Here is a 281626-nt window from a genome sequence, read left to right as displayed (position 1 = left end):
TGTGTTGCATTCTCACAGCTCCTCCCTCCAGCTGCAGATTCCTTCACAGTAAACATATATGTTTGAAATTCGAAGAATTTCCTCATGTTCCTGGCACTCTCTGTGCTATGGCAGGTTGGGTGGCTAAATAACTATGGTCATGTATGTTGAAAGGCCTGAAGTTGTGTAGGAGAGAAATTGTTTAGGATTATGCTGAATGGGGTGTTATCCAAAATAAAAAATAGCCACACTGGCAGGTAAAGCAGCTGCAGAGACCTGTTGCCATCCCTCACAGCAGTTGGATCACTGCTGACCAAAGTCCTGAGGCACATATGGACAAGGATGAACATGCTAAACCATGTTGGCTAGAAGGGGTTTGGTCTGCTTCTGCAAGGAGCCAGAGATGGCAGAGTAGCTTTAGAAGGGGCTCTTCGTGCTCAGTCTGGTAGCTCCCAGATCATTGGAATAAGATAAATTAGGAATGAAATTAAATCTTGTAATTTTGAGTTTTGTTGAGTCCTAAGAAAGGAAGAACTGCCTCTTCTGAAGACTCTGCTGGACCAGTTCTTACAATAGCCACTGTCTTAGTGCAAGGAGGGTCTCAGTGCTCCATCCTTGGTATCAGCGAGGTCATCATACTGGGCATACAACATCTGAGAGGAGAGACAATTATTTGGGCCACTAGAAAGCAAAGACAGGTTCTGAAGCTGCCGCCTGATTTTTGCATGCAAAGACCTGTGGAGAAATGAGCTTTAGAAGATTTCTCAACAAGACTGAAGGAGCATTTGAAAGATAATATATGTGCTAATTTCTTTTCTTTATGGATATTTGGTTTGGATGAACTGGTAAGAAGGTGTGTTGGAATGATGCATGCAGGAAGGAAACATATCAATGTCACAATGTCATCTGTGACCATCCCTAAAGCAGCTTTGGTGCTGGTGCTGCAGCAGATAATATTGTCAAACTGCAGGGCCAAACTTGCAGAGGTCCCCACAAAGACTGTGGGGACCTCTGCAAGAAACAACAGCATGAAGGTGAACTGAGGATGTTGTCAAGAGGGTGTTTGGAAACCTGGGTGATATGACCATTAATCAAACCCTGGTATCAGCTCCAAATAAATTGTGACTGGACTGAGACAAAATTATAGACTGTAGCTTTGGTGTAGCTCCGGTGCAGCACAACTCAGGTATTTCTCTACTGTGTGCACTTGGGAAGGGTGTCCACCAAGAGAGCTGGTCTGCTGTCTGCAGGCTGCTGAATGCTGCAGAAAGGTGGAGCAGACATCATCTGATGAGAAAATCAAAAAACAAGTGCTGTACAACTGCAGGAGATGACCTTGTGTGAAGGTCCAGTTCTTGCCCTCTACAAATCAGGAAGTTTTGCACGCTGTTTGTGTTTGGAAAAGAGTAGGTTGAGGGCATGGGCTGGTTTGTAGAGTTGACTTGTGCTACAACATATAATATTGCAAGGGGAAGTGGCCAGGGTGCTTCAGCTGCAGGAAGAGGTTACTCATAAAGCTGTGAGCATGGCTTTAGTCATGGCTGTCAGGTGTGGCGGGGCTGAGACCACTCTGAAGTCAGGGAGCTGATCTTGCAAACATAAGGAGGGGGCAGGTGCCTCTTCCGAAGCTGCAGCTGGCCCCTGTTTCTTTTAGGAAGCACAGGGTCCTATGGGTGGCCTCCCTGCTAACACCCTCAAATGGGGCTGGTGGCAGCAAGAAGTCGCAGGCAAACTGCAGACCTGGAAGTCCCCAACACGTAGCTCTTGCTTAACTAGAAGGGTGGAAGACCCAGTTCTGTTCTACGTAGGTGCTTTGTCTTAAGAATTAATAAATAAAACCAAGGAAAGGTCTCCAAACAAGGCTCTCAGTTATTTCTACTTCCATCTGAACACTCCCCAAAGAGTCAGAAAAACAATCTCCCAGCTTGTGCTCAAGGTCTTTATTTTTTCTCACTTCTCTGCACCACCTCCATTTTTTATTGCATTTTTTAGGTTTCCATCCCCTTGGGCCATGTAAAACAAAACTCCTTCCATAAGGCCTCTGCTGTGCATCAGCTGCTCTGTGCAGTGGGCACGGGGAGGAGGAGGAGGGCCATGGTGTTTGGAGGAGACATGTTTTCCCAGCAGCCCATAGCTCCGGCTCAGCTGGGGCTCTGTGACCAGCCACAAGGGCAAAAGGGCTCCAGAGAGGGGCCAGGCTGTTTCCCTGGGAATGGAAGTGGTGTGTTAATTGGAAGAAAGGTGGTCAGCAGGAGAAGCTCTGCAGTTTGGCCTGGGACAGAGTCATTGTCTTGAGATCAAGCCTCTTGATTATTTAACTTCATTTATGTGTGTGAGCTGTTCTCCATTTTGTGCTTAGGATCCAGGTGGGGTCTGTGTGTGCCCCACTGGAGACTCCACTCGTGGCACTTGTGGCCTGCCAGGTGTCTTCAGTTCTGTGCCCTCTGTGGAGCCAAGCTGTGTGGGTTGCTCCAGTCTGTACCATTGCCCCTCAGTTAGAGCTTTTTGCTTTAACCCCAAGGAATACAAAGCCAGAGACTCAAGCCTTAAATACATACATGAGCTCTTTTATTCTGTAAAAACAAACAACAGCAGTTCAAACGTCCCCAAAGAGGATGATGTTCTTAATTATGTGTAATGTATCAATATAATCAAAATTAGTAATTTTGTTATGTTTTATGCATTTTATTAATTTAACTGAGCTTTAAATTCTGTACTTAATATTCTCAGAGCAAAATCACATCTTTGGTGTCTGTACTGGCCTGGGAGTGACTCAGTTCCATTTTATGTAGTGTCTCAGATGGGTGATGTCTGTCCTACATTTGGAAAATGAATGTGAATTTGTTTAGATTTAATATTAATGGTGCAGGTCACATTGCAAAAATTGCTGCTCTGAAAAGTTAAGTAAAAATGCTGAACAGCTGATAACAATAATAAATATAATTTTTCTTCAGCCACCTGTGCAAAAATAAACACACCACGCTGTTGTATTGAATTCCCTGCTTTTTATGGCTGTTCTCTCATCTAGATCCACTGGAGAGCATAAAGTCAGGCAATTTTGCCACCGATATTCTTTGGTATTACAGATATAGAGGTCTACCCATAACTTGAAATTATCTGCAGAATGGTTCAAACTATGATGAATTATTGCTCAAACTTGTCTTTTTTGGATGTGCACGTGTGTGAGAGCAAAGGTAGCGCAGTAATGTGCAAGGACACTGTGATTGATGTGGTGTATGCCTGGGACTCTTCCCCAGAGACTTAATTCCTCCCCCAGCCCCAACTCCTGAGCATCTCCAAATATCCAAAAATGTCAACCAGCCCAGCAAGGCAGGGAGAAATGAGTGGGCTGAGGGGATGGAGGGGGCAGCTGTGAGGGTCTGACTCCCTTCCCCACTTGAGCTGCATGCAGTTTTGTGTGACCTCGAGGATTTCACAATCCCCATGCTTCTCTTCTGCAGCTGTAAGACAGGAATAATAACGCTTCCTCCCCTTTCTCTGCTTCCTACTCTGCTTTTGGCACACTGCTAATACAAGAGGGCTTGATCTCTGTTGGAATCTATCACTGCTACTGACATGTTAATAATACCAGTAGAAACGTTTCCTCTTTCCTTTGTACTGACAGAGCTCTGCACGGGGTAGCAGCTCCCAACACGTCAGCCCAGAGCGTATTCACTTTCAACCCCAAATCTGAGGCATTTTCCGGACACAAGACAGAGAGGATGCAAGATTCAGGCTGACTTTTAGGATTTTAAACAGGGAGTAGTCATAACATGCTTCAGTTTGATGGTCCTCCAGTTATTGCATAAACCTCTGAATTATCCTCAGCCTCTTGGCTGCTTGCGCGGCGTTAAACCTCGTGCGGTTGAGTCAGGGTTTCGGTGATTTTCTGTCTAGAAGCTCCTCTGGTAGATATCGGGTCCTGGAGAGGACAGGGAGAGTTGGAGTGCGTTGCCTTGGCAACACGGATGTGATCGAGGGGATTTTGTGTCTTGAAGGAAAACCCCAAAGTTAGTGCCAGTTTCTACAAAGACTGTGTGGAGTCAGGCACCCGGAGCTGCCTGGGGAGAGCTTCCTCTGGGACGCAGGATCCTGCTCTCTCAGGCTCTGCTTGGGAGCCCCGCAAAGGAAGCCTGAGAAAATCCAAAGATAAAATAAGGTTGAGGGAAGATTCTTCTAAAGATGGCTTGCAATTAATGTTTTTGGCCTGAGTTTGAAAATCTCCTTTCTCATTGCTTGCAGTCATACAAAAACATCTCCCTAGCTGCTATAGCTCTTACATAATTGATAATTTATAAATCTCTAATGATTTAGAAGTTTTCTGAAAGTTGTCCAGTAATAACAAATATGTTTGTTCAAGCAGATCAAAAAGTCAGGCCAATCGTATTAATCTGTTTAACCAGTGCTGATAGCTGTATTATCTCCTTTTTAGCAGAACTGAGGTTCAGCCTCTGTAAATAGCTGTAAAATACACAAATGCTATTTTAGCAGAGGCTAAAGCCAGAGACTCAAGATGCAATTTGGCTTTGATAGCTTCTGCAAGCCTTGAATGTGGATACCCATGGAGAGGCAACAAACTCTGTCTGTGCTTTCCTGCTTGTGTACCGAATAGCTGGATTCTGCAGGGTGCAAAACATGAGGTGCAGCAGCATAACTCATGTACACACTGTTACTATTTAATATTGGTGAGGCTGAGGCATGCAAGCCAGCAAAGGAAATAGCTGGCACATCTTCATTAATTCCTTCTGGTTCTAAAGTAAGTAGTTTTCAGGAAATAATTCTCCAGGACCTGGGCTACACACACAGCATATTTATTCAGAGTTGGCAGGGGCACCAGAAAACATATAGTTCATAGAGCCCTCATTTCTTTGGATCCCAAAGGTGTTTATCAAAAATGATTTTTGGACAGATTAGAGCCACACACATGCACAGAACATGCCTCTGACAGTCACTGTGTCTCCAAGCACTTTAGGTTTAATCATAACCCCCATCCACCCTTTGAATAAACTTCAGAAATTCCCCGATGGCATTAAGGGTTATTTTGAGAATGAGGAGACATCCACCTTAGCTTGGCAAGTGAATATTGGCTTCACAGTTTTTTTTCCTCCAAGTTACTTGAATATAACTATTATACTTTCTTCTGAATTGTAACTATTTGACTTGTGACCTCACAGATACTTGTTGCTTTGAGATCTAGCCATGACTAAACCCAGAAATTTAGATATATATCCAGACTTTTTTATCTGAAAAATAGACTGAAAATCTTGAATGTCAGTGTCTCTCATGAGATGTCCTGATTTCATGCATTACAACAGGGCCAGAAATAACACAAGAACAGCTTTTCTCACAGTATTTCAGTAGTTCTTTTCTGGCCATTGCCAAAAGCAGGATGTGAAGACATGCACGAACATTAAAGCAAACTCTTGTTGGAATAGTTCAAGTTCCTTTTGCATTGTGGTAAAAATTCGTGTCAATTTTCATTCTATTCAGACTATTTCAACCCTTTCAGTACTTCAAAAATCCGTCAGTGTTTTTTCTTAATAAATCATTCTGCTAGCTTAAATGTGATTTGTGGGTTTTCATGTTTTTTCTTTTTCTTTTTAAACACAGGCCAAGGATATGACAAAGTGCTCAGACCCAAATTGCACATCTAATTGTACACATAAATGTTGGCTATCCCACTGGCTATCCCATTGACTTTGCGAGAATTCCTTATTGGTGAATTTTAATCCTCCTGTAAGTGTTTGCAGGATTGGGATGGAAGGTGCCCTAGGATGCCCGGGGAAGACTGCAACCACCATCAGCGGGGATGTGCCCCAGGAATAAGGACAGATCCAGCTTCAGGTTTGAAGAATTAAATTGTTTCTTCAAAGCTGGCAGCAGACCCGGGTCATCTCACAGTCTTTCCACAAAGCAGCGACATGCTCTGAAGTGAACGGCTTCAGCTGCCCGGGTGAACGCTGGAGTGAGGGCCGGCACGAAGCAGAGCTGTCTCCCCCTCCGGGGCTCCTGCGCTGTGGGCTGGGCGCTGCGCCGACAGTCGTGGCAGGGCTGGGGCAGATCCTGGTGCTGTGCCTGCCCCAGCCCGGCAGTGCCTGGGCAGTATTGCAGCTCTGCCCTGAGGCGCTCCTGCCCTCAGAGCGATGGGCTCCACACGTGCTCTGCCGCACAGCGGGTTGTGCTCTCCCGGAGAGGGGCTCTCCACCCGCTCTGGAGCTGTGGTGGCATCAGGTGAGGTTACAAATCTCTCTGCAGAGCTTTCCAGGTGCCTGAGCATGGGCGCTTCCCAGGGCACAGAGGAGGTCGGATATGCCCTTTGGACTTTACCTTCTCCAGCTGGCATATCCCAGCCTGTCTTAACAGACTGCTGCATCCCTTACTCGCCTTTATTGTCTCTTCACTGATTCAGTAAGGAAAGGATTGCAGGGATGGGGTGAGCAGCCTGTCCATGCAGCACCTGCAGGGACACCTTGCCGCTGCTTAGGAGCTCAGCACCTTGCCCATGAGCTAGTCTCTCACCGGAGGGAAAGTGAACAGCAATTTGGGCTGCCCAGAGCAGTAGTGGAAGCTCAGATCTCCTGAACTGATCTGTTCACAAACTGCAAACTTCGCATCACCACATGGCACCAGGTGGTTGGCTCAAACACTTGGTGTCCTCAGGAGACCTGTCACCCTGTCAGGCCCTGGCTGGAGAGGGTCACTGCTATAATAGAGAGGAGACCTCTAGTTTTTTTGCTGATACTCTCCCCAAGAACAATTGAGATATTAGTGTTTTACTGCAGATGGGTGAATCAGAGCATGAAAACACCTGCCTGGCAAGCCAAGAGCTGTCAGGCCATTTACAGGATATACTACAGAGTTCGCAGCCCTGGGATTGTGAATCCTAAAATCTCAAATCAAGAGGGCACTTCAGGAACAGCCAAATGCTAGAATAGGATTTTGCTGTTCACCTTTCTAGGGACGACAACAGGACTAAAACCATCTGGCTACAGAGTATTTGAATTGAAAATTGATTTCCTTCTCAACATTTGTTTCTCCTTCAGTGACCTGTAATATCTGCCTCCATGGGTTGGTATGCAGATATCTGGGAAGGAACAGATGGCCTTCTACAGTGCACAAATGCATTACTGGTTTTATTGAAGAAGCCTTTGAGGAGGACACCCTCTGGGCCTCCAGTAGTTCAGAGAACTCAATTCTGAGATCTTTTTCAAAGTTGCCACAGCCACTGCCCTGTAAAAGGCTGCAACTGGGATGCCTGGGCCCACTTGGAGTGCTGTCTCCCAAAAAAAGACACTTTGATTTGTGCCTGTATTCATGTGGGAGACTCTCCATGGATTGAGCCTTAAAGCCCCAGTTAAGGTAATTCTGTCTGGCAGCAGCATTAGATAGTTTGCAATGAACATTTGCAAACCGTCCAAGGAATATGATTTCTTACACAAAAGATCCAGCTTTTTAAGGCCTTTACTCATGGAGCTGCTTCAAGCAGTCCTCATACCTCAGTCCTCCCTTGGATGGACTCTGCAGCCCTGCACCAGGCAGCTGATAATAAAGAAATGCTCGAAATGCCTGGAAAGGACACAGTCATGTCAATTGTCTCCAATGAAGGTAGCAGTCACAAACACAGGGGTTTGCCAAAAGCCTCTGGCTAGTTCCAAGACACTTTCGTTTGTTTGCATTGCTAATCTACCAGAGACTGAGACTGCTGGGAGAGATACCAAGGCTTTTGTGAGCTTTCTTTCACCCTGCTTCTGTTGGGATCTGCAGGACAGCAGCCATCTGAGAAGGTTTTGGGAGACTGCACGGTTATCAGACTGAGACAGAAGGAAACAGTCTGAGCTGGAGGCAGGACAGCCTGTGCACATATTCATTCCTCAAGTCCTTTTGCTTCTCAGCAGCTTGTCAGGGCTGTCAGACTCAAGGTCTCACTGCAGCAGGCTCTGGACAGGCTGGAGGAATGCCCTGCTGAGATGCATCTCCATAAAATTCAGTTAATGCTGTAACAGATAGAGCATTTGGCTCACAGATCATTAAGGGATCCCCAGTAGAAGAAAATTCCTTTAAAACTTTCTGAAGCTCTCTTCTCATAGCAGAGAGACATGTACTTTTGTGTATTTATGGAAAAGGGAGCAGCATGAGACCAGCATAGGCCACATATTCCTTTTCTGAGTAGATGCAGCGTTGATTCATGTCCCTTGTTGGCCAGAATGATTTCTCAAAAGAGAGGCTGGCTCTGGATCTTGGCAGTCTGGGTTGTCATTCCACTGTGCAGGATCCCAAAATCCGTGTTTATCAGGCTAAGAGACCAAATAATCTTTCCTTGCTTCTTGTTAAGGTCCTTTCTTAATAAAACCTTTCTTTCCTTCTCACTTTCTTCCATACAGTGATGTGACTGACCAGCACCTCCCCTGCAGCTGAAGGTGCAGCTGCTCTCACCTGAGCCCTGCAGCAAAGAGCCAGGTGAGAGGCAGAGAGCATCAGTGCAGTCGTGCAGCCCCACTGCTCCCAGGGCTGGAGCACACTGGGTGCCTGCACATCAGCTCAACAAGTGGGAATCACTGAAAGTGACTCCTCCATCCCTCAGACTTCCCTTGGGCAGGAGAGATAACCTACAATCCATGTCTGGAACTTTTCTGCAGCTGTTTATCATCCAGGGCTGCCCAGGGCAGTGGTCGTGCCATAGCAGGCTGGGTTTGCAGCTCATCCTCAGCCAACAGGAGCTCTCCAGGGGCAGCCTGCAGCCTCCCTTTGGCTCTCTCTTAGCTGTTTTGCCATCATTTTGTTTGCAGTTATTCAAGACACACCTACCCAAATCACACTGCTATTGGCCAAGGCAAAACATTATCTCCCTCAGTAAAGTGAGATTTCACCTATTTTCTCCACAGACTTTCCTGAATGAAACCTTGACTGGGTACCTGCAGGTGGCAGCCACATTTTGTAACTGAATTCCCTCCACATTCTTACAACTTTGTAAAATTGCTACTAGTTGATTACAGAAGCACAATCTTGTTACTTCATTGGCCTGTTTAATTTAGAAATGTATATCTCATGGACTTCTGACAATTACTAGATTTCTCATTGTATTAAATACTTGGACAGTTTTACCGATTCATTCTGCAGGATTTTCCAAGGTTTTCTTTGACTGGGTCAGCTTTTCTAAACTGCCGCTTAGATGTGCTATGAACATATGTGCCTCTGCACCCAGGGCACACCCTGCCAGATGCACGGTGGAAGCCCTGAGCCCAGGCTGCCTATCAGCCCCCTGCCCAATGCTGCAGGGTGCTAACACCCCATTGGCACTGCTGCTACTGGGAAGCCCATGGAGAAGCTCTGTGCTTGATCTCAGCCTCTCAGGACTTAAACCCGAGGTTACAAAAAGATGCTTCACATCACTAAAACTGCTTGTGGAGTTCAGCTTTTTGGCCAGTACTCTGTGAGGCACCAGCATCACAGTTGTGTTTTGTCCTAGTTGAAATGGTTGTCCATGATACAGAATAGCTGTTCCAAGGTACCAAGGGGCCTGTCTCATGTCTGCTTTCTCTGATGGAGACTCTGAGTCTAGCAGTTTCTGAGGGTGCTGTGGGGCAGTTGAGCCTGCATTTCTCATCTCCCAGAGCAAGAATGTACATGGTAGAGTACGCCAGTACAGTTTCAGTTAAAGCTGAGATACATTTCAGTTCTTTTGGGATGGTGGGTGTGGATGTGGCAATCTTGCAGGAGAGGAGACACACGATTCAAATGCAGTTCTAGCAAAAGTTGAAGTGGTTTCTATAACACATTCCTACAAAGTTCAGAACAGATAAAGCAGTAATTAGATATCAGTAATTACTAGTGGAACTAAAATCATAACATAGATCTCAGTAACTGTTGATGTAGAAATGTCCACAGTAGGGCGTCAACAGCCATACTTGTAGAGCCCCAAGACTGGTGAAAGGAACATGTCCACACAATGGAAGTGCCTTAAAGATACAAGAAAATCTGAAAAGCAACTTGAGGGGACTGGAAAGAGTTCTGGTTTGGGCTGTTGTTTTTTTTTTTTAATGCCTAGTTTGGAAACAATTAGGCCTCAGTTTTTTTCAGACAAATCATCCTCTTTGTTTTTTAGTGCATTTTTTTTTTAATTCTGAGTTTGGAAATAATTAAACCTCACTTTCTTCAGACAAATCACTCCTCTTTGTTTTGTACCTCTTCACGCCACATCAGATCCAGCGCTTGGCAGTCACCTATACTCCTTAGTTGCTGCGCTGAAAAACATTCACCTAGTCATTACATTCTGGGAAGCATACCAAGGCTGGCCCACAGATGTCCGCTTTTCCAAATATTTTTCCTTTTACATGACACCCCACCACAGACAGTTGTGGAACGGGTTGGAAGGAGGCATCAATCTGACCATAAGTTCTCTTTCTGAACATATTTTGCCCCTCATCTGCAAGTGCGTATAGAATAGTTCTCTCCAAGAGTTGCTCCAGCTTCACTTTGAATATTTTCCTGCCTAACCTCATGCAGGGGTAAGGACTAGGTAGTCTGCTTTCCAAATGGTGCTGTTAAAAAAACCAGTCAGCCATAAATGAGTTCAATGAAAGTCTGCAGAGCAAGACTGGCAGCCATGGGAGCAGAGATTTTCCCTATACTGAGCAAACACAGGACAAAAAGAGGGCAATCCTAGAGCCTCTGACTACTGCACCCATGGTGACTGAGCAGTTATCAACGACATCATGACTTTGGTTATGAGAATGAAGCAATACTGATCTCCTCTCTCCAAACATTAGGAGCTGTTTTTCTTTTGGGCTGATCATTTCTTGGAAAGTGGGCAGAGCAGACCCACTGGTTTAATACATGATGTTGTCCCCCAGTGGGTCTCAGCTCAGCCCTAATCAACCCCAGTCCCATAACCAAGGTTTTCATAACTGCTGACCATCTACCACCAGCCTCCTTCTCCTCTTTCTTTTTGACTTTTTGAGTGTCTGTTTGTCCCAATATGTGTTCCCCCACCCTTCCGTCATTGGAAGGTTTAATGCTGAGTGAAAAACCACGAACAGCCTTTGAACGTGTTCTGCCAAGTCTCTTTACAGTACAATACTGGCAAGAGTAAAACTCTGGAGCCGGGCAAATATGCAAGCTTCATCACATTAAAGGAAGCAGAGCTGCACAGTTATTGCATCATTCTATGGCTTCCCAGACGTTGTTGTTATGTTTTCATTAGAGCAACAGAACTGCACTTGGTGCTTTCTGCTGAGGAGCCAAGGAGGCCCCAAAAGGCTGTCAACTGGGGCAGAGAATGTGGCAACTGGAAAGATGAGTGGTTTACTGCACTAATTTTATAGTGCAGCCTTTACCAGTTAGTGGTAGAGGGAACCAGCAACATGATCTGTGTTCACTTTTTTTTAAAAAAAGACACCCAGCCAAATACTTATAACTATTTGCTTGTTCAAGACAAGTTATTTGGAAGTTTAACTACTACTGAATCAACCAACATTTTTCAGCACTAAATCATTTCAACTCCATATCCATGTGTTTTTAATTTTATCAGCATCTGTATTTTTTTAATTACCTTTTTTATTAAAGCCTTTTTTTTTTTTTTCCAGAAGCAGGACACAAATCCCTAGCTATTTAATCTGGATATTACAAGGTATGGTTCAAGGCTCAGCCATTGAAGGAAAACTCTGATGCCAGATGCAGACACTGGAGCACAGGTGCTGAGCTTTGTTTTCCTGCCTTCACCAAGCCCTTGCAGAAGTGGGGCATTACACAGCATGGCTGGACAAAAACTTACCACCACTACCAATCACAAGGAACAGTCTGGAGCCCCAAAAGCTTCTTAGCCATTTCTCACCTAATGAAGAATGGAGCAGCTTTAAAGGCATTCAGGATCCTGGTGCAATGGGGAATTGGACTGAAAACTGCTGGTTTACGCCTCTTGTTTCATGGTTCAACATCAGTACAATGCCATTCTTACATCCTTTTCCAATACAGAGTCAAAGTAACAAGAGGCAAAGGTTTTAACTGGCCAAGTACTATCTTGTCACCATGTCAGGATTCTCAAATGATGGAAGAAAAGGTGTGAAACTAGTGAAGATGGCTTTGTGTCACTGCAGAATGACAGAAGTGGCAGGAATAGGTCACATCACACTGTATGGAAGTCAAAGTCAATACTTCCTTACATGCATTGACGAGCCCTTCAGAAAGAAAACATTTGTATTTAAAGTAGAATTGGTTGCAGTTGTAAAAGATCAAGCAACTGAAGGGTCCTGTGCTTTATGTAGACCAGGATAAAAACACATAACTTGCCAAAAACAACAAGTGGAAAAGAGAAAGGAACTTGCCAACTGAAAGGGGTCTGGCAGATAACACAAAAACAAGTCAAGAAGATAAATACAAGCCATGGTGATGTTGTCCATGGAAATACTTGCCAGAAAGTTGTATTACTGATCTGATAACTACGCAAAGCACAAGTTTCCTTGAGTGCACAAAACTGCACTCAAGGAAAATGGGTGACTTTTGGCTGCTTTCAATAGCCAAAGCAGCAAGATATGAAACACTGAGGACTATCACTGTTTAAGCAAGGGAGAGAACAGTAAGTGGCAAAATTGATTCCTTTAGAAATGGTGCAATGTAACTTACCACTGCAATGGCTATGGAAGAAACATGCTGGTCCTGGCCTGTGCCAGGTGACTGAACAGTCCACAATCAGGTTGTCTGAATTAAAGAGTGGCCAAGATGCAGCACAGCCTCCTTCTGTTGTTCTGGATCCTGAGCAGTGTGTGGCAAAGCTTAAGTGGCTAAAGAAGAGGCAAACCACAATTTGCAGTCAGGGAGCAGCCAGCTTCTGACTCTGGAAATAAGCTCTGCTAACAGCCTGCATGGAAACTTGAATTCCACTGCTGAAGAAACACATTACATGTTTCCATCGCAGTCATCCTGCTGTCATGTATAAAACAAAGATTATTTTGGTGGAAATGTGCAAGGAACAACTATTTAATTTATTATGAGATGAAATTCTTAAACTAACATATTATCTAGTTCAGCCTCCTGGGATAATTCACATCTGACCCCCAGCGTAAGCAGCTTAATTTTAGGAGGCATGGAATGAAAGAGGCACCACGCTTTCAAAGTGATCAGTTAGTCAAAAGCATATTACTGAGTCAAATCTTGAGACAGGCCTGTGAGTCTCAAGCTCATTTACTTTCCAAAGGAAACTTTTGGTGACGGAGCAGAATAACAAAGCCCCTAATACATCACAGACTCCTTGCACCCAGGCCGTGAAGTTTATATTTCTCTTACAAGTTGGAGACAATATCGTGTGTCAGAGCACATGCACTTGTCATTAGCATGAACACTAAGAGGAAATGAACATAAATCCCAGATTCAAATGTGTAGTTTGAACATCCTGGGACAATTAAATTATTGATAATGGTTATCTGTCACCAAGCAATAAATCATGAAGTCATGGAGTGGTAGAAGAAAAGCTATCTTGTTGCTGACAGATGTGTAGACTGAAAGATGTAGTGGGCCTATAAGGTTCCAGAAATAATTGCATAAATGTGAAAGATTTCTTCTCTTGCTTTTTTTCTCATCAACTCTAGTATTTTCATACTCAAAACAACACTTTCTGATGACAACTTTTCTTACTTGGACTCCATGGTTTTTGACATTTTAGTGTAACTGAGGAACAAAGCTGACAATGAGCAGCTGGTGAAGAGCAGACCTGGCGTTGTGACTGCCAGTTGGAGAACGGTGCTCTGCAGAGCTGGGACCTGGCTCCTGAAACTGTGAAAAGTGTTGGATACTCCCTGCTGATGGTAACATCAATGTAAATAAACTGGAAAAAAAGACGTATTACAAAACTGTGAAAGTATAGGAATCACATAGAGAAAACACAGAAGACTGAGCAGATGATGGCAACTGAACAGGACAAAGCCTGACTCCCCCTTCTAAATCACTATGTTTTTGCAAACAAAATAGTTTGTACATCAAATTACTCTGAGTTGAAAATAACACTGAGCCCCATATGCAGTACAACCATATTTCCTAAGAGGCTACAGATTTACATGGACAAGAAGCAGCTGGTGGAAAGAGCAAGGAGTGGAAAGCATTTCCCTCCCAAGCCCAGGAGCCAGAGGTGGGAGCTGGCTGGGGCCTGGGTATACGCAGTGGGAGTGCTGGGCCTGGGTGACGGCAGTGCCCTGGGTTGGTGCCAGGACTTGAATAGGCTGGTGGGCACTGCCAGGAGGGTTGGAGGGCTGTGTGAACAGCATGGGGGACCAAGCTTTGTGAGGATCCCTTTTCAGAGGGCTTCAGTGCTGTGAAACTCAGATCTGTGGACAAAGTGGAAGCTTTTCAAATGTACACGCTGTACTGCATCACTCACAGGGGCCAGGGATCACATTCATTTATTCATTTTCCAACAACTAAATCTCTTTATATTAATTACATGGAATCTACCAGTTTTGGCCAAAAAAGATGTATTTTTCTAATACTAGTTCTTTGCCTGTGTGGTGATCTGTATCGATTTCAACAATTCTCCTTGTACCGAACTTTAAAACTTCAGGCATGGTAAAGGAAAAGAAAACAGCACAAGTAAGTTATCTTAAGTCTGGGATTAACTGTCTGAGGTTTTAAATAAAGGTTTCAGATTCACTACTTGGAGGCATAAGGGCTACCAGTGTGAGTGAGAATGGCAAACTGAGGCCATTTCATTGTCAGAAACATGACATTTATTGCCCTGACACATGTATCATAAAATTAAGCTTGCTTTAGAACTCATTCCATTTGAAATCCACGCTAAACAGTCAAGTGTGCCTTGAGAGGTCAAGCTAAGGACAAGAGTTATTTTCAGGGAGCTTTTTGCCCTTCAACAGTTAGAAAAATAAGCTACCATTTTACATGTTATTCATAAGTGAGACTGTGATAAACTATTTGTATCCACAGCTCCTCTCACAGAAGAGACAAAAATAAAATCAAGCCTCTTCTCTTTCAAATGAATTTGGCAATTAGCATTTATTTTAGAAGTATTTTTGGGTATAGCAATGAAGCATATGATATTACTACTAGCTGTGACATCAGTATAATAATATAGACATGTTTAGTCAAAATAACATACCAGGCCTGTGGGGCAGAGCTTGAAAAAACCTAAAATAGCATTTACATGCTCACTGGATGCTGATGGAGCTTGTGATAAACCCTGTGGCTGTGTTGGTGTTTGCACTGATCAAAAAATACTACTTGGATTGACACTTTGATTTCCACACTGCTTCAGCATCTGTCCATGGCTGGCTTCCTTTAAAATAGCCTCTACACCTCCCCTAAGGGCCCAGTGTAATTTTCCGTTTTCAGAATTGTGCAAGTCTTCCAAAATGATATTTTAAATGAGTCTTCATGTCTGCTTCAGAGAAAACACAAATAAACAGGTGGACTAACATTATGTCTTCCTCAGAAGCTTCTGTCAGCAAGAAAGTTAGTTGCCTTGAGAAGTCATGCTAGTTGGAGGAAAATAATGAAATTAAATTTTTTTTCTAAATTTTCTAATTCTTCTAAACCAAGAAAATTGTTAATTAAGGGAAGTAAAAAATAATTCAGAAGTGAGCCCTTGACAAATGCAAGTCATTTAAATATTTGCTTTTGTTCATTTTTGTCTGCAGTCTGTGGTTGCAATTAAGACATTACTGCTCTCACAGAAATGCCCTAGCATTATTTGTTTAGCATGGCATGTACAGTGGGTCTATAATTTATAGTATCAATAATAATTTCTCCACATTTTTGAAAGCAAGTGTAATTCTGAACATAATTTTATACAGAAATAAAGTAACTACATCAATACAAAATTGTCTTCAGTTTAAAAATTAAAAAACACAAAAAGATAATGTGCAAATGTAAATCTAAAATCTGACTCTCTATTTAGAGCTGAGTTAAACGTGTTAATTAAAACACATTTCACCAGCTACTTATAAAATTAAGCACTATTTTGTTTGATGTTGGTAGAAATGGGATATTTGGAGTGATGTCTATTGCCACAGCTGTTTGCAGCCTTTATATAATGCCAGATGTGAGATTCATGTATCTGCATTTTCCGCTCTCCTGTGAGTCACAACTGATCAAACATGCAAAAGCATAATGAGACGATGACTGGACAAGATTATAATGCAGGGAATTGTTCAAGACATTCATAAATTGCTGCATAACAACACACACAGAGAAGCAAAATTTATTGTAATGTCACAGATAAGCAAAACCATGTATAGCTACAATGAATTAAAATAAAAGCATATCAATTGTAGAAAATGTCTTCGACATATCTTAACTGATGGTCTTTGGATGGATGTAATGCTAAAAGACACACAAAATTATGTGTGAGTGTTTTATCAAACCTAGGAGTGACAAACCAGTAATGTAAAATCAAACATAAGTTTCCACAGATTTGTTTTTATTAAATTATCTTCAAATAGATGAGCTCTGCTATGAAATACAGATGCTAGAAGGAGTAGTTGTGTATTTAAATGTAGCTGAATTGCTAAACAAGTGTGTTGGTAAAAGCTGCTGAAGCATCAGCCATATTTTGCTTTTTCTGTTGCCAGAGCCAATCTGCGAATGTTTGCTATGCAACCAGCTGCTGCCTCCTGCAGAGTGTCATCTGTAGAGCCTACCATGGCCAGTAGGAGCTAGCAAAAACACAGAGGAGAAAAAAACAAATCAGTGTGCTTCTGTTTCATAGCATTCAAATCATACCTAGAACAACTGCATTAATCAACCCACACATCTGATAAATCTAATACTTGCAATCATATTAACAACACTAGATTATACATATGCATGTATCTACTACACGTATACTTTTGTATGCATACATCTATTAATATCCACATAAAAGTGCAATGCACTATATTTTATCATATTTGCACCTGTGAATTGATATTTTCATGTCTTTTCTTTCTAGGCAATGCACTAGGTCTGTCTATTGGATGTGACTTGTATTTTTGCTATTGTAAGCAGAAATTGCACATGCTGTATGTGAGTCACGCGAGTCACAATTTTCCCTCCAAAGTATACCAGTATAATTGTACATATTCAATATTTTTAATAGACAAAGCCATGCTTCTTTTTTTTTTTTTTGATCTTGATCATGAAACTGGATTCATGTGATGGACCCTTGTGTCCCATTGACTGCAGCAGGTTTCTTTATTGTCACAGCAAACTACTCATGTTAAACATCTTGAAGAATATAGATATGGGCATATCAGTCTTAAGCATTTGCATGTAAAAGTGAAAGACAAAAGCTCAAGAAAGGCACTAAACTTTTGGAGTTGATTCAACTTTTCAGTCATGTATAGTAGATCCTCTACTCTGGAAGTCATTCAAATTTTTCTGTGAAAATTCCCTGAGAGTAAGGTACTGTTCAACATGAGTATGACACAAGACAGGCCTTGGTCATAAAACATTTTTACATATCAGAAAACCATTAATAATGGGTTGGGATCTCACTTCAGTGTGTTGCAAGTCAGTTATGCAACTGCAAATGCAATATAGTTGGAAAAGAGAAGACTCTTGCTTAGCTTAAATCAGCTCCATGCAACCCCCAGATTTCTGAAAATTTGCCAGGCTTAATGTGAGTTCAGGTATCTTGAAGCTCAGACAGCTCTAATTAAAACCTGTATTTTCAGTCTGCAATACTTAGGAATCTGTATTCACCCAAACAATGTTGAGTTAAACCACAGAGAAATCTGTTATCACTCAACTCTGGTGCATATTTTTCATACAGCTAAAATATTACACAAAATTATGAACTGCTAAATATAAAAGCATAAATTGAATGCAGACATCAAATTCATATGCTACCTTTTCCTAACCTTCCAGCAGTCGTGAGGCATGGGCCACAGCTGCACACATATGGCATTTACTTAGAGAGATCAAAGCATTTTGTACTTGAGGAAGTATTTGTGTTAGCCAAATGTACAAAACAAGCATCTTTCCAGTCACCTTTTACCCTTTGACCCCTACATGCAACATGTAACACTGATTATGTCAGAAACAGTATTATTATTATCAATTAAGCATCAATGATAATTTTTTCTAGGAATCCTTCCTCTCAACATTTCCATTCCTGTAATCAGATATCTAGGTCCAAGTAGCTAGGTAGGACTCTGAAAATATGAATTCTTCTGAAAGGATAGACCAGAGCTAAAATGACATGAGAAGAAATGATATGAGAAAGGTTTAGGTTTCTATACTTTATTTGTGTGCAAAACCTGGGCCAAGGTCAGCAACCAGAGAAGTCAGTGGAAAGTTCACCACTGACTTCAAGGGGACATAAGACCAAGGAGACCACAGGTCTACCTGTAATGATAAAGCAGCTCTACAAAGCACAAAGACCAGAACGCAAGCTTATCACATGCTTAACTTCTATTTTTTCCCTTCAGAAACACTGCTGGATGAAGATTTTTCTTCTCTGCCATTTGTCAAGAGGTGATTTCTCGTCAGCTTAAATTACCACATGATTCTTCAGCTGCCTCACAACTTTCTTGTGCAACTAACAGAAGAAAACTGCTATAGATCTTTCATATCCCTGACTCAAACCCCAAAATATGTATGCACATGCCGTTCATATGGTGGTTTTGGTAAAGCTCTAGGTTTTTAATTTGGGGGCAAGGAAACCATATGCCTTATGTGATTATTCATTGCATCCTCACAGATCTAATGCAAGGCTTTTTCAGTGTAGTGAGTGTGGAACCCTAATATCCATAATTTCAGATAAAACTTGTATCCATGTGCAAGAGCAGATGTTCATCAAAAATAGTGTTTTAGAGATACATTATCTAGTAGGAACATTGGAATAAACAAAAATTGACCTTTGCCTTTATTATGACTGCACGTTAGGTAGGATTAAATTCAAGGTTAATTATCTCTTATTTTAGCCATCATTTCTTTCTACACTCAAAAGACATGGCAGAACAGATATTTTCTGTCACTTTCCACAGACAACTCAGTATTAAGCAATGACAATAGCTGTAGGGGAGGGTCCATGCTCTTTACTGTCGGTGCATTTTGGAAAATCAGGGTGAGGCATCAAAGAACAGAATTCTGCATGAAACTGGTACAAAGACCGAAACAGATGCCTAAAGGACTAGTGGTACACATGCAACCTAAGCAAACACCAGTTTTTACAAAGGTATAATACTGATTTTTTCCTTCTGTGTTCAGGGGATCACAGATCAGTTTCTCTCTAATTTGCTGCTCTTCTAAATCACTTGCCAGTGGTAACATCTGCAAGAACTGCCACGTCACACAAAATCCAGTGCTACACTGTGTCTCAGGATTTTCACTGTGAGACTTCAAAGCATTATTCTTGGAAATACTGCCCAATACAGTAGCTGCCTCTAAGGACTGTGGATATACAGCAACATTTGTCAGCTAACCTACTCCTTTTGTACTAGCAAAAAGACAGCTGAAGAGAAGATTATCAAAAATGCAAAATATTTCAATAGAAGTAGGTAATTCTGTATTTAGGAATCCAACTTTGAAGATTTTTATAGAAATCCTGCCTTTAATGAAAAAAAAATATTCTTTTTTAATAAACCAAGACATTTATAATTCTTTCACCTCCTGATTATCACTCCTTGACCCTTTCATGGATTCAGTTCCATTTCTGGCAATTTGGGTCATTCAATTCAGGTATGGAAATGCATTCACAGTATATACAAACTACGCCCCTGTATTAGGTATATTTGACAAGTCCAAGAAATATTTTTCCTTTTTTCTTTTCTTTTATTCCAATGTACTATATGCAATATGACATGCCATTTTTCTTGATATAATACCCTTGAACTTCATGTATCCCTTCCCTTTACTGTTCAGGTATTGTTTTCTGACACATGTAAATGTTAACAGATGTGAGAAGCAGTAAAAAAAGCATGTGGTATAAATGCTTCTTTCTGGCACATAAAAGGCACTTTCCATAGACAGAGAAAGCATTTGCAGCACCATGTAGCCTTCATTTTCTGTTGGCAGGTATCTATATTCCAAGGCTAGAGTCCAATATTTTTGCACAGTTTGCACGTCATACCAGTAAATAAGCACAAATACAAGCTGTTTGGAGAATGTACAGGGCATATGCAGCATTTCTGGATTCCAAAAGCGATGCACAGCCAAATAATTTAAATATTCAGAACAATTAAGATTTTACTATTACTACCCCAGAATTGTGATACTATATTATGACAACACAATCACAGAGCAATTCAGAACAGGGGGGCTCTCAGGAGATCTCTAGCCCTCACTCATGCCCAAAGCAGAGTCAGATACGAGGTTCGGCTGGGTTGCCCAGAGTTTTTAAGTCCTATCTTGAAAAACTTCAAAAATAGAGATGGCACAACATCTTTGGCAACCTATTGCAATGTTTGACTGACCTGGTGGAGAAAAAGGTTTTCCCTGCGCTCATTTACTCTTGATTTAATTGATGCTCATTGTTTCTCACCCTCTTGCCATGCACCACGTGCAAAGCCTAGCTCCATCTTTTTGATGACTGAACTCCCCATAGGAACTGCAAGGCTGCTATTGAGTCCACTTAAAGCTCTCTCCCTTCTCCAGGCTGAAAAAGCCCAGTTTCCTTCGGTTCTCCTCACAGAGCAGTGCTTCAGGTTCTGACCATTCTGGTGGTCCTTTACTGAACCTATTATGGTTTATCCATATCTTCCCTACATCGAAAGCCAAAGCTGGGTGCAGAATTCTAGGTGTGATCTAATGAGTGCTAAAGGGAACAATCACTTCCCTCAACCTACTGGCTGTGCTCCTGCTCTAAGTCCAGAGTTGTGACTTCTTTGCCGTCAGGACACATTGCTGGCTAACGTTCTGCTTGTTGTCTACAAAATCTCCATAACCTTTTCAGAAAATCCCCATGCTCCTCAGCATGTCAGTCTCCAGCCTGTATCACTGCAAATAGTGAAGTTTTTCTAGATTTTTTCACTTCTACAAAAGAAGTAGCCCAAGGGGATTTAAAAGCAGAAAAAGCAGAGGTAAGTATTGTATTAAGAAATCCTAAATCTGAAAAAATCTCAGATGGTCTCCATGTACTGGTTACAATACCTTACAATAACTTAGAATTACTCACTTCAGCCACAGTCACTGCAGCTTTCAGAATCAGAGAGGGGAAGCAGAAAGCAGAGGGTGTCATGTTTGCAGGAAGTATACAGGTTGGCACGGAATAATCTTTAAATAAGGGGGTCCACAACAAGTTTTATAAAACAATGGAAAGTGCAGAACAAGGCTGTTGGAAAGAGGCTCCCCTGCTCACACAAAACAGTTAAAAGATCGGCCTATTCAATACCCCAGAGTCCTGTGAACATGGATGAAAATTATGAATAAATAATAACTATATAAAAAAATACCTCATGCCCTTTTTATCCCGGCTTCCTTAGGTTTTCTGCCCTGTAAAACAAATCTCACTTAAATTTTTCTAATCAGAAGGAAATATGGATAAACTCCTTCAACAAGATTCATATCTATACTGGGAAGCCAGTCAGAGTTCACATAGAGCTTAAAATTCCTGGAACTAAAGACATACACTTCAGTACAACATCTTGTACATTGACATAGCATTTCCAGTTGGTGGCAGAACTTGCTTCTTTTTTTTTTTTTCTTTTTTTTTTTTTTTTTTAAATTTAGATGTAGTATCTGGCTTCTTTTACATGCAACATTTCCTGAAGGATGCAAAATTTCTAGCACTGTGATTTTCTAATTGCATAACACTTCTTTTTCAAAAAAGACATTTTTCACATGTTTTTTATAAATCTAACCTAAAAGGAAAAAAATACTTTAAATAAAAGCATATGGTAGAGGCTTATCCAAGAAAGTATCAGTCTAGATCTAGCCAGCATTTTCTAACTTTCAACACCATAGTGCACACTGGAAAATATTAAAGCACCTAGTTAGAGTGTTACGTTACACATATTCCTATGAAAATACTTCTCATAAAATTAAATTACAAATAATAAAACATACTCCACAATCAAAGCCTAATGAAGGTTAAGCTAAGTCACTGTTTCTAAACTAAAATTCAGGCCTATTTCCTGATTCTCCTTTTCAGCTGAACAAAAGGATAAGACAACATGTAGCACACCCAGACTCTAAAGAAGAAGATGCTCATGTATGTTCTGGGGTGTTTTGTTTGTTTGGTTGGTTTTTTCCCCTCAGGTGGCACAAAGAAAACAGATTTCAAACTAAAGTCCCATGCACCAGGGAACACTCTGAGCTAGCAGCTGTACAAAATCCAGTACCAAGAAATTCCAATGAAGGAAAAAATGGGCAAAGCTGACACTCACTGTGCTGATTCCCCCTTGCACAGGGTCTCTCCTCCCTGGGACTGAAGTCAGAGCAACCCCTGGTGCAGCCTACTTCACCCATTCTGAACAGAAAGAGGTGAAACTGAAGCTCTCTGGTTGGGGTGGGAGACATTCTGGGAAGATTACACCTGGCTTCTTTTCCTTTCTTGTCCTATTTCTGTCTTTTCTCTCTTCCATGAAGCAGTCTCCATTCTGGCAGCCACAGAAAAAGGGCAACTTTTTGGAATCACTCAAGAATGGCTGGGGGGTATCAGGAAGTCCAAAGGATACAGCTTGGGCTAAGGTACACATGAACACGATGGTAGCCAGCAGGCTGGCCAGGAACTGTCTCTCCTTTTTCATCCTTCCTATACTCCCTCAGAAAGAGTACAGGAGCTGGAAAACCTGTGCACTTCCGGCAAAGAGGTGCAGGACACCAAGTTAGGATAAGAACAGGCTTGCCTGCAGTTTTTTGTGCACTTAAACCATCTCACCTGTCTCAGGACTTAGGAGAGGTGATTTGTCCTTGGCAAGTCATTTTTCTTCTGTGACTGCCTGGGATAAAAGGACTGTTGGCAAGATGAATCTCACAAAATGCCAGGAAATGAGGGAAAAAGAAGAGTAGGGCTTGATGGTTTCAGTGAAATATTCTGAACATGTGATTACTGGTACTTTACCATGAGATGTTTACTATTTCATAAGGATAAACAGTTTCAGTGAACTACAACTGATTTTACACCATAATAGATTTGAAGCTTAAAATTCTTCTGGATACAGCTTCATTTTTCCATTTTTCCTACCTGCTGTCTGTCCATTTTTGTCTATTTTGTTTAGTTCCCTCCTTTGTTACAACTAAACTGAAAGGCATCTAGGACAAGGGCCATATTTCTTCAATATCTGAATGGGAACAGCATTCTTGAAAAGAAATCTCTTGACTACACAATAATAACGTACAAAATAAGAATATAGTTGTCATATTCTCCAATAAGGTTAAATGTTGGATTGCATTACTTTGGGGACATACATAAAACCTATATGCCTAAAGGGAATTATAATATGGTACACCCACACATACTGGCAAATGTTTATATAGCTGCAAAATATGAATACACTCTACAGCTCTCTCTTCACCTCATCTGTTTTACTGTCTTTTTCTTATATAGTTATTTAGAGAAGGATGCCCTCCTTCTCTGCAAAGAGACAATAAATGGGCAGAGAACTGTGAATATTACTGACAAGGAGAAAATCAACAAAATGTCAAATGGTGAAATGTAGAATAGTTTAAAAACTGCAAATTTGCAAACCACTTTAAAATACTCTAAGTTTAAAGGTTTTCCCATATCAATTTGATACTTACAGGATTTCAGAGGAATATTTACAACTATTTCAGGTGTAAATCTAACTGCCTATTAAATATCAAACGTGAAGTAGCTAAATAAAACTAGTAATCAAAATTATTTCTAATCTTTGTTTAAAAGGTACAATTATATGGAACTAACTGGAGACCTTAAAGGCAGACAGCTTCAATCTCCATTCAAGTGCAAGACGTTTGGTGCAATATTAAGAAAGAATTCAATCATCATGAACATTCCAATGTACAAAAAGTCTCACAGGATATGAAATTCATCCCATAAAAAACAATACACAGATTTGATAATCCAAAAGTGATGAAGCCCAGGGTCTCACAGCATATTTTTATTCGAACCACTTTCTGTATTTTATTTTTATTTCATTGTAGTTTTCAAAAGAAGATTAACATATAAAAGGCTTTTGGTGGCATAGAGAGAATAAAGAACCTTTTTTCGTGATTTCAGTAGAGTGGCATTTCAAAATTTATTAAGATTAAATTATGAGCCTGCTTACCTGTTATGTGGAATAGACATACAAAACTGTAAACTTATGTAATGGATGTTCCTTTCATAGTTTACTTTGACACAGTAACATGTTGTGGACTATCTTTCCTTTGTATCATTGCAAGTCTGACCAATCTTTCTTTTTTTGTATTTCCTGCTCCTTTTCCATACTTACTTGCTTTTTCACTCTTTGCTTTCTTTTTCATTTTGCAGGAGCATGTCTTTTACCTTTCCTTTCCTTCCTCCTCCTATTGAGGAGGTAGTATAGGAAATTGAGAAAGAATTGCTAATTCAGTTTTGTTTCAAAATTTTTAACATTACTATGGATACAAATACTATAATTTTGTCTATCTCTAGCAACACATGAAAATTAGATGAAAGTTAATCAGGGGCAGTTGCAAATAAACTATCAGCAGCAAGTCAGAGGAAAAAATTGACGTTTAAGCTGTCCATTAACCCTGACATTCTGAAGGGTTCTGCCTGATTTCTCAGCAATGCCCTGAAAACATGATGTGGGTTTTTTTTGCTTTTGGTTTGTCTGATATTCCTGAAATGCAGTCTTAACTATTCCATCTTTGAAAACAACACTGAACTGCAGTAAAGGGACACTACAGTTTCAGACTTTTGACAAATTTTGCAATGTTTCTCTCAAGTGCATCTTATCCTGAGAATAGGGATCTGAGAACATAATCTGACTGTAAGAGTATTTTAAAAGTATGTTAGATCTACTGGTATGTGTGAACTGACTTCAAACTCTCTTCTGTATTCAATTGAAAGTGCTGATTTTGATCTCTAAAGTTAATATAACTTTAGGTCTAATGCTATAAGGGTTGGTCTCTCTTCCTACATATGATCATTATAACCAAAACCACTGAGGTGCTTTTGCTAGTAAACCTTACATATCAAAGTCTGGGGATAAAAGCAGGAGGTTCCCCCTGTGAATTTGTATAATAGCATTTATTTGAAATAAGTAGCCAGCACATTTTAAAGCTGGGTTTTTTGTGGCACACAAGAAGACTGTTCTATAGTCTTGTGTTTTAAGATGTGGGGGTTGCAACAGTGCATACATTTACATAAACTGTAAGATGAGTGGTGCTGTTCAACATATAATCTGATTTTAGACCAGTAAATGTCTAGAAAATATTGAATTAGAACACAGGGTAAATAAATGTATAGATGGTATGAACACAGATCAGCTCTATTCATACAAATATGAAACTGAATGTGATGAAGCAAGAAAAGATCTGGAGCTGTTCATGGACAAGGGTATATGTATAGTCCACATGTTCATTCATATTAGTAAGTCTAAATTTTCTTAATATCAGAAAATTAAAGGTATGATACCATTTATTTCTCAAGATTCTCAAACTGCTTTTTTTTTTTTTGCTGTTAGAGAAAACCAAATTATTTTATACTAAGAAGTCATCTTCCTATAATGAATGCAATTTTTTTAATGAACACTTTGGTCAGTTGTCATAAAATATATTTACAAAAGGTGGAAATCTGTGTGCTTTTAAAAAGTCTGTGTTGAGGAAAACATTACCATGTACACTTATTGTGACAGATAATTGCTTTGGTTTTTTGGTGATTGAAAAAAAGGAAGTTGCTTGAATTAGCACTTCAGTCAGGCCATATTCAACCAAAGTATTTGTGATTTGCATACAGTTCTTTAGAGGGGAGTTAGTTTTTCAAAAATAAGCAAAATATCTCCCCAAAGCCACTCAAGGACTCTGGCCACAAGGTGCTTGAATGGCTGCTGACTTTTGGAAGCTTTGTGAGATCAGAGACTTTTAAAAATACTGTGTTGCATGCAAACAAGCAAGCAATAATATCTGTCTGTCTTTTATACATCAGAAATGCTAGAGACCTTGATCTGCTTCCTTCCCTCTCTAAAGATGTAACTATGAAGTAGGAAAAAGGAAAAATCAATTAATAAAAGTTGAATTTAAAGCTTGTCTCTGATCAGAACAAAAGCCTGTTCCTCATTTTTTTTTATTAACTTCTCAACTTCAGTTCCAAGCTTCAGGTTTTGGAAATGTTTTTGGCTTATTCATTTGCTTGAGCTCTTTTAGTTCTATAAAAAGAAAGTTATAGTTGTGCTTGGGCAAGTGGAGGTTGTACCACACGCATAAAAGCTCTGCTAAAGCTGGGTAAAGTATGTGGGGGAAGATGTGAAAATTAATTTTCTAAAACCATGCAACTCTGTGCTTTAACACAGGAGAAAAAAAAAATCATGCAAACCTTCTACCTGAATGTAACTGCAAAAGGTTAAAAGAATCATGATTTAAACCAGGTTGGGTGGTTACTTTGTCTCTCAGGTAGGATGAAATGGTTGGAGCTAACCAGCTACCCAAGACCTTATTTCACAACGCTGGTGCAAGCACAGGAATATTACTGACCATGTGTTGGGCATTCTTGGGTGAGTATGTTTGAGGCATGCCACCACCTAATAAAAGCAGTATGTGGAAGATGATTTAAGAGAAAGTACTGCTCCCACACGAGGAATGTGCTCTCTACTTCATCAGCTCCCCACTCAAACATGCTACTTTTTCATTTAAACAGCACACCATGGCTTTGACTCATGATGACAATTAAGGAACTTTAACATCCTTCTCTGAAAAGAAGTATCTTTATACAGACTATTGTAAATTTTGTGAAAGAGTGGTTTCTCAAAATACAATTCCCTCATATGCATTTCTGATGCAGAGGAACTAAACAGACTATCAGTTTCTCCCCTCACACTCCAGGATGTCAACAAAAATTTAAGGATAAATAACATCTACATATAACTGCAAATTTCATGAGGCTTCTTGGATAATGAGACCAAGAACAGAAAGATTAACAGAAACAGCCTCCTCAATCAGAAGCAAAGTCAGGGCTTCATGGTGTCTCTACCTTTATCTTATACTGAAAATTTTTCTGTCCAAATTGTTTGCAAGGACTTTATTGCCTCACCCAAACATTTGGACATCTTTTCAATCCTAACCAATAGTTACTGGCACTATGTGCAGCACGTGCAGTGTGCAAAACTGTTCAGTGTAGTAAACCCTCACTTTGCACTGAGCTGTGATGTATTTGCACAGGACATTTGACCTCTTCGGTTCCACACTGTGAGCTGCAGTTTGCAATTGTCTCTGTCTGCACTTCTCACAGAGAACTGTATTGTCAGCAGTTTGTGACATCACCATTTACCACCCTTCCATTACCATTTAAGAAGATCCTTTGGCTCCAAAACTTAATTGTATTTTCTAAACTTTGATTCCTGAGTTTTAAACAGTTAATTATCTTCTCCAAGACTCTGCCTTCTCATCATAGTGCATTTTAACTTTAATAGTTTTTTGGTGAAGAGTGCTGCTCAATGCTTTCTTTAAAATCCAAGCATGGTCAATTCCACCTTTCCAAACAGCAAGAGGATTATTGAACATCAACAGAGTAATCAACTGACGGAAAGACAAAATGTTTTGAGAAGCAAAAGACTAATAAAATATTCTCTACACCATGAACGTTCAGCAAATCCAGTGCCAAACATGGACTTTTTTTTCAATATATACACACTCCCTCAGCCTATAATGCCTCTGGAGTCCAGCAATTATGTGTCTCTGGAATTCTGAGAAGGTAATTCAGTCTAATGAATGTTGTATTTGTGCAGATTTCACAGATACAATGTAAGAGATACAAAAAGCAAATAAACCTGGACTCATCCCCCATACCTTCAGTCATGGTAGTCAGTAGACAAGAACTGGTGAAGGATAGGACCTTTAGAGGAGCAATTTTGATTTTAGGTGTTCTAAAGACCTTCTTGATATTTTAAATTTTTCTCTATTTCCACAGAGCCCTAATTATGTATCTTATCCTAGTATTTGGAACTGTCATACCTGTACAGTATGGAAGCACGTTTATGATTTGCTGCTTTCTCAATCCTATGTCATGGATAAGTTTTTTTTATTTTTATCTATACCTTCAATACAAATGCAATGAGTAGAATAGAATCAGCCTAAAGGCACCTTCTATCTAGCTTTACAGCTCTCCTAAATCCAAAGGAAACGTAATTTGCAGTGTCTCAGACTCTTACAGTAATTAAAAAGTGTTACTGGTTAATAATATTCTCTCACTTTAACATTACTTTTTTTTCTTCAAAGCCTCCAGATATGAAGAATTATCATAAACCATGGCATGGCAAGAAATTCTTCACTGACTAGCACCTGATAAATACAGCCAATAATTACACTTGAGATAAAAGCAAAATTAACTAAAATCAAATTTTCAATGAAATGAAATTATATGAACCTTCACTTATAGTCCAGGAGAAGATAAATTTTAGCTTTCATGTGCAATTGATTGTAAAATGAACATAAATTCATCAGCAATTCATATCCTGTCCCTGCCCTCACTCAAGTCAGGACAGAATTCTCATCAGGCTCGTGCTGCCTGGCAGCCTTGTCAGGTCTTCAGATTAGATGCCAAAGTACAGAATACTGACCAGGAACATTAACACTAGAGTCCATCCCATAATCCACACACTGCAAATAGGCTTTTCTTTAGTGTCTTTCCCTTGAAAGTGATATCAAAAAGTCATGCCTTATCACTTAAAAGATACCAGAGGGTGTGCATTGCAATAGCGATGTAAGAGATTACAATGAGTAGGGCTTGAAGCCAAACTGAACTGAGTGATTGATTCTACAGGAAGAACTTTTTTCTTGGTATTTTTTATGTTCAGATTCTTTGAATAGCTCCTTACATACAAGGAAACTATTTTTGATCAGCTGAATGTCAAAAATAATTACCTGGCATTCTGTCCTTACACATTAAATCCAGTACCTCTGAATTAAGAAAACTAATTTTATATCTGACAGTTCAGCTAAGATATTATTCCATAAACATAAAAATATTTTAATGCTCTTCTTTCTTATTATTGCCAAATTAGAAAGAAATGATTCACACAGTCACAAGGATAAGACTGGTGCAGGGAGCTAAACAATTGCAAGAAGCTGCTCTGTGTATTTCTGTGGTTTGGAAATAGCGCCAAGTCAGAAGGAAAAGACATTCTCTACATTTTCTAAAGCAAGATAAATACAGAAAAGAAATATAGATGAAAGATGGAACTGCTATCTGCAGATTCTGCCAGATTCCTTGGCTTTTTGGCACACCTACTGAAGCTGGCAGACTTAGCCAGTAGCAATCTTTTCCATTAAAAGGAGCAGCATATATTTTGATTTAACATACTTTGTTTGTGCATTTTTAAGCTTCAAAAATGTCTATTTAAATTTTTTTTAATGATTCCTTCTGCACAGTTGGCTGCAACTGCCCTTATTTGAAATGGCTCATTTATCACTAAAGAGCTGCAGGGCACAGCTACTGTTAAACAGCTCCAACAAATGTACAGCTTAGTGGGACAAGCTTCTTTTTATAAGACTAAAAGATGTTTAAAATGTGCCAAGAGGAGCTTTATGCCAGCCTCTAGGTTTGTATCCAAATGTTACAAAATTAGAGAGCTCCTGAAGCACAGAGTTTGGGCAAAAATAAGCTGATCTCCCTTAGGCTGCTGTTTTTTCCCATCCACAATCACCCAGATTTTAACAGAACACTTGCTACATATCATAAACTTCAGTAATGTGAAATTTTGCAAAAGTAATCTAAAGTCTGAGGCTTAATCTATACTAAAGCCAAACTTCATTACCTTTGTCAATGGTGCAAAAGCAAAATGTTTTACCTAAAACTACCCTCACTTTATGAATGGTGACATTTTGCTTATTATGAAGGTAGAACAGCTACTGGCTTCTGCTTCCTAGAGCTGAAACTGTAAGCAAAATGTTTAAAGCAACCTGGCAGTTGCCAACACAATGGAAACTGGTGTAACATGGTCAATTTATATTAATCCTTCTGAAATGGAATAAAACATGATAGTATGTGACAGTTTATGGAATCTCATATCCAAAATTTAAGTGTGATGTGATGTGATCAATACATTTGTGAGTAAAGGGATTTAACACATTTTTGGTAGACAACAGACAGGCAGAAATTTTGGAATCTAGTGCCCTCTTTCTTGATGTCCAAGAACTGTAACAACTGTTATAAAAAGCAACAGGCATCAGCTTGGAGTATGTGCCAGACACGCCGTATCTCCAGCCTGAACTGAGGAGCCTGAGCAGAGCAAACCATTACAGTTACAAAGGGGGGTTTTCTAAATGTAAAATTACAACACAAATATGTAAATTGCAAATACATACTATTATACCCCAATAGTAGTGTTGCACAGATATTGCATGAAATATTTTGGATTGATTTACGAAGATACATTAAACCTTGCTTTATTATGTAAAACTCCATATTGTGTATTTAATGTTCTCACCAAAGGCCCCCACAAGAAAACAATCAAACCTGTTGCCAAATTCTCCTAAAGAAGTGCATGCCAGTGCTTTTCCATCTCATTTTCTATACTCCAAATAAATATAGTATGTGATAAAAGGTTGGTTTTAGAATGTTTTCAGTAGAAATTACTAGTAATTGTTTTCCATGTTTTGTAATTTACATCTATTTATTTCACAAAGATGGTCTTATGAAAGTCTTTGAACATAAAAAAGTTAGCCAAAACTTCTTGTAGGGATTTATGACTTTAGCAAACAATGACCAGTTTTCTGGAAGCTCTGCACAATAAATTACAGAAGCTGTATTTTTTAACACAGTCATTATAAAACCTTCCAAATATGAAACCTACATTTCACAATAACTTTCAGAAACAGTGGTTAAACAAACGGGTTTTATATCTTGGAATACAAGGGAATAGAGGAGCCTAACCTTTCTGCCACTGAGAACTGAACTCAAAAAGCACAAATACCTCCTATTAACTCCACACAGGATTCAGAAGATACATTATGGCTGTTATGCCTTCTTTGCCAAATAAACCAAAACCAACCTACCAACAAAACCAAGCTTAACACATCCACACTCTCCCCACCTCCCCTCCCATGCATTTCTGAGGCTGTTCCTTGATGAAAAGACCAATTAAAAAAAATTAAAAGGTGGTATGATTATATAAATCAAGTCCCATTCTTAGGGCATGAGTGTCTCCTTTGCCCACTTTATTGTATCAAGCAGTTGAAATTTACTTGTCAGCATTCCTGGTGATGTTCTTATAAGCTACCACAACTGATATTCCAGAAGGCATCCACTAGTATTTTGTAATATAAGACGGAGCACTTCCATGTTGGGCAAATAATAGCATAAACCAGGCCACAGAGTAAGGCTAAAGATCAGTTCCATGCATGGGTAGGTTGGATAGACACATTCAACAATAAAAAATATCAGAACATGAACAAAACCTCTGATCACCTGCATTTCAGGTATGTACCTTAATTATCAGGTTAATGGTTCCTCTAGCCCAAAAAGAATAAGTTCTGTATGTACAATGGAACAAGAACAGGAGAAAATGAACTGTTTCATAGTGCAGAACAGAAATATATCTTCAAATTAATTTGGAAAACAAAAGCTGCTCAGAACAATGCAAAGCTAAACAGAAACTAATTTACTTGGACTTCATGTAGCCTTCAGCACAGGCACACACATGCAAAAACCTGACAACAGCACCAGTTATGGTTCCCATATGGTGTGAGTGCCTTAAAGTCTGGGTGACTGGCTACTCTCCAGTGGTTCTAGATTTTTACAAAAAGCTTACAGTCAGTATTCATTATTTATACTTCACTTAAGATGACTGAGTTGCAGTTATGAATTAGCAGTTAAAGAATGTATCCTGGTTTGCTTAAACTATCAAATATGAACATATAAATATTTTACATAATTTTTCTAGCAGTCCTACCTGTTTGTTCACCCCCACCTTATTGTGTGTTACATTTAAATGGAAAGTTTTCTGGAGTCATCTTCTTCTCATGCAGGTACACATCACTCCCTAGCAAAGTGAACCCCTTATCTGTGATCAGTGCCTTTAAGCATCATCACAGTACATCGAAAAAAATGCATAAATAGAAAAATTAATAACTTTACTATTTCTTAGCTAATTAGTTCAGAATTCAAGCAGAAATTTAAAGTCAAAACATCATGGGATCCTCATATAAGATACTGGAAATCACCTCAGCAGGAAGATCTCCTTAAATGTTTTAAAATATTTATGTACCACCTGCTTGGGTACCTGTAAAGGTAGAATTTCATTGGCAGGCAGAACAGGCATCTTTTAGCTTCACCCTTTACAATCAAAGCCACTCATATTTTTTTCACAGACCTTAATAAACTTGTGCCTCTATAATTCAAAAGTATTTACCACCTTCTCAGCCAGTAAACTCCTTCAGTTTTCTAATGAATCTTATCTCTGCCAAAGCTGCAGTCCTCTACTGTGGAAGGGCAATATTTTGTTTTAAAGGCATTACAAGAAGAGTCACTGTGTTGGTCTCTGAATATCTTCCTTTCTAAAACAATAAAAAGCTTGAACACATTTTGTGGCTGCTTTTGAATTGTGAATTATTCTTTCAAAAATGAGACCTAAGACTTTTGACATTTATAAAGTATTTTGATAAAAATTAAAATCTGATTTCATCATCTGAAAAAAAATCATCTTATATCACAATGTCTAAATTCACTGGTGATTTTTTTACTCCTGTGCATGAAGGCCAACATTAAAGCATGCAAAGGTTTAACCTGTGGATCCATTTCCAGAAAGACATGAAAATCAAAGTAGAAAACTGGCCAAATACAAACTTTGAGGGAAATACAGTGGCCAAAGAGAATAATGAAAATCTCTGATGTTCAAACAGAGCTTACATAGAAATAGGGAAGTTATTTTACCTGATTTAAGTATTCATACCAATATTAGTGGAATACTGAATTTTGTTCTGAAGTATGTTGCAATTCAGTCCAAAAAGGAAGTTCAAAAATAAAAATTCAGAACTGACACACAAATATAGTTAAAGAATTAAAAAGACAGAAATTCCATCTGTGATTACACTTGCCTAGCTAATTAAAAATATAACAATGAGACAAGCAATTTTATGTTTTTCAATAAGAATGTATATGAGAACAGAAGTTATGTAGGGCTTGTCAGTTTACCAAGCAAAAGTATCATACATGTAATTGCATAAGATAAAGCTAGACAAACCTTAGGCTACAAATAAGGTGCAAATGTTTTTATGGGGAAGGTATTTAACTACTGGAACAAGTTATGATGTCTCTGGTGGATTTTCCATTGCTGGAATTTTTTAAGTAAAGAGTCAGTGTTTTTCTAAAAGATATACTCTATTCCAAACAGAAAAAAATGAAGCAATGTCTCTGGTTTGCATGAGCAAGGCTAGTCAGACTCGGTCATTAAAATGATCCTTCCAGTATTATAACGTATGGACCTACAACTATGTCATGTGAGAATAGTGTCCAGTTTACCAGACTATAATCTCATTTGGCCTTTTAAAATATTGGCATATTACCTCTCTTCCAGCCCTGCAACTTCCCCTGTACCACCAGCTTGCTGAAAATCAACATCCAGGAGGATATTAATTTAAATTCAGCTGTCTGAAAGCTAGCTGTTTAGTCTGAGCAAGTCACCTAGGTTCTTTCTACATTCAGTGGAGAAAATTAGGCACTTTCATGAGTCTATTCCTTGCAGATATCTTGGGCATCTATTTTCAGCTAGGATAAGTCTGCAGGTGTCTCTCTCTTTCCATTGCCTAGAGAAGGTGTCGTAGTTTAGACTACTTTAAACTCCATACCTAAAAGTGGCCAAAGTTAGATGAAAGGAATCCATCCTTAATACTCCAAAGATCTCTTTCAAAATCCTTGAATTCAAGTTAGTTAGATCCACTAATTTAAAACATCTGGCATTATTAGATCATACTCAAAAGTGTACTTCAGTTACAGCTGGGCAGATTGAGTTTCATCACCATCATAGCATATAAATTCAACTCATCTGTATTCTTCTAGGAAAAGAAAAATTAATATTTTTAATAGCTCTTTCTTATTGCACTATTATTCAGAATTCTGTCATTCCTATCTAATAATGAAATGGACTGTATACTCATTTTTAAAAGCTCTCCATTGCCTTGGATGGGATTCATCCCATTAAACATAGATACCTACAGCATAGATGTGCAGCTCTAACCTTTGAACCTGCACCGTCATTACAGCCAAAGGAGACCAGAAAATATTGCCAGTAGAAACCAAGGTGCCTTATCTTTGCATAAATGTCCAAATTAAAAGAGATGAAACAGTAAAAAAACTATTCTTCTTCCTTGACTATTATAAGAATTGGGATGACTATTTCAGTTTGGCATGTACACTGTGTAAACATTTAAAGTTAAGATGAATTTCTAATTTGATTAATTTTGTTCTTCCACAGCCTGACTCTGGCTGCTTATTTCCTCTTGTTCTTACTTTTTACATTACTTTAATAATCTCCTCAGAGACTTCTCAGAGTCTCATTAGCATCATAATAAAAGACTGGCCTCAACTCTGGAGGTGATGAAGCCATTCATAATTCCTAGGCCTTTTTTACACAGAAATCATCATCATCATCTCTACCACCATCATCCACAAAACCAAATCCTTTATATCACTTACAAAGTAGAAATTAACTTCTGCAATAGCAGAAATTAACTTCCATGAGAGATTATCTTTCACCTTCCTTCCAAGAAGAATGACCAGAAATAATCAGCTACATGTTTTTCATGTGTATATACTTTGAATGTTTTCAATACCCGAAGCCTTTTAGAAGGTATATTATGAGCAGTTGCATGGGTGCCTGTCCTATCACAGCCCCATGCTCACTAACTCACTTCAGAAACAATCCAAATCTACAGCTTGCCAACATAAGCAAGAAAAAGAGTGACTGTAGCACAGAGTAGCATTGCACTATCTTGACATGGTCTGTAGGAAAACTATTTAAATACTTTTTGGCATCTTCTGATGACTTTACTTCTTCCTTTAAAACATGTTTACGCTCATCTTTTCACTACTAAAGTAACTGCACTTCCTTAGTCTCCCATTTCCTCCCCAGTATTTTTCCAATTTGTCTTACAAGGGCCTCCCTTGTAACAAACCTATACTCTTTAGCTCACAGTTAGATTTTTTCATGAACGAGCTTGATTGTTCTAAGGTTTCAGCAGCAGGCAAATAGAGGTTGACATCATTGTTTCTCTGCAATAGCTTTAAGTGACATGTTCTGCTGTTTCCATGAGTAGAAACAGTGGCGATGGCTTGGTGCTGCTTTCAGTTGTGCTGTGAACTTTCCTATTTTTCTTATCCTCTCTGTAATGGTCACAGACTCCAAGTATAAAGAATGTTGCCTGATACTCCTGCTTATCTCAGCTGTAAACTGCCAACTCACTGGATTTCTCTTCTTCCTTGGTTTCTGGATGGCTGTCTCCAGTCTTGAATTCAGACTGATACCTGTTCCTTACTCTGATGTCTATCAATTTCTCTTGCTGTCTAGTGTCCCACATGTCATCTTTGAAAATGCAAATGCATGTTACCGCATTGTTACTGCATCCTCAAAAATGCAAATCTATTCTCCAGCACAGCCATGAATTTTTACTCGAGAAAGAGGAAATATGTTCTGGTGTTTGGTAGAAAGAAAGCATTTATTCATCTGTCACAGGTCATAACCATTGTTCCATTCCCAGTCATAAGAACATTGATTGTGGAACTGAACATAAAAGAATAACTTCATAAACTGCCTTTCTAAACTTCCTCCAAAATCCCTGTTTGTCTCCTCAGAATTTCACATGGCAGCTGACAAACACCAGTGACTTCCCAAGATTTTTATCATATAGACTCACTTGCCAAAATTGAATGCATTTTGGGTGCAATTACAAATACGTGAAAATATCCAACCCTGGCTCTCTGTTGTTTTGTGATTTACAAATAATGTTTGAAGCAGTAGCAAAATGTGAAATACAACCCTCTGATTGGAATTATTTTCTGTTTACAATTTTATTACTGGTTTCCTGGACAAAAACATGTATATATGCATTGAATAGGGAATGGTCAGAAAGTCTAATGCTTTGAGAAAGTCTCTGACCAACTGTTAAAGCACTCAGCAACTGTGTCATTCACACAGGCTAAATGTTTCCCTGAAGCATCACACATTCTTGGTATGTGAACACAGCACACGAACATGTGCTGAAGAACACCTGGGACTAGGCAACCCAGTTGCAACTACAGAGGCTGTGACATTAATCCAACTGTGCATGACCACTGAATCACCAGGTATCTGGTAAAAGATGAAAAAAAAAAATCAAACAAATCCAAATAAGTTTCCTAGAAAAAATATGATTGGTCCAGGAGTAACGTGTATATAACAACCTCTATATGAAGACAAGGTATGCTTTCAGTCAACTATTCACTGGAGAGGCTAGAAGAATGGAAACGTGCAGGCATTCTGTCATTACTGTGAAGCACTGAGCAAAGATAACCAATGGCACAGACAGAGTGCTGTGGGTTCTGTGCTTGTTTTTTCTACCTCTGTTGGGGTCAGGATTGAAGGCCCTCCAGGTGATAGTTCGCATTCAGACTCAGGTTTTTATTGTTTCTTATCACTGCCATGAGTTCTGCAGTCTTTCCTTAGCAAAGCACAAAATGGCTAACTATCTCCTGTTACAAGGTCTTTTAAGGTTAAACTATCCAATTAAAAAATGACACCTAGATTATTTTCCCTTTTTAAACCAATAACTGATCTCTCAAAGCCCACAATTGGACTTTTCTGTCCAATTACAAAATACCATCCAAACCCATGAAGAAGAAGGAAGAAGAAAGTAAAGAATAACAACCTGACTTCACCTTAAAACCTCCATCTTGCTTCATATTTATTACTATATTCTAAAACCCCAAACTCTAAGTTTTCCACCTTGTGATATTACACACTTCTAACCAACTACACACCCGTAATCCCAGTGCTGTTAATCAATTTTGGAAGCCTTCTCCACAGCCTCAGGTCAAACACAGCGCTCTCTTGCGAGTCTGGGCCTTTCAGCACAGAAAGTTTAAAATTCTCGGCATGCAGGACTGCAACAGAGTGCTGCAACTACTGTCTCGCCCGTGCTGAGCAGGCCAACTGAACAGGCCAGGCAAGACTCAGCCCTGTACTGACTCCTGCATTTCTGCAAATAAATCTCCACCCACTCTCCTTGCCATCTGGGAATGCCTATCTAGCCTTTCTGAAACTCCAGTTACTGGTTCTTGATGGCAATTCCAATAGAGCCAGCAAGGGAGTCAAGCTCTCAAGTGTTGGTGGATCGGTCATCTGTGCCCTGAGCTGTCATGGTGCATGTGTTGATTTGCTCCATGATCTGCTCAGTTCTGGCAACACAGAACAAAACCACTTGGACTAGCATATCTGGAAAATCCAGAATATTGTGAATAACAAAAAACATTAAAAAATTGTTATATTTTTGTGTACATTCCTATTTATCTGGAAGTACAAATGAATGCTTTTTATTAGTCCAAACACTTTAACTAGGACTGAAAAATAAAGGTGAACCTAGAGTGAGGTGGAATTACTCTAACAGTGCATCATCAGAATCAGTGTGCTGCAACTTATAAAACCTGAAATCTGCTTAATAAAATTAAAGAAAACAGGTGACAGGAGCTCAGAAAAATGGATTGTGCCAGTTGAACAGAGAGAGAAGCAAGATTAAAAAGTCAACAAATGCTAATGCTGTAGTACAGCATATGTTCCTCTGTGCTGTATAGCCAATATATGTGACTGTGATGGGAAGGAGTTACTCTCCAGTGCTGAAAGGGTAGCTTAGATTTGAGTAAGTTCAAGTATTGGACCTTATACCGAATATTTAAGTTTTTTTGACCAGTGAATTCTGTAAGGCCAACAGATAAACACATCTCAATTCAGGACCATGAGCTGTGCCAGAATTGAAACTGCTCACAATGAAGCACACTATCATAAATGCAGGCATAAAGTCAACATTAATAATAACACTGTATTTTAAGTCAACTCTTACTATAAATAATTTACCTGAACATCAAGTAAAATGAAAGGTCTGCATACAGTGAATCTTTCAGGGAATTTATGAAAACTGAGAACTCCTACTCCCTCCATCTCTAAAGCCATAATGCTCATCTCTCCTGTGCCAAAGGAGTAACTCTTCTGCCTTCCACTAGTGAGACAAAACTTCGCTAAAAAAAATCTTTTTGAAAGAAAATTTTGTTCTAAGATAAGATCTTTGCAGAATGTGATTATGCTTAACTCCTAAAATAAGAATTTTATAAGTAAATTCAGAATTCACCAAAACAGCTCCAGGTAAATGAAGTCTTTGTATTATGGTATCTTAATTTGTCCCCAAATCCAGTTACACTCAATGTCTAAGTGGCTTACTGCCATATTAGACAACCATCCATTAAGATAACCCAACTTCTTTAGCAAATGTCACTTGAGAACGACAAAATGCTGATGTCATGCCACTACTAGCCTAGGTCAGAGATGAGTACTCTGAAGGTGAATGTCCACATCATACTTCCATTCTCAAAACTCACCTAGCTGTAATATTTTTGACATCAAAATCCTGTTTCCTAATTCACTAATTAACCGAACATTTTTAGGATAAAGTTTAGAAAATTTGAAGTACACAGAAGTATTCAAGAATTATTTCAAATTAAAGATGTCTCTTTTGACCATGCCAAACCTCTTCAATAGTTTGAGCCCCAAATAAGAAAAAGCTTCCACCTCACCTTCACCACTCCATTTTCATGCATGATGACACAGTTGTTGGGATCCTCTGAAAGTTGATATAAAGCCAGAGCTGTAGCTCTATGAACTAATGGATCCTTTGCCTTCAAGTAACGTGCTAAAGGAGCCACAGCCTTGGCCTCTCCAAAGGCAACTCTGTTGCTGCCCCACATGCAACAGTGGGCAATGGCCTCTGCTAAGTGACGTCTTAACATGTTATTGTTCTGAAGAAAGTGAAAACAACAAATTAAAGTCAACACACAACCAAAAATTCATCGGAAAGCAGAATTGTATTCCCACACATCTTTAAGGCATCCCAATTTAATTGCAGTACAATTAAAACTGGAGAGAGCTGTAAGGCATAGAGCTATTAAAGTCCCTTAATATTCTTTTTATAGCAAGTGCTGTGAATTTTTATATTATTTCAAATGTACTTTTAGACTGACTGGAAATTAGATAAGATAGCAATAAAATGTAAAATATAGCCCCATCAGCGAGATTCTTCTGCATGTTCGGATTAATTGTTTTCTCAGCCCTTTGTGCTTTTCTCATATAGCAGCTGCACCTCTCAAAAGCAATATTCTGAAACAGCAACTATTAAAATGAAGCTCATCTTCCAAACCAATTTTAGTAGCAGACACAGACTGTTTTGATGTCCAATATACGCCCCGTAGAGGAATGATTCTACAGCTCTTCCATGTAACTGCTGCAAAATCTACTGCTCTTGTCATAACCCTTCAGCTGGGCATAATGCAGTCTGAAGTAAGAAATTCCAATGCTCTTTATGATATCTTTAAATGTTACTTACTGTGTTTGCTAGCTTGGACAACAGAGGGACAACTCCATGATCTGTCATAACAGCTAAGTTTTCTTGATCTTTAGCTATATTTGCAATGGCTGCACATACACTTGTTAAAACTTCTTTATCCTTTGATTTTAGCAAATTGACTATCAGTTCCAGGCCGCCAACAAATGATCGAACCATTTCCCCAGAATTCTAAATGAGAATCAAAAGAAACATAGTTTTAAAATAGTCAATCATTATTTATATGCAAATGTTTAAAAAAGAGATTGGCATGACATATTTATTCAAAACTGCAGCTATTGCTGTATTGCCTTCACCAAGAAATATGGCTATTTGGAACTTGGAGCTCTTTTGATTGACGCATGAGAGTTAGAGTGTTTTACATACCACCATACAGGCAGAAATTCAATGCCTAAATAAAGGTATCTATCATTTTTCATACCTCAGGGTATAAAAATCTCCAGCTGTCACTTTAGAAGGGTGCAAGTCTCACTTATCAGTACTATAAGAGTGGCCAGATGGGTGCCTTGAACACCTCAGGGCATCTAACACAGCAACAGACACTTTAGGCTCTCAAAGTGTCTCCTGTTTCCTACATTTAGTCTGACAGCAAAGACAAAGGAATGGCAATATTATTTTCTTGTATCAATGCCAATGAGTATTCAGGAATATTTAAGAGGGAAAGTTACACAAGTCACGACAGCAACTGTGGGAGAACCATGGTGTACCTCAGAGTATTAAAAATCAATGTAAAATGTGAATAAAGGACACAAAAACTACCCTGGAAAAATGTCTAAGTTTGCCCATAAAAATTAAATAGAAACAGTGTGCCTGGATCTTGAATACAGGGGGTAGATCTGGTCCATTTTTCAGTAAGTTATCATAACATTTAAAAAAGTTTAGAGAAAGACAACAAGAACAATCACTGGTAGGGAACTGTTCTGCAGAAGGAATGACTAACCAACTAGAACACTCAAGGTAATAAAAGAAAAAGAAGAAAAAGAAGGAGCAACGTGATATAGATGTACAGAATCTTGAGTAGAGTGGAAAGGACACATCAGGATCTCTCTTCTAGGAGAAGAACTGGGATCATCAGAGGAAATTAGTAGACGGCATGTTCAGAATCAAAGTTGCTTTAAACAATGTACAGTTGAGAAGTTGGCAGTCCTTGGAGCAGGATTGCAGTGGCTCTCAAAAAATTTACATGTTAAGCAAATTCAAAGAAAAAAAGAAAATCCATTAATGGTTATTCAGTACGAAAGTATTCTCTCTGACTTGGAAATTTCCTGAGCACAGACTTCTTGAATTGATGTTATGGTGGCACATCTGAAGGTGGCATTGGACAGTCTTGTGTCAAACTGTTATTACATTGGAACAAGAATCAAGCGGTCAAATGGTTGGCAGTAACTTCATAGGATGAATTTCAGCTTGTGCTCCTCAGTGGTGATAAATGGGCAGAGATGGAAAGAAGGTCTGCAAGTGGAATTGGTTTTATTTGTTTATTTCAACAAGCCAATAGGAGAATTTTGAATAAAAACTACCAGACACTCTCCTGAAACCCTTTGGACTTCATGTAAGTGCAAACATGGATTATATGAACTTTCCTAGGGCTAGGGAGTGACCTTGAAGAACAAGCATGGTTTTATTATATTTATTTCTTTTGGGGGGCTGATTTATGAACAGAGTAGGGTCCAGCTGTATTGTGTCAGCTTTGCTGAGCAAATCCATCAAATCATGGACTTGGTAAATGAAGACTTCATAAGATGCTGCAGTTTCATCTTTTTTTAGTTCTGGGACTAAATGTCAAACAGAACTCTTAGCTGTGATGTTTCCTTCTCACAGAAAGCAAAAGCAGTGGGCAGGCCCATTGGGAACAAAACTTTTTTTGCCACAGGCAGAACAAATCTTGAGACTGGAAGGGAGAGCTTAAAGCCAAACTGTTTAAGGGTAAAAAACAGAAGCCACAGCATGGGGAAAAAAGGCAGCATCCAAGAGTAAACTTCATGCAAAAGTCCTAAAAACCCCCAAAATGAACACATAACAGAGGTCCTTATAGAAATGAAAATAGAATCTAAATTCAGAAGAAGGTCCATGGCTCAGAAAAGCAGTTGAGAAAGAGAAGGAGGGGCAATGCTCTGCAACTCTATCACTTTGTGAGCTGCATGTAGAGGCAAGTGGGCTTACAGAGGGTTTCCCATGGATACATCAGCATAAATGTTACTCTGTAATTGCTAGTATATGCATACCACAATGTAATGCATCTACAGACAACCACGTGAATTAAAACACTGTTTGTCCATATCAGCTTTCATGTTTGTCTTGAAATTTTAAAATTCGACCCAAGGCAGTATGTAATGGGTTACTGAGAAAGCCTTCTACACCCAAATTTCTTACCTATAAGTATTCAAGGGCTAGAAGTCAAATTAACGGACATGGGAGGAGAAAAGAAAATGAAATATTTTATATTTACTTCCAAACTTTGAAGGTCACTACAGCATTACCTTGTGTATAAATATTGCCTCAAAAGATGAGAAAGGCTCTGTTAACAGGTAAATGCTGCAGTACAAGGTCTAAGATTTGAAAGGGCCCTGAACATGATTCTGTGTTTCTGCATGGTTCAGATACCTCCATATTCCTGCTTTTGAAAGATATTCCATGAAGAGATAAAACAGTCTTTATCTCATCTTCATGAATCAATACCAACATTTTATATTTTTCTACCTGTACATATTTTCTTTCCAGGTGATTATAGCCCTATTTGTTGAATTTCTCTTCTGACAAGCTTATACTTTCCACATTTTGTACTGGAATACATCCCACTAAAGTCATGGAATAACAGATAAACAATTCAGCAGTAAGAAAAAGAAAAGATTTTCAATAATCATCTGTGAAACCAAGTAAACACAAGGACAGAGCTTTCTACCAGTGATGAAAAGCAGAGGGAAACTGCAGAAACCACATGTCAGGGAAGTTTCCCAAATGTGATTGTGGGTGTAGTCTGGTGGTCTGTGCAAGACAAAGAGAAAATCATAACAGCAAGAAATTTGAAGAACAATGAGCGGAAATAAGAACCAAAATGAGAGCTTTAAAATCCATTATTTTATGTACAAGATTTCTCTTTTTTGGAGAAACTTAAACAACAAAGACAATGTTTTTTGTATCATTTAAGCAAAACCACACACGTGCTTTGCCACACACAATATATTTCTAAACTGAAATATGTGTATTTATTATATTCAATTGCCATCCCTCAATATTTCAAAAAGAATTTACATGAAGTTGTGCCTATAATTGCAGAGGCCACAACTGAATTCTTCTGAATCTATGTTCTTTGTATTAATGATCAGATACTGCTCATAGTGTAAAATAACTTCTGTGATTTTAGTTTTCAAATACTCTCAGGCATTTTCATCTATACTGCTTTTATTAATGTAAGAGAAAAAAGAATATATAATATCTCTTTGGAGATACTTCTTCACTTTCTGTTTCAATTACAAAAAAATGCAATCTTTAAATTTCACCTTCTAAATTAATTGACAAACAACTTTGTCGGACAACTCAAAGGGTTTGTAATTTCCAGATGTTTGCTTAGCTTTCATATTTATCTGTACTATACTTTCTCCATGTGTCCCGCTTCCTTACCAATTGTAACAAAATTTTATTTAGTGGTTGTCCTAACAAGGCTATTTGGCAGAATTAGATAGGAAAAAAAGGTTAAGAATAAAGCCTAAGAAACTGTCTTCATAGAGAAAAACATTGATAACATCACTGACAAGCAATACACCAGATAATTTTATTGTATGTATCTGTGTGCACATGGTAAAGATAAGCTGAATGCATCTGTTTTAACAATATTTCCTGACCTGAACAAAGTAAGAGGCCGAACACAAAGACATCTAAAGAAGTCATAAAAATGTTAAAAAGAAACTGAAAGAGGGAAGAAGGTGTTTTTGTATTAACAGGAGATATCTTCGTTTTATAGAGTCATCATTATGATACTTTTTAATGCAACATTTAACCTGAGATGACACATGAGAAAACATGGATTGTTAAATTATGTTTCAAGTGGCTAAAGAAGAAAGGAAGAAATAACAGAATTTTTCATGACTTCATGTGACCACATCTTCTAAGTAGTGGAGAGCAAAGCTTTTATCCTCAGAAAGTATGAGAAATACTATTTTAAAATTGGATTTGAGGAGTTTACAATCTCAAGCAGTAAAAACACACCTATCTGGCATAGATGCTGAGGCCAGAAAAGTCACCTGTAGTGTCCATAAAAGCCTCATCCCCCTACTCTTACTACATACTTGTATCTTGCTGGCCTGCATGACTATTAACAAGATTCAGCTAACTTTCCCTTTTCACTTACTTCTATACTGGCTTCAGCCAAGAGCAAAAATACTGTGAGACAGACCAGCTTTGCAGTTTTTCTAATCAAGAGCAGAAACTATTATGGTATTTGCAGGACTTGATCTTTGTGGTACTTATACATTTGGGATTTTTGCGTTTTCTCACTGTCATATTCTATGTTTTTTGTGTTTATTTTCAGTGAGTAAAATTCATCAGTCTTAAGGTGAGACATACAGGAATCATAGAACTACTGGCTTCTTACATAACATAATTTCCTTCTTATTTCTTCCAAAGTGAAAACTGTTTTCTTTGTTTGAAAGATTTAAAGCTAAACATGTTATTACAAAAATACATTGTGTTTATCTTTAAAATATACTCCATTTGAAAGGTGAAATATCTCCACTAAATACAAGTAATATTTCCCTCTCAAGACCTTAAAAAGCTTAAGGAGTCAAAGCTAATTTGACAAATTGAATCACTTTCGCTGAAATAAGTGATGGCATGGCTGGGCAAACAAACTTGAGTTATCAAGAGTCACCTTTAAACTACATTTTCTTTAATGATGGAAGCTTTTCCTTTCCATTTGCTATTCCCAACTGAATAACTTCTCATTCTACTGCACAAACCAATTTAAAGTTCAAAATAAAGAAATGTAAAGAAGTTTCTATATTACAGCTGCTTAGTGAAAAAGGAAAACAAAATTTATATAGGAAAGTTTCTATTCATTGCTCTTATTAAATAACTCAATGGTAATATCGATCAAATTACTTTATATTTTAAGGCTAATTTTATTCCTGTCTGTACAGCTATGGAGGCTTCCACTGCTGCAGAACAGAGGAAGAAGCATTTGTAAGATGAAACTACTTCCCTACATCTCGTAACTTTTCTTCTGTGAGAAAATGCAATGTGTTAGGAAAACAACAGCAGACAATGAACATGGATTTTTGTGTCCTCTCCACCTTGAAGAAACAATTAAAGCCAAAGCAACAAAGCAGAGTCGCTTTGTCATGGTTCCAATGCTACTCTGTAGGCCCTAAGTGTAGAATTCCTCTTCAGAATTTCTTCTCTTCAGGGATTTGATCATTGCACACTTGGCAACTGTATTGCTCTTGACACTTTCAAGAAACCAAAGTGAAGTCAATTATCCAAGCATACAGCCCAAGAAAGCATGCAATGCAGGTTCTCTAAAAATGTCAGGGGAAAAATGTCTACCTAGTCACTAATGCAACTTTTAGTAGTTCTGTCTGTTGTTTTCCTTACTTTTCAGTCTGGCAGATTATAGCTGAAGCTCAGCACTGGGTAATTGCCAAAGTCCTTTTTCTTTCCCCCCCACATAAGCAATGAAACAATGAATATCAAAGTCCTTTGATGCCACAGTTGTCTAAATTATGTTAGATTATTTTGAGGAGCATTTAAGTAATGGATGTATGAGAAACAAGTAACACTGATTAACTGGAAAAAAAACATTATTTCAATTGGTTTTTGATTTAATTGAATTCAAACATGTCTAAGCAAACCTCTTATAATCCTTAATATGTTTATGAGATAGTCATCACTAATATGTAAGTTAATATTGTAGAAGTGCAGACAGCAATATTAGAATGTTTCGAGGATGGTGAAGTTAAACAATCAAGTCAGTGACAACACAAACTAAGAAGTTGCTAAAACAGTTATTGTTTGTCTTTGCATGTCTGGCAGGGTTCCAGAAATAGAGTGGGCTATAAGAAGGCAATCATATCATGTTGTACCACTCATCATTACAGACCACTGAGAATCTGAACAAGGAGAATGAAGTATAAAATATGTTTTAGTTCAGTCAAAGTTTCATCACTTGATAAAACGATTGCTTGAAATCTTCTGGTATATATTATGTAGCAAATGAAACAATGATCTCCATGCTCTTTTCTTGCTTTAGGACCTACAGATCTTCCAGTGTCACGTGAGAGGGTAAAGACAGGAAAAGAGGGACATGGATAAAAAGGAAAAACAAAGAAGAGAAGAAAAAAATTAGAGGAGGATGGGGTTTAAGTATTTTGTAGATTTTCTAAATATTTTTCTAGTGAATCAGATTTAAAAGCAAAGAAGCTCCACAACAAGCTGTTGACTAGCATGTGTAGCTGTTAATAAACCAAGCTACAAGAAAAGCTGGTCAAATATTTTCCAGTGGAACAGTATTCCATCAGAAAATGCTAATGGAATGGAATCAAAACCTTCCATGAGAACACAATGACTTCTTGAAAAGTTTTGACAGAAACCAGGCAGAAAGGCAGGCTAAATAACCAACGTGTCTCTTCATCTTTTCTCTTGTCAGCCAGATGGCTGATGAGTAGCCTGCCAGGCTCCTTGGCTTCTAGTTTTCATAGAATCCTTGACTTCTTGCCTGATGGGCTGCCAAACAGCTGGAAATCCAGGTCTCCAGGAGCTCCTAAGCTTTTTGGCTTCTTGTGGTCTCTGAGCTCTCAGACAGCTGCTTTGCATGGAACTTAGGGCCCAAGTCTCCTGTGTGAGGGAGACAGAGGCTACACCCTTTGCTTCCCGGCTTCCACGTTGTGTGTTTTACAGAAACTGGACTCCTAGATTTGTAGGCAATAAAGACCTCAGGGCATTTTATGTCAGTCCATTTAGGATCTCCAACATGTCTGTAGGAGGCCCAAACAACTCCTGAGAGTCAGTTCACTAAACAAGGCAGCCAGTGTCAAGAGTCATTGCATGAACTGGTTCTGCATGTACCCTGCAAGCACAGCAGTCACTTATGGATTCACCAAGCCAGGTCTGGATTCCTGAGCTTCCTAAATCTCTGAGGACACTGGTTCTCTGAAAGGCTTCAGAGGCAAGCAAAAAAAATTCCTTATTGTCTCTCTCATGGTATGCTTTTGATGCTTGGTTAATAAAAAATGCCTAAAAATTTGGAGTATCTAAATCCAGATACCAGGGAGTAAAAACTGTGTAAAATGAGAGCAAATACAGAGAAGTAGGTATGATAGACATAAAAAATTCTAATGTCTAGAGAAAACAAATAGAAAAATGGAAAGAGAGCAGTAAGAGCACTAAGTCTGAACCAAGGTTTCTGTGTAAAATTGCAAGAAGCACAGCAGGGCAAACAAAGAAACTGGAAAACACTGTACATACACAAGCAGGAAATTTTGACATTTAAGGCTTAACCCAAGAATGGTACAAAACCAAAAATGCATTGGTAGTACTTAACTAAAATATTTAAACTGTAAAACAAAGGAACAACAGTGTGTTGTATGCAGCACAATTATCTTTATACACTATAGTTTCAAATTAGTAAAATGTGCAATCAAAGCATCTTAATGTATTTAAAACAGCAAATAGTTTTACTTTTTTTAAATATTAGAAGAATTTCCAACTTCAACTACATGTCTTTGTTATTCTTAGAAAAGAAATGCTCTCTGTGGTTTTATACATATGGTTATGTTAAACTTTCCATAACAAGGAAAATCTATGTAAGAATAGGTCATCAGCAACATATTTTCTACCCATAGGTTAACTCTAGGCTGGTTGGCTGCAAAACTCACTTCCTCATTATATAATACAGCTGCAGGACTGAACACTAATTGACCTTCACACATACCCATTTTGTGACCCTTCCCTCTTAAACCCGGTTTAGTTTTGGGGTTTTTTGTGTCAGCATGGGCATTCTCTTTCCCCTTATGAAATAAATACACAGACAACTTTACATGTCTCACCTTTTATCACACCCATGAGAGTCTCCTGTAGAACTGAAACCACAATATATCAGAAAAAGGTGAGATGCTATTCCACAGGTAATTTTTAAGAAAAAAGTGTAAGTTTATTTCTCTTGTCTTTCAAACCCCCAGTCTCTGACTCTTTACTTAAATTATTTTGACAGACAAAACACAGCACTGTAACAGCTACTGAGAAATAATTAACTCTACCCTAGCTGAAACCAGGACAACTCTATACATAGATGGCTTAATGAAGTTCTTTGAGAAAACCTCACAGCTGTAGCTTTAACAAGGCTAAAATTGAAAGCTGAAAGTTTATATGCAGGCACATGGGACAGAAAAACACGATACCTGATATTACCATCTGCATTTTAATGTTTGCACCCAAAACTCTACTAAATATGAGGACAGAAAATAACCTCTAGAACTTTTTTCCTTTTTCTTTTTTTTTCTTTTAATTTATTTAAAGATTCCAGTAGAAAGTTCCTCTGTGAGGAAATAGGAATTTTCATACAGACTCAAGCTGGCAGTGTTCCTTTTACTGGCACAATGCATTTGGGTGGTTTTTATAATAGCCCAAATTACATCTTTGTAGAATTTCTCCAAATGTTTATGTTTGGGCTGATGTATGTTGGGAGAACATTACAAGCACTGTTTTTCAAAGAAGCATCATAACCAAATATTGCTGTTCCAACATCAACAGAGTTGAGTAGACTTCTCTTACTCATTTTTCATAATCATTTGTGTTTCTTGGACAGTGCACTTACACTTTGCTACTAGCAATATGCCTGCAGTAGTAGCTTTTCCCTTAGGAAGTAAGGAACTAATTAATAAGAATCTGCTTCTGTTAAGATAATTCCTTTAATTCCTTTGTAATAAACAATATCACTTAGTTACATCATACTAATAAAATTCAATTCTATGGGAAGTACTCTTAAAACAATTGTAGTGAGAGTTAGCATGAAAAAGAAACATATAATCACATCCTACAAAATAACTGCTGTATCAGAATGTTTGATTAGCTTCTAAGATTTTTTAAAATATAGAAAATAACCTTTAAGTTGGTAGTAAAATGAAAATATCTGTGCAGAAAAATGGATGCTGCATTAACTTGTTATAAAAATTTGTTTATGATACTACTTAACAAATTCAATTTCATCTGTGAACCTCCACAACACAGAAGAGAACCATTACAGCTTCCACAAAAGAACACAGAAAGAAAACGGACTCCATTCTCACAGCTATTTGAAACACAGTTTGCACTCCCAAGTACAGGATTAGAAAGACCAGAACACACACAACCCTTTAAAGTCATCTACTTATTACTGCTTTTCAATCAAGCACTGCATAAACCAAACTGCTCCTTGGAAGATCGTGTAAATTGTTGAATAATATTAACTTTGAACAAAAAAACCCAAATCTCTTTAGAGAGAAATAGTTGCTGCACTTCCTCAGTGTGGCTGTAGTTGCTGCTTTATACATATTTCTTTCTATTCAGCGTCAGCGGAAAGGGTATTATTGGTAGGTTTGTTTCAGTGAGCCACTTGGCCTCAGTGTCACACAAAGAACTCTTTGTGGGATCACAGATTAGCATTAGGGAAGGCGGCCAAGAGAGATGAAAGGAGAATAGCTACACTAAGGGTGTACATAGCTTGCACTCATCAAACACCCCAGGGGAAAAATGGAGAAAAAAATCCATGTAATGCATAATTTCATTAGTTGTCCTCTATTCCCTTAGTTTCTGAAAAAGGGCTTTTAGTGGAAGTTCTAGCAATGTGCAGTCCTACTCTGGCACTTCAAGTTGCAGAGTCTTACACATAGGAAGTATTACCTCAGTACTGAGATCAAGTAGTATTTTAACATTCAGTTATAGCAATATTGTTCAAGAGAGAGGCAGTTATATTCGTATCTTTACAGAGGAGAAATGTTTCGACTGCACCATTAGGCACCAAAAAACTTTACTGCATTAGAGTGCACATTTAAAAAAAAAAGATTAAAAGATAATTCAGAATAACCAGCATATGTGAAAAATGACAAGCAAGCTGCCATTGTAGAAATCATTGGAAAGAAATAAAAAGTGCTTGAGTTATAAAAAACAACACCAAATTTTCTCACTAGATATCCATATATCTCTATATCTATATATCTGTATCATTGAATGATCTACATAATTAATAGCAGTCACACAGTGCTCAATCCCAAACAGGAAACTGCCTGCAAAGGATGCCACAGATATCTTGCACTTAGAAGGAATTACTATTCTTTACATAGTCAGGATCTCCAATCCTGTGTAGAAGGATATATAATTCTCATATAGTAGAGATAAGATGCAAATGTTGCATTAAATATAGAGGTAAATCAGAAATGGAAGCTAGTACTGTACAGGGATTAAGGTATAAAGTTAGTACTCAAGGAAACTTCTAATGGGGAAGAAAACCTTGCCCATTTATTTTATCAAATGTCAATGCTAAGAATTCAAAGATATGACTTGCAGCTTATCCTCACTATTTTACCTCTATTTGGAAACTGACATGAAATAAATGAATAGCTCAGTCTTCTGTACACAACGGACCTGCACAACCACCACTATTCACAAGTGGCACTTTTTGTTGGCAGTCCGAGTAGAAAACCTGAAGATTACATTGGCACTGAGTCTAAAATATGCTCTAAAACCAAATGATTGTCTCTTGAGAATACAGCTGAAGTAGACCACAGTGAAGAACAACTAGAATTACCCATGCTATTCATAGCCTGTGAGTAGAAGCTTTCTGTTTTCAGCATTGTCCGATTTTCATCATGCTTTTTTTGGGAACAGTAAGCTTAGGTACTGATAAGTTACTAAAATATATTTGTCAATACAGAAAACACTGTAAAGGCAAAACAGATTATGTAATGGGTGCTAGATGGAGGACTATCCACTTTTGAAAAGTAAATACACATGTTTTTTAAGCAGTTAACAGAATGAAATTAAGAGAGTGTAAGTAGCAAACAGCAAAGTATTGCTGGAAATTATCCAAATATAAAAAATATATGAGTATGTGTATATATATCTATATATATATATCTATATATATAGATATAGATATAGATAGATATATATGTATGTATATAACAAAACTGTTACTTTAAATAGTTTCTTACCTTAGCATTTTCAACACAAGGACAAAGAGCCCAAGCTGCACTTGCTTGAACATCTGGGTTAGGATTTTTCAACAATGACCATAGCAAGCGGACTCCATCAAGACTGTCAATTATCCTGTTGCAGAAACAGATCAAAAAAGGGAACATTAATTATGGAGTATACAATGTTGAATCTCAAATTATATCAGTTTGTTTGGAACACTGCTCTAAGAAACACTGGCAGGATTCTGACATACTGTTTTGCTTTATGCAAGTGCTTGTGTTTTATTGACAGCTAATCACCATCAACATACTCAACAAACAGTGCCCATTATAACAGATGGGTGCCAATAACTGATGTAAAGACAGAATGTTTTCTAACTAAATCTCACTAATGTTGTTTACTTTTTTCCAGCACTGTCATTCAGAGTACTTATAGAAGATAAAGTAAGCTACATTATAACCAGAACTCATAAACGTGAAAACAAGCATGTGACTTTTTAATGATCTGCATGCAAAGTGAAATCTGAGTTTGAGCATACTGGCTTCTTTCATATAGTAACAAATACTTTCCAAAACAAATATTTATGCCCAAAACTATGTACTTAACTTTTTATTCAGTCTATGCTTAATGTATTTACCTTGCTCTATGACATATTTTTAAAAACTATGTTTCTAATCAAGCATTAGAAATTAAAATGGTCACACTACAGAGCATCCTTTGTTGGGCACGAATAACGTGTAACTTGTTTCCCATATGTTCCTTCCTAACAAGACCAACACTGAGCACTATGTTATAACTATTTAAACATACTATAATCAAAGTATCTTCATGACTAGCTGAGAAATGAATTAGCATCAGAATCATCTCTACACCATCTGGGTTATGTTTACGTATCGATCAGGCTTGGGGATCATAACTTCACATTAGGTTCCAATGAATACCCTAAATGAAAAGGAAGGTCAGACAAAACTTACTAGCCTTTAACAACATCCCTTTTTTCAAAACACTGCATTAAACTCAAAGCAGATGAACTGAAGTTGAAGAGAAGCAAGCACACCTTCATTGTCTAACCTCAAAAGTAAAAAATTCCATTGCATATAATGTGTTTCTAGCTTTAATTGTAAATGCAAGAGCATTCAAAACACATTTTTAAGAGAGCTTAAAAAAAGCAGGTAAAGCATCTCATTTCTGTTCACTATATATGCTGTGCCAGGAAATTTTAAAACTAACTATAAAATTAACTTTGTGTGTAATTCTATCATCATTTGAAGCAGAAGAAATAAATAAGGACATGTAGTCTGTCTAAAATAACCAAGGACTTTATTCATAACATTTGAATGTAAACTGTTTAAACAACTATGTTTTTCAAAATAATACTTTTTGAACAAAGCTATGGTTAAGCTAAAAAACCCTACATTTTTATGATCTGCCAGTTTCAGTATAGCTTATTTCACTCACTCAGGTCCAAATCAATTGCAAGAAAAACATCAAAGGACAAATTCAGAAGTCTTAACACAACAAAATATAACAATAGGAGCACAGACTACACAATTACGCATACATTTTGACATAATAATGATGACTTAAGTAAAAGCTTCAAAACAAACTTTTAAGTCCCTCCAAACCCCAAACACTTTTAAGCAATTTTAACATTACTCTCCTGTCATTTCAGAAAGTACAAGGAATTTTATCCTATATTGGAATTAATTAAAAAGAACCCATGAATCTTTCCTCTAGTCAAGCAGAGTACTGATCATTTACCAACATGAGGTACTTCCTCCCAAGAGGGCCTAAATATAAATGACCCAGCTCCAACAAGTATATAAAAATCAAGAGATAGGAGCCAAACACTGAGCTCAGATTTTTCCACCACACCTTAAAAAACAACCTCTAAGCTGATTTATCTTTCCTTTCTATTTCTTTTAAAGCTTCCTTTTCAATTGGAAGTTTACTTTCATTTTCTTTTCAGTTTTCTGGTCTTCAGTATTTCAAGAAAAACTTGCCTCCCTCTATCGCTAATTTGCTAAAGAGTTTTGCCTTCTGCTTAAAGACTGGAAAGACCAGTTGTCTTAGATCAACAGAACCCAGCTCAGACTATGTGAAAGTATAGTTCTCTGACCATTCAACATGCATAAAATAAAACTAGGAAACAGTAAAAACAAAACAATAAAACCTCCAAATCACATTGTTCATCACTGATTACTTGCTGTTACAGTAGACCAACAAATAAAAATACCTCTACATACAGGAATGATGCTCTTAAATTCTCACTCTGGAAGAATTGTAATTGTGTAATCGCCACACAAGAACAATTTGTGCAAGAACAAGCCTTATTTTCATTTTCATGAGAACATACATTTGCCAATCGAGAAAGCAGTGCTAAAAAGTTCAATTTTTAAATCTTCCTATGGTTTCCTTACACAATCCAGCAGATGAAGAAAATGGGTGCTGAATGAGTGCATTTGCCTTTACAGCAAAGAGAACACTAAAATAAATGGTCCTGAAAAATGTTTCCTCTATAAAAGTGCTTAGACATTAACTTCCTTCCCTTGGAAAAACTCCTTTTTAAAGCTGACAAAAAATACACATTCAGTTTTCTTTACAAAAACAGAAAGAGGAAAATAGACCTGTAATCTTGGAAATTCTAGCTTTGATGGCATAATGCTAAACAACATTATAATTTGCTTTTTTATGTATTTTTTGTATCTAATTTTCTTCCCACAATGTATTATAATATTATTAACGGGATGAAGTAATAAAGCTTCTTACCACAATAAATACAAGCAAATGTAACATGAAATTTACTTTTTGGTTGGCATTCAATTCTGTATTCACGTATAGTTAGCACATTATTCACTCTGTGGCTTCAGTCACTTAAGTAATTTATATTACTATAATTTGTTGATATTCTGTTGATAAAATTAAACTACACTAAAATTTGGAGCAGGCAACCACTCAAGGGTCTGTTAAAAGACAGGTTTTTTAATAAAAATGCAAAACATTTTATTTGAAAGCTGAATGGAATCTCATAAAAGCTGCAATAATACAATATTTAGTTGATATAAAAGTCTTAATATTTAATACTTTAATATTCAAATGCTTTATGGAATAGTTGATCTGCTTTTGTATGTATGTATGTATGCGTGTATGTAATGTATTTAATGTCCAGAACACTATTAATAGTCAAAATTTTTACAGTCATGAAACTCACTCACAGTACAAATGTAAACTTTATTATAAGCCACTTGGTTCTTCACTGTAATTACATAACAATACATAAATATGTGGAGTTCAAATGCAAGAGCCCAGGTTCTGATCTGTTGTGCCTCTATTCCTTAGCACAGCCAAGACATCTCACAATGGAACTGGGGCCACCTCTTCTAATTCAAAGTTCTCTGTCACAGACTGATCTTGTTTGATCACTGATATAATTTAGAGTATATATAATTTTAATTTATAATTTTAATTTAATTTAAAGTGATTATATAATATAGTAATTATATAATACTGTGATTATAATGATATAATTTAGAATATTATTCTGCTCCTCAAAATAACCAAAAGTTAGAACTGGCTGAAGAAGCACTCCTGTCATGGGCTGCTCTGCTGGCCAGACATGATCAGAGTAGAGGTGAAGGGATATTTTCAGCTGACATCATCACTCCTACCAAATGGCAAGGTGTAGGACCAAAACATCTTCCTGCTTCCAACAAAGAACATATGTATGGTGTACACAGAAGAGGTCTTATGGGCAAATGATTTTATTGCAATTAAACCCATTCAGAGATTATTGCAATTTTTAGGTTACAGTGAATTGGTATTTGCTATTTTACTAGTGCAGACTGGTCAACTTAAGATAATTTTTTAAAATTACTTTTGTTCTGTGTTCACAGGCAAAAGTTGCCTAATGAAGACTTTTCACATTATGTAACAATCTCATTATCATTATATCATTAAATATTATAAGCAAGATGTGGCTTGCAATTCTAGAAATTTACTTTGCTTTTTTAAATATATCTGAAATTAGCAAAACTGTTAATCTGAACTAGTACCTCTTTTTCAAGTTAAAACTTAATATTGAACATTTCCAGAAGAAATGTCAACATGAATTGCTTAAACACACATATGTACACACAGCCTAGACATCTGTTTGTCATATCTATCATCTTACTATGCTAAAATGTTACCAGAACTTTTTTTTACTTACCAGAACTTTGAGAACTTCAGTTTAATTGCCTGCCAATTTAGACCACAAATACAAATGTAAATAAACAAAGTTATACTGACTCTGTATTGTGCTCACTGGTAAGATTACAGGGTTTAATTCTGTCAGAATGTAATCTCATCTTTTTTGAAACCACAATTTAGCATTTTTTCTTACAACTTTCACTGGTTGCTGCTGACTGCTTTGATAAATAGTATTATATACCAATGACTCAAACTCCATCTGCTTGGCTAAAATAATCCTCAGTCTTGAATGCCAGCGATGCAGTCTATGGATTTTCAAATGGAAAGGGTAAATGAAAATCTAGTGTCAGTTAAAGAATAAGCACTAGCCCTTTGTTTTTAGTTAAATAAAGTTAGTAACTTATAAAAAGTTCCTCAAAAAGATAAATATAAATAAAAAATATACAGCAACATCTCTGTCAGTGATGGTACAGCAGACCAAGTATGGAGAACAGCTTCATGCTGTCTACATAAGCGTAAGGAAGTTCAGTCACATAACTGTGTTGGGTTTTTTAGATAAGTCAACTCATTTTTGGCTGTGAGAGAATCTGGCTGCTGTTTTTTTATTTTAAATAGCTCAACAGAGTCAGTAAGAATCACGTAATTCCTTCAAGTTGCCTTGAAGTAAAGGATTGGTGCAGAAAAGTAACACTACTGTACCTTCCATTCCGTATTTGAAAAGCCACAGTGTCAACCAGGAAACACGGCAGAAATAAAATATTTAAAAGACATATAGAAGATGTACATTCACCTATGCCTATCTATTAGTCTCTCTTTGTCAGTGCAAGCTTCTTCCACGGAACATAAAATAACAGCACAGTATTTCCCTCAGAATTTAACTGCACTGCTTCATAGAATATTCTCAGCTTTTTCTAGTCCATAATGTTTTATTTCTTATATTAATCACAACCTCTTCCTTATATATCTGAATCATTTACAGAAATTATGTGAACTCCACTCCTGGTCTGTATGGTCTTCACATATCTACTTAATATCAAGGATAAGCACATTCAAAGTAGAAGACTGCTAAACTGAGTATTTCGTCTCTAAGCAATACTTTGTCAAACACACCTGCAGCTAATGAAATGTAAGAATAGATCTGAAAAATCTCAATTCTTATGAGGGCTTAAATTTTACTACATATGAAAGTCAATGACAGCAGAATCCAGGAAAATCATAATAATTCTAAAAGTTTCTATAATACCAAACTAAAAAAGTTACACTGTAAACAGAGCCTGTCTGTACCACATGACAAAAAAAATCCCCAAGCCTTAAGACCTGCCAGCCAAATTTGGTAGGAAAAAAACAGTAGAGAACTGATTACCTAGAACCTGTCAAACCATACTAAGAAACAAGTGATTATGAAATAAGAAATGTAATAAGGATCCAGCTACATGAATCTGAAAGAGCATGAACACCTAAGCATCAACCTGCTGCAACAGAAAATTCTCATCACCTTTATACACGTACAGGCTGCCAGTGGCTTTGCTTGGCTTCTTTCTAGAAGGTAATCTTGCCACATTTCCACACCCTTGTTAAGATGTGTCTTTTTGATAAAGAACTTCAGAAAATATTTACAGAAAGAGACTGACCTTCACAGTAGTTTCTAACAAGGCTATTTATTGTTTTAGGCCCTAATTTTGTAAACAGAAAAGAGTCGTACTACAGACTCTGTGCGTGTGTGCATTTCATGTCTTTGGTGACTTGTTCTTCCCCAAAAGGAGAACAATTTGGATGAAGAGATATATTTTCAACTTCTGCTGTACTGAGCTGAGAGGAGGAGAAGGGAGAGGAATGGACATACTTTTTTTCTTTTTCTTGTTTTTTTTTGAGAGAGATGAGGGTCAGTGGTGGGAGGGGAGGTTGCTTGTAAGTGCCCTGTGAGAGGCGCAGCACTCAATCAAGGAAACAATTTAGACATATGAGCAGTTACACTGCTGTCAACTAACTGCTGTTATTATGCTGTTTTAACTAAGCATTATTTTTTAAAATTGCTGAATTTATTCACACTGGGATGAATCATGCTTTGGTAAAAATATAGCAGCAGTGTCTCTTCTAGTACTACAACCATAGCTAGCACAATACAACAGGTACACGGCACAGTCATGCTAATAATTTTTGTGTAACTTTTTTTGTAGTACCAAAAAGTATAATCACACTTATTTAAGATCTTGCTTACTTGGTAATGTTTAGAAATACTTTTAGAAACACTTCTAAAGTTGAGAACTTCAACAGAGAATGTTTTATATGAATGGAATTCAGTATTTGATTCCTTTGTTCACTCTTTACAAACTGTATAATATAAATTTTGTCCCAAACCTGTACTTTCTCCTTCTCAAAGACAAGACAGACTCTGTTCTATCACAATTTTCAGTAGCAACTTGCATTTTTTTATGCTTATACTGAACACATTCCAGTATGAAGTTGTCCATTCTGAATACTACAAGTGACAGTTCTGAGTACTGGAGTATGTCTGAGCTTTTATAAATATCAGTTTATATTTATTGGCATTTAAGTTTCTCAGTATTTGCAATGCTAATTCTCTTAGGTTAATATATTATGCTAAAGGCTGTTTTTTAGTGAGAAATGTCATTAAAATGATTTCATTTATTTATACTTTTATGCTACATGGCTAACTGCTCATACAACCCATGTTTATGGTTGTGTACCATCCAGCCTTTTGCCACTGGGTGACAGCCAAAGCATGAAAACAAAAGCCTTATTCAGGGAAAGAATTCCCTGCACTGCTATATGAATATCAAGTGAATGATGCAAATCAGAACAGGAGGAGCTTAATAAAACTCTCTTTCTAACCTCCTTCATGTATAAGGAGGGAAATACGCTGAGAATCTTGAAGTAAATATCCCTGTAAGAGAACAGTAAATGCCACAAATGCCGACCTCAACATTAAACTAGAACACTTCATCATAAAACTCAACGATCTTCGTAATTTGTACAATTCTACATCAAAGAATCAAAGACTGTGTTTTCCTTTGATTTTGCAAAGGAATAAGAGGGGAGAAAAGGATCCAAAACTGTCTGAGTTCACAAAAGGAATGATGAAGAGGGACAAAAGAGCTATACAATGCAAGTAATACTCTACTACCAAAAAACTGAGTTTATTTTCATGACAGTAAATGTGTACATTTCCTTTTAGAATAACTCTCTTAATTTAGGCTATTTTTAATGACTTAAGAACAGAAGTAAAAAGAGAGGGCAAAACATAGACCTGTCATGCAGCACTTCAAAATGGTGGTTGTAACTTTGAATTTGAACTTAAACAAAAATCAATTTACTAAAGGTTTTTTTTATTTTTCTTAAAATGTGAAAGCTTTACATTCTGTATATTTTCTTAATATTTTTTTATCTATAGCAAATTTACAGTAAGATGTGACTAACCCACACAGCTCTGTAAAAAGCAAGAAGCAAAAGATATTTTAAATCAGATTAGAATTTACTATATTTGCACCAGAATAACTGAACTGTTTTTCAGTATTTAAAATGCTGTGAATATTAATAACTTACGACATATTTTCAGGTTCCATTGCACAACCTGCCACTGCTTTGTTGACATTCACAAGCAGGGCCTGATTAGTTGCAGTCAGTAACTTCACTATAGGTGCAATTCCACCACATCTGCGGATGGTGCCTCGATTTTCTTCCTCTTGGCAACATTCTCCCAGTGCTCCAATGACATTTATAAGGACCTCTTCAGGCTGATCAGTAAGCAATGTTACCAAAGTTTCTATGGTTTTATATTCCTGAAATCTAAAAGACCAATAAATCCAAAGTTGGTATTTTCAGTGTGTTACCAATATAAGCTTAATTTTATAACTAAAGTATTATTGTACTTGAAGTACAAGTTTTAATTTCTGTATGCAAATCACCTTGCTGAAGAAATCCCAATACAGGTAAACCATTCCAATCAATTACTCTAAGTGTGACATACAGTCTCATTTCTTACTCTACCATTCTAACTACATTTCTACAATTTAGCTAAGAACCTCCTGAGTAGTTTGAGGGTTTTTTTAAACTTGACATGTATATGCAACACCTACAAACAGCTGAAGTCAAACCAGAATACTGGCAATTAATGTGCTATCTTTACTTCCAACACTTTTCCCTGCTATATTAACAACAGCTGGAGTAGTATTGTACCAGACCCTCCTCCACCTCTCTGAACCAAAGGATGGCCCTTACTTTTCACTAAATATGAGCCTTTAGAGAGTTTACCCTGAGCAGTTCTATATTCAGTTCAGGCCTAATACACTGCATTTTCCTGATGTCAGAGCCATAGTTCTAGTACATTTTTATAGCACAATGTTAGATTCCAACTTGTAATTCAGAAATAAGTTGACAGAAATTTGACTTGACTCTTGTACTAATACTTTCCCCATTCTTCATAGAACTTTTGATACAGAGAATCAAAAATATGGGTTTTTAAAGCTTGATGGTCCTATCCTACAAAGAGATGTGTGTTAAACCTCAAAAGATCCTCTTTCAGAACAGGATTTTTTCCTTGGTGCTGGAATATTTTTTAATTTTTTTTTGTTTGCTTTTTTTTGTTTAAAACTTAGGAGATTCTTAACACTTAATAAATACTGCATCTTCCTCTTATACATTTGCTGATACACCCTGATAGCTCCATGTGGTATATCAAGCTAAATCTAACTTGTATATAATCTAATTATCAGAGAAAATTTCTCTGAGAGCACTGAGTTCTTGTTTGTGCTTTCCTCCCAGCCCCTAGCTTCTGGGAATGTCTACTTGAGCTACAAAAACTATTTTCCAGGAATCAGTTTCTCATGTGGCTTTTCTTTTATACAAAAAAATATTAGTATTTCAGAGATTTTTACTGCAGAACTAGATGTTTCAATAAAAATTAATCTTTCCAAGATGGATTATCAGCATAATAATTAAAGTAACTGAGAAATGAGAAACTTTTGTTTTTCATCATCCAGACTTTTGCTTAAAGAGAAATTTTTCTCTCCTTGTTCACTGTAATTTGGAAGTATCCCTACAACTCTTTTTTTCAAGAGTATACATCAACCGCATGAAAAAAAAAAAGAGCAATAAAGTAAACAAATAATTTTAAAAAACAACAAAACAAAACTGAATTTTGCTGGCATATCAACTTCTTCACAGATGGAACGCTGTGAGCTGGCTGTGCAGCGGGGAGGCTGCTCTCAGACAGAGCTGCTGGCTCGGGCCATCTTGTGTCCAGGAGCAGTAGGGCCGCTGCCACGCCAGCTGCACCCGGAGCTGCACAGGCACAGGCACAGGGACAGGCACAGGCTCAGGCTCAGGCACAGGCACAGGCACAGGCTCAGGCACAGGCACAGGCACAGGCACAGGCACAGGGACAGGCACAGGCTCAGGCACAGGCACAGGCACAGGCACAGGCACAGGGACAGGCACAGGCTCAGGCACAGGCACAGGCACAGGCACAGGGACAGGCACAGGCACAGGCTCAGGCACAGGCACAGGGACAGGCACAGGCACAGGCTCAGGCACAGGCACAGGCACAGGCACAGGGACAGGCACAGGCACAGGCACAGGCACCGGCACCTGCCCCGGCTCACGGCTGAGTCAGCACATCTCAGCAGCGACCTCCAGGTACAGGAAATACTCTGGAACACTTCAGAGATAATTAAGTGCCCCTGCAGGAGCTAGCAGGGTTTGTTAGTTCTAGCTTCATGCCAGACTCAGGCTCATCCCTCCAGGTCTGCTTAGGCGTTTTCATATTATCCTCACTCCCTTTTCTTTAATGCCCTCCCATCTTGAGTTTGGCCAGGGCTTACTGCTTCAGACTCAGTACTACCTAACACGTGAATTCAGCTGGAGCTGTGCCGGGCTAGTAACCTTTGTGGAGCATCAACCACTTGCCAAAGATATGCGAGTAGCCCAACAAAAATCTGTTTGCAGTTGGACAGAATTATTGGCTACAGCTATACTAATAAATAAAACAGGCTAGGGCTCATTCTCTAGCCCTGAGGATAAGAAGCACAACATAGCATCCATATGGCTAAAATCTCCTATCCTCACAATGCAGGGTGGCCTCACCCATTCTGCCTAATGGGAACAATCTGTTGCCTGCACCGTTCCCAAGGAGTGTCTGGGCATTGTCTGGGAGAGCATGTGCTGGCAAACTGTGTAAGGGACTGTGCTGGCAGTTAAACAGTATGGATAATCCTAACATAGAGCCTGAAACCTGAAAGATTTGGCCCTGTTTAGTTTACTAGTACAGAGAGAGCCATTCCGTCTGTCTCATCACTGATTGATCCAAAATCAGGATACCTCTGCACAAAGCTTAAGTCCACAGAAAAGAAGGATACATCCATATGAAAAGTTAGGTGCAATTAATAATGCAAAAAAAAGCAGTAGGTCAGCAGCAGAGGAAGTAAAGACCATAGGTCTATATACCAATAGTTTGGGAACTCATTTAAGACAGTAAAAAGGCTGAATGTAAAACCTGGAAATCCTCCTAATTTTTACCCAGTCTTTATCTATGATTATCTACTTATCCAGCAAGGTACACTAAATTAGGGCAGCAGGAAGATGTTACCCCTTACTAATACTCCTTCTAACCTTTCCACATGCTCTACATACAGAGCAGCATAATTTCGGCAGGAAACTTAGCACATATATAGTGGAGCCAGTTTCCTTTTTTTAGGTAAGGTGCGTGAATTTGTTATATTAATTTTAGATGAGAGGGTAAAGTGTTCTTGATCATTAATCTGCTTCATGGAAGGCAGAGAGTGACAGCTCCTACTGTCACATTCTCAAATAAATACTCAGAACCCTGGTACTGAGAGGTTGTTGATACTCACAGCAGAACTCTCATCAGTTAATTCCACTCATTTAGAAGCTGGGTCTCTAGACTAAGCTACTTTTCTGAGCCCCTTCTGTAGTCAAGAAGAGAGGCATCTAGGCTAGTAATCCTAGACTCCAGTACATTTCTAACATGTATCAGATATCTACCCTCCAATGAAATAATTTGGGCTCTGTCTCTCTTGATGTAAAACATTAAAGTGTACTAAGTACTCTCTCTACCATGCAGCAGTGATTCTGGCTTGTAAGCTACAGACAGGAGGGGGGACATCAGATATGCCACGTGTCAAATGTTTACTATGTGCTAGTACACCTCCTGACTTAGAGTCCCATAGCTTAACTAGAGGCACCACCTGCCTTCACTGACTGTTAAGATTCTAGGAACTTAACACTGTCTCCACTCTACCCTGATGAGGTCAGGTGGCAATTTTTAAATACTATAACACCTAAGTTGAAAGCCCAGCTGATTATAAAAACTGATTTTGAAGAATTATGACACAACAGTTTTGAAAACAATAGAGGCCCATAAAATCAAAACATGATAATGTAAGAAATGCTTGTAAAATTAAATTGTTACTTTAACACATTTTCTCTACTGATTGCACATTTCCAGATTGCTCCTGTCACAGCTGCCAAAAGTTGTTTGTTTTCACTTTTATCAAGCAGAGCAGATAGTGGTTGTAGACCTTCATGTTTTCTAACCAGGTCACGTATTTCTTCATCTTCTGCACACTATAAAAAAATACATATTAAACATATATATCATGTAAAAGTCTGTAAGATTATGTCTTCAAAAGCTAGCTGTATTTCATTGTAACTAGTAAAAGCTAATAGAGAAGAAAACATAAATGTTGTATTCAAGTATCTGAATATGCTAACAACTCACTGAGAGAGTGACAGTAAACTGCCGCTGTGTATGTAGCAGTGCTTATACTGTCACATTGTCCTCTTTAGGGGCAAACAAAAAAAAAAAAAAACCAAAGCAGCTCTATGCACAGTATGCCTCACCACTCTCCACTGGTTACCTCTGCAATTTAATGCTTGTACACATAAAGAGTAAGTAGGAACCTAATTATAATATTAAATATGGAGCTAAAATATTCAAAACATTTCTATAATTTTTTACACATTAAATAGTGAAATTAAGAAAATTTAAAACTGACAATGACATGAAAACAAAGGGCTAATGCTGGTTCTGATCTACTGATTATAATAAAATTACCTTAAATATGGCACTTGCACAATGCATCTGGAGCTCCTCATGTTCACTACTCAGATTTTTCACTAGGTTCTCAACCATGCCTTCTGTTCTTATTGCAAGTCTGTAACTTGGCTAAAAAGATAAACTGCATCTTTTAAATCCTGCATGTTAACAGTTAATAGGTCACAATAATAATACAATGCTACAATTATAGGGTTTGATATTGAGAAGCCTTGTCCTATATGTAAGCACAAGTCATCATTGCCTTGGAAATACTACTGATGATCTCAGAGGTAAGCAAATACAGACATTCTCTGCAGTGCTCTTCAAATCACCTGTAAACCGAGGTACTGCACTGCCTATCCTGTAGCCACTTGGCTTATGAAGAATGCAGAATATTCTGAAAGGGGTCCAGACTCCCTGCTCAGACCCAAGAAAGCAAAAGAAGGTTCAGAATGGGATCAAGAAGTACCCACTCACTTCATGAAGAACCAGCAGCCAAAACAACAGATCTATTCCTAAAACAAGGTTAGAAAAACATGTTCTTAGAATTAACATTTTTAGTGATATTGTCATCCAAATTTAACCCACAGGAATTGTAATGGGATAATTTTTTAAGTGGGGGAAACATCTGTGTAAGAAATGCATTTGGTGTTCCTTCCAAGTTAGGCCATATAAGAAACCCTCAAAAATGACACCTTCTCAATACATACTTACTGAACATAAAACCTGCCAGGTTTGTGTCTCATGGAACATGCATTAATTTGTGTAAATCAAGAAGCCAATTTTTAACAGACAAAGTGTTTAATAATGTAAAATCTCTTTTAAAAATATGTCCTTTGTGCCTCAAATTCACCAAGACAAATTATGTATATTATTTTATCTGAAATGCAATACACCTCAAGTTCAAATGAAGATAATCATAAACAAATAGAATAATTTAGGTTGGAAAATACCTTTAAGATCATTGAGTCCAACCATTATCCCAGCACTGCCAAGTCCACCACTAAACTGCATCCCTACGTGCCACATCTTCACATCTCTTAAGTAACTCCAGGGATGGTGACTCAACCATTCCCCTGGGCAGTTCGTTCCAGTGCTTGACAACTGTTTTGGTGAAGAAATTTTTCCTAATATTCAATCTAAAACTCCTCTGATTCAACCTGAGGCAATTTCCTCTGATCCAATTGCTTGTTACCTGGGAGAAGAGAACAACCCCACCTGGCTCCAACTTTCTTTCAGGTAGCTAGAGCAAGTGATCAGGTCCCCTCTGAGCCTCCTTCTCCTCTGGCTAAACTCCCCCAGCTCCCTCAGCTGCTTCTCACCAGCCTTGTGCTCCAGACCCTTCCCCAACTCCATTGCCCTTCTCTGAACACACTCCAGCACCTCAGTGTTCTTTCTGAATTGAGGAACCCAGAACACAGGATTTGTCTAGCACAGGAGGATGATCACTGCCCTGGTCCTGCTGGCCATATAATTGCTGATCCGGGCCAGGATGCCATTGGCCTTCTTGTCCACCTGGGCACACACTGGATCATGTTTAGCCCTCCAGATCTTGTCCTACCATGCAGTTTTCCAGCCACTCCTTCCCCAGCCTGTAGTACTGTGGGGGTTGCTGTGACCCAAGTGCAGGACCTCTCACTTGGCCTTGTTGAACCTCATAGCACTGGCATTGGCACATGGATCCAGCCTGTCCAGAGCCCTCTGCAGAACCTTCCTGCCCTTCAGTAGATTGACACTCCTACTCCTGGTGTGCCTGCAAACACTGAGGTTGAGGGTGCCCACAACCCCTTCAAACCAGGTCATTCATAAAGATATTAAACAGAATTGTCCCATTAACGTAATCCCTTACACGGTTATGGTAAAAAAATATTTGTACTCAAATTTAAAAACTGAATCTACTCAAAGCTGCAAAATGTGCTACAGTAATCTGTGGAAAAATCACATATATTCCTTTCTTCTATTTGCAACGGATCAGACCCAATACACAAGGACACTGTAAATCATTCTGCCCTGCACTGCCTTGGATCTTGTTGGCCACACCTGCAGGTTAGTTTGGTAGAATTTAAATGCATTGCTTAACCAGAACACAGCACCTTAGGTTGCCAAATCTGTAAAGTATGATGAAAAAAATAAGAAAAAAAAGAAAGTGATTAAGGCTTTCATTTCACATTTTTTCTTTCATGTATTACTCCTAGCCTTTTCAGTAAAAAATACATGGTTTTTACTTCAATCCAAGCTGTGACCTTCTCAAAACCACTTTGATTACATAAAGCATCTACTTCCTGATGATCCCATCAGGATCATAATTGACGTGATTTAAGTAACTGTAGAATGTAGTATTTCCTATTAGTTGTGAATTTCTTTAATGCTTAGAAATACCTTAGCTGTATGTGTTTACTCACCTCTGAGGCACATTCTTGTAGTGTCCCCACTATTGGGATTAAGATGTTTGCGTGTGAGCATTTGAGCCATCTAGCTAGTAATGGAATGCCACCAGCTTTACGGATTGCTTTCTTGTTTTTGGTGCTTTTGCTGCAGCTCCAGAGTGCCAAAGCTGCACAGCGCACTGTTTCAGTGTCTTTGGCTTGGTATGATGATCTCACCGAAATAGATTCCAACAGCTCAACCTAAAAAAAATACCAATTTCTTAATATCTACAGGAAACTTTGATATCATGCTGCATTCCAATTATGACAAACAGTACAACTGATCATGATTACAACACGTGATGTATTTTTTCAGCAAAAATATGCATATGACAAGAGTACAAATTCTAATGTCTGCTTACCAATCTCTTGATTCCTCCATATTTCCTTACTGTCTTTCGTGCTCGTTTAAATCTAGCAACATTGGCAATTGTTTCAGCTGCTAAACACTTTAGATCGGTATCTGGAGAGTCCAGTATTTTCACCATGATCTCTAAGCCTCCAAGATCTGCAATTGCATGTCTGATCAATATATTTTGACTAATTTCCTTCAGGATTTTTAATGAACCAGTCTAAATAATGGGAAACGATAGAAGTTAAACATTATTTAGGTATATAAAAACATTCACATTATTTTAAATGATGGGTTATTAAATTTTTTCTTTATATTTAATCAGGAGAAAAGAAGGAAACTGAAAGTCAAAGACATAGATGTCTTTCTAAAAAATCTGAAGAAAACAAGAAAAGACAGAAATGAGAAATCAATTTTCTTTACACTCTGTAACTCTGAAACTCAAAAAAATATTCTAATAAAAAAGGCATATTCATTGCTCTATTTGACAAAGCTCATTACCTGACATTTAATTTCTTCTGTATCAAGTAAATTAATTAACACTTCAAGACATCCAGTGTCTTTGATGGCCAGCTGACACGTTTCTTCAGACAAATTGAAATCCCTCATTGAACACAGTGCAATTACAGTGGCTGTTGGATCACCTCCCTAAAATAAAGCAAATAATTAACAAATATGTAAAGTGCATTTAATATAAAACTCAATCACTTCTAGTCGTGCTAGTAAAACTACTACTAAAGAAGAACCATTAGACTATTTTGACTTTATAGTGTTCAATAACACAAACATTGTAAGAAATGGAATTATTGATAAAGACTGTAAATGGCATAAAGATTCAAATGAGTGAATAGCTCAGGTGGAAAATTATTAACTTGGCTTGCTGTGAATAGACCAAATTGAATGTTCTTCTAAACATTCAAGCTCTATTGAATAAGATAAGCGAAGATAAGCTCTATTTCAGTCACTGCAACTAGACTTAAAGAAAAAAATCAAAGAACACAACATAGGAAGTTAGGACATATGACAGTGGATTCTTTTAAACCTGTAATATAGGTTCACTGTCAATAAAATCAGGGATGAACCAACCTGTATGGAAATTAGGAGATCTGAGCTGTAGCTGCAACAGAAGCTGGAGTGAACACTGCCAGCTGGTACTAATGTGGAAGCTACAACTTAAGAGTACCTAGTAAATCAAACTACAGCATCCACCTCCTGCATTCCAGGGAAGATTTGGCTCCCATCCTGATCTGAGCTGTGCTGTCCAAGCCCATCTCTTCTAAATGAGAGTTTTGAATCTGTAAAGGATTTTTAGTCAACCCTTCCCAGAGGAAATGTTCTCCTGAATTGTGGGTATCATAATGAAACACAGAATATCACAAAACTGAGTAATGTTTGCTAATATAAAACAGGTAGATCTAACAAAACCAGAACTTCTGAAGCATATTTCTTAAATGTAAACAGAAACAGTATGACAGACACAGCACAAAAAAAGAATTTAAATTTAACACGCTCTTTAGGTTGTTATAAATGTAGTAAAGAATCACAAGTGAGAAAACACATTCAAAAAGAATGTGAGAGAACTACTTCATAAAGTTTCAGACCAGTAGTTTACATCAAACAAAACACTTCTGCTGATCAATGAAGTATATATTCATAGTGCTTCATAATTTTTACCTACATTTCTTTTAACAACAGATACCACAAAATTTCCCCACAAATGTGGTTAAATGTAAAGGTGATTTTTAAACATAGTGTCCTAGAGGAAGATGCCCCCAAACTTTTTAAATTCTATTTTTAAATCATATTTATCATCTTGACTTCAGCAGAATGAAATGTGTCTTGCTTTAATAACATGTTTTCATCTACTTTGAAAAACTGCCCTAGAGGAAAATATAATGTAACAATTTCTCAAATGTTTTCCTAGAGTAATCAGTCTATCCACACTTATAAAATTCTTAATTATTTTTTAAAAAGTCCCTACAATTTGATTACAAAACTACAGAGAATATTCTGCAGCTCAGAAAAACTAGCAGCTATCCTTTTATGAAATCTGTGGCCTTTTAACAGATTAGACTTTGATATTTACTTTGCTTTGTTTGATAAAAAATTTGCAACAGGCGTTTTAAAAAAAAAAAGTCTTTTTATTATTTTACATAACTGTAAGAAGTATAGTGTTAACCTGAAAAGTGATGTCTCTCCTTCTGAGAACTGCTTCTCCTACAGTGAAAGTGCATTTATACATAACACAGTAGTCCTTAATTCCCTTATCTTACATGTATAATGGTTAGCATATGATATTTAATATGGACCAAGTTTCTAAAAAAGAAACTTTTAATTTTCTTATAATGAATAAAAAATACAACCGTATATTATATATATGCATTTTATTTTTTCAGCTTTAAAAATAAACACACCACTTTAAGTGTTTTTAATGTAAAACCACAATAAAATATTTTTCATATGTGCTGAAGCATCAGTTCTACAAAATAAGAAATACTGCTGATGGTTTCAACAATTATTTTTTGTTTCTTGAAGTTATCATTACAGTAAGTCTTGTAGTAGTTACAGCATAGATTTTAACATGCATGGAAATAGTTACCTCTCCATTAAGTTGACATAAAATCTGCATCATGTTGTTATACCATTTGAAATCTGATATGTTGGAAGCAAAATAGATTCTACTGGCAGATCAACAGTCAATTTGAAGGCTTGAAATTAAACACAGACTTATTTTAAAATGTGCCTTTCTTCCTATATATCAGTACAACACATATATCCATGAAAATCAACCAGTATCACTGTTACACTACAAGTAAAACATCTTCTTGCACTGAATGTGTAATGTCTCTGTTACAATCCTCAAGCTCACAAATGGGAACAACTGAGAACTGCAGAACTACTGACAAATACTTTAACATCAAAATAAATTTTGATAAAGCTTAATGAAAGACTGAGTACTGCAGTACTCCGTATGTATAAACTACATAATATGCTGGATCAAGGCAATTTTTCTACGCTAGTCAATCTCTAAGCACACTGAGTTTTGTCATGGTTTAAATACTAGTTCCAATTTTTCATCTTAGTTTATAAAACATACAAGCTGCAGCTTGTTAAGACATGACTTATGGACAAGTATAACTGAGTTATGGAATGATTCCCTGACCCACTTCCTGAATCTTCTGGCATTCTTTAGCTCCAGCCTGGCAGTATGTAAACCATACAGATTAATATAAGTAAAGCCTGTGGAAAATCACAGGCATCACAACATTTCAAAACATTAATACTGGACTACAACAATGCACAGAAGCTGCACTGTTTTAGTTGCAGATTAATACCTTGACCCTGACCCTACACAGTGGCAGAAGTGACACATATGTCATGACCCTGATACAGTGAGTTTAAATTGTCATATTTTACAAAATTGAAATGAAATGAGTTTCCAAACAAAAGGATGTCCATTATTTTCTCCGTGAAGCAAGAGGTTTTGTTAGGCAAGCACTGATTCCCTCTTGAAAACTCTTCCAAGACATGTACCCGTTCTGTTAGCTTGCCTTTTCTGATTCACAGAAATTGGATTCTACTGTAGAGGAGGCAAAAGTCTAACAGTTCATGTGCAAACATATGAACTTTTACTTCCTTGGACTACGAATAACAGAATATTTTCCTAGTAACTTCTTAAACCTCAAACTTGGAAAGAAGTGAAATGGTGACCCCAAAACCACAGAAAACCTGGCCAAGGTAATATATAATACTTTAACAGTGCAAGTTTATCTTCTACTCCATTGTGAAATTTTCAGTTTAGGAGTGTATTTCTTCCCCAGATGCATCTGGACAATTTTGTAAGGACACTTCATCTGAGGAAAATAAAGCATATATGTGTTTTAAAAGAACATGTAGAAATTAGAAGCAAATTGAATGAGAAAGGAAATTTAATCTAGGATTAAATTTTAAAAAGAAAAAACCCTACACAAACAGCACTACTGTTAACAGTGACATAACACTGTAAATCCTGACTGGAGACTTGGAGATGAGATAATTGCTGTCCATAAAATAGATGTGCTACTGAGCTTGTGTGACAGTGTCAGACCTGCCTAAGCAATTCTGACTTTGCCTAGTACTTGGCTCAGAAAGAGGCTAAGAACCTTAATGCTATTACAGCCATTTTAATTTTAGGTATCCAGCTAACTTAGGAAACCAGTGGATGTGAATCTGAGGAGAAAAGTTAATGAGGTTGAACTAGGAAGGACTGTTGCCTCTGCAGACTGCTGGAGAGGCTGCATAGTGTTGAAGCTTCAGAAGCACTGAACAGACAGAAGAGGCAGTGTCATTTCAAACTAGCCAAAAAAAATTTTGCAAGGAAAACAAAATTATAGCAATAGTTTATGAAAACCTAAGAGACAGGTGTTCTCTGGAGAAACAAAACAAACTTAGAAACGGGGCTTTGTGAGAGCATAGGAAAAACAAATATGGGTGAAGACGTGGCTGAAGCACAGGCGTGCTTCTGGAATAAGTGTGTAGAGTGAGCTGTGATTCAATTGAGCCTAGAGCAATGAGGAACACTTAAAAACAACACAGAATGTTGCTCTCACTAGTTAAAACTCTTGCTACCTTTCAGACACAATCACACCCTAATTATTTAGGAAACATAACAATTTGATTATCTACTTTATGAATATAAAATCTGAAGTCATATTGAGACAATTGTGGCAATTTACTACTATTTTAGAGGTACTACAGTTATGGTGTCAAAGCTATAGCTCATTAATTTCATTACATGCTTTCGTCATAGACTACAACCCTGCAGAAAGGGGAGAATCACACTTAAGTTATTTTACATTCTTTTCCTATGCCCTTTATTTTTCATCTACCAATTCTTCTTTCTCCTGTTTTACTGAATTCTGTTTACTTTTTTTTCTTTTTTTTCATCTCATCAGCTATGAAACTCTAAGGAATGTGTGACCCTGTGAACATTAATTAAACCTTCACTACACAGAAATTCATCAGAGTTGGTATCGGTGTTAATGGTCAAAATTCAACTGGTTGTTATGAATTTTATATGTCTCTTGGGATAAAGAATGATTGCATGGTATTTTGAACAGGGAGCTATTCCAATGCTTCAAAGTTGCCAATTATAATAATAATTTGAGAGTTCACCATTTGCCAAATATTTCCTACCTAGTAAAGTTATCATAAAAATATTTCTTTTTCATGATCAGCACTATCAAGGTTGTTAGGAAATACAAATCTTAACTATAAATTGAATTTTTCACATATTTTTATTTCCTTTTTTTTCCCCAGTAACCACATTCTTTACTGAATTTTAAGATAAAATCTTGGCTAATACTGGAAGATGGAACCAAGGGATATTCATGAACAGTAGAGAAGAGTGATATGAAGGCTGGCAGGTTTGCCAAGGCTGACGGGTGAGCCAAACATGTGCCATGAAACATTAGCAGGTGGCACATGATTATGTCACATACATTTGGTATCTTCTGAAAAACAAAAATCTTACCCAAACTAAAGCAGAGTCTATTTTTCATCTTTACCTTTCCATCCAGTTGAAAATCTCCTCCAGATTAGCCCACCATATACTTTCATAAGGAAGGGAAAAGATTCGTTGTTAGATATTTTACTAATAAGGTGAGTTGGTCAAAGTGGTCAGTCCTGAAAAAGGGCCTTATACAAAGCTACTACATGTACAAAAATATTTTACATGCACTTACATATGCTTATTATGTATTTACTAGCTAAAACATAATCTCGTGTTAGTCTTGCCAATAAGATATTATAAAGAAAAAAACATTTCACTCTTGTCCACAGATTGTAGAAAAAGCTTTGATGTGCAATATATGTCCTACACAGATTAAAGACTTTTACTCCTGCTATTAGATCCTAACATTTGTATCCATCATACACACAGGGCCAGATTTCAAGACTATGGGAACATCTATAAACAACAGAGATTTTAGACTTTTCACTATAAACAGTTAGCATTTGAAGACCCATTGCATTTCTTAGGGTGGGATGTTCACGTCTTTTTCTGAGGTCCTGCACATTAGAATAAAATAGAATTACTTTCCTGCTAATCCCAAAATGCAATTGATTTCTTAATACATGGCTCATGAAACTGATTCAAATTTTTATAATGAGCACCAGTATAATCTTAATAATACGGAATGTTTCCAATACCATTATAATTTAAGAGAGCTATACTTTTTCATGATGAAGTTCAAAAATACTGTCTGTCCTCTATTGCTGTAAATTTTGAGAAAAATCTACAAGCCACATCAATGGCTTCACAAGCACCATAAATTTATAACTGGTTCTCATAAAAGAGTTGCTCCTACATCAGCTCCTAAACCACACAATTCTCATTAGCACATGGACACCTGGGAGCTGCTGCTCAATGCTACTCTCAGGGAACATCCTCCCTGGCTCCCGTGCAGTGCCATAGCCTTTCTCCAGCTCCTGGGCCTGGCACAGAGCACCAACAGCTAGGGAGAGACAGTAGATTTGTCCATCTATGATTCCAAAGTAGTAAAGAAACAAAATGCTGTTCTGGGAACAGGTCTTTTGCACTGGAGTAATTCCAAACAGATATGAAATAAAAGAATATATTACATGAAGTGCGAGATTTGACTGGTTTCACTAGCATAATCCTGAAATATAGCCAAAAGTAGAATGACTGTCCACATAAGAAACTGAAAGATGAATTCTGTAACTGATATGGTCCTGCAGAACTCTACTCATCCTCATCCTGGCATAGGCGTACATCTGAATCATGCCCTTACAGGGAACCAAAGTCAAACAGCACAAGGGCTTAAGCGATTAAATATTTATTCTGGGTATTGGCATTATTCCTGGCACAGTCACCAGCCCAATTCACCCATTAACAGCTCAGTTTTATCATAAAACTGGCAATAGTCAGTGCTCAACTGTGGGCAGCACAAAGCCCAGCTCTCATCCATGTTTTTTCCCTTTTTTTTTTAATTGAACAGCCCCAGATGTGCCACAAAGAAGACTCTGCATTTCTACCTGATGTTCCCCATTTCTAGTAAAAGGATAATTGAAAAAGATGACCCCTTCGTCCTACTCCCGAAATTTTTCAGATGTAAAATGTAGTCCTTCCTCTAGAAATCCAATTCTTCAGAAGTGCCAATTTAATAAATAATGTCAAATCTGAAGTAGGCTGGGTGAATCTCACTGTTACAAACACCAACAGAGCACCTCATTCCCATTTTATCTACTCTGGCCCCAAAGGATGTCTAACACAAGGCCATCACCCAGCTCACTGATCTATTTTGTTACTCTTTGTTAAGTCGATGGGGAGTCATGGCAGGAACACACATGCTCCACCTCCTGCTTCACAGCTCTGGGAAGCCTGAAGGTAGGACAAGGAGCCAGACCACAGAAGCAGCTGCTTCCCAGCGGAACAATTCCAACATGGATACTCTTTCCCAGAAAGGAAAGGGAGTGGAGAAGGGCAAAAAGTCAGAAGGGAATTTCCCCAGCACTGGAATTTTCTCTCCATGAAGAGGAATACAAGTACAGAGCCCACAGGCACAACTCACAGGATCTTGCAAGTTTGCTTTATACAAATAGCAACCATCTTTTTAATATTTAATGACAATCTAACATTATATAAAAATTAGGTATCTTTCAGGTTTTATGGGATTTTCTTGTTTGCAAATTGATCTTTTACAGAGTCTTGCTGAATTGTGATTCCCATTAACTTACACCGACATTAGAAAAATCATTGCATCTACAAATTATTGCATTTTCTTGGTATCTCGATCAACTATTCTTTAAGGCATTTCATTAATTTTTTCAGATGGGCAAACAACACAAGCCCTTTGAAATTTGTACTTCTATATAAATATGCTTGTAGATACTTAAATAACACAGTCATAAATTTATTTTCTCTTACGTTGCATGTGTCATGAACACTTGCCTACATGAACAACAAGAATGCCAAAAAATCTCCCAAGTCTGGCCAGAAGTGCAGTATTTATACTTGAATTAAAATGAATTCCATGTGCAAGCTAAAGTAGCACTCCATCAATAAAACATTTCAACCACTGTCTGTGGTATGGCACTGAGGCATCTCTTTTCAGCTTTATCTGACACTAGGGAGTTCTTGCTTTATGCAGCTAAGAATGAACATGGAACTATTTTCACAGAACTATTTTATCTTCAAATACATAGTTTAATTTATATCTAACTTAAAGAATTATTGGAAGACTCAGGTGTGCATGAATATGTAAAGAAGTATATATTTGAATTTTCACAACAAAACTTTTTTGTATTATTGAAGTTTATATCATAAACTTATTAATGGGTACTCACTGTCTGATCAAAAATGCTGCCCTGTCACTTCCTAGTTCTAAACCATCATGTAATTTTGTCAATAAAGTCAATTTTTAAAACAGAGGTGCATGAAAAATATACTTTCCTGTTTGTCATTCTCACTCTTCTTTCAGAATGGTTTTATGTAAATGTAGATATGAATTTAAATACTGATTTAAGTCCAATACTAAAATCTAAACCCAACCATATGAAGAATCTAGAGAAGAAAGGGAGTTTGAGAATTAAGTAATCAGGAGAGAAGAGCCTTGCCAGTAAAGAGGGTGGTACATAAATGGGCCAATTAAAAGATTAGTGGGAATTCATCAACAGTAATGAATTTCAAGTATCTTCTCCAGGACGACCTTGGATCTTTACTAAAACGTAACATGGCTGTTTCTCTGAGCTCTCAGAAAAGTACGAAGAGTTGCTTCATAACACAGAAAGAAGCAAGCTATTAGCAAACTGAAAGGTTTGAAAACCTCCTGTTGAACTGTAATTACACATGAGTAGGAAGAATTCTATAATGCAAAATGTGAACATGCTGTGTTCAGCATTAGGAATAGCTGAGCAAGTTACACGCTCAAAGTTACATTTGCAAAGGGTTATTTTGCCATAGCCAAAATGACAAAAATACAGAGGTCCAACCTAGAAAAGATAAATGAACACAAGCTTGTATTACCCGTGTTTGTCTGTGTCTCTTTGCCAGGTCCACTAGCAAGGTCCCACAGACATGAACTGAAAACAAGCAGCGTGAGTACTCTGAATACATTTTAAAAGACTGAGTTACTCTTCTACAATACTTAAAAGGACTGTCAGGAGCCATAATTTTGCTTATTCTTCCCAAGTAATTAACTGTAGACTCACACAATCATAAAGGTTGGAAAAGATCTTCAGGATCATCAAGTCCAACCTTTGACTGAGCACTGCCATGTCAACTAAACCACAGCACCAGGGGCCACATCCAGTCATTCCTTGAACGCTTCCCCGGATGGTGACTCCACTGTTGTGGTAACTTCCCTGGGCAGCCTGTTCCAATGCTTAACCACCCTGTCAGTGAAAAATTTTTCCTGATGTCCAGCCTGAACCTCCCCTGGCACATCTTGAGGCCATGTCCTCTTGTCCCATCTCTGGTTGCCTGGGAGAAGAGGCTGACCCCCACCTGGCTACAACCTCCTTTCAGCCAGTTGGAAGGAGTGATGAGATCACCCCTGAGCCTCCTTCTCTCCAGGCTAACAAGCCCAGCTCCCTCAGCTGCTCCTCATATGACTTGCTCTTTCTGCTGCACCAAAAGCCAACACCATTATTTTATCTGTCGGATGTGTATTCTCTGTAGTTACACTCAAAAAAATAAATAAGCCAGCGCTTTTATTAGCAACTTAACAGAACATAAATTCCAGTATGAACTTGTAAAGGAACTTCTCCTGAGGGGAAAAACATAATTAGAGTTTTCCAGAATAGTACAGGGTTGTTGGGGTTTTGATCTGTTTCAGACATATTCAGAATTCTAACTATCTATATTTATAGGTTCCAAAAGATTTTCAACAAGTCTGTGTAAAAACGTTTTCTTGGTTTGTTTTAGAAGATGCCTGTTTATCATACATTTTCCTGTCCACTAAAGCATCTATCCAGACACAAGACCATGTTAGAATTATTTCAGACATGCATTAATCACAGTTGATGAAAGACTTTAGGCAACTATTCAGTTTTAATAAAAACTCTTGAAAGTTATTATCCACATAAAGAAATCTCTTGGAAAGTTTCATACAAAAAGCAAAACAGAAACCCAATAATTAATAAAGAGATTATGCCATCTTACGTTTTAAATAACACTGAACAGATGGTTTAATCTAAAGGGCTATATAAGCCAAAAATAGCAGATTAAAAAGAAAGTGCGTGATAGGAAAGTCCACAGTTCCAGGATTTGAAAATACTACACCACAGGGCTATACTAAAGTATAAGGAAAGAGGAAAGGATAAGGAACGGGTCTGGTCTCCTCAAATGTAACTTTGTTACCTTTTATACAATTTATCAGTGCTTACTTACTTTCACATATTTTGTAAGTTTTTGAATTCCCCAGTATTCTGCTGACAAATCGGTGCTTCCTTCCTGACGACGTACAGGCTGTTCATCTTCTTCAGTCTCTGAGGAACTTTCACCATCATCTTCAAGGCTGATTGATGCTTTACTAAAAATAAATAAACAGAATCACCAACTTCAAATAGTAATAAACTATAATATGGACAAGCATATTTCAAACAGGTATGACAACACTGTCTAACAACTAGAAAAATACAACTAACATTACCAAATGGTAAGTATAGTGACAATTACTGTGGATAGGGAAAATAAAAATTAAAAAATTGAGGAAGGAAAAATAACTCATCCATACCCTTTTGAAGTTTCTTGAATTTTAACTGTTTTAGATTTGCCACTGGCTTTCTTTTTTGTAGTCAGAGGTACAGCTCTACTTTTCCCTTCTTCATAGTCTTTTTTTGGAATCTTGTCACTACTGGATTTGAGTTTATTTAAAAAAAAAAAAAAAGAACACAAATTATTTTTTCTAGAATATTCTTCAGCATACTGTGAGTCAGAAAACTCCTAATTGTCCATGCATTAACAGTTTTGAATGGATGAAGAGCTCAATAAATGTCTCTGATTGTTTTTTGAACTCACATAAACAAATTAATTTACTACTTTCTGGCAAAGAATGTGAGTGCTTAGCTATGTGGCATATGAAGACATCTCTCCCTTTGTTCTGAACTGATCTCACTGGCTCATTTTCATTTGATGCCCTTATTTTTGTCCTAGAACAGACAGTGACTATCTGTTTCCTATTTACCATCCCCAGACCGGAGTTTCTGTATCTTTCTTCTTCTCCTCTAGTCATCTTATTTTCAGGCAATTTTGTCTGCCTAGTTCTTCCACACACTTAGATGTTCCACAGCTTTGATCATGCTGAATACAACATATATTATTTTCCTCATATTCCAAAAAACTCCTAGTTCTAACTGGCCACAATCTTCAGTGCTTTTTTTGTCCCAAAATGACAATGTTGTGAAAGCAAAATGTCTTTTTGAGCCTGAGCTGGTCACTCTATCACAGTAACAAGAAAAAAAAGAGAGTATTACTTATGATTGCCGTCAATTGCACTACATCAAGACTTCCTCAATAACTGTGGAAAAAGGTTAGTTCTTGCTCTGGAAAGCCAATTTCTTTTTAACTGATAACCATAAGTCACAGCCAAAATCTCTTAAAATCTTTCTTACAACTTATTAAATTGGTAGACTTGAAAAAGATACTGTTTTTTGTAGGATGACATTGAAAGGCTTTTCTGCAGATATTCTTCTTCCTCTGCTTACACAAAATCAAGAAACATGAAATCAAAACAGAGGACTGATTTCAGAAGACAAATCCAACAATATACAATATATGTATACTCTATTTTGCGTGTTCAAACTTTGAGATAATCTCATCAGTGATTATCTTTGCTAAGCAGAGCTAGAGAAGTAGCTCATACAATATAAAATCAAGTGGCAGTAATAAGAGTCATTCTGATTTTCCATCCAGGACCTCTTTCACCTCGCTCAGAAAGTGTGGTTTAGATCAGGTTTTCTAATCAGTCTTGCTTCAAAAGGCATTTTACAACAAAATATATGATGGTATCACAGTTCTGGAGAACCAGTACTGCAGATGATTGCAAGTTCCTTCCCTGCCTTGCTGTGGAAATGATGTAACAACATCAAAGTTGTCACATGACAGAAAAAAACCTGAGAATTCTCTTTGGCAGTCCAAACTCTCTCCTTAGAAATTAACATGTAGTAGGCTTTGTTTTATTCCTCCTAAGTTAAGACAAAAATGGAAACCTGTAACACGCAGCCCTATCATTAGCACAGTTTAGATAGATCTATAGGCAAATTCAATTTTAAATAAAATTACTTACCTTTGGGAAGCAGAAAGCCCACTGCTCTTCCACTTCATATATGGTTTTAACCTATGGCCAGTGGGTCCTGCTGAAGAACTTTTCCCTTTCTCAGATTCAGTCTTTTCTGTAAGATCATGAAGGCTCTGTGATTGGCCAGAAACCTCAGCACCTTCCACATGCTGATAATTCTTCTTGTGCGCTGGTTCTTTAGAAAAACCATATTCCTAATAAAAGCAGACATGGTTTGTCACTCATATTGCTATATGAATAATGAATACTAAAACAGTCAGTTATAAGCAAAATTCCAGGACTCTGTGCTTAAAAATTGCATGCATTAAATGTAGAATAAGATTCAAAGCACAAAATTATATTGTCTTTAAAAGAACAAAACATTAGATTGAAAAGTAGCAGTTATCATGTGCAAATTGAAGTTTTTTAAGTAAATCAAATTGATAAATTTGGAATTTCAGAAACAGTCTTGAATATTTGATGTTGTTTGATTTTTAATATGTCAAAAATCTGTGACACAAGCACTTTTATAGAACATAGATCCAAATGAGTTTTAAGATTTAGACATGCAAAGTCAGCCTTCTGCTTTCAATGGATCATTTAATGGATAAAAACTATTTCCCTGCATAAAAGATTTACAAAAAATTCTCACAAAAAAAGTAATGAATGTAAAACTGAAAATAGACTATCATGAACTGCTGGACTTCAGTTCCAAGTAATTTAATTTGATATAGTTTAGAATTAAGATAAACACATTCCATTTAATTTTTTTCATCTTCTGTCTCTCAGAACAAAACACTGTTGAACAAGTCCCATACAAGAATGGAGCTGAGTGGCACCTACCAATCCTTCAGCTGTCAGTGTCTAGTACCATGGCTAATCAATAACATACAGAACAGAAAGGACTCTTGTCAACTCTTACTCTCTATTGGAACACATTCAATTTTTACAGGAAAGTCAACATACGATCGCGACTTATTATTATTATTGTTGTTATTGCAGCTGTCAGTACCAGATAGGTGAAGAGCTATTTGTGTGCCTGATTTTTCAGTTTTAAGGAGACTGTCACAGCAGGGTCTGTTTTCCACTGGTCCCTGATGAGAATCGGCTGTTGAAGCCTTGCCTACTCAAGTGTCTAATTCCAAACTAACTCATGCTAATGCTCTCATTCTGAAAATGTACTCTAGACAAGACAATTTAGCACATGATAAACGAGATAAATCACAGGGGAATTGGTGCTGTGGCTTGATCAGTTAAGCATACTTTAAAAAGTATGTTTGCTACAGCACTGTATGCCAACACAGCAATTCTGAACGTTAGCTTAAACAAGGCCAGGCAGATACTATAAAACTTAATTGGTTTTGCAATATATGTGTATGCAATGAGCTTTCTGAAGCTCTCCTCTCCTCAGAAAATAAATCAAAACTACTTCCACTCATATTTTACTTCATTTATTCAAACTTGGAAATGCAGCTTTTCTCTGTATTTCATAGTTCTAGAGCAGAGAAGATTTTCCCTCAGGTACAAATGCTCTGCAGCTCTGTGATATTAACTTGTTTAAATTCCAGTCAAAGAAAGCAGAATGTACTACACCAGCTCTTCAGCAAGGCAAGATGATATGGAATTCCAAAACCATTAAAAATGTATCATGTATACTCTTTTGCATAAACTTATTTACACAGCCAGGGAATAATGAGTGTATGATTTACATGAAAAATGAAGGAAAACAGGGTAAGTTCCATTTATTTGCTCTAATTTAATAAGTGTAACTTTAAAAGTTACAGTATATTCATAAGGGCAGAAAACTAGTAAATAAAGGCATATTACCATCAATAGTAATATTATTCTATATTAACATTTAGTATTAGATCTGCAAAAACAGTAAAATGTTACCATATTTTACCTTTCATGATCATCAAATGAAGCCAAATCACTGCAAATAAATTAAACCAACGTCTAAAAACATTCATTTTTTATCCTGTTTATGAAGTGTAAACCAATATGTAGGCATAACATTAAAAAAATACTTGCCTATGCGATAAATAAAGATTCTGGAACTTAATACATTTTCAAACAGAACAACTCACAATTCTAATTCCAATACTGTTAATATACGCTGCTGTATATATGTGTATGACTTGGAATGCTCTGTTCTTTGCATACTGTCAAATATCTGTATCTCAAAAAAATCAGCATCAGCCCTACATCCCAGAAAATCAGAACTAGAGGATAAGGAAATTTCACTGTTAATTACTTCCTTCTTGCAATAATTAAGATTGCATATAAATAACCACAATGAAACTCTTGACAGATTTTGGCCTCTGAGGAATTTTACCTCCAAGCAATCTGTTAAAACCCCACTAGGAATCAGAAAAACAAAAATAGTTTTATCAGGAACAAGGAAACAACTAAAATTGTACTGGTACTGTGTGATTCTAGCTAGTATAGAGCTCTAAATAAAAACCAAAACACTTTATTTACAGTGTCTGAATCAAGATAAAGTGTGTAAGCTGGATGCTTAACTCTCAGCCCTAATATTTGAATCAGACAGTTCTCATAAGAAAGTTGAGCAATTATCTATGTTTGGGTTAAAAAGAATGAAAATAAAAAATTAAGTGGTTTTCATCACAGAAAAATGCTGTAATAAAAAGCTGACCTTTTCCATACAGATATCACATTTTCCTGCTTTAACATTTCCACTGCTCCATAAAGAACAAGACCAGAAGACAGACAAAACATTTCATGCAAAACTAGAAGCTGACCTCACATGTTGGATCAAACCCCATCAAAAAGTACGACAGAGCAACACATGAAATGGTGCACTACTTGCTATTTACAAAGGAAACATGTTTTTTTTAAACTGAAACAAATAATAACTTTAAAAAGCACTCCAGTCTTTAAAATTCTTCATTTAATCATATATTTTTCTTCAATAAGGAACATAAACGTTCAGCCAGGCTTACAATGTAATTCTTACCAATGTACATTTGCACAAAGAAGTACACCAAGTAACAATAAATACATACCTGTTTAGCCATATTTTCTACAAATCTAGGTGAGCTCCCCCTTAAAAATGTGACTATGTCTTTATATAAATCTCTTTTTCTTTCATAGTCAATATCTTTACCCTTCAGCTGACCCTTAAAAAAAGAATACATTTAAAATTGTTACTAGTTATGCCTTACACAGGTAATTTAATCTGCATCATAAAAGAGTGCAAAAGAGTACCAAGGTCATATTGAAATGAATTAGATAAAGAAGTCTCATACCCAGCAAAGTTGACCTAACTTCAAAAATGCTTCTTAAAGATGCATGGATCATCTCCATGGACCCCAACAGATGATCAAGATCTTACACAGGATTTTGGAGGCAATAACCATCAGTTAATTGTACCCTGTGTAGTTCCACCGAAAAGAATTTATGGTTTATGAGCAACAATCAAGTAAATATGAGCTTCGTGCGCAGTATGGCAGATGTCTAAAAGGCACAGAAAATAACGTGACCTGGCTGCCTGAGCTTTATGAGCTTCATCTATTAAAAATGTGCCAAGGCGAAATTTCCCTGGATTTTTCAACTCTTAGGAAATCAATTTGTGGGGTTATGCCTGACAGACACCAGTCTCTCTTCAAAGTGAATGTAAGAGCTCTGGTCACTACTTAACACATGTAAGGGTCTAAACAAAACCCATCCAAGAGAAAGAAGGGAGCCAAAATGAAAAGAAGGAGAAAAGAGAGCAGTAATTTCTAAAAAGCTTCTTCTGAAAGAAGGAACTGCTTATCATTTATAGAAAGACCAAAGCAAGCTCTACTAGCCCCACATAATACAGCACCTCAGATCAAGAGCAATGAGGCTCCAGAGAGGCATCCACAAAGGTACCACAGGACCTTTAAACAGGAGTAGTGTGAAGAACTCTCATTTAAAGACTAATCAAACAGTGCTAGCAGTGTCACCGGAGCCCACCTTGGCAACGAGACCCTGTCACAAACCGAGCTCTCAAATGGTCAAATATACTGTGGCTGCTATGATTTGAAATAAACTTATCTAGGAACGAACAGATTCTTTTAACTCATACAAATCCCTGAGGAGGGGAAGGGGGCCTTGATGAAGATAACTTGCAAATTTTAAAGAAATGGAGAAATCAGGTGCAAACACTGATTATTTCATTTAAATTCCCGCTACTATTAGGAATTCCGGCAGCCGACAGCAGGAGGCCTCTGTTGAGGGTGCAGCAAAAGGATCCTCCTGTTCAAAGCCCCCAGTGCAGGCGGACAGACACGGCCCCATGGCCCACGAGGCTGCAGCAAAAGGATCCTCCTGTTCAAAGCCCATCTACAGGCGGACACACACAGCCCCACGGGCCCCCGGCGCCCTCCCCGAATGGCGGACACAGGGGGCCAGCCCGCCCGCTCGCCCAGCCCGGGGAGGCCCAGGGGAGGCCGAGAGGAGGCCGAGAGCCGCCGAGTGCGGGGGCCCGGAGCGGCCTCGGCCGTGCTGGGAGCACGGGGCAGGGTCTGGGCTGGGAGCGGGAGGGCGCCGAGAGCCGAGGGCCCGGAGCAGGGACACAGCGGAGCCCGGGGGTCGCACGCAGCCCGCCCGCTGTTCGGCCCTCACCTCGCCCCGGGCCAGCCGCGCCGCGCCCCGCCATGGCCGGCGGCGTTGCCGTGGGGACCGGCCGGCGTTACCCGGACAGCGGGAACAGCCGCGGCCCCGGCCGGCACTCCTCCTCCGAAGGGCAGGGGAGCGACGTTTGAACTCGTCAAGAGGGCTGTGTGCCCTCGGTATAGAGTTAAATAATGCAGTAACTAGAGTTACCTTGCACCAGAGGTTAAAGGAAGACCAGCGAACGGGTTTTAGCTTGAATATTGGCCAGTACAGCTTCAACCTTTCCCTGGCTGTCAGGGATTACAGGAAAACAGCTTTAATTAATAAAGGTTAAGATAGACCACTGCTAGTTCTTGAGGCAGTGTGACAGATTGTGCTTGAAACGCTTATTGTTAAAGGAAATGTAATGTATAATTTGTGTTTCTTGAAGGAAGTGAAAAAAATAGGTATGGGCAGTGCTAGTGAATAAACTCCTTTTACATGCTGAGGACAGCAGAGCATTGTACATGCACAAACAGACAGCCCCAAACACAGAATGGCAATCTGCACTATTCCCCAAATTCTATTATCAATCCATAGGTTTGTTGAATGAGCCATCGCTCTGGATAAATTTTTGTTACAAAGTTCCTGCTGAACTCATCATGCATTGTCTCTTCTTTTATACCACTGAGCCAAAAATAATTATATTCTCTGACTTCCCACTTGAAAATTACCTCTCTAGTTCTGCTATTTGTCTCCATCAAAATCCCTATCAGATGATAAAAATTTGATTTAGATTTGACTTAGGAAGGAATGGCAACCTGCTGTAGACTGACTGAAGTTAGGAAGCTCTGGGCAGCACTACAGTGCATGAGTCCATGTGAAAGCACAGGAAAATAATCCTTTTGAGGCAGTCCAGCATCGGTACCCAGCTTCCAACACCACAGAGCCAACATAGCCAAGAGTTATTTTACCAACTGAGAAATCAGCCAGGTTAGAAACTTCTAATAGGAAGGCCATGAGATGTATGTGGGGTGTATCTCAAGGAATAACAGTATGGGATGAATACACTTTTTTGCATGGAGATGATTGTCCATATACATTTTACTTACCAAAACTTTCAAGCAGTAACTATGTATAAGTACATACAGTCTGCACAGTAATGGTTTAAGAATAGCATTGGCTTTTCTTGCTTTAATTGTTTAAGTTAGAGAAGATAGAAAATGACTAATTTTATTAGGTTAAACTGAAAGAGATTTTTTTTTAGTTAAAAGCCTAGTTAAAGACTTAATGTGATTTCTTTTCTGTATGGAATACTATGCATGAATGCATTTCCAGAAGGGATTACATCTCTTCATTTTCCTGAAGTAATGACTCTTTAAAAATTGATTTTGAGGGCAGAAGGTGCAAGAAACAAAATGTGAAAGGGAATAAAAGTATCCCTGCCATGGGTGGTGGGGAGTGAAGACAGTGAGTTTTCACACAGAGCTGAGTATTTTAAGCAAGAAGTCGGTGGAGTAAGAAATAGAATTCCTAAATGAGATCACTCTCTTCCACTGAACTGCAGGAAGAAAAGATATTTCAATGGCAGAGATAAATGGGATGGTGTGCCCTCAAAGGCTGTGCATCGCCACTGGCCATAAAAGGAGCTTTGGTAACTAGCTCAGGTTTAGTTAGCAGTGGAACTTTCTGTGGGAACAGGTGAGTCAGGAGATGAAAAAGCAGTGCAGGCTCTGCAACCCAGCAGTGAGGAATGCTGCTGGGATCAGGTATTAGAAGCAATGCCTATGGATGCTCAAAAGTCAGAGGTTTCCCACTTTTTTCTTTGTGGCTGGCAAATGCTGAGTTTGTAGTGCAGCAGTTCTCCTGGAAGGTTGCTCTAACTCTTCTGAAGCCTACAAACCGTCTGATCTAATTTATAACCTCAATTTTTATGACTAGTTTTTGTGTATTTTTTCCTGTACAAATGTTGTTTCTTTGCCTTTATGTCAACAGCTACTTTATCTCCACAGATTTTACACCCATTTTCTGAGTTAGAATATTTTCTCCTAGATTTAACATTGTTTGGCTAAACAGTTCAGTTCCTCTAGACTCAGACTGCAAGATCTTAATTTCTTTTGCCATCTTAGTATCCCTTACTGCCCTGGGTTCCAGTCTGAGCTTTTTTTATAAAATAGATTCAACACCTTTTCTAAAGATCCTTTCACCAAGTTCCATTACAATGGCATTATTAGTCGTCATCTCTTTTGGAAGCTCCTCAACTACTACATTCTAGGATTACATTTGATTTTCACATTCAGGGATTGTTGTCACCTTGTAATTGAATAAATCAGCCAATTTTTAATCCATTACTTTTATTTTCAGCTGATGAGTTTGCAGCTTTCTGCAGAATTTGAGCATATAATATTGCAGTTTGCCCTCATAAAATCAAATTACACTTTTAAACAAAAGAAATATTTATAGCATGTGGTCTCTATGTTTTGGGTCCCCATCCTCTTCCCCTTTTACAGAGAAGTTTTTGAATGTAACATTAAATTTGAAACATATTTCATAGAGAGTTGTGGTCTTGAAAATAATGAATTGACATGAACAATTTCTGTTCCTGCTTGTAGTCTCTGTGCTCTGTAGTTTTTTGCATGTTTTCAGACATGTATCAGCTGTAGCAAGTCATTACTGCAGTTACTGCGTTGGTATTTGAGCTCTGGGTTATTCCCTTGGTTACATTCAGGCATTTCTTGCTGCATGACAAGGAATCTTGCCTTCTTACATCAGTTGTCACTGAAAAAAAAGTACTTAGGTACTCCCTCATTTACCTAGCACAAGAGTATAAATGGATATCTTGGAAGAAAATTCTGCCTGAAAGCTAAAATGTTAATTACTTACTTAAATATGAAAGTACTCTCTTGGTGCCCCAAAATCAGTGTGAAAAAAAAAATTGCAGGCAATAAAGCTGCAATGTGTTCTCAAAAACAGCTCACTTAGGAACTGCATCCACCCAGAGATGGCATTTGCACCATGTTTGGCTAATTCCGTAAACTAGTAGTAGTACATTTATGTAGGAATGTTTTTTTTTCTGTTATTTTTATATTTTGAATTTAAAAGACATTTTATAAAACAGTAGGTGAGATGTTTGCCAGTAACAAAAGATGAGATCATTTCTTACTGGCACAAAGAAGTGGGGAATATGAAGAATTTGTTAACATGGAGAGTAAGGCAAGTGGAAATTTTTTTTACAATCTAAAAGTTGCAGCCAGAATGTGCAAGCAATTTTTCGTGTATATTTTTCCTCACATTATTATAGAGGAGGGTGTAAATTATTACTGTTGAAGCAGAACAGTAACACTCATTGTAAAAAGAAATTGTAGAGGCTTACGTGAAATAAAAAAGGTCAATCATAGCAGCTAGTCCTCCTGTTAAATAGCAGTTTAGCTGATCAGCTTCATGGGCAGTTTGTCAGACAGGTTAAAAATCAGCAGAAAACAATAAAATATTCATCCATTTACTTTTATTGTTCATCAGCTTGCCTTTCTTGCAAAATTTACGTATTTTTTTGCGTTCACAAAAAATCCTGACGTCCTACTGTTTTGATGTAAAGGGTTTAACAATGCTTTTATTTCATTTTGTATCAGTACAGAGGCACTATTTAGATGCCTGGAGTTCTTAACAAGCATTTTTATGCATCTTAATTGCTGGTAATCTGTCGTTGTTTGTTGTTGTGGTTTGGGTTTTGTGTGTGTTTGGGTTTTTTTTAACTGAGGAGTAGTGTTTTGTGGAAAGGCAGGGTTTCAGCTCAAGAGGTGATGTACATGAGAATGCAAAACGGAGCAGAGGACATGATAAATTGTTAATGTCTTTTCTTTAAGCAAGATTCTGTGGAAAACAATGTTTAAAACCTAATCTTTAGAAAGAAAAGGACTACTGCTTTTTCACACAGTCTCCAATTTCTGTGTTATGTTCTCCTATTAAATCTTGTTTACCGAGTAATTACTGCTTCAAAAAATGTCAGAATATTTGCAGTGAGGATTTTTCAGGCTTGGACTTCGTGTAATACACTCTCTTGGGCCTAGAAATTAAGAAACAGAAAAGGATACTTTTCAAATGGGACTTCATGCAAGGGGCAGAGGTGTGTAAGGGTATGCATGGGTGTCTGGCAAAGAAAGAGCTACTCAAAAATCTTCAAAGAAAATAAGGAAGGACAATGTTTTGGTTAATGAGTAATAGATTGACAATATCTGCACAGTTATTTTCTGAACAATGACAAGAACAGAGATTCTGCTGCTCTTTTTTTAGAAATGGCTTCCAGATGGCATTCAGTTTTACAGTCCAATATTGAATGTGATTTAATCAGTTTCTATCAATAAAGAATAAAATATTTCAGAATATGAACTGTTACTAGACTTCCCTCTATTTGTAGGTGGCCATTTATTCCCTTTTGTTAATTTCTGTTTACTACTACCCAGGATTTTTGAAGATTTTTGAGTATAATTTGAAAGAAATTATCAGTTTGGTGTAATAACTAGGTGACTGTAACTGCGTTGCAGTAATATTTGGAATACTAGGTTAGAAGACTGTGGCTTTGAAAGATGCAGCAAATTCATTCATTTGTTTTCTTTGTAGCAATGAAAAACAAAAAACAGGTCAGGTTTTCAGGGGCCTTAAGATGGTGGTATGTCATTTCAGTGAAACTTAGGCTGTTTTTTCTGGGTTTGTAATACTTTAGTGGGGAATAATTACAATCAAAGATTTTACTTTCTAATCCCTACATTATCTTTTTTGCATCATCAACTTAAATTCCCTTTTCATGTAATATTTTACCTTGAAATTTTTGCAAAAAATATGTGTGTCTAATAATACTGTGGGAGAAAGCTTTGGAGAAAGCTATTCTGAAGTGGGATTTTCAGAGTATATGAATAAATTTGGAATTGTTTTAAAATGCTGATATTTGCAGGTGAAGTCAGTGATGTCACTAAAGTATTGACTCAATGAGACACCCTAATTTGTTTATGTATTGGTACAACCCTTACATACAGAAAGGATTAATGGCTAATTCTTTTTATTTTTATAAGGGATCCTTCCTTTAAAAAACCCCCATATTTTGCCTATATTTTTCCAGGGAGAAATAATATCTATGCTTTTTCATGTACAGATAAAATGCATTTCCTAGAACTAGTTAATTGTTCTGACCTTAATAGTTTAGCAATTCAGTATCAATGGAAAATACTTGTGTCTTTTAAAACTTGCTCATTGGTGAGCTGAAATAGTTTTGTGAGTAGATTATAACTACAAAGTTAACACAGTTTCTGTGCAGCAATCAAAAGGATATAGCAGCCCTTAAGGCTTCAGTGTAAATCAGGCATTTTAATTTACGCTATAAAAATTAATGGAACTTTAGCAGTGATACTTTTCTCCAAAGTAGTAGAGATTTAATTAAAACAAAACAAAGCGAAACAAAATCGAAGCAAGAATATGTATCAAAAACATGTGTGCCAAGTGTAATGGATTAAGTGATAACCCTGCAAATTACTGTTAGTTGGGTGTATCCAGAAACACTTTGCACCTTTGTAATTTTGAAAGGAACTCAACTTTCTGGCAAGTAAAAATAGAGAATTATTTTTAAATGTATGCAGAAAAACTGCTAGCTACACTTCTTAGTTATGGGTTTAACTTGTGGTGCTAGACATTTACAATAATTTGATATTAAAAGCAATACTGCACACAGTGTGTCTTGTACACAGCGGATAGTGTTTTTAGCTTTCAAACATAAAACAGCATTTTTAGCTTTCAAACATAAAACCTTTGCAAGTGAATGCTACTGACGTGCTCAAATGCCTTTTGCTTTCTTAGTAGTTTCTATAAATTGCCTCCTTTTTCAAGGGGAAAAAGGAAAAAAGGATTGGGCTGTTTGTTTTGTGGTGGGAGTGTGAAAAGGAGATTGTTTTAAAATTAGAAATAGAATGTCATAAGTAGTCTCCAGTTCTGAATTTCTTTGCCTAGAGAAAAAATGAGAGTTATTGGTGAAAAGCATTTTGGACTGTAATGTGGGGCTATTAATCAGGAGAGAGAGTTTGTCTGCTTCTCAAAGAGCAGATTCTCGCACGATGTGCGAATATGAACACAAAATTTCACTACATGGTTAGAGAGAAGGTTAAAATACTTCCCAGTTATTCAGCTCCCAGTTATTACTGTGGTAGCCCCATTTCGCTCCTTAGGTAAATCACCAATAGTTAGTAGTTCTAGATAATTCCCTGCATAGTTTTTACAAAACTAACATGAAAATAAAAGCAAAAAAAAAAAAAAGTATCATTTTTCCCCTGTTATATAATCAGAAAGAAAGCCAAGACTGACATCAGGGCGTTTTCTCTTCTTTGTAGGTCATTTCAAGGCAGAAATTCAAGCACCTTGGAGCAATCACTGGTTTTGAAGAGACTGCTTCTATCATTTATGGTGGTACAGTAATATTATATGGGAAAATGTGAAATTTGTGAGAGGAGTGCAGATCAGAATAAAGCCAAATCGCTACAGGGTTTGAGCAGCAATTGGCTGTAAAATTAATATGGAGCAACAGTTGGATGTTGCAAGGTTGAGCATTAATCCAGTGCCTGGTAGAAAAATAATGTATTTATCTAAGTTTCTGCTTCATAGTGATTGCACTGTGTGAGCTATTAAACAAAGCAAAATAAAAAACCAATTCTAAGTCCACAAAATATGTTTGATGAATATGACATCTTCACTCAACTTGGATGAAAATGAAGTCCTGCATGGATGAGAACAGTGATTATAGCTCCGTTCCAAATCCTTTTACGGTCAAACTTCAATCTGGGGAGGAAAGTTGCCTTTTTATCAAAATTATTTTTATTGAGAGAAGAAGAAATGTGTGTTGCATATACATGTCTTCTTGCATAGTGTACATTCTGATACAGTTAATTCAGCCAATTTTCTGGTATTGTTCTCAAGATCTGTGCCATGGATATTAGAGTCCTCCATATGGGTACATTTTTCCTCTGATTTTTTCCATTTCTTTTTCTGGTAATAATGGTATACATTCAAGCACTTTAATTTAAATTTAGGATCATTAAGGCTCTTCTGGAGGATCTGGAGCTCTGCCACAGTTAGGTAGTTAGGTATTTTATTGTAGAAGGAGTTGCATGTAGCTCTTAGGTTTTTATATTTTAGCTCAAGCAGAGACAGAGTTTAAAACTATCTAGTTTTTGAAACTCTTACTTTTCCTATCCAATTCATGCATAAATTAGTATTTTAGCTTATTACAAGAGCTGTTGATTTTCAGCAAGCCTTCAACTCTGAATGTAAAATTTGGGGGCTGAAGCAGGCCACTTCTTCAAAATGCATGTGTACGTGCTGTGTTTAGATTTGGGAAGAATAACATTGAATAGTTTGAACATCATTTTTTCCTGGAATATCAAGTTAGCATGTACTGCTGTGGTATTGAAAAGGTTGCTGATTATGATGCCAAAAGACTGTCTTACTAGGAAGTTTTAAATAAGTTCTGAGAGACGAAAAGAGATTCTGTCCCTCCTGGAAAATTGTATATGGTGAGACTTCAGTAACTGCACCTATGGTCATCGATGGATTTCTGTCATTGATTTAATAGGATGAAAGATTTGGTCTATTAACAGTACCGTCAGAAAGCAGGCAATAAAACTTCATTTTTCCAGAGTCTTAAAAAAATGTAAGTCCTGTGACATTCTAAAGTATACTTTAGTTATTAATGACATTTTTCTTCTGAGATTTCAGTGTGAAAGGCTTGTGATCTTTTAGGATTTTGGTAAAGCCTTTCTCGCTGGAAATAAGGATGCCAAAGGTCAGTAGAAATTAGGCTTAAGAGTCTGAATAAATCTGCTACCAATTAGCAGTTTGCTACTGCTGTCAGTAAATAAATAAAATAAACAATAAAAGTGTATTTGACCATGGCAAGCCTAAACTGATTCTCTTTAGTGATTCACTTATTGTAGTCTTTTGAAGTTCTGGTTCAGTAATACCACTGAATTTTAAGCAGTGACATTTAAGAATTAAAAATGTTTTATGCCATTAAAATGAGTACGTGCGGAATAAAATTTGAGGACCTGAATCTGCACATTTTTATGCAAGCAGTCTTCTGCATCTACTACAAGCTGTGCTGTGCTGTACTGCACAGTAAGTCCAGCGCAGAAATTGGTGCCAAAGCTGGCTCATGGACTAGGAGCAGGGTAGCCTGTTTGTGCAGTGCTTTGTCAAAGCTAATTTACTTTGCTGAAAACCAGGGTAAATTAGACAGTGTGCAGCATTAAGCAATGTGGTTAAACTGCTCCCAGTTACCCGAGCTGGCTCCTTTTGAGCTGCTCTGGGTATCTCTCCCCTGCACCGTGTTGTGCAGCACAGCTATGCCCTGACTAAAACTGATGTGTGTGAAATTTTATTCATGTAAGGAAGGATTGATGAATCATACTCATCCTCTCTCTTCTGCAGAAATTCAGTCTTCAAATGCAGGCAGAATGTACAACTAAGCATGTTTTCAAATAACTACAGTATAACTGTCATTCCATTTGACCTCAGAAATGTGATTCTCTGGGTAAACACAGAAAATGGAGGCACCACAACTGATTGTAATTAAATAGAAGTAGCTAAGCACAGATCTGTGGTATAAATAGATGTGTTATGGCTGACAGTTAAAGTTTGAGTTCAGTTTACGTGTGAGCCTTTGCATTACTCATGTAAATCAATGTTCTCACTTACAAGAGAAACCTCATAATTTACCACTACCCATAAAGTAGCCTTGCTGTAATCAATAGTGATTCCTATATGGAATTACTGTGCAGAGCAACCTTTCTTCCATCCATATCCTCGGTATGATTACTGTATGGTTTGGCACCAAGACAGAAAAATATTCAGTGAGCTCAGTAGTTTTCTGCGTGGAAGGACTTAGTTGTCCTAATTTGGTACAAAAATTCCGTTCAGTTTAAAGTAACCTAAACTGGAATTAAATACTCCACTTGGGGAAGGATTGAGTAGAATCTTCGGGGGGGCAAATAGTTTGCAATCTCACTCTATTGAGACTTTACAGTTAAACCCAGCTTTATTTTATTCTCTGTAGAAGTAGAATACTGAAATTAGAAATACTTGATGTTGTCTACTACACTGGTAAGTGTAAAGGATGATAGGGTGATGTCCACTTTTGGTGATAATTATATATGCTGTGTTTGAGACTGAGAGCAGACCATATTCAAATACATACCAAAACATTTTACAGCTTTCAGATTCTGTGAACATGCTGCACTGCACACACAGACATGCTGTACTCAGCTCTTTAGTCTGCAAACAGGAATGGTGGGTGTGGAGGGGTTTCTGAACCCCTCCACTTCTTTTTGGAGCTTGGGGGTGCCTGTGTGACTGCAGGGCTCTAGGGCACTGTCCCAAGGCTCCTCATGGAGCCCCAGTCCCTGTCCAGTGGGATTTCCTGCTATAAAACAGGCTGAAGCTTTACACAGTCAAGCAGGGACTCTGAAGCACGCAGGAGCCCAGATCCTCTATACTCCACTTCACTGGACAACTCCGTAAGGTCACAGGCAATTGCCAAGCACCTGTGAGCCCAGGACATGAGCGAGATCCATCCTGGAAGCAGCCCCAGTGGTGTCAGTAAGTGGTAGGTGCGCTCAGGGTACCTGGACTGCCTCAAGGAACCAAGTCCAGACTTGTAGTGGGATTAAAGGAAGCTGAAGGTAGAAATTGAGAGTTTGATGTACTTACAGAAACCTGAGCCTTTGACTTAGCACAGTGACAGGAGCAAAACAATGGAGCCAAGTGAATTCAGATTTTACAGTCAGTAAAGCAGAGCTTTTCTGAATCACTTTTGTTGATTTGGATTGCCTGAATTCCACTTTTGGTGCCTTGTGTACTTCCTGAGTAAATAATCTGTGTTCCAACAAAAATATAGGTTACATCTAAAATAAACAAAATTTAGAAAATAGCTGGATTTCCATTGTAGTATGGAAGTAGTAGTAGGATGTAGTTTGTAGTATATCGTGTTTCTGATTACTAAAGTAAAAAAAAAAAAAAAATCCTGTAATTTTCTAGTCACCTATGTAACTAACACCTCTGGTGGAATGGAGCATACCTCTTCCAGTTACATAAAACAGGCACTCCCAAATGTATTGTTTTAAAAATCAGTGATTAACTAGTGGGGAAATGGAAGAATTTCCCAATAAAATATGGTGAATATGCAAAATAAATAGTACTCCTAAAGAGCAAGTTGTACTTGTCCTTGGCACTGAATTACAGCATCAATGAATGAGAATATTTAAGCTGACAAAACTATACTACAGAAATCTCTGAAGTTATATGCTTTCTTGTTCTCATTGTTCCATTTTACATATATCTTTTCCCATTGTTCCTTTTCACATTCTTTGCCCAAGGATGGCTTCCATACAAAATTCATTTTTTCATGTAATGAAAATGTAATGATGCATAAGATCCACAATACAAACCATCATGCTTTATTTTGTGCGTAAGCAGAAGAGTAACTCTTCATTTCAAGAAGCATCTTCCCATAAAGTGTCCTATTGTCCTTTTCAACTTTTACCAAAAGAACAGTGTAGTGGTTTTATTTCTTTTAGCTGTACTGTTAAGCTTTGTTTTGCACCTTAAGACTATGGGAAAACATGGGTTACTACATCTGTAACTTTGCATATGGCCAGTAAAAGCATACAAGTATTCACAATATTGCTTTAATAGGGACTTCTTCAGTAACTGCTCAGTGATGCAATAACATTTCCATTTGAAAAGATAAAGAAAGATAAGGATAGACAAGTGCTAAACAATAACTACTACTTCTGAGCTTAGCAGATGTATCTGAAACTCAGCAATTGCTCACAAATACTGCACCTGTATTTAACTAGAAATATTCTCTTAAGTACAGGAAAGGACAAGTTTAAGAAGGACAAACCCCTTCAAGCTGTTCTTCAACACAGAAATTGAAGTCACGAAGATTTATCTTTGTGATCCCTGCCTCCACTTTGCTTGCCTGCCTCGTTGGGATGTAGGCTGCCTGCTTTCTCAGTGTTCAGCACAGCTCCCACTGCCTACAGTTTGCAGTGGCACTTCTACAAATTACACTCCTCCGTACCAAGCACCACGAAAAACAGAATTAACAACCACGTGTGCAGAGTGACTCGTATCACACAGGAAATCTGTGGCAAAGGCAGGGATATGACTTGGATCCCCAGAGCTGCCCTCATGCCTTAATCATGAAAACATGTCCTCTTCTCTGCAGTTGCCTGCTTCATTCACTGCGTCCTTCCAACAGCTGCAACCGAGCACAGGTTGTACAGAGCGCATTCGCTGTTACTGTGCCGTGGTTTGTCCTCCAGCACGGGTCCTTCCTGAGCGCTACACAGCACAGGAGGCCACGGAAAACTCCCTCTGCCCAAAGGGATCCCGCGCAGTTCCCTCTGCCTCACCACCAGCATAATCCAGCAGAGCCCTTGTCCTTTGTCTGCCTCTTATGCCACCAGGAGGGTTGGGTGCATGGCAGCGATGGCAGTCCCGATCCAATTCCTGCGTGTAATCAGGCCCGACTGCAGCTGCACTGAGCGGCAGGATCAGGGAAAACTGTTCTGAACGCCAGTAGCCCCAGGGCTGGAGCATGCCCAGATGTTTCATGGAATGGCTCTGGCAGACCGGTCACACACAGGTGTTTATTGGCTTGAAGTAAAAGTCAGGAATACCAGGAATAATTCATCCAACACTTGGCTCTTCAAACAGAACGGGAACGAGCACAACGTGCAAATTGAAAGGGCAGATAACGGCGGCTCTTAGCTGACACACACGCACGCTTCACCCACGGAGCTGCCTGCAGGATGAACTTTTTATTTTCCTGGAATGAACTCACTTTAGTTATGAAAACTGATTATGCATATTGTGAAAGGCATGCAGCCAAGCAACTGTAAAACTCTGTTTTTCACTAATGTCTATCATTTTTAGGAACAAAACATGCTGCTGCTAAATGCAAGTACAAGTCTGGTTAGAAATGTGATTTGCAGTTTACTTTCTCTCCATGTTTAAAAACTATTCCAATGCAAAACAGACCTAACCAGCTCAGAAGTAGCATTGTGTACTTAGCTTAAATACACTGATTTTCACATTAAAATTACTTTAAGGAGCAAAGACTTGCTGTATGTGGCAAATCAAAGGAGAAAGGCAAGAAACTTTTCACAGCAGAGGCTCTGCTCAGCCTCTCCGTGACCTGGGCTCCGCATGATTTATTGGTTATCTTTAATAAAGTGTAATCCAAGCGCCTTTTCTGTTTTGTTACTTCCATTTTAACACCAGCAGTAGCAGACAGACAGACAAAGTTTAGTTTTAGCCTGGGAGCTAAAAGAAATACTTCTAACATACATATGTGCTGTTACAGTCTGACTTATAAATGCTCAGTAGTAAAGTCAGCAGGAATTGAGCACTAAAACTGGAGAAGAGTAAATGGAAAGAGATCCTGCTGTATTTGCAGACTTGTGGTAATAAGGAAAGCACTCTGACTGCTCTTGGAAACTTGTCATGTAAGTGAATAAGGGGAGAGGTCAGGCAGTGACAGACTGCTCTGTCAGCCTGAAATGGGGGGTTGCATCAAAACCAAAAACATGCATTTATCTTAAAATGAATGTTATTAAAACAAATTATACCCATAATTCAGAAATGTAATCTGAAAGTACCGTAACTCCTGGCCTCTGTTCAGATGATGTCTGGCTGTGTATCATCCACAAAGTATCTTCCTGAATCCCCAGCACCCCGGCTTCAGGAACCGCTCTAAATCTTACCAAATTCTGATGATTCTGATGTCATTTTCTAAGCTTAAAGTATTCTTGCAAGTGACATCAATCATGACTCAACCTGGCTTCTCCTGCCATTATGACAAAAGCTCCTATTTTTAATTTTTCAGACAAATACAGCTTGTATAACTTTTTTTTCTTTTTTTTTGCCAAAAATATGTCAGTTCGAATCTCGCTATTCCAAGCATATTCTGTTCTTTTGGGATACTTGTCAGCTGGCCTATTTATATCAGGTTTGTAAGAAATTAAATATTTTTCTAGAAGCAAAACAGCAGACTTGGAGAACAAACAGAGCTTCCACCTTGCATTATTAATAGAATTTGTGAAAATCTGTGGTTATATTGTCAAGAAGCATACAGACTAATTGCTCAGAGCCAACAATTCACTCAGCATGGTGGTTAAAATGCATAAATGGATAAAAATGATTTGTATTAGTGCCTGCAGTCTCTTGTAAATGTCAAATACTTTCTTGACATTCTAAAACCCAGGCTGTACAATGAAAGTGGGAGAGTAGCATTTCATATTAATTTGAAAATGTATAAAACTGATTATCCCCTTCTAGCACTTAGTATTTCACTGCTTCATGAAGACCTTAGATGCTGATTGTAACTAGCTATACTCTTTCAACTCACCATGGCTCTCATTTTTCTTCCAGTAGAGCAATTAATATTTTACTTGAGATAAATAAATAAGATTTTACTTCATGTGAAAGAAGATTTTTAAAGAGATTCCACACAACCAGTTTTCCCACTTGGAGAAAGTTGTAAATGTTCATTTCCCCTATTTCCCATGCATGGCAGTCTTGCCATTCCTGTGAACTTGCTGCTCCTCTTGTAAATCCCCATCCCATGCATTTATCTCCATGCATGTCAGTACTGTCATTTCAGCTTTACACCGTTCACTTTAATCATCTCACAAGGTTCAAAGGACACCTGGACATATCCCCATCCTCATTTTAGTCCTTAAAACATTCACTAAAAGTTCTAGTATAAAGGATTTATGAAGTTTCCTTGGAACAAAACATTTGTGTCCTTACCATACATCCATCAGACTTTACTTTTTATACTCTGCTAAAGCAGAACGATGAACAGGTATAATTGAACTGACAGAAGTATTTGTATTTTTCTAGAACAGATCACTTACATTTTGTACAACTGACATTTTAATCATTGTTCTCATTAGTACCCACATTTATTTCCAAAGAATTGTGAAATGAAATCATCAAAAAGCTACCAGCTGCACAAGTCTTCTGAAGCCTCTGAGTCTGTCTTACACATTACAAAAACATGCAAGGCTAAGGGCTTAGAGATAGTCCAAAAAAAAAAAAAATTGAGAAGGAATATCCAGGTGGTTTTTTAACTGCAAGATACAATAAAGTAGAGTTTGGAAAGTATTACACAGAAATACAATAACAAAAACCCCCAAGATACGCCATTTACAAGTTGAGCTGTACAGTGCTGTGCCTTTGTGTGAGCTGAAATCAGTAAAGCAGACAGAGCTCTCTCCACAGGGTTTGTCAACTTGCGACAGCTCCGAATGTACAAAGGTACAACTGGCAGCTTACAGGCTGCTGAGCAACACTAAAAACATCATTCAAGGCTTAAGGTTAACTAAGGTTAATTATTCCAAAACACTATTTTGTAGATTTCAGTAATAATTGCCTTAAGTAACAGCAATGAATTGCTGCCTCCATTTTGAGAGCACTTGGGAAATGACTTAAAAACATGTAGAAGATTTATCATGACCACACTGTAGGTGTAATAGAAATGAAATGCTAAAAGGACAGCTGAGCAGCAAAGGGCAGGGCCATCTAATGCAGTCCCACAATTTCCATTAAATAATTTAGACCAAAAGTCAATAGATTTATCAGCCGCACGTATTTACGACCACGTTTGATGGAGCTCTGATGCATTTGTATTGAAGTTTGCTCCCAGATACTGATCTCAGATACTAATCCAAAGATAATAACCAGACAGCTCTCACACATTTGATTACTTGCTGAAATATTTATCATCTTTCCTGATTGCATCTTATCTCAAAGCCAGACCCTGAGCCCAGAGAAGTAATCAGCTTGGTTCCAGGGTAAGAGCCGCCAACCCCATTGTGAGGAGTGTTACAGGAGTCAAAAGGACCACACATGAAATGAGGCACTAAGGTTCAACTGTAAAAGTCAGCAAGACCTGGCATTAGATTACAAGGTCTTGAGAGCAAAGGCATTCCTGATTTCCCAGGCATGGAAAGACAAGAGGGAAAACTCTGATACTGTTAAAGTAAAAATGAAACTTTTCTAACTTCACTAGCACTGCATGTTTATTGTGTTCATCCCCTGCCATCTCATCTGTGCCACACTGTTAAACTGCAGGAACAATCCTGTGTGCTCAAGTGGTACAGATGAAAGTCATTTGAGGCTAACTACAGGAGGAGCTCCTACTATCGCTCCTTTAGGGATTGAAGTGGTGTCAGCTCTCTGCTGATATTTCACCCTTGTCCCAAGCACATGATAGAGAAAGCAGCAGCAGCCATTAGGTACTCACAGTGAAGCAATCCAGACTAAGCACTTTCCAATAGCACAAAATGAGGCAATTTACCAGGAAGAGAGGGAGTTGCATTAGCATGAAAAATTCTAAGTTATTCACAAGATGCTAAAAAAGAAAGAATCATCAATCCTGAGCACTGGAACCGTGAGGACCCATAAGGGTTTTACATGACGCTCATAAGCCCAAGCCAAGTTACCACTGCTGTAAGTGGAGCTGAGAGGGGAGCAGAGCAGTAGCACTGGCTCCCTGCAGAGCTCGCTCAGATTTGGAGTCTGGCCTCTTGTGTCCTCCACTTACACTTTGTGACAGACAAATTAGTGTACTGGGAGTGACCCAGGAGTTCCTGCTGAAAATCTGAGCATGAGTGTCTCACTGCAGGTACTTAAATGTGATTGCAGGGACAATAACAAACACCAAATGTATAAATGCACCACATTCTGCCGGTGGCAGAAGAGCTAACACCAGCCACCACCACCCCTCTGGTACAAAGTAGGTAAATGTGAAGGAGGTTCAGGATTAAAAGTGCAACCACCTTGTCAGCAATACACAGACACTGCAAGCACACCTGTCTTGGCACTTGCTGGACTCCAACAGCCTCTCAAGTGTAGGCAGCTTTTAATACCACTTTCAGAAGATCATTTCTGGAGACCGCGAAGTCAAGAGCTACATTCAGTGACACCGTGAAGGGGAAGCACATGCAGTCTGCCATGAGGTAGTCAAGAACTACACGCTGGAATCTGTTACCTGACACAGGGATAACACAACAGCTCCCTCCTAAATGCGGGGAAGTGGAAGACCCAGGGGTGGTGATGCTACTTCTTGTAGCGAAGAGGGAGTGAATGACACCAACACCCTGTTGCTCAAATCACCTTCCCATGCTGTTTTCACCCATAGGTTGCTCATTTTTGTGCAGACTTGGAGACTTGCTGGTGTTCAGAGTCCAGCAGTGTCCCAGCTTCTCCCTTCCAGCGGTTCCTGGCCAGCCTCTCCTTTCTGCTTCACATTGCCTTTGTTAAACTGTTGGCCCCTGACATGGAGAGGTTTTTGAGAAGACTGGTTAGGAAGAAAGGAAACGAGATTAAACAGAATAGGTCACTTGAGAACACTTGCAGAAATTTTGTCTTTATTTGCTTGGTCTGGTAGCTCTGGAAGATAGGAACTCCACATGTTTTATGGTTACATTTATATAACAAATAAAGTCTTTAATTACAGCAGCCCTTGCTTTCAAGGAGGCAGTAAGGAAGCCAAAGAAAAACAGAAGACTTTGCAGTCAGAGTAATAATGTCTGTTAATCAGAAGTGTCACATAATCCTCTGAAAATTAAAAATGGAATAATAAAATATTTTCCTCATTTACTTAGTGTAATTAAGTGTAATTACCGTGTAAACTTATCAGGGATACCATCCCTCGTTTCAAACACCGTGGTGTTACCTATGGCAGCCTCTCCTGTGGCAAAGAGTGGCACCTCCTGCTTTGCTTGGAACAGCTTCCCTGCAGCTCCCCTGCCGTGCCGCAGCGTCCCCCGAGCCCACGCACTGGCTGACGCTCACGGGGAGTGCGGTGGCAGGAGCGGGGTATGAATGGAGTTGGATTTTTGAAGGGAAAATAGAATTTGATCCTTCAGTTCCCACAGGGTACCACCACAGAGACTATTTTCTGTAAAATGAAACCAGTGGAGTGATGTTTTACACCACAATATCGCACAAAAGGCAAGACAGTTGGCCCAGTGATACTCCTACACAGACAAATTCCTGTGTCTCTGGACAGGTTCACATTTCTTTATCTGGCAAGCAGAAAATCGTAGTCTGTGTACAAAGTAGCTTTTTTATTTAAAGAACAATTAAGCTAATCCCACAAGATTTCACGTTTAACTAGGTTTGTAGTGAACAAGTTCGTAGTCTGCATTCAATCAAGTTCTTTTGACTTTCAGAAAATAGGGGCAAACCAATATATACGAAATGTAAAATTCTGAGTTTCCTGAGATGTGTGAGTCCTGCTGGAGTAAAACTATACATCTATTTGCTAAAACTTTGGTATTCTATAAGTAGACTTCTTTCTTTAGCCTGCCCTTAATCTTCCAATTATGCAACATAAACCTGTGTTTTTCATTAAAATAAACTGGTGTACACTAAAGCACTTGATAAATACATAACAATATGTACATGTGCACACATGCTCAGTAAAAGCTGCTGCTGGCTTGAAGGTAACATCAGCTGCACTCATGACAAGATGCAGGCTCTTGGCCTTCAAAATCTCACCTACTCAAAAGTATGGTCAGGCTCTGTGCTTTTTTCAGTGTGGTTTGAGCTGGGGTTGAATCCAGCTGTGGCCAATGATGATTTGAATTCAGTGAAGTCAAGAGAAGACAATAATTCAGGTTCAGTTCTGGTTTTTGACAAAACAATGGTTCAAATCAATCTTTGGTTTTGGTTCTACTTCCTGCTTAACAGCTGTGTAAAGAAAAACATCTGGAATAATAACCCAGCAGGGCCTATAAGAGTGGCTGCTCTTTCATACTGTCCAGATAACAGCAATAATAACAAAGTTTTCAAGCAAGCTTTCAACAACAACAATGAAAAAACCACAACCAAACAAAAAAACCCCCTTCTTTTGTGCCTTACAGTCAGTAGTGGCCAGGACTGCACACGGGACTTGGAGCATTTCTGCCTCCACTGGCACCAGGCAGGGAAATGGGCCAAGAGCAGCCCTGCTGTTCTGGCTCTGCAGGAAGGAGGCAGAGCACAGCTCATACGCGCAGCTGATTCCCTCCTGCAGTCACGATGGCTGCACTGCTGCCAGAGTCAGGCTTTTGTGAGCCCTCGGCTGTGCCTGGCATGGGTGAAGCCCTGCCAGGGAGATCCCACCACCTGATTCTCCTGCGAGATGCTGAATCCTAGATCTGACAGCCCCCTTAGGCCAGCACTGCCTCTGTGCCAGCTGGTAGGAAGAGCTGTGCCCAGCTCTTCTCCTTGCACCTTCCCACTGCTCTGCCGTCTCTCCCGCTTCTTTTAGGGAGCTCCTTTGAATCTGGGACTGTCTTTGTTCCGTGTTCATTTGGTGCCTAACACAGGCCAGCCTGCTTTCGGGAGTAGGGCTCCAGACACTGCATCGAAGTACATTTCGTGGGGAAGCACAAACCATAGAGGGCATGCAAAGCTCTGTGGAGTGGTCTCAACCCATGCTCACGTCTGGGCAACTGCCCCACCATGAACGTCAGCCTTGATCCTCAAACGTGACTACTCCCACTGCCCGAGGTTTAGACCAGTTTTAGGGAACTGTAGTTGCTCAAAAACAAGCCAGTAATGGAAGTCTAGAAAAGGGAGAGGACACACCAGGAAATGTCCAGAGGTCACACAGAAAACAAGCAGAACTGACACCAGTGGCCATTGCCTTAATCAAGAACCCCTGAAGCCAACATTGGCTGCATAAAATTTACAAGTGCTCCTGGTCTTTTTTACCACACGCTGCTCTCATGCATCAAACAGGCCAAGGGGACCTCTCAGAGCAATTCTGTTTTCATGGGACAAAACACAGCTCAGGTGCTCTCCATCTGGAAAAAACACTAGCTGTTCACTTCTGTTTCAGGAACACACCACCTGTGCCCATTGGGAAGGAGGTAATAAATGTCCTTATATCAAATTTTTGACGTCTGTTTTTCAAGATCAGTTAATTGTCCCTTTTCTCCTTCTTATATAACTGAATTACTAAATTGAAACTGTGCAAGGGTGAAGAGGAAAACAAAGAATGAAATTGCCAATGACTAAAAACTGTTTGGTAATTTTGAGTTAGAGCTGAGATTGCTGTACTCTTGTTGCAGAAGTTAATGAAGTTAGAAGAAAGTAAAGCAGCATTTTGGCCAACATCACCAGGATCTGGAGTACTCCTCCTTCTGAATACTACATTTCAGCTCCATAATTTGGACAATTTCAGCTTTGTTTACCAATGAAGATTTCCTGGTGCTTATTTGTATTTACCAAGGAAGGAACAGAAACCGCAGCACATTTGCAGCCAGGTCTCTGACCTCCTGTTCGTGGTTCATGAAACTGAAGATGCATTTTGAGGGTAGTACTTGCATTTGCAACATTCTTAGTTCATCTCTGCCATACCCACAGACCCTCCCTTTAAAACACATACCCAAAGTTTTTATGAGCCTGTATAAAATCCTATAGAAAGCTTGTAATATCTTTGTTAAAATACAAATCTAAATTTCACTTTAAAATTATTGGACACCTTCTGGCTTTTTAAAAGTATATTCAAGTTCTGAATATTAATACAACTACTGAAAAGAGATCTAATTACAAAAGAAATTGTGACCTAATTTCCTTTATTTCTTACCAACAAGTTTTCAGGTACTGTTTGAGCCATTTGAACCCTCCTGGAAATTCTGAGGATATTTGTCTCCACATATTGAAAGGTGTACCTGACAGCTTCCCCCACTGAGTCCTCAAAAATTCATTTAAACAGATGTAAGTGTACAACTGAAACAGAAGCAAAACAAAGTCTCAATAATCACACAGATTCACCCTCTTTGTTCAAATGTTGGATTTCAGCAACAGAAAATACCATACTGTTTTACTATAGAGATGTAAAATCATTCCATAGACTCTTCCAAATATCCAACTTGTATTTCAGACACAGATATCAAGAGGGGAAGTCTCCAGCTGTCTAGAACTCCAAATTCTCTCATTTGTACTGCCATTTAACATAAGACAAAATTTAAGACCAGACTTTAACTGTTTCCAAATGTTTTTGTGTGTTTTTCTGCTGAAACCTTTAACTGTTATCTAGCACTAGAATTCTTAGACAACAAATACACCTACAGTCTCCCTTTAATTTTGTGTTCAGACATTTTTCTGTTGAATGCTTGGTATCATACATTAATCATGGTAATATATGATAAATACGTAATGACTCTGTAAGCAGAAGGATCTAGGGCAAATTTCAAGTACAAATGACTTTAAGCACTGACACACAGAAAGCTCTTAATCCTCTGGAGAAATGACTGTAGAGAGAGCAGCAGCAAAAATAGACTAGATCAAGTTTTACTTCAAATCTCTGAAGAAACTATTTATCCTTTGAAACAATCTCACAAAAGCTAAATACAAGCTTTACTGAAGAAAAAATTCTCCACACACAGTAGAAACCTGAACAGAAGTACATGTGGGAAATGCAGAAACTGAAACACTGAAACAAAACAGAAGGTGCTTAAAAGTCTTCTCTCTAATCCTAGTATGTGTTAGGCTATTTTTTTTTTTCTGGAAAAGGTATAACACAATGCAAAAAGTACCTGAGTTCAAGCATTACTTTCTCTGAGTCCTACAAATGAGCACAACGTCCCATGGGACTTGTGCGTGACCTAGAGGTTTATGTGTCTGGTGAAACACTCCGAGTCAACAACTTGGATAACACTCCAAGACTCTGCAAGCCCAGACGAGCTGATATTTCAGTTTGATCCCCTGATGTAAGCTTTTCCCCTCAGAAAGAAAAGGGTTTATTATGAGGTGGGCTACAGGAAAGGGTAAACATCAATTCTGAAGAAGAGTTTGGCAATGAAAATGAAATATTAAGAGTTGTTATCCTTGTTCTGGGGTGCTTTGTTTTTCCGTTTAAGATAACTGGAGCATTAAAGTTAATAGAGTCCCATGAAATAGCTTACTATTTAGGCACTTTACCTTTTAAAGTAATTTTGTTCATCCTGGAAAAGAGAAAGCTCTGAGGAAACCTTATAGCACCTTCCAGTACCTAAAGGAGCTACAAGAGAGCTGGAGAGGGACTTTTTACAAGTCAATTTAGCAATAGAACAAGGGGGAATGGCTTTAAGCTGAAGGATGGTGGGTTTAGAGTAGGTATTAGGAAGAAATTCATTACTGTGAGGGAGGTAAGACACTGAAACAGGTTGTCCAGAGATGCTGTGGATGCCTCATCCCTGGCAGTGTTCAAGGCCAGGTTGGAAGGGGCTCAGAGTAACCTGGTCTAGTGAGTTCCTGACAATGCCAGGGGTGTTGGAATAGGATGATCTTTGAGGTCCCTTCCCACACAAACCATTCTATGAGTCTATGATATGTTATGATGCAATTTTCAATAAAGAAAAAAAAAAAAAACCACCTTCAGTGGTATATCAATAATTTATTGTTTTGCATAAGAAGGTAAGATCAGATTTCAGGTAACACATCAACCAAGGACCTGATGGTGAATTCAAGTATAGAGTTTGGTACAATATTAAAAAATACTACCCTTTGTTTGACTACAGCAAACAGCTAGAACACAATAAAAACATCTGGACTTGACTGTCAAAACATACATTTCTCTAAAAACCCACACAGCACAACTTGAATATGTGGAATATTGGAAACATGTTTAGTTGTCTTCGTTCCCAAATTCTTAAGAGTCAAAGGAACAATCCACCCCCCTGTTCCCCTTGGTATCCCAGAATAGTTCAGCACAACTCAGGATGCATCACGATAAGCAGGCTCCTGTCTTGTTGAAACTGTTTGACTAAGACATTTTTTCTGCCTAGACCTACTGTCATCTCTGTCTGCCCCGTGGAGGGCTTTGATTTTTAGCTTTTGAAGCTAAATAATGCAATAATGATTTTTAAAGAGCAGTTTAGTAATGTAATTAAAAACGTTTCTGCCTCGTCAAAGGCTGTGCACGTTTTACTCTGCTGGATGGATCTGTGTTTTTGAGATTCCCTTTCTTATGCAGGTGCTGCCATTCAGGAATTAGCTGCTGGCTCAGCGCCGGGGCAGGCAGCCATGGCTCTGGGATTCTCCTGCCAGGATGTGCTGCAGATCAGAGGGTCGGTGTCGCTGGGAGCGCAGCAGAGCCCCGCGCTGCTCACCCTGCCCAGGACAACAGAGCTGTGTGCAAGATCCTCCCAGACCACACCGACCCAGGAATGGGAATTAAATTAATTTCAAAAAGACAGGAAAAACTGCCTGCAGGACAGCCAGAACTGTTCCTACCAGGGAGTCTGCAGATTATTCTAGCATCTACTTCACAAAGAGAAAAGCAGGTCCCTTATGCAAGTGTGACTGTACCCCAATGTTCCAAGACAGCCCAAGTTAGGAGCAATGCTAATAGTGTTTTAGTGAGGACTAAAGGCCCTCCTGTTGGAAATGGCTGCACCCTGAGAGATGCCAAGGGTCCTCTCCATTTCTGGATATGGTGAAGGCACTTGGCATCTCACAGACAAAGGCAAACTGACCCACTGAATTCCATATCCCCTGAAAAATAGTTTGATTTTCAGTGATTTAAAAAAATAGAAAATGTTTTCTCAACTCAGATAATCTCTATGCAATTAATTTAATCAACAAATTCCTATTTATGTTACAAAAATGTTTGAGTCCACCAGGAAAATGGTGAAATTTGACAGAAGTTACAGTAGAGCTATTCAAGCAGAGCATGTGTCCATACTGGGACTCAGTACATCTGTAACTCTTGCATAAACTTTTCCAGACTCCCAGGGATTTTGCTGTTGTTTCTTGCATTTCATTTGTTTTATAAGACTCTAAGCCAAATGCAATGGCCCACACATTAAATACACATTTAGAATAAAACTGCAAAACCTCATGGCTTTATCAGCATATGAACTGAAATAAAATATTTACATGGAATGTTGAGCTCCATTTACAGAGACTGTTTCAAATTACAGACTAGTAATCTCTTTAATAAATGATCACATTGACAAGAAATTTAAAAACTTAACATCCCTTTTCAACCCTTTCATAAATATATAAAGTTTCACTAAATTCTTTTTTCTTTAAACAAGAGAGCTATATTCTCTTTACAGATTAACATGAAATAATGGTTTCCTGTTTGAATGCCACAGATGGGATGATCTGAAGTCAGCAAGTTCCTATATTCTGTACTTACAAGACATATTCACAACACAACACACAGGTGTTACTTGGTCTTTACATCTGTACTCATTTCCTGCATATCAGTAGTAAGTAAAGAAAAATACCAAATTATCTATATTAAAAATACATCCTCTAATATACATTTGCTTAACACTGACACATCAAATCTTAAAATGGGGTTTCCAACTATCTTGTTTCCAGTGACAAGGATGTTTTTTACAGTGAACTCTACAGCATTAATTTATTTTTGAGTGGAGACAAAATACATGTTACACGACTAAAAAGTATCAGTACGTACTCAACAATAAAAAGAATTAATCTCTTTCAACTGCTTCTCAGATGTCCAAAGTTTCCTCATTGTTTGAAAATTTCTGATGGGAAAATTGTTCTAAAGTATGCCAAAAATATTTAAAATCAATTTAAAAGGGGAAAAAAATTATTCTCTACTTTGTTGCTATTCACATCACTTTGACACTTATTTTACAGAAGTTTAATCCCAAAGACTTTGAAGTTATATACACACTAACCCACATTTTTTCCTATTTAAATAATTCTTCCCATGACTTTTCTTTGTTGTGCCACAGAGCATGCCTGAAAATATTTTCAATCCATGCATGCTCACAGCTGAGTGTTTCACTATTAAGCCACTGAATACATCTTTCTTTCCATGATTATGTAAATTGCCAAAGAATATTTAAATCAGTCTGTACATGTAAGACAATGTTCACGTCTAGAAAAGAAAAAACACATTGATACATAATTAAACTACGGTGTCTTTGTCATAAAAATGTTGGTCTCTTTTGCCTGTTTCAGTTCTCTCAAGCACTGAAAGGGCAGTAACTTCCAAGTGCTGATGTGCTCTTTTATTGGAACAGTTATGCTTAAAACCACTGAAGTGCTGATCTCCAGCATCAATTTGTATCTTCTGCAAACTCTGTGTTAAAAACACTCATCTTGGAAACACACAGATGATGATAAAGAGGTGTCTGGCAGTTTTGCTACACTAGTATTGGCTCACTTTACGGAGCACAGTAAATCTCTGGTTTAATCTGACTCTTCTGCCCCAAACCGTGGGCAGCAGAATTGAAGACACAGGAAAACAAGACCAGTTCCAACTGCATGAAGAGTATACCTGCTGCTCAGAAGAGTTGAAATCCCTCCTCCCAAGAAAGTAGCCATCGAGTAAAAGCTTAACCATGCCCGAAGTTTAGATGCTGATACAACAGCAGAGGTTTTGTCTGCCTAAAACGTTACTATGAGTGTAGCCAGCTGACAGGAACCCAGAAGGTCTCGGTCTCCAACCTGTCAAAAGTTGTTTTAAGCTCACTGTAAGCTGTAGCGAGGTCATCGTTGACTATCACCTTGTCAAAAAGGTGGCCATACTGGCTCTCCATCACATGGGCAGATTTAATCATTTCATGAAAATCTTCTTCCTAGTAAGAGCAGTGCAATAAAGATCAGTGCACAGCCAGTCCATAGCAACGCTGCATAAACTCTTTCTGTATTAAACATGATCTAATTGCTTGTTTCTTATCTCATCAGGAGATGGAAACTGTACCTCTAATTAAAAAAAAAATACCATTACAAGATTACCATTAGAAGTGATCTCAGAGAGTATTCTGATGAGTTGACTCAGCTCAACAGGCAATTCTTTCATCTCTCCCTTTGTAGTGACACAATTAGTCACTGCACAATAATTACAGAGACATTTTCTTTTAGCAGCACCAGCGGAAAGTGTTTCTAGCTGTTTACTTTGATGATATATTTAAAGTTTCATTATGTTAATCTCAGCTTGCTATCAGCACTTACAGCACAGTCCTTTCAAGAGCTTGGTAGGAGTAATCATTCTGTGCCTTGTTCGATCAGGCTTAGTGGATTTCTCTTCATGTTTAGGGAGGGAACAAATCTTAGTAATTTGTGTAAATTACTTTGAGAGATGAAACCTGTCCTAACTAAACAATGGCCTGAAGATTGCTTTTAAGAACAAACTTACTTTTTATATACCATGAACCATCATTTTCTTACAGAATGTAATTTCCGAACTATTCCAAATGCACATTCTACACAGATACAGTCTGTGACTATATCTGTGACTCACTTTGAATCAAAACCTAAAAAATCTTAAGCAACACCGGAATGAGGAAAAATGATACACACTGTAAATACAGATAAACAATCTAATGATGATCAACTTTGCCGTAGATTCAATTAAAATATGATTTCATTATATTACAAGGAAGCAAGTATGTTAATATTGGGTAATGTTATTTTTTTTCTCACTATTCACAAAAACCAGCATTTGATCCTTGCTCAGATATCTCTTCTTCTTTCTTACAATGTTCCATTTTTCTATAACATTTAAAAAACTCTCTATTTCTCTTAGCCACATATATGGGCTTTTTATTAAAGGAGCATTTACTTTTTCAATTAGTTTTTTATATTTGCATTTTCCTCTAAATTTAGACCCCTTAATACAGTTGACAAAACAAATAAATTATTTTATTTGAATAGAAACATCTAAGCCCAGGTACAAGTTTTTTAAAGGAAATCCACAGCATCCATCATCTCTTATAAAGATATGCTTGCACTGTGGGGGTTCTTTATTGACATAAAGTCAGAGGAGCATGGGAACTGTGAAAACCCATGAGCATATCAAACAATGAAAACACCACAGTAAATGTGCAATGTGAGAGAGGTTGAGAAACAGCAAGATGCTCATGTAAGCCCTGACAAGTGCTGCCAATAACAACCAGAGATCACCTTTATTTTCAAGGTAAATTGCTACAAGTAAACTCCTGACAGGTTCTCCTGATTTACTGTGTCTAATTATACTTACAGTAAAGGGTTTTGCAGTTCCCTTATCATCTTTACTTGAAATAATCTTGGCATTTTTTCTGGTTTCTCTCAAACGGTCAAGTGATGGAGGTTTTATAAATATAACAAATGGTTTAAACTCATATGTCCGCAAGTGTTTCACTGTCTGGGAAGATGAAAGATTTTAATTAATTAGTCTATTTTGCACAATGGAATTTACTGTAATAAAAGAAATTTCCACTGACCATAATAAACCCATAAAGCATTTCTAGGCAGGTATTTTTCATTTACTGCCATCCTGCTCTGCTGACCAGCATTGATTCATCGAGAGAGAATTTTCAGAATGGTAAGAAAACTCTGTTTCTCCAAGGGTGATAAGTGGTCTTGATTTCCACACAGCTGCTGGTAAGCCCCATGAAGTCTGGCAAAGTTTGAGTCATGCACACTGCTGCCACTGGCAGTGAGATGATGGAGGGGAACAGCAGCTATTCAAGGGAGGAGGAAAAGTTCAACCCATTTTATCAAGAATAACCCTTTCTGTACCCATGAACATTAGCAGAAAGAGGTGTCTCTGACACTTGTTCAGAAAAGGTCAATGATTTTTCTCTTCAGTACTGTGTGCCCACCACACAACTCCCCGCTGTTCATTTATTCCGAGTGAGCTTTGTGTGGTGTTAGAAGATGATTCAGCTGCAGCACAGGGTGGATGGTCAGAAGCTTTCTATTCTCTCCACACTGCCACAGTCCACAGGAAAACTCCATATTGGAGAGTGGGATCCCAGAATGGTTCACAAGCTTGGGTCTCCAAGAGAATTTAGTGCTTTGCAGGAACACAGGCTGTGTGGGACAGGCAATGGACTCGTCAGGTCCCTGGTATGGGCTATGGCTTCCCTGGCTACTCCTCTGCCAGGGCAGCCCCTGCCCTGCTCCTGGGGCACAGCCCCGCATCCAAAACTGCCCCTGGAGCTGTGCACAAGCTGCCAGGGCTCAGAAGCCATACACTGGCCACCCTTGGAGAAGAGGTGCTTTGGCTGGGTTTAAACAAACTAGTCCAGCTCCTAGAAGCACTGTGGTTATTAGGAGCAAAAAAATTCCCAGTGGAGCTGTTCAGCAGGGTTGAAAGACAAGGTCAATGAATGAAAAAATGGTTTAGAGAGGAATATTCTTAACAATTATCCAGGCAACATCACATTTAGTGCATTCCTTGACTCATGTCCATCCTGCATGGAAACCCTTGGCATGAACAGTCTAGTGAAACATGTGAGAGAGAGTTGCTGGACTCGGTGATAACTCAAAACTATTCTGAAATTAAAGTTTCACAGACAATCTCTTGCCCAAACTAACAGAAAGATAAATGGAAACATAGGAGCTTTCTGTAATTAAATTTTTAGTATTGTGCTGTAGGCTTCTAATTCCTTTATTTACTGGTTGAATATTTATCTCTTTTCAGAGAGCCTCGCTTAGATAAAGGTAGCAAGAAAACTCACTGAACAATCATTCCATGTGGGAAAAAGCACACCTTTTGAGAAATATTTTTAACATGAATTCCAATATGCAATATAGGTAAGTACAAGAGTTCAGAAGACATGCTTACTTACATGAGGTTGCACATCCAACAAACAAACTTTGTTTTTAGCTAGAACTGATCGAACAGAGTCTAAACTTGTACCATAGTAGTTGTTCTTATACTCGCCATACTCAATAAACCTGTGGCAGAAAGTGAAAACAACTGGAATAATTTCCATTTTCTCCAGAAAGAAAACTTACCAGTCTGCTTTATAAGATTTAATTCAGAAGCAAAAATATTTTACTTTACATGAGAGTTCTACCGTGTTTTATAAAGGAAATGCTGTCAAGTACTTCAGCATGTCAATTTTAAGAAATCTTCTACTTTACTGCTTTCAAATCAGTAACACCTGCTTGTATTACAGTTAAAGAGAAAAAAGCACTGTAGTCCAACAGCCCACTAATGTTTTCCATCACCTCTTTTTCTGAACTAATGCAATGCAATAAAACAGTGGATAAGCTAAACAATAGAAACTACTGAAATTTCATTGCACACTACAGAATATCCAAATTCTCTGTCTCAGAAGAGGAGGAGTGATGACGGTGCTGGTGGAACCAAGGCGGCTGGTTATTTGCTATAAAAGTACAAGCACTATTTGCCAGAAAAGCAAAGCACAGTTTGAAGTTTCAATAAAACCCACAGCTTTGTGTCTAATACACTTTTGCCCTCTGAAACTGGGGCAGAATTTCAAGCTACAGAATTTTACAGGCTGCTAGAGAGCACGATGCTACCATTGTCTCTTCATTTTAGTTTACTTTCTGGAGGCAGGGGCTTCACTGTAGATCTCTAAATTCAAAAGCAGAGGAAGTGCCTGGCCTGAAAGAGAGCAGAACTATGCAAACATTGACTCAGGCACGTCTGCAGCCCTTCCACACCCCCCCTTCCCTAGAGCTGCAGTGCTTTACTGCTATGACAGAGGATGCTCTATTAAAAGAATGCTCCCCCATCCCGAGCACCTATAATTTCAGTGTCTCCTTGAGGAGCTGAGGTACTGAAACTACTTGTAAGCTTAGAAACTCTTGTGTTTGCACATACTCCATATTTTTCCCCAGCTGCTTATATAACAACATGTAATTTTAACACATCTTCGAATCACTGCAACTTATATCCACTTTGACTTATTATCTAAAATAACAACCAGCCCCATTTTATAATAAACCATTGTTTTAACTGCAGTTCTAGTTAAAAATCTCTTTAACATACTTGTTATTCTGTACATCTGTCTCAAACAAGTGCTTGGAAATGAAAATGTATTCGACACCATCACTTTCTTGGCTTCTCCTTGGGCGGGTAGTGTCTGCAGTTTCATCATATTAAAAAAAAAAAAAAAGGAAAATATGCACAAAACAATATAATGCAAACCAGTTCAGGAAAAGCTGAAAAGCACAGACTCTTTGAGCAATACTAAGCATTGCACTTCCCTAACTTCTGAAGCACATAAGGCTGCTCTGGATCTGGTAGGCAGCACATGACAGGATTGAGTTTTAAATGCATGCAGAAAAATCAGGAAAAAACTGACTGGACAAGTATCAGATTATCATTTTTTATTAACTAGTGGAAAAATCTAATAAAATGAGGACAGCTGAATAATAAAAGGAATAGCAGTCCATAACAATTACCCCAGCCTTGCCTCTTGTTAAACTTATTAGCATATGAGACCATAAAGGGAAACAAAGCACACCATCCTGATTTATAACATGTTATGTTCATTAACAGCTCTTGTAGCTATGGTATGTGAAGCATGGTAATAAAAAAAGAGGGTGTGAACTTTATGTTTTAGTGCTTTTCTTTATCCCATGATCAAAATAGAATTCCATTTTCTTTCAGTAGCCTTGTATTATTCACACTTCTTACTTTCCCCCAAGTAGGTATAAGGGTTTTGCTTATAATATTTGAGGGGTAGTCATTTATGATTAATGACCCTATTAAAACATCCTATTTTGAACAAGTTGAATAGTACAGCACCATGCATTCTTCATCACATATGGACATACAAAACCTGCTTGCAGCAGCACAGACTTAAATGCCATTTGATCTATCACTCCTCTTCTTAGGCTGACACAATGAGGAACATTTCCAAGACAGGAACCTCGCTCTCTCTCCATGTCCTGACTTACTGAATTTCAGGAAGAGGGATTCCTTTACATGTTTGTTTTAACTTATAACCACAAATTTTGAAGGGAAAAGAGAGAAGGCAGCTTGATGAATACTGTCAACTTCTAGAGAAATATTTTTGGGCAAATGATTGCATATACTTCAATGTGTTAAGTATTTTGGGAACATCTAGCTTTTTTGTTGTTATTGCTTTCAATACCCAGTTGAAGCAAATACATGCAAAAGAAATGACTTGCCAAACTAAATGCATTAATTTTTCTACTTAGCAAATTCATTCATACATATACACTTCACAGAATATCTGCACTTGCAAAAAACCTGAGACAGAATCTCCCAAATTCAGAATGTTGGATCCATATTTTTGAAGGATCGCTATAAAAGGTACAAGTAGAAAGCAGACCAAGAAATCAAAGTCTAAAACTGTTGAGTTCTCTATATTAAAGAAAACCCAGTAAAGAATTGTAGAAGTTAATAAAACACAATGTTACTCAAGTTTATAAAAATCACACTGCTTGGTCAGACGGGAAAGGGGAAAAAACATCCCCAGATCAACTCTTCTAAAGCTAATAAAAGGGATTTAATTAATTCATTCACTGGATTAAACTGTTTATAATCAATCTTCATTTTTCAGCCTAAGAGATAAAGGCCAGCTTGCTGAATGCAAGCATTAGTAACAGAGTACATTTCACTGCTTTACAGCCAAATTCAGTGTGTTCTTCAGCTGAGTTTCATTTACTAAACCTCACTGACATCAATCATGCTAAACTTGTACTGAAAGTGTACTGCAGTGTCTCTGAGCCAAAAAGCTCTATCAGTTAAATCAATGCTATTTAATACAGAACTGCAGCAGCACTTTTAAAAATAAGAAAAGCAATTTGGATGCCAAGCATGCATTTAGAGACCCAAATTTGAAAGTACCTTAAAGGTAGTACAATAATAAAGGCTAATAATGCAAGTACATAATTAGAGAATAGGAGTGCATTTTTACTTACGTGGCACTGTCACCCCGTAGTGCTGGGTATCACTGATTAGCAATTTCCGTTTCAGTTCATTCAGTCCAACCCCTACAGGACCTGAAAGAAAAAAATTGCCCTGTTTCCCAACAGCCAGTTGTCTCTTGTCTCTAGAAGTGCAAGTATGCTCCAAGGTAAGACTGCATAGCCTATAGCTGTGACATTACTGCCTTTTAGTCGGTGATTTGGCAACGCCCATGGTTCCAGCCTCTCCTAGTATATACAGAGCTGACAAATTTCAGGGGATGCAGTTGGCAGTTACTCTGTTCTGACTTTATTACTGAGGAAATATCAATGAAAATATGTTGCCAGCAAAGCTGACTTTCTTTTCTGCAGCAACTACCCTCAGCCTGCACCCACCTCCATCTCAGCCCTACTATAAACCTCTGCAGTTTTCCAGTCTGGCTTTTTATTTTGGTTTGGCTGTTTATTTTGCCAAAATACCCCCAACTTGCAGATTAGAGGACCCCAGCTGGCATGTGCAAAGTGCCCCCAAAGTCTCTGCACTCTGTGTGTCAGCATGGCCTCACTCCCTCCTACTGCTGCATCCCTTGCCTGCACCGGATGCCCCTGGGGACAATTGCTTCCACCTCCCCGTGCCCTGGGAGCACTGCTCCTTCAGCCCCTGCTGCAGGCAGGAACACTGCCCAGCTCCTGGCTGCCTGTAGCTGTCACCATCCACCTTTCGACTGCATGAGGGTGGCATTGCATGGAGAGAGGAAGGAAGGGCAGTACTTGCCAGGTCACAACCCATTTGGGATGTTTGGGTTTCTTTCTTTGTTGTTGATTTTCTTTTAAACTGTGCTTGTCTCCTGCCTGCTGTCTGAACAGGTCCAAAGCAAATGTTTCCTTCTTCGTGCGACTGCCAAACAGAGACCACTCTTGGAAGGAGGATGGCAGGAAGAAACAAAGACTGCATGGAATTTTTTTGACCCGTCTCCTCCACCTCCACTTGAGTAGTGCTGTACTAGAAGCAACAGAGCAAGATGTTCCTCTTGGCTTTCGAGTTGTCCCTAATTCTTAGCTATTTGCCAGTGGTGCCTTAGGTCTCTGTGAGGGCACTCTGTCCTGTGAGGTCTCAAAGGCTGCACAGGCACTTGCTGCCTGTCCCCAGGAGCCCTTCATGCAGGGCTCCAGCCTGCCTGCCCACTTTGGTGACAGGGCCATGGTGCTGTGTGTGAAGGGAGCTCAGCTCTGCATGTTCTTACATTTCTGACAGTGGAGAGCCTTCATTTCTACAGAGCCAGGTCAACAGCAGAAGGCACTGGAGAGTACTGGAACCATATCCTAAATAATGCAAGGATAATACCTGTGGTTTTAAGGAAAATTCTTGCACATTTAGTAAAAGGGACAAATGTATATATGGAGTGCTTCTTAACAAACACATTTTAAACACTGTAAAAATGTTCAAAACCTAATAAACATTTCATTGAAATAGTGTTGTAACCACTACTTACTAGGCAGAGTCCAAAAACAGACTGATGCTTCAGTACCTTCGGGTGCCTATCTGTAAAAATGACCGTACACCCTGTCTGGAGTTGAAACACATAATGATGAAAAGCAAGGGCTTGCTACTTTGCTGTTACCCCCAGACTGTGGTTCTACTGTAAAATCTTGGAGTTTCTTCATTTAAAGTTTCTATGTGTTCACATCAGTTAAACACACAACTACATTTCAAGTTCCATCTCTGACCTTCCTGTAAATTAATCTATCAGTATGTATAAATGTTTATTTAATATGGTGTACAGCAGCCTCTGCTGGTGCATGTCTGCAGAGGACAGCAATGTGTTATGTAGATAATGGCATTACTTTTATTATAATTTAATTTTTTTTTCCTTTTTATAATAGTTTAGCTCTTCAAGGCAAATATAGACTTTTATCGGAAAATTAATTAAAACTCTTAATATATCCTAGCAAAGTAAACCAAACCAAATGGAATGCAATTTTTAAAAATCACTCTATTACTTTTAAGCAAAAAATCTTTCCCATCAAATCCACACAAATATTATTTCCTTAGTCTACATGCTGTCAAATCAACTGTATGCTTTTAGCTCTATTTATATATATAAAGAGTCCAGGCTTCACTTCCTGTGACACATGCTTTGGAAACTTAGCTTAACTGTTTCCAGATAACAACTTCACTACTACTGTCTCCCCTTCCAGAGTAACATTTTAAAATCGTCTTTAAATTGAACTACTGAAAGGTGTAGAGTCTTCTTTTTCAGTGCTGTCGTCACAGAGTTCTCATAACTGTAGCATATGGACACTGAAGGCTGATTCCAGCTCAGCAAAGCCATCCATTACGTGGATTTTTATACTATCTCTCCCAAGTTAATATACAGTTCCCTTCTAAATATTCTTTTTGTTTTCATGTGGCAGAGAAAGATGCCAGTTTCTAATAGTTATGAATCTGAACACAATTTGAACTCAAAAAGAGAATAAAGTGTCAGGATTTAAAAGGATAATTCTGATTCTTATAGTCAAATATAAGGCATGCGGGATCCCTGTCTGTAGTGTAGTTTTGGTTTACTATAAATCATCCAGGCAACAATATTTACAGTTATGCTGACAGATTTAGAGATACTTTGCTTACTTTTTTAAAGGAACATTTGTGCTGCTTGCTGTTGCATGTTAAGTCATGGTAATGGTCAAATCCTGCACAAGTGGACTGCAGTGCCTACCTCACTTTATTGAGAGACATCTGCAGAATTAAACTATCAATCATTAAAACCTGCACTAAATTTTATACCACTCAGACACGTCTGAAGAAAACTGAAAAAACTAAGTTTAAGTCTTGGGAGGGTTAAGCCAACCAGTCATTCTTCACCCACAGACACTTAATGAGCTCCTAGTAGACTTTTGGAAAGAAAAGGGAAAGTGGTCTTTCAGAAAAGATTTTGTGAGTTAGATGACAATATTCCTGCTGGGATCACAAGAACCCAGTATGAGACCTGCCTGGAGAGAGGCTCTGTGGCTCAGTTCCTAGTTCACTATAATGCAATGATTGCACATGCATGTCTGACTGCAGCTCAGTGTGGTGGGAAAGGAGAACCTCATTATTTTGTGTTTCTGTACATTTTAACAAGCAGTGGGAGTGTACTTCGAGATCTGCTGTTCACTGAAGTTGGATCAGTGAGTTCATACTGGTGTTCTCATGGGCAAGACTAGGCACTGTGTTACATCCTATGTATTTGTTCCTGAACCTTGCTGACCTTCCAACGCATTCATTCAGGAAATTTTAATGCAGATAGCAATTTAGGTCTCTTTCTTCATTGTCCAGTTAGTTGACAGGAATAGCATGGCCATGGTAGCCCATTTTCCTGCACTACTGCTGTAGATCAATCAAGACTCTGCAAGCCACTACTGAACATATAAAAGCTAAGCCAGGAGAGGTGGAGAGTTAAAAGGCCCTTTCATTTCATCCTCCTTTGCTCTGAAATAGACCTGGCCTCATCATAACTCCTTCAAGATAAAACCAGAAGTGATGGATTAAAAAAAAGGAAAATCTAAGCAATACAACAAATAGAGAGCTTTTTCAGTCCCAGATTCCTTTCTCTGCAGTAGTGACCAGAAGTACATCTTTGTGGGAATTACTGACAGCCTCATTCAGAGACAGAGGCTTTTCTGATCACATCAGACACCAGTAACAACTTCTCCTTTATGGCTACATGCCTCTGGTCCTTGCTTCCATCACTGCCCACTTTGGACAGAAGCATCACCATGGGTGACCACAGCACCTGAAAGGCTCTGCACACCTCCAGTGATCACACTGCATGCACAGAACAGTGTGTGTTCTTGGGGACAAGTGCTCATGGTTGGTTACTGACAAATTTGCTTTATCATGCCCCTTCCGAAAGCTCTGACTTAGTTGAAACTATGCCAGATAAAGTTATTGCATGTAGCACATTCATTCTAACTCTAAGGAATTAAAATTTATGCTACTCTGGCTCTTAAAATTAACCAGAGCAGAAGCCTTTGTGAGCAGAACTTTCCCCTCATTAATATAAATGAAAATTCTAGTGTCTAAATAATACAAGTAATGTTAAAATATTCTACGTTTGTCTGATAGGGCTATGAGGTATGTAACACATAGGATGCAGGCAGTATTTGTGGTGGAAGACTTTAAGGATTTCTTGGCAGCTTGGGAATACTAAGTCACTAGAAGCAGACTGATGACATAATATTGGATAATTTTGTTTTTAGCAGACTCATCACAATCATAACAATTAAAAGCACACAGAAATGTTGGTATCATTACTGCTTCAGATGATGTTATATTAGCCCCAAGGATTTGCAGGGCTTTATTCATGAACTTAGATTTGCAGGCAAGGTAAAATCTTGACAAACAGGTACATTGAGCTGAACCTGAGAGTAGTGTGTATCACACAACAGGGCACTGAAATTACTGTGTGTGCAATTTGTGTTCTTTAAAATAGACTAGACCAATTCAAAATGAAGTGAAATTTGTTTTAAAGTTGTCAAACTCCCTGCCCCTAAAAACGGCAAAATCAAACCTAAATATCCCCTTTTAAACAGTAAATCTTATATTTAGACCTAGCTCAACACAACAGACATCTAGTGCCTCCACCAATTACAGCTATAAATTAATTATATGTCCCTTTCTTTCCTAGTACTACTATACAAATTATATTCAATGTATTATTATATGGAATGCTGCTACTGGCACACAAAAAACTTTTAAAATGTGTTTGCTTCTACTATACCTGTATTGCTTAGCTCTGCTAGTTTTTTCCACATTTTGCCCAAGACATTTTTATGGTATTGGCCAGACTTAAGCTGCTCTTAATATCCAGAGAAAAAACATTAGAATTATTGAAGTCCGCAATAAATTTCTGAATTGCTTTTGTTACTGAAAAAGCACTCTTTCTTCATTTGATTTATTACAACAAAAATCAAATGGAATCTCTAGTCATTCCTAAGATCAGACATATGCAATTTGTTATAAAAAGTCTACTTATCACACTTTTGCACTACACTGTGTTGATGTAACTGTAAAATCAACTCAACCATGTTATTACTTGTTGTATATAACCCAAACTCTCACAGTGATCACACTAGTAGGTGGCTGATTTTTAGTGCTGGAGAGTGACAAAACTGTTTATTAAAAACTCAATTTAATGTTCCCTTGGATATGAGTGATAGAAAAACACAGCTACTCAACAGTTCCTAACAGTCCCTGATAGAGGCTCATATTTCTCTGCTCTGCTGCTTTCAGAATGGAGGAAATTTTACTAATGAAGAATCAGCCTATGTGTTACAGCCAAGGAAACAATAATCAATGAGACGTTACTCACTCGTAGCAAAGGTTACCCATTACTCATTGGTACTCCAATTGTTACCTTTGAAAAGATTAAGATAATGCACTTTCTCTCTTTTGGGGAGACTGAAGCAAGGCATTTTGGTTATACAATAAATGCTGTGAGGAAGCCATGGCAGTGACAGATTATAGAAGAACAGAGAGCTGACTAAGAAAAATATGTTGAGTCCTCTGCTGCTATGCTTACATTCATCCTTGGCCTACAGAGGTCCACATTGCATCCACCTTTATTACTACTTGTCCATTTACTTTTTCCAATGCAGTAGGTGGTTTTGTTTCTTTCCACTTTTATTGTCTGTCTTCACTGACCTCAGGTATTTATCCTGTTCTTTTGGGTTTTTTTTCCACATAGATATATTGATTGATCACTAAGTGTGGAATATCAACATAATTCTTTTGAGTTTTAGTACAGCTTGACTGCCACATTCAGACTTGTAACCATGGTAGCTGTATTTTAATGTCATCTCCCCTTGGTTTAGGAAAGCTCTAAACACAATCTCCTAAAGCATCCTTATATGCAAGTTGAGACATCCTGTCTAGAAAGGTGGACTACCAGACAGGTGAAAAAATGGAGCATGTTCCAAGGGAAGGGGTTATTGGTCTGTGCTCCATGACTCATTATAAAGGGGAGTTCCCTGGGACATACTCTGTTTCACAACCATACCAACGACACAGACTGGGCCCTTACAAAGCTTGCCCATGGCAAGATGGGTGATACAAGTGACTTGCTCAAGGGCAGGACTTCCATTCAGAGAGCTCCAGGCATAGGCTGGCAGAACTTAGTGAAATTTCATGAGGACAAAGTTCTGCATTACAGGCTGGGGACTGACAAAGGCCTTGGGGTTCAGGTGGGCAGAGCTAAGCACGAGTCCCCAGTGCTCACTGGCAGCAATGAAAGGTAACAGGAGACTGGGCTGTACCAGCAAGAGCCTGGCCCACAGATAGAGGGGAATGTTTCTTCCCCTTCACTCAGCACCTGTCAGTCCCTTGTGAGGAATACTCTGTCCACAACAAGCCCTGCACTAAAATACTGTCGATAAACTGGATCAAAGACATCAGAAGGCCTTGAAGATGGTCAGGAGCTGGACCACATGACCTGTAAGAGAGACTGAGGGAACAGGGCTTGCCTGGCTTGGGGAAGAGATGTCTTCAGGGAGACCCACCAGCACCCTTCTGAGACTCACTGAAACGATGGAAACCACCTCTTCACTGAGGTGTGAGGTAAGACAGGGAAGACATGATGGGAAGACAGGCTCCCAAAGCTGGTGCCATCAGCAACCTGCTCAGAACCTGGTATTGATCTCACTCAGTGGGAGGCTGGACCAGGTGAACTCCTGAGATCCCTTCCAATCTAAATGACTTTCAGGTAAGCATTGTGCTAATCAGCAGGTCTCTGTTTTACTAGGTCAAAAATAAAGAGAACAACTTACCAACCAAAACAACAAGCCTGTATTTGTCATTAGGTTGTCGTCTATATTTTGCAACTTCTTCATAGGTTGGGATATCTGCTGTATCATACTGATCACTCTTCTTGCACTCATACATGGACTTGTTTGTTTTTTTATCTTTTCTGCTAAGACGAAAGCTTCTTCTAAAACCAGCTGCAGTAAGAACAGGGTTTTTTCAAAGTAAGAAAACAAGTCTTCTTAAAACATTTGAAAACAGTCTCTTCCAAACATTCAAGGATTGGAGCATGTAATAAAAAGTGTATTATATGTTCAATAAGCCAGGTCATTAGAATGACATTTCCCATGTTTTTAAACTATATCAGGTACCTATTTAAACTGCAAAATTAAGATTACCGACAAAACAGAACCTTTGCAACAACAAACTGCAAAATATAATTGCTATTAAAAATTGTTACTGAATTGTTAATATATTTAGATTATTTAGACAATTTGAGTATCTTATAAATTGATACATATATACAAGGCAATTCACACAAGCGGGAGTCTCATACCACATCTAATGCACATCTATTAAATCACCATGGCACACAGACATCAAATAGAACATAAGATAGAAACACATCTGGTGGTTGAGAGGGTTAATGAGAATTAACTCCTTGAACTATTCTCTTGTGCTTAGCTCCATGCTGATAGTATATTTAAAAAGTGCATTAAACCTTTCCTGAGTATGTTTAATAGTCAATCCAAGCACTCATAGTTAAATTACAAACTACTAGAAACATCTTAGGCAATACAGTACCCATATTATGAAATTAAAAGTTAATACTGCTATTAAATCTGTATTTATAATTGCATCAACTGTGTGATACCTATTGTGCCTTCTAGAGAAGACTTGAAATTTCACATAGCTTTTAAGCACTCTCAAAGGAGAAAATCATAGGCATTTTCAAGCAGAACAGCACAAAAACTGTTTTACACTACATGTTAAAAACTAATTTAGTACTCTGTTAATGATTACCTTGGAGTTTTTAAAATAAATCCTTTATATTGCATTACATAAAATTGTACTGGTATCTCTACAACACCACTTTTGTTCTATAAGAAAGTACAGGAAAGACTGTGAAGACTGCAAAGCTGATTTCACTGTCTGGTGGTAGTAGAGTAAAACACAAGCTATAGAGTAAAACACAAGCTATACTTTAAATACTGGAAAAGTTGGTGTTTTTTCCTCAGAACACTTCATGGGGCAGTAAACATGTGTAAACTTTTGGTGACCCCAGATTTTCAGCAGAATGTTTTCATGTTCTTATAATAGCACTTATGTTTAGGTGTTTGAGAAGTAGCTGTATTGTAATTTCTTTATCAAAGGAAATACTGTGCAAGTTCAAGATTCAGTTCTGCAAATATTTAGCACCAGATCTGAAGAGAAATGCTGCAAGGCTTAGATATAGGCTTAGCATTTTGCACACATACAGTTTCATTGAGCATAAATCGTCACAGAACCTGGACCACAGAAGATGTTAACCAAGTTAGTTAATTGATGTCAGCCCCTACACCTATGGGAATCTACAACACAAAGCATACACACAAAAGGTAAAGCAAAATTTCTTTGAGAATACCATGATGTCAACCCATTTATATTCAAAATACGAATAAGTGAGCTGAAAATCTATGACAAAAGAGAACAGCTAGTATACCCACAGAAAGGGCAGATGATATTTTTAAGAAGTACAATATAGTCCAGACTAAGTAGGAGGTGGGCTGACATAGAAAAAGATCAGAATATGAGATATGAAAAAATGAAATAGACTGGGTTACGTTATTTTATTATTGAAATAACACTGACATTGAAGTGACTGCAGTCAGAAACAGCAATGATCTATTGGAGAGCTTACACCCCCACAAGAGGGCCTGGGAGATCTTGCTTGCCCTAAGGTGAAATCCATCATGACACAAGGATGTTCTCTTGATCACAACTCTGCCTAAGTGTACAGATAGCTATATAAAGAAAGGTTTTAAAAGTAGCTTTATCAATACAGACTACAGGCACATGAAGGGAGTTACAAGTTTCCTGAGGCTTCATCTAAACTGTTCCTTATTAAAAAACCCCAAACACCAACAAAAAAAAGTTGCCCAAAACCCTGAAAATTATTCTGTTTGTTGCATCTTTTTCCTTTATAATAATTTTATTGAAAAACAAAAAATAGAGAAAAAAGAAAGAATAATTCTTCACCATTGACTACTAAATGCTTTACAAAATTAAGACCTTTGTTACAAGACCAAGAATCCATGTATCTGGAAAAGGTAAAAAAGTAAGAATAATGATCAAATGAAGCTATGTCAATGGTCTCCATTCCAGTTTGGTGTTGACCTTACAATTAACAGCAGCTCCATGCCCCTGATCATCTGTCTCAAAATGCCATTAGAACATCTTCTCAACCTCTACTTAAATGGTGAACTGTGCAATCTTTAGGAAAAGTATTGTTTCTGCAAAATCTTCCTATCAATTCAATCCCCACTCTTAGGTTTGGTAAGAACATTTGTAACTTGTTCCTCTTTTCTCCAACCAATTCATTCAGATCTCATTAGCAAACTATCAGGTGGTAGATTATTCAAGAATTTTCATTTCTTTCACTCCTTGGAAAAAGACAAAAATCGTTCAGCTCTGTCTTCTGGCTGATTTGTCCCTTGTCACTTTTACAGGCTCCACAGAAAACATAACAAAGACTCAGGTGACATGATTCCACTGCTAACTGTGTTTCCTTAAATAAAATATTTTATATTTCTGCCACTGAAACTCATTGGTAAAATGAAAATAGTAACATTGTCCTGTGTATTAAGAAAGCTCAACAAGAAGTTCAACCAGAACTTAGACATTATATAAAATAAAATATACTAATTAGAAAGAACAAACATGAGAAAAACAGAAACTAGAGTAAGGCTGACCTCTCTGAAGTGTGCTGGTGAAGATACTCTGTAAAACTATTGACTATTAAAAGTTGGTGGTATGCCGTTTGCTTCACCACTTTATGACTATTTTCAATTTAGAAGTTTTTTAACCTGTTCCTCAAAGTCCATCTGAATAGCCCATACAGAATCTCAAGAAAGTTTGCTTTAAATAGCATTCAAACTCAAAACATACAGTTCCAAGAGGAAGGATGTTTCAAATATATCCAGCACTTCTATGATACTGCTGCTGCATTCCTGAAAGCATGTTCATTGCTCATCATCTGCTATTGTAAGTCCTTTCCTATATGGCTTAACTTTACTGTGACCCACAAGCTGTTTTATAGAAATGCTAATAAGTATTTTCTATTGAATGTCTGCATTTGTAATTGCATTTTATGTTGGGAACTATGACTGCACAAAAATATTAAGCTGAACAGACACAATATTGTACTTTTAAGGAACAAAAACATTTATGAAAAAGCAAAAAATATTCTACTAATGTTTGCATATTTTATAGTTTTGAAAACGTAATTCATATATTTAAATTAACAATACAGCATCATTAAAAACACGGTGCGGTGATGATTACTACAGAGAACCAAACCCAATACTAATATGCAGCAGAAAAGGTTTCCATAAAATGATTCATGTTAAAATTTCTATAAAGACAAAAGGAAAATGTATTGCTTGCCTAGAATATTTGATAATATAAACCCTGATGAATATGAAAGGAGCTGCAGGCTACACTGTCTGTGGAATATGGGTATCAGCAGAGATTAACCTTAGTTGCCAAGTATGCAGACTATAAAATAAAAGGGGAAAATTCTATCACTAAAGCGACATAATCTCCTGAACACTGAGAAGCTTGCACCAGCTCACTGGTTACAGCTACACGTCTAGGAGCTTACTGAACATGCAAACCCATAAACTGCTGCTGGAATGTAACAGATTTGGTGAAATAAGAGCAGGCTCTGGAAAGAAAATATTAAGAACAAATGTTCTCAAACTACTGATGTCTTCAAAACTTATACTTCTCAATATGAAATAAAAAATCATTACTAATAAACTTAATTAAGGCCCAACGAGCAAAGAGAAAACACTTAGATCTCTAAGAATAAAAAAATCTTAGCAGAAAAGTTTGATCATTCTTTTAACCATTAGCAGTATACATTTCATCCTTTCAGAACAACATCCTTACACTTAAACAGAGAAATCCACTGGGGCCTGACCCAGAATCCAAACTGAAAACACACAATGTGTGAACCTGCCTGCCTTGCAATATTTTAAAAGGATGATGATGCAAATAGCTGTGCTTATTTACATTTAATGACATTATTCTGAAGAAGTAGATTGCAACTATGTTGTGTAAATTTCAGTCCAAATATACTAATAAAACCAGAAAGTTAATTTCTCAAATTCAGGCAGACTACACTAACAGGAAATAACAAAATATAAATTTGTGCATGCTTCATAAATTTACAAGTAAGACTCCAGAATGCTATAAAGCACATACATGGGCTTTTGTTACTTTTCATTCATTAAAATCAGTGCTTAAGTACATGTTTAAATTACATACGTTCTTTGCTGAATTTATTTTTTTTTTCATCTTAAACAACTTCTATTTATTTGTAAATGCATTTAAGGGCACTCTTTGTATTCATATTATTGACAAAAGTAAGTTTGGTATCATGGTCATTATCTAGGTTTGAATGAACATAATATTTTCACTAGATATTTCTGGATATCATTTTCCCCCCAAAATATTGATATTCTTTTTACATTGGCTTCTATACTGAGGATTTCTATTGTTACACAGGAACTGCACAAACACAGAGCAGACTTCTTACTATGTTTGCTTCTGGACTGACTCCCAGCTTGCACATTTAGACAGGGTTAATAAAAATTTAGATTATGTCTGGATTTTAAAGACGAAATTGAGAATAGTAAACAGATGATATTCATCTATATTTATTGTATGTTCATAAAGGTTCAAGCAATGTAACCAGAATTTAGGCTTGGCAAAGGCAAACTCCTAATGTTTTCCTCAGCAATTCCTCAGGAAATTACAGCAGAAACATACGGTACCATACTGTGGCTTAAATATTAGAATTTGGTGAAAAAATCATTAAATTTATCTGAGTCACTTTAGAGGAGAGGGTTCAAATTAATAGCAGTATAGCTTTGGATATAAAAGATTTGACCCAAAACGGTTCAGACATTCTGCCTTCTGAAGACTCTCCTCCTGTGCTCCTTATGACTGCCCTGTATGTGTGTGAAGTACATATCCTTTCAGAGAGGGTCGGGTGCTCACAGAGTGATCTGGCTCACAGATTGCAGTGCCAGAGCCATATATATGGTTTGTGAAACAAGGAGACACTGGAGTGCATGAGACAGTTTGAATTATAAATCACTGTGTCCTGTTACTGCATGCAAAAGAATCGTAACATCAACTGTCAAAAGCCTACCCGCTTGTTCTTAAGACAGGAACATTTTAAACGAATTATTCTAAGTGAAGAGTTTCAAGGATCCACAAATCTCTAAACCAAAAAGCTAATTATTCACAATCAGTGACATACTTGTGTCCTTACCCCAAAATTGGTCCTAACATTAGTTTTTCTGCCTTCTGACTCTCCTCTCTGACATCTCACTCCAAAACCACACACCCAGCATGAGATGGCTGAAGGTACCACCTCTGGACTGCTGACAACATTCCACGACATGGAAGCTCTCAGGAAAAACCACTGCCTGAACTGTATGTAGCAATTCTGAATAATTTTTGTAAAGTTTTGCCTAAGTAAACCACAACGCATCTTGATATTTTGTTCTTTGCTTCTGGGACAACAGAGTCTTTTTCCTCAAGAGGCCTCCTTCCTAAAATGGCCATGTCTTTTTGGTAATTATGAATCAAAATGTTTCAGTGAAAAAGGCTACAGTACCTAGAAAAGGTGGATTTTGTTTTGCTACCTTCATTCTCAAATAAAGCAGCAGCCCACTAAGATCTGATTGCAAAACCATGATAGTCTCACCCTAAGAATTCATGCAGTATATATTTACATACAGAAAGAAAAGACTTGGGAGGGGTATTGTTCATGTTTCAAATAAATTATTCAATAAGGAAAATTAATTTCATCTGGAATCACATCCAAATTATCATTTTCCAAACATCCCAAATATTTCAATACAATTACAATTCAACATGAACTTAGTAGATTACTTAACAAAGGTAAGAAGTGTATTTTCAGCATGATCAGATACTCACAAGTTCCACAAGCACAGGATGGAATTATAGCACACTAAGGCTCTGTGAACAGGTCAGAGTTCTTTCAATGATATACTTTGTGTGTACCTGATGTAGTTTATATACCACATTTAAAACAACTTTAATTTACAGTATTGGTCTAGGATGTTTCAGTGAGCCCACTGGCTTGGAAATACTAAAGTACTTTGACAAGTTTCTCCCCACTACTCTTGTAGCAGGAGGATGAAAGTCTTGGGAAAAGGGCTGGTTGCCACAAAATCTGCTCCAGCCAGCCTTCAGCTGGCAGGAATTCTGGACAGTTTCAACTAAAATATTTTTACATAGGTTTCAAAATGGCACAAATTAAAAAGTTGAAACATATCATGGAACCTTTTTAAATGTTACTTTTGTTTGAAATTTGGAATCTTGAAAATTAAGCCAAAGCACTCTTGCCGCTCCTATTCCCTGTTCCCCGCAATGATACATTGAGCTCAGACCAGCATTAAAGCTAAATTTAAGCTACTGAGTTATTATGACTGATATTTTGTAATGTGGAAAAAGAATTGGTGCCTGCAAATTTGCTCTGTATTCTTACTGAATCCTCCAAAAAACAGTTAGATAGACATGTACAAAGAAAAAATGTGTACACAAAACTTGAATAAAACATTGAGAGTGTCTTTAAATAATTTTTCATGACACAGTAACCTTTTTGCTTCATTAAACACATAGCTTGTTTCATGTACTTAAAAAATTTTGACTTTAAGATCAAACCAGTATTTTATTAGCCTATGTTTAACCAGGTAAAGGCATACATTATATAAACCCTTTATGTCAAATCCAATGAGCCATGTTTAAAACCTTAATATTCATGCATTTGTCATGCAGAGTAAGGACATTTGTATGCAGATTACCCCCAAAAGCAAAGTAGACACAGTAGCTCCAGGGAAAAGAAGCTGAAAGAAAGGGACAAAATTGTCTTTTGTAACCAATTGCTCACCTAGATAGGATCCACTGTTGTGACCAGCACATTCAGCATCTTCTGGACGGAGGGTAAAAGCATACAGAATAAGAGCCAAGAAATAAAGCAGAAAAGTTAGAAGCCCAGCAAAAAATACAGAAGAAATTATTTTTAAAATGACAACTGTACAAAGCACAGCATTAAAAAGCCTTCAATAAGCCATTTCCTTAAAAACATAAAACAATCTTTATTGTTTTATATTTTAGCTGAAGATATTCTTGGATTTTGCAGCATGCACACTGATCTTTTTACCTTTTCAAGCAAAAGTTGTGATGACAACAAACATACTAAAAAAATTCTAACATTGTATTATTCACATTTTATCAGTTAATAGAAAATATGCCACTTAAAAGAAAGCAAAATGATTTGATGTAAATCAAGCTTTTTTGTAAACTATACATTATCAAACTTTAGCTTTATGTTTTGGCTCACTGGATTAGACAGAAAGGTTTTTGATCAAAAACACATCCTCTCATTTAATATAAAAGAGCTATAATGTATATTTTTACATGCCAGAGGCCCTTTGATCAAAAATATGAGCTACAATTTCTAGTGCTTTTATAAACAAAAGCCTCTTAAGTAAAAAAAAAAAAAACAAACAAAACCAAACAAACCAAACAAAAACCCACAAGAGATCAGCTGCTATTACTTTTACATATGCTGCAAACATAACAATAACCAGCTACACTCAGAGGGAAACTCGAAGGGAAAACAGTAACAATGACACCACATAGATGAACCTTCTACCATCTCAGAGACGTAGTCTGTCAGTATTAGTTAGAAGCTCAGGACCTCTCATGGCCACGTAATTAACTTGGAACCATCTCTCTCCATCCCAGCCCACCCAAGTGCTGCCAGTATTATTCTATCATACTGCTTTTCTTTACATATCTTGCAGAAGTTCAAGAGAGAGAGAGCAGTTTAAAACAACAGTTCAAATTACTGATCATTAAATGAAGCAACTAGGAATATTCTGGTATTTTTATCTACTTTAAAACATGATTCAATGTATTTGGTGGCAATATAAAAGCATCATATGTATAACATCTCCTAGAAACACTGGACTATATTCAATTTAATTCTAAACACATGTTCTCTAAATAAAATTATTGGGCTATTCAGGGAAACTTTTATACATGTACCTTCAATTTCCTCTGAGAAGCACAAAGGAGAAATAGGAAAGGAAATCATTAAATGGAGTGAAAACATAACTTAAGAAAGAAAAGTTAAATCGAAGAAGAAAAATGCACCTACCACACTCAACCGCTTCCTCATCTTAGAACAGCCAAAAAGACAAAGTAATATTGTTTAATACTTCATAAATAGGAAAAAATTCAGGTATGTAAACTACTCTCAAATTCTCTTGACAGCACCTATTATATTGAGGCATATACCAACATACCAGTAGTGAGTTTAACTACACTCAGAAAAGGATGCAAAAAGGCATTGAAATACTATGTGCACTTTAAATTCCCATTTGTGATTCTTCCACTATTCATTTGGTAGAAATGACCTTACCCTGCTGTCATGTAAGACCTCTTTGGTATTAAATCCAAAGTTTGTTAGTTCCAATTAATAAGTCTTAACCTAGAATTTCTACGAATCACTACCTTGAACATGATCTCAGTATTTTTGGGCACTTACAGTAAGAGCTGGGACTGCCCTTCAAGATGGATTTTTTAAAGGTTTTTTGGGTGTGCCTTTTTTCCTTTTTTTTTTTTTTTTTTTGAAAGCCTACAATTGCAGCTGAAAACATGCTGAAAGAATTCACATACTCTTGTATTCTTTTCTCTGACATTATCCTAATATAATAGATATACATAAGACTTCCTCCTTACCTATAGTAAATAAACAAATTTCTGCTGCCTCGAAAGTAGAAAACATACATCTTTGTAATCATCTTTAGGGTTATACAGAAAAGCAAGATAAATATAATGAATTTTTTTTCACAAAGATATTATATACTACGGTTAAGATTTATAGAGAGATTTAACAATCTACCTCTCAGTCAAATTTCCTTTAGAATGTGGATAAATAGGCCTAAAATACAATAATTTCAAAGACTTTCTATGAAGCATGTATTTTCTCAGAATGTGAAAAATAATTCAAGAGCTATTTTACAATCTTTTATGCATAACTAATGCACAAAACAAAGGCCAGGTCAAAATTCTCCTGCATATATGACCACATGGAAGAGCTCTTTTCATGTCATGTCATGAAATGGATCTCTTCTGCCACAGAAAAATACTGGTTTGTGCAATCAATTCTTGGTACCATTGTTCTTGAGGACTTACATTTTAAAATATTAATTTGGAAGACTTTTCTGAATCTCATTTAAAGTTTATTTCTATGGTCAAGGCACCCATATGTTTTAAGTTGTCTGGGAAGTCCTCTAAGGTGAACACTCCTCGGATGACCACATCTGGTGCCTTGAAAGAGTGTAGACAGTTTTGTGAGTTGAAGGTGAAAGCATTGGCTCCATTTTTCTCTGTTGAGCTTAAAAGCTCCCAGTTCTTGACAAATGGCCTAAAGCTGGATCTAGAATGGCAGGCTGGCTTCCAGGTACTAACTCTTTTCTCCTTCTCTGTGATGTACAACAAATTTTTCTGTATTTCCATTTCCATGACTTTCAATAGACTGCAATGTATCTCCTGAAAACAAGTCACTAATGCTCAACACCAATTCACATTAATAGACCTTAAAAGTCTGCTGAATTCAACAAAGTTATTTGACTTAACTAATGAATGTGCATTTTAAAATACTGTCTGGTATTTTAACACTGGTAACAGGTAAGCCCTCATTTATGAGTATGAAAACCAGACCAGGAGCAAAGGAGGTTGGTATGTACACATGGACAGAGATCTGTACACGCTCAACCTTGACCACTGCAGACCTCACAGGAGTGCTGCAGCTGTGGTACATGGTGGAGTTACAGCATCAGGGCTGAGAACACTGAAAGGAATCCAGGCTTCTGGGCAACCCCTGCCGGGAAAGGGAACATACTTATCCATAAATGAAAGACATTAGGATTCCCAAGTGAGTCAGCTGAACCCAGAAAGCACAAGCCAAAACATCTACAAGCTGAGGTTTAATGTTGAGATAAAGGCATTCTGAACTTCCTGTGTTTTCTTAAAAATTTTCCTTCTTAATACTGCTCTTAACTTTCTTGGGCTACTCTTAAGGTTGGAAATAACAGTCTGTAACGAAAAGATCTTGGAAATCACTGGGTTTTCATAGCTTAATGCAGCTATAAACAGTCAGCAACATGTAGCTCCCAGTTTGAACTTTACAAGGACCTTTACCAGAGCTATTGCCTGTCCCTAGTAAAGTCAGAGGTTACTTGCCAGGAAACTTTGTATTGTGATTCACTACTAAATACAGCTCTGTGCATCTGAAGCAGCTGTATGCATGAACCAAGTATGTGTCCAAAGTTGCAAAGTTTTGAGACATGAAAAACTGAGGCCAATACAGTTTCACTAAATGGAAGTGGACTGAGAAAGGAAAGGTCTTCAGCTGGAAGGGACAAGTTAAAGACTAAAAGAGGTCAAAGTCTAAAGAGGAGGAAATCTGATGGGAAGTAGGGAAACAAAAGCAATGACAAAATGAAAAAAAAACCCCAAATCCAAACCATAAGGCAACATGGAACAAATAAAACACTGAGAAAAGAAGAAATACAATCAATTAAATGTATTGTGGTAAGAAGGCAGAGAAAGATCCAAAGAAAATAGTCACGAAACAGGTTTATGAAATGACAACAAAGCTGTAACAAGACAAATGGGAAAAAAGAAATAGGAAACAGAAGCACAATGGAAGCTTAGGTGGTTTTATTCATTTTAGAAAGATTTCAGCATAGCAAATAATGCTAAACTATAACAATGAAAACCAGTATCATATACACTGTGCTTTTGTATGTATTTTAACTGAAATGTAATCAAGATTTGGTTTTTGCGGGCCTCACCTAAATTATACTACTTAGGAAGCTCAAAACCAGGGCCACTTCCAAGAACATTCTCAACTCTTTGGAACAGCACAGCATCAGATTAATATTTTTTGCTTTTGTTGACTTTCTTTCAAAAATATATTTCCACCAAGCAATTTTATATAATGTTTCTCAATCTAAAATTTGATCCAGCAGCTCTGTTCTAGTTTCTTATCACAAACAAGTTGCATTATTCCTTAAACTATACTTTACTTTAGTAAGCAAGAAATTGTGATGTACAACAGTCAGCATCACAGTGAATATTTTAAACACTCTTGATTTTTTAGTGATGAAGAGCTCCACATAGCAATCAACATTTATACTGTTTTGCAGGTTTTTATGCTCTGGAGTTTTGTAGATTGAATGATAAATTATGTTCATGCAATAGGAAATTAAAGATGATCAAATTTAATTCTCTTATAAAAGAATCAGACAACAGTATCTCTATGAAGATAATTTGGAAAATGAAGAAGGATAGTCTTGCAGTGAAGGACAGATCCATTTCCAGTTCTGTCTCATGCGAACTTGACTCAAATGTCATCCAGCTTCAGGTTTCCTTAATTTCTCTGTGGTAGCAGGAAGTTAAGATTTGTAAGGACAGGAGACTTCTGAACAAAAATGCTAATATGCTAATTTAACTCTATAGGTCTGGTTTATTTTTTGTTTGTACATGTAACTACCTGCAGGTGGGCAATCAAGTTTCAAACATGAACACAGAAAAATACTGAGAAGAAAGGCAGAGTTAAGATTGTGCAGCAATTATAACAAGCACAAAGAATCCTACTATACATTTATCCTAAATGTTTGGTCTTCAAATACAAGTAGTACAAAGCATTTATTTTTTTAGCCTGTTTAAATTTTTTTGTTGGCAGAACATAATCTTCAATTCAAGACACTCAACTATGGGTAAACTGGGTTACATCTTGTTTGAATGAACACCATTTGGCTGCAGTTAAGTCTTTCCTCTTGCTCACACAATGCCAATCACATCTCATAAATCAAAATTGAAAGTAAAACGGGTTTTAAGCCTTAGAAAAACTATATGATGATGGCTTTATCACAGTAAGTATTTACATTTAGCATAAAGTACACAGAACAAATGTATTTTCATGGAAAAGACATCCCTGAACAACTCTGTCATATATGCTACCTACATATATTAAACTGTACACATGGGTTATGGGTATACACATATACATATGAACACATACACAAGTTGACAGAGCTTGCAGGCCACACTAGCATAAAATATAAAGTTACCAGTAATTTTCATCAGAGACAACACATACATAATGTAAGAATAAACACAGTAACCACTGTGAAAGCAAAATTATGCTGAAGGAGTATATTTTCTTGCCTGATTATTGCAGTTTATAACAACTGCAGAATAGTAAGTTATTTGGTTGTTATTCAAAGAATTTTTTTTTCTTAATAAAACAGGTTATCACTTTTGCCTAAAAATTAAAGTAAGCTACATGTGCAAGAATGACCAAACCTGTTGGCAATATCTATTGCAGTCAGAGCAAGAGTACTCTTAGTCAGGAAGTTAACAGAGTGGGAGCTATTGAACAAATAATTGCTCCCTGTACAAAGTCTCATGTCACTCCAATTTAGCCAGCATGCAGCAAGAGGAGAACTCACAGAGGCAGCTCTGGCTGACAAGCTGTCCAAGCTAAGATGATCACCTCAAGCCAGGAATGCTATTAAGTATTACTGAGGAATATCAGGTAGTAGGTTTCCATGGAGCTGGCATTCAGCAGTGGCTCACAAGCTCAGACACACAAAAGCCAGTTGCACATAGGCAGACACATCTACAGAACCTCCCTCTGTATCCCAGAGAGTTCCCCCACACTCACTCAGGTATATGGCTCATTCACCATCCCAGCACATGCAGGGTTAGTCCTGCTCACACAATCTCATGCAACTCTGTTCCTTTACTTTCATTCCATTTTCCTACTTCTTTTCCTATGCTGCTTGTTCTTACTTTTTTTCCCCCCAGCATCATTTCCCCACAGTATTAATGTACAAGACTGCTTTTTGCTGAAAAGTCATTGCTGTTAAGTATGGAAAAAAATGATGAAAATACTTCAGTGGTTTGTTATTCCTCCATCACTTCTGCACTAACCCTAAGCCTGGGAATTAACATATCAATCTTATCAGCAGGTCAGAACACCTAACAGCCATTTATCTCATGCATCAAATATTACTGTTGAACTTACTAAGGTTTTTCTACCAACAAAAGCAAAACAAATCAGGTCAGAGCTCCTGTCAGAAATTTTTGCATTTGCTGTTTCAAAGACTTTAACAAAGTAAATATATTAGTATTTTATTTAAACAGAATCAACAAGCAACTGAACTAGTGCACAAACAGTGACTATAGCAATGCTCCTGCATAATACTGTTAATTGCATTAATCTAAGAATTTCAAAGCCTATCCTTTGTGGGGTTTTGCTTAATGGGGTTTATGGGCAGCTTTTGTCCATGTGGTCTTTCATTGCCCTTGTTGCAATACTTTCTCCTTTTGTTCATCCTCAATACAAAATTTCACCTACTCTCTTTTCCCTTTATATTTTCATTCCTACTTTTTCTATATCTTCCTCTTGTCAGTGCAGGCTCCACCAACATTGCCAGTTTCCTTCAACTTCAGTCCCAGATACCATCAAAACGTGCATCTTCTCCATTTGCACATGAGAAAGTGTGATTTCTATGTGGAGTGTACACTGTTCTGTCCTCTCCTCCAGTGTGCACATGACATGTGAAATGCTTTTCACTCTCAGGGGTACAATGTGAGAATGAGTCCCCTCGATCTTTCAAGAAAAGGGCTAAATGCTGGGAAAGGCATGTGTATTTACACATAGACACAATGGAACAGTTCACTTGACTATTAAAATGAAAATAAGGATTGGCATTTCCGTTAAAAACCAATGCTTTTAATAACTTAGAACTAGATTGGGTTTGTTTTTTCAGTGCAAATAATTCTTGCAGAAAAAGTTTTGTAGAAATTATTCTTCCCTCTTTCCTCAATATGGGTATGCGTACGATCATCACCAAAAAAGCCCACTTTTATTTTGCTTCCAAATATATGATACACAAATATGTGTAAAGATTAGCAACTACATGCATTGCTATGCTGAAAAGAGTGAAAAATTCTAAACAGGAAACAGAAAGAAGGTTTCCCAGAAGCAATCCAGTCTATCTCCTTTCAGGTTTTGAAACAATGATCCAAGCAAAAACAGTTGTTGACTGTTTGAGAGAGCTCCTTGTATAGATAAATATAACAGTCCTTTCCAGTTCCAGGACTGGCTTGAGAAGAAAGAAAAAAAAAAAAAGAAATTATAGGATACTTCTTGCATATTATATGATTTTAACTGATTTTTAGATTAATTTTCAAGTAGAAGGACACTACCACCCTGGAATCCCACCTAAAAAAACAGAGCTGACTGACATTTTTCGGGCATTCAAGAAAATAAGAGTATTTTTCCTCAATTCTCCCTACTAAAAACAAAGGTATTTATTAAGGTTTTTTCCTCATTACAAAACATGGGATTTGTGGAATGAGTTGACTGAACAGAGCAGACCAACAACCATGGCTACATACCAAGTGTCAAGAAAGCTTCCTAGTGCAACTCCCAGTCCTGTCAGAAAGGGACTTCTCTCAGCAGCTCTCCTGAAGTCAACAGGTTTTCATCTTTTTTGGAAGCCATAATAATAACAACTGGCAAATTACCCTTTTTTCTTCAAACTGCTAAGAAAATTCAGGTCACATGACTGGATAGGAACCACTGCACCAGCAACCAGACTCTCAATATACAGCAAGTTCAGGATGATCTACAGAACATGTCTCCCCACATAATTACCCTTCCAAGCACTGGAAAACCCTATATTAGGATGAAGGATTAAAAAAAACCTGAGGAAATCAAGCATTATCAATTTCCCACCTTCATGTGTGGGCTAAAAAAAAACCCCAGCAGTTCTTTCCAATTTTCCATTCTCTATGTCACCTTCCTTACATGTTTCTGGTGCTGTCAGAATGCTGTTTGTTCAGCTGAGCAATGCATGATTTTCCAGCATCTCCCAGTTTTGGCAAGATGATTGCTGTGCACAAATACAGACAGGGCCTCTGTCTCTCACAGCTTCACTGCTATGCTTGGTAACACAAAAAAGCTGATTAACTTCAGAAAGATCACAAAGGTGCAGAATTTCCCAGCAGAATCTTCTTGAAAATCCAAGCAAGTGGAAGGTTATCCTGAGAGCAATTTGAGCAACATCCTAGACACAATGTTTTTTTTTCTACTGCTAAATTCTGATCTTTAAAATGTCTTCTCTACAAAGAATCTGAATTCCCTCCCAACATTAAAAACATGTTTAGTCTTTGAATGAAGGGATAAGTCTCTACTCAGAACAGCATCTCCCCTATTCCCATGAAAATCTGGCAGAAATAGCAGCAGATTGTCTTAAGAAAAAAGGAAGAGAGAGAATGACAAACCTACATTGCTCTGCAGTCTTTCCTCCTTCAAGAGGCACCACTGCCTTCTAGATGGTATTTAGCTAAAACTTGCTTTGTTCAAAGAAATTCCAAGAGAGAACAGCAATAGGCATACTGCTTGACCCTCATGCTCTGTCATATTTTAAAGGCAAGGGGAGGAAGACAGGAACTCTTCTCCCTGTTCAAGCTAGTTAAGGCAGTCAGTGGAAAAAGCAGAGACAACAGTAGGCATTGTACTCTGGGTCTTCTTTGGGTTGTAATTTTGGCAATTCCCAATCAAGTTCAGGCTGCCTATTTGGAAGGGTGAGATACATCTTGTAAAACCCTTCACTTGAAGGTCACTAGAAAGATGCAGTCCATTATAAAAGGGTTCATGTGGTGTTGCTGCAGCAGCTGATTTACCTCTTCAAAAGCACCAGTGCCACATTATTTGAAGGCTCTTGTTGAGTGTATTATCCAGATTCAATAACAGTGGGCAGAGAGAAATAGCTATACCCTGGGATCAGACACTTTTCCAAAACTGGGGTAGAGCAACTTGACCTAGAACCTAGAAAAACAACAGATTTACTACAAGCTGGAGAAGCTCCTCTTGTTCCTAAGATATACGTAAATAGAAAAGCTATGTGGCAATTGTAATGTCTGTTCCTGCAATTACAATGCTAGTCAAGGGCTTTGGAGTTAACAATAGCATTAGGGCACACAATCAAACAGTGAAATGGAATGAAAGATAGAAAATGAAGATTATCAGAAAAATAACTGTTATTGTCAAGCTTCAGAACACAACAACCACAGCAAGAAGTTAGGAAAATTGCAACAGAAACCTTGGAGAGGAGTTTTAAAGTTAAAAGCATTTAGTTTGGCACTTAGTGTGCCAGCATCCACTGTCTGCCATAGTATCTGTATTTTTCTTTCATTGTTAGATAATGAAAGGTGGTTGGAAACATTAGACCACTTTCTGAATACTTCTAGTTGAACTCACAATCATGTTTGTATTTAAGATTTAGATACCGCTGTAGCATGATAATTTCTTACATTGCTCACTTTGTTATGAGCCTGTACAACTGAAAGAAATAACAGATCAAGTAAAATATGCAATGATACTTAAAACAGATGTTGATGTAAATTCCAGTGAAGAAAAATATTTGTTTCAATGTATGCGCTTTCTTAGAGGTTATTTTTCTAATACTGTGCAATTACCGTATTTAAAAACAGACACTATTAAGGATGAGTTTGTTTAAAAAGCAGTAAGAAGTGATTCTGTGAATGTGTATCAATGAACTGAATGTTTTGACTTTTAAAAAATTCTACTGCTTCATGGGACACAAGAAATTATCAACTATACGGGGGAGAGAGGTGGAGACTATCAGACCTTTCATCTTACTCCATAAATTTCACTGTGTTGATGCAGTCCAAATTACCTAAACTGTTGAGCCAATTCTGTACTGTTTCAACAGGAAAAGAATACTCTTCAACATTTGAAATACTACATATCAAAATATTAATTGGGCTCAGTACTTCAAAAACTAAGTCAGAGGTCTGGGAATGTTTCTAGCTTCTTTTAAAGCTTTTAACGACTTATAATTATTTATATTTATTTTCCTACTGATACAATGGGATCAAGAGTCTGTTGTGCCTGGGAGAAATGCATTCTGTAGGTGAAACAAAATGCTATTTTATAAGGTTAGAGATTTGGAGTATTATTTCTATTCCAGGTGAACAGACTTACATGATTTTCTGTTGGAAATTTTCAGTGGCTGAACCTGCACTTCTGGTCTTCTTAATGCAAATCTCCTATAAAATGGAAGGTGGTGGGGAAAAGACACAAGCTCCTCAGTTTTCACTGCAAATTTGGGATTAATAAACACTTAATATCATGAGACTATTGCAAAATATACAAAAGATTTTATAAGAAATTAACTTAAAACAAAGCAATCTATTCACAATCTAAAAAAATTAAATCTTGCCTAAAAGTTTTGTAAACTCTCCAAAACCTGCTGCAGTTCTTATTCCTGCATAGCACATCAGTGTGAATGCAGATACTGATGTGCTATTTTCCATATGTTTTTTCTTTCAGTCTGGATCAGTGTAATCCTATCAGTTTTTGTCATTATTAATTCTAGCCAGAGAAATAGGGAAATCCAGAGTATGTCAGCAACATGTTTCCAAGTTAGTTGTCCTGCTGCAAATGCACATTTATTGTACCCATGTAATCTACGAGCACTACACATGCCAGCTATGCTAACTTAAAAACTCACCAATAAGTCTCTTCTCTTACTGCAAAAAAATAATGGAATTATGCTTCTCAGTAGCTCACCTCTCCTGGAAATGCTTTGAAGGGATCAATCCTGCTCTGGGATTGGCATCACCTTCATGTTTGGCTTGCCACCAGGTTGCATCATCCTGGCTCATGATCTGAAGGATATCTCCTTTTCTGAAAGCAAGTCCAGCTTCCTTACAAGGAATTGCTTTATCTTCATTAGGATCATAGTCAAATAAGGCTCTGATAAACATCTGGAACGAACAGTGTTTGATCTTTATAATCAAATATTAAATACAATCCAAAGGTATCTTCCTCTTCTGTTTCTACTGTTCAAAACCACTGAACTAAATAATGCAAATATTTACTGCTGCAAAACATCCTTATGGATGTCTAGCATTGGAAGTTCATATGGGAATGTTCAACTCTTGCTTTTGCAACTGCAGTCTCAGTGGAGCAAAGGCTCTGTGACTCAAGGCAAGCAGGACTTGGCAGGTGCACAGAGTGCCCATATGAGGAACAGAGGAGAAGATACTGTTAAACCAAGATGCTATCAAGTGTCTTCTACTGATGGAAGGAGTACTTGGAACCAAGCCAGGTCCTTGCAGAGGGTGGAAGATTACCTGTCAACTACACAGCTGAGAGTTCAGGCTCAAGAACCATGTTACAGCCACTCATAAATTCAGCACGTGTGTATTGAAGTGTACAGTGTGCCGTCATGTACAGTACTGTCACATTACAAAAGCTGAGTCCACAGGTATAAATCACATAATTGGTTCTGTCATCCAAGCAAAAAATACATATCCTCAGCATAACAGTTACTGCCATGGCTTCTGAAATAGTCTTGCTTACCTTGCCTTCCTTCATTGGTATTTCTTCCTTCACACTGGGTATAATTTTAAATGTAATGGCTCCTTGAGACTGAGCCTGGTGAATATTTGAAAAGAAAATGCACTTAGAATTAAGGTAATATTTCAAAGAAATCTTAGAAGATAAAAGAAATTCAAATTAATTTAAAAGAATATAATTAATCTATCCTCTCCCAAGCATGATCTCTGGAGCTTGACAGCTTCACTTAACCAAACTTTGTATTGCAATAAATTAAAATACCTACTCAAAATGCTTGGGTTTATCTGCTTCTCTGGGAGGGGCAGATGGACTCTTAAAAACTGTGACCTGCATGGTTCAGAGGTCCCATTTCTGTATTGAAAAAGTAAAAAATGCTACAGCTTAAATGTATGCATATTAGAAGCAACTGCTGGACTCCTGGCACAGTTTGGACATCCCTGGAAAAATCAAACTAACATTTAGTTTTTAAAAAAAACTTATAGAAAAATTCAAACAGGCTTGTGCCATATTTATCATATAGAGCTATTAGGGGTGGGATTTATTCGCTTGGCAACTTTAAGAAAGTAGAAAAGCAAAACATATTTGAATAGACGACGTGTACTAAATGGAAAAAAAAGCCCTCCGCTATAAATCTTAAAACAAGTTAGCCATCAGCAACCACCTCATCCATTCATCTTTCCCTATATCCCACTTAAAGTGTGTCTGGCTGTATTTTACTTATTAACCACAGTATATTCCCACTGCCTCAGTGACATTTTGCTATTGAAGGAAGTGCTAATCAGTTGGAGGCTCTGCTACTATTGCATGCAGCCGACAAGTTTCATAAAACGAGCAGAGTGCAACAGCCAGGCAACGATTTAAGCAAAATGGAAACAGGCCTGTCCACTACCAAGCGAGACATTCTTCGCCGCCCGTCTGCGATCCGAGGCTCACTGCTTGACAGGCAGCAGCCAAGGTCTTATTTCACCCGCTGTAGGACTGGAATCAATGATTTTGTTATTTTTGAAACAAGCTCTAACTAGCTTTTGATGTTTATATGGTACCTCAAAAAGGTAAACAGGGAAATTGTTCACACCTTTTCTAGTGGTATTTTGTTTCTGGACATTTTAAATTATAAATTTTTGAAGGAAACTATGGTTCTTTAGGGAACATGAAACCATAAAGCAAGAATGAATATCAGCAGGGTAGCACATGAATGATCTTGGTTCCTGAATCAAAACTGTTCAATTCAGCAGGACAGCAAGGTATTTATGTATATAGGAAGCCCTACAGCATGAATAATGGAGCTATCATGACCCTCATCAATTTCTTCGATGTAAAAATATTAAATATTTCTGAAAAAGTCTAAATTACTTAATTTGCAATAGTGTTTCAATAATGAGAAATCAGGCTGACTTTAGAGACTGTGCAGTTTAGAAGAGTGTAGACAGAATAATATATATGGCTATATACTGTAAATCAATGTCATATAAAATCTTCACATACCAGTTATACAGTCTATCAAGTACCTGTATTATTAATTAATTGTCACATGGAGTGACAATGAATTATTAATGAGTTATTAAGGAATACATTTAAAATAGTTCAAATTCAACAGATCATGGTGGACCTGAAAAACTGAATTATGAACTGAAGCCTGCAACATTCTGCAACATATTTATGACAATATCACTGTCTTTAACTCTTTACAAGTAATCTATAATTGCATATATATGTAATGCATGGAAAATCACTGTATGAGAAATGACAGGTTTTTAAATGATATCACTGGAAGAAAAGCCATTATAGTAGAATACACTTTTTTCTAAGAAATACAGTAGAAATCATAAGCCTCATTACTTTTTCTTAACTCTCCTAAATTAATTTTAAAATGTTTGGTATTTACCAAAATATGTATTATTTCTTCAGGTTTTTTATCATCTACGGGAATGCCATTGACTTCCCTCAGTTCATCACCAACATGAATAAGCCCTACAAAAGAAAAAGAGAAGTTGTGAAGCTGTAGCTATGTTTTACACAGAAACTGCCATTAACATTCAGCTTGTTTCTCCCTTGTTCATATATGTTAAGCTCCAGTTTTCATACATTTTAAGCTCTAAGATAAAACCAGGAATATATGGTGAACATAACAGCTACTGTCCTCTCAGACAACTTTAATAAGGTGGTTGGTTAACTCACCTCCCTGTTTTCCTCCTAAAAATTAGTACCACCTTCTCTACAACTTTTCCAGACATTCATGCAAATGTTTGAAAAGTATCTATGCCAATTCTTTTTCTACTCTACTACTTTCTTACTGCTACACAGGTACAAGTAGTGCAAAGAGCACTAAGGCTGGGAATGCTAATTTGTGGCACAAATGTTTGCTAAGCTATCTATTTATCTATCTATCTATCTATCTATCTATCTATCTAGATTTACTCCATTACTGCATCTAAGGGTGAAACACAGCCGTCCTGGATTTTCTTCAGTGAAAAGAGACACTTTAATGCATGATTCAGGACTTCTTGCTTAAGTTTTTGCAGACACTGAGCATCCCAAACTAAACAAGGATGTGCTGTAATTTTGAGAACTACCAGCTGAAACTCCAAATGGATGTCCTAATATAAAATAATGGCAGCACCCCAAGTTCCCCCATCAGCAGGTTGGCATATGCCATCACGGAGTGATTCTTGGGGTGTCTGACACAGGGACAGTAGTAGGACTTGATGCTCTTGATGGGTCCCTTCCAACTTGCTAATTCTATGATTTATAAACAGATGTCATCAATTTGAAACAAGTCATGATAGATATAAAAACCCCTCTGTATGCACTAACTCAAAGATACCTTGCTGCAACTGAACTGGGGAAAAAAATCAGGATACTTTCAGCACTATTGAAATATTACGTTGGAAAACTGTTCAGAGCTCAAATACTTCTGTTTGTGACAGTGATGTATTTAATTTCTACAAAATATGCCATTTTATCTCATCTTGTTCTTAGCTTTTGAATGGCTAATGCCCAACAGCAACACCTTACCACTTCTATCTGCAGCTCCTCCACGCATTATCCTGGCCACCACAATTGCACCAGTATGTTCATCCCTTTTAATAGTAGCTCCCTTGGGTGAAAAAAAGAAGAAAAAAGAAAATTATTTGGTTTATCTCAGCATAATTTTAATATACACTAAAAAAACATTTGCTACGTGAAACTGCTAAAAGCTGACATGTTAATATGTGATTAAGCCAGAAATGATACTTGCTTATGAAAAGAATATACAAAATATGTTACTCTATTTCTGTCCTCTTAAAATGTGTCTTCTTTTTCAATCAGAAGTTAGTCAGGCATTCTGTGAGTACACATGTTTAAAGAAAAAGGACAATGATGGAAAAAGCTTGTTTTTCAATGTAATGGCAACTGCAACATACCTTACTTGAGACTGCTACTAAAACTGAACTAAACTACTGCTGCAAATTGATAAATTGTTGTCCCTACATTAAAATAGGCCATACAACATACTACAGGTACAGAAGGTATACCACTGTTCATAATTGTTGCACTTTATGCTCAGAACTCACTGTGCACCCTTTTCCTTTACAGAGTTATCAATAAACAAACACACATTTGAGACGTGCCCCTGAATGTTGGGGCTCACCTAGAACACTCGCAGGATAGAAAAGCAGAGGAAGGGAACATTTCCTGAGTTAGTCATGGCTGTTTTCATACATTGCACACAGCACAGGGCACTGAGGTGAAACGACATAGTGTAGTTAAATTTCCAATGAGCAGCTGTCTAGATGAGAAAAATGCCTTTGTAACAAGAACTGTGAGGGTGCACTGCAAAGAGGCACAAGGTGATGGGGAAGCAGCAGCAGTGCCAAGTGAGAAGGGACACGGAGGTGCAGAGCTGCTGCCTCAGCTGCAGCGCCAGTCCTTTCAAGCAGAACTCGGGGAGCAAGGGAGGAAATGCTGGCCCTGCTCCAGGAGACAGAGCAGCAATAGGGATTTTAACTAGGTAAATCATACTGCATACTCACCCCCAAAAAGGTTACTTGATCCAGTATTTTTAAAAAATAACAGGAAAAAAAAAGCATGCCATGTCCATCAGGTTTTTAACTACACATGGTTACTTTCCCATATTAATCCAATTAATTACCTACAATAGCTCTAACTTTGTTAATCAACAGAGATATTAAGGACTCTTTCAGGCAAGTCAACTTTCTGAAAATGTCCACATTTGCAATTAGTGAATGAACAGTATTACTTCATCTTTGAGTGCTAAGTGTATTCTGCCATCACTGGTTAAAATTTCCTTCCATCAGAGAAGTGTTGTGCTTGGAGTAAGGTACATAAGTACTCTTTCAGGAAGTTCCTTGAATAATTTAATAGCTTTTAGAGCTACATTGCTATATCTGTTTATTCTAAACATGAACATCATATTTATCACTACTTCAATTTTTAAGTGTTTCATGAACATAAAGCTGAAAATTGTACAAATAACAGAGCTGGGATTTTCCTACAGTTAGCAATTTCACTGACTGTAAATAAACTTGCTTCCCTATAAGATGGAAATACAGCACAAGTCACAAAGACAAAAAATAGGAGACTAATTTATATTTTCATATGCAAGTTGCATTTATTGCAAATAGAGAAAAATTAAAACAGTCACCATTCACTTTGGCTGAAACTTCAACAGCAGCCAGCACCCCAAAGCAAAACTGGTGCGCTATGTTTGTGCATTTCATTTTACATTCTAAATTTATTAGTAAGAAATTCTATCTATAAGTAAACTAATTCTGCAATTTTCCAGCCTTATTCTTATGTATTGTTTGTTATGCAATTATTATCAGCATGCACTTGTTTGCATTACAGTTTCAAATTAGCCTGAGAGTTTCAAAAATACAGATTTAGCTGCAGCTAATCTCAGTTAAAAACTCATTACTAGACTTCTGTGCAAAAAGTATTGCATACTATTAGGAAAATATTAAACAGCCTTAAGCTCCCTAGCTTACATCTCAATATTAAGTTCTGACTTTGCAGCAACAGCTACAATTTTGAAATTTATAATAATACCTGGAATGCTTTACTTATTTTAAAGTAAAAAGGATTTTGCTGGGGTTTTTCTCTGAATATATCCATCAAAAAGAAGAAGAGCAGCATTAGGATCCTAGAGGCAAATATAAATACAGGACATTTCCACTACACTGTCCCTACAAAACAGGCTCTCCTAATTAATCACGGAAAAAGCCTTCATCAGATAGGCTGTATGCCTTTTACCTAGAAGTAAACACCATGAAATGCCACCAAACTCAAAAGGCAAGCATGGACTGGCAGGCCTCCCCTGTGATCACCCACTCCCCCAGGCCCATGCTGATGTCTGGAAAGTGGTCCTTCACTTTGCCGGGCTCTTTAGACAGATGCTAGAAAAAAACCTGTGTGCAATCAAAGACCACACTATTGACCCAGACAGCATCTGGAAGTAACAATAAGTGTCCTGTCCAAGTGGAACAGTCACTTCATGCTCTATGTGATTATCACTACTGGCACAAAATGAATTTTCCTAGCACAGATTAACTGATCTGAAAGATGGCCCCACAAAGATAACAGGTAAAGTGGAAATTTCATACAAAGGACAAAAACAAGTTCAAAATGACAGGAAAATTATTTTAGCCAAGTTAGCTCACTGTCAGTATCTCCTCTGCGGCAAACCCAAAGTGCGTGGGCAGGTCCATGAAAAACACTACTTGAGTTTACGTATTTGTACCTTTAGTACACAATTTAAAAAGGGGGTTCTATAAATTCCACTTTCCTCCCAACTCTTAAATCATCAAACAGAAGTAGATTTCTTTTTGAAAACCTGAAGAGCTGATTTTCTGAAAAAGCAGCTTCTCTTGTACTGCTGCCAGCCCTGCTTAAACTATGAGGTATATATAATCTGGCAAGAAATTCTCCTTATAAGATGTTCAGCTCCAGTACTTTCAGTTACATGTGCAGTGCAGCTCCTCATTTAGGGCTTTAAAAATGGAAGAAGGTTAGACTGGACCTTGAGAGCTGGAAAATATTTTCGGTGTTGTGAGCCAAAAGTGTAAGTTACCCTAAATGAGACATATACAGATGTAATAGCATAGCTCAGTTTGAAATACTTCTAAAGGGAAAAATAAGGAGTTTGGGAGCCATATGGTGATCAGACTGAGAAAATGCTTAAAGGTACACCATACAAAAGCACTAAAAATAATACGAGCTCCTTCAGCAAGGCTCTTCCATTGCTTTTTAGTTGCTTTTCCCCCCTCCCCTGCCATTTTTAATGTAGTATCACTCATGGGTAAGCATTGCTCAGGGCTTCACAGATGTGAGCTTTATTAGTTCATCCATTTATCTGCTGGTTCCAGAATATAAACATTTTAAGTCTTTATTTTTCAAAGAAAGAAAAACTAGCCTGTAAAATAAATTATTAATAAGAGAATTTGAAACATCAGTAATATTGTTGCATACCTCTCTGTTAAACAAAAGCACATGCAGATGACAAATGCAAATAAATATTCCAATAAACCTTATTTTAATTCATTCTCTATTGAAAGTGCAAATACAAGTATCAGTTACCTACCTTACAGTGAGGTGTTATTTAAAAGTTGATGTCCACTTATGGAAAGTGGACAGTGTAAAGACTGTGTAAACTAAAGCTAACCCTACATCCAAATCCCACCAAAATCCCACCCAAAAAACAGCTAGGTTCATCCACTGCTGTGAATAGAGCTACAGGGACTAAGCTTGTGAGGTAGATGAAAGCTGTTGCATCTGCATGGATAGAACGCATAAATGACTCCTTTAAATCACCAAAATTAATTTCAACCAAGTTCAGCTATGGAAATCAGGTACATAGTTCAATTCAGGTGTCCAGGCTACTTCTGTAGCTCTGGAGACTGAATCATCCTTTCATTAAGTCAAGAATCTTAAACAGACCGATGGCACGGGTCATTCTCTGGAGCTGCCTATTTTTGTCTTTACTATAGACATGGCATGGCATAGAGGTTAGTCTTCAAATGACCTATGATCTATATAAAATGAATTTTTGTGACAAAGAAGCAACCATCTTAATGTGAAGAAGCATCCTATTCAGAGTAGCAGCTGTAGCAAACCTGGGGTATTACATTTGGAAGCTGGCAGTAGTAGCAGGCCAGGTGCTGAACCCCTGGTAGTGTGGTTACTCATCTCGGATATCAGGAATGCTAACTAGGAACAGGGCTGTGGCTGAAAAAGCTTTGGAGAAGTAGGCATAAGTAAAAACTCTCCAAGCTCTCTGATAAAAAGCCCAGTCACAGACAGGTGAATTTCAGATTGTCTCTAGAAAGAGATGTTTCTACTTCTCTTTATGTAAGGTTCGGAGATGTTCCAAATTCTTTTGTTAAAGCAAACCATCCTAACACAATTTCACCTCGCTTGAGGGAGACACTGCTGGAATGGCATTTGCATTAAAAAAACCCAAACCCAATACTGTGGAAGGATTAACAAAAAGTTTAAAACACCTCTCTCAAAAAACTGGGGGAAAGTTCAGCACTGACTTCTAAATTGATGAAATCTGGCAAACAGAAGGCCCTCCTACAAACCATGTGTTTCTCTCTCTTGAAATGATTACTCCTGGGAACTCAGGCTTCATCAATATATGATTAACCCCAGCTAAGAACTTCGGTGAGGTGCTTAACTCAGAGAAAAGCACGAACAGGAGCACGAGAGGAAACATGGTGCAGTTTTATATTAAAATGGTCACAAGGTATGTTCCAAGGAAGTTAAGAGAGTGCCTAATTGCTTCACAGTGACTACTGCTGAAAGTAATCCAAAGGAAATGCAATTCAGGATGTCCAGGGTTTGCAACTGATGTAAAGCTTGTGGCTTTGCAGGAAAACAAATCTCTACTGCTTGGGTACAAATAGAACATGAGCCTGTCTCTGGACTGGAAGAAAAGTTCAAAGACCTCAGTATCTTCAAGTCAAGAAATGACACAATCTCTTATCCCAGTAAAAATACTGAAAATATTGTATAATACCTCCAATCTCAAGCTCAGTTGCTTCTAAAAGTAGAATCCTGATATGATGTTGCAAGTGGAAGTCAGACTTTGTGACTGGAGAATGAATCGATTAACAGAACAAGCAGATATTCTTTGATCTCTGCTAAGAATATCCAAGACTTCAGAGCAAGCTCTGAAGGAAAAGCCATTAAAAATACATGGCAATAAATAGAAAATGTATATAATAAATAGTATAATTAGTTTAGTAAACATAGATCATGGTATAGCTTCCTTCAGTAAAATAACTTTGGGAAGCATAAACACTGAAGATCTAATATACATAGAATAACTGAAGACAGGCTTATACTATCATGCTGTATTTCAGTAAGACCCATAAGGGGAAAAAAATCTAGAGAGGACAAAGACAAAAATAACAGGTTTGTTATGTATTGTGGTGATGGTGTCATAATAAGTCACTATAAATCTGACACAAAGAAATTAATGTTTGACATGAACATGAATGATGTTAAATTGGATTGACAGTGCATTATGGAAGAGGAGGAGGACACTGTACTCTATTCTTATAATTCTTCTTGGAGAACAAGTAACAGGACTCACCATAAGTTCTTCTCTAACAAAAATAAAACATCAAGATAGGCTCAGGATCTGGAAAGATCACAAATACAGTTTGCCTACACAGATAAAGTAAAACCTTAGAAATACTGGAGATTCCACATATCCAGTTAGTCTGCTCCAGTGCTGGACGTCCCAACTAATGGACTACTGGTAATTCTTAAAATCTAAACCTCCCAGGGCTGCACATTGTGACCACTTCCCTATGTTTTAGCACCTTTCACTGCTGAGGAGTTTTACTTTATTGTCCTTGTGAGCTCCCCACCCTCAAGTACTGAACACTTCAATTAGGTCCCACCCTTTGCCTCTTCCTAATAAAAGGTCTACAACAGATTCCATTGTAAGGCTGTTTTCACATTGGTAAATAAACCAAACTGTCTTAAACTAAAGAAATTAGTTTTCTCACATGTTTTATATTTTTCACAGCTGCTGGCCGTGTCTAGCAAAAGATCTAAAAACCCTTCTCCGTTACCTCTGTAACACAAGAGTTGTTAACACCAACAGTGTTGTTAACTTAAATCCACAAGTGTGGATTTAAGACATTGTACAGGTTTTGGCTGGGATAGGGGTGATTTTCTTCATGGTAGCTCCTATGGTGCTTTGTTTTAGATTTGTGATGAAAACAGTGTTGATAACACATGGATAATTTAACTATTGCTGAGCAGTGCTTACAGACTGTCAAGGCTTTTCTGCTCATCATCCCACAAGTGAGGAGGCTGGGGATGCACAACTGGGACAGCCAACCCCACCTGAACAGAGGGACATCCTCCACCATGTGCTGTCATGCTCAGCAAGAAAACCGGGGGAAGAAAAAGGAAGGGAGGGATGTGTGGAGTGATGGTTTTAGTCTTTCCAAGAAACAATTACAAGTGACGGAGCCCTGCTGTCCCGGGGATGGCTGAACACCTGCCTGCCCAGGGGAAGTGGTGAATGAATTCCTCATTTCACTTTGCTTGCACATGCAGCTTTTGCTTTACCTCTTGAACTGTCTGTCTCAACCCACGAGTTTCCTCATGTTCATCCTTCCGATTCTCTCCCTCATCCCACTGGGGAAAATGAGTGAGTGGCTGTGTGGGGCTGAGCTGCTTAAAGAGACACACAGGTATCTGGAAGAGCTCAGTGTCCCACCGGAACAAGGAGGCAAGAGTGGAATTTGAGGAACAGTCCAAGGATAACCTTTGGCTTAAGCAAGTGGTTTCTTTAGGAGAGCTTAAAATCTAAAAGGCCAATATAAAATGAACATATTTCACAGAAGTTTTCAGAAAAGATCTGAGTTATGTTTTACAAGTTACTGTTATCCAATCCATGTTGAGATGCTATTAACTTATGCTATTGAACTCCTAAGTCTTAGTAAAAAATCATGTTTGTAGTATGAAACTATATAAGTTAAGATTTTATTAAGCTTTTTCTGACAAATAAAAAAAAGTGTTATAATTAACACTAAAAATAGGCTCCTCAATTAGACTTAATTTCATACTGTATGTTCGAATCTCCACATACCTTTCAGAAGGAATAATTTTTCTGATACTAAATCCTAAAGCAAGCTTGTTTTCTTTCTCAAATAATGTCTTTGATAAAAAAATAAAAAAAGCTTAAAGCTGTTATTCAAGTATCTGAGGAAAAAATATTTAGTATGTTAAAACAAAGTAAGAACTTTCCATATGGTCAAACTTGTAATTATGCCCATGGGCACCTACAGTCAGTCAATAAGAAAACTCATTTCTTGTTTATTGATGCCAGAAATCCATCAAGAATTAGAGTGATAGCAAGATATCTACTGTGGGACAGACTACCCCTGTATGTCTAACAGAAGCAGCACTCTCCCACTGTCATATGAAGTACAGAATGACAACCTTCTCAAAGTAAGTTTGCAGGTCTTTCTCCAGGATTGCTGTCCTTTAAAGCAAATATTCAGTATAACATAAAACAAACCTCTTACTGGTTTGCAGGATAAAAAGAACACAGTTAAATTTTATACAAGATGACTCCCACTCTACAGCAAATAAAAAGAACCAAATCAGTAAAGCATTTTAATATTCTTGTAATACAGCCTAGGTTTAGTCCTTTCATTTTTCCAGATATCCCCATGAAGATATTAACTTTCTAGTATTCATAATGCAAAGTACAACAACAGACATTTTAAATTTGCCCAGATTTCAATTCAAGTATTTTAAAATATGTTTTCATGCTTTTTTTTCAGTGTATTGAAAGGTCATGTTTTTTTACATGAATGCTAACAGGCACAGTTCACAACACAGGTCAAGATTTCTTTGGGGATTCATTCTCTGTCTCACATTTTAAAGTAAGGTCATGATTTGAATTCAAGATAAAAGACAAATATATATTTGGTCTAAATGCTCAGACTGGCCCACATATATAATGCTTAAACACCATGATGATCATTCAGTGATGATGATTATTCATTTCATATGCTTTACTAATAATGACTGTGAATGGAAGTCACAAGTGTATTACTTTATGTTATGAATAATCATGTGTAATGTCTGTCTATCCACGTTTCAAGTTAATATCCCCCACTCACGTTCATAATCTGAGCACTTCCCACCCTGCACGCAAACACAAAACCCCAAACCAAAAGACAGGGTTACCCACCAATGGTTCCCGGTTCTTGACAAGCCTGATTATTTTAACTGAATCTTCTTCTTCATCAATATCATCAGGCATGGGGGGCAAGACAGGATCATAGTTCTTCTGAGCAACAGTATCATGTACAGACAGCAAAGCCTGGAAACATTAATTGTCAGTACATTATTATTTGGCATCTGAAAAGTTTAGGGAAGGGAAAGCAGAGGATATTATTCATACCCCTAATCTACTACTGTGATGCAAGTAGATTGAATATCATTCTTATATACAATTTTACAATTTTTTAAAATTTCAAACTGATGAAACAACCCCATAAAGAATATGATTCTATATATATAATGTATGCAACTAGTAAATTGTGGGTGGAGAACTGTGTCTTCATACACACAAAAACACCACATGCCTTGCATGATAGCTTGAAATGACAAGAACTATGAACAGGAGAAAACCTTAGTCTCCAAAAGTAAGTAAATAATTATATTTGCAATAAGTAAAAAGTTTATTTGATACAGTAGGCAGTCCTATGAAACCATTAACAAAATAAGCACTTTCCAAGACTTCTGTTCAAGCACAAGATGTATAACATGAAGCTGTTGCCCAACCATTCTCTCTACAGGAGCTCTGAAAGCTTACCTCATTATGGGATTCCTTTCATGTGAGCCTCAAATTATCTTAGGAATTTTTAATGTATTATGAAATTCATAACTGAGATTGAGGAACATACTACTGAAGCAATTTGGTTTGTGTAGATGCTTATCAACCACGTGTTGCCTGTCTTTCTTGCTTCTTTTCCTTCCCTATTGCTTCTTCAGTTCATGCATAGCTTGAAAAATATATTTTTCAAAGAAAAGCCTAACAAAGACTGACAAAAGGTTCTATCTTAAAAATAAAATAATTTATTAATTTTCCTTTCAGGAAATAAGAATCTTGAAAGGCAAAGGAAATGAGAAAGCTCATTCTCAAGGCTCAAAGCTCATTCTTAAGGCTCAAAAAAAATCTCAGTGATAACACAAAATTTACAGTTTTTTTCTAGATACAGAACTCCTGAAGTTCTTTTCTCCTTCAAAAAGTCTTCATTATTTGTAATACCCTGTACATTGGTGAAAAACGTTTAAGTAATGCTTTAGCTTTTGTAGTGAAAACTGTACATTGTATCACATATAACAGCAACAGTCATTTGTATAATCCTATCTACTGCTTTGTTGCTTCTGTTTTCGAGTAGTTTCCTCTCAGTGTGACTATTTAACAGCCTTTCTTATTAAATGAAATGAAAATGGTGACATTTCTATGATGTCAGTTTCCTTGCTACTTAGTAATTGGTGGCCAGTATTTGACTGAGTACACAAATGACGAGAAACTCTTCTGTACTCAAGGATAATACAACTGTTTTTTAAAAAAATGACACTTCCGTTACGCTCTTCCAGGGTTTTTCTTTTTCTGAATGGAGGAAACTTTAAACAACAAAAACCAATTTCCAGACAATGGTACAAGCTACCATGTCAAAAGCTGAAGGCAAAGAGCATATGGTAATCTTCAAATTCTGAAGTGTAAATTTAAACTTAGGACTTCAACAAAACAAATACACAGGAAGATCATGCCTGCATCATGATAAATTACTATTGCTTTACTAATCTTTATGAACATTGTACAATTTCATAAAACACTTCAACACACTAATGATTTCTGGTTTTCTTTCCAATACACAGTTATGAATTTATACCACTTACCATCAGAAATTACCATCTCCCTCCAACGAATGATCAGTTTTACTTTAGATCTGAGCTAAAAACCTCAGGCTAGCAATTATGGATCCTCCTGGAAATGTTTATTGTGATGCATTACATATGTAAAAGCCATGCAATCATATGCAGTCCTCTAATATGTATGTGAAATATCAAAGATGCACTAAAACAAAAGTAGTGTTTGCTTTTACTTCAGGCTACTTAAAGTTAAGACTTCTTAAACTAGTCTTCTGCAATTACATTTTCCACATAAAGCTAGGGCACATTCATGGACTGGTTCAGTTTAATGAGGTTCTATACTGCAGTTTAAAAACAATCAGGCAGATAGAGAAAACAGATGAAAATAATATCAAGTAACATTTCCATAGTAAAAGGCAGACACTTAAAACACGTTCAAAAGAACTACCCCTGACAATGAAACTTGCAAAACCAATTCTGTCCACTTCTACACTGAATTATGCCACCAGTGTTAATAAGACACTTCCCTGCTCTGACTGCCAGTTCAGGATCCTGGGGACTGCATACAGAACAACGATGCATCCCAAGTACTACAAACCAATACCAATCAATGCCTGGTATTTACGATGCTTTTCTTCACTTCAACTTCACAACAACTAGTACTTATCAACCCATTCCTTTCTTCTCCCAAAAAACATATTAAACCACAATGCATTACAGTTAGCCACATAAAATCTTTTCCTCAAACTCCAGCACTCAAACTCAGTGCAAAGATACATATTTCAGATAAGAGCAGGAATGCCAGAAACAATGTGTCTTTCCTCAGTCAAGCTTTTAGAAGAGCTTGTGTCATCACAAACTTGTTTATGATGTACAATGAATATGCTAAGATTTCTTTCCATGTCTTCTATTGCTGCTTCTTTTAACACACTACTCTCTGTCCACGGTAGTTGCTCTGAAATAGTCATCAGCACAGACTTTGGGCAATAACTAATTTGCAAAGAAAACTTAAAAAGCCATTTTGATTTCACTTAATGTGTCCAACTACAAGTGATCAGTCTGTCCTCGAGAGCACTTCTGTATGTTTTGAACACAAGAATAAACTGCTGAATGCACAGATCTTCAGCAAAATCTTTGTACCATTCAATTAATATAATATAAAAAATGATGTATCAGACTAGATGCGTAAAGAGAAGGTTGGGACTTTACTTAAAAATAAACAAATTGCAAATGCCAAGAAATAAAACCTGGATCATAAGGTGAACAAGATTCACCCAGAATAATTGTGCAGCAAATGCACAATGTAAAGATAACAATGCTCTCTTTTTGTATATAAGAAGTGAAGAACAGATTCATTTCCAGGATACTAATTTTTTAACTCTCACAGGAAACTGCAAGAAGTGCATACAAATTTGGGTTCTTTTAATGCTTTTGTTTTGTTTTCAAATACACAGCTCTTCAGAACTATGAACATAGGATCTGAGATTTAGGTCATGTATATTTAAGCACCTCTGGAGAAAAAGATTTTATTTCAGCTCTAAGTTCTATGGTTATGATTCACTAATGTAAACATGGTCCATATTTAGAACTTGAAAGAAGGTATGATTCAAACTCCTGCACTACCTAAATATAAATATTGATGTTCAGCTAAATTCTTAGACATGATCTAGCTGGAAATGAATACTTTCATCGGACCTCTGAAATGTCTAATAACTAGTGCTATATTTTTCATATTAAAACTATCACTGATCACTTCACAGTTTATAAATTGAAATTTTACACTATCAACTTACATGAAGAAAATCTGACACTGGAAACGTTGTAAGTTCTTTTTCTTAAACAGTTCTGAAACTTTAAATGTTTATTTAAATTGAGAATGTTATTAATGAAAACAGTTCTACATTTTGAAAAATGTGTATCACTTAACTAGACTAATTACATTTTTGCTCTTATAAAACAATGATAAATTTCATATTATTTTTTGCTTCTCTTTGTATTTTGAGGTCTGTAAGAGTAAAAATACACCAGTAGCCCCTGATTCATGAACACAGCTCCTTATGTTTTTTAATTCTCATTATTAACAAAAATCTCCATCTAAGCTTTATTTTTCATAGATGCTTTCTGTTCAGTAGTCTAGACAAGCATTTTAGAAAATGGTAAGTTAACGAAGTGAAACAGAATGGGTGAAGAACAGAAGCAGCCTCTTTCTTAATAGTACTTGGAAAAAAATTATTAGAAATTTAAATATTGAATAGTCATCAACAGAAACTTTGTAGCGACTCAAAGCAACCTTTAGGAGAGCCAAGAGCTGCAGCGAGAGTGCGGCACTGCCAACCCAGCGGCTGCTGACCCCGCCTGTGCAGCACATTACTGCCCTGGCAGCACAGTCAGCAAAAGGGAACAAAATGGCCCATGACTGTGCTGTCCCAGTGCACAGCCTGGACCATTAGCACCAGCCACCTTCTCTGGCAGTTCAGCTTGAACTCCATCAGGTGAGACACAGACATTTTCCCATCTCTTTGCTTTGCCATGGCGCCAGTAACTGCCAGTGAGGCTGGCACAGGAAAGTTTCATTTGAGGAGAAAAGTAACTTTATCAGCAACCACAGCAATGTGCCCCTGAACTCACCTGGCAGAGCTCATCCTCCAGAGAGCTCTAGCAATATTATGCTTTCCTTAGAGATAAGGTTACAGAAGAAACAAAAAAGGATGAAAATATTGGTGGAGAAAATTATACAAGATTGGCAATATTAATTAATTACTAACTTGCATAAAATTAGAATAATGTGAGTGAGTAATGTCATCCAGCAACAGATACCAAAGAAGAAAAGCTGAAAAGAGCTGGGAGAAGACTGAACCACTGAAGGAAAGACCATCGAGAGCACCAGAATGGAAGGAGAAGCACACAAGTCATAAAAGCCAAACATATGCAAGAATTTACAAAAGAGTAGAATAAATCAGTAGAAAGCTGAAGCACTCTGGTGATGGGGTATACAGACCCTAGCCACTGTGTGGTAAAGCAGCCATCAGAAATCAGCAGCACACGACAATCTCTTCACCACCAACTCTGCCTGCTAAGGGACTATGTGCAACTCTAACCCTGATGCAAGATAAGGGTAAACAAGGAACAAAAAGGCAGGTGAGGACAGGGATCTCGATCAGGAGATAAGAGCAATCACATTAGCTGAACATCCATCTCAGCTAAAGCATGAAGTATAATCCAGAAGCAGAAGCAAGCAGTAAAACTACAGGCAGGAGAAACTCAGTTGTGCTGCTGAAGTAGCCAGAGGACGGCAAGAGTAAGAGCAAAAATACTTTTTACAAGCTACAGTAATCACATATCAAGTAGTATTATTCTTTCCAATCTGGCACTAATCTAATCACTTTCCAAGACAAATCTGTGATTTTCTGTTCTGTACAAAATTCCCAAGTTAAATATATAGAGTACATAATATTAAGAAATTAGTTAACTTCCAGTTAAATCAATTTACTTTTCCTACTGAGGATCACTCACACTATTCAATCAACATAAGCAAAAACCTTTGACAGGGACAGTAGGAAAAATTAAATAAGGTCCTTTAACTTAAGCATCATTTTATGCTCATAATCAGGAAACCAACGGGTGTACTAAGTAAGAGATAAAAAATCTGGGCTAATTTACTTCCTTCCATCCTGCAAATGATATATTTTCCTACATATCCTTTATAAAATATGTAGAAATGATACATTGTATGAGAAGACAGCAGATATGTACAAAACAGAAAATAACATTCCATGTTTGCAAGTGTACTTGCATGCTTGCATCTGTACTTAAACTAAAGTTGCCCTCTACTTTAGGCTTGTCCAGCTGGCAATTAAATCCCCTTCTCTTCCAATCTTCGATGCAGCTGGGTCACAGCAGTGGTTCAAAATAACAACACATACAGTGTATATGTGTGGTTTTGAGTTCTTAATATCTACTGTAGACTAATGATCTTAGCACAGCAACATCTCTGTTGGATCAATATTCAGTATTTATTACTTTTTCCTCTTTACTATGGTGGACTTTATTCATGACTATGTGAACTGCCTCTCACAAAAGGGTAATTTCCTCGCCTGAAAATGCTATTTCTTGATTTCAGATTCTCCAGTCTGAACTGATGGGTTTACCTGCAGCTGGTAGCCAGACGGCAACAGCCAACAGAAAAATGAACTTTCTGCATCTTCAGACCCCCGCTTCCTCTGGCTCAGTGTTCACAGCCCCTGGAGATGCTTCCCAAATCAAACTGTTCTCAGTGTTCACAGAAACACGCACTCCATCCATCCGTGTCATCTGGTAAAGGTGTTAATACCCTTCCAGATGACGGCCCTATGTTTTCCCTCAGTTGTGGATAACAGCAAAAAAAGCTCTGATTTTAAATCAATAGTAAAGAATTTGAACAGTCTGTTTTACATTCGCAACATGATTCATGTAGCTAAAGTGTCCTTGAAGCTCTAAGCCCTGTTTAAGTAACTTCCAAGAGTACAAATAGATGGTTGTCAGAGTGGAAAATGCCGACGCAGCAGCACTGTTTCAATATCTTGGCAATCCTTAATCGATTTCTTTTTAGAAAAAGTGGCAGCTTCCCAAGAATAGTAAGTGTCTACAGTGGCAGCACGTACCTTTTCTTGGTTTAAAACCATCCAAAGGCACCCCAAAGAAATCATGTGAAAACATAAAGAAAGTAAAAGCTGAGGATGCAGTTGCCTTTTCTAAAAAAGAGTCCCTAGGAATGACTCAGCCTTTATTTGACATTGGCATCATGTCTACAGTCCTCAAAAGAAAAAGAATCTATTGATCCAAAAGGTTAAAAGAATCTGAATAAACCTAATTCCTCTGGAAAATAACAACATGTATTGATCTACAATAAGGAGGTCTTAAATTCAGCTATACAGTACTCCTACTATGTGAGAACCTAAATAAAAATGAAGTAGAAAAGAGGAGATTGTTGAATGGAGAGTCCAAACACAATATGGTCCAACAAATGCAAAAGAAAAACACCACTGAAGGAAAAAGCAGCATAAAAAGATGACATCTTAAAAAAGGAACTACTTGGTTTATATTGAGTAGTTTCTCCATTTCACTAGTTCATTTTCAGTAGATGAATGGAATTACTACTTGAAAGGGATGTGCTTTTGTCTGTCATGACTTTTTCGTTCTCCTAAATTACCGGCTATAGCAATGTTGCCAACTTTTATGTTCTGTATCTGAACGCTGTAGTTACAAGCATGCAATTCAACGGTCTTAGGTGGGTGAGAGTTGGTTCCCTCATGTCGGAAAGTTAGTATATATAACCAAAGAATTTCTTTGATTTACTTTTCAGATTTTATATTTTCTGCTGCCAACCTGCCTGGCTTCACTTTTGTTTATGTTATCTATCACTTTGTTTATTACATGTTGGCTGCTAGTGAGCATTCTCATTTCCATACGTCTAAGATCGACAGACAAGCTCTGCACTGGACATGAGCCGAGTTATCACCAGATGGACCTGAGAGCATTTCCAGAGTAACATGATGGTTGTTACTTCAATATATTCATGCAGTATATTCATTCACCTCCCTTGTATCGTTTTGTCTCAATGCTTCTAATATGTTGTATTTTGTTACATGTCAGTTCCTACAACAATAAAAGCGTGCCACAACTGGTTTCTGATTTTCTCTGCCTGACAGATGTGAAAAATCAAGCCTTTTCCTGCCATTTTTAAAAGGAATATTTTGCCATTATGTATTTTTTTTTACTTTATGCAAGTAACATTCCAAAAATAAAGACAGCAACAAATTTTCCCAGCTCTCCTTATCCAGAAGAATTTTCTTTATAATTTTTTAATTATGGGTGCAAGCATAAATGGAAATCGGAAGTCAAGGTCTGAAGGTCTAAAGCTGAAAAGAGTTACAAATAAAATATATTTTTCCCCCAGCTGGTTGCCAAAATATGTGATGGATAACTTCCCAAAGTGGCAAATAATTCGAAGACATGAAACACTGGGCAGAAGGATTTCAGTCATTTGCCAAGATAAGTCTCCCGGCACTGTCCCCTCTTCATGGGTGGTATGCTCAGAACATCTATGGGATATCCATCCATCAACCAATGACATCAAACCCCCAATGCTGTGGTCCTTGCCAATTGTTGCAGTCATTTGCATCTATTAATCAGGGGGAAAAATAAATATTTCTATCTCCCTGCTGATACTTCACAGCATACCATCAAAAATCAAGACCATTCTTTGTAGGTTTACAAATTAATGGCATCTGATTCTGCAAGTAAGGATTACGTCGGTAACTTTTCAGTTGACATATGAAGTTCATTGTACTCCAGCTCACCATATTAATAAATCTAAAGTGTTTGTACAGTAAAATCTCTTCATATATGAGCACAATTCCTACAACCAGTCCTACCAACACATCTTGCAGACAATTGATGAGTAAATAGTTAAAGATCATAGGAAATTACGCCTCCTAAACTGTAGTTCAGAATATATACTGTAGATACTGTAGTTTGTGTTACCATTTGTGACCATAAATATTTCATGAAGAGGTGAACAGACTCCCAAGACATGTGCCAAAGTAGAAAACATTGGTACATTTGGAAATACAGGTCTCTAAGGTGACAGGGCCAAAAGGTCCTCTCCCAGGATACAGTAGCAGCCCAAATGTAGCTCAGATCCTAACGGACCTGAAATTTGTATTTGAGCTCTTCAGATACAAAACCTGAACAGTTGTAGGCAAATCCCAACAATTTCCAGTGGAAAATGTTGACTTTGCAGAAAACACATAGTTCAGTGAAAAAGCCCTGACGGAAAATCTTCAGCAGCTCTAATTACAAAGGAAATGTTGGAAAGAGGACAAAGTTTAGATTAACTTTATTTCTTTTTAATTACATGCTACATGAAATGCTTCATCAACTTTTCGAGCGAAAAATGGATTTTGTTTTATATTATTATAGTTCAGTATTTTCTCTCTGTGCTTAGTATGTTAAAGTTCTTGTAGAAAAAAGCCCACAGTCTCTTGGACATTAATACATTGCTGAGTCTCACCAGTGACTGTAAGGCAGCTTTAGAAGGCTCTGCTGATAAAGACTTAAAATGTTTGCTTTTTTAACAGAACAAGCCACACTTTGATCTGAACAATCTATTAGGGCCACTATGCAAGCCTAGTAAGTCTCAGACGGCAGGGATGATGGTATTAGCAGTTTATGAAATAAAGGGTAGAATTTACAAATTTCTCATGAAATACAAGAAAACCAGATCAGGACAGGACAACATTAAAGGTATGCTTCACGTTTAAAGAAGCACTATTTCTTTTTTTAAAGAAACCTTATTAAATAGAGGAATTTGATTTGAAAACGAAATCTTCATTTGAAAATGAAGAACAAAATGTCCTGGGCTTCATTATCTGCAGTTTTAGGTTTGTTTAACACATGGTTCTTTTCTGAAGGAAAGCCAAAGAGGTGAAATTAGATGAAAATATTTACAAATGTAAATTATTTTGTGAAACTGAAAGTCAAGTGTACCACAAATGAATTGCAAATAAAACAGCAAGCTTAAGTCCTACTCGCAATTTGCTGGTGTATGCATCTTTACCATTTGAAAGCAATTAAACCCCCCACCCCCAACTTAAAATAAAGAATCTGTATTTTGTATGAACAGTAACATTCCCAGTCATACAAGTGCAGTTTTCCCTTCACTCTGCAAGTAATCATAAAGTTAACTTCCAAAATTCTGTTCATTCTGTGGTAATAAAAGAAGACAAGAAAAATACTGCATGTCCACCTCTTGCTCCCCTCAGCTATAGGTACAGTGCCCCAAAGTGACCCAAATACTTTACATTCTTGTGCACCATGAGAGACTGAACTCATTCACAGTTAATGCCGGGTGCCCTTGTTTAGGTACCTGGTTTATGTTTCAGACTAGCAGCTGGCAAACCTTCCAGCACACATAAACAGAATTTAAACTCCACTGAAACAGGCAGAACCACCATTGGAGCAGCTTTGTTTCCTCCAGGTCATAAAGGTATAAACATTCTTCAGAGTAGTTTTATCACAGTGGCATTAACTTCTGAAATAATTATTGTTCTGCCCATTACACCAATGACCACAATGGACATATTTTATAGAATTAAAAACACACTTAATTTACCCTAATAGAGATTAACTTCAATGGTAAATTGCTTATTTTGATATGTAATGATCACAAATGTAATTGCTGTTATAAAGACAAAATTAAACAATATTTAGACCTGAATATGTCCCAAGCCTGTCTCAAAGTTAGTGTAATTGGGATAATATTGTTCAATGGACTAAGAGATGGTTCATTCTTTATCAGTCTTTTTTGTTTACAGCCACAGCAATAAAGTGAGTGCCTAAAATGTTAATTCTTATAGTTATTTGTTTCAGTTTTTCTAATAATTTAAAAAATAAATAACAATTATGCTGTTATGGCACCATCCCAAAAAGAACACAGTTTTTTCCAGCTTGTTAGCAAAGGAACTGAAACCTAGTTAACCAAGACAGTTTTTAATTAAATGTGTAAATAATTTGGAAGCTTTAAATTCTTTCATTCTTAGCTTGATCATTGTCATTTCTACATCTCCTGTGTTACAGTGTTCCTCACTGGACTTCTGCTCTGTTATTGACAGAGTTACTCTAGTGACCACTTCACTTCTTCCTATTTCCATCCCTACCAACAGATAAGACCATTTTGCTAACTTGCTTGTGACATGTTCATTAAACAGCCAAAAATTAAATTCCCTTTTAGGTGCATTTTGTGTTAGCATCTTGAATCTTAGTCTTCCAATTAAATGTTCCAATTTGCACAATTGCATGACAATGCAAAATATTTTGTCTTTAAAGAATTAAAAAAAAAAAAAAAAGCTCAGTGCTCTCAACAGCAATACTTCCAGTCTCATAAGATCCCCAAATTTTTATACAGACACCTCTCTCAATTGCACTGGTGCCTACCTAAAACATCATAATTTTTAAATTTTTTTGTCATTATTTTCAGAATTCTGTACAACTTTCCTCTTTAAAGACATTCTTTTTTGCTATCACATAAGTTCTGTAAATTTTGCCAAAATATAAATCCTTAAAGCTGAGAATATTTATTTCTTTGTGCTATTCATATTTTGTACAAAAGCGTTCACAGAAGCGTCCTCTCTTGAATCAGAAACACCATTTCTTGATGTATATCCCAACTATATATCCTAGTCTTCGTGTTTAAAAACAGCTTAAGAGTTTAACATGTCAAAGTTAAATTGATGGCAAATAACCAGAACTAAAGGTATTGAAATTTACATTGTTGTGTTTGTGTGTGAGGTGCATGGGCATTTTGGTTGGTTGTTTTTATTAAATTGCAGTAAAACGTATACCTTGAAGACACAAAACTTATAGGTATATATATTCATGGCCAGGCCAGGCCAGCCTGCAGGCAGTGCCGTGCAGCTCCGGTTGGAATGGTGTTTGGACCTAAGCGAGGACGTATTTGGGTGATTTGAAACACCAACAGATCAGCCTTGAGTCTGCCTGCCCAGCTCTCTGCAAATGTGTTTTAGATTTCTGAAAGTGCAGTTTCTGTCTGGTGAAAGGTCTGGAGGTGAAGCCACATGAGGAGTGGATGAGGTCACTGTGTCAGTTCAGCCTGGAGGAGACCGAGGGGAGACCTCAGTGAAGTCAACAGCTTCCCCATGAGGGGAAGGGGAGGGACAGACACTGACCTCATCTCTGTGGTGACCAGTGACAGGATCTGAGGGAATGGCCTGAAGGTGTGTCAGGGGACATTTAGGTTGGATACCAGAGGGTGGTTGGGCACTGGGACAGACTCCCCATGGAAGTCGTCACAGCACCAAGAGTGACAGTTGCCTGTATTTGGACAGTGCTCCCAGGCTCATGGTCTGATTCTTTGTGCAGGGCCAGGAGTTGAACTCTGATGATGATCCTTGTGGGTCCATTTCAACTCAGGTTATTCTAAACTTCTATTTCAAAGAGCTAATTTCTGGTCTGCTTAAAAATAAAATAGAGTATTCAACTGGATTTAGGTTCTAGGGTATGGAAATACTATTCTGTTTCTTGATATCTTTAACAAGGTAAAGCAAGATTAAAGAATGCAAACCCTAAGTCCTTATTCAGTACTGGAAATTAAAAATATAAGTGTGGCTGGCCTGTGTCCACAGGGCTACACAATTATATTTTAAATCCAGAACGCAAATGAAATGTCTAACACACAGTTAAACAAATCCGCTTGATTTCCCAGAGCTACGTGCTCTGTTCTACTTCCAGAGTTCTGTTTTAATCAAAAAAGATAAACCACAATCATTATTAGTTCGTTTAATTACGGTAAGTGATGCCACATTTGAGAGCAGGGAAAAAAAACCCACTCTGTAACTGGATACTTCATGCAGTTTTTAGCAGACTAGAAAAGCCCAATTTATTTTTCTTTCCAGAAGAAAATGCACCTGACAAAATTTTGGAATTACTTCTAGGACATTTAGAAAATCTCAGGTCTGATAAATATAACTGCCTCAGAGAAACTACTTTCTTCTTTAGAAAACTTCTCTGTGGATGAAAATGACAAGCACCACAAACTTGTTGAAGTTTTACTCATCAGATGCAAACACTTAAAAATATATTCAACAAAAAAAGTTTGTAATTCAGAATCAAAATAATAGAAATATTTATCAAATCAGACATGATTAGAAACCTCTCCCAGCCTTTCCTGGCCATTAACCAAACCTGCAAAGTTATAAACACCTTGCTAGACCTGTCCCCTTACATGATCAGACTTGTGGAGGCAGTGACTTGTAGTGCACTAAACTAATCCTAAGCATCCTTCACCGTGCCATAAACATTAAAGCAGAGCTGCAGAAAAGTGGAAGCTCTCCTGGCTCCAGCTAACATTGCAGTTATAAATCTGGTCAGGAGAGCAAAGTTTCCCCTGCAAAATAATGCAGAGCCACATTAAGTCAATCCCAAATTAAGCCGTATATGTTTTTAGACAAAGTCTATGGAACATCATTGGAAAAGATAGATCAGTTATCCCAAGTAATTTCAGATGTGTAAAAAAGAGCTGTTCTAGCCATCATTTTGTCCCAGGAATCTAGAACAAAACCAAGAAACCCTCTCAAGCCAGAAAAGCTGGTGCAAGATACGGTACAAGCTCAGATAGAGCTGAAGGGACTAGGACATCTCTGGGGAGGAACTGGAAGTACTGAGTCCCAGAAATGTCCTTCCTTTCCTTTTCTGTCCAAGAGAGAGCAGGGGAGATCAAGAGAAGAATCTCAACTACAGCCTCTGACTGAATACAGCTCAGCCACCTGGTCAATGTGGCGGAGGAGGGAGCAGTAGTAATTTACCATCACTCTGAGCCAAGTTTGCTATGACATGGCAGGGGGAGAAGATAATGGACAAGCAAAATACCTTGCATACCATCAGTTCTTATCCCTACATCACACGAACACCTGCAAGGTGCAACACAAACACCTGCAAGGCCCCTGTAGGGCAAGGAATCGTGCGCCTTGCGCAGGATTAGGCACTCTGGCCACGCAAGGGGCTTGGTACCCTGCAGCTGGGATCTCCCCCTGCAGCCAAGAAAGACATTTGCTAAGTTACTGCAGTTGTTCAGTCACATTAACCACTCTGAGGGGGAGGCACTTGTTTCCCTGAAATCCCACTAAGATTATCACATTGCCTTTCATTGCTACCAAGGAACAGACAGCGAGAGTGAGTGCTTGAGGGAATGAGTGAGAGAAAGCAAGAGAAGCAGAGGCAGAGACACAATTGCAGCAAAGGAGCTGTCTTCAGACTCAGCCCAACAAAGCTTCAGAAGTATGAAGCACACATGGACAATCACTAAGAAAATACCTAGAGTGAAGCTTAGGATCTCTGCAATTTCATGCACCAACAATTCCTCTTCTAATATGCCATTGGCATTACTTACCCCTTCAAAGAAAAAACAGCTTGTAATTTTACAAACTACGGAAAAAGCATCAGTACAAAAATTGCCTAAAAGCAGGTGTAACTGATCTTTACAATTTTGTAGCACTTTGAAGACACCATAGTTTCTCAGGTTTTGAGATCAGTATTTATACTTAAGATAAAAGAGCAAATGTCTTTAAAGGAGTTCCTTTCCACTCTGCAGTTTTCATTTCAACTTATCAACTGCTACATTTAATTACCATTTCCAATATGCATCTAAAGCACTAAGGTCTTCTTTCTCTTAACAATGGAAAAAATATGATCCTGTGCGTCAACAATGATACATAGGGGAGATCCTGACTGGATAGAAGGAAACAGTTTTCACTAGGAGAGTAATTAGGAATTGGAAGAGGCCACACAGAAGATTTGCAGAATGTCTGCTCCCAGGCCTTTATTTCCAAGACCTGATGGGAAAAGCCCTCAGCAACCTCCTGTGAACTCAGTGTCGACCCTGCTTAGAGCAGCACATTGAACCAGACAACCTCCACCCAACCTCAGTGAATCAGTGGTTATATAGTCTACTGTCAGACAAAAGGTATCAAGTTCCTTGAAAACACCACAAAGAACCCCAGGAGTTTTAAAGAAAGTTTTCAAAAACAGATGTTTTTAAAAACATTATCCATCATGAATTTTGTCCTGAGTACCAGACTGCACTTTTTATGCATGATGCAGTTCAATCAATGATATAACTGACAAACTTTTTATAAAAGCACAGTTGTAGCAAACTTATGAAGCACATGCATTAAAAGATAGCAAAAGAAAAAGAAATCATCTACTTTTTAAAATATCCTTTGCAAATAAGTGGTTCTTTTTATAAGTACAAGTAACAGCATAATAATTTACAGATAACATTTAATGTGTTTCTTCATCACAGGTATTTCTGATTAACACTGCATACATTCTTAAATAGTACTTATTGAAGCACACAAACCCACACAGAGCCCAAGAAAGCCAATGCACACACCCATGCAGAATGCACTTGGCAGGTGCAACTCATCCTCACCTTGAGATTGGGTTTTGCAAGGAGTTTCAACAGCTCTCTGATCTCACTGCTCAGTGGTTTGCTCTGCAGCTCCTCAGCCAGCTGGGTGGGAGATTGAATCAACACAAAGACCATTAGCAAAGCGTTGTTTTACCCAGTGCATCAGTGACAACCCAGAATCTATCTTGTTCAAGGTTACTGCTTTCCAGCATGTTCAAACAGAAGCCAGCATGAAGGAAAACACCATCAATCACCGTGCTTCTGTTTCTGGCCCTCAGTGGACCAGATTTAAGCCAGGCCTTTTGGCTCAGTTTAACACAAGTAATCATTTCTGGCAAGGGTGCAGCCAGATCACATTCTGATTTATAGCAAAGGGGGCAAATCCCAGCACTTCATTTAAGTGAATGGTCCTTTGCGTGCAGACAAAGAACTGCTTGTAAAAATGACTGGATCAAACTTTGACACTGTCTATAAAAAACAGTTTTGAATGAGGTGGTGAAATCCACACTGCTTCCAAAAACCCACAGTAGCTGTGCTGTTTAGGATTGGGATAAGAAAGCAAAGTGCCCCTACAGTGCAAGCAATCTGAACCTTTTATTATGTTTACACATACACTGGAAGGAGCTTGTTAAATGTGAAGCAAGTTAATCATAATATAATTTATAACTGGTCATCAGCAATTCAAGCCTGTAAAATGCACAAACTATGTCCTAACAACAAGATCAGTAATTTATGTTTGGTTATACTATAAAATTGTGGCTTGGTGAACAATAGAGCAGCAGTCTAACTTTTAATCCCATGGCTATTTGGCTCACATCTTGGATTTTCTTATCATGCCCTTCTCAACTAATTTGGACCCAAGAGGCATATTTTACTGCAAGATTTTAGACTCAAACTATTTTTCCAGAAGAAGGAAAAGCTAAAACGCATTTCACAACACTGAACTTTGGTATAAAATTCTGAAGCTACATGGCTCATAATGCAAAACGTGATTTCAGATAATCACTTGTTTTCTTTGCATTAAATCAGTATCATAAAAATGTCTCAAAGGAAGATTGGCTATTTGCAGCAAGTAATTTTATTTGTCTAACCTAATTTTAAATTTGTACTTTCATTTTGTATACATTTTCAAGATAAATGGATGGATGTATATTTTGCATAATTATATATAATAGACAAATCTATCTGAAGAAGCCATTAGAGACATCAGACATAGTTTGAATACCTTTTTTTTCTTTTAACCTTCAAATTAAACAGTGTCAAAAATTCATCACCTACCATCCTACAGACTTTTAACTATAATTCATAGCTAAGAACATCTAGCAAGTACCTCAGTGCTAATATTAACTATGTTTGTGTCCTAATACCAAAAGATTAGAAAACAATCTCTGTAGGAAAGGTCAGGATTAAATATTTTTAGACACAAAGCCAAATATTGAGTAATCTGACTGCAACTGAGTCTGCATGATGGAAAAGTCCTGCAAAGCTGAAAATATTCTGTGATAGGAATGACAGCAGGTCTATGACATGGGCTACCCTTGGTTCTCTTTTCATTCTTAAGATTATGCTACTCATTGCTGGAAAATACAATCTATTAATTTGTGTTTCACTGATGGAGACAAGCAACCACTCATCAGAATGACCATTTTCAGCATTTCTCCCTCAGATGAACTGTGCAAAAGTATTAACTCCAGCAAAACTGGTATTGGCTTTGGTGGTACAAATGCAAATGCACATACATATGGTTTAGAACATTGAAAAAAATAATTCATTACTGCTTAAACAGATGTTTTAATCTTACATTTTAGTACATTTTTTTCAGAGAGAAAATAGTTTAAAACTTGTTTTCCTTCATGTGATTTATACTGTTTTCCAAATATTTTCATTAAGGTTTTAGGCACATTTAATACCTTGTGATAGAAGAGGAGGTAAACAAAGATTGAAAGACTAAATTGTGTTTTCAGATTAGCAAATAGGTCAAAAATGACCACCTCAGCTGGTCTAGACTGGATTTTTATTTGCTATTATTGTTGTTGTTGTTAAAGTGCTGAGATTTGAAACAGCTACCAGCAGCAGTACCTGGCATACTTGGGACACACTGACACAGAGCGATCGCCTCCTGTGCTAAAGACTGCAGGAAAAGCTGTCTGAAAACCTCCTCTATGGTCTCTTGAGGGAACCACAACATTTCAACAAGCTGCCACTGAAAGAGAGGGGAAGAAAAGCAAGGGAGAGGGCCAGATGTGGAGGGAGGCTGGTAAGGTGGGAAGCACCAAGGACTGGTCTTTCAAGCTTCTGGAGAAAGTTCTGAAACTTCTTTTGCCAGAACAGTCTTTCTACCAACCTCGAGCTTCATTTGCTGTATACAGCTATCCTGCCAGTGATATTGTCGTGTTTAGGAGTGGTATTCTCCAATTTAGTACTCTCACTAAAACCATGCACCACTTTCCCTTCCCTCTCCAACTGGAGGCACAGATGCAAGATCACAGGATGAGGTAAGAACAATTTAATGGAAATGACAATGAGATAAACCAATGTACTATACTGTATGTGTATACTATCACTAAATAAGTAATAGCAACAATATTAATAACAAAAGGTGTAAGAAAATAAATTATTCATATGGAAAAACTCCCTTATAATACACCATACCAGATGGCTCTCTCCACCCCCTTTTCTTGACCGGAACAAACCCTTTCTTCCTGGAAGAGAGTTGCTTTCACAAACTCTGAACTGACATGAGGTGGTACAGAATAACCTCCATGTCCTAACCATGCCCTCTCCCAGCTAGTGCAAAAAATTAACACTGTCTTGGCTGGAACCAAGAGAGATGTTTAGATCATTTGCATCAAATCATTGAGCCCTAAGTCAGACACTGCTGCTCCAAAGTAAGAGGAAAACAGAATGCGTGATGGGAATTTCAGCCTAATAGTCCCTGGGGGAGAGGAGAGAGAAGGTATGGCAGCTGGGAATATGACAATGTTTAGAAAAGCCTTGACACAATTGTTACTTCTATAACTGCTTTAAAAATACCACAAGAATAAGAACACACTCCTTAAACAGTTGTATTTATGACAGCAGCACCTGGCTTTAAAATCAAGCAGGAAATATCTACTTGCTAATAAAAATATTGCCTTCTTTAACTATAGTAGAGTTACTATCAATAGGAAGAGAACAGTCATTTGAAGCCTATTGAAATTAATGTGTGTTTAATAACACCAACATGCTCTTAAATCCCCAAAGTTTACAACCAGTCAGACAAACATGCCAAGAAATAAATAGCACTTTAAATCTGAAACTTCATGAGTTTGGGAGTTACAAAGCCCACCGCATGTAATTTTGCTTCCTCAAAATTTGCTGATTGCTACCAAAACATAGAAAATCCCGCAATGTGCTAGCCTGACTTCAGCCACCAAAGGACATCCTGACCCTATGAGACAGTGCCCATAAAAGCCACGGTTCACCTACACATAATTAATGAAGAAGCAGCAAGAGCATCTATTAAAAATAAGCTGTACGTTTGAAGTAGGTAGATGCCTAGACACAATCATGTCCCAACAAGTACATTTAAAAATACTACCATATGTACATAATAATACATTCGTAGGGTTGAAAGCCCCAGCCTGTCTCACCTGAGGAGTGACAGAGTACTTTAATTTGGAGATTTCCAAAGCTATACATTTTAAATGGGTCTGAACAAAGAATGGCATTGCTCAGCATTTCTAAAAGTATTGAAAACTAACTTTTGCATCCAAAAATAAGAAATCATTTTTATTAAGAATTTTAGCCCAGAGGTCCATAACACAAATATTAGCAAGGATTATTAATATGTCAGCAAGAACTTAATGAAGAGAATTTCAACCAGCTTTCTAATTCTCAAAATTACTATCAACACTATTCAAAGCTATGTGAAGGTTAAAAAAATATTACTAATATATGCCTGATGTCAAGGCTAATGTATTATTATAGTTGGTATGTTACAGGATATAGCTCTCCTCCTACTGAAACATGATTAAATTACCATGTATCCTTTTTTCAATAGTCTCAAATAAGTCTAATTTAGATTTTTGTTAAAATGCTACCAATCTCAATTCACAACTTTTAATCATATGTAAAATTTAAGAAGCAAAATCTATTAATTATATAAATAGATAGTTAAGCTTTAAAAACACCTATAAAGTATGTGAAGTTTCAAAAATGCTGTATTGGAAATGGATCCTAGTATATATTGCCTTTTCCAAAAAGCAACCTGACATCATCAATTGCAACAAAGATTTCTGGATTTCACCTAAACCACAGTTTATTAAACATTTCTCTATTCTGGCCTACCTCAGGTTCAGTCATAGTTTATACAGGTGTGTTCACAATTCATCTGAATCCTAGAATTAACCAAATAGCAAGAAATGGCAGGTTGGATTTTTTTTCTTGAAAATAAAAATTATAGTAACAGGAAATTAACTACTCCATCAATGCTGACCACTTTTACAATTTATTTTTTGGTTATGAAGGTAATTTGGAAAGCTCCAATATCAATAAATCACTACTGTACTTTTTCTTAAATAGTTTTGATTTTTTTTCAACAAGCCTCCATTCTAGGCATTTCATCTGTTTTATTTCTGTAATATTATTTGTCATTTCTCGTGTTCTGTCAGCAGAGCTGCTATCTCATTTGTCTTTATTTTTCCAAAGCATTCCTTTCTGTGACTTTCTCAAAACACTAATAGTTGACAGGTTTTCCCCTCCCAGTAGAGTTCCAACCTGTAATTTTTATTGCTTAGTTACTAAAGCAGAACAAGAGGCTACCTAGATGCAATGTTTTTATAACATGCAAGTGAATAAAAATCAAAGTAATATTAGCAACAAGCCCAGTGATGACAGAAGCTTTGGAAACCTTTGCAGCTTCTTATGATTTCAGCTCAGAGGATTACATTCATATGTTTCCACTATGAAGAGTTCTGCTTGCAGACAGTTTTTTGGTAGACTTGGTACCAGTGATCTCAGTAGGGGACACTTACATCATCTGCCAAGGCTGCTGCACCATGGAGTATGGGCATCGGGTTCTGTTTTTCATAATAATGCAGTTTTTCATGGATCTGGAAGACAACAGTTCAAAGTGATAAGTTTATTTAGCAGCATGAGAAACAATACAGAATAACCCTGTTGAGTCTGTTGACTGTCTGTAACTAAACATCCTTATAGTAACCTACAGGCAGCAATCATGTAAATGCAATTCATCATCATCCTCTGCTGAAGTGCTAAGAATATGAAATCAGATGGAAAAAATGCTCAGTATGCAGACCAACCCACAGAAAAACTAAACATTTGTGATTTTTCTCTCCTGGCTTTCTCTGTCCATATTTCTAACATATTGCTTCAAGTATCAATTACATTTTATATTGCTGCTGAAAACACAAAGCATAAAGTGTTTATCCCCCAGATGGATATAAAAACCCCTGTAAATTATGATTTATGAAGTGAAATAATAGCTTGCCACCCACATCTTGACAGACAACTTGACAGAGCGCCTGCCATCATTAAAATAATTCAGAAACAAGGGCAAAGGAGTGCTAATATTAATTCTAACACATCTGAGAGAAAGAGGCAGTCCTTCAGCAAGTTAAGGTTTTTAATGAATAATTATCAACATTAAAGATGCACTGTGCTTTGGTTCTTCCTAAAGGGGAAAGAATACACCATTATTTAAACACCGCCCTGTTCCCTCCTCCACAAGTCATGCATTTCAAATTTTAGATTTTTTCCAGTATGAATGCTTTTAAAACCTGAAGTATTTTAAGACTTCTAACAAGTTTCTTTGTAGTTATTTCAGAATAGCATAACATATTACATTAAACATTTACCTTTATTGAGATTATTTTCCTGAAGATACATGGATATACAAATATCAATTAAAATCTAAAAAAAGAAGACAACAGTAGTCTGAACTAATGTAAATATACCCCATTCTTAGATTTTGTGCTTTAGTTCTGCTGCTATGAGGGAGGCATGAACTCCAGATGGTTGGAGGAGTTGCAGAAGGAGCTAAATCAGGGACTTCTGTGCTTGGCAAGGAGGGGAAAAAGAGGTCTGGCAGAGGCCGTGGGGTGCAGAATTTGGCTGGGGACTCCCTCATGTCCTTGGGAAACAGGATCCCCAATGATACCCTAGCACTCCCCAGCACACTGCTGGGGGAGGAGCAGGACAGATGCCAGACAGCACGGACAGATTTAAAGAGTAAGCAAACCACTCTTTGCACATTGAAACTGTTCAGAGTTCACTAGATCATCTCCATTTTGCACCAAGTGCTCCCTCCAGCCTTCCCCACTTCTTCCACATTTGCTTTTCTCTGCTTACTTCTCCCCCAGCAGCACTCACTCCTCTCACTGCCGAGGACCCCCTCACTCTTTAATTTAAAGCTCATTCTTTGAGCCTATTCTTTTTAATTTACACTGAGCTTCCACAAATATGTCCATAACAAGATAATTCCATGTCAGTGACACTTGTGCTTGCTTTTTCCTGTCTTCTGCTGTGCTTCATAACTCTAAGTCCACATCTGGTTTTCCTCATTTAGTCTGTACATTCTTCGAAGTAAAGAGTATGTTAACACAATAAGGCATAGCAAGGTCTAAGTCTTGATTGACTCCTTCATCATTTCTACAACCTTAATAAGACTATTTCAGTATGTCATCGGTTAAAGGATGCTGAAGTTCTGACATATCATGGTTAAGCATGAAGGCACTACAGTCACAGAATTCATAAATTGTAAAATTATTTGCTTTCATCTGGAAACTACATGGAAAGCACTACTGTCTCCAGAACATGAGTCTGAATTTTACATTGCTTATGTAGACATTGTTTACTCAGCAATTACTTAGAGTAATTTATACTGGATTTCACAAAACTCTAAGTGACCAGACAACTTCATATTTCTAGCTCACAAAGCAGAGAAACTAAACAAAACAAGGAGCTGCAGCTCCCTGAATTTGGCAGAAATTTGTGACTCACTTGGATTGTTAACTTGAATAACTAAAAGGCATAGTAAATCAAAAGTCTCAAAACCATCATTTTTGATTGCTTCGACAACATCTTGATTTTATCCAGACTGAGCTTCTGTCAGCTCTGAGGTCAGAAGCAGTTGTCTATATTACCTCCTAGTTTCTCAAAGAAAATAGAAGTGCCACTGCTGATTAAGCTGCTTTTATCCTGGACAACCTGTACATATCTTTAACACTGAAGTTAATAAAAGGAAAAAGTCAACCAAACAAAAAAAAAAATGGAGATAGCCTTGCTTAACCCATCTTTGAGAAAAATGTTACACAACTGTAAATTCATGCAACAAAAAATAGGTTTTCAAGAGGTGGCACAGTGTAACCTGAAGGTGTTAGCTCTATGTATAGTCAGAAATTGCAGAAATTACTGAAAACAAATTTTTATTTTCCTAAGAGTGGATATTAGATTCCAGTTAAGCATTTAAGCCAATAATTAAGATTTTATTTGATTAGGGAGGAGTTGTACAGAAAAACTGCCTAACCAAAAAAAGCCCAGAGCTAAAAAAGTAAGCAGGAAAACTTAACCGCTACTAGATAGTTCTAGATATTGGCTTTTGCTACATCAGGCTGACAATTTTACTAATTTACTGTACTAGCACAATGATTGACTCTAGGGATAAACATTTCGTGGTCTAGGGTAACAGACACCACAACTTCAACACACTTCCATTCGAGATGCAATACAGAATGGGTTTTTCCCCCCAAATATCTGATTTTATTTGACAGTAGTTTGCCATCTTAGTTGAATCTATTTTTAAAATCAGATCATTAGATGACAACATCTGTCTCTCACATTTTTGTAATTTAAAGGATATACCTACTGAAATTAAAAACCACTGGTCTGTGCACCAAGATGCAATCAATGTGCAATACAGGGATTAGTTTTCATATTAGTATAAAATTACCACATGCATCATAAAAACAGTTACCTTACACCTCTAACTTCTGGATCAGTAATGTATCCATAATGCATGCAGCACTTTTATATAATATGTTCCTGAATGCAGTAAGACAGGAGATTTAGTGCAACTCCACTGATAAAGCAAAAATTTCAGGGAGGCAAAAATGCATTTTCAGACAACTCCTTCCCTCCTTGTGTCTAAAAATGTATTCCAAGATTATTTGTTCCATAATTTCCCCCACAGATCACAGCACTGCTGACTGGCCTCTAGTTCTTCACGTTGTATTTTTAAGGCCTTTTTTGAAGACAAGTACAGCACTTGCCTTTTCCTACTCACTGAGCACTAGGTCATCGCTGTTGCCTTTCAAGAATGACAGAGCACATTTGCAAGCTCACCTGGTAGCCTTTGAATCTGCCAGACTTCAGGGTGATGAATGACTGAATTTATGATAAACACCTTTAGAGAAACTACTGTGCATGCAGCCATATGCTTTGGCAACCTCTCCACATGCTGTCTTTCAGTTAATTATTTTCCCAAATATGAAATTTTTACATCATGCTAATACATGCACGCCAAGCACTGCATTTCCAAATTTTAATTCTTATACAAGTAGAATTTGAAATCTGAATACCTAGATTAAGTGACTACATTGATGAAAATGAATAATGTCAAGTAGCCAAACATAGAAATGAAAAGCAAAACAGGACAAAGTGGTGCAAATACTTCACCCCTTTACAAATGTCACTCAATGAAATTCAACTCTAACAGAAGTTAAAACCACTCTGGAACACTTTCAGAGAAGTATGAGAGTGAATTCAAAAGTTGAAGCAAGAGCATTCACCTACTCAAGATAAGATGTATCATATTTGTAGCGATGTGTTTGAGCTTCAATCTAAAGAATTCTATTTCATACAAAAGGCAACTTTAGCTTACAGTGCGATACCATTGCCTTATTCCTTCTAGAAACTGAAACAACGTATGGAAAGTATAGGACTGTGTCACGCTTAAAAATAGGAAATACAGTACATCTGTTTTAAGTTCTTCTGACATTTACATGTAAAGCCTCAATGCTGAAAATCTCTTCACAGATGAGACCAAGTCTGTTAAAGCAAGAATTATATATTGTAAATAAAACATAAAAAGCTGTTCTGCTGAACAGACGACTAAGTTGTGCAGGTTTTTTTTGGTTGTTTTTTTTTTTTTTATGACTACCTATTCTTTTCACTGTACAGTAAGAAGATCTATGAGGTTCAGCAAAAACTGACAATCTACTCCAAAGTTATGCCCCAAGAGGGAAAAATAATCACTGGTAAATTAATTCAATTTTTGGCACACTTGTAAGCAAGAAAATTTGTTTCTGGATTTTCCCAGAGAGACTGAATTAAGCTTTCTATAATAAAGTAGTGTAGTGTCCTCAGCCAGGACTATTTCAAAACCCAAGAGGAGCTTTCTAAGTCAGAAAAATAAGAATCTTAAGCAAAGAGTCCTACAAAATAAGCTTAATTTCTCCTATTAGATTTCTTAATTTCCATGTACAGTTCTAATATCATATGATTAAAAATAAAACAGGGGAGTGGGATAAGCATGTAGCAAAGGTGCCAAAGAGTTAACAGAAGACAAATTTAGTCTTTTTGACAGAACAGTTGGCATAGGAAAAAGTGTATGTAAGAGTACAATATGCAAACACTTGTAACCCAAAAAAGCACTGGCCATCAATGAGCCATACCAGCACATAAAAGACAAGAAATGTCACACACATCCTGTGAAAATGTGACACACAAGGGTGTCACCAGCTACTCAGACATGTCAACACCTCTGGATAAGAGCTTTTTTTATGGTAATGACACCTTCCTGACAGGAGGTGCGTAAGAGGATCTTGTGAGTATGTGAGTATTTGCACTGACCATCATTGTGGGGCAAACAGCAATTCTGGACCAGAGTGCTTCTCCCTTTGAGAAACATCAGAAGCTCATACCCTCTTATGAGTTGTATAAACATTCCCTCACTGGGGTTTTATTTCATGAGATGAGATATCACTCAGTATAAAGATACCGTACCTGCAAAATTTGTTTTAGCACCACATCATACACATTTCTGGGGTTCTCCTCTGGACTATCCTAGTCTTGCCTGCTGAATACCCATTAGCAGCTAATGTGCTTGTTGAGTTTCAGCAGAAAGGAACCCATTTCATATACTGGACTGCTGATGTAAAACCAAAGCAGCAGGTTGAGAAGATGGGAAATTGCTTTAAAAAATGCACTAGTGATCTGAACTAGAATGTCACTATAAACACACACAAAATGCATCAAGATGTGTCTGGAAGACAGCATTGAATATGTTGTTGTAGAAAGTCCAGAACAGTTGGGAGAACATCTTCTGTAACTGCTCTCTTCATTGTATTTTTCATCATATATCTACTGCAAAAGTGTCTGGAATCAAAGCACTGACAAAAGCCATGCAGCTGATGTATTTACTGGCTTAGTCACTTACATGGATGCATAAGGGAAGACTCTTGCACACAGAGAAGCTGTTAACTGTCCACCGATGTTTCAGGTTCACGTACATTTGCAAAAATTGATTTAATTCCACCAGTGGAACCACTACAAAGTGGTGCTACTACAAAGAGGAGCAGCTATACATGAAGAAGCCACAACAGATTAAGAGAATGGAAAAAGAAAGCAAAAGAAAAGCTGTTGAAGGAGGAGTAAGCGCTAGTTTTGGCCTAATCTGCAATTTGTGTTCTGCATCTGAAATATCTGAAGCAAGAGAAATTATTCCAAGGCACTCATGACTATAAAAGACACATTTGTGAATAGTTCCAACATTTAGACAGTGAGATTTCAAGACAGGAATTAAGGTTTTCACTAATAGTATGACCTTAACTCTGGGATTTAGACTCTTGAGTTCACTGTCTAAATTTACCAACAACTTTGGTCAAGGTAAAATAAATAAGCAAGAAAGAAAAAAGAAATGATGGGCTATAATGAAACAAATTAAAATAACTATTATAACCATTTAGAAATTATAATTACATACTATCATCTCTGCTGAAAGAGAATACGTATTTTGCTTGATGTAGAATTTAATTTAAAGAATTGTTTAATTCCCTTCCTTTCTCCTTCCAGAACTGTAGTGAATCACATGAAAGTAACAGAAAAAGTAGCCAACTCTTTGATTTATCTTTATCACTCAGTGGTAATCTGTAAGCCTATTTACACAGGACTAAAATACAGACTGAATTCACAACTATACATTTGTTCCCAAACCTTCCCATAGTCTTTATTGTTTCACCTTTGGTACACTAAGAAACTTATATAAATGAACAACTCTTCCGTGCTATGGCATGATGAACACCTAGAAAACACACAGCCTTTAAATCACATTCTAGTCATACCAACTGAATTGCGGTTAGAGATAGAATACTGCTAAGAAATTAGCATCGTGTATTTTAGAAAACAGAAACAAAATAGAAATTAATAAATCATAGCTAACTATTCAAAGTTTGCAATGAGCATTTCAATCCCCATAATAACATTAAATTGCCTCAAATATAAGTGATTGCAGGAAGACCTCTGAGGGAATGTCACAAGAATCAAAGCATGCCTCAGAAGGCTTAAAAACAGATATTCAGAGATGTCAATTCTAGCCAAATTCATCACATCAAAAAGTTTTAGCAGAACAGATGAGCAATTCTCCTTTAAGCCTTTTTTCCAAAAAGCAGAAGCATGAACAGTGGGATGTGCCTGCAGATCTGTGCCTCAGAGCTATGTCTTGTATTATTTCTAATTTAGAATTTCCTGTCTTCATGCTAGTATCACCAAAGAATATGAGAGAAAATTAATAAATACCTCCACTATGCTCATATGCCATGATTTCTCTTTAGCTGAAGACAAAAGAGAGCCTTTAACACTGAGGCACATTAACTCAACACTGCCAAGTCCACCACTAAACCATGTCCCTAAGTGCCACACTTACACATCTTTTAAATACCTCAGGGATGATGACTCAACCACCTTACTGGGCAGCCTGCTCCAGTGCTGGAGACCACCCCTCCAGTGAAGAAATTTTTTCTAAAATCCCATCTAAGCCTCCCTGGTGTAACCTGAGGCCCTTTCCTCTGGTCCTATTGCTTGATACTTGGGAGAACAGACTGACCCCAGCTGGCTACAACCTACTTTCAGGTAGTTGTAGAGAGCAGTAAGGTCTTCCGTGAGCCTCCTTTTCTCCAGGCTAAACTCCCCCAGCTCCTTCAGCTGCTCCTCATCAAACTTGTGCTCCAGACATTTCCCCAGCTTTGCTGACCTTCTCTGGACATGCTCCAGCACTTCAATGTCCCTCCTGATTTGAGGAGCCTAGTACTGAATACAGAATTTGAGGTGCAGCCTCAGCAGTGCCTAATGCCAGGGGATGATCACTGCTCTGGTTCTGCTGACCACACTGTTGCTGATCTAGGCCAGGATGCCATTGGCCTTCTTGGCCACCTGGAACCTTGCTGGCTCACATGTCAGCCAGCACCCCTGGGTCCATTTCTACCTGGCAGTTTTCCAGCCACTCTTTTCCCAGCCTATAGCACTGCAGAGGTTGTTGTGACCCTTGATGCCCTTGTCCAGATCACTGATAAAGATATTAAATGGAACTGGCCCCAACAGCAAGCCCTGGGGAACACCACTGGTGACTGGGGACCAGGTGGATGTAGCTCCATCCACCAACATTTGCTGGGCCCAGCCATCCCAACAGTTTTTTGGCCAGCAGAGAGCACACCCACCCAAGCCACGGACAGCCAGCTTCTCCTGGAGATGCTGAGGGAAATCGTGTCAAAGGTTTTACTCATGTCCAGGTAGACACATCCAGAGTCTTTCCCTAATCCAATATGCAGGTCCCCTTGTCACAGAGGGAGATCAGATTGGTCAAGCAGGATCAGCCTTTCCTCAACCCATGCTGACTGGGCCTGATCCCCTGGGTTCTGCTGCAACTGCCATGTGATGGCACTCAAGACAATCAGCTTTGTGACCTTCCTAAGATCTGAGGTCAGGCTGATAAGTCCCTAGTTCCCTGGATCCTCCTTCCAGCCCTTCTTATAGATGGGTGTCACATTTGCCGACTTTCAGTCAACTGGGACCTCTCCAGTTAGCCAGGGCTGCTGGCAAATGATGGAAAGGAGCTTTGTGAGCACTTCTGCCAGCTCCCTCGGTACTCCTGGGTGGATTCCCCCGGCTCCATAGACTGGTGTGTGTCTAAGTGGTGTAGCAGGTCACTCACCACTTCCTCCTGGATTACAGGCCTTCATTCGGATCCTGTGCCTGTCTTCTAGCACAGGGTTGGGTACCCACACAACTGATCTTACTGTTAAAGACTAAGGCAAAGAAGGCATTAAGTACCTCAGCCTTTTCCTTGTTCTTTGTCACTATGTTTTCCCCCACACCCACTAAAGGATGGCAATTCTCCTTCTCCATTTGTTGCTAAAAGGAGGTAATACAGTAATAGCATTTGCTATTTTATTTCTGCAATGGTAAGCAAAACAGATTAAATACTGGCTACAAACCCAGTTATTCATGCAGAGCTTCTAAAAATGTTTATTTTACTTTTTAAAAAATTCACTTTGAATTCATTGTTCCTTATACAATAAAATAAAGGTCCTATTATATGAGATTTCACAGACTTCATTCAAACAGGCCTTTTTTTGTCAGCAATAAGCAAAGGTTTTGATGACTTTGCTTATAGGAAAAGGGTCCCTAGATAGACAGAGGAAGTTCAGACCAAAGCTAAACAAGTTGCACTTGCTCCAAAATAAATTTCCCTGCCCCTTTAGAGCCAAACAGTCTACATGGCTACTGTATACAGTATTTTCAAAATTGTTTTTCTGTACTTTTAACCCCAATTCCAAAGGAAGGAGCATCAGAACAATTCCAAATCTGAATGAAACTCTCTTATGTGAGCTAAGGACATGAGGTCCTTGAACAGAAAGAACAGAACATCAGACTTTTTTTTCTTTGAAACAAGCAGTCTTCAAATTGCAGTTTGTGGATGGTGAAAGATCCCTACAATTTTAATGCACTATGCTTCATAAATACATTTTCAAATAAAATCTGTGGAGTAAACCCATTATGTCCCAGTCTCAAGAGTACCAATCAGAATTTGATAAAAGTATAGCAAGTCTCTTCTCCAAAAGCGCACACTGACCTGTGTAAACACACGTTAAAATTGGTAAAAGTTTGAGGGAAATATTTCATTAGAGCAATACTGAACTCAGGATTCCAGGTCTCAAGTTTCTCTTCCCAGTTTATGGCCCTTCTGTCTATAAACTCCCACTTTGATGCTCCCTCCTCCTCCCCTCATTATTATTGCTTTAATAAAAGCACTTTTCAAATTGAAGCATTCAGATTTAAATGGAAGACAGAATTTGAGGTGGGCTCATGTAAGTGTCTATTTTTCTGTCTTCCTTTCATTAAGAAAATTATATGGGTTCATCATTCACAACACAATATACCAAATCTTTCAGTGAAGATCCTGACTCAGCTCTCAGGAAATTTTGTGCAGTACTGCAGACAAAGCAAACTGAACATGCATACAGCAAAACTCTCAAAGTCATATATAAAGACTGCAAGGTTCAGTGGTAACAGAACTCAGAATTAAATCCATTTTTTTATCCAAAGATTTAAAAGCACATTACCAAAGGAATTAAGCATCAGTTTCCTCATCACCAAAAGGAAGACAATGACTAATCACAGACAAAAAGTGTATTTGATTTCCAAACCAATACTACTACAATGACATCTCTTTAGAAAAAAGTACTGTGATCTTACATTTTTTGGTATTTCAATTACCGATAGTTACATACATATCACCGACTGCAAAATTTGTTTTTTATGTCAAATATATCAGGAAATCTTTATTTCTAAGTGACTGTTTAAATATACTTTTACTTAAAAAATACTTAGTGCAAGCAAGAAAGGAATTGTAACTGCCACTGAATACCTTCAGTATTGAGGAAGAGCACACAGAAAAGTTGCACAGTTGTAATAAAACAGAGATGGAAACATTTACTGCAATAATCAAACTGCTGTTTATATAAAAATTCTAAATAAAAAACTTGATGAAAAACATTTAATTCAAGACAATAATGAACTGAAAATTAGTTCAAATAAAAATTAACAAATGAAAATTTTTAAATTTCAAATAAAAATTATCGGAAAAAGACAAATACATGTCTCTATTATTTCAACCCTACATTCCAAAAACAAACTTTGGGTTTTGTTTTTTCTTGAAGGGCACCTTTCATTTTTCTCACTGAAAAATTTTCTTTTCAGGTATCACCTGACTGTGTCTAAGTAATGCAACAAAGACTTGCAAAATGTATGCCTAACTCATTTGAATTACTATGTATAACAAATAATCCAAAGAATTGATCTAAAACATCAGCAATTAAAAACTTCCAGCCTTGGTATTGGTCAGATTTTAAGAAATATAAAAGTTTCTTCAGCTTTATAGCAAACATTTTTTAAACAGCGCAAATATAATATTATTGTTTTGTGTAAAAAAGTGTTTCTCCTTTTAAGGTCTGGTATTTTAAAGATCTTTACAAATTTGAGAGGAGGAGTTTTTCCTTAGAAAAATCAGAAAAATATAATCATTCTTTGAATCTGAATATCAGATTTGAATACTTCAAATAAAAAAATCTAAAATAGGTATGCATAATTATACTGATAAATATGAACGTGAAAAGAAAGAAACAAGACTGGAGATGCTGCTGAAATGTCAAGAACAAAAAACACATCAACAGCTGACTGCACTTTAGAAACTATCATTATCTGAAATCCTTCTAAGCAGAAAACATACAAGCAATAGCACTCATCTTACAGCTGAGGGGTCACCAGGGAAAATGACAATCCTGAACATTTCATGACAGGTGATCGAGTTTGATTATCCACAACTTTAAAAACACAAAGCAATATTCCATTATTTCCTAGTGCTTTATGCTGGTATGTTGGTTAGCAAAGAAAGAGCCATAAAGTGAATTCAAACAAAAATTTACAATATTTTCTGTGCCAATACTAATAACCATTCCTGTTACATTACTCCCAAAGTTCAAGTCAGAGGACTGAAGAGGCAACTTGCTAAGAATATGCAGATAGCATGTTTTAAAAAATTAAATTAAAAGAGTACTTTTCCAAATAAAAAGGTAACAGGACAGGTTTTAAATTAACTGTATTGTCCTGCTTTGTCAAATAAATACAGCAGAAGAAGAATCTTCAATGTGAGACAGAACTGAAAGATTAGAACTGTCTTTGGAAATCTGCTAGGAAAGTATAGAAACACTGTGCAATAAGATCAGGTCCCCAGTTCACTGCTAATAAACTTCCTTGAAGTATAAGTTTAGGATTTAATTTAGAGGCTAGAAACAAAACAAGCATGTGCCTAGATTTAATACTTACCTCAATAATGCCTCAAATGTCTCAATGTTTTCTTTCAAAAAACACTTGCACTTCTATAAACATTAAAAGGATCTAATTCACCCACCAGTATGTTTTTACCTGTAAATGTTCTGCTTTGTAAATTTAATTTCTTCTGATACTACTGTTTTTAAATATCAAAAATTCAAACTGATATTTTTATTTCATTACATAGAACAAAATTTCCAGACTTTTTTCCCAAAAGAAAGTGACTTCCACTGTTCTGTTAACAATATAAATCCAAAGGAAAGAACTTTCCTAACCCTGCTCTCCAAGTAAACACAATTCTAAGAGGAATGACAGCTAAACTACTCGTTTGATGGTCAGATGGTTGCTTCTTTCAGCAAGCTCCATTCCCCACAGAATTAAGATTCTAGAGAAATGCCAATTAAATATGAATTGAAAAAACCAGGATTTGCTGCATACAGGCTAAGACACTTTGGCATAGAATTGAGCTTTTTCAGTTTTACTATTCAAACAGAGACTGCTAACTTTAAATCATGAAAAGTTAGGTTTATTCCTGCTTAGTACAGTAAACATCATCCTTACAGTCTGTACTCAATGCAAGGTAGTCCAAAATTGAATTCGATTCATGTTCCCTGAAGAGATCACTTCTATGCAGCTCAGAGTTACTGAATTAACCCATTCAATACCCAAACTTCATTCACAGACATGGACATCTATGCTTTAAGCTAAAATTAAATACATTTATATAAAAATACATAGACATACATTTATCAATTAGCACCATCTAGTGGGGTCAGTACAATTTATACAATGTGAGAAATATGCAGCTCACTTTCTGCTTTTTCTACATCCTGTGCAACATGTCATGATACAGCACAGGTCATGTAATTAATAAAAACTCAGATGCAAAGACAAAAAACAACAAAGACGAGCAACAACAACAACACAGAAAGCCAAATAACTCACAACATTATGGTTTTCCCTCATAAATTACATTTTAAGAAAAACACTGACATTGAAAGCTGCATGTCCATACATACGAAAATTTACTGATAGGAATAAAAAAACCAATCTTTTAGACATTTATACACATATAAAACACAACAATTTAAAATTTAATTTAAATTACAATTTAATTACTATTTTCTATTCTTACTCTTTTGCTTCCCTATTAGATGCCTCAAGAAAAATCTGCCACTCTTTAAAAGAAGCTACTCTGAAACATCAGATAGTGCAAAAATCCCTTTAAGTCCTCCATCATCAGAGCCAAATTCTGCTGTGAATACAACTTTTACTAAAACTGCATCAAAGTCCCACAAACACTGGATCCCAACCCAAAACCCTAATAAAATAACAGAGTAAATACTTTTTAAATGTTCACAATAATTAATTTAAAAGAGGTCGACTATAAGCAGATACTAAGGACTAACCTTAACCATTAATGCAGTTTCTCAAACATGAAACCTAGAAATGGATTTTCAGTCAATTCTGCACTTAAAACTGCAGGAGACTCAAGTCATGCAAATAAACAGTGCTGAAGAACTTCAAATGTAAACGCCATCAGAGGTAGACTCCCCATACATCTACCTTAGGCAAGACAGACAGACAAATAGAAAGCAGCTGCATGTGAAGGTGCTTAAATGCACCAAGCAACATCTCTACCAGCCTCTACCAACAGGCAAGGGAGCTAAAAACATCACCATTGCCTTCTCCCTCTGCCCGCATACTGTCCATGTAAAAAAACCAAGCAAAACAAAACAGGAAACAATCACTAACATTATGTTCATACTTAAGACTATTCGGACAAGTCACCAGTGTAAAATTAAACATTTTCTTAAATGTTCTTTAATGAAATCACGGCCATGAACGCAAAGAACACCTGTGAAGACATGCTTTGCATTCAACCCTTCCCTTGTCTCTAAAAGTCATGACTGGTTGCAAAGCCTTCCAAGCAGATCACAAGATACCAAACAGACCTTGGACAATGAGGGACAGACACCAAGTCTTTTTTTTTTTTTCTGGGAATAATGGTAAAAGTAGTTGAAGAAAAATTTTTAAATGTGGAGAAAATATGTAAAGAGGGGGGCAAAGTTAAGATCAATCAAAACCAGCAACCAAAGACTTGCAGTGAATACTTCAGAAGGCACAGAAGGTAAGAAGAGAAGCTGCTGAGGCCTGCACACGGCAGACAGGGGCCAGGCTACATTTTAAACTGCATTGAAATCAAAACATAGAGATTCTAATAAAGCAATTAATACCAACAAGTAAGATTTATAGCAACAATTTGAATTTAAAAAGACATGAAGACAGCATCGTAGTTTTACTTAAAAGGATACAGAGCTGCATTAGGAGTAAAATGTCCCAAGTAACTTCAACCAAAAATTACAATAGTTTTAGAAGACAAAAATTAATTCTCAACCTTCCCTGTAGAGGACAGAGAAACACCAACACTTAAGTGCAATGTGTGCTGTAGGAAAAAGAGAAATATGAAAAATAATGACAAAATATTGGAAGAAAATTGCAGTAATTTAGGAGAGATTTACTGCCATTTCCCCATACCTTTTCAGACCAGTGCACTTCAAGTTTTGCACTAAATCACCTAAACATACAAACCTGTTTCACAGGAAGCTTCAAATCAAAGCAAACACATTAATTTATTTTTATATTGGAAGGGGTAACACAAACGTATTTGCACAGGTGTACAAAAATTACAGCCGCACCATATCTTTAAATATTGGAAAGCTGGTAGAAAACAGCAGAAATTGCCCAGAGGAGACAAGAGTAACAAAGATAAAGGAGCTGCATTGATACTTCTACCATTACAAAAAAAAAAATATAGGGATAAATTTAGCAATTTCATTCTTGTAATAAGTATCTATAAATATACAGACCAGCAACACAAAATTATCAGCTGCTGGGATGCCAAGAGATTTCCTGACAGTTTCCAACCTGGAACTGTTCCCCAGCTCCAGGCCCCTTTTTCCAAGTAGGATTCAACCAAAACATTAGCTAGCATGACCTAGCCTGGTTTACACTACATTTGAATATGAAACCAGCAAAAATTTAAATAATACCAGGAGTATCATTATCCACTGATGTTTTGTTTTACATTTTTATGCCATGAATCATAACATTAACAGAACAAAAAGGCAACACATTTCCTTTTCTATTGTGCAAAAATGTCAATTTACCCCTGATAGAACAAGAGAACAAAAATAATGATCCAGCTTAACTCCAGTTCCCCCACCTCAATCAAAATACAGTGGAGTACCCATCTTTAAATGATCAGCCTCAAGTGAATGAGAGGTCACTCTTGCCTACATTATTAAACTGGTGGAAAAGCTGAAGTAAGTAAACACCACGATGACATTGTCACGGAGCAACCATGACAGAATGGTTATGAAGGGATAATAAATGCACACAACACAAACGGAATTAAAGGCTTTCCAACATTAAAATTCATTTAGTAATAGAAAAAAAATAGAAAACAATCCAGTTCTAGTAAGTTAAAAGACAAATATGCATATTCAGAAAACAAAGAGAGAAAGAGCAGAAGTAGCACAGAACTTGGGATCAAGCTACACATAGGTGTTCTGCAGTGGTTTCCTGATATACCACAACAGGAAAATACTGTCTCTCCTTTGGGAGAAGACAATAATAAAACTTGGTCAGATTATTAGTTAGAAATTGGTGGAAAGTGTATGTTTCCAAATGAAAGTACATAGGCACACAATTACAAATGCTTTGTTGCTTGGCACGTGATAGGGTATGATTTGTAGTTATCCTTTAATGATACACTGAACTTCAGTATGATCAGCTTAGTATTTCAGATGCCAATTAACATGATGACAATTACGGGTTACTTTTTTCCTAGAACGTTTGCAACTTGGAAATTCAAAATTACACCCTGATTTATGGTTTGATCCTGATTAAAGCTGTGTATGTCTGTGGTGTCATTACTGGATTATTTAATCACTAAATCTCAACAAAAACTGCTCCTTTCTATGAAACCCAATCTGTAAAGCACATTAAAATTGAAAATACTTTATGAAGATGATATCCATACTAAATGTAAAGCAGTACTCAAGGCTATCCCATACGTAATCCCTAGCATTTATAGCTGGCAGGACTGGAGTGTTTTTTAACTCCTACTATCAAAATAATTGAGGCAGTCATGTTTGAGAATAACTGAAATCACTGGAATTACCTTGTGCAGGTTGTAATTGCTAGCAAAAGCCAACAAGAAAAGTTAGAGACAGGGAGACAATACAGATTTAACTTCCAACAGACAAAGACTGTTTACCCCCCACCATGCTCTCCACTCAGTAATCATGTTCTTCATAAAGAGTCACACTGTACCTGAGCCACTGGGGCTGAAAAAAGTCAGTGGCTTCAAGGTTCAAAATCTCCTCCTCTGGGGAACAATGATTTCATGTTAGTGCTCTATGAAACAGAGTGAAGGAGAAAGGCAGCATGACTAAAACCAGAGGTAAAACAACCTAAAATTGAAGGAGAGACCACAAAGTGCCAACTTAGCACTAACATTCTCTGAAACAAACAGTTCTGAAGCACTGGCTAGCAAAAGGATCATGCTAATGCATCTAATACAGTGCGAATTATACATAATGAAATTAAAAATAATGAAATTAAAATAAGCAGTCGAATTCAGAAGTCAAAATGGTTTATTATTTTGATAATATTTATTATTGATAATAATATTGACAGGTATATGTCTCTCTGTGTGAGATCCAAGCCCAGAAAATGATGAAAAGAGCATGTTTGTATTTCTCTCATGGCATAGCCAGCAAATAAGACCAGACCCTTATCCTATGGCTGGGTAAAGAGCTTAAGGCCCAGGCATGGCTATTCAGCTGGACTCAACACCTGTGCTGGTATTTGAGCAATCTACAAACATGAATCTGTTTAGAAATCTACAGAGCAGAAAGGTGTGTGTTGTCAGCAGTGCCTTGATCAGCTGGAGATGAGAAATGGGATCAGGCTGCCTGCTTTTTTTCACATGAGTGCCATTGGTGCGTGTGCTGGCTGAAGCACTGCTCTGCCTGTGGTAGCATTTCTGGTCAATTGGCTACTGGTGCAGGTGCTCAGCAGTGGCTGCATCCATCTCTCAGTGCACCAGACTGCATCTCTGCAACCAAGACCGAGAAGTCTTCCAGTCCTGGTATTTGCTTCCTGTCCTGGTATTTGCTACACTTGGCAAATCTCAAAATACCTTCAATTCCAGCACTGATGGAATATCGCTTAGTTTGCATCTAATGAAACAGTGTAACTTTGAAAATACATGAAAGCAATGTAGCAAACTAGATGAAAGCAATTCTTTCCCTATGGATTTATATAGCCATGTTAACATGGCATACAAATATTTCTTCTTCATAGACTTACCGTGTTAATTTTTTAAGAGACAAGGAATTAATCCAAGCATTATTTAGTCGACAAGAAATAGAGCAAGCCTGCAGACATACATGGGAGAACACAGAGAGGGAAAAACTGGTCTTAGGGAGTGGGGGAAGACAGAAAATACCTGACCACAAGGTATGCACGTGCAACTCTAAACGGCCCACTGAGGCACCAGTGTTTTTTTAAAAACAAATCCAAGACAGCTCTAACTTTAGACCACTCCATGTCACCACAGGAATAAGAAAGATTTTTTTACACCACTGATACCTCAGAGTAGCTCAAGAAAGCATGAAGCCCTTTCCTCTGTAGCAATTCTAATAGAGATGCTATGTCAGAGTGAATCTGTACATTTAGGTTTTGCTATTGTATTGAAGGCACAGTTAAATTACAGCAATTGCCCATAACAAATTACTCATCCTTGGCTTGCTGTCCAGGTTTTGCATGGCCTGGTTTTTGTTAGTGGAGAGGGCCCACAGAGGGGGTTTCTGTGAGAAGATGCTAGAAGCATTCACCATGTCCAGCAGAGCCAATCCCTGATGGCTCCAGAGATGGACATGCTGCTGGCCAAGGCTGGGCAATTAGAAATGGTGGTAACACCTCTGTGTTAACATATCTAAGAAGCAATCAAAACAAAGGTTGTGGGGCAGTTTTAATTCCAGCCAGAGAAAGGCAGGAGCAAGAACATGAGAGAAGATGTGAGAACAAATGTGCAGACACCAAGGTCAGTGGACAAGGAGGGGGAGGAGGTGCTACAGGCGCTGGAGCTGAGATTCCTCTGCAGGCCATGGTGAGGACCATGGTGAAGCAGCTGTGCCCCTGCAGCCCACGGGGATCCACAGGCAATGCAGAGATCCACCTGCAGCCTGTAGAGGAGCCCATGCTGGAGCAGGTGGATGCCTGGAGAAGGCTGTGGTCCAGTGGGAGACCTGCAGAAAGAGGGGCCCTTGCTCCCAGGCTGGAGCAGCCTGTCCTTGGAGGACTGTACCCCGTGGAAGAGTGACCCATGCTGCAGCAGTTTGACAGGGGACTGTTGCCTGTGGGATGGGTTCACATTGCAGCAATTCACAAAGAACTGTTGTTCATGAAATGGACTCACGCTGGAGAAATTCACAGAGAACTGTGCCCCATGGGAGGGACCCCACGGTGCAGCAAGGGAACAAGTCCTCTCCCTGAGCAGCAGAGAAGCCTCAGGTGATGAAGTGCCCATAACCCCTATTCCCCATCTCCTTTGCCTCTGGGGTAGGAGGAAGACCTGGGAATGAGTGTGAGGAAGGTGTTTTTAAGGGCTTATTTTACTTCCCATTATCCTGCTCTAATTTTGTTGGTAATAAATTCACTTTGTATCTCTAAGTTGAGCCTGTTTTGTCCTTGATGGTATTGGTCGAGTGATCTCCCCTGGTCCTTATCTCAAACTGTGAACCATTTGTTAAATTTTCTCTCCTCTGTCCAGCCGCAGAGAGGAGTGAGTGAACAGCTTTCGTGGGTGTCTGGCATCTGGCCCAAGTCAACCCATGACACTTGCACAGAAAGTAAGCCTTATTCTTTGCATGGTCTGAAATCTAATTTATTCACTCTTAACTGTTTATTCTGCAGTGACTGTGCGCCAGGTGGAATGTACTGCTATGTTAGGCACTTACGTGGTGCAACTCTCAATGTAACTTCTGATTGAAGCGAACTTCACTGACACCACCACACCTGCAAGGTGAGCACTGGACTCTACAAAGACACACAGAAACTGCTATCAGAGAAAACCACCTGTGGCTAAGAGAACACTGCAATGCCAAAGAGCCATGAGGAAGTCCAGAGGAACAGTGCACACCTACCATACTATGGACAATGAATGTGTGTAACAGCAAAGATTAGTGAACACTACAAATGAACTTCAGAAGAATTAGCTGGAGAAAGGTTACAATCAAGACTCCCAAAAAAAAGAAGGAAAGCTAATAGAAGCAGTAACAAAACCTTCTGGTAGGAAACACTGGCAGGCAATTTGCTGGATCTTAAAAGTACGATTTTTATTAAATCTTATTGTATCAGTTTTCATGCTTCAGAAAGATTTTATAACTATCACATCCCATCCTTCTTCACTCTTACAATGTTTTCACACTGCAGAGGTTGGTTTGGGTAGTTATGACTTTCTGCTCTTAAAAGGAAAACAGTCCAAGACAGTAACAAAATAATTGCTTTAAACACTCCCTCACATGTTCTGCCACAGAACTTCTGGTCCAAAGAAAAAGAACACTGTAGAAAAACAGTTTAAAATTACATTATCCTTGGATGTCTCGGATTTATCAGACTATTACTGAGCAGCTTATGAGACCTTTCATTAGTCTCAGTATCATAGACAAAAAATGTATCACTTTGGTTAAGTAAATACTGCACAAGTTTTGTAAGACAAGAAAAATCTGGGTATGTGCATAGGTTTTGGTTCTAAAAGTTCTCTTTGAACTGCTGTACCAGTTTGGTCACTAGGCTGGTACACTGCCCCCTTGGTAACAATGAAATTACAAACTATTTATCTTAGAAGGATTGATTTTCTTATTTTATGTCCAGTACATTTTGGCTGGATTTCTGCTACTCTTTGGAAGTTTCCCAGCAGAAACTTTAAATCAATTACCACTGATCCAAAAAAAAGCCTCTGTCTGGACTTTAACCTAAACCAAAGTTTTTTCACATTCCAAAGCACTGATTTATTCACAAGTTTCAAGTAATACTCAAAGACAAACACTTCACACCTCTGATTTCATAAGCTTATCTGCTTTATTTCTAATTTTAAAAGTTTGTTGGTACACCCACCTGTAGAGACTTCTGATATCAACCTAATTTCTACAGCTTTTATGAGACTAAACTGTCAACAAGACAATTTGATCCTTTTGGGATCCGAGCTTCAGTTTTTTATTATTATTTTTAACAAAATGGGTTGACAGAGGAGTTGATGACAGGAACAAGACTTCCTCATAAAAATCTAGATGAAAAGTTGCAAGTGCCTATTACCAAACACATTAGCAGCTCTGATGTAGAAACTGAAAGATCCTAGACACACCAAATGTCTGGATTCCTGACAAAGAAGTTAACAAAGAAGTTAACACTACATATTCAGTTACATTTCTATCAAAATATACAAAATAAAAATATATTAAAAAACCACAAAAGAGAACACAGGAGAACCCATTCAACAGACTTTGAATGGAGGGACAAAATGATTATTTATGTCCACCAGCTGTCTACTTCCTAGTAAACTACATACTAGCTACACTATAACAAATATTTTTAGCTGAACCATCACATAGGATCCATATTTCACAACTGCATTATTCCATCCACTTGGCCCTAACATGCATTCTTCTACAAATAAGGGTACATCATCTAAAGCTATGCCTAAATAAATAGGAGGGGCATTTTTTCACATAATTGAAGGCAAAATAAGAACAGGTATGTATGAGTGAACACTCATGGAAAAACAACTTTGTCTTTACTTAGAGACAAAACATGGAAGGTTGGGGGATTTAGCTATGATTCCAGAAGGAATTCATTTTTATTTTGATTATTTTCGCCCAGTTATTACCTGATGTACTGCATTTTTATACTACAAAAGCAGAAACAAGTCAAAGGGTTCAACACACATAGAGTGACCAGAAAATACATTAATCTTAACAAGAGAAGCAATCATTTGCTTAATGCCTGGCTGCTAGCTACCTTTTTTCCAAATGTTTTCATGGAAACAATATCAGCCTGAATAAAGTAAAGATCCTGTACTATTTTCTATAAAATCTCAACTACCTTATTTTGATTAATCTGATCACTGTTCCCATGGAAATTAAGTTTAAAGGCAGCTGACTGCCTCCAGCTAAGAGTGATCTCTTAGCTTACAGATTTCAGTTGCTGGCAATTGAGCAAGTCTCAAAAAATCACTTTGGCTTCAAAAGTAACACTTTAAGTTTATGTGGCATTTCATGAGGAGTAACACTTTGCATTACACTTTTTAAAAATGTAATAATTGCGATGGAAGCATAATGACACATTGCTTGAGTGGTAATTACTCCAAATATGAGTGCAAACTGTTGTCAGCTATCAAGAGGATTTCTTACAGAGCATTATTTTCCCAATAATTCTCAGCTTTAGCTAAGTAGAAAGCATGTGGCAAGTTTGTATTTAGGTATATTAATTAGACTGTTACCTACAAATACTTTGGATCAGTATTCTAGCATTCCTCCGTATATATTCTGTACATAAAACTCAAGCAGGAAGCTTCAAAAATTAATTAGAGATCCACTTTATTCTCCAGAAAATGAGAAAAAGAATGAGAAAAAGAAAAGTCTTTAATTTCTTCCATGCAGCTTTAAAACACCTCTGCACATTCAGTAGCCTAATACTGTCACATACACCCCACTATACCTACGCTCCTAGGCAGCTCTTCAGAGCTGAAAGCTGTGTTATGGCTCTAATGATCTGGATTTAAAGAATTACAAATAACTGCCATCTATTATCTAATTCATCATTATTAACGACTTCAACTATAGTAAATTCCTTCTCCTCTTGCCAGAAATAGCTAAAGTTTCCACACCAGCACAAGGGACCACATCTGTGCACTGTTTGGACAGTCTGTGTTACAAGAGTGATCCCTTCTGCCATGAGGAGGCTTTGCTTGCTTTCTCTAAGTGAAAGATGTAAACTACAACATACGAAGCAACCTTGCTTGATTCTCCTTTAAGTATGAAGAACAATTAAATTTCATTGGCCCTTAATTGTTACTGGCTATCAACCACCTCCTGCCCACTCACACTTCCTCCTCCTGACGTCCAGGTGGTAAATCCTTACTCACACTGCCTTTTCCTTCATTTTTCCTATCTCTAAGGCAAACAGCACTTCAGACCTCCACATGCATTTAGAGAACTGCAGCCTATTCCCTTTACTGGAAAGGCACAGCTTTTTAAAAATAAATATGGTTGAGAACTCATCAGTAAAGAACCTTAAGGATTTCAAATATCAAAGAAGCATTTTTCTGATTGAGCTATCAGTTTCTATTATTCCATCCACTCCAAGGTGGTCTATACAACTCTCCAGTGCTTTCCCCCCAAATCACAACCCTCTCACTTGGTTAGATAAACTGAGGTTAGGTACAAAACCCCAGTCCCACTTTCTCTTCTTGTGCATTTTACAGGTTTGCAGTTGTTGTGTACTGGAGCTCCTCTGAGCTCCTTCTGAGGTGGCTGGTTTTGTCTGCCCTGAAATCAGAAACCACTCTCATCATTGCCTTAACATGTGCAAATATATTAGCCACCAAAATCCCCTCACAAACAAATCCTGTTCTCTTCTATATGATTAACAGAAAAAAAAAAAAAAAGTCTTGAGACATGCAGAAAATAGACAAATTGAACAATAAATTTGAAGACTGCATAAATATTAATTCTAGAGAAAGTATATATGAAGAACAAAGTAATGGAAAAATAAATAAGTTTTGTATGTCCAGCAAAAAGTATTTCAATGTCAGTTTCAAACTTGAAGTGCAGAAGTAGTCAACATATTCCATCATCAGCCTTTCATGCAGAAAGCCATCTCTACCGCAGCATGATCACCAACCTTCATTTTTTATCATGTCATGCCCTGGCCTTACACAACCTAATACATTCTCCTCAGCCACCATCTGAGGCTCAAGAGATGTCATTCCCTCAGTCTGGGGATCATCCCCACCAAATATACAGCACAATATGTTCAGAACAATTAGTTGTAACCTACAACTGATACAATCAGAAGTCCATTTTCTCTACATTCTCAAGGAAAGAAGATCCAAATCTTTGGATGCCTGAGCTTGTGCCCAGGCAGGAGCATTGCACCATTTGGATGCACAACACAGGAGGAGAATGCACATGATCTGGGCAGCACACACCTGAACGTTGGCTGCAGAACTGTGGAGGCTGGTGGGCCAAGAGGGAGTCCACAACTCTCCTCCGAAGGGAAAACACCTCAAGCCACAGCCTCCTGGTTAGGCTGAGAAGAAAGGCTTCTCCCAGCATGCCTCCATGCGACATGCAGATTCAATGTATCCTGTTGGCCCTGGTGTTCTGTCCCACCCCTCAAGATCCCTATATAAACCCCTGTTTTCCCTGCTTGAGGGGCTCTTTCATCTCTGAATCCCTTTGAGGAAGATGCTCAATAAAGAGTCTCTTTGGAACTCCACACGAAGACGCCGTCGCTCCTTCTGTGTTGCCTGGACCGCAGAAGAGCTGAGATCACCCAGTGTGAGCACACCGTGCCTGTGCCCCGAGGTGTCTTTTTCAAGAGGCTTCTTCAGAAAGGTGGCGGCACTCTGAACAACGCCCACTGTGACACAGAGCAGCTGACATATCACAGGGTAGGGAAAGCTGCACCATGGGAGCTTTCACAAATGCCAAAATAACCTGCACAGCTCTTCCCACAAACAGTTCAGCCTGAAGATTTAGTACGTCATCTGCAGATAGTTGATTTTATCACTAAGGATGTGTCAAATCAATCCCTTTTACTTGGCCTTAGTCAACTTAGTTTTTGTAAATACTATCTTTATTTTTCTAGTTGCGAAAAGTGGAACCACAGTATACTGAAATCATCTACATTTACATATTGAAAAATCTGAGTATCCACACTGAAAATTTCCAATGCTTCTATACCACAATGACAGTAAAATTTGGGCTATGTAATCATGCAATTCAGTTTACATGCCAAAGAAATTTCACCAGGATATAGCTGACTAGTTTATTTTTGATATGTTTTTAGCAATTTACATGGTCAAACTCTAGCACACAGAAAATATACTTAGAACTTCAAGTCAAATCAAATCCAGGTGAAACTAGGAAAATTAGCACAAATTAAGGTTTTGCAGGGCCAGCCATCAAAATACTATGCAGCTACAATAAAATCAGACTTGATTCATCAAATATTCCTTACTTTTCCAGTAGTTTGCTTTTTTTTTTTTTTTTTGCTAGTGCAACATATAGCTTTTTTAATGTGCAAACTCTTGCCTATCAAGAGAAAGTACAACTCCACTTGCTGTGGCTTCTTTTTCATAATGGAAAGTACAGTACTGAGTTGGCCAAAAACAAACTGCAATTGGTTCTTAAATACTTTGGTAGCTGTGCAACAGAAAAATTTGCTCAATTCTTGAGCATTACATCCACAACCAGAAATGTTTAAGGCAACAGTGTGAGTGGAAGCTTCATCCTGGAGCTAAACAGACAAACAGTAAAACGTGTCTGGTGCACTAACAGCAAGCAAACGTACATGGAAATTCTTGCCGCTCCTCTAAAAATAATCCACAGGAGTTGCTAGAGCACATCTTTATTTATCCTTTCTACAAAAATATCCAAGCAGAGCACGTGTACTATTTCAGGTATCAGCTACATCAATGCTTGTAAGTACCCTGAAGGATCTTCCCCTCATGTTTCTATCCTACAAATCTCTACAGCATTAATGGGATCTCTGCTATATAAAAAGGAATGAGATGGCTGAAGATTTTTGGTCAAATTTGAGAGTCATGTAAGAAGACAACGAAGTAACAAATTGAGGGAAGCAGAAACAAATTTTAAACACTATCCAGAATCAGTTTTCCCTTCCAAACTGTCAACAAGAGTTGTGGGTTCCCTCTTCTGTATTTTACTTTGTAAACGAAAATCTAATCAACAGATTCCTTTGAGAAGAAAAGGGACAGCAAGAACAGTTGCATCAGTGTTTGCTGGTTTTACTAACTACAATAGGAATGTACTGTAGGGAACAATCCAGTATTTGCAGGGGAATGGATTGGATGATCTAATACAACTTTTCCATTTCTGACTTCTTAGAACAGCTTAGACTCATCCAAGTTCTCAAATAGATTTCTGTCCAACAATACTGAATGAAGAGAACTCCAAGACAAGGTCTGGGGCTTTTTTTCTCTTCTTCTTCTTTTTTTCTTCTCAATATTAAGAGAGCTAGAATAGCAAACCATATGCTATAGTATACAACCATGAAGAAAAAGCTATAGTAATTAAATACCCATGAAACTTAGAATATATGTAGAAAAAGTAGAAAGTTCCTTTTATACTTAAGTTTTCCAATAATTTTGGAGCATTTTATCCATTTCATAACTTAGGAAAAAAGCTCTTTTAAAAAATCTGAAATTATTAAGCAGTAAGGTAAGAAGATTGGTATAGAAATTTTTATTAAGCAATGTATTAAAAAATAGAGAAATATCAGTGCAAATTGGTAATATACCCATGCTCATTTTCTTCCTACACTGCCACATACCAGGATCAGAACATCCTTGGCCCAAGACAAGTGCACATTTTTTCTTTTCTTTTTCTTTTTTTTTTTATTGCAAAATATGTGTCATCATTCTCTGTCTGCAGAATTAAAAACATTTGTCTTTGCAAGTACAGTTGACTTTAAGAAGTTACTGCTAGGAAAAACAGTCTTTCAAGTAAGACACCAGAACTCAGAAAGATTTTGCACTCCTGAAGCCTTGTAACAGGGAAAAACATGACAAATGGGGCTTGTTCTTCTGCTCTTACAGCTCTTTTCCAAAAAGGCTAGGGATTGAAACTTGAGGGGATACTGAATAATCCTTCTAAAAATGCATTAAAGGTCAAACAAATACCAATACAGTTAAGCCCATCTTGAGGCAAGTATATGAACTAGATAACATTTCGAAAGCTCTTCATACCCTACTTTATATACCAGACCTTCACAGAAATCAAACATGAGGTTTGATAGCCTGTGACATGCACTGGGTCAGACCAAACGCTCTTAATAGTCTCAATTCCTGCAATTACGAAATTTTGTCTCAAATGAAATTAATATGCTGTATTAAAGAAGAACAACTAGTGAACATGAAAGACACAGTTTCGAGATTTGAAGAATTGTATCTATTTTAAGATAGTGCGAGGCTTAAAAGGACTTTAAAAGAAGCATCAACAGGGTCAAAGTTACATGTATGTCTAATTGGTCTTTCTGGACCTAGAGAGCACAAGATAAATAATGAAGATAGTTAGAATATTTCAGTGCCTTCTTGTTGTAATTGCAATACAGTGACAATTCACTGATCCACTCTCTCATCTTTCTTTTCTGTTACAGTCAGAAAGTCCAATCCACCCTGCAATAACAAACAACATGATAACCAGGACATGCAACCAGGAGAGCTGCTAGGAAAGCCAACTGCTCCAAACTGAGAGCATACTCCAAGTTAGCAAACCAGTTAACTGCTGTCTTCTCTTGGAATGAGGGGCAAAAGGCAGTAAGTGAAAGGAGTTTGAAAACAGTTAGGTTTTGCCTTGATAAAAAAATTAGAGCAAATGTTGAAGTGTCAATGTTTCACAGATCCACACTCATTTTCTAGCCAGCCTTCTTTAATTCCCAAACCAGAAAGAAAACTAATTTAGCAGCTGACATAACATTTTGCTTAGATGCACACCACTGTCAGCCTACATCAGAAAGATGACTGGTATTCCTCTTACAGTGATCTTCGGAGCCACCTGCACAGACAGCTGCAGCAAAGCCACAAGGAGTCTGGGAGTCATGGCACTTCAGAAATGTTGATGAAATTCTTTAGGCAAGCAAATATTGCCAAGCACTGTTCCACTGTTTGTTGCTTTTGCGTATCAAATGCCAGAGAGCATTTAGGTTTACTTTTATATGTAAGTTCTCAGATATTTTGAAGAGTATCACCAAGCACTTGACTAAGTATCAACATTATTGCATCTTTTTCCAGAACAAAATAGCTGAAAAAAATGGGAAAATGTGATTCTTTCAAACCCACTTAGAAATAATCCCAGTTTTAAGCTTCCTCTAGATCAGTAATTGACACAGGCAACAAATTCTGCACAAGTCTGGATATATTCATGCCATGGGTTACTACCATCTACTGACTCATTTCAGACCTCAGAATTTCCTTCCAGCTTGAATTAGCTCTGTACTGGGGACTGAAGACATACTTACCATTTTGTAGGAGTGGAATATTTTTAACCAGCTGATTGGTCCCATTTTTCAGCTCCACACAATTTTAAGATTATTGGGATAGCTCTGTGTACTCCCACGGCATGCTTTGATTTCTTGGTGCTGATCATTTTTGTAGCATAATATTTTACTCAAGTATTCATCCAACTTATTTTAGGCTGTACTTTAGTCCAGCATATTTATGAGCAAAACACAATATTAAATGGAGACAAGCCAATAAAAGAAACAGCTTACTAGAATTTCAGTTGACTTTGTTAAAGGAAATTATTTTAAATTAATGTGGCTACTGAACTCTTGCCATACTTGACCTCAGAAAATATATTCCTTCTAATTTTTGCTGTGAACGTTTATTTATTTAAGCTAAACTCCAGGTCTTGAATGTTGACCATAAAGAAGTGTCAGATTTCCTGCTACTATTTCGTACTCCTTTTTTCTAAACAAGGGCAAACAACACATGTTTGTTGCATTAGCATTACACTGCCAAAACATCACTCTTAAATGAAATCATCTATGTATTTTTGGTAATATCTTATTTAACAACTTCCACCCCGCCAGAAACAGAGTTAAAACAAGGCTGTTTTGTTTTCACTGAGCAACAGTTTGGTCACTGGTTTACTAGATGGCGCTCAAAACATTTTTCCATATGCTCTTCTCAAAGAGAATCTGACTTAAATGTGATTTACCTTCACCAGTGAATGAAGGCTTTTTTCACCAAACATATCCCAGAGGAAGGTCAGGTCTTCCTGGCTGTCCACATGTGGCTGCAGCTGGGCTGGCAATGCAGCCAGCAGCTCGTACAGACCTATAAAATGAAAATAAAACACAAAGTGTGATCTAGGGTGATCTCATTAATTTCACTTAACAGTTCTGTGTAATTGGCTGCCTGGAGCATGTCATTTTAACTGAAGAGGGAGTCTGGAGTATCCAGCACAACATTAACATGTAGAACCAAAAGGAACATTTAGAAAAAAATTACTAAGAAACAAGTATTAGCAGGGTACTTTTTACCTTGTCACAGCTGTCAAGCTTCTACATCCATATATATTTACACAAGGTTATGCAGAAAATTCATAAAGGTTTTGAGAAAAGGACAAACCCAGAAAAAAGCATACATTCCTTTGCTTAATCGTTATTCCATTTCCCTTGATGTTAGCCAAAGAGTGAAATGAGTCATGCATAGGAAAAACTTCCTTAAAAGAACAGAAACTGGATAGGGTGGTCCATTAAAAAAAGGTTCGTGGTTTTTCTAAATATTTCTTGCTAATATATTGCTTAATATTTTTTTCAATCCTGTGTTCAGCAAGGATCCACAGCAATACAAAAGCACCTTCTCTGTTTTGCAGGATTAAATTTTTAAAAACAAAACCAACACAGTTTTCCCAGGCACACATGAACACAGAAATATTTCAGTAACATTTTTAATTTGCAGGTATTTGAGATTCTCTCTAGGGCTAAAGCAATTGCTGTTCTCAGTTATTTGTGGCACACCTCAGCAGCGGTCTCCGAGGGGCAGACAGTAGCACACTGTTCCACAGTAGCGTACAGCATAAAATATCCATCGTGCACACAGACCATCAAAGTGCTGTCCAAGAAATGTAGCAACAGTGTTTGCAGCAGTCCTCTTTAGGGAGGTAACCTGGCATGAGCTGATATCAATTCATAGCACATGTTTAATTTTCCAGTGGGATTACTTGGGGTAAAAAGGACAAAATGCCTTTTTCTCCTGTCTGCTGTCTACAAAAACACCAACAGTCTCCTGGGATCCAAGATACACGGTCCTGTTATTATTTTTAGTCTGAGTAAGTGCTGCTGTTCATCACAAGATCACATTTACAACATATTCTACTGGTAAAAGAACATTGTTGTAAATGACAGGTTACCTATTGTTATTATGTTTATTATCTCCCTGAAACTTATGATTTAGAATATTTAGAATATTTATCAGTAAACATAATTTCACAGCCTTTTCAGGCAGTACATATCCCTTTCAACATGGTATACAGCACCTTTGGGTTCTGATTATTTATATTTTCATCTTTTTACTGTCTCTTGGTAAAATATTCTGGGAAAAAAAACTTCTTTCCAGATCCATTCTTTTTGTGCTCCAAGCATTTTTTGGTGGTTGCCATTAATTTCTCTTAGAATCCTGCTTTTATTTAAATTTTTTCTTGTTTCTTCTTCAGAAATACTGCAAAAAGAAGATACAACTCAAACTACTACAATTTTGCAGACAGAAAAAAACACCATCAAGCTTTGCCTAGCAAGATACAATCACTGATTGAGGTGACAGCCAGAGAAAAGAGGTCTCAGTGGGACTTGTGGCTCCAACTTCCCAGATTATTAGAACTTCAGAATTTAGCAAAAATGGTTGTTTTATCACACAATTTATGAAAACAGCTTCATTCAGAAAATGAAAACATTCCTTTTTTTTCATTCAAAAAATTTTTAAAATTCTTTACACCTGGCCACTTTCATTACTGTAAATCAATTTACCTCAAAATAACCTGAAGGCTGTCAGAAAATGGAATAGAAATTTTCAACGTTACCTTGCACGGTGGCATAACTGCTTGGGGACAATTCCTGTGTGTCATTCAGAAGAAAGTTCAGACACTTCCCTCAAATAAAGGTGTGTAACAGAGTAAGCTTTCTTTTCCTTGATCCATCAGATCTGCTTAAATTCCACATGTAATCAACTATAAAAACTATTCTCTCCTTGTAACTTGCTCCTCAACACTTTGATAATCAAATCCCTAGTGAAAAATAAAATGAAAGTTTGTACTTCCTGATGGATTAACTATTGGTGACACAGGGAGAGACTGAATCAGCCCATAATGAGACTTTGGTTTTACACACAAAACTCCAGAGAAAAACCCCACCTGCCAGCACTCCAGGAAAGCCAAACCCTGCAGGTCCTTACACACATGAAGGTTTCACATCCAGCTCAAAAGTTGCTGTGAGCTTTACTCATTTGTAGAGCCCTGAATTGCCCCTTCCAGGGAAGCGCGTGTCCACGTTCCTAGTGCACTACTCTAGCTTCAACAGCACCCATCTGTGCAAATCCCCTGAGGAAGTGGAGACAATGAGACAGGTGCTGACTGATTTTATCCAGTATCATGGCCATGCTTCTAGTTCTTCCCTGCTTTGGCTCTAGAGTCCAGTGTTTACAGCTTTCAGCCAGAAGGAAATGAGATTCCATCCCTTCTCTGCAGCAGTGGAAGCTGAGGACTGTGCCATGCAGTGTGCTGGAGAACACCACGCTCTTGCTCTTCACATTCCTCCCTAAACTGAACACTGTGTAGCCAGGAATTAAAAAACAACTTCATTTAGGAGCCAATTAAAAATCAGGCAGAAGGAAGACTTAGTGTATTAACCTGGAGAGAACAGAAGACAAAGATCTAGAATACATCTAAAGTTAAATTTGTGTGATTATAGATCACCTGACTCAACTCCAGAAGGCAATGGCAGAAGAAGGTGGCAGCACCTCTACAGGCTTACCTTTCCTCTCGTTTCTTCTTGTTCCATCTGTGGTGCGTGGTACCACAGAATCAAAAATTTTCAAATGAGCATTCTGATTTTTATCTATTAAGAGATAAAGTAGGTGGATCTTCTACACACACCTCCAAGTAAAACATGATTTTTACTTGTGTCTAAATTACATGAAATGTATTGATGTTATTCATTCCACTGTGAAGAAACAGTGAAAATTGTGGCTGGCATGTGACTTTATCAGCACATGGCATATTAAAGAAAGTGCGTTTGTGATGTGAACAGGGACACAATAATTTGTCAAGTTTGTGTAAACTGGTAATGAAGTTGACACCACTATATTGTCCTAATTTTACTTACCAAATCTGAACAATTGTTACATACATCTTTCCTACACATGAAGGGCAGTAGCTCAAATCCTGCAGCCCTATAAGATCTCACTCTACAAAGATGCTACCATGCAGCAGTAGAAGTAATCTGAATTTCATAGTAGAGTGTTTCAGATCAACTTCAAACCTCCTGCAAAATTTCTAAGTAGTATCTCAGGTGGTTCTAGAAGTCAAAGCCAAAGGCCATGGGAAAAAAGTGCAAGTTTAACAATGGTTTAAGAAATGCCAGGCTGTTAAAAACAGATTTTTTAAATTGTTCCAGTAGCAATTATGTAGTGTGAAGGGATGCCACACTGAACACTTCTGAATATGATTAAAAAAAAATTAACTTTCCATAAGGTCATAGTGATAATCCCTAAAATACAGGTTGTTTGGCAAATTAAAAATGCATATTCATTGTATAAGGCCAGAGTGAGATGTACCAGCACCTCCAAGCGGAATGCTACCACTGCCTGCCAGGCCTTGATTGTGCTTTTGGTCTCAATTTTGACGTTTCCCACCTTCTTGAGTCATATGGCATGCTTGGACCTCACATTTTTTTGAAAGGTCCCACAATGTAAACAAACACAACCAAGACCTTTTTAAAAAATGTATCTAGAAGTTGTTTAAAAAAAAAATTAAAAGTCAAGAAAAAAATCCTGTTGTTTTTAAAGCCTGATGTTGGCACCACTGTGTGGGGAGTGTCTTGCAAAAAAATTTTTTTTTTGCTTTTATTATACATTGTCGGTACTCTACTCAGCTTCTTGGTGGTTTTTTAGTCTAGTTTGCCTAAGTTTAATCAGCATTCATATTCAAAAGGAATCATAAACCCATTCAAATTTACTACTATCAAAACACTTCAGGTGTCAAAAATCTGTAAACATGACTTACACAAGAAAAACTAATTTATTTTGATTTTTAAAAGTAGGTAATTTATTCCCAGAAGACCTGAGCATACATTAAAAAAAACTGTCAATGTCATTAAACATAGAGATGTAAGACAATTATGCAATTTTAAGAGGGGAAGTAAGTCTGGTTGTTCCTACAGCTCAGGGGGGAGGAACCCCAAGACCCATCACAATGCAATCACACCTAAAAGGATAAAAGATAAATTTCAACACACTGTGTTCTTTCAACACACTTAAGCAGTTACTGTCTTCAGAGCATCTTCACCTTTTTCTAAACTTAATTAATACAATTCAGTTTTATTTCATCTGAAGACCAAAATGTAGAATAATGCTAATTCCAATTTAAAAATGTGTACAGTAGATTTGCACCTGCAATCCGATTTAAGAGTAAGAAGCAATGGAAACCTTTTAAATCAGAAACAACAGGACATAAAAGATTTTTCCAGTTTTAGAAAATTGCTTCCTTTGTAGTGTTATATTCTACAGAAGACTGCTTGTTCCTAGGAGGAGAATAAATGGCTAAGCAATTGATTAAACTGTTCCCGTACTGAACCACTCACATTGCAGATTCCAGATGCTCTACATTCTTGACATCAGAATGGAAAAATTTACTGTTAGTCTAGAGAAATTTAATATCACCATTCTTGTCATATCCTTCATAGCTTCATTATTAGGACAAGTCTGTGGAAGCTATAAACTAGTGCTAAATGATAAAAAATATGGTCTCTGCGTTCCATCACTTTCTTACAAGAAAACACCAGCTTTGTTTTGGTAAGCGTAAGGAAAGAAATGGAAACATGGATGTGCCTTTGCTTTCATATGCTAATTAATTTCCTGAATTAGCATTCTGAACAATGATGCCAGGCTTCAAATCTAGAATTTTTACAGCAACTGAGGGATAATAAACACTAAAGAACATATATCTAAAGGCCCAGAACAACACTGTAAAAATTTATTGTATTAATAAAATGGGACAAACCAACCTTTAAATTTTCCACTTTGTCAAAGGTAAAATAATCAGCACCATTTGCTGCCATTTATAACAAGCTAACATTTTTTCACATTTGAACTGTACTTTACAGTTCTACAAAGGCTCAGACATTTGCCTTGCACACAACCAAGCATCATTGCAGTAGAAGCATTTATTCTGACATCCTTGCTGCTGAATAACAAAACAAGTCACTAACACCACATATTGAAAATTATTTCATTCTGAAATTTGAGATAAGTATTTAAGCACAGGTTCAAATAAAAACATATGCAGTATGTGTGCATACTAGGATGGACATACTGCACTGTCCTATCAGACTCCAGCTGTAAAAAGACCACTATGCGCTCAAATTTATGTGCTACAAATAATTCTTTTTTTATGTTCTCTTAAGTAATTCCACTGAATATATAGGCTTGCTGACACTACAAAAGTTAAAGAGTAACAATTTTCTCTGCAGAGCCAAATGGATTAACTCATTCCAGTAAGCACCTTTTTTAAATTTTGCAGTTTAGTATTTCTACAAAAAAAAATTTTCGAAGTACAGAACACCAAGTAACTACATTATGCACTTGTATAACTACAACATGCAAGTGATCAGCATCTTGGGAAAAATATCTGTTTTGATTTATTTGCTAATTCACAAAAATAAAGTAAAATGCTGAAATCCTTACATATGGCAGAGCAATAGAAATACCAATATAGTAAATTTTTTCTAATGAAAAAAAGAATTTTGCTGTGTCCTCAAAGAACACGACTGCATATTCATAAGGGCCATAGTATTTTAACTTAAAAGTCATGCCTAATTTTTATTCCTCAAAGCTACAGTAAATTTGTCAGCCTACCTTAAAACAATGTTATGACAGAAAATGTTGAACAAGTAATTATTTAAACCCATCACTTTAAAAAATATTATTTCCTTCAAAATGGAAAAGTATTTAGTTTTGGAACTTGGCTCCCAGAGCTAAAGAATACGCAGTTGTTTGAAACAGTTATTGGTCTTTTAGGATTTGTCTCAACATGTGCATTTCAGATTTAACATACCACATACCATCAACGTTCTGATGCAAGTTAAAGAGTTGATCTCTATCTGCATCCATACAGGGCAAGACTTGCTGCAAAGTTCCTGCTTGCATGGCTCATCAAAGCTGTTTCAAAATCAAACCCCCTCAAAAACGTACTTACTAGACACTGTGTCAACATGGATATTTTCAAAGTTCATAAAATGTACTTTTATGAGTATTCAAAAGTCCACCTTTTATCTGCAAGAATAACATATACATAAAACTGATTTAAAGTGACCCATCAAGGACAAATTAACAAGCAGCTTGTGGAAAACTCATACAAAAATTTTTTTCCTTTCTTTTTATTATTTTTTAATCCTGTCTCCTCCAATGAAGCCTGCTATGGCACCTTGAATAACCCTGACTAATTGACTGGTCCTTTCCATAGACATCAGCTTGGCAAGTCTTTGGTATTTCTATCTTGATCTTCATCAGCCCTAGAGGAGGCAATAGCAAGTACCTGGCAGGCAGTCAGGAAAGAACTCATTCCAGCACTAGGAAGGCACTGGGCACACTGGCCATGTTTTAACCCTTTAGTCACAGTTTACAAGGTTATAAGATTCTTGACACTGGGGAGGGGCAGCAAAGACTACTAAACATAGCATTTTACATCTGCAAAAGGAAGACAGAATATCTCATTAAGAGCTTGAAAAAAGACTTCTAACAATAGAAATCAACATTACTTTCAAATCAGTTGGGTCTAAGAATGATGGGAGCAGTCTTGGATTAGCACGTATCTCAACCTCTCATGGTCCAGATACATGCTAATCATGTATCTCATACAGGATATATCTGTCATGAGAGTAGAAGAAAAAGTCCTACAATCCTAGGCAGTACTGATGCCTGAAATCAAGTCAGTATATTATTTCAGTGTTATGATTCACTGTAGGACCTAGTTTAAGAATTAACACTCAAAACAAGCTATGCCATTACACAATCGGTCACATATATGCAGCCACATACACTTGATTTAAAAGTTTATAGAAGAATATAGGAATATGCACAAATTTAAAGAGTCAAGTATATTGACAGACTGAGAAAGTTGGGGCTGTTCAGTGTGGAGAAGATGAGTGTGCATAGAGACCTCCAACAAACTTCCAACACCTGAAGGGGGCCGACAAGGAAGGCTGGAGAGGAAGTCTTTGTCAGGAACTGTACTGACAGGACAAGCAGTAATGGTTCAAACTGAAAAGAGGGGAAATTTAGGTTTGTATGTGGAAGAAATTCTTTGAGGTGAGATTGGTGCGGCACTGGAACAGACTGCTCCCAGAAGCTGGGGCTGTCCCATCCTTGGCAGCATTCAAGGTGACGTTGGATGGGGCTCTGAGCAACCTGGCCTAGTGAAAGGCGTCCCTGCTTACAGCAGGGCGTTTGAAGTTAGATCATCTTTAAGGTCCCCTTCAGCCCAAACCATTCCATGATCCTACATAATCACCTTATTTTGAAAGTAAGTTTAGGAAAGTAAACTATTTGAAATAATTAAATTATTTCATCGTTTATCTGTAAATCTAATACATCGCTTTGAGGTGTTCTTTACGTGTGCTGCATTTTTTTTCCTAAATCAATGTGTTATTAAGAAAAAAAAAATCAATTTTGAACCCCTCTATTTCACAACAGGCAACTAACAGCTAGCAGGGAAGCTTCTCATTACCTCTTAGTAGTAATAAACTGCCTTCCCATTAATAGGTTCAATTCTTCTAAATGAGGCAGGATTTGATGTGATATTGGGCTGAGAAGCCACAGAACTTTCCATTAAATGCACACAGTATGCAGGCTCTGCTGGCTAACCTGGATGCTGGCACAGCTACACTCGAGGGGACAGCAGAGCAGCCTGCTCCCAGCAAAGGACACCCACTGTCACTAGAACTGTCAACGGCCCGTGTGCTGCAGCTTTCAGCCCAACCAACAGAACCACATACAACAGAGCCTCTGCTCAGAAACATACAGGCGATTGTGCCTTCACATTTACTACAAAACTAGACACTGCTCACCAAACAAAAAATGTGGGTAAAATTGTTTCAGCTGCCAGACCATTTAAATTAATGTGTCCAAAAACTGTACATTTTAAAGAGTTTACCAGCAGTAAATATACTTACACACATTTTCTGATTCCACACTACTGAATCAGTCTAGCAATATTAACACAAAACAGAACATTTTAGAGAAATTTCATTTCACTTTGAACTAATTTTCCAAGTCATCACAAATATGTTGATACCAAAATAAATATCCTTTCCAACAGCAGCAAGTTGTGTTTTTAAAAATTAAATCAGATAGCAATTAAAGCTAGCCATACATCTCATATTTTCCCAAATCTTTCAAATTAATGTTATCCTAAAAGCCATTTAATGCCTCTGGCAGATGGAGACGGGGAGAAATCAAGAATGCAAGGATAAAATATTGGCTCTGTTTATTAATTCAGTATAAATTTTGCCTTGGCTGTCACATCCATTTTCATGAATATCTGGCCATAGCTAAGCATCTCAACATGCTGAGGAATTAAAGCAGCTTTGAAATTGTGATGCAGCCAAAGGATTTACATACCAAACTTGCTGCAGCACACCTATAACACCTATACCTAAAGTTATAACCAAAGGTGTAAAGCAGGCAAGTGAAGGCTTTCCCTCTGCTCTGTTTCCACCACAGGACACCAGTGGGGAAGTAAAGGCAGTTTGGAGCAGTAACCAATGACCCTGCAAGCCTTTGCCCTGGCAGCCTTCAACAGAAGAACAACTCCCAGAAAACCTTCCTTCACAGCTCTCTTAAATTCCTTTTCTCTTCATCTCATAACAATGAGATGGACAGATCTTTGGCCACCATTTTTTGTTGCTGCATTCTTTAAACAGGCTGTAAAAATAGAACTCGCTGATTTCTATCTTCCTCCAAATCCTGAAAATTGTGTTAAAAGGCTAAAATTAAAATTTTAGCACATCAGATTAATTTGTCCTTCTTCCACTACTGATGTTTTTGGTGCCCCCCTTTCAGCTTAGCCAACTACTCAGCTTTTTCTTCATATTATTACTTTTTTCTCCACCTTTTAATCATTTTTCTTATCAAATCCTCTTAGAAAACATCATGTTGAAACTGACAAGTGGATCAAAATGCATTAATAAAATAGTAAATAAAGAGAAGACATCTATATGAAAACAATAAAAGCAAGAGAGCTTCTTTTTCAGGTGCCTACAAAATCATCTTTGAACTTCACATTGCTTGCAGTGGTCTCTGACCACTGGGAAGTCAATCCATATGAAGTATCCTAGCAAAATATTTCTACCAGCATTCAGCACATCCACATCAACAGCATGCAGCTTCAGAGGTCGAGATTAATTCAAAAGAATCACAGAGTACACTACTGTAAATGCATTTTGGAAAAATACCTAACATTTAGAACAGATTTCACATATCTATTTAGTATTATTACAAAACAGAGACGAAAAGACGAAAACCAGGAATATTTTAAAGGCCATATGAACTTAAAATTTTGTTAGTAACAAATGTGGGGTTTTTAAAATTAAAAACCTAATATGTATTCGCTTTTGCAGCCTTATAATACTTAGAAAACTCCACTATCTGGCACCGTGCTCGCTCCTTTATGTGCTCAAGGAGAAACTAATATAAGCCCTTGCACATTTTCTCTTTCTATAATTTACAATATTCAGATCCAAGAACTGCTTCTGACTTGTATTTTTCATTGTATATAAGGAATCTCACACAGCTTTATTTGGTACCTAAGCTTGGCCCATAAATGTGATTTTCCTGCTGACAACACATGAAACGAAAACATGAAGTCTGCTTTGCACATTCATGCACTGCTTTTTGAGAACAAACAGAAAAGCATTTTTAAGCTTGCCAGTTAAGCAAGCTTGATACAGTGTTGGGAGGAAAGAAATCTGCAACAAGTTAACGATGTTTTTCACATTAGAACAACACTTAAAGCATAATGATGTCATCTTGGCTCCATCAAAGTCAGCAACAAAGCTGCCATCTACTACAGCGAAGCCAGAATTGCAATTTTACACCTTCCTAAATATAGCAGATAAGTGAACGCCAGATCTCACAGATTTCCTTTACCTGCAAAAACACAAATCTTCTTGTTCAGTCTTCAAAAAATCTGTTTGGTGGGCTTGCACACAGGGAGCAAGCAGGCTTTCGCAAAACAGAAACTTGAAAGCTTTTGATCCAGCCTGAGGCATGAGCTCAGCCTTCCACTCACCCTGGTAGCGTTAAGGTAACTTTGACTTGACACTGACAGGACCATAAACCTTAAGGGTCACACAGATGTCCTACACAATGAGCAGCTTTTCTATTATTATTATTATTATTATTATAATTATTATTATTATTATTATTATTATTATATAAAAATATGTTTTCTATATGGCTAATGGAGAGTGCAAGAGAAAGAAGCATCTGCACGTAAGCCTTTGTACTCTGTCTTTAGGTTAGTGAAGCCAGATCAATCTGGTAAGGTGTAAGATTAAATTAAAAGTCACTATATCGATCTGAATAAATTAAAACAAACTTTTTTTTTTAAAGATTGAAAATAGTGTAGCCATGATTTTATTTATCATAGCTTAAAGGCTGGTAAATGCCCCCCAAAACAGATTTAAAAGGCATGGCTTGTGTTCAGAAGAATATATAGGTTAAAACATGGAAAGACAAAAGCAAGCATATGAAGAATGTGTGTGAAGAAAGCAGCTGCAAGTACATGGAGCCACTTCTAATAAAAGCTGTTGACAAAGTAAAAGCAAAGTAAAATGAACACAGTCAGATAAACATTTAGTCTCATCAAATACAGCCCATCATGAACACAATCCTATTTTTGCCAGTGAACTGATACTTCAGACTATATAAAAACATTTTGAATCATTAATGTCCCCATACTGGTGACTGAATACCCAGTGGCCCATGACAGGGCAACTTTCAATATTCACAAATGATGCATTTCTATTTACAAGCCCTCACGGAACGCTTTCATTTGGTTTTAAATCCAGGTTTACTTTCACTTCACCCAGCATCTAACAGACACAAAAATAGGTTAGGCTGCACTTTGTCTGACTGTATTTACAAAAGAGAGTCTTAGCAAACAGGCTGAGCAGGGTTATGTCCCTATCCTAAAGGTCCCACTAAGTGACTTGCCAAGTCCTCAGTGCCCCAAACAGGGAAGTTTCAACTTGTCACATGTCACAATACCAGTCTGTGCAGGCAGGGTGAGAGGAAGACTGCTTACCCACACAGGAAGAACAGAGGTAGGAAAAAATTTATGCAAATCACTACTTTTTAATCTAAGAGTGAGAGTAACAGCAGAAAAACAGGACTCCAGTTAGAAACCACCTGTATCATAGCCAGGGTAGAAAGCACAGTTTGATGCAACCATCCCAAAAATACTTAAGTGCATACCAGCCCAATCAGGAAGTATTGTAAAGAAAGTGGAAGAAAAAAAAAATCCTCTTTTCACTCCAAATGCAAACTTTTATTTAGAGAAACAACTTATAACTTGAAGCAGAAAAAAAAAAAGGACTTAACACACAGTATTATTTAACAGCAAGATATTAACGGCATGTATCATGTTTTACTATACATTTCATGGGACAATGGAGTTTTAACACAGATCTTAATTATTAAAGGTATGTTTGCATCATCATGTGGATTAAATAGCACAGTTACACATGCTTAGAGGCATTTTAACACATAATATTTCAAAATTAGGATTATCTTCTACTTTTTGAAGTCCTTCTCCTTCTTTATTCAGAAAGTACAAGACTATTACTTCTGGACATATTACAATCTTTAAAAATAAACAAGTAATAGCTTAAAAATTAAGGAAGGTTTTGAAAGGACACAAAAGAGTGCATGATAAAGAAAGCAAAGGACCAGAGTGGAAAATTAGCCCAGAGTAGACCCTGACACATCTTCCAAAACTCAGCTTTAGCATACTAACAGCTTCAACTCACTCATTTCCATGAGGAGAGGGAGAGAAAAGAAAGGTATGCAGAGATAGGGTTTGGCAAAGTCATAGTCAAATCCCTCAAACACAGAAATAGGGAGACAAAAAAAAGCATCTAAAACCAAACAACTCTCCTTCCCCATGGCAACAAATAAACAGACGCACACCCTAATTGTAAAGATTAATATTGTCATCTAGAATAAATTTTATGTGTAGGGAAAAAAAATCACTGCCCTGTACAGTCTACTAAAAATAAGAATCAAATGCAGTTCCTTATATACATACTTAAACATATTTTTTTTGATTCCTGGCTTGAAATGTCCCTCCTAATTTTCCAAATCCTTCTGTTACTTCTTGTGCATAAAACTATGTGGCACAGGGTTGGAAAGCAGAGATCTTGTATTGTATTGTAACCTCAGCTGGATCACCCTTTTTTAACAAACACTCTTAAGCAAAAATACTAACTTTAGTTACCCCAAACAGAGGGACAAAAATACTGTCAGAGAGAGAGAATTCAGGATAACAAGAAGATGAAATTTAACCTTTGAATATAACCTACTATTGCCACAAAGAAGGTGAAAACTATGGAAAGCTACAAATCTGCAATCCTACTGCCAGCAGTCAGTGACAGGAACTGGGCTCTGACGTGGAAGGCAAGTGAAGGAACTGAACTTGAGACAGTATTTTTCTTCTCCTAATTTGTTATAGAGTGGTCAAAACGGAATAGTCTGTGTTCAGAAATAACTCCACTGATAACTGTAATTCACAGAGGGGATAGTCTAGACTGCTGCAAATATTAAGGCATGCATGATATCATCATCTTTTTTTTTCCCTCCTCCTCCTTTTTCAAGTTAACATTGTAGGAACCATGCTCAGAGGTGAATCCAAATTCTTCAGATCCATCTACAATATATGTTTGGATCTGTTCTTTTTAGGAGGTTGGGGATGGAGGGGAAATAGGTTGTGGTGGAACTTTTCAAAATTAATATATTTTATCTGTGGTGTTTCATGTATCTAAATTAACTTCAGGGAGAAAAGGTTATGTTTTAAGTCTTAAATTAAAAATCTGGTGAGACCATAATTAATTATCTTCCTTGAAATACAGACTTAACAAATAAGATGTGGAGGAAGCACGGCCCCTCCTTGGCCTGCGTACCTGTGTCACTTCCAGATCCAGTTGATAACGCTGGCATGATTTAGTCTGCAGAGCCTCACGCAGAAACCTCAAACCAGCACTGCAGCCAGAAGGCAGAAGTTTATTTCAGTTTAACTGCTAGCAGCCAAGTTGTCTACAAAGATTTATATTATCTCCCAGCTTCTCCTAGAAAGAACAGAAATAAAATTTTACAATTAAGAACATTGTTAAATGGTATATTACTGCAGCTAATCAAATCCAATGATTATCATGAAATAAGCTTTTACTTAAGATTCTCAAAACCAAGCACTAGACATTTATTTATGACTGTTAAGATTTTTGTTTCCTCCAGGTGAAATGAGTTTTGTTTTCTTCAGTCTGGCCTTTAATCCCATTCTGCATTAAGGATAATTTAACACATTTCTCTTGCGTAAATTATACTCTTTAACTGCAGCATGTCAGGCATTTTGGAAATAAAGTCTAGGGGTATTTTATTAAAACTGTGAATAATTGAGGTCATTCAAATTTTTCTACTACTTATCTCAGGGAAATAAAATTGCTTACTGGCACGGTAATTTATTCAGTGTTTCTATTTAACCTCTTTTCAATTGTTTTCAGGTCATTTAAAATTTTTGTTTGCAATCTGGAAATATAATCTAAATGTTAACTGAAGCTGTAAAAAGTAGGACTGGAGCAAATACTTTTCTAAGGTAAATAGCAGTTTGCTTCATGGAGTTGATGGAGCCATTACCATGTAAGGAATTTTTCTGTGATTCATTATGACAAAGTCAGTGGTTTTTTAACACATATTTTGTAATAATTGTACAGGTCTACTGATAGTAAATTTTGGGTCTCTCTTTCAACCACTTTTTGAGAAAAATTCAGAGTACATGTAACAAAAATTAAAATTGATTTCAAATAGAAGTGAACGCATTTGTATTCGAGTATGTTAAAATATGAAACTGGAATGCAAACGTACGAAAAGAAATTCCAAGTTAAGACAGCAAATGTCTACTTAGAGTGGGGCAGGGATTGATGTGTTTGCAGGGAGAAGGAAAGGAGAGGGGGAAGTAGAAGCTACTAGAAAATAAGGATTTTTTTTCCAGATTTCAGTAAACAAAAAGGATCCTTGAAGAAAGAAAGCAGCATAGTTCTGCTTTAGCAAAAGAAAATAAACAAATAGAAGAGCATTTTGCTGCTGCTATTGCTGGTTTGGGTTTTGTTGATTTTTTTAAAACACATTCATATTAATCAGAATGACTTTTGAAGTCATGTTGGCTCTTAAAGTGCATATTTTGGACCCATTTTAACTTGGCAACAGTCTTGTGGAAGAGTGATATACAGGTGCTGTAAACAAGTGTATGCTGTTCAAAATTTTGTTTTTCACTGAAAAAAATCCCCACATGGCTAAAAATATTGTAGAATACTAAGGGCCATCCACAAGATTTTGTTTAATAAGTTTTAAAGCGATTATTAGATATAAATTAGCCGTTCACTTGTCCCCAGGCATAAACCTACAGTTCAAACAGTCTGGCAGGTTTTTTTAAGTACGGGGGTTTTTTAAGTCCCCTAGGCATTTACCCAGTGAATCTGGGTGGTTTGGTTAAGAAGGAAAATACAGCAGAAGTTACCTCCCTGGACAACTTCTTCTGTGATGAAAACAACCAAATAAAAACCTAAAAGCTTATCTATTAAGATTGTTTAGGGTTTTAGAATTTTTTTTAATTTTAGAAGTTTATGAAGGAAAGAAGTTTTCTGTAAAAAAAATCAGCTAAAAAAATATTTTGACATTCATCAAATCAGCAGAAAAGTCCATTAACTTAAAATTTAAAGCACGGATAAGGAAATTAAGTATTCCAGAGTGAAAGCTCATCTTATGATGACAAGAGCTGTAAAACATCTATATGTGAAGCTAGCCAGGGTGCAGTTTAAAAGAGGAAAAAAAAAAAAGACATCATAGCCAAGGACACATTGTACCAATTAGGATGGAACATATTCACTTTACATTAATTCTGCTTGTTTTCTGTTTAACGCATAAAGAAAGAGTCCTGTCCCAAACTCAGTGACAGTCCCCAGCGCGAGCACACCCCAGCAGCCGTATGAAGGAGAGAGGCAATTTTACTCTAACACGTGTAAGAAACTGGTTAAACAAAATTATCAATTACTAATGAAACAACTTTGATTCATATGCATCTTAAAGTACTTTCATCTGTTAAAAAGAAAGCAAAACAAAACAGGAAAAAACCAAAACCAACGAAACAAGGTGTTCTCATTATAAGCACATTACTATTAACCAGAAATTCAGGTTCCTTAAAAAGAGTTCACTGCAAAACGCAGAAAATCTTGTTGATCTACATATATGCAATGTATTTCAACTCCATCAGTTTCTTTATTTTTCTTTATTTCACAGTAAATCATTCAGTACAAAAAAAAAAATAAGCTCCTCATTATTTAAGAAACCTATATACAGCATAAAGTTATTGCCCCCTGATCCTAAATATCTATTAATGAAAAATAAATGACCTGATGAAATCCTTACCAGTAAAATGCTTAATATTTTGCTGGACTGGGATGGAGTTTTTTTTTTCCTAACGTGCAAATTAAGCTACATTTTTGCAGTGATGATGCTATTTTCTTTGGCTCACTTCATTTAAAATGCTTTGGAAGTTTTTGCCGGAGCCCAGCCATAGGCATTGCTGACTGCTGTATGGAATCGATTTGCTGCAACACAGAAATACCAGCTGTTACAGTATGTCCTGAGAGGGATTACCGAATATTCCTAAATTGAAGTTCAATCCATCTTTCCATAAAAATTAGGAGCCAGGGCCAGGAACGTAACAGCAGTATCAAGTGCACCTGAGGCATTTACAATACCCAGCAGAACTGTTACAACCAGCCTTTAAAATGGGCTTATTTTTGAAATTTCATTATTCCAGTTGTACCTTGCTTCTATAGCTCGCACCGTATCGGGTTCTGCTGGCACCCGCCGCGGGGAAACAGCGGCGCCCGCCCGGCCCCTCGCGGCCCCTCACGGCTCCCGCCTGACCCCTGGCGGCCGCGGGGGGCGCCGCGCCCGCCCCGCTCCCCACACGCTGCGGGCAGGAGCCCCTCGCCGGGCAACACGTGTCTTGCTCGCTTCTGCTTTTAATTATTTGAATAAAAATGGATTAAGATGAAATAACAAAACGCATAATTTTAATTGTTCCTGCCTGTGTTTATCTGCGTAATGAAAGACATCTTTATTTGAAGGCGTTCTGGTTGAACGGCAGGTGTTGGGGAAAAATATAAGCCTCGGCTGTAAAAAGCACAGAAATGCTCCCGTGTTCCAACAGCTCCCACACACTGCAGGGTCATCAAGCCAGACACAGCTCTGGTCACCGTCACCACCAAGGTCATTACAGTGACATCACTCACCAGGGTGACGAGCCCTGGTTACACAAGGCCAGGAGTGGGGCAGAAGCCTCCCAGAAGCACCGTCCAAAACTGCAAAATTTTAGAATTAAAGCCCTCCAAGGGAACCATTTTTCTGCATATCCCATATGTAAGAGAGGCCCCTTAGCAAAGGATGAGGGATAAATCTTGTTTGCAATCACTCGTGTTGTGAATACAGGACTGGTAAGTAAAGGCAGAGGTCAGGCAGATAAAGCAAGCAGGTGGGAGGCAACTGTAGAGTGCCAAGATGAATGGCCTTCCACGTAATTTCAGCTTTAGTAGCTTCCTTCTAGCATCCTCTATTACTTTTGAATTGAAGTGACTCCATCAGTCATGCATACACTTCATTTCAGTCAAGTTCATTTTTCAAGAAAAGATGAGGTAGAAAAGCTAATTCAAATTTGTACTTATGGCAAGCACCATGCAGCTGGAGACAGAACACATAAAGTCTTGGTTCTACCTCAGACTTCCCACACAAACCACAATAAACTCCATAGTATTTATTTCTGAAAGGGTATTTTACAAGTTACTCAATATTTTGCCACTTTAATGAATATAAATTGATTTTCTTCACATTTGAAAAGCAGACTGAAGACTTTTGATTAATTTATGACAGATAAAAACATAAGTTATGAACATAACAATGCTACAAATCAGGAGGCAGGCAGGCTGGGGATGGGACACATAAACCCAGGTAATTTGGTTGACATTCAACCTATTTTTCTAAAGGATGCTACAATTATGACGACTATAACCTTGATTTGCAGGACTAAACCAGAATGTCTGCAAATGGTATTCAAACTACCAGATAGAGATTTCATGCAGAGACAGGAAATTTGACAGCCAGTCAGTCTTGTATTCATTATGGGGCCTCAAGTAATTGAGTGACTACAGACACGTATACAAGACTCCAAAACCCAGTGAGCACAGGAAATTGCTAAAGGAGGTTTTCTAGACTGGGAGAAGTAAATTTGTTTCAGTAGACAAAATCTGAATTGAAAATGGTGGTCGACTCTTTTGGAAACTGAAATGTAAGGGGATCTAGTGAATTCTTAAACTCTTCTGAAGAAGGTTTCACCTCCTCAATCACACGGTCTCCGACAGGCTACTGGAACCCGCTTGTGGCTCCTGACAGGCTTCCAAAGCTGCTGAGCCGCCCCTACAGGCAGTACGTACTTGCTGGCAAGAGGAACCTTCAAAAAATCTTCAACTTGAATTACTGCTTAGAGGACATGTGCAGAAACATGATGGGTCTTCAAAGATGCTGCAGAAGCAAGAAGCTACCTCTGACTCACTCAGCTGTGTGTGTAATGAAAATTATAACTATCACAAGAATCTCTCTGTATGAAGTCCACTTAAAACCCTCAGAAAAATCTATGGCAACTACCAAATGTTATTAACTAATACACCAACACAGAAAACATGGACTGCCCCAAATTGAAAAGGCCAACAGCTGCATTCACTGACTTTCTCATGGTGTTGTCATCATATCAATCTTCAGCCATAAGAAAAATTAAAGGCTTCTGCATATTTTTCTGTATAATGTACTACCAGTGTTTTCCATTTTATTTCGGTTACACCATAGATACATTACAGCCTCACTTGGTGAAAAGACTTTGAGAACAGTAGATAATTTAGGCACTCTTAAGCATCCACTGAAAATGTGTAACTGCTTGGCATTTAATTTATACATTTGTGGTTACATCTTTAACAAACAGCAGTTTGGAAAAAAATACTTCTAAAATAATTTTATCTTGTAGCGTGACTTCTACTTCCATGGCCGAAATCTGACTGTGAAGTCAGTGCATCAGGAGAGAGATGTCCCTGGTCTCTCTACTCATGGGAAAATTTTTACAGATGGGAAAAAAAAAAAAAAAAAAAAGGATTGTCTAAATGATAAAATTCTTGAGTACAAGGATACAAGGAATAAAAAGAGAGATTATTTAAAAAGTACTGAAAAACATTAAGACAGTAGAAATTACTACCTCATCAGTCTGTGGTGGCTATTCCCAGCAGTTTGATCAACACCAGAACAAAGTCAGGCTTATTTCCAGTGAGTGGCCCTCCTGACTGGTGTCTAGGCTACATATTTGGACCTTTATCATTTTATTCTCTTTCTCTTCAAGGACGAGCTCCCAGTAGACACTTCCCTTGCTGGATTATTAACAGCAAACACACAACTTCAATCACTACCTGACCACACACTTCCAAAAACATGCCAGAAGCTCATATATGGGGAGATCCTCTCTCATGTTCGACTGAGTTTGTTCAAAGGGGTCAGAAGACAGGCAGAAGGAAAAGAGCACAGTGTACAATTTTATTCCTTCACAACTTCAGCAAAAGACAGGTTTCTTCTCCTGATGAGAGTAATCTTGTGTCAATGGAAAAATCTCAATTACCTTAACCACTCCAACAGCAACACTGAAACTGGTATCACAACTTTCCTTTTTTCAGACTGTTTTCCCCCATAATATTCTTCCATGGTCTGAAGCAGGACCATTTATCTAGACACTAGTGTTATCTAAATCCTCTCTAAATACAAGTGTGAAATAATTCTTTCTATGAGTCAATACAACATAGAAAAAACAGAAATAAAATACAGACTATATTAAGATATTTAAAAGTTGGTAATTTTGTTATTAATTTATATATTATTATGTATTACAGTTAGTTTTAGAACGTTCCTTGCAGCCTGAAAACACTGCCATGCTAAATGTGAAATATGTTCAATGAGTACCAATATTAAAACAGAAGCAAGGGTTTTTGCAACCTGCACCTTCTCTGTCTTCAACACAAAAACCCCTACGTGAGCTCTGTCCAGACTTAGATTTTTAACGTCAGTGTTTGAACTGAACACATTCCTTTAAATGCACGAAAACATTCCTTTAAATAAACACACTAAAGCTACCAGTTTAATTTTAACCAATATCACTGTTGTAGATGTCCAATACCCTTAGACAGATCCAATTTTCTGCAAATAAAATGTACCAACTGACAGAATAATATTAGTTTAATATACTAGTTTAATAAAGCTATTCATTAAAATGTGACCTAAACTATGTCTCAGATCAAAGGTTGCTCTTTCAGTTTGAGTTACTGGTTTGGGCACACTTTTAACACTTTTCCCCTAGCTGCAAACCATTCCTTTCCTTGGAAAATAGCTGTCAGCAGGTACCACAGCCTCTCCATTAATTACCTGCACAAACAGTTTTGTTCTGGCACTGTTTCCTGACAGTCTGTTTGAAAAATGTAACTACCTACAGTAAATTACAAACCTTACTGACCCCCAAAATACTGAAAAAATTGCCAATTTTTCTATAAATGAGAGTTCAGCAAAGCCTACTGCAATGAGTCATCCAATAACCTCAACACTCCCCAAAAACAATTAAAAATGTTTTGCACCAAGGGGCTCTGCAACTCCAATTTCAGAAATATACTTCAGATTTTAATAGTGTTATAATGCAGTTTGATCCCACATTTACAAAAGTGGATGGGAAATCTGTGATAGAAGTAAAACCGGGATTAAGGACATCCTAAAAAAACTAGTAAATATCTAATTGACTTAAATAGTTTAGCCACTTATTAGCATCACCAGCATTATTTACATCATAGTCCAACAAAACATATATGCATCAATTCTCAGGACTGTTAAACAGTCATACCCAAAAATCATCCCCACAATTACACAAATATTCAAATTATTACTTCAAACTCAGAAACCTCCTCCAATGTCAGAATGTTATTTTTCAAACTCAAAATTTTGAACCCCTCTAGAGCCAAATAAGGCACAGGTATTTTGCATTGCTTCCAAATTTTATTACAGAACTTTTGATCACTCCTTCTCTTTCAGATTAACTAATCTTCTGAACACTTCTCCTTCGTTCAGCATAATTTTCCATAATCCTCCTCTGTCAAAATGTGATTTTTTTTTTAGAGGATAGGTAATGAAAAGAGATAATAATGAAGCAAGGTGTTTATTTTCTGAGAACAAAATCAGAATAAACCCCTCTTTCTTAGTATGAGTTTTTATCCAAGAAAAAACCCCACTACAATATTCTTCATTTTAATCAGTTTCAGATTGCTTTTTTCAATGTGAAGTTTTAAAATTCAGTGAGCAATGTGGACAGTACACCTTTAGCTCATTTTGAAAAACATTTTGATTTATTAAATGGTAATTTATTAGTTGCATTCTTGAGCATAAGTAATGAAAAATATCCCTTAAGTCCACATGTGCATAGTAAAAACAGTATTGCACATGGACAGACAGCTAATCAGAGGAAGTCTGTGTTTGACTTTTATCAGTTTACAAGCTTCTTCTCAATCACTGTTCTGTGATTTAAGTTTGTAGAAGAAAAGAAAGGTGAAGGTCCATAGCCAATCAATGACACATTCCAGTGCCTTTGGTACATCAAGCATACCAGACACTTCTTGCAGTCTTCTGTCTTGTCTGAAAGTTCCCTGCAACCATCCTTCACTCTTGAATTCTCCAATCCCTTCTAAATTCCAGATGCCACTGAAAAGCTCTCTTCTTGTTGCATACCCTCCCCTCTTCCTTCTTGGCAAACTCTTGGCAGCACCATCGCATCAAAGCCACAGTATGACTTGTCACCTAGCATATATTCCTTCCATTTTCATTTTCATTCTCTTCCTTTTCTCCATTTCCCTCTTTCCCGGAGAGAAGCTTCCCCCTCTCAGGCCCTGCTGTCTAAATTCTACGTTGCAGTTCTTGCTTCACATCTATATCCATTTTACCCTGTCCCTTAAGACACTGCTATGCACTCACTATTCTTGTCATGAATCCAAGAACCTCCAGCAATGAACTTGGCCTTTACCCCCTCTATTTGTAAATATCCCCATCTCCTGACATTTTACTTTTACTTCCCTTACAGTTTTCACTTTCTCCTGTCTCCACTTCCACTCCCACCCCACTGGTCTTTTACACTGCTGTTCACAGGGGAAAACGTGAATGACTGTCACACCATTGCTTTCTAAACCTAGAATCAGTTTCCAAATCTATTTTTAACCAGCAAATCCTTGCTTTACTACTCTCCAAATACCTCCTTTAAGGCTCTTCCCTTTCTTCTAGAACATGGATTAGCTGAGTTCAAACAGGCAAGAAGCCTGAAGTCTGTGGCACATGTCAGCAGTTGCAGACAGCAACATCCACATGGGAAGGTCCATCTGCCGGCAGCTCTGTACCATCTCCAGGAGGGAACCACCCTCAGAGCAGGACTTTTCCTGCGTCTTCAGTTACTTACAGGCAACTACAATACTCTAACAAAACGATACATTAGAATTCAAATGAGATATAGTTAAGAGTCCACCTTTAAGTTTGATTTACTCTATGACTCAAATCACTCTGCACACTTAAGTTATGTGGGAATTTAATTAGCAAAAAGGGTATCACCTGGAATTAATTCTAAGTTCTGTCTTGCCAACCTATATAGCCCAAGTAATAGTACCACAGTAATCAGAGCGCCTCTGAGGTTCAAGTCATATTTCCAAGACTTAAAACTGCCTAATTCAAATCTGAGATACTGCTGGATGAAGAGTCAGGTTTAAGTCAAGGGGTAAACTGTATGTCAAGTTCACACTGCAGTGAAAACAAGCTCTCAGATTTCACTTCATTTGGCCAAAAAAACCATATTCAATCTTTATGAAGAAAATAATCTAAAATTATAAAAGGTCAATAAACACAAATCCTAACAGAACTAAACTTGGCACTGCTATCTAAATGAAGACTTTTTTTTTCTGTTTTTCTTGTTTAACTCACAGCTTAATACATTGCCTTAAGTCTTAATGCATACCAGGGAAATACAGGATATGCAAAGACTCCAAGTTAATGTTGCTGTTGGAAACTTAATGTTTGCATTTCCTGGATTTTGGAATTTTAACTAGGTGAACAATGCTGCATTGATTCTATTTTGGCATTTGCTAGAAATACCAAAGTTGGGGTTTTTTTGTTGTTTTTTTTTTCTTTTTTTTTCCCTTGTCTGAAACTGTATAAATCAGAGTTAAGCAATTTGATAGCGAACCTTTGGCATTTTTTGTTATTCATTGGTCCTCTCCAACTTAGCTATCTTGAAGTTTACTGGGAAATGACAAAGGTGCTAAACGAAGCAGTAAGCATACTTGCGCCAGCAAGTGAAGCTGAATTAAAGTGCATAAACATCTTTTAAAAATGTAGTGCTTTGCAAAATAAAATACTGTGAATACAGAAGTTTTGATCATGCAACACATAACTATTCTACAGTAAAATGTTTCCTTGAGTTGTCATTGAAAATTCCCTGATAGCACTGAAGAAGTTCATGCAGGACTGTGCACTGTTCCCACACATGTCACATACTCCCTTATACTCCTGTAACAGGATGTAACCAGAGGTCAATCTTCCCTCTGAACTGAAAAGCTAAAAACACCTAGAAGTCATTAAAAAAAAAAAAAAAAAAAAAAAAACCACAAAGAAAGGGCACATAACTGAGTTCAGCTAAGTGAAGCTACTTCAGGTACAAAAACTGTAGTCACTACAAAGCACTGGTCTCTTTCAGTACGTATCAATGTGTGTTCCTTGCATTAGTATCCTTGAGATGGTAAGATACGGAACAGAACAGGGGCTAGGGCTCATCTGGCACTCTTGGCTCCTATTTTGATAGATGATTTAGGGGTACAACACTGACAGAGATGAGTTAAATACTTGTTTTAATCAACCTGCATTCTCAGAATTCAGAAATGGGTTTTTTGTTTGGATTGGGTTTTTTTTAAATCGCTACAGTAAGAGATGTGTCTCCAGTGCTACCTTTTCAAGCCAGGTTCCTACCCTTGAAAATGATGTTGTATGAAAGAACCCACCAAATTAAGTATCTACAAAACCATTTAATTTTTCTGATGAATTCCAACACTGAAGAGGCTATAAAAGGAGCACGATTGAATAAACAAACAGCAAGGAGGCCTCCTCTCTCTCCTACTGCTCTCCCAATGGATGGGAGGGGAGGGAAGAGCTCACACTACATACATCAACAGTAAAAAGCTTTAATTTTTTTAAAACTTCTTTCTAGACTTAGGATGATGTACAGGCCTTTGTACAAAATGACCATCAACGACTCACATTGCTCTCAAGGCTGTGAAAAGCATAGGTGGGGCTTATGAAGGGACATATTGGATTTGTAAATTCAGAGTAAGTGAAATGTTGCTGTGATGCCAGCATGACCACACCGACAAGAGAGAACATCATCTGCTGCCTATGGGGGTACAAAGCCAGACAGCAGAAACACAGACACTGCACTTGGAGCGAAATCCAAATGGACATCAAAACCAATTTTTACCATGACTTTCAAGATACCAGAAAAACATTTTCTACAGTTAAGTATTCAAAATAAGGTATTTTTAAAATGTGATAAATTGAAAACATTCCCAGAAACTTGCAACTTACAGCGCTCTAAGCCAGGAGAGGGAGCTCCTGCACTTTTAAAATAAGTCAGTGCGGATTTCATCTTGTTATTGGAAATAATAAAGCAGTTCTCCTCATCTCATGCCAAGCACAGGTCTGCCAACTGATTGCTTAAGAAGAAGAATCTAATATGAAACTTTAGGATATAAAATGCTCTAAATATATGTGACTGATATTGTTAAAAAAAATCGTTACCATTCGTTTTATTTCCCCTCCTTAGAAAAGTGATCATTTTCACATTACATACACAACATTACTGAAATAACTGCCTGCAAACTGTTTAAGTAATGAAATTACATTATCTATAAACAGTAACACAATGGGTACAAAACCCCACTGAATTTCCTAACAGCAAAGGGTGTTCTTCCTATTCCTAAGTTGAATAAGCTAGAATTACAAGAAATGAGGGACGGAATTTTGGTAATTTTAGGGAAGTTTGGAAACTGGAGAAATGCCAACTAAAACAAATATTTGCAATTTATTACCGCAGAATATTTTCACAGTTGCACTTTGTCAATCCATCTTTTTATGAAGGTGGTGTTTTATAAAACATTTCATTTTAGAATAGATATTAATAAAGTGCTTATTTTTCTCCTTTTCCAATCAGGATAAATGAAAAAATATTTCACAGATTTTGTGGTCTGTTTCCATACTATAATGGCAGTATTTACTCAAAGTAAGACAACCAAAAAGTCAGAAGGGACAAAACACAAGTTTTCATAGTGTGCTCTATCAGAACACATTCATTATACCACAATCACCACTGTGATACCAGTAACATTTTCTAGGTTGAGGGAATATTCATGGAATAAAATTGATTAGGTATTTAAAAGTTATCACTATGGCAAATTTCTAAATTACTTCTCTTCAAACCACACATACATAGTGAAATGCCTGGTTTCCAACTGAACTAACACACCTTAATCCTGGAGATAACTTTCTTGTTCAGTTAAAACGTTCAAGACTGAGCCAATCATTATTTTTATTTCCAAGTCTTGTAAAGAATGTCCAAGAAATTTTTACCCATTGAAAGAAGTCAATCTGTGAAAACTCCTCCCTAGAAAGAACATGCTAGTTTGAAGACAAAAAATGTCCAAAATGTAAGACATAATTTGACGTATATAGGAAATCACATATTTGCCTCTCCCAGTGGTTTAAGTTCCAGGTAAGCACTTGTTTCTCAATTTACAAACTTTTTTTCCATTTTCATCAAAATTCCCAGCCTTCCAGGTTCTCTAAACAATGCTTTGATATATATCAACTTTGATATATATAACTTTTATTTTCTATATGGTAAGTGACAACATTCTGTATTTCTTTTCAAGGGAAATGAAGCTTCCTCTTCATAATTTCTTCCGCTCCTTACTGATGACTGTATTAGCATTTCCCACACAGCTCTCAGCTTAATCAGAAATATAAAACCTAGCATCATCATATTCCAGCAACCAATTAGCCATCTGGTCCATGTAACTTCTCATTTGACAACCGTAATATTCTTGAACTAATGCTCTGTGCTTGAAAACAAAATTGATTGACAGCAAAATCTGCATCAATTAAATCTGGCTTCATGATAGAGAAAAATGATGCTCAAAATTTTCCCTTTGCATCTTCTGTAACCTTCAACTAGGGTGGTGAAGGAGGAAAGAAAGGAAAGTCATAAACATCAAAAGAAGGGCAAAAGCAGCAGTAATATTTGCTGCCAAATTTCACATCACTGTCAGCTTTTACAGTACAGCAATATAATTATGTAGTATAAATTTCATGCAGTTTCATAACTACTCTTCCCTCACTCATCGGTAGGCTTCAGATTTGTGGAAAATATTAGACTATAACTATTTTTCATGGTATATTATTTGCCAAAGTATCACTGTCACAGCTCATTTCAGGTATGGCAGTATGATTAAAGAATACTAAGGGGGCTTTGACATGTAACTTAATTTTCACAAATAGTGTAATTGTTACTCATAACATTATAAACTGGCTTAAACAGACATTAGGTCCTGGAAGTTAATTCCCTAGAAATTACTAAGTGGATACCAGAAGATATTTCATCATTATATAGCCCACCAGTCTGAAGCAAAAAAAAAAAATACCACCTTTCAACTGAAAGGAATTTAGCCAGCAACAGCCACAGGGAGTGACAAGGAAGTGGCAAGGAGTGGAAGTGCAGAAGCATGTAAGCTCTCTGGAAGAGTTTTTCAGTGTGGCCTAAATTCTTGAATCCAACAGCCCAATGGAAGAAACAACTGAACACAGAGAACAGTAACACCCATCCAGCTGTCTTTATTGTTAGGCAAATGGACCAAAACTTTAGAGATTCAAATTAATTTTTCAAAAGGAAATTTCTCTTCATTTAAATGTCAAGCACGCATTAAGGGAAGAAAGAAAAAGTATTTTCTTTTGAAATAACTCTGTTTTAAATACATTATTACACAACACATTTGTGAAGCCCAAGCTGCGTTTCTCCAAGGTCAGCTCCACTGGTCACCAAAGACTCCTCTGCAATTCTTGCCTCTGCCCTGCTTTCCACCTAGCTGAGACAGCAAGGTGGCAGAGAGAAGAAAGAAAACTCTTTTCACACTGCTGTTTAGTGTGAAAACAAGTAGAAATGAGAGACTCATAACTTCACAGCTTGCAGATACAAATGCAGCTTACTAAATAACTTTTTTTCCTAAGTACCACATCACACTATTTCTAGCAGAGAGTGTAAACAGAAACAGATTAATGATAATAACCAAATTTAAAACAAACAAGTCCCACCCCAGGAGTTAATCACACAAAATATACAAGTAAGTACATGTAAATTATGAAATGGAGCATTTTTGAAGATTAGTAGAGTGTGCTTCTGTGATGAATACACATCTTACATATTGTCACAAAAGAAGATGAATAAAGAGTTGCTAATCTCCTTCCTATTATGGCCACTCACAAAACCCCTCACACCCTCATGAACTACAAACTTACTGAAAAAAATAATCAGAACTAAAACCTCTAGGTTAGAAAGCAATGCCAAAATCAGAGCATTGATAGGTGCTTTTTTAAAAACCTCTCTTTTGTTCTTTCTTGAGCAATACAGAATAACTGCAGTGGACATGCCCAGCCGCTAACCTCCCCACAGTCACAGGCAAGAGCAAGGAACAACAGGGTTTGCAGAATACCTGCCTCACCAAACACGCTGTGACAACACTATTAGTTTTAATACCAGAGCCATCAGATCTATAGTATGTCAGAGATCAGTTACTAAAAATGTCACAGGCACTTTTGGAACAGTTACCGATGTGCAAATGCATAAGTATTTGAAAAATAAATTACTGCTGTATGAAGGGGAACTTAAAAAATAAAGGAGGAGAGAAGTGCCTATAAAAATAACAAAGCATCTAGCTGTAGATAACTCTGAATAAAAAAAAATACACTAACTAGGCAGTCAGTAAGTTCTTCATAACCATGAAAAGCATGGAAACATGCTGTTCTACACTGGATACAGTGTAGATACAGACTGGTTGAGTTTGAGCTAGCCGCCTTAGCTACCTCTCTCCCAAAAGCCCTTTGCTTTTTGGGACCTAATTAATTTTACAACCCACCAGTATCAGCCGGCCAGCTTGATTCCTGAAGCCAGAGGCCAATAGTGAGCAGCCCAACCACCATGTCTTGCAGCAGCGACACCAGAAAGCAGCCACCCTGCTGTACACAGCCAGACACCTCTTGGAAGTGGCTCAGCAGGACGGTCTGCAGTGAGCAGTTCTGCATGTCTCACTGTTCTTATCTTGCAGCCCCAAATAAACCCACCCTTGCCTGTGGGTTTAAGGCAATCTGCAAAATAGTCTTTATGTGTGCAAGGCGGGGCCAGAAGGGTATGAGGCTAATGGGGAAAAAAATTGCCCTGGCACTGACTGAGAGGTAAAAGAATCCCTGAAAACAAAGTGCAAGCAAGTATGACCAAAGAATTTGCTATCAGTGTTACTTCCAAACCATGATGAAGACACTTACAATATCTAATCTCACCATAAAAGCTAGCTCGGAAGTGGAAGGTGGCTCCTCCTATGAAAATCTAACAAGTATACCTTGAAACAACCTATGTTCTGTGTTAACAATGAGGTACCTTGCATCTAAGTCCATATTTTACAGTTGTAAGTAGTAATTCTCTGTCTTCACACTGCCCAAAATACAGCCCATCTCACTCACTGCATGGACAATCCATGCTCACTGAGTACTAGACTTGTCTCTACTGTCTTGTGTATTGGCCTTATTTGCTGCAAACCAGCCACATGGAACTCTGAAGACAGGATGACCTTTTGCTGCTTCTGCATTTACACACTACTTGCTCAATATACTGAAAGATACTGAAACGTTACAAGTTAATTTTCACTTAAAAAAAAAAATCTGAAGATAAGTGTATTTCAAAAAGACACCTGTTATTTTAAGTACATAATCATGGCCCAAAGTGACAAAAGGTAAGAACCTATAAAAATATTCATCCAATAGAATTGTCTAAATTTCAAAGTCTAACAATAAATTAAAATAGGTTCCAAGGGACAGAGTTTTCTGAAGTATTACCCTGGATAGTATCACAGCCTTTTTACATATGCAGAGAATATTTCCTTGATTTCAAATTACTCAACTAGTTCAATGCAACTAGCCTAAAATCCAAGTGACCAAGTAGAACTTCAACACAGGAATGAATGTTTCATTTTCCTGTATACAAATGAGGAACTAAGAAGGACAGGAAGATCTGCTTGTTCTACTTTCTCAAAAGATGGCAAATTTGGTGTATTCCACTAAATTATAATGGAGGCTAGTATTTAATTTTTTCATGAAGCTATATTAATATTTACTACTAAGTGTTATCATAGGAATGCACATCTGAATTTTAATTGAAATATAAAATTATTTATTACATTCTTTATGCTTGCAATTCAAAAATTACTTACTGGCTACTTTCACTGAAATTAAGAGCAAAAATATTATTATGTTAAAAAATTTAAAGTTTCCTTTTGTTCAGTAAAAGTTAAAAAAATAAGAAATTTCATGTTAAGCTATCAAACTTCTGATATTAAAATGCACGGAAGTACATTGTATATCTTTGTAAGGAAAAGGTGTCATTAACTAAAAGGAATGAATGTCTTAAGAAAAGGTGAAGATGTTTCAGGGCAAATATGAATCTAGAAATTTATTTTCATGTAAATGCTAGCAAATTGTTGTAAAATCTGGTTATTACAAAACAATTTGACTTATACAAGTTCTCTGTACTATAGTGTAGTTTTACAGTTTTCATACATTTCCAAAATATGTGAGAGAGCATCATTGTACTTAATCCCCAGACTCAAAGAGAAGGCACAGATGGCTTTAGGTCAGGAGCCCTGATTAATCTGTAGTGCCCTTTTTGAGATGATCTAACATTTAAGGGCAGTTTAATGAACACCTATATGTGCAACACCACAGTTAGGATGAACTTAAGCCTCTGTGGAACAGACAGAGAGAATATCTGGAAGCCAGCTTGCAGACACACACTGGAAACTCAAACTCAAGTATATCTATTTAGCAACATCCTTGAAAAATTTTAATTACCTAGAAACACTAATTAAAATGTGATTAAACTCATTAGAACACCCTAGCTGCAGAGGGAGGAGCCCAATGTAGTTCTCCATTCCAGTTTCCAATGCCATTAGAATTGCTGACCTTCCCTTTCCCACAACCTTCTGCCACAGCTGTAACAACCTAGCCTTACTGCAGGCTTACAACTTTGACAATAACTGAGATTGAGGCATCTGTTCAAAGAACATCTTGTATCACGTAGGACCAACAAAACATTTATACAAAATGAACTCAATGAAGCTGTAAGTGCAAATCTCAGACTTGCTCCATTTTAGAGCACCTGACAACTATTCTTCTGATATTCTTTCAGATTTGGTTGTGAAAAAAGCTTCCCCTGATTAAGAAATCAGTCTTAACACAAAATCCACATATATTATCATGGCAAGCAATCAACAGCCCCATGGCTCAGGAGCTGAACAAACTGGGGCTTTCTGAAACCCTGCACAAATCCTTGTGGCTGGCGCTCAGTAAGCAGCAGCAATCATTTACCACCAGGTACAGACACAGCAGCAAGAGGGCACAACACCTGGACCACACAAAAACTGGCACTACCGGCTCTGCTGCATATCCTTAAGGGCCTTCTCAGCTCATATATTTTTGGCAGGCCATGGATGCAAAACCAGCTCAGCAGAATACATGAAACACGGCATCATCTGAAACATAACAAGACAAAATTTCCATGGCCCACTTCTAAACAATACACAGATATTCCAAAACTTTAGTATAAGTCTTTCAGTCTCCACAGCTCCTCTTGCACTAGAAAGGACAATCTTCTCAAAGTGAATGAGAAAATGCAAATTTTTTTCTTCTATTTCCAGGAGAAAAGACACACATCAACCTAACACCAGAGGAAGAGGGAGATCTATATCAATGTTTGTTTAGGCACAATAAACTGTGCAACCTTATTTGTTCTCCTCACTTTCAAGAAACCACGTCTTCTTTTAAATACCAGCTCAGAAAAAAACTAGTCATGGACAACCAGCAGAAAGAATGTCACATGTAAAGTCACGAAAGGACAAAAAAAAACCAAGGTGAAACTTGCTCTTATTAATCTGCAGGAGGTGCTGGGCAGCTGCCAAGTTAGTTAATTCAAATACACAAACAAGTTAATGATGACCTGAGGGAGCAACACTGGATTTACACATCAAATAAAACACCGTGCAGGAAAATATTAAGAAACTGAATGTACTCTATATGCTATTATACGTACTCTATATGCTATTATTTCAAAAGCTCTTTCATTCACCAGATGGAACTATGTACCAAACAGAGAAGCAGAGGCTCCCCAAGGAATCCTATTGCAGTCCCCATTCCCATCACAGGATTGGAATTTGCAACAGAAACTTCAAAGAAGTAAAACTAAGAAGTCTCCTGGTTACAAGTACTTTTGGAATACCCTGTCATGCACCTTCTAGGGATCAAAATGTCTTATTGTGTTCAGCAAGTTCACATAATCAAAACAAGAAATACTTAATTTTTTTTAATTATCACAGTGTAATAGAGTGACAAAACCATGATCTGTTCTGAGTTTCCATTCAAGCTATAGTTTCCATATTTTAATACCAACAGTGGAAGCCTGAATTCTCGAAACAGGAAGGAAAATACTGGTTCACTCCTGCGTTCAAAGATGCATATGAAAGCTCTTTGTTTTCCAGTCAATTGCTGATATTAAGTAAAAAGCTATTGTCAGACTCTCTGAGTAGAGTGAAATTATTCACATTCTTAAAATGCTTTCAAAGTTAATTGCAGGAGAAATAAAAGGCATCACTTCTAGTTTCACAAGTAGACAGATCAGTTTATATCCTAAAGATGGGATCAGACTACTTACATAAACATGGGACAGAAACATCTATATATCTACTGGCAAACGATTCCTAAAATAATTTTATCATGTTCCTATTTAAAGTAATTATATTTTACATTTTTTGTTTTAAATAATTCTCTAAAAACATCTCAAAAAAACCCCAAATATCTTGACACTTTGCCCTCCCCCCCCCCCCCCCCCAAAAAATATTACTTCCCAGTTACCAGAAATATCTGGTATGAACAGAATCACTGTATGTCTTTTGCTCCTACATTCAACCACATTCATATGTTCCACTGCATTTTTATTTCACTTTGAAAATAGAGTAGAATGAAAACAGAACTGATGGCTTTTTTTTTACGAATCAAGTATCTCCATACTTGAGCCATCAACCTGTCTGCTGAATCAGGAAGTTCAGAATTCACCTGCAATACAAGATTCCTACATTGCATTGAGGACAGGCTACTCAAAAAGAACTAGATTTTTTCTGTCAACACAGTGTTTATATCACAGGACAATCTCAAGTACACTCAAAACCAAACATTTTACATGTTGAACAATCACCCTTATAAAACAGATACAGACATTAATTATTGAAAAGAAATCTCCCTTTTTCCTTCTCACTGCTATGCCAGGCATTAAAACACTCCTTTGCTCAATTTGTCTTTAACATAGGCATATTTCAGTATTTTGAGGGCTATAACTTTCCCTTGTACCTTAGAAGCAGCTGTCCCAATTCTTCTGTATTTCAGGTAATTCAGGTTACAAACTATACAACAAACTTTGCTTTATCAGTCGATAGAAGCACCATAAAATGTTGTGCTGAGATCCTAAAAAAGTACACCTCACCTAACGACCTCACCAGACTTCTCTCCACTTTCTAAACGTTTTCATCTATGTAGATTTTAGTTGTGTAGAGAAACTTAGCTGCCATTCAGAAGCCAAGTTCATTTGTCACAAATCAGTGGTGCTGTAATTGGCCTGTAGGAATTACAATTTCTAAAACAATACTTAAAATATTATTTTAGTGAGTGTAAGACACCCACACTGTCTCTTTAGGCACTTGTTAGCCATCATCAAGTCTGAACTGCAGCTAATAAAACAACAATTACTGGTCTTGCCTGGGAATCACCTGTCCCGATTCCCATCACATGGTGTGTACAGAAAAAAGGCTGAACAAAATTTTGTCACCCTCTTCCACACTCTACAGCTGTCTTTTCAGTCCTACCAGAACAAATTGGAACCAAGGCATAACAGACTTTTCCACTCCATTCCACATGGAAATGCTTGATCTCAATCGTTCTGTGACCTCTTTGATGGGATACTTTATGGAAAAGGAAGTTTAGAAAAATAAAACATCTGGGAAAGTAACTGACTTGTATTTTAGTATAAAATTATCAATAGCTAGGACTTATTTTCAGTCACTTAAGTTTCTACTGATCTGGAATATATCTGCAATCACTGCCACCAATACTCTGTTCCTGCTGCTTTTTGATTGACTTGTGAATAACGTGCACATAGACAGAAAGTCAGCTTTGTGTCCTCAATATGAAAGCAAGTCATTGATAACCTGGTGACCCAAGCCCAACGATTCACATTCCCCCACTGCTGGCAAAGGCAAGACACCACCTTCCTGCTCAACAGCCAACTTTGAATAGGAGATTAAAAAAGTAACTAAGGAAACACTCCAAACCACTCAATACTTAGCCACAGTGGCAGCCCATGAAGTACAGAATTCTCTCCTCAGGAGAGCCAGCAAGAGTATCTACTACACACTGAAGATGGCCCAAGTAAAAATTATTTCCTCCCCCACCAGTCAGCAGCACAGCATCCACCTGGGTCAGACTGACTCTGAACTATCACCACTAATGCTGACAGATTTGTAAAGCTCCTTGTTGAACCCATTTTTTTTGTTTTGACTTCTCACTATATGTCGTAAAAATAAGTTCTATAACTTATGCTATATGTAAAGCATTTTTCTGCATTGTGTTCGGTACCCCAAATTCTCAAAATCATGAATAAATAATTTCTTATTAATTTCCTCCCAGTATTTATAATTATCTTTCACGTCCTCCTTCAAGCACCTCTGTTTCAAACCAAAATTAGGTTTTTTACTCGGTTTTTTTCTTTTTAATGGAGAAGCCATTTCATTATGTTCCCCATTACCTCTCTTTTTATTATAGTGGCTAAATATCCCAGAAGATTTAGAATTATACATCAGTCCTAGAAATGAGGCAAATGTTCAAACATTTACAAAATTTTGGTGGGAAGCAATTTTGCCCAGGATTTTGGAAACAGGCTGTGGATTTTTTTATTTCTATTCTGTACAGAAACTCAGAAACATCACAACATTTCAGCAAGTATGTAGGAGGCAGGGCCCAACCTGCCCATACACAAGAACTGGGTCACAGAATTCAACACCCATCTTGTCATGAGGCTTGCAGAGGGTGATGGAACAGGGACACATGCTCTACTTCTGATTACAAAATGCTGCATCTCTTTTGTCTTTGTTGATTAGGGAAAAACAATGAATCCACAGCCTCACTACCCTGCAGCAGAGTTATCCTGGTCTCTCAGTTTTTGAAGTCGAGAATTTTCCTGTCACCCAAACCTCAAAAGTGGACACTTTCTTCATAGTGCAATTCCAAAACAAGCTTTCATAGTAACCTATGTTAAAAGAAAACAGTTTTTAAAGCCTAAGATGTGCATATACACATTTTTCTGGGCTTATCCCAGAAAAAAAGTGAAACAAACTCATTTACAGCAGGATGAGAGATGGCATCACAGTGTCAAGTGCAGGAACTCCAAACTACATATGAAAGTGATCAAAAGCAGAAAACCTGTGATGTGAATAACAAAATACAGGATGTAAGAATCAGTCATCAGCTATGAAATCCATATAAATCCCCAGTACTTTAGTATTATGTTTAAGCAGAGATGTCTGTTTTCCCTGACACATCTGTTGAATATGGCAAAGAAATGCAAGATCTTTACCTGTAGCTTGTGAACACCCTAGACTGCAACAGCCAAGATCATTTATTACAGAAAGCTGCCTCCCCACAGTACTTTCTATTCACATTATAACAAGGAAATTGTTATTTTGAAACAAACCCAGTTCTGGCAACACATAATATCTATCTAACTTAAAACTCTAGAGCTACCATTTGACACTTTCTATAATGTTTCTCTAATGCTTCTCTAATGCTTTTCCCAATTAGGAAAGCAGGTTTTACTAAGTTCATATATTAAACAACAACTCTCCGTCGCATAACAAAGTCCTTCAATTCAATACCTCCTTAAGCTAGTCATTATGAGTTGCACATTACAATCACTTCTTAACTGATCTAGAAATAAATACACTATTGACAAAAGTGCTAAGAAACACATTTAAGACAGCAAATTTCTAATGGGAAACAGAGAAAACCAAGAGATAAAGAATTCAGAATACTCATTAAAATGAAAAATGCCTTCTGCAATTACTCAATAGGAAGCTGAATAAGTCTATTCACTGAAATTAGCAAATTGAGTTTGCCTTCTTTTCTCTGAATTCTATTAATATACAGACATCATGATACAAAATAAGTCTGCACATGCACTTGGATGCATTTTCATTCTGTTTTGAACTGGAATGTCTTGTCTTTGCCAATTTATTAACAGAGACAGAAACGTGACTATTTCTGCCTTTCTCTAGATGCATCATCTTTCATCTGTCCTACACACTTGCCTATGTTACATTTGTGACCAGTTCCTGAATAAAATGATAGAAGTTTATACACACTAAAAAAATTAAGAACCAAATCTTTTTATATAACTGTTGAAAAGTAAATTAAAATATTCCTGTGTTTGGTTTTTGTTTTGTTTCTTGGGCCCTATATAATCATAGTGTCTAGTACAATCATGTCTTCGTTTATTTTCTTTACACCTGATCAATCTGCCTATTAGAAAAAAGCAAGTTAATTTCAATTTGGAAGTCGTTTGTATTGCTAAAGTAATTATCTTCTATGTAAGAAAACATCCAGGCACTTAAGTCCTTAGCATCTGTAACTAAAACTGCAGCTTGTGACTTTAGATCCCAATACAATAGGTTCAGGTTGGAAGCATTGTATTCAGTCAACAGTTTCAAGACGGCTCCTTCAGAATTTTACTTGTGATTAAGATCTAACTCAAGGCTAACAAACTACCCACCACACTGTAAAAAGCTAAGAGTTTTAACTGCAGCTATGAAACTAGGGTATGTCAGCAAGTTACAGCACAGGGTCACTTGGAATCCAAAGCACCTGCATGCTGCGAGCGGTCAGAACACAACCAGCCCCTGAGGGACTGCTGCACACCAGAGGCAGAGATCTACCCCGCTGCAGAAAACAATTCACCGCTAAGCTGGAGCCAAGCTGCCTTCTGGTTTAGGATACTTTGTGAGAGAAAGCTTCAGGGAGTTCTCAGGAAGATTTGAAGGCAGTCACTAAGGGCTGACTGGAGGTGGACCCTTATGTATCAGCAGATTACTGGTGACTTAATGACAAGCAGGACAGGAGCAGACAAGGAAAGGACTTTTGAAGGGAGGTCTGGTACCCTGTATAGAACTCTCCTAGAAAGAGGGATTCTGCAGAACAAGAAGAACGAATGACATGATACAATCAACAGCCTCGGAAATTCTCTGCAGCAGAATTCTGTTTCAGAGAGAAGCAGGACCAGATCCTGTGTATTACAAGAACAGAGAATACATTGCAGCAATTGACAAAAGAGATTATGCCGTATTACTCCATAAGAAAGAATATATCCTAAAGATAGTACTACAGGATTTGAAATGACTAAGACTTAAATATAGCCTTGACATAATGCTGAATTTGTAAAATATTTTCCTGTTTATGAGCTCAAGTGAGTGACAGAACAATGGTATCATTCACAGAAAATCATTAAAGGACATAAAAGGAATTTTAGAAATGGTAATGACATTATGAATAGTATTATTCAAGAAAGCAAGCTTTTTAAAATTACAAGTTAAGTGTTTCCAATAATTTACTTGAAAACCAGAAATAATACTAACAAAATACTTTCCAGTGCAATTTTAACACTGTTTTTTAAAATTTCACAGTATATATTCAGACATTGAAAGCAATGAAAAATTTATATTTTTGTAATTGATGCAATCACGGTTTTAACTAGTGACACTATGTCAGGATAATTAAAGTGGCAATGTATCAAATCCAGTCTTGAACAAATGATTGTGCAATCTGCATCCCAAATGCATAAAAAGGTGAAACTGCTAGTGATGATCCAGGAAAACAACACTTTCTTTCTAAACTAAACCTAGGTTTGTGCACAAAAATATAATTATTAATATTATTATTACTAATACTGGTTTTTTTGCTTTTTATTGAGCTTAACAACATGGTAAATAAAAAACAAGGGGTCTTACTTCCCTCTAAACAAACTACAATTCTTTACCTTATTTCTTCTGTACCCCAACGGATCAACAAATGCAAAGCTTTCATCTCCTACTGTCACCAGTGAGTGAGCAACTGAAAAAATAGGAAGAGGAAGCCCTTCCATTAAAATAATCTTAAAATAGTGTCTGCCCAAAAATATCCACTTCAATTTAAAAAAAAAATCTTAGCGCGTGTTGCCTTCATGTAATGATTTATTGAGGAAGATGCCTCTGTAGCTTCTAAGTTAGGACTGACATTTGAACAAGACACACCCAGGCACAAGTATATCAAACTGAAGTAAGCCTGGTTTTCCAAGAAGACAAGAAAGGTACTTCTATCATCATATAAAATTTGGAAGGCAGTTTTTTTTCTATTCTGTTAATACCATTGAAAGCAATGCATATTCACAAGAACTTCTAAAACAATGTTCTTCAACTAAAATCACTAGTTCTCCTGCTCCTTTTCTGACAGTTTGTTTTTTCAGTGATTTTCATTATGGGTATTAGGAGATGAAAGTATTGAACTGTCATACCAAGGTACACAACCAGCTCTCCCCAGACAACTTCCTCCACAATTAGTCTTTTGGAGAATCTATCATGTTAATCACATTTCTCAGTGCAAGGTAGACCTTGCCCAATTTCTTTAAGATCCTGTTGGATCTCTTGGTCCTCGACAATCAGCTACTCCTGCTTTCCTATCCAAGGAGCCACACAATGTTCATTCTGAGCAGCAATACAGAGGATTCTCTTCCCCAGTCATCTCCTTGCTGATATCCTAATAAAGGTACTATCATCTTCTTGCCCCCACTTCATTCTTCCCACTAGAAAAAGAACAGTACTTAGATCATCATGATCATTTATCTACCACTCTTATGAGAAATTCAGTTGTAGAGTCCAGAACAGATCTTTTTTTGCAATATATCCTTCAGTCTTAAAGAAAACACATTATTTTAAGACAATATCCTGAAAGACAACTATGGTGTTAGAAAAACAACTGTGTATCCATAGCATTACCCTTCTTTATCCACAGCAGTTACATCCACAGTGCAGGTGCTCACCACTTTTAGCAATTTCAGTGCTACCCAAAAGCAGAACTGAACCCAGAAAAATCAGCAATGTTCACTGGCTGAAGCAGAAAGAAATCTGTGTTTTAACTTTCTACTCCAGAGTGCCAGAGCAAATGATTGTTGGCTGCACAATGCAAGCCTTAGCCTAATGTTCATACTTACATCTGCTGTTCTTCAGCTGTCAGACTGAAGAGGAACACCAATAAGCCACACAACTCTGCTAAAGCTGATTTAAATGCAAATGAGAATCAGACAACATGCACAGGAATAACAAGCTTCGGAAAAAAAAAAAAAACAAACACTTATCTCAAAAACAAAAATGATGTTCCAGAGTGTTTCTCTTTATCCCTTAAAAGCATTTGAACTGAATATCAGCAAATACCAGCTCATGAAAGAAGATTTAAGTAAAAAGGTGTGTGCTAACATTGTAATACTGCTTTCTGACTTCTAAATCAAACCGAAGAACACCACCACTTAAAATATTTAATAAGGCAGGAAATCTAAATTTCATATCCAATTTTCTTTCACCAAAACCTCTTTATCCTCAACATTACAGTAACTTCATTTATTCTTAATATTAACAGGTGCTGTTTCAATTCAGTGCCAGAGTCAGGGTAGGACATAAGCATAATATTACATTTGGAAACATGAGTGAAATTTGGCAGAAGCTGCTGTGTTGAGGTATCTCAGACACTGCACATGTGCTCCTTGCTGCGAACTGTGCCAGCTATGAAAACTAAACCACTTTAAGGCAAGATGTCTTGCAGATCAGATGTATGGGCTGCCCTTTCTTCATATTCCACACAATACAGGACACAAAAACCAATCCCATAATGGCTGTCTGAGCGCACATTGTTTCCTTCTGCTTTACAGCCAACCCCAAAAGTGTGCAATCATACCAGTGTTCAACATGATTTTTAATGAATTCTGCTTCATAGCAGAACTCCCAGAAACTGTATTTTTAAAGAAGTCACTCATGCATGAAGGAAACCATTGTCTCACACTGAGAAACACAGAAGATTTAGCAGGCTGGAGCTAAAAAACAGCAGTTAACATGATTATTTTAATTTTTTTCATTGAGGAAAGTTCTTCCCATTCTTTTTTCACTTCCAAGCTAAGCAACTCCTTAAGACTCAAAGCTGACTAAATTTCATTCTATTACAACTTTGCACAGGTAGAGGCCTAACCTTTGAGGGTTATCACAAAGGGAACGAAAACAACATAGAAAAATGCAAAGAAAAAATTTTGAATTACTTTGAAGTTTACCAGTAAGTTTCACAGCTAGGTTACCCTCTTCTAAGGTCTCCCATTCACTGTAATCTTGCCTTCTTTAACTGAGCAGAGTAGGAATTTTTTTTGTAGATGTGTTATGTCACCACTTAGAAACAAAAAAGAAATTATTTAATTTTGCAAGTAAATTCACAGTTGGCTTTTCCAGTATAGCCTGCAAATATAGAAAATTCCTTTTATTTATTTTAAACCATAATAGCTATACATTCCTGTTTGTTTTCCTGTATCAGGATTCAAACCCACAATGCCTGTATTTGAAAAAAAGATATATACATGAGGGTTGCTTTTATTTTTTAAAGAGTAACAGGAGAAAAAAAAAAAAAAAAAAAGCCCTGAATTGAAACAACTTAAATTTCATGCCCAGAAGGGATATGATCAATGATGGCCATTACTGTTCCATTTCCTTATTACAGTATCTCAAGTTGTTTAAAAGTTTTCTGGTCAAGCATAAGTAGAAAACAGTACTCAAACAACTGCTAAAAATATTAAATTAGAATAAAACCAGATTGATTAGATGTTAATTCTCCTGCTCTCCAGTTGCAGAATTTGCTTTCCTGGAAAAGCAAGAAGAATTGAATCCGTGTTTCACGAGAACACACCTGACACATCAGCCTGCAGGATACTTTGCACAGGACTGTGATACCCTCCCTGAGAGGAAGGTGACTCTGACACCTGGGGACACTGTTTTAAGATGAGCACAGTGGTGTTGGGTTAATGGTTGCACTCGACAATCACAGAGGTCTTTTCTAAGCTCAACCATTCAATGATTCTACAACGCAGTCAGAAATGCACCTTGATGCATTCCAGACAGTGGGCAAGAAGTGTGAATCTGCAGCCTGGGGATTAGATCCCCTACCTTTGCATGAACCACTGGCTTACGGCTCTCTGGGAAGAGAAAAATGTGGACTTGAAATCCCCCAGGTTGAGAAGGACCCAGGAACAAGGCCTCCTATTTCTTGGACTCAGCAGCTAATTAACTGCTAGTCTACTACATATAAGATAGGTACCAAAAGCATCTTCCTAAGAGAAAACTGCAGAAAGGGGTATGGGATTTATTTTCTGATAAATGTTAAGTGTCATATGAATGTCTAAGGTATACCCTGGTTTTCTACCGACCAGCTTCACTGTACCAGTGCTCCATGTCACAGATTTCAAATTCAAATTAGGAAATCAGAATCTCATCATCATATGGTCCTTAGATACCTGCCTCCATACTTTCTTAGCCAGGGGCCTGAATGTTATGAGCTGCAGTGCTGAACATTACAGAGCTTATGTTCTTTGTCAAAACCTGGGACATAAAACCTTCCGCTGCATTTTAAACAGTATTTGATTTATTTTTTCCAACACAACAGCCTTTAGGATTTTAAATGGGAAGAAATTAGGTCAGGTCTTCCTGCTGAAGCTTCTTTAATTATTTTTTTCTTAAAATTTTGTCAGTAAATTCTGGAAAATGTATCTGCCTTTTACACTTTCCACTAATATCTTTCAAATATAAATGTCTGGAGAGAACACTGATTTACTGAGAGCCTTACAAGTAGCAAGTGTCTATAAAAATTAGTCAGAAAAATATTTAAACATAATTCCAATTTTTGATTCCTTTGTAACAGGTCTGATATATCTTTGATCACATACTTTAGCAGTAAGTCATTAAAAATGCACAAAGAATTTGTGCACAGGTCAGCCACAGAATACTGATCTGAACATTTAACAGCCTAAGGAAAAACACAAAAACCACAAAATGGAACTCACGCACTTAAAGCAATCAAACATCTGCCTGCCTTTCAACACCACTTTGACAGGATTGTCTCTATTCCTAAACCAGAGGATATACCACGAGTCCCTACTGTTTGAGCAATCTTGCTACTCGAAGACAATTTTCAGAGAGTTTAAAATACAAAATTTTCTATCTGTGTTTCTGTTGGTGCATTGCAATAACAAGGAAGCTACTATTCACTTCTTTTATCAACAAGAGTACAAAGAATAAGACACGCCCTTCCAGAGAACTGGAAAAACCTGCTACGTGAAAGCTGAAAAGGCTCCAACTACCCATTCCTTCATTTTGCTCTACTTTCAACAGAACTGAGGGAGGCTGCAAGGACTTGGCCTTAGCCTAACAAAAATAAAGCTGAGCAGAAAAGTAAGGGCTGTGTATAAAAACACTGAAATAATGACAAAATAGTAAGAAAAACCTATTTAAAATAAAAGGACAGTCTTGGCACAAGGTTCTTACCAACTGATTACGAATAAATTTAGGTTGAACACTCTAAGCAGCTTCATCATGTTGAGGAATTTAGCACTGGAAGAGGCTTCTAATTAAAACAGTGAGGGGAAAAGGCTCAGCTGCTTTTGAGACAGCACTCCATATGGCTATGTCTGTAGGACATAAAGCCTACAAGAGCATGAAAATAAACTTGATGAATAGGCAGGTCCTTTCCTGTCCCATGTTCCTAAGAGAACAATACCTGTCAAGCAAATAACATCATTCTGATACAACTCCAAGATACAACCATCTGTCATGCAATACCCCAGAATAATTACACCACAGAAAGCAAAACCAGATATTAATATCACAGCAGGACAAACTTTGCCAAGAATGAGCTTCACAGAGTATATTTTCATAAATCTCTTAGACCCATAACCTCACTTCTCGTAATTTCATGCTGCCTCTGCAGAAAGCACACAGCTCAGGCAGTACTCACAAATCTGAAAGAGCTCAGGTTATTTGTCTTCTTGGAACCAGGCACTCCTATGATCTGCACCCCAAGCATTCTGCACACACGCAGCAGATCATCTTACCCCAAACAATATGACATCTAGTATGCTCAACAGGCCCTTTATTTGCTACAACCCTTACTATCTTCATCTCAGGCAGGAGGAGCCAGAAACGGCTTTACTGTTGAAAGGTTCAAATAGCCACTTTTGCCCTCCTTAAACAGAAAAACTACAGCAATCATGAAGGTGTAAGACAATTGATTAGACATGAACAGTCACAGAAATAACACATTCTATTAGACTAATCTTTATAACTTGAAAGAGCAGACAGTCTTTCGGGCATACCAGCCTTTCAACTTGCTTTACATCCAGAAATATATCCCTATTCCTTGCAAAACTATTGTGGTTACTCCCATGGAAAGTTTTTCAGAACAATAATAAAACTGGTATCTGAGCCATACAGTTTCTGTAAGTTAATCTCCATCTGTATTTTACTTAGCTTTATTCTCTTAGCGAAGCACAGAGCCTGGTAGCTGCAAGACAGCATTACAGTCCAGTTTCAGTTTGTTTATATCACACCACAGCATTTTCCTACTATTTTAGTTCATCTGCTTATAATAGAATACCAGTGCTTTTTAACCCTGTCATCCAAACAGCATGCGCTCTTTTATTCACTATGAGAGCCTACAGATCTGATCCACGGTACCTTTTAGACATATGACTGCATAATTCAGACAGGTTTGAAAAAAGGTGTGCTGCAAGATACCACAAAAGACTTCCCATTAGCCCTGCTGAGAATAAACAGACACGTTTCCCTTGACCCACCCTACTAACCTCAGCAAGCTGGTCCTTAGCAGCAGATGCCAAGCTCAAATGACCACTTTCACATCTTCACTGCAACTCCACATCAAGTCTTTGATCATTTTTCATCTGGAAGTACTAAAGAGATTTCTGCTTCTTGACATCTGTGCAGCCTCCTCATAATCCACCACCTCATCTCCCTTGTACCATGAAGTGGGAATACTCATCTCAACTTAAGCTGCATTTCTCTACATCACATATAGAAAGGGATATATTGGATACTGCTAGATAAATTTCAGTTAACTGTTTTTAGATTGTTTTGATTATTTTGCCATAGTGTTAGATAGCAAAATACAAAACTATAACAATATCATATATATGGCTTCTGACAAATTTTGACATTCAGCTGACTCTGATACAAAAGTAAATAAACTGGAGGATGAAATCTACTTGAACTGGTTTGCGTTTCTCTAAATATTACAAAATTATAAGTACACAAATTGCTTCAAGTGTAATTCATTTTTGCAGAAGCTTACCTTAAAGTGGAATAAAGTTACTGAGAATATTTTGTATCGCAAAAGGTCTTTCCTTTAATATAAGCATTAAAAAGGAGAGTGAACTCTTCAGAATCACTGTAAGGAACACAGGAACACAAAAGGAAAAGCTGTCTATACAAACTAACTTAGAGCACTCAGAAAATATGCAGATGCTAAGAACTGCACCCATCCCAAAATACTCTTGCTTTGTGTCTTCTGCTTCTTCCAAACTGCACCTACAAACAATTTACAGTATTCCCTCTCAGATATTCTGATTACTCTCCTATACTCACCCCTGGTCAGTTTACAGCAGCCCGAATTATTTTGCTACATCACTGCAATGACAGTAAAGGAATGCTGTGTCTCAAGTAGCACAGCCATTTTTAAGTATATTATTTTGTAACAATACTTCCTGAAATACTGTCTTGGAAATATGACATGGGGATCTCAGGAATAGTTGTTTATGCTAGGCCTCCAGCTAATAGTCACAAAAACTTGCAGTTTTTATTGGCAAGGTTCTTCTTTCTTCATTTATATTTAATTCCAAGTTTTACAAACTACATAGGTAATTCTGGGAGCTGGTTAAATCCCATGCCAAGTCATAAGCCAAAGACTCCCATGAAAATAGGTCAGATCAAGAACTCTCTGATAAGACATCAGCAACAGAGAAAAAACCTGCCTCACGTTGACTGCCAGAACACAGCCCAGTTTAGCTTCATGGAGGAAACATCTCGGCATCACTTACGGAACTACTACAAAGAGAAGTCCAAGCCAGCCTGACAATACTGTTTGTCCTCTCTTCAGCATTGTCTAACAAAGAAAAGGAAACAGAGAACAAACACTGTGCCCCATGAGAATGCAGCTTACTGACTGGGAACCACTGACCAAGGCTGTGGTACCACTACATCAATTCATGTCAGTTCTAAAGCCAGTTCCATACCTGGTGATCCGAATAGCTCGTCCCTTGACCCTTTAGAAATAGGCTGTTATTTAAAGTTTTTACCATCCATCTTTTGTTACAAGATTCCTGTATGAGCTGAGCTTTTCCTTTAGCTTTACTATTTCCAGGACTACTTTTCTGTTCCCTTCCAGCATAAGTTCAGAAAAAAATTCTCCTGAAATGTACTGATTCCACTAAAAGAATGGCAAGCATCTGACATTTTCCTTTCTGCATCTCATCACTCTCTGCTTTTTTTGCCTGGCCTGAGAAAGGTTTCACTGACAAGGAAGGCGGGGAAGACTCATTAGTGAGAGAGGTTTGATGCAACAATCATCTGAAACTCAAGGTCAATTGTTTCCCTTGGTAACAGCTGCAGATGCACATGTATACCCACACACATTCAGTCTTCTTGCAGTGAGGACTGTCTTGTACTTAAACATACATCATGAAAGAATTTTTTGTACAGTAGACATGCATATGAGGAAGAGTTTATGCACAGAAACATCCAACCTCCCCTGAAAAAGGATTATCTAACTACAAAGAAGAGAAAATATGTCATTTCCCATGGGTTTGTAACTTCTAGTTTCTAGATTTGTGAGTCGATCTGCAACATGTAAACACTGGATTTGGGATTACTTTTCCTATTATAACATAGTAAATAACATCACAAGATTTAGCACCAGGTAATTAGACATTAGGCTTTCAGTCAGGCTGTGGCATGTTCTTACTTCTCCATTGGAAGGCAGGCTGTCACACATCCCCATATCAAATCTCATATCTCTAGTCAAGCATTCAAGTGCGGAGATAACATCTTGGCATACCACTCAAGAATGAGTTTTCAAGAAGAAAAGGTCATATTATTACTTACTAATTCAGAACAATATATTATTTAATGCCTCTAAAAAGCGTTCCAAGAACTACAGAGAGATCTATTTCTTTCTAAAGGCAGCAAAATATATACAGAGGAAGAGATATATTCTCTTAATTTCCACTATTCAGGAGATGATATAAGGAACAACAGTAGAGAGACATTAACAGTTGTTAAAGCAGAATCAAAACCCAGCCCTGTTGAGAGAGGAGGAAGGTGACCACATGCTTTTCATTCGTGTGTGATGGCCAGCATGTGGGTTTTAAGGCCCACACTAATTGGAAGGCACAAGGGGAAGGTTTAGCCCTTTGCTCACTGTCCTCTCAAATGCACACCTAAACGTAAGGGAAATCAGCATTTGAATTTGACCTGCCAGGGAGTGAGAAGCACCCCAGTGCTAAGACAGGGATGAAGACATCTGGCCTCTGTAGTGAGGACACTGTCCTTGTAGCCTGGGAGTCAGGAGCAACAGAAGGATGCTGGAATTCTGCAGACAGACAGCAGCAACTCCAACCACGCCTACGCAGACACTGGAAGAAAGACACACTCTTATTTTTATCACACTCCTGAGTGACCTTATGAGCTGCAAATTAGCAGCTAAAGAAATATCTAACCATAAGTATCACACACAAGATGAGATTTGCTTTTAGACAACCAAGGATAACTAAATTTATAACTTATATCTTTACAATATGGGCAAAAGTAAGAAATCTCAATTAAAACATAGCTGCTCTGACACAGTAGAAACTGTTCATACAAACACACTGAACAGAAGGTCCAATTACTTAATACTTCCCTGTTACTATGATCTGTTAGTGTTAGACCATATAAATGTGCATGCATGTTTTCTTGTCAGCAATCTGGAGATATTCCATTCATATTACCAAGGTGATTTTTTCATAGAATCACAGAATGTTTTGGGTTGGAAGGGACCAAGATCACCTAGTTCCAACTCCACTGCTGTGGGCAGGGATACTCCCCACTAGATTAGGTTATTTAAGACCTCATCGACCCAGCCTTGAACACTGCCAGGGATGAGGCATCCACTTTTGTTTTTTCTTCCTGAAGTACCCACCATCCCAAATCAACAGCTTGTGAAAATGTACAACTCACCTCCTGGCACTACATGTCACTCTAGACTTTCACCTGTGATGACAGCAGGTTTGTTTTAATAAGCTGCAGTGTTTTGATAAGTAATGCATGTGTCTATTGAACTGATACATACATTTTAAATATTAATGCTGTATCAAAGCTAAATGAAAGCTTTAGAGAAGACAGAGTAAGTGATTTAATAAGGTAGGACATTTAACCCCCTGATGTAAGTTAGCAGCACTTAAAATGGTGAGCTCAGTACTTGGATAAAGAAACCAGAATATCTCTTGTTTTCTTTCAAGTGTGATTGCTATCACACATAGGAAGTCGAGACAGCTATGTGTAATTCATTAAATAGTGTGGTAAAGATGAAAGTCTGAGGAGTAAAATACAAATTCAACATTAATGAAATGACATTTACTCAACAGCCATCACCGATTACATGTCCACCTACACAAAAAAGCTACAGAATTAAACATTGTGTTACAATTGCTGTCTGCCTCCATTCACAGAGCAGTTAAACAGAGTATTTACCTAAACCTATCTTCCTACAGGATGCTTTAGTTCCAGACCATAAGAAAAAGCTAACACCACCTTTGCTTTGCTGACCCAGAAGTGAACCACTGGGGATAGAGTTACTGGGTTGAGATGACTCATCTTCATATGGCACATGTTGGTTATGGTTCTCTGTACTTTTTTACAGTCAGTTAAGGTGATAATAACCAACCAGAACTGATTTGGGTCACACACACCCCCCAGACAACTCTTCTCTAAATATTTAAAGAAAAAGAGCATTTGGCAAAATTTCTTACGTTCCCTTGGTGTTCTATGACTTATTAAATATAATTAGCAGATCAGCCAGCTTCTACTGTGAGAAAAGGTTACTCAGTTTGCAAACCTTTCCTAATAGGTATTACCTAAGACTCCTGTGCTGTGTGAAATGTGTGGGCTTGTTTTTTCTCAAAATCCAAATATTTGTCATATTAATGCCTGCACATGATTCTTTAAATTAGGTATCTACAAAACAGTATGTTTTACAGTCCTGCTAGAGTATCTTTCTGTATCTAAAATATTAACATTTCTTCCACAGCCATGTCAGCTGAAGAGTCTTCTTTTCAGACAAATTTCTGTATTGGTTTCTAACACCTGTCTGTTCTGATCCCAAGCTTTTTTTCCTTTGTAAAGGAAGGTATTTAATAGTCTTAATGTATCAATGTGACCAAGTTTAATAAAAGGCCCTAATGAGAAGGAATCTTCATTATTTTCACTGAGTAATAAATGCATATGTCATGAAATCAGGAGTTAAGATAATGTTTAATACACTACATAGCGTTAGAAAAGTTTCCATAGCTTCTGGGAAGCAAAAGCCTCCAATGAAGTTTTCAGCTTTTCTCCAGTTGCAAATCTGGTGATTTGACTCCCAGTAAGTAACTTGCAACTTGTCCCTTTTAACTTGCCTCCTCCAGTAACTGCCTTGTGAATCCTTCCCTTTGCGGCACTCACAGCAAAACTTTACACATCTAACTGACTAGGAAGACATTTTCCTCTCCTGCTGCAGTCCAGAAAGCTGCTATTTCCAGTGAGTTTCTCCCTCAGTCTGGCTGACAGCATGCCCACCATCCACTAGAAGCAGCATCTTTCAGCATCTCTAAATAGATGGAGACTACAACAGCATTCAACCATCTACATTTGCAAGTTGCCGCCATGGCTCTAAACAAAGGAAAACATTTGTCTTTTCTACACTCAATACAAAAATGTGTTTGTTGGACAACTGATCTCTATCTTGCCTCAGTACTCAGCTGCTGCACATGATTTTTGCTCTGCATTTTAACCATCAAGATTTCTTGAAGGCAGCCAGTCTTCCCTGGGAAGCACCCAGGGTGTCTCACTAGGTCCCATGGCACAGACACATGACTCTCACAGCAGTCAGATGAGAGACCAAAGGCACCCTTCAGCACTTGGCTCAAAGCATGCCATTCACAGTTTTATCCTCTGAGGTTTGCTTGCCATTTTGATACCCTTGCTCAGACTGGTGGAGGCAGCTGGAAGGTGGTCCAAGTCACTGCCTGTATCACATTTCAAACACTCGACAAGCTTTCGAAGCAGAGAGTCACGCACTGCAGCTCAAGCCCTTTCAGACTTGTTGGGCTGTAGTACTTGTAGCGTCATTTCAATACCAAGACAAAGTTTCTAGCACATATAATTTTGATGTTTTAAAGTCACAGATTTGAATCTTTGGAAAAGTAACCAATCTTTGAGTAAGAAGCCTACAAGCTGTGGTACTGGATGTTCCCATCCCCACAGGAAATTCAATGCTGAGACTGAAGTTACAGGCTAGCTCGATGGGTACTGGAGGTAACACAGATTTACTGAATCAGTTAACCTTGGAGACTAGGCAGCAAAAGGCTCCTTTCAGGGTCTCTGGGATTCCCAGATGGCAAGAGAGCAGCAGCAGTGTGAGGACAGGGTGTGCCCCAGAAAAGACAGCTAACAAAGGGCTGCTGTTTGTCCTGGTGGGAGCAGCACTAACTGCCTTGGGCTGGTAGGAGGGAAAGCATTATTAAGGGAGGAGCAAGGATTTTCAGATATGATTTAGAGTAGCGATTTCACACCTTCGTTAAGCTTTAGCCTTCATTCACCTTAACTAGACAGCAAGCTGCTCAGTGAGAGGTTGGTTTTGGTCATTTCTCCAGCCTTGCTAGTTCCAAGATGATGCAGCTCTGGCATTCCCCCTTCCACACGCACATTTCAGTTACAATGCAATCCTAACACAGAAGTTAACTGTGTTCACAGCTTCCCAAATGACCCAGATTACAATGAGATAATTAACTGCTCATGAACGGCTATTCACTGAAAATGTCTACCACAGAATCTGTTAAGCCACTGAAAATCTTCATTACTGTATCTGTCAAATCTCTGAAGAAATTCAGGACTGTTTCTTTAGATTCAGAATTAGACCAGATTTAGTTCTTGTTTTCCAGCTCTCCTGGACCGTGACAAAGAAGCAAAGCTTTTTATCAGCTGAACTTATAAGGTGTTTTTTAAAACCACAAAAAACCCTTCCCATTTGCCAGTGGAAGCTTCTGATTCGGTCACATCAATGTGTGAAATAAATATACTTCACTCTAATGTATAATTAGCGATGTCAAGTCTGTTTCTTTAGATAGCATTCATGGCATATTGTCCGTGAAACAGCAGCTCTGCACTTCGTATCTGAAACTACTTTGTTCCTCTCAGAAGAGCTTCACTGGCTAAACCAAGCTTATTCCACTAAACAATACATTATGAAAGCAATAAAGGTTTTCTATGCTCTTTTTACACATGGATGTGTGTGTTCTCAAATTCTGAGACACAATTAGTAGTTCTGATGCAGTTTTACTCTATGCCTAAACTTGCTACACAATTTACAATGCAACATGTTTCAAAATCAGTCCTCATTGACTGTTGGCTGTATGTGCAATACTTCCCTATTTTTTCAAAACTTCTCCTATCATACATGATGAAGTAACATGAGAAATTTTAGCCATTCTTGACTCAAAAAAGAGGCTGGCTTTACAAGACAATAAAGCAGCACAAAATTAGACAATGCACAATACTTATACCATACAATAGTGCAACACTTTCACAGCTTCATTTATTAATACTAAACATGATATGAAATTATTCTTGGTCTTTAATACTGACCTACACGTATCTATTGCTCAGGACAGCAGAAAACAAGCAACAGCCTAATTCAGTATCAGAAAACAATAAGCAAGAGTCATCACAAGGGAGTCTTACCTGGATAACTGTTTTCACTTCAACAGCAGCATAAGATAACGCATTTTTCAGATTGCCAAGCTGAGAGTCTATGGAATCTGAAAGGAAAGGGAAAGGGTAATAGTAATAGGACATTCTAGTCATTATTGGACATAGTACATATTTGCTTTTTTTTCCTTCTAGTTGTTAGCAGAATAAATTTAAAATCAGTTAACTTCCAAATACCTGATTCTCTATGAAACTCTGCAGAAACAAGAGAAGTCAAAAGACTTAATTTTAGCTGGGGGAAGAGAGGATTTCAAACTGCGTATTCATTCTACCTCCACTCTTGTCAGAGATAAATTGGTCTTAACATTATAGTTAAGCAAAATAATTATTTTTAAATGGGTACATGTAAGCTTTATCTAGCATGTAAAGATCTGTAAGACTTCAGACATATAATCCAATTTTATACATGAACAACATGCAAATTCTGATCCAAAATTTTAGGTGTAAGCCTTCTACCGCTGCACTGAATGTGTCCACTTTAAAAAGCCCTTAAGTACTTGTGACTTCTTGCCTGTAGTAAAGCTCATTTCTTTGCTTCCTGATAGCTAATTACTCTGCTCTGAAAGTTAGCAATAAGCTGTAGACCATAACTGGCTGTGCACACCAACATCGAGCAAATGTCCATTATGCACTGCCTACTGCTCCCACACACTGAGAACACCCCAGGTCCCCCCTTGGCAATGAACTGCAGAATTGGAGCAGCAGACCATGGAATACACGCAGGGGCAGACCTGGTGTGTGTATGGCAAGCACCTGACACTCAAAACAGGATCAAGGCAGGCCTATTGCTTCCATGTTCAAATGTCACCATCTCCTCTGCACACTGCAAACTACAATACAGTTCATCTCTCCAATTTACATTAGTACAACATAACTCCTCTTTAATAGAGTCTGTAGTTACAGTTTATGGACTGAATCAACTATTATCTTTAAATACTGATGTCACTGAGGATAGAAACAATGAGTTCATTCCATGAGCTTTTTGCTGCAGGCTTATTACATCACTGACCAAAAAAAAAAAAAAAGAAAAAAAAAAAGAAAGATGTTGGCCACTGTAGCAAGATGTGATTCCAAGAGATTAAATAGACTGAAAACCCTTTTATATTAGCAGCTCATCTTTTCTTCAGAGCTTACAACTGTGAGATAAAATTTATTCTTGCCATGATTCATAATTTAGATTGATAAAACATTTTCAGGACAAAATCCAGAGTCCCAAAGACTAGTCTGCTTAATGATACTGCTGAAGAACACATGGAATCTGTTAGACTACCAAGGTGGGGGGAAAATTCAAGATGTGTTCTTTGGTAGTTAAGCATAACAAAAGCAGATATCCAAGAATATCAAAATTTTGTGCATATTCAGACATGTCTAATTTTTTATCTCTGATGGGTTTCCCCTAAATGCAAGAGTGCCAGCTAAAATAAAGAGCAGGTTAATGTATCAATCATCTATTTCTGTCTTTGAAAACTCATTTGTCAAAGAACTTTACTGAACACCTCATGGTAATGCTCAAAAACTATTCAGTAAAATACAAAAACATGGCATCAGAGCTGTTCTCAGAACTGCCATATGGCCAACATGACACGGGACAGAGCTAGTGGTCTGGGCTGTCAAGGGCTTTTAAGGATACTGCAGTGTAAGTTATTTGAAGTGTATTAAGTAATGTTTGCACTCTATTTCTGTAATACAGGGCAAGGTACTGTATTAGATAAGTATATGATATCACTTGTGATAGAAATGTCCACAATCCACTGAAAGCAGGTATAAATAAATTCAGCTCTATTATTGCACTTCTAAGACTAAAATTAGGAGGACACAATTTAATATACTCCATCTTTTCTTTAACAAAAACCAGCAGCAAGCAGGAGATGAGGTCAGGAAGAATACACACACCATAGCCTGGGATTAAACTGCATTAGCACAGCTATGTGGGAAGCTTTCATCACTCCTACACATAATTCATGTAGTTCTAGATGGTCAAACTTGCTTAACTCACTGCAACAACTTTCCAAAACATACTTTACAAGGCAACTAACAGACACTTTGCTAGCAGCAAGACTGGATTTTTTTTTTCCTGCTTCTCTACTCATTATCATAGCAAGTTCCACAGTAAAACTTTTAAAGAATAACTAGTTTGGAGGGAAGACACTACTGAATGAGTTTTTGTAGATCCATTCTGCTCCTTTCCACATGCTAGAATTAAATGACAGGCTCACGGGTGGCCCAGGTGCTTGCCACACAGAATGGGAAGATTCAGTGCACGAAAAAAGAACTAAGGCTGGAGTTTCAGTGAAAGGCAACATTGCAACATCATAAGATGGGAGTTGCAGCAGACTTAACATCATCTTTGTGAGAAGCACAGTACTCCTGCAAGACACTCAGGAAAGGACTGGAAGTTGCCACTTGTAACCATTTCCTATCAGGTGTTGGGATGTTAACAAAAATGCAAATAAACTTCCAAAGTAACAGCAGATTCCTTAGCCTGCTTTTTCTGTACCTGGATTTGACTTTTACACTGTACTTTTAAAAACTTACAGCTCTGACACGTACCTAATTTAAAATTTAGCTTCCTAACGACATGCTCCTACACAGAAAACATTTTATTACAAACACAAAAACGCAATAATAACTCAGGTTCAAGGTCCATCTGACACAGTATCCTGTTTCTAATAAGTACTGCTAGTGGGTGCATAGAGAACAAGAACAGAGTAAACATACAGCAACTATTCCTTGATGTACTTTGCCAGCTGACAGCAATCTGCAGCTTTGGGATTTCCCGTCTCCTTTTAAGTGTACACATATAAATATAAACACATTCACAATAAAGTCCAAACCTAGTCGATGTCTGAAATAATTTAAATCAAGTCCTCAGCATTTAGGTTACTGCTTTACTCCTTTTCATACAGATGAATAAACTGGCACAGTTGAAACTGACGACTCTCATTCACTCATTTCCTAGCCCTACGTGATTAAATCACAAACCCTAAATTAACTGTTGCTTTAAGACAGCTTTTAGAAGCTACATGCAGTCACACACCCTGAATGCAAAAAATCTTAATCCAAACAGGGACATCTAGCAAAATCCTAATGTTAATTTTAAGTGAGATTATAGATTTGATCATGCACATCAAATAAGGACAAAGAATACTTTCAATAAGTAAATAATCTAGTAGTAAATTAAGTAAGATATTTCTATAAAAATGGCCAAGATATAACATCCCTGCATAAAAGAGACCTGATGGATGATAATACTTCATACCAAAATTCTAATTATTATATTTTAAAATGAATACTAACAAAACAACATGCCTTATTAAAAGGCTCCTGATCTAAGTAAAATTAAAATAAGAACTCCAGACCTCATCCAAAAAACCTAACCATAAAAAACAAATTCTGAATTCAGCTACCAAAGATAGCCATGAGGTCTAATGATGTTGATCACCACTGTCCAGACTGTTTAGTCTTCCTCAAAGGGAAGAATTCTGGCGCTGGGTGATACGGTTTAGTGCTTTAGGGGTTACAGTGATAGTGATGATGGGTTCACTGTTGGACTTGATCTTAAAGGTCTCCCCCAACCTTGCCGATTCTATGATCACTGAAAGCTATTGCCCCTGAAGTTATTCTACAGTTTATTCAGAGGGAATAAAAAGCAAAGATATAGCAGGCTGTTTAAGAAATCAAATCAATTAAGAAGCTCTGGAAGCACAGAGAGGCATGTTGTTAAAAACACAGGTAAAATAAAATCAAGTTAGGAAATCAGAAGCGAAAGCACACAAGTAGCATGCAAAGGCAGCTACTGCTCTTCCCAGCTCTTTCCTCAAATATCATCTACCTTCTCCACATGCAACACGCCAAATTAATAGCTATTTATTGCTCCACGCAGATTAAACGTAGGCATTAACAGAGCTGGCCTCACAGGTGAATTAAGTTATTACCAGCCAATTCATAAAAACGCCTCCTGTTCCCGATACCCCATAAATTGAAGTTGATAGGTCTCCAGAGCCCGGCTGCGCAGCCCGGTGTCCCTTAATGGCTCAGTCACATCCATTATTTGCCAGAATGAGCTCTGCGCAACGAATCCGGGCAGCCCGGCAGGTTTTAAAAGCCGGAGCACTCGCCGTGATTAGATCCACCGTGAGCTCCCCCGCCCGCTCCGCCACGGCCGGCGCTGCCCGCGGGGGGGTCTCGGGGAGCCGGCGCTGCCGCTCGGAGCCGCCCGCCCCAGGGAGCCCCGCGGGCAGGGCAGCGGCTCCGGGGGGCTCCCCGGGGAGGCGGCGGCGGCCATCTCGGAACCGGCACCTCCCCGAGCCCCCGGGACCGAGCGGCCACAGCCCGGCACCTGCCGCATCCCCTCGCTCGCTCGCCGACCCCTCCCGCGGAAAATCCCGCCGGCACACCGCGAGCGCCTCGCAGCCCCCCGCCGCGACCCTCGCCAGCTCGCGGACCTACGCGGGGCTGCGGCTCGTACCTGCGGCAGGGCCCGATAAGCGAGTGCAGCTCAGCTCCGTCTACCCGCGGCTCCGCTCGCCCCGGCTCCGCATCGCCGCCACCGCCGCGCTGGGCCGGGCCGGGCGCGCCGTGCGCCGCCCACCGGGGCGGGGCCCGAGGAGCCCAACGGCCGCGCGCCCACGGCCCGCCCGCTCTCAGGGCCCGCGCGCCATTGGCCGGCGGCGGGAGGGGCCGCGCGGGGCCGGGCCGCCATTGGCCCGCGGCGGAGGCGGGGACCCGCCCGTGGGGGGCGCGTGACGCCGTGCGGCGGGGCTGGGCCGTGGGTCCCGCGCCGGGAGCCCCCCTCAGGGGTGAGGGAGCCCCTCTCAGGGGTGGGTGAGCCCCCCTCAGGGGTGAGACCCCCTCAGGGGTGAGCGAGCCCCCCTCAGGACGCCCCGAGCGCGGGCCGCGGGAATTGCCAAAAATTCCTTACTGCTCTGTCCAAAAGCGAATGCAAAGCTCTTCACACAGTTATCATTTGTGCTGTTAAGCTTCTTCCTGTTTTTGTTTATTTGTTATGCCAGTGTATTTCAAGTCTTTGAGTTAGAACACCTATGTATGCACATATTTTCCTCTCTAAAGATTTGCTAAAATTGTTTGCTGGATATATGAACTTGCATCTTGTTTGGACCTTTTTGGCAGTGGAGCCCTCAGACGCTGCAGGCAAAGGTTGTAAACCATCGGCCAGGGCTGTCCCCAGGGAACAGCAGTGATCTGCAGCAGCTGTTTGTCCAAGCCCGGAAAGGAGTAGTGACAAAGCAAATAAATTCATTTGTCAGCTCCGTGCCTTCTGTTTAATGCACATGCTCGCAGTGAACCACATTCTTTCACTGCGATCCAACTATTTTGTGATAATGTGACGATGTTCCTCTAATGCTTATTGAAAATATCCCTAAAAGGTACGGTGGGAAAAACAATACTTCGGTTCGCTTCTCCTGCTGGGTTTTGTTTCCTCCTGTTTTGTTTCACTCTGAAGCCTCAGTGTTGAACCAGACACGTCCCTCAGGCTGGGTCCGTGTGTCTCTGCTGTGCTCCCAGCCCAGACTGGGCCTGCGGTGCTGCGCGGCCGGGGGACACCGCGCTGCTCCAGGAGGGAGCCAGGGCGAGGAGCAGGACAATTAAAGGCTATTGGTATGCGGCTGAGAGATGGACAGGGCTTGGCAGCTGGCAAGCTGGGTGGCTTCCCCAGAAGAAGAGGCTACAGTCCTACTTGAGTGTGAAAGAACAAGACTACTCGTTTGATGAATCTACTCTTAATGGGTTTGCTTTTCATATAAAATATGCCAAGGATTCTTTCAGTCTTTTCCAAGCAACGGAATACACTGGTATTATAAATACGTATGTTTGCTACAGCAGTGTTGTCCAACATCCACACAACTCAGCTTTTAGTGCACTGGACTGCTAGCCTGCAGAAGTGCTCCCTAGTCTACAGCATGCTGTACTGATACTACTTCCTGGCTCATCTCTTCAAAATCTGTCATTACAGGTGGTTTCGGACAGCTGTAATTCTCCTGCACTGAGAAAGGCCTTTCAGCATTGTCTTCAATCAGCGTTTTGAATGAAGTGCTTAATTGTGCCAAAAATTCATTGCAATACGTAAGCAGTTCCAGAAGACTAGTTTCTTACAGTTTCCTCTCATGTCTTTTATTACTAGACATATGGTTCTGTAGTGTATAATGCAGCTACTCTCATTCGGCTTCCTTTGACATTTGTTCCTATTCAGTTTAAAATTGCAGTATTTGACACACTACACGATTACAGGATTTCATTATGTTGTCAGTCATTTTTTGTGTAGATGAGCAAATCATTAACAATTACTTCCCTTTTATCCATATCTTCAAAGACAGGATATGGTCCTTCCTTTTGTGATCCATCAGCAGCTGAAGCGTTCCTGAAAGGAAACCTGTTGAACATACATGGTTAGTTTTCGAATAAGTTATTCTCAAAGCCAGTACAGTAATTACAGTGCCTAGAAAAGCTAGACACATCAAATGTAGCTCAGTTCCTGGATGAATATATATTTTTTGTGGGTTTTGAGATCACATTTTAGATATTCATCTCACTGTCCTTTTAAAGAAATGTTTCGCAAGATTAAACAAATGCCAGGCTAATAATTTCCTTCTTGTTATGCTGAGTAACACTCAAGTACTTTTTCATATCTTAAGACTTAACCCATTTGGAAAATTAATTAAAAAATAAATAGTTCTGAGTTCTGATACTTTATATGCAAACTTTTAGTTGCAGTCAGGCTGTTGTTGAAGAAATTTAAATTCCCCAGGATGAAAGTGCTGACAGGCACTAAGCAACAGAACTCCAAAACATGACTTCCAGTCAGAAAGATGAATTGCCATTGTGCCCATCCATGTATTATCCTTCCTTTCCTATTGTAGGGTTTGGCAAGAGTGAGTTGAGCTCTCTATTGGTTTTGAAAAAGGGTGTTCTCTCCACAAATCCAAAGCAAAGCAACTCCTGTAAGCTGAACACTCAGTAATAGCAAACGTGATGAAACTAAGGAGACAAGGAAGAACTTTCCACAGGTCAGTGCTTTTTCCAAACCCAGGAGCTTTTCCAAGCCATCTTCAAAGAACATTTTTCTACATGACTTTGGTTGAGAACTAAGCATCTCAAAATTATTAAATCAGTGCAAGTCTGAAAGTCTACAAGCCAGACTAGAAAAAGATGGTTAGGGAGGTAAATTTAGGCAGGTTGGATGACCTGCTCCTTTTCATTTTCTTCCAGAGGTTTTTCTGGTGAAAAATGGCAGGAAGAAATAAGACACTTCAGAAGCTGTTGAGACATACTGGTCCCCAAAACACTTCAGATATGACTGATATGTCTGGGGTATTTTCTTCTGTCTTGCTGACATGGTTGGAAATCTGCAAAGGCAGCATCCTACATCTCTCTCAGGGGGATGCAACAGTAGAAAGACATCTCAGGCGGTACCATGTCTGCATATCACTGCACACATTCCACCCACAGAATCCTCCTGGTGTCCTCTAAAGATTTAGCCCAGCACAAGGTGTTGGCATCGCTCTTTTCAGTTGCTAAGTTGTTTTTACAAAGCAGTTAAAAACATATTAAATACTTTCCTAAAATTATTTTTCCATGCAGGCAATTGCTGTATTTGGCACAAAGATATTATATGATCATTAATGGGAAGTGAAACTGAGCCAGTTTCTCTTCAAAGTGTGGCCAGCCCTATGGGACAATTTGAGAACTCCTGCTTCAAATATGTTTAGTTGTGTGTATTTAGAAACTGCTTTGGTGTTATTCACCTCCTAACACTGACACTTCTGCTGTGCATAGCTGAGATTCTTGCATAATTTAACAGAGCCATCTCAGGTGTCTCCCACTCTGTTCCCAGCATTCAAATTGTGTTCTCTGTGTTGGGGCACACAGTTTGTGTTACATTACGTTTGCTGAAGACTTTACCCAACTTGCTTATTTAGAAAATTTTCTAGAAGACAAGTTGGGTGGATTTTTTTTTCATTCACATCTATTTGATTTGGTCCAAAAATACTTATGACAGCTGTCTCCAGCCAAGTTTATTACCTTGATTTTTCTCTGATATGAGTATAAGCAATATTACTCTATTTTTCTTCTCAAATTCCAAAATTGTTGGTGCAAGTGATAGTCATGGACATATTTTTTTCTGTTGCATTTTAAATACTTGCTTTTTTTTTTGGTGTTACTGTTTCATCTTCATAGTATTCTAGCAGACAGGGTTGTGAATAGCACAAAAGACTGGCTGAATGGAACTGGAACCAGCAAAATATCTGTTTCAGTCATTGCAAACTGAGGATACTGGAAAATATAATGTTTCAGTCATTGCAAATCAAGGATACTGGAAAATATGTTAAAATGGTTTCATTTATTAAAGGCATATTTAGTTTGTTTTCTCACTTTTTCCTATTACAATTGAAAAACCTTCTGATTTTTTTTTTTTGTTCAGCAATACTCTGAAGTATTGCTATCTAGGTATAGTAAATGAATTATGCAAATTATTTTATTGAAAGAACATGCACATTTATGTGTACACATTATTTGCCTGGTCTTCCTATTACAGATGCAACTTGTAGTAACATCCCTGTTTGTTAAAATAAAAAAAACTGCTCTAGAGATTCCAGATTTCTGACTGATACAGTAGAAATCTGTCATGCTTATGTAGGGCATGTGGAGCTTGAATACAGTAGTATAAATAAATATTGAAATATGTTGAACAGTATTTTTTGTTGGTTTAGGTTGAGAAATTTTTCTAGCTGCTCATAAGGTAATTTTAACTTTCTTCTTTCATTATATTTATAAAAGTCTCAAAATACATCATTTTTTTCCCTTCACCTTGTAAAATTTTTCAGTCTATAATGTTAGTCACGGAATGCTAGGTTGGAAGGGACCTGAAGAATTTTCTGGTCCAATCTTTCTTGGCAAAAGCATCGTCCAGACCAGATGGTCCAGCATCCTGCCCAGACTAATCTTAAAAGTGTCCAAAGTTGGGAAATCCACCACTTTTTTTGGGAGATTATTCCAGTGGTTGGTTGTTCTTGTTAAAAATATTTCTCATGTCCAGTTGGAATTTCTGCAGATGTAACTTGTACTCATTACCCTTTGGCTTTTCCATGTGTCTCATTTTAGAAATTGACTCTCCATCCTCTTTGTAGCTGCCTGTTAAAGACTAGAACCATTACCTCCATCAGGTCTCCCCTGAGCCGTCTTATCTCAAGGCTGAGCAAGCCCAGTTCTCTTAAGCCTTTCCTCACGTGGCAGGCTTTGAGCCCTTGGATCATCTTTGTGGCCCTTCTCAGGAGTCTCTCCAGCTGCCCACCTATTTTTTGGGAAGCAGGGACAAAAACTGAATTCACTATTCCAGGTATAGTCTCGCAGGTGCTGAGTAGAGCGGGATAATGATAATCTTTATGTCTGCTGTTGATGCCCCTGTTAATTCAGCCCAGGATCCTGTTGGATTCTTTGCCACAGCAGCAGACTGTGCACTCACATTCAACTCCTTGCCCACCGGGGCCAGGTTCCTTCCTACAGACCTTCTCCCCAGCGGCTCGTGGATCCCAACCTGTGCTGCACTTATAGATTGTACTTTCCCAGGTGCAAGACCTTACTGTTGTCCTTGTTAACTTCGTAACGTTCTTGGTAGCTCACTCTTCCAGCCTATCCAGGTCTTCCTGCAGGGTGGCTCTTCATCCCAAAGTGTCCAGTCTCCCACTGAGTTTAGGGGAAGCAAACTTCATCAGGGTCACTTGACTCCATCATCCAGATTGCTTTTTTAAGATATTAAACAGTGCTGGGCTTAATATTGATCCCTGGGAGGCCCCACTTGGGGCTGGTGGAAAAGAGCTGTTTGTCACCCTGATCTGGGTGCAGCCTCTCAGCCAGCTCTCCACCTGTGGACCCTTGTCTAGACCATAACACCTCAGTTCTCTAGGAGGAGCCTGACAGAAACCGCATTGAGAGCCTTGGAGAAAGGCATGTAGATAATGTCCACTGCTCATCCCACATCAACTGAACAGGTTACTTTGTTGTAGAAGGTGATCAGGTTGTCAAACACGATTTACCCTTGGTGAAGCCATGCTGGCTTTTCCTAACCACGTACTTCATCTGATAGCCCCAGAAGGAGTCATTCCATAATTTTCCCAGACACTAAAGACTGATGGGCCTATAATTTCCTGGAGCCTCCTTGAAGCCATTCGTATAGATGGGTGTGACATTAGTCTTCTGGGTTGCCCCCAGTCTCCACAACTTCTCAAAGCTTGAGGAGAGTGACCTCATAGCGACATGAACCAGCTTCTAATACCCTTGGGTGGATATTGTCAGGCTCCATTGATTTATAGGGGTCAAGTTCCTGTATAGTTCATCCACCAGCTCTTTATTCACTGATGGTGGGTCTGTGTTTGCATAAATATGGATTTTTGTTCCCAAGGCCTGGGGCCCAACAGTGCTGGTTAAAAGAGGTGAGGAAAGCCTTGAGCCTTTTAAGTGTTGTTGGTGACTAATTCACCTCTCCTGTTTAACAATGGGTCAGTATTTTGTTTTGTTACTTGGTTTTGTTTCTCTTTGTTGGTTACATTCCTGAGGAACACTTCCTTGTGGTTTTTGACATCTCTGGCCTATTTCAACTCAAGCTTTTGCTTTTCTGACTGCATCTCTGCACACCCTGGTAGTTCTCAATGAGAATTCATTCACTTCCATCTCTGGTACATGTCTCTTTTAGTTTTGAGCAAACACAGAAGCTCTCAGTTAAGCCAAGGGGGTCTCTTGCTCCACCTGCTTTCCTTGCCTCTAAAGGGAATGAACATTTTGTGCTCCAGAACATTCTTGAAAAAATTCCCAGCGCTCACTAACTCCTTTATCCTCCATGGAATCCCTCCCACCTGAGTTCTAAGTGAGATAAGTTTGCTCTTCTATGATCTCAAACCTTTGTATTAGTACTAACCTTCAGTGTACTCCACCAGAACCCAGTGTTTTTCTGTGGCACCACCTTTAGGATTTCTAGTATATGATAATTGCTCCTCAGGATCCAGCTATCATAGAAGTACACACATATGCAGATCTGACCTTTTTGTTCTGCATACTTGGTGAGCTTACCTTGGATGTTTTTGTTGTGCATAAGCTGTTTTGAATATTCATGCAATTTTGATAAATATCTAAGGTGAATTTTGTCCCTACTCCAAATATGTCTTGTTCCTCTTGCTCAGTGTTAAAGTTTTCCTTACTGCAAGCGTTGATATCCTTTCTGCCATTCAGTTTATTTATTTATTTATTTATTTTTAAACTTGACCATCATGAGACTCCTGTCCAATTTGCTGTGCTCTGCAAAACATCCATTGATGCTACTCCATCCAGCTTGAGAAGTTCTGTCAGACAACTTGGAGTCTTCCTGTTCTGAAAAGTTACATTTATTACATTAATTATTAATGCTATTTCAGGTTTAATGGTGGCTGGTTTTCAATTCACAAAATTCACAAAATTCAATGGTTTTTCATACAATTTATCATTGCATGATCAGTGGCCATCCCTTGTTTTTCTTACTAGAATTTTACGTGCTTTATCAGTCCTGGTTTGCAGTTAAAATACTCCCATCACTGACATGCAGAAACCAAACTTCTCCTCAGAGTTTTGCTGCCACCTCCTGATCCCTGGCACACCTACTGGTATCTTGTTTAATATTGTTTAATGGTTTGGATTTGCTTAACTAAGCCACCTGCCACCACCAAACTGCACTGTACCAAAAGCAGACATGTCCTTCATACTTCCTTAATGTTAATATTATATTTTAAAATGGTATTTGGAGAGGAGAAAATACACAATTGTTTGCAATATTTCACAAACAGGGTATATTTATGAGTTTACTGCTGATGCCAAAGTTTCTTACAAAACAACTTCAGGATTTGTGGAGGAGTTGTGAAAGAATTAAAGACATAATGAATGCAAAGTTTAGAATGTATCATCCCTAATTAAGCTTCCACTTTGCTTTGCTGAACTCCTGGGAGGTTGAACTGTTTGCATCACAAGATAGTTAAAATGTCACTGCTTTCTTTGTCTTTCCTGGCAGTTACAGAAAACTACTATTAATGAATTTGGATGTGGTTGCAAGCCAAGAATGTGCTGTTCCATGAGTGTGATCCTGCATCTGCATTTTAGTCTTCCTCTTACAGATGAAGAGAAGGCTGATACTCAGAGACCAAAGGCAGAAGCTGGGAAGTGGGGTCCATTGTGTGTTTGAATGGCAGGCAGAAGAAGTATGAAGAAAAATAGAATATAGTGAGATAAACAGTTATCATTTCATTTTAGTTTGCTATCTGATTGCCTGATCACATCTGCCTACATTTTCTCCACAAAGCCCTGTCTAATCCTCCCCAGCGCTAAGGCAGGGAGCAGAGTTTGCTGCTCCATTCCCTTTGGGCAGCACATGGAACTGAACGGAAAACAGATCTCCCTTTAGTATATCCTAAATAATCATCATGTACTATCGCAGCAGCGCTCCCCGCCGGGGAATAATCAGCATTGACTCCATGGTTGCAGAAGGCTGATCAATTGCTTTGTTGTTACTACACTATACTATACTATCAGGAAAAACTTATCGCCCTTGCCAGACAGTCCGATACAGCGTTGACCTAATTGGCCAATCAATCAAAACACTATCACCAGAGTCTAATTAAGAAACTACCCTTTGGCAAACTATCTCTATAACACATTCTACATGTGCACAACAACAGGTGTAGTAAGTGGAGATAAGAATTGTTTTCTCTGAGCTTTCTCACAGCTTCCCAGAAAAATCCTGGGAGAGAATTATGTCTCTCTCTGTTCAAAAAATATGTGATTACCACAATGTACAGCTGAGTACTGAGCTAAACTTTTAGGAAATGCATTAGAAAAGAGGCCACTGCTCAGGTACAGACATGACACCAGGGCTAACAGTAAATATGCAACTGCAGTCCCACAAAAGCACATTAACTAATAAAGATAAGGGAGCCAGATGCAGTTTTTCATAAATTAGCATACACTTGTGGAATGTTTTGAGTTTAAAATTCTCTCATGGGGCAACTGATGCTGGGTGCTTCTGGCAAATAGTCTATTCCAGAGAGAAAGAGGGTTGCTGTGGAGCAAACCTTGTCCTCCCAGTTCTCAGACGTTGCTATGTGTGTGGCTGCAAACTGGGAAATGTCAGAAGAGGAGCCACAGTGCCTGAGATGCACCACCAGCGCTTGTGCATTTACTTGTGCATTCAGAGAGAATTTTCTAGACTGAAAAATAATACCTATTACTGATAAGCAATGTAAGATAAAAGATGCTCATTATCTATCCAGCTATTACCAGTCATTATTAAGCATGCTTGTTCTCTATCAGATAGCTAAACTACCCTTTACTAGACTTATGGGACAAAAACTTAGAGCCATGTACTCCTCCAGATACCAGGAAAGACACCCGAATTTAATATAAATTTTCCTCCAGGACTACACCTTTCTCTTGCACCTAACCAGTTATGGTAAAACCTACCCAGGTGCAATCAGGAGTGCACCCAGCTATACTGTTCTTAGTCTTCACCAAAGTGCCTCACCAGCATAAGATTTGAAGCTTCCTGATAAGTGCCAGATACTTTAGATCTGTGTTCATTCATTGTCTCTGGATGACTCAAGCACTGGCGAATTCCTTGCAGGCAGTAGTGAGATTGGTCTCAGATTTACCTCTTCCTAAGTAGAAGCGGAGATGCTTTGAGTTCAGGCTGCAGCAAAGCTCACATCCAGAAAGAATTTTTTCTTTCTTTTTCTGGATAAATCCAGTGGCAAACTGTTCTTCCATCCTGGGAAGATTGTGAAGCAGTCATTGCTTCTCAGCCTTCCTAGAACTCCTCCTCTATGCTTGGGCACAAGCTCCAGCCTGTGAAAAACGATTTAGACTAACAGGACCATAAGCCACTCGGGATCAGCAGAAATAGGGACCATGAGTCTGACAAGAGCTGGCAAATGCCACACTCCTCTGTTCTCACACTCCTCTCTGCCTGCTCTGGAGAAGGCTGAATTGTGAGCTCTACTCTTTCTGCAAGTGGAAGATTAATGCTTTTTGAATCTAACTGAGAGAAAGGCAAGCGGCTGCAACTTAAAGCTGTCCCTTTGTGTGAGAGTGGTGGTCCTTTCAAGTAAATATTTTTACCTCTCTAGGCTGGATAACAGATTGTGGCTCTTTGGTTTCTATTTTTGCTTATCTCATCTAAAGTGAATTGTAAGCAGGCTGGCTGTTCTTGTTGCCTGCCAGCACAAGCCAGCCAATCTAGTGCAAAATCTGATTATAAGTCTTTTATTTTCAACTCGCTTAAACTCTAGTACTGTCCAGATCTGCCAGAAATGCTGCTCTGTCTCTAGAGGGGATTGATCTTTCCTGCCTGGAGAATACCTTTATCCCCATTCCACTCTTTTTTTTTTTTTTTTTTTTTGCAGTGTATGTATGTGCACATATAAGGGAGGGATGGGAGGGAGGAACAGCTCCCCTAAGAGACAAACATCCATTTCTCTCCCTAAGCTGGAAACCTATTTAAATCTGCTTGATGGGAATCAGCCCTTCAGCTGATTCCCAACACATACACAAGGTAGGGTGAGCTGCTCTGCCGAGTTTTTAAAGAGCCCATACAGCCTGTTACACAGGGTTTGACATTTCCAGTGCAGGACCCAGCTTACAGCTGTTTGTGCCAGGTTACCCTGATTCACACTGGAAAAGTCAATACTGGTTGTCTGCATCACATGGGTATTTTTCTTGCCTGGCAAAAATATCAACCAAAGGGTTTAGTAATTTCAGAAATTAAATTTAGGAAGGGTATATTGGTTTTCAATGGAAAAAAACCCCAAACTTTTTATGGAGAAAATTTATTTTGAAATTGAGCAAAGGAGGCCTTTGTCAGATGCTTTTTCATGCCCCAAAGAAAATCTACTCTCATTTGCCCAAATTTTAGGACACTTCAAATCCCAGTTTATGGAGAGACTTGCTACTGCTTAAGGGTTAAGGTTGTCCCAGAGCAAGCTTTTGACTCTCACAGTTACAGTCCTGTTTGTGCATCATTCCCACAGTTCAAATAAGGCTCTCCAGCCCCTCTCAGCTCCTGGCCTGGGCACGCACTCTCAGTACAAAGCCACTACACATGGTGCAGCCCAGGATTATATGATGGAGACAGAATTTCCCAATAATGGTTGTTTCCAGCTGCCACATGCTGAGCTGGACCCAAGCAACAAATGGAGAGCAGGGACACTTTGCTGCACTTTCAGTGACCTCTCTGTTGGCAGCTAGGCAATGTGAAGGAAGAAACTGCCTGATTCAGAGGCAAGCAGTGCAAGAGACAGATCTGAGGCCTTCCTGTGGAAAACCAGCAGGCTGAACTGGAAGTAGGAGCATGTAGGGTGAAAACTGGGACTTGCAGAGACTCAGGATTGGCAGGACAGGAATACTGTTGTGAAGCCATTAGAGAAAATGACAATTGGCAGAGACGGAAGATCCAGAAGAATATTGGGGTTGTAGGCTGAAGAGGTGAATGCAATATGGGGGGGAAAAAACTGCTCAAGAAACTGAGGCACAAGAAAAGGAAACTGATAGAGAAGTTGTTATGGAGAGGGGAGATATTCTGAGAATGCAGTCCCTGGAAAGACACTGAGCCTGGAAACCAGTGGATGTGGGTGGCGTTGGCAAGTGGACATAGTGAGTAGTCCCAGATGAGAGAGAGCCAGGACAAAGCGTCAGGAGGGAATTCAGAAAAATTGGGCAAGGAGATGTGGAATAAAAGCTTGGCTTGGCTTGGAGTTTGAATACAAGGGTTTGTTTTTAATGAGTGTTGGGGAATGAAAACAATAAGGCAACAATTGCAACAAAACAAAAAGTAGCCAAATTGTCATCTACTTGTCAAAGACCTGTAAGTGTACACTCTGAGAAGACAAGAAGAAGCCCAGGACATGAGCAGCTGCCTTGTTTGGACACAGGATCCACCCTTGCACTACTTGCATGCTGAACTGGCCTCTGCCAGAGGGGACCACGCCATGCCCACTCAACCGGCTCTAGCAGCGATGTGGGAACCCATGGTGGGTAGGTTTGTTGACTGTGGGCATTCCTGGAAGCAACACTGCAGGCAGGGCAAGTCAAGAATGTCACATGCTGTGTGTGCATCTTTTCCAGGGTAGACCCTCTAGATTTTCTAATGCGATTTTCACTTGCTCTCTGCTTGCCACCACTTGGTGCTCAGGCTGTTGGCTGCGTTCCAGCTCCAGACAACAGGAGCAGAAGTTCTGGCTATCTCAAGTAACAATATGGCTTTTAATGATTTTAAACTATCAATTATATTAATTATGGCAAGAAAAAAATGGTGAAATCTGCTGTAGATGAAATGTATTCTAGTATTCATCAAATGAATAGCAGATAATGATTTTTGTACCTAGCGCAGCTTTCTTGAATAGATCCTTGCACTTATTTTGGAAATAGCTCCTGATCTTCCTCCTCTGACCAAGGTATACGGGCATAACTGTGAGTGTTCAGGGTAGGTTGAGCCTCTTACTTGGGGTTGTGTTTAATGAAAACCCCAGCTGTCTCCAGGTTTCTGTGTGCAGAAGGTTGTAATGCTGCACAGATGGCACACAGGCCCATGCATGGCACTGGTCTTCATTTCTCTCTGCAGCAACATCGTTTGGGTGGAGCCAATCTACTGGCACTTAAGATCAACCAGGTTCCATCAGCATTTGGCAGTCTATGTGGCATTTTCTATGTGATGACCAAATATGTTTAATAAGGCAGGTGTTAGCACAGACCACTGTAGGAATCACGCCCTGGAGCTCCGGGGGTGGTTTCATTGCACACAGCCCACTGAAAATGTTTACCACAGAGTAACACCTCATTGCCATTGATACTCTTTGAGAAAGGATGATTGAAGGCTTCATCCGTGGACTGATCTAACCCTGGTAAGATGATACCAGTGGTTACTCTGAGCTGAAGTCAGCTGCATTTCTTTCATTCTCTTGACAATCCTTTTTAACAGAGTGATTGGGATGGTGTTGGTGTTTTGTTCCAGCTGGAAATCGGGCAGTGTCCCTCATGAGACCTTACCAGGGCATGCTGTGGATGGCACCTGTGCTGCCAGGAGAGCTGGCTCCAGGCATTGGTGGCTGCAGCTCAGGAGAGTGCTGAGCAGTGCTGTGGAAGTGGCACCTTTGTCTTCAGTAGCTTTTTACCATATCATGGGCATCCAGCCCTGCAGCATCAGATGGGTGTGGGGATGAACAGATATGGATAACCCTTCTTTTCCAGTTTCTGTAGCAGTTACAGCATTACATTGTAAAACCTACATACTAAACTAGATTAAAAATATCCCCTAATTTCAGTTTGTGATTTTTATGATTTTTTTCCTGGTAATAGCCAATGCTGTATATTACTTTGTATGTTCAAAGCAGTTTCTGCATTCTCAGCTATAGTTATCTTCAGCATGTCTACAAATCAAATCCTAGGTTATGAAGTCAGCACCCAAAACAAAGGATATGAGACTGAGGAGTAGCACAATAAGAACTCGCCTGCTGCAACCTTGCAGAAGCAGACTCCATTTCCCCAGTGACAGAGTTCTGCTACCGTAATTGTAAAGCAATCTTATTTCTTCATGCAGTCGCCTGTGGCATCATTCACCATTCATTTTCCATCTTCTGCAACATTGGGAACAAGGGTCTGGCAGATAACAGATACTTTTGGTTCAGAAATTGTGTCATACCCACACCAGGCCCAAAAAAAAAGAATGCAGTGTTGTAAGTGAAAACTATGCTAAAAGTTAGAATTACAAAATTAGCTTTATCAAGTTTTGGTGGTTGATTGTGTAATATTAATACTGTTGGAATGTAATTTTTTTTTTCTGAATACAGATCCATTTATGTGTTCTACCTGCTTGGTAGCTCACAGTCTTCTCACAGAAGGTGCTGAGAAAAAAAAATTATAGGAACTAAGAAAAACAGGGAAGTTAATTTTAACTAGTCCATGCAGGCAGATGGAACATGCTGGCATTACCATTTCACTGCCATTTAGAATGAGAAAGGCCAACTGAAAGGGTTCAAGGACATTTTTGTAGACAAAATCCTGGAAGCAATTATGTTGGGATAAGCATAGGACTACACATATGCTGTTTTATAAGAAACATTATAGTCCCTCTATAAAAGGCTTCTGCACCAGAAAATATGATTTGGTTTTATAAAAAATATCTGGAAAGTAGGCAAAGTAAATTATTGACTTTTCTTCAACTTAATGATTCTTATGTAGCTCTGGATATTAATAATAATAAGCTTGCAGCAAATAATGTGGTAGTTTCTACCACTGAACAGAACAGAGAAAGAGAGAGAGAGGGAGGTGGGACTATCTGGTTCCAGGTTGTTTATGCTGTACATGTGTCAGCACTTTGTGTGCAGTCATGGTGTGCAGGTGGCCTTTAGTATATTCTATGTAAGGTACTGTCTTAAGGAGTTCCAGCTTTTTGCCCACTGATCAAGTGGGAGCTCAGAACCAATCTTCTCTCTGGAGCACTCTCCAGACACAGCATCAGAGCTGCAGTGTTACTAAATACACAAATAAAATGCAAAAATATTGAGGGAAAACTTGTGGACCAAGTATGCTGCTTACTAAACCTGTTTTTCTTTCTAGACACACTAAAGGATGATGAAAAGGATCTTCCATTAAAAAAACAAAACAACTCAGTCTGTTTGTGATATGTAATGTTATTTCCTTGCAGAATCAGGTTGGCAATGTCTCTTTAATGCTCAGCACTGTGAACTTAAAAGAAATCTCATTATCAGCCTTTCTAGCCTTAAGCACTTCATCAAGTATTCCATGACTGCTGGCTTGCAGATGCTGCAGTTAAGGTGCTGGGCGGTGGGGTTTTGTTTGTGTTCCCTTAGGTCTTTTTCTTGTTTTTGTATGTGGCTATAAATATCTTACTCCTGAGAAAAGACATGAAAGTACTTACATAGACATTAATTAGACACCATATGATTTTTTTTTCTCAAATTCTGGAGTCATAAAGCATAACTTTTAATTACCCATTTTTGTTTGGGGAATAGTAGTTTTTTCCTCAGGCATGTATCAAGATGATCAGAAACATGTATAATTTCTTCTCCAGAATTCTTGATTTCCCCTGGCCAACTTTTAATAAATAAGAAAACATTTATGCCTGAATCAAAGAGTTATGCACCCCTGAGTAAAAGTTCCAGTTCTTCTGTTGTGGGTCTCAGCACAGTGCATCTATCATGTATTGTTCACTGAGATCCTTGAGATAGAGATCAAAAGTGAGAATAGTTCATTTCAGTTAATTTCTTAATATCTGAATTAAAGGCAGAAAACTTAATTCCAATGTAGTCCTATACAACCAGCTATGTAAGTAACTTTTTAAATCTTTCCTGCCCCAAAATAGTTGGTAAATGAAAGCATATCACCTAGTTTAGACTACATCCAGAGAACATTACATGCTTATGCTGTATATCCAAGCATGGAGGAGAAGACTCCTTTTTCCAAGATCCAAGCATGCGAGTTTCGGCTGACTGGTGTGGTATTCTGGGGAGGTAGCTTTCATTGTAGTAGAAGCTCGTAATGATCCACTGGTGTCAGAAACAGCTACAAATTGCTGAGACAGGGCTTTCAGACAGATGATCCATTGAAGCCATGATTCACTGTTTGCAGTACTTCAGGCTTCAGAACTTCTTCTTGCAGTTCCACTCCCATCAGCCTGCAGGAAACAAATGCAGGGCACAGGACTGTGCGTAAGGACTGCACTCACAGCTGCAGAGCCTCCACTGTGCTGAAGCTTTTGAAATAGCTCTGCAGAGGAGGATTTTGCAGAGACATCTGAAGGTATCCTAAAGACTTCTAGCCTTTGATGTGCTTGGGTTAACCCAATTCAGATTCTCAGTACATACAAAATATTAAGAGATCTTTTAATGTTTAGTTTCTTTTCTTCCCTTTTTTTTTTCCTCTGCTTGTTTTTTTTTTTTTTCCTTTCTGCTTAGTTTCTAAAGAGTCAAGGCTTAGATGTCTATGTCTCTCCAATAATTATTGGATTTGTTACCAAGTTTGAATTAGAATTGGCTCAGGTCTCAAACATATTTGAATTTACTCAGAAGTGAGTTTAATTTTGTGAAAACAGGCAACTGAGAGAAGAAAGAAATCGAAATTGGTGACTCCACGCTGAAAAACTACAAGAGCTCAGGTCTTATTAGCTGTCAGGGAATCTGTTCAGGGGAGAGAGCAATGTCAGCACCCAAACCATTATAAAAGCTTCCATCAAAATTCTGTATGGTAGAAAATGGGGGAATCACAGTACAGACACTTGGTAGAGAGTGTTGTACCATTGCCATTTCTTTGTCCAGTGTGAATGCAGGGGTGAGCCATTACTTATGACTTGTGCCCTCCTTTCCTTTCCACCTTGTGCTGTCCCAATGTCCCCCAAGCTGTATCCCTGAAATTTAATTTCTGCCTCCCAACTAACACAACAGAAGTTTGTGAACTCAGATTTGAATTTTGTGTATTTGCCATCCAAACCAGCATTTCAACTACCCCCTGCCTGCTCTGCCAAATACACGCTGTAAGAAAGCTCTCCTGTGGTCATATGCTATTTGCTATTTTAATTTGATTGCAGATGTTCCTGCACTCCCCTAAGGCTGGCTACGTCTCTTTCACACTTGGCTTTCATTTGCTTTTCCAGCCTGTATTCATATCAGGAAGACATTTGTCTGAATCAGTGGCACACCCATCCTATGACTGTAAATTGGCATTCTCACTAGTTCTTAGCTTAAATTAAAAGTTCTCTGTTTCTCATAGATATTCTAAACATGCTTTTCTAAGCTTTACATCTTTATAGAAATATAGCTCTGGATTGTGATGAATGGTTTTCGGGGTCCTTAGCACATAATGATCTGGCTGTCATAAAACCTGAAAGAAGAGTATTTATAGCAATATTTTGAAGTTAGAAATTACTACTGTCAACAATCACAGATTACTTACTAAAGACTATGGTTTAATCTGAAGGAACAGGTGCCTCTTGGCAGTGAATGTCATACAAATGTCTGTTTTAAACTCCTTTAGTGATCAGAGAATAAACCACTAGGCTCAGAGAGAGGGTGGTCACTCAGTACACACCCTGTTTTTCCTCTAATTTTGCAAATGATGTGAGAGCAGATCTAGAATGCTGGAGATGTATGATGAATACATGGATGATTGTGGAAGTGCTGGCTACTTGGGTCACAGATGTCTGTCTTTGGGAAAGGCCAACATTTAAAGCCATATTAAAGGCATCTCATTGAGTATTTGAATTTCCAAGGCATTGAGGAATATGTCCTACCTGTGACGAAAGAGCAAGAGCACCCCTGACCAAGTGGTTATTTTCAGATGCAGAATCATATTTTTATGGAAGAAAAGAGCCAGTCACCCATTTCCCAATTTATTATTTTTTTAAATATGGCTATACCTTGAAAGTCCAACTCTTCCATGACTGAAACTGAGCTTGATCCATGCTTTCTGTGACTCTCAAAACTGTGCTATTCTAAATGCTCTGCTAGTGCTCCTGTGAGATTCTGTCAGCTAATCCCTGTCAGCAAAGAAAATTACCTCTATCTTATCCTATGGCACATGTGTTGATCACTGACTGTGGGTACAGTGGCCACAAACCCTCTGATCACTTTCTTCCACCCAGCATCTCTTTTGCTACATTCCTGTCTTGCACCAGCTGTGCTATTTCACCCTCTCTGGCTTGTCATCCCAACCTTCTTCCCTTGCCCCATGCTCTCTGTCTAGGCACCTCTCCCTCTCTAGCCTGTTCCTTCCTTGGGTGATTATTTCTTCTGGGTTTCCCCAAAGCAGCAACAGGGTCCAAAGTAGTAAATGAGAAACTTGCTGAGGAAAACCACCTCAGTCAGCCCCAGACTAGCACAGAATCACTGAAGGCAGGATCTTTGAAACACCAACCTATGAAACTCTATCAAGACCAAACTGATCTTGCTAAGGCTTATAATTCATCCAGGCTGAGTTGGATTTCCAGGGTGGCTAAAGCACTCCTGCCAAATTTAATGCTTTTCCTCCAAAGTATGGGGCCTTTGGGACTGTCTAAAAGATGAGGTTGCCATTCTTGTCAATGTGAGGGAAACATACTTGTTGAAGAGCAAAAGCATTTTGGCTGAAATTTTTATATACAGTCTGAGACAATTCTTGGTACAAGCACACATGCATCACACGTATCCAGCCTTAGGCAGACACCTGCCATGGAAAATGTGAGCCCTGGTGGCTGAAGACTGACAATAGCATCAGGAATGGAAAATGTGGTCTAATAGCAGGAACTATCAGGCAGCATTCAACAGGTGAGTTTTCCCAATGCCACCCTAAATTATCCCACTACTGCAAAGCTTTTAAAAGATTCAATGAAGTTATTTGTTCTTTACAGTAATTTTCCTCTTTAAAACCTTTGGCATGCTCTTGTTCATATAAAATAACGATTTACGGAAATAGAGGAAGTTGAAATCCCACCCATCCTTTTCTCTCCTGGTTTATTTATTTTCCATGTGAGATTAATGAGTTTCCTGCAACAGGGCTAGATCTGCTCACACATTGTGCAGATAAGTTAATATTTATTTCCTTTTCCAAAGGCGAGCAGACACTTGCGTGTTCCCTGGTTTTTAAAAGCGGACAGTATGTCAAACAACACTTGACATCAACCATCCTAAATTATAAAATGCCAGCTTTTACATTGCTGACTGTAGTTAAACAGACTGGTAAATCAGGGTGAGCTGTACTGCTGGATGCTAACGTGGAAGCTTAATTTAACTGGCTTCATTTTTTTAATCAGCAGATAGTTTGGAAAGAGCACATCTGCCTATTTAAGGGATTTTCTTTAGTTTAGCGCCTGTCTGGTGTCAGGCTCCACTGCTGTGTGCAGTGAAGCTCACAGAAGTGGTTTCCTATGGATTTCTCTTCCACATTCCCTTACCTTCCCAGTTCCTTCCTGCACCCCAGTGCCATTGCTCCTTCCTGCGATGTCTCCAGGTGCCGGGGCAGACTGGAGGCATCCTGGTGCAGCTACACTCGACGGAGCCCCCCCTCGAGTGGGTGCTGTTCCCTTAGCCCAGCTGGGGAGGCCTGGCATTCATCTCTTCCAGACACAGCTGCCAGTTTTCACTTTTGGACTTTCTCTGTCACACGCCAGGAAGTGGACAAGTGGCAGCAGGCAGGAGGAAGGCTGGGGAGACGTGATGGGCAGATGGTGTGAACATACGTGCAACATTTCCTGGGGAAACTAGGATAAAAGGAGCTCCTTATTGCCAGGGCATTGTGTAAAAGAGATGAGAAATGCTGTGTGTGACTTGGTTCAAGAGGCAAAGGATATTTGTACTGTTATTTAATTTCTCTTCCAGGGTCATCTTCAGTGCGCCACTTACAGCTCCTTCCTCTCTCTCTCTAGTCAAGTCATCCCTAACAGCTAAGGAGAAAAGTAACCATTCTCTTCCTGTATGATTTTAAATTTTCTGTTTTAAAAGTTAAGCTGGACAAGTAATTTGAAAAAGTTACAGCTGTCTTAGGCCCCTGAGTTTCTAACTCCGTGCTGCTGGAAGTGTGAATCGGGGCAGTGCAGCAGCAGTTGGTGGAGCTGCGCCAGGGTAAACAAGGGGAACTATTCCAACCATGTGTGCAAACTCCACCAGAGATTTACTCACCTTCTGAAACCAAAGAGCTGAAAGTTCATTCCAATTTCACTTATCTGCCAAGGCTGAAGTTCAGTAATTCATATTTTTAGATTAATAAATAATGAAACAGCTATACCAGAGCAGGGAAGGCTTTGATTAAGCATTTTATAGCAAGTAAAAGAAAAACATTGAATCTTGTGCTCAGGAGCTGGCAGCTACAGGAAGCAGGAATGCCTTGGTTCAAACATGTCTGTATTAAAAAAAAAAAAAAAAAGGAACGGAAAAAGAAACCTGGGGAGGTTCTTTCCTATGACTTTACAGGCAGCACAATAAGCCTGGCACTTCAATAAGGGAACTGTCATAGATACAGTTTTCATTGTCTGCGCTCCCACTGCCACAGATGAAGAATAAGAGAGCCTCTGACTCACAGCACCGGAGCAACACGTCCCTTATCTGACACCCCAGTCTCAGCTAGAATGAATTTTTCAAGACGCATGCTAACTGCAATTGAGAATTTCGGAGCAAGTAACAGGCAGGCAGTGTAAACCTTGTACTTCAGAAGCCTGTGTTTGAAAAGCAGACCTGCTGTTCTGAGTAGTATGAGCACTAAGTGTTGCATTAAATACCCTCACAGAGAGCATTCTGCATATTCCAAGGGTTCCCTGGATCCCTTCTACTCCATTAGAGGCAGTGGCAGTTTTGGAGCTCACACTTTGTACCCCTCTCCCTCAGAAGGAGGCCTCCTCCCTCAGAAACAACAGGCATGATGAAATCAGAACAGGACAACTCATTTCCCACTCACTGTTTTTAAAAGAAAATAAAGCATAAATGATTGCAGAAGTTCAAAGAGAGGACTGTAAAGTCTTTCAGAATTACCCTGAGGCTCCCAGGAAGAATAAGGTCTGACAGGGTTCGTAGTTTTATGTAGTCAGGCAGGAACTAAAAAAGATGAAAGTCTGTCATGCCTCCTTTTCTCTTGTCCATACTCATCAGTGGCACATGAATGAGACCGAACGGAGCAGCTCAAGAATGTTGCTGCCATAGAGGTACAGGTTGGGAGAGGATTTCTCATTGAGAAAGTAAGTCTTTTTTTGCAAGAAATACACCATCCAAATCCCAGAGATACAGCAGTGCTCCGTAAAGGAGGTTTTAAGTATTTTCCCCATAACAAGCCATTTAGTTTTTTCCTCCTTAATTATGGTTTTTTGGAGATAAGTTCTCAGGCATTTTATTTTTAAGATTTGAGGGTTGCAAATGAAGATCTATGTGAAAATAGAAATAGAAAATATATTTGCTCATTTTACATCTGGCCTCAGCCTTTGTTTTTAGTAACCTGAACATTTTCATTAACTGTTCTTGAAATGGTTACGGTGGGCTGTGAGCAAAGTGCACAAGCAACAGGGGGGGGTTGCGGTCAGTGAAAGATGAACTCAGGTCAGGAGTTGGTGAACTCTGGTTGCTGAAGACTTTATATATTCTTATGGGACTAGTTCCCATACCTCTTTTGCCTTGAGATTACACTCAGTTAAATTTCTAATTTATGGGCTACAGAATGGCTCCATTACATTTCCTCTCTTCCTAGCCACGTCACTCTTGGACTTGCACTGATGTAGTTTCAAAAAGAGATGGACTTTGTTCCCTTCCCACCTAATTTTGTAGTCTACTGACTTACAGTCATTGGAACAGTTGACTTAGTTTTTTTCAGTTGAGAAGGAAGTGGTGGCTTGTATCCAGAGCAAGAGCCCCAGCACCTAGGCTGTTACACAAACCTGTGTGGGTTGAAATGAAGGTTTTATCTTATGGTCACTATGCAAAAGTATTCCGAAGGGTATATGATGGGATTATTGTGGTGTGGAGACTGGCAGGTTTATAGCTATAAAACATTGGCAAGGAAGTGCTAAAGGAGGACTTCAGTGTGAAATGTGAAATTGATTTGGCATTCCCTGTGAACTTAGATTCCCCTAGCTATGTTCTATACTAACTGTCATAGACTTGTACCACAGGAACAGAAAAAGTAAAAATAAAGTTAAAGGAGGAAACAGTGGAAGTTGAAAGAATACTAGAAATGCTCAGAAGTGACCAGGAGAAGAGAAAAGAAAAAAAACCCTCTTCCTTTAAATTGGTGCTTCTTTAGAGATGCTGCTTTAGAAGTAAAATGCTTTTAACAGAAATTTGCTAATTGCCAATATCCCTTAAAGGTCTTTTCCACTAGCTTCAAAGTTAAAAAGTAAATTAAAGACTCATTCTTGTCATGAGCTGACATTTATCTTGAGTTCATTTGACATGAACAGGCAGGAGCTCCATCAAATGCTATTCCAGTGTGGCTACACATGAGCAACAAGAGCTTTCATAACCAGCCAGGAAACATGGGCAGTCCTGACATGTCACTGAAGCCAATTTTTGTTCTGTTCAGACCCACATTCCCCTGCTTCCCTGGAAAGGAGTAGGACATGACACCATACCTACCACTGGAAGACACATCCCCCTCTCTCTATCCATCTCTATCTGTTCCCAAATGGTTGCATTCATAATCAAAACATTATTCATCAGAAGTTGGCCACATCCTCAAAACACCAAACTTCTCACTTATAAAAAAGGAAATGAAATACAGGTGTAATTTCCCTTTTTAAAAAAGAAAACAAAGACTTACCCAAAGCAGGATCTAGCTGGGGCTCAGCTAGCCCAGGTTCCTGTCCTGCTAAGCCCTTTCCCAGGTTCCTGTACTGCCACACATTTTGCTCCTGGTGCAGTGTACAGTTGCAGGCTCTACACATCACTGAACAAAATGTGCTGGGCAGCTTTTGCCAGCAGGGAGTGTGATTCATGTGCTTAGAAACAGAAAGAAATATTTCCCTCTCCTAACTACTGTAATAGATTTTCCTGAAATAAGCAACAAAGAGAAGATAAGCTCTGCAGATGTTATGAGCAAATATTGACCACTTCCTCTTTGAATTCCCATTGTCATTTCGCCCAAGTGCTGCTTTCTTGCTTCTGGTGGCAATCATGCACCTTAGCCACAAGGTATCAGACAGGAAAGCACCCACCTCAAGAGTCACGTCTTCACCAGCAGTGCTTCAGTTCATTCTGCAGTAGGACACAACGAGATCTGACACCACAAGAAATGAGGCCTTGGGACATGGGATACCTTTGGTCCTGTGGCAGGGAATCCGTGTGCTGCAGCTGGGAGCTAAGGGAGCTGCCTGGTGTCGAAGCGTGCCCAGCCCCTTTCTGCTGAGCAGTCCACTCTGTTACCTGATACACCCCACACTGCTGATCAACACACCAGAAGAGCCATCCAGTTTTGCAGAAGAGATACAGCAGAGGTGGAAGTTTGTGGCTTAGCTGCAAACATCTGTAAAGGTGTTTCACAAGTGTAAGATACAACTGGACGGGTCAGTGACAACAGGACGAGGACGTGGTACTATTTGCCAGTTGCCTTGGGAAGAAAGTTTGTGTCTGTATGTGCTACTGTGGGTCACATGCAATATGAAGGAAGAGCTTTCTGGCAAGTGAACAATGGTTTGCAGTTTACATCTCCCCAAAGGAGAGCAGTGCTAAGTATTGTGTGAACATCAATTTTTCTGTGGCAAAGAAGCCACAGCACTAAGGGATCGAGGCTAGCACTAGAACACCTCGGAAACCCTCCTTCCCCCTGGAGCTGTGCTGCCTGTAGGCTTGCTGCCTGCAAGAAGGCTCCTGTACAAACCCTCAAGAGGTTTTGAGAGCAACCATGTGGAACCATGAACTCACCATCTTGGTAGCCAGAGGACAGATGCAGCAAGTCTGGAATATCCTGTGCAAGTTGGGATATGCACGTGAGTCCAGAATGACTGTTTCTGTGCTGTGGCCCTTTGCCCACGAGTTCCAGTCCTCTGGTGTGAACCCCCAAAGGAGCTTGTAGCCAAATCTGTAGTGTAGGCACCACTAATACAGTATTTCTGAACTGGCTCAGTGTTGTGTTTACCTTCTGATGATCTGCTCCTGTTCTCGCTGACTCGAACCTGCAGGTTGTGTTCTTGCAGCCATTCTCAAAGCCACTGCTGTGTAACTTCCCAGGAGAGGAAGAGTGAGATGATGATGGTTTTGGGAGCAGCTCTGGGGATAGTCTCCAGATAGTTCTCTCTCCAATCCATGCAGATTACTGCATTGCATCTCTGGCTTAAGGATTTGAGGGATGCTGTCCTTGAGGATGTCACTAAAGATGACTCTAAGTTAGCTGAGCTATCCTCTTTATTTGTTAGTAGGAAAAATAACAAAAGAAGACAAGATAGAACAGGTAGAAAAATCTCGAATGAAAAGAAATCCCAGACCTACAGAAAAAGACCATCTGTTGAGCAATACAAGATACTGCAGTCAGGCTGTCTGCAGTGTCTGATTTGAATCCCGCTTTTCCACTGTCATCAGTCAGCTGGAGGAATGAAACAGCTAGTGACCAAAGCAAGGACCAGATTGTGAAAGGATTTTAGGTGCCTTCATATGCAGCTAGACACCCATCAGGACTTTGCAAGTCTCTGTGCAGTAGAAACCAATTTCACTGAGCTGCTGAACACCTTTAGGATCGTGGACAAGAGTGATCCTAAAGCCATATGCAGGAACTGAATTGTAAAAGATTAACATTTAACATGAGTGTTCCCTGATCCCAGAAACAGCAAGGAAAGTGCCAAATCAGGAAGGCCAGAGAAATCCCAGATGGCAAAGGAATCTGCAGGGTGCAGAGGGAAGTTCTGCTGCTCTGCCAAGCAGGAGCAGTTTGCTGCTCTGCCCTCATATTTATCTCAAACTCACCATTTGCTTGTTATAAACACTGTTAGTCAAATGTGTCATTCAGGAGAGAAGAATGTGATCTACTTGCAGTAAGAATTTGTCACTTGAGAGGTGTCTGAATTCCTCCCTGGATTCATTTGCATGTTTTACCAGTCAATCAATGACAGTTCCGCCACGAGAATATTTCTCTTACTTCTTAACAGAACTTGTCACTGGCAAGTTACATCTTTAAGCCATCTTTTGTGTGTTTTAACACTGTAAGTGAAAAAGTAGTAATTTACTTCACAGTGTTCACTTTGAGTGACTTAAGCATCACAATAAAGGATTTACAAAATGCATGTTGTGTTTCATTGCCCGCAAAATCTGATTATTTTCCCCCTGGGAGCAGGGGATGGTGAACTGAGCGATGCTTTTGACAGCTGTATGTGCTGAATCGCTATTCGGAGGAGCCAGGTCTATCCATCGACTCTAGAGGGAAGCAAAGACAAACTGGCTTCCCAGTTAGCCCTCTCCCTTGGGTACCCGTGTTTAGGCGGGACGGACGCAAGCCCTGCTGCACTGCACGCTCTGTCCTTGCACTGCCCGTTCTGTCTAAAGGTCGCAGGAATTCTGCCCTCCCGGGAGTATCCTAAATTAAATTTCTTACGGCATGATGGGAGTGAGAAATTCCAAAAATGTAGACGGTCATAAAGGCGAGCTCCAGCAAAGGCTGCTGTGAAACGTTCCACGCTTATTTTCCCAAATCCAGGACCGCCCCCTCCTGGCGGTCCGGGCGACCTGCCCGGGCCGGGCCAGAGCGCAGAGACAGCGCCGGGGCATTTCCGCCTGCCCGGCATGGAGCGAACGCTGAGACCTCCCTGGCGAGCACAGAATCTCCATGGCTCACCTTAGAGACATTCCGGGTTTTAGAATTGAATGCCTGAGGCGGCAGAAACACAGCGCGAGTGACAAAATGAATTGTTCAATCTGCCTGCTTGGTAGCAGATAAACGGCAAATCAGATTTTATCTCTTCTTAGTGAAGTGGAAATTATAGGGATGAACAAACTCCTAAAAATAACAGAATAGCTAAAAGCTCTGCTTTCTCTAGAGCAAATGTAGCCCTTTGGGAAACTGCAACAAATACCATCTGTGTTTCCAAAACTCCAAAGTTAATTTGTTGCAGACATCTCCGTATTTACTGAAAATGGACATATTTTGTGTGGCAGAACAACATCTTGCAGTGATGAAAAATAACTCCCCTCCAATTAACTCCAAAGGGGGGGTTTACCTGAAAAAGCTCAGTTTAAAAGATCACTTTGTTTGAATCAGCCATTAAACCTATCTGTTGGGGTTTTTAAAGTTGGTTTCATGCACATATTGACAGCTGCTCACAGAGGAAGCTGAGAGGGGAAACTGTGAAGGAGTTGTGACATTTATGACAGATATCTCTTTCTGATTATCAGACAAGAAGTGTAACTTACAAATAGCTAACACCTTGGTGACGTTTCTTCAGAATGGACAACTCTACAGGCTTTCCTGACAATCTGTTCTTTTCACTGTCCCTTTTAAACATTTCTGTTGCTTGTAGTTCATGTTCAGTATAAAGGATTATTTAAAAGATATGCTTTTGCATCAAAATGTTTAACAGGAATTTAAAAAGAATCCAGAGTGTAATTCTGAGATGATGTAAATGAGTATTTGCTTTAAAACAGCCTATCTGATGGGAAGCCAGGGGAACCCAGTACAGTACTTCAGCTGACAACAGCTAAGCATCTTTGTTTTAAACTATGGCTGGAATTGGGCCATGAAATACAGAATACAGATGGAAATGTGGATCTGAATTTCTCCAATGCTTGGTGAGCAGTTTGGGTCTGTTGCAAAGACAAGTTTGGAACTATATTTTAGTCTAGCTTTTTTGAAGCAAAGTGGGGCCCCAAATGTTACCCGGTGAAATTCAAAAAAGGGAAGCAGCACATGGGAAGCTGAGGCACTGTGGTGCTGTGATTTTATATTTGACTGAAAAGATTTAATATGTCTATTTTCTCTTGTAGTGCTTGGACTCTAAATGACTGAGAGCTCATCGAAGCATCAGCTGCTCCTGTGGCAGCAAAAATTCCCTTGAAGAGCTGTTACTTCACTTTATTTCCCATACAATAGGGTTATGAGAATGCAGAAAATGTGGAGTCATTTGGGCAAGCAATGATGCAAACACAAAGAAGCGAGCCCTGGAAGGCAGCGCCGTGGCAGAGGGGATGACAAAGCCAGGCACTGTCACTGCTGAGACGGGTTCAGTGCAGAAAAATGTTTCTGGAATGCATATGTGAGTCCTTGTCCCTGGCTCTTTGTCTGGGAGCTTACATTAATACTGCTGCAACAAAGATTCCCAATAAGCTGAAACAAAATAAAACATGCATTCATGGGAGCATCGCCATTCAAGAGCACAGATTTCCCAGTTAAAATGAAGGTCAGTCATATATTACATCTCAGATTCCCTCAGGAGTTCTCTCTCTTGCTCTGTTTTGGCAGTTTAAGACCCCTTTGATATTTGAGCAAGGCCTTTCCCTTTGCACATCTGATCTTGATTACAGTTTATGGCTATGGTAATTCGTTACCTCCCCAAGGCAGTGATTCTGAGAAGGACAGCGAGTACAGCATGATTGTTTAGGAGAGAGGCACACTGCACAGTGTTCTCGCCATTTCTCCATTTTATAGCTGTGTCTCTTCCCCACAGATTGCCCTTGCACACAGCAACACCATGAGCTCCTCCCACGGGAATGCCCCACATCCATCAGAGAAATCACTGTGTCTGGAGGCACAAAAAACTAGGTTGCATATTTACCCATCAAAACAGTGACCTCTGAGAATAAAGTTGTGTTTAGGATATATTTTTAGATGCTGTTTTGTGGTGAGCACAGACTAATAAGCACCAAAGTTTTTCTTCCAGCTGTAAATGTCCCAGGGGTTGCCCTCCCCACCTCTTTTTTTACAAAATGAGGAATGTTCTTACTTAGTTTCGGGAATGCAAGGCTGTAAAAAGGGGGGTATATTTCCTAATGGATCATCAATCAGCAGCCAAAAACACACTGAGGCTTTGCATGAAGGAATGGGATGAATGAAACTGAGGCTTGCACTGCTTTTCTGTGTATGCAAAAGGCAGAGGCAAATGTTCCAGCTGAAACTGTATTGACAGCATTTGAGATACGTGAAGGTGGCAGAACTTGATGCCTGTGTGTTTTTTCTTGTGGGTGGTATGAGGCATTTTGAGGTGATTACAATTGCACTAAGATTTTTCATCTCAGTTTATAACACACACTTCATTCTTTTATTGCTTTTACTTCTCTGGCTTGGTTCTACTGGCAGTTCCTTGTGTTCATTGAGGATTTTCAGTTTGCAATGTGAGAGGCTATTGAACATGCCTTTAGCACCATTAAAATACTCCTGGATAAAATATGCTCTTATAAACTTGGGGGATGATTACAAAATTATTTCATTGCCTTTCAGGCACTATAAATACCACCCTGTTAGTGAAGACAAATGATGGGTACATTTCTTTCATAAAGGTGACCACAAATATTGCACGGGGAAGTGCAGGCAGCTGGCAAGTTTGGCAAGTTTGATCCTGGTGCCTGGCAGAAACACAACAGGCAGAATTGCTAATGATATTTTATTTTTGTTTCTTGTATAATACATTTTTAAAATCTTAAATGTGTTTTTAAATAGGCCCATGTACATTTCAAATGGGACTTCAAAATTGCAGCAGGACTTCTCAGGGACGCACTGTATCTTGCCATGAAGATACCAAGAAAATGTGATGAACAAAGGATGTCCATAACATTTTCCCAGGAAGAAGGACATTTCCTAACTCATCATACATAAGCCTTTCATAAAAGTAATGCAAAACTTCCACAGAGGAGAAAAACAAAGCCCTAGCAGCTCTTGCTGTTCCAGTGACACACCAGCTTGCTTGAAGAGTCCTTTATAAGCCAAAACATAGACTTAGTCAACACTAAGAAAGGATCCCTCTCCTCTATTTCTTTAATTAGACTTCTAATATTAACGTGGAACATACAACTTGGGAAGAATATCACATCAAGGAAAAAAGCATTTATTGCATGCGTTTGTCCATTTTCACTGATATGAAAGGTGAAAGTGAAGGGGGCTCTCCAGTCTGAGCTGGCAGGGAGGCCCAGCACTGCACTGCCAGCAGCTGGGGGGTGCCCAGCCTCCCGCGGGAACACTGTGTTAGCAAAGCTCTCCTTCACTGTGCCACTCTCTCATAAATCAGCCTAATTACTCTAATGAGAGCTGCATCCCTCTGCTGCGAGCCCTGCTGGTTTACAGAGAGGGGGAAGTAAATAAAAAGGAACAATGTTGGCTGCTGCTGCAGGAGGGACACGGGGAGGGAGAACAATAGTCCTGAGTCTCCTCCCTGCCACCACCCCCTTGGGAGGGAAGAAAGAGATGGCTTCGTGCACGCCCCTGGAGTTATTCCAGATCGGGACTGAAATCAGACGCTGGGCTTGGCAGCAGCTGCTGAAGGAAAAAGCACATAAAACAGAGGGCAGAGGCACATTATTTTCCAGGCTCTCAGAGAATGTTGCTAAGGAAAGAAAAAGGATGGGATACAAGGCCTTGCAATGTCTGTCTGAGCAACCAACACACTATAAATACTCACCTGAGCCCTAACAGCAGCATCAAGTCTTTACACCTTTGGATTTTTGTTAGAGTAAAAGTGGATTTTACTTTTTGTCTCTTAAAAAGATGTATTTTGGTTCCTCTTCTTGCTTTGTATATAAGCCATTTTTTTGCAATTGCAGAAATTAGAAACTTGTTTTTATGTAATGAAATCTTAGATTATTTACTACATGAATCTGGGAGCTGAGGCTTTAAGCAAACCACAAAGATTTATTATAAAAATAGGAGAGCTGAAATTATGCACAGCCCTCCTCACTGTTGTCTGTATTTTTGTCATGCTTCCTCTATTGTCCCCTCTTTATGATGACTGAAACAAATCATTCAAGTCTAGATTGCATATTATGACACCCACAAAGCCTCCTTGCTATTGTTTGGGCCAAATTAAAAGCATTTGTCAAAAATAATTGTGGAATGGCATCAAAATTCATGTTCATTTTGCCAAGGATTCAATTATTTCTATTGTGATAATTTTTTCATGTTAGATACTAATTTATATGTTTTAACAAAAAAGATTGAAAAATTATACAATTCTGGCAGTTCTTCTGACATTCTCCTCTCAGAAAAATTCCTCTAGATGTTGTCAGTTGCTTATTCTCTCTTGATCTGAGTTAGTTTTATTAAAACGTCTTCGTCCTACCCGTTATACAGCATACTTACTTCAATCTTTAGCTTCAGCCTGATAAACTCTTCCATTTCTAAATCACATCTTCAGTCCTCAGAGAGATGTTATGATCATATTTTGGCCTTTCACTCCAAAGCAGGCTCTGCAAGTCCTACAAACCCCTTCTGTTCAGCCATCATCCCATCCACCTTCCCTGCATTCCAGGGAATAAATACATTGTGATGTTAGGAGATCCCTTGGAGCCTCTTTCAGCCCTGAAATTGCTTGTTCCTCTATGACTCCTGATTCTGGGAAGCATCATGTCAGGTTAATACTTCTTCTGGCAGAAGACAGGCCGCTGCTGTGCTGCTGCTGCATGCTCCCTCTGCCAGGAGTCAGCAGCCCTCCCTTCCCCTGCCATCCCATAGGGCTTCCAGCTTCCACTGGCCTGGAAGCTCCAGAATTCCATCTCCAAACCACACCTTGTTCCCTGACACCTGCAGATCACATTGAGGCTGGATTAAAAGGGCCTTCCCTGACAGTTCTGACAGCCCATAATGACTGTGGAAAGCTGGGTGTAGTTGGTAAAGGTACTAAGAGAGGAATTTAAATACACACGTACAGAAAGCCAGTTATGTCCTACAGCCACAGATT

General features: G+C 38.2%; 2 protein-coding genes across 8 annotated transcripts; both read right to left on the bottom strand.

Annotated features, from left to right (window-relative positions):
* Nucleotides 1–16171: 16171 nt before the first annotated feature.
* Nucleotides 16172–82813, bottom strand: ODAD2 (outer dynein arm docking complex subunit 2). 2 transcript variants are annotated; one of them, XM_038128227.1, is made up of 14 exons: nucleotides 82729–82813; nucleotides 78127–78332; nucleotides 76576–76695; nucleotides 76230–76371; nucleotides 66341–66487; nucleotides 65850–66059; nucleotides 65464–65688; nucleotides 63080–63190; nucleotides 62435–62589; nucleotides 58552–58794; nucleotides 50817–50931; nucleotides 39619–39807; nucleotides 38813–39034; nucleotides 16172–16631 (listed from the first exon to the last, which is right to left on the bottom strand). In XM_038128227.1, exons 2-14 carry the CDS (start codon nucleotides 78162–78164, stop codon nucleotides 16518–16520), a joined length of 2031 nt encoding a protein of 676 aa, XP_037984155.1. In that variant the 5' UTR covers nucleotides 78165–78332; nucleotides 82729–82813; the 3' UTR covers nucleotides 16172–16517. The 2 variants fall into 2 exon arrangements, with proteins under 2 accessions (XP_037984155.1, XP_037984154.1); XM_038128226.1 differs by lacking the exon at nucleotides 63080–63190 and adding an exon at nucleotides 81144–81257 and having other exon boundaries at nucleotides 82729–82757.
* Nucleotides 82814–104161: 21348 nt separating this feature from the next.
* Nucleotides 104162–251889, bottom strand: MPP7 (membrane palmitoylated protein 7). Of its 6 annotated transcripts, none has more exons than XM_038162943.1 (21): nucleotides 251741–251889; nucleotides 247246–247322; nucleotides 210484–210648; nucleotides 197250–197368; nucleotides 169842–169919; nucleotides 164848–164928; nucleotides 150169–150300; nucleotides 141960–142041; nucleotides 140830–140915; nucleotides 138948–139022; nucleotides 138153–138349; nucleotides 137565–137629; nucleotides 128628–128648; nucleotides 128516–128527; nucleotides 127353–127394; nucleotides 120190–120360; nucleotides 113401–113481; nucleotides 111497–111590; nucleotides 110325–110433; nucleotides 108749–108892; nucleotides 104162–107345 (listed from the first exon to the last, which is right to left on the bottom strand). In XM_038162943.1, exons 3-21 carry the CDS (start codon nucleotides 210518–210520, stop codon nucleotides 107166–107168), a joined length of 1806 nt encoding a protein of 601 aa, XP_038018871.1. In that variant the 5' UTR covers nucleotides 210521–210648; nucleotides 247246–247322; nucleotides 251741–251889; the 3' UTR covers nucleotides 104162–107165. The 6 variants fall into 6 exon arrangements, with proteins under 6 accessions (XP_038018871.1, XP_038018889.1, XP_038018880.1 ...); XM_038162961.1 differs by having other exon boundaries at nucleotides 127353–127391; XM_038162952.1 differs by lacking the exon at nucleotides 251741–251889 and adding an exon at nucleotides 251208–251328.
* Between the last annotated feature and the right edge of the window lie 29737 nt (nucleotides 251890–281626).

This window comes from Motacilla alba, chromosome 2 (assembly GCF_015832195.1).
Source record: "Motacilla alba alba isolate MOTALB_02 chromosome 2, Motacilla_alba_V1.0_pri, whole genome shotgun sequence".
NCBI classification, from domain to species: domain Eukaryota; kingdom Metazoa; phylum Chordata; class Aves; order Passeriformes; family Motacillidae; genus Motacilla; species Motacilla alba.
Note: the sequence above shows the minus strand (reverse complement) of the source record. Positions and strands in the feature narration are given on the sequence as shown.

Bases quoted from the DNA above. Each gene is read 5' to 3' on its own strand.
- ODAD2 (XM_038128226.1), bottom strand. The intron at 66,488-76,229 runs GTAAGTAAGCAC...GCTTTATTTTAG, and splicing joins AACTTACAAAATATGTGAAA to GGAGGTGATCCAACAGCCAC. The intron at 65,689-65,849 runs GTAAGCAGACAT...TATTTTTTTTAG, and splicing joins ATGGAGGAATCAAGAGATTG to GTTGAGCTGTTGGAATCTAT.
- MPP7 (XM_038162943.1), bottom strand. From the start codon at position 210,520: ATGCCAGCGTTATCAACTGGATCTGGAAGTGACACAG. The intron at 140,916-141,959 runs GTAAGGTGTTGC...TTTCTTTTGTAG, and splicing joins AGGAGCTGCAGATAGAAGTG to GGCTTATTCATGTTGGTGAT. The intron at 113,482-120,189 runs GTAAGTTGTTCT...TTTTTCTTTCAG, and splicing joins CAGGCTTGTTGTTTTGGTTG to GTCCTGTAGGGGTTGGACTG.